Source organism: Maylandia zebra, linkage group LG6 (genome assembly GCF_041146795.1).
Source record: "Maylandia zebra isolate NMK-2024a linkage group LG6, Mzebra_GT3a, whole genome shotgun sequence".
NCBI classification, from domain to species: domain Eukaryota; kingdom Metazoa; phylum Chordata; class Actinopteri; order Cichliformes; family Cichlidae; genus Maylandia; species Maylandia zebra.
The window spans coordinates 40,031,384-40,319,741 of NC_135172.1; the positions used below are offsets into that span (position 1 = coordinate 40,031,384).

Genomic DNA, 288,358 nt, shown 5'->3' on the forward strand with positions numbered 1-288,358 from the left:
GACAGATACAGTTAGAGACAGAAAAGGAGAAGTGGATGGGAGATGATAAAGTTTTTGAGAAGGGTTGGGGGGGGGGGGGGGTAGTCAGTGAGGGGTAAAGGGGTGTGTGTGTGTGTGTGTGGGGGGGTTAATAAGCCATAATGAGCATCTGGATGTGGCAGTGCCAACCCACACCCAAAACCATCCTCATGTGGGCCAAAGCTAAGGAGGGGTCTGCTCTGCCCCTAGATTCTGAGCACTACTAATTGGCTGCAGACAGAACCAGGGGGCCAAGTCGCCAATCAGGTAGCACTAGCGGCAGCTTCCCTCTCCTGTGTGTTGTGCCTAACCCCTCCCACCCCGTGAGCTTTAAAATCAGGGGAAGTCTGGCTGCTGATTCTAGACTTCCATCCTTCTGCGGTGGCCCTAGCCTCTCTTTGAACATCATCTCTGACTCACCTCTTTCTTCTCAGCTTCTTTTTTTCAGATAGATTTTTGTTTACTTTCATTTAAAAGAACTTTCGTTACATTTTCTGGTAGTCTCTCATTCCCTCAGCACTGTGGACTAGTGTCATCCTGGACTGAGTTTAACACCTGGTCTGTGAGAAACGCCTCTGTTCCCTCTTCATCACTATAACTGAGTCGTACTGTGCACTTCAGGTATGTATTCAGTCACTGAATATGCTCGCATGTGTATTTGTTTTTCTTTGCCACCTTGTGTTACTTTCTAAAGACTTTTTGACATCACCTAAAATTCCACATGTTATTGTGTCCGTGTCCAGTCCGCGTGCAGACTGTTTGTAAAGTTGTTCAAACTCAGTCAAGTTGGGACACACTTAGTGGAGTGCATGCCGGTGCCTAGAAATAGCACCGAGGACCTCCGCTGCAGAGCCAAATTGGCTCTCTGGTTTGTTTTGTGTGACTGATGAAGCATATCTCAAAGCTGCAATTTTCTAGTGTATTTGATCGCGAAACAGAGAAGTGGCAGAAACTGGAACGATGCCGGGTTCTAGTGTCGTGTCAGAGTGTGATGACTTTGAATTAATTTTTAATGCTGATGTGGTGTTTCATAGAAGAAAGTGTTATGGGGATTTATACTGTAATAACGATGTATGTGGGCTGCTTTAATAGGCAGTCCGCATTACGTGCAATTTTACTTATTTGGTCTTCCCTGTCTTCTCTTCCTCTAAGCCTTTAATCATCCAAGTTGTTCCTAATTATCTCAGTCAAAGTTGTCCTCGCTGGATTGACTCTTGAGCCTCATGCCACGTCTGTGTTCTGATATTACTTTGCAGCTGCATTCTAAGCGCTGTATCCGCCTTTAAGATAAATAATTTTACGCCGGTAATATCCGTAAGCACGCTCTCGCTCAGCATCACAAAGTCACACGGGGGTGGGGACGTAGGAGCGAAAGGCTGCAAACCCAGAGCGCGCTGGAGAGCCAGTGTGACGGAAAAGTACTGAGAGGCTGACAAATTAGATGCGTGTATTGGTGTCTGCCATGGGGACGGAAGGCGGAGGCATGCGAAAAATGCCACTGTGACAGGCGTCTGCACATGAGAATGTAAAACAATGTTGGACCAAAAAAAAACCCCAAACAAAACATAAAAACAGAAAGAAAAAAAGGCAGCAACAGGTCTGCTCTCTGTCAGCTGAACCCGCTGCATTTAGCTCACGGCAAAGCGCTGATGTATCGTGAGATGCCCGACCTGCAGTAAATCTGCTGTGAGTGTTAAATGTTTGTTGTTGTTGTTTTCTGCTGTGTGACAACTAAATTTAAAAAGTTGTGTCATTTTAATTTAGTTGAAATAACACATAAAATAACGTTGAACGGAAATTTGTGTTTTTAAAACGCTGTTCAGCAGCACAGAGGTTCATCTGTTTAACGCTTCTTTCTGTATTTCTGTAAGCTGACACTAATCAAATGGGAATTTTTGGTGACTTGTAAGTGGATTTCTTTTCTGCTTTTGGTTTGCACCATAAAGAAGAGAAAACACGACTACAAAGTACATCCAACTTTGAAGATGTGATTGTGTTGTATGTAAACTAATAACAGATTAATGTGTGTATAGATACACTGCACTGACAGCTACAGGCCCTAATAATAATAATAATAATAATAATAATAATACATTTTATTTATAGGCGCCTTTCAGACCCTCAAGGTCACCTTACAGTAACACTCATGTCTGCGCTGTATTCACACTTAGACCAGGTAGCAACAGTAATGGAAAATTACCAGTGATGAGTCGGCAGCCTGCTGACGTGACATTTATAGCAGAAGGGCTCGATGCCGATATAAAATGATGAATACCGTTCATTGTGTGAAAAGGGTCATTAGAGTGGTTTCTCAATGAGGCATGAAAGTAATAGGCTTCTCTATAGACCTTGCCTTGAAAGTATTCAAGCCAATGATAAATGAATGTTTAGCCTATGTAATACGATAATAGTGACAGAGAGACCAGTTTGCAGTCTGAAGGATTTAATATTTAATTTTTATTTTTCTAAGTTCATCCATCCATTCTCTTCCGCTTATCCTTTTCAGGGTGGCAGGGAGTGAGAGGCAGGGTGCACCCTGGACAGATCACCAGTCTGCCACATTAAAAAAAACAACCATTCACACTCATGGGCAATTTAGTCCCCACTATGGGAGGAAGCAGTAGTACCGGGAGAGAACCCACACAAACACGAGGAGAACACAAAGTCCACACAGAAAGTCCCTGGCCTGATGGTGGAATTGAACTCAGGACCTTCTGGCTGTGGGGCAACAATGCTAATTTCCTGGTTCTAGTAATCGTTGGAGGTGGTACCGCTTTTTTTTTTCTTTATCTGCACCAGAGGATCTAAGGACCAATGTGGTTCCTAAAAGTTTTAGAGGTTTTTACTTTATCTTCTGCAGAGTAGGTACTCTAAAGTCCAGGCTTTCGTGAGCTTGGACTTCAGTGCAAGGAAATGCAACAATTCCCTACAGCTTGTTTGAAGGGAATTGCTGTGGTTGGAATAGTTTTGCATTTCCAACTATTAGACAGCTATTACTTCACTCCAGAGCTCCTGGAAGATGTACAAATAGGAATAAGTAGTCCCTCTTTGCACCAAAAGTGGCGCATTGCACTTAAACCATGCTCCAAGTCCACTGCTTAAGCAAAGCGGACTGGGAACACATGTCAAGTTAATGTGAAGTTAAATTAAGCCAGCAAATGAATTGCAGACCAACAGTATCTATTGGTCCATGTATGGATACAGACCCTAAACATGCAAGTAGCATCCGACATATGGGCAGTGGATGCTGCTCAGCAGCTATTATTAGAGCTTTAGTTACATATTATGACAGCAAAATGAAAGAAATGCATGTGACTGTGTGCTGCGTAAGCTGACCTGTCAGGAGTTATTAAAAGAAAGCCAGCTGGTTTTTTGTTGCCTCTTACTTAATAGAGTTTAGTTGCCTGGTTGGGAGTTGCCTACAGCACACATATCTTGGCATCCTTTCAGTTGGACATCATTTTAGTGTGATCCAGGATCAAATACGAGCTAAAGTCAGCTGGTGTTGTGTCCATGCTTTCAACAGTGAACAAAAAAAAGGAAACAGAGTGAATTATGTCAATGTGAAAAGTGTAAATATGTGAAATAATGAATTTTTGCTTTTGCATTTGGACCAGAGAGGTCTGTAACATGAGAGTGGCCGGTCTTGCTAAGAAAAGGCAGACGATCCACGTCACTGGCCAAGTCCGTAGGGGCACGATATTCAGAGGGTAACGAAAGTCTGTGTAGTAAGCAAGGCAGACATACTGGGATGCTTTTCAACTCTAAAGTAGGTCAGTAAACATATATTCGGAAAGAGGGACTCCAAACCTCTAACCGGTCTGTGAAATGTCTTGCATGCTCTGATTGAGAGGAAAAGAGCCGGTTGAGAAAATAGTCTGGTCAGTTAAAATTGGCTTTTTAAGGAAAAGGATTAACTAGTATAAATCTTCCCAAATTCCATTTCACCCAATATGAAAACAGTCATATAAAACCCCATACATGTCCAAGGACAGAATTCAAAGCAAATTGAGATGCTGCTCAGTACCTACAAACAAACTTCACTAGTTATGGTGCAGATGTTTTAGGTTTATTGCATGCTGAATGTTAGTCATACAATATGAGGGGCCGTACAAGCCAAACTTCATTCTTTCACTCTCACACACATACATTCTTCATTCACACACATATACTTTCACTCTCACATAGTTTTATTTTAATTTTTATATTTAGATATTTTTATTCTCATGTTTACACATATTTAACACACACATTGCAATATTGTGCTCTCTTATACATGTATTTTAATGTACATATTTACAAATTTGCACTCTAACATACATGCATTTTCATTTATGCATTCCTACATTTTGCTCTCATTTACATGCATTCAATATGCATTTAATCTCACAAATAATATATGTATGTAAGAAGAGAATGCATACATGTCTGAAGAAAATATATGTATGCAAGAGAATAATGTATGTGAATGAAAGAGTATAGTGGAAACAGAAGGAGTTTAATGGAAACGGAAGGCTGGGTGTCTGTACCGCTGTGATTGGCTGAGAAGCACGCGCGGGTCACTTTCAAGTGTCTGACAGCATGGAGGGGAGAGAAGAAACTCGAGTTCTTCAGCAAGCTATCAGGGTGTTAAGAAATATTTTATCATCTCCTGAAACGGTCACATCGTTGTCCTCGTCACTTGATTGAGATGGGACGGGCTCAACTGCACCCAGTGTTACCCACAGCACGGTGGAAAGTGAGATGAGGGAACTTTTTAGACCAGCTAACACCCGGGTAGCTTCAACGAGCCATGTAGCTACACGGAGTTCGACTGGCGTGGGGCAGTCTTTTATGGCGTTATTTTTGTGCCACTATTCTGAGCGCACATAAAAAAAATATTTGCAGGTGCAAGTGTTGCATTTTGAGCAGAAATTTATATTGAGCGAAGAAAAGCTGAATTTGAGTGAACAAAATTCATTGCTGCGTGCAAAAAATGTATTTCAGTTTTTGCTATTATCCACACAGACACACACACACACAATAGCAGCCTCTCTCGCTCTGTTTTTGTATTTGCGCTCTCAACATTCCTGCCCATGCGCGCTCAACTCTTTGTGTACACTTATCGAGAGTGAAAGTATATGTGTGTGAAAGAAGAATGTATGTGTGTGAGAGTGAAAGAATGAATTTTGGCTTGTACGGCCCCTCATAAGAACTCATAAGACATTTGTTATGCCAGAAAGAGTTGTATTTCTAGCCTGGTGTTCCTCACACAGTACAGAGGCACCGACTCAGATTATTCAGGGTTGTGTTTGCAGCCCTCTGTTCTCTTTAAACCTTTACAGCTTTGCATAGAAAATATGAGCACTTTAATGTAGCAATGATGCAGTTTGAACCCAGCTATGTTTGCTATATATAGGCAATAACAGTGTGTACAAACGCGCACACTCGAACAACAGGAGGAATAAAACACATGGGCTGTGTCAGTGTGCTTTTGAGGCTTTAGTGGACTCTGGCAGCGAGCCAGTAGCCCGCACAGCCCGTCTCCACCTCGCTCATTCCTTCCATGCTTCCATGTAAACACATTTTCCTAAAAGAAATTATTTTTTCAGCTTTAACTCGCACCAAAATTCTTTTTTTTTCCTCTTACATATTCTCTCATGTGTGTATGTAGGCTTCTTTTTTTTTTAAACCAATTATTTATGAATGAAAAACTTTTAACCAATGAACTGGCTGTGTTTAAAATAAAGGAGTTGGTTTATAATAAGAAACATTACTGCTTTACTGTGATGTGTTCAATAATAAAACTTTAGCGCGTCTATGAGTGAGAGTCCGTTTTTAATTTTTTTCAAAGAAGGCTTCGGTGCAATGCCCTCTCACAGTAACTGCACACACACACACACACACACACACACACACACACACACACACACACACGTATTAATGTGGCTCTCAGATGTGTTCACTTCCCAATGTTTGGGGCTGAAATTCAGGCTACTCAACCACTGAAGACGGGGGACAACATCTGTCCACCATCTTCATCAGTGCTGCCGAGTGTTATGGTGAGACCCCTTTCACCTCTTTGACTCTTCATCCTTCATGCCCCTTGCCTCTTATTACCCCCCCTTTTGCACCAAGACCCAGGCCCTCAGATGCTACTGCTCCTTTCTTATGTTTTGGGGGGTTTTTTAAACTCTAACCTTTTTTTGCTTTTTTAAAGAGGCATATAGTTTCTTTGCACTTTGCTCAGGTTTCATTAATACAAACATATCCTTCTGTTTTCTTTTCATTGTGCTTAATTTCTTCCTGCACATTATGAATGCACGTTTTTATCAGATTCTTCTCAGGTGACTTTTAAATGTATGCAAACGTGGCTCCTCCCCCATCTTCCTTGTGCTACAGTCCTGCAAATATTTATTTATACAAAAAAGAGAATTAGATGTGATTTATTTGTATTTTACAATTAAAAGACCTGCAAGCAGCATCTGCATGTTTCCTTTTGAAGCAGTTGGCGACTCAGTTTTTCACCAGCCTCTGATGTCTCTCTACAGGACACAAAAGTAGTTCAAGATGGCTCTCAATATACCAGGCCTGGTGGTGATGGCGCTGTTTTACCTGCTCATCTTGGGCACGGGGATCTGGGCATCCTTGCGTTCCAAAAAGGAGGAGAAAAAATGCACAGGAGACGGCATGGAGATAACTCTACTGGCTGGACGCAATATCAACTTACTAGTTGGTATCTTCACACTTACTGGTAAGGCAGTCAGATGGTGTGAATATATATACACTAATATATATACACTGAGTCTTTTGTATAGTGCACTAAATTTTGATCTTTGAAAGTGGTACATGAATAAGACAAGTGAGTTGTTTTTCTTCGTCCGCAGCTACATGGGTTGGTGGAGGCTTCATCCTGGGTATAGCTGAAGCAACATACAACCCAACACTAGGCGCAGTTTGGGCACTCATGCCTGTGCCCTATGTCCTGACCTTCTTCTTAGGTGAGTGGAACCCACTTATGAAACAAGAACAAAGAGAGCCACAGCAGGACGTGTGCAATGCAAGTACAAAGCACTCAAAGCATGCTCTGGGTCGATTAGAATAGAAGCGTGTCCGTTTAGTCATGCAGGTATTTTTTACATGATTTTAGTTCAGGCTTCATTTGATTGGATGCAACTGTGCAGGTCGGATTGGTGCTTGTTATCCTCACATTCCAGGGGTGGACTTTTAAATAGAAACAAAAAGTTGATGTCAGCTTTAATGAGCCTAACAACACAGCTTAGCCCCCTCCAGTGTTTGGAAGAAGAAAGTTCAACATTTGTATGCTTCATTTTACACCCAGGAGGAGCTAATGAAGGTCCTGTGGTACAATGACCTTTGGGTACGAGAGGTGCTATTGTTAGAGGAAGTCAGTCTAAACTGAAATCTATGAGAGAACTATGGAAATATGATAGAGATGTGAGCAGCTATAGGTTTAGTATTTTAACCATAATCACCTTAAGTTATCCACAGTGTGTAAAATGCATTAATAAAATGAGTGTCTGTCTGCAGCAGAAGTGTTACTGACCGCCGTCCGTGCAACTCCCTTTCCCGCAGACCCCGTTTGACTGCACCAATAAAAGTGTTGCTCGTGTTAAAAATAGTACTGTAGTAAATCAGTTTAGGATTTTAACTGGAGGCAACAGGTGCAAACAGATGAGTTTACCCCTAAGCTTGGGTTGCCTTCTTGTGAATTCACCAAATTGACAAACTCAGCAGGGCATCCGGCATCCATAAACATTTGTGACATGTTCAGTCATCGGCACTCGGGCACCTCTTTCACAATAGCCCACAGATCGTGAGAGTAATGTGAACTGGAGCCTCTTATCAGGAAATACAACATGCCTCATTGTTGGCCTTATGGCCCCATGGGTTTGTCTGAAGGTGTTTATTATGCTATCTGGAGGGAGAAATTGTTTTTTTCTATTGTTCAAAAGCGTTCATTCTTTCACTCGGCCACTAAATCGCTTCCTTTCTCTCTCGTTAATGAAAGATATATGTAAACGATGTATCCTAAACTTGACAACATTTTCAAGGAGGTAATCAGATGTGTTGCTAAATCCCTTTCCTCCTCCTGCAGGTGGCTTTTTCTTTGCCAAGCCAATGAGAGAGAACAAGTATGTGACAATGATGGATCCTTTCCAAAAGAAGTATGGGAATGTCCTTGCAAGTGCACTGATCTTTCCTGCACTGGTTGCAGACGTGCTGTGGGTGGCACGCACACTTGTCAGCCTGGGTAAGTTACTTCACACTTTATAAAAGGTCTGGCAACATAATGTGTACGCACATAATTGTGCAACCAATAGAGTATATGGTAAAAAAAGAAAAAACAGCAGGATACTGATAGTGGATGGTTTTTTGGCAAACAGCTTGAATGCTGTAAATAATTCAGAGGAAGGAAGCAGGTGAAGAAAACAATGCTATAAGAAAACTGCAAACAAAAGTTGTCAGTGAACAGCCAACTTTGTAAACAGTCGCTGGCTTGTAACTTCTTCACCAGCTGTTAACGTAGCTTAAAGAAGTTTAAAGAATGGGTGAAAAACACAAAAAACACACAAACAATAGAATTATAAGGTACACTACTTTGGGTAGAGTAATCTTATCACTTTGTCCTGCTCTTGGTTCGATTTTGAGGTTCGCAATTGTTTTAAAGTTAACAGAAGACGATACGTTAGCATCTCAAAAAAACAAGTTGATAAGCTTTGCATTTTTAAAACAACTATTCCTTTTTTAGAAGGACCAGCTATTTATACCCTGCAAGATCTGAACAGAGCATTTCTCAGTTTATTTATGCTACTTTAGCACCAGCATGCATGCTAGTTATAATCTAGTTAGCTATACAACTCAGTTTAAAGTCAGACTAACTCGTTTAGCTTGAATAATTAGCTACAACAGGTATCTGCTAGCAACATTTGTAAACATCCTGATTGCTGGCTGTAAATAAAGCCTTGTCTAAAATGAAGGATTAATAGCCTAAAAAATGTAAACACCAGTGTTGCTAATAGTCCGTGTCAAAAAGACGAAAAAAACGAAACGATGTAGAGCGAACCAAGTACGCTGCTCTCGTGCACGGCTGTGAGGTCATCCTAGCGGCTCTGCAAAGACAAATGTTGTCCCTTATTATAGGCACAATGAGGATGAGTGACTAAAAATAATTGCAGCTCTGGGTTATTGTTGTTACATAGTGTTCACCTGACTTATTTGAAGATTAATGTGGATCTTTGTATTATCACTCATGTTTAGGTAACAATTCTATTTCTATCAGTCATATGATCTAAAATCTCACCACTCCTGCTGGTAGGGTCTCTTTGTTTGTTTGTTTGTTTTTAAAGAGTAAAAGTTCACATACAAGGTTTGATGATGGATTGAATTTACTTTGAAATGTTCGTAAAGTAATGGGAATGGTGTGACTTATTTAACCTGCTTGTTTGGTAACATTGTTAACACTGTTTTGATGGTGTCGTGTGTATGTGTGTGTGGTACGTGCTGAGATGGTGAACGCAAGTGTGTATGTGCATGGGTGTTTGCGAAGAGGCAAAAGTGTGTGCGTGTTTGCGCGCCTTTGTGTGTGTATAATGTTTTCCTTTGTGTTTTTTAATGTTGTTTTCTTTTCCAGTGTTATTTGAAAAGGGGGGTTAGACATCGAGCAGCCTTTTGATTGTGAAAGGTGATCAATTATTCCAATCAGATTGCTGTTTCATTAGAGACATTTTCCAAAGTTTGTGCCAGTTGTTACTAACGGGTAAATGTTACATGCTGAATTAAAGTTTAATGCCTGTGTGTAGTTTAAAGATTTAAAGAGAAGCAGTGAAATCTAATGAGATTTGTTTGAGTCACTTTAAGCTGTGCCAGTGCTCCATAAAAGGACTGGTGGGGAGGCGGGAATGCTCCTGGGACTCTTTTTTTTTTTTCAAACCTACAAACTGATATAGAATCAGGGGACACCCCTCCTTAACATGTCAGTGTAACAACGTCCACCAGTGTTTTTTTGGAAATGTTATGCAAACCTCCCTGATGTGCACGCATCACATGCGCACACACAAACACCTGATATTGCTGAGGGCAATGTTGCTGAGTGACTGTATGTGTGTATGTATAGCATAAACCGAGCTGCTTTATGCTTGAGCGTGTGCCTCTTTGTGTGTGTGTGTGTGTGTGTGCGTGCGTGCGTGCGTGCGTGCGTGCGTGTGTGTGTGTGTGTGTGGGTGGGTACTTAACTAAAAAAAAATGCTTTCGATGTGCTGTCACTTAGCAGTGGAGTATCAACGGCACTGTCACGGTCCAATTTCTGCCAAGAAGAAATGTGGAACAGGACAGTTTGGAAGGGGGGGGTGCCTGTGTGTGTGTGTGCGTGTGTGCGTGTGTGCATGCACACATGTTTGAGGTTTGTAAGTGGGACAAGGATCTAATAACAACCTGGGGGGTGTTTGGGATGCTCTTTGCCCCTGTCCATCCCTGGTGCTGTTCATTAAGCCCCAGAGGCCCCTGGTTCTCATTCCACCTTTCCTATTCCTAAATTTAGCATTGAGGGGAAAGGCACAGTTCAGCACAGAACGCATAAGAGCTCTGATACTATATCTGGAAAACAGGCCATCCAGGAATTATTTACGATGCAGTGACTGTGCTGCATCATGTCCCACCCATCACAGAAGTGTCAGACAGTTTCAGAGTTAACGCTAAAACGTTAAATGAAGCCTAAGTGCAAAATAAAATGAACACCTGTATAACAAACCTTCCTTTGCAGGGCCACAAGGTCTTAGATAGTTGACACCTAGTCCAGTCGTTTACATTTTCCAATAAGAACCTGATAAAGTCAGAGAAATGGATCATATTACAATAAAATACACAAACAGGGTTAAAGGTCAATCTAAAGCGTTCATGTCTCAGTTCATAATGATGCAAAGCTAGTGGGGAAGTTGAGAAGGGGTGGTAAAGAAGGGGTGGTCAGGTAGCTGTAATGTGGGTGGGGTGAAAGGTCAGTGGGGTGGATGGTGCCGATCTGACACTTCTCTGTTTAAGGGCATTGTTGTGGTGTGGCTGCAGGCTGCGGCTGGGGGGACCCTGGCAATGTGGCAGAAGAGACGGTGAAGGTAGTGATGTTTTTGCTTGTCTTGTTTGAGTAACAAGATCTCTCTCTTTTTTTTTTTACTCACCTATTTAAATGTACTTGTTTCATTCCTTTTTTTTACACTTGTTTCACACTAGAACACACTTCTCCACACCTCTGTCTTTAATGTTTTTCTTTTAAATGAAACATCAATATTGCAAAGGGTGCTAACTCGCCCAAACAAGAGGGTGAACCTGAATATAGTGGAGTCACAATCAATAGGCTGCTTTCTTTTGTGTTCCTCTATGGTTTTTGTTAGTTTTGTCATCATCACTTTTATGTTGTAGCGTTGCTTAACATAAGGTTTAAACCAAAGTCACCCATGCTTAAGCGTAACTGAGTTAAACGGCTACACATGTAATGTTGCTCTTATGAGTAATGTGTTAATACTGCATCTCTATATGTGAACAGTATAACCAGACAATGTTTCTCATTAGAACTTAAAATAAGAGTGGATGTGGTGTGTGAGAGAGCGTATTTAGAGACTGAGAACCTAAAACCATCTAATTAAACAACGAAAGTGAGAAGCTGCATGTAAACATAGATACACTCATCTGCACCCGAGTGTCCGTCAGTCCTCCGATGCTCATCGCTCTGCTCTGTTGTTCCAGGCGGAACCATGAGCGTGATCCTGGACCTGCCCTATGTCTACTCCATCATCATCTCCTCAGTGGTGGCCATAATCTACACACTGCTGGGGGGGCTCTACTCTGTGGCTTACACAGACGTCATCCAGCTGATCCTCATCTTCATCAGCTTAGTGCGTAACCGTCTACTGATATGGCAACGCAGGGGCTCCCGCTGAGAGACAAATATTATTTAAGCATGTATCCTATCAGGTTACTCGCTCTGCTGCATGAAAGAATATAGAAGGATAAGATTTCAATATAGAGTCAACAGGTAGCTTATTAACAATGCAAACTGGTGCTATTAAACCAGGCTCTGGTTTCAGTAGCTTATTTGAAATTTCCATCACTCAGTTTTCAAAATGGCTGCCATCCACATAAGCAAATAAGATTGTTGATGTTACAGCTGTCAACTGCTAAAAGGCTGCTATGTAGGCGCGTTCATGTACCACCGTTGGGAAGCCCCATGTTTGTCAAGGCTCTGTCTGCACGCTAAGACTCCACGTCACACCCCCAAAAGTTGTTATTCTCTACCTTTGCAATGGTAGATCTCCACATTTGTTCAACGGCAACTTAAGGACAACTGGCAGCCCTCGTGGCACCAGCATGCTAGTTGTTAGTCGAGCAATTCTACAGCTGGAAATGAGCAAAAAATGGACCTGAAACCTTTTCCCTAAATGCTGATTAAGCTTAAAAGTTTAGAAACTGATGAGTAGGCTTCCGTCACGAGTCATTTAATATCTGTTCTTTGATCTTAATATCACATAATCTTCTGCTGCCGGTGGTGTTTTCAGAGGTTACAGAATTTTCCATTCTACAAAGAACTTCGGGTCTTTCAATTCAATTCAATTCAATTTTATTTATATAGCGCCAAATCACAACAAAAGTCGCCTCAAGGCGCTTCATAGATACAGAGAAAAACCCAACAATCATATGACCCCCTATGAGCAAGCACTTTGGCGACAGTGGGAAGGAAAAACTCCCTTTTAACAGGAAGAAACCTCCGGCAGAACCAGGCTCAGGGAGGGGCGGCCATCTGCTGCGACCGGTTGGGGTGAGAGAAGGAAGACAGGATAAAAGACATGCTGTGGAAGAGAGACAGAGGTTAACAACAGATATGATTCAATGCAGAGAGGTCTATTAATACATAGTGAGTGAGAAAGGTGACTGGAAAGGAAAAACTCAATGCATCATGGGAATCCCCCGGCAGCCTACGTCTATTGCAGCATAACTAAGGGAGGATTCAGGATCACCTGGTCCAGCCCTAACTATATGCTTTAGCAAAAAGGAAAGTTTTAAGCCTAATCTTGAAAGTAGAGATAGTGTCTGTCTCCCGAATCCAAACTGGAAGCTGGTTCCACAGAAGAGGGGCCTGAAAACTGAAGGCTCTGCCTCCCATTCTACTTTTAAATACTCTAGGAACAACAAGTAGGCCTGCAGAGCGAGAGCGAAGTGCTCTAATAGGGTGATATGGTACTACAAGGTCATTAAGATAACATGGGGCCTGATTATTTAAGACCTTGTATGTGAGGAGCAGGATTTTGAATTCAATTCTGGATTTAACAGGAAGCCAATGAAGTGAAGCCAAAACAGGAGACATATGCTCTCTCTTTCTAGTCCCTGTCAGTACTCTTGCTGCAGCATTTTGGATTAGCTGAAGGCTTTTCAGTGAGTTTTTTGGACATCCTGATAATAATGAATTACAGTAGTCCAGCCTGGAAGTAATAAATGCATGAACTAGTTTTTCAGCGTCACTCTGAGACAGGATATTTCTAATTTTAGAGATGTTGCGCAAATGGAAGAAAGCAGTCTTACATATTTGTTTAATATGTGCATTGAAGGACATGTCCTGGTCAAAAATGACTCCAAGGTTCCTCACAGTGTTACTGGAGGCCAAGGTAATGCCATCCAGAGTAAGAATCTGGTTAGATACCATATTTCTAAGATTTTCAGGGCCGAGTACAATAACCTCAGTTTGATCTGAATTAAGAAGCAGAAAGTTAGCGGCCATCCAGGTCTTTATGTCTTTAAGATATTCCTGCAGTTTAACTAATTGGTGTGTGTTATCTGGCTTCATGGACAGATAGAGCTGGGTGTCATCGGCATAGCAGTGAAAATGTATGCTATGTCTTCTAATGATACTGCCTAAGGGAAGCATGTATAATGTAAACAGAATTGGTCCTAGCACTGAACCCTGTGGAACTCCATAATTAACCTCAGTGTGTGAAGAGGACTCTCCATTTACATGCACAAATTGGAGTCTATTAGATAGATATGATACAAACCACTGCAGTGCAGTACCTGTAATACCTACAGCATGTTCTAATCGCTCTAATAGGATATTATGGTCGACAGTATCGAATGCTGCACTAAGGTCTAGCAGGACAAGCACAGAGATGAGTCCACTGTCAGAGGCCATAAGAAGATCATTTGTAACCTTCACTAAAGCTGTTTCTGTGCTGTGATGAGCTCTGAAACCTGACTGAAACTCTTCAAATAAACCATTCCTCTGCAGATGATCTGTTAGCTGTTTGACAACTACTCTTTCAAGGATTTTTGATATGAAAGGAAGGTTGGAGATTGGATTATAATTAGCTAAGACTGCTGGGTCTAGAGATGGCTTTTTGAGTAAAGGTTTAACTACAGCCAGCTTGAAGGCCTGTGGTACATTATTAGAGATAGGTTGATCATATTTAAGATCGAAGAATTAATTAATGGCAGGACTTCTTTGAGCAGTTTTGTAGGAATGGGGTCTAAAAGACACGTTGAAGGTTTGGAGGAAGTAATTATTGAAGTTAACTCAGAAAGATCAATTGGAGAAAAAGAGTCTAACTTAACATCAATGGTACTAACAGTAGCTGTAGATGATATTACATCTGTGGGATGGTTACTGGTAATTTTTTCTCTAATGGTAAAAATTTTATTTGTGAAGAAGTTCATGAAGTCATTACTAGTTAACGTTAAAGGGATGGTTGGCTCAAAAGAGCTTTGACTTTTTGTCAGCCTGGCTACAGTGCTGAAGAGAAACCTGGGGTTGTTCTTATTTTCTTCAATCAGTGATGAATAATAAGATGTTCTGGCTTTCTTATAAAGCAGCAAACTTTTTCTCCAGGCTAAATGATGATCCTCTAAATTTGTGACACGCCATTTCCTCTCCAGATTACGAGTCATCTGCTTTAGGGTACGTGTTTGAGAATTATACCACGGAGTCAAATACTTCTGATTAGAGACCTTAGTTTTCACAGGAGCTACAGTATCCAGGGTCTGTGTTGACTTAGACGTTAAACCATTTAAGTCTGCAGACAGAGAAGATTTTATGTGATTAAGAATGTCCAGAACAGCAAATGAATTGACTGTTTTTAGTTGACTGTATTTCACTCAGAATAAAAACAGTCAATAAAAAGTGTTGACGTCCTCAGTGTCTGATGAAAAATATCCCCTGCTGAGCTAATAATCAGATCATCTGTGTTCTTGCTTGTGTAAACAGTGGGTGTGCGTCCCTTTCATGATGACCAACCCTCACTCTGTGGACATCTCGCTGACTGCATACAACGCAACTTTCCAGGCTCCTTGGGTCGGCACCGTGGAGCTCGATGAGGCTGGCAAGTGGTTCGATGACTTCATGCTGCTGGTGAGTGTGAATGCCACACGTGGAAATGGTACTCAACATTGTTTTTCAGCGAAGCAAACGAGTTAAATTAAACTTGGCCAAGAATAACAGCAGTGGCTTCACTGCAGGATTGATCTTGTCCTGTTTCACACTCCAAGCCGATTCCTGTCATCGTGTCTGAACTGTGTGTGTGTTTGTGCCAGGCTCTGGGCGGTTTGGCCTACCAGGCGTTCTACCAAAGGATCCTGTCCTCCTCATCTTACACCCAGGCTCAAGTGACCTGCTTCGCCTCTTCGGCCTGCTGCCTGGTGCTCGGTATCCCCTCAGTCCTGATCGGGGCCGTGGCTGCATCTACAGGTAAAGCCTCTAAACTTGCACCTGTGGAAAATTCCTTCATCAGCTTTTCGCCTTAGCACATATTTCTTACTGATATGATTGTGTCCATCCCCTTAATGTGGAAATTTGATCTCGCCTGCTTCCTGCTAGATTGGAACTCAACCTCTTATGGATTGCCCACCCCGTACGAGCGCGACCAGGCAGGATCCATCCTCCCCATCGCTCTGCAGTACCTCACACCCCCCTACGTCTCTGTCATTGGCATTGGGGCTGTAGCTGCCGCTGTCATGTCCTCCATGGACTCGGCCCTGCTATCCTCTGCCTCGTTGTTCTCCTCAAATATCTACAAGAACATCATCAGGAAGCAGGTGAGTGTTTTTAGCAGCACTAATCAGATTGTAAAAACAGCAGTGTGTTCTGCTCTGTTGCATTGAGGCAGCATTATAATGTCTGTGCATCCTTTTCTTTTAACTACCTATCTTAACTCCAGGTCATTGCAAATGGAGCCATCGTAGCATCATATCAACCGTGGACGGTTTACCAAACAAGCATGTGGTTTTGTACTATGCAGGAAACCTCACCCTTGCACAGAGGTGGTGGGGATATTTAAACTTAGAACCTTCTTACTGTGAGACGACACCACAGCACCAGTTTGCAGTGTCCTATTACTACTTGATCCTGGTCTGAAGGTCCATTGTGCTGCCACCTTCAGGTGTAATGCAATGCCATTTTTGTTTATGTGAAGGAAAAGTTCCATTAGGGATCAAATATGATCTTCCAGAAAAGGCGTGTCAGCGTCTGCTGCTCAAGAACACTTTGTTCCTAAATGAATCATCCCAGTGGTATGGACAACTGCGGTAATGCTGATGAATCATCCAATAAGGAGGCTTCGTTAATTCAACTGACAATGCCATCTTGTTAGTCATAGATCAGCAGCTGTAGTGCTCACCATCTTTTGGTTTTGCTGAATTTGCCGACTTTAATTCAGCAAACTGTCGTCATTTATGCTTCTCAGATGTTAAAAACATCCCCCCATTTTGAACTGTCATCACCATAACGGTCAGCGTAGATAAAACACTGTTACTGGTTGATGTAAAACATTGTTTTTCATGTGCCGGTGGCAATTTCACTTCATAAGAGATTTAATTTTCTGGCATACTGTGGAGATACAAATGATGATTCACCAGGATTAATCATCAATTTCCTTTTAAAAGACATGAAACACAATGTGCAGCCATTTATGCAGGATATCTGTGCTTAAGCTGTAATAATCATTTCATTTACATTAACATTTAAAGAAACAGACAGCATGAAAAAAAGTTCTTAACTGTGCAGAAAGAATTATTTGAAAACAACGACCTGTTTCATTATTTCAACTACACCCAGTGTTTCCTACAGTGAGACTGTTCACTGCTGGCGTCTCGCACAGTGGCTTAGATATACAGCATCTCTTCACCTTGGAGGGCTCAACAAGCTGCATGTTTATGTAATGTATTATTTAACTCTGTTTGTCTGTCTTGTCATTTCCTCTGCTCCTTCAGGCTTCAGACTGTGAGATGCAGTGGGTCATCCGTATCTCCGTGGTGGTCGTGGGTCTGGCTGGCACCGGCCTCACCTTCCTGGACAGTAGCGTCCTGGTGTTCTGGCTTGTCGGCGTGGACATGTCCTACACCATAATGTTCCCTCAGCTGGTCTGCATCCTCTTCTTCAAGGTCTCCAACGGTTACGGCGCCATCGTGGGCTACATAATGGGGCTCGTCATGAGGATCCTGAGCGGCGAGCCCCTCATTGGCCTCCCACCAGCCATCCAGTTCCCCGGCTGCCGGCTGGACAAGGAGGGAAAGCTAACCCAGTACTTTCCCTTCCGTACCGCCATCATGCTCATCTCTCTAATGTCTATTCTCCTTGTTTCATTGTTGGCGTCCATCATTTTCAACAAGGGCCTGCTGCCGGAGAAGTGGGATGTGTTTAATGTCAAACGCAGGCAGAGAGCAACATCCAAGGTCGCACACGTTAAGAGGACCAACTCAGAAAAGGAAGAGGCTGCCGTGGCCAAGCAGCTGCTGGACACCACCAGCTGCTGAGAAGTCTCACAACAAGGGGGAGAAAGGGTGGGCGCCGGCTGGAGGCATGTTTGTCTGCCGGCTGGGCACGATTTCACAGAGGGGGAACAGCAGCAAAGGCTGGATGCTTTTTACAGTTTGTACAGCACTGCTGACACAACAGCAGCAGATATGAGCTGAGCTCTCTGGTACCCGACCTATGAGCTGTTGTCTTCTAAAGAAAATACAGTAAAAAAAAAATAGGCTCCCTGGCTAAAAGCCATAAGCCTGTGTCGTATAAATAGCCACAATAATAACATTCACACAGACCCAGAATAAAATGTTGCAGTTTGTGCTGCATTCTATTTAAATCATTAGTCATTACTTAAAATGGAAACAAATTACATACAGTTCATTAAAACCATTTCATTTTTTCTTTTTTGCTACAAGCTTACAGTAGTTCACTTTCACAAGCACACTTTGACAGGTTGAGCTGCTGCCCAGACCTGAATTTTCCTTTCCTAATGACCACCAGCACTGTGGTAAAAAGACACTTGCACAAAAAAGAGACTTTGCACAAAAGGAATAATCAGTCCTCCAGGACGTTGACGATTATAACAACACACAAATAGTATGTTGTTATTTATTAACATTTCACATAGTCATATGATCTGCATCGCAGCGCTGTGCAGCGGGTGCCGCTACCTTTCCTCTGATTGTCAGCAGGACGCGGCTCTTTCACATAGAACAAAGAAGTGTCACCCTGAGAACAAAGAACGAGTGAACGTTTTGCACGGCTTCATATGAGAAAGATGTTTAGACAGTTCATTTCATCATCATCTCCTTCCTTTATTCACTAAGGCTGCCTCAAGTCCAATAATGCAGCAACAGCAACTCTCCTCATCTTGCTAGTTAGGTTAATTTTAAGTCAGCTGATAAGCTCGGCTGCAGTGCAATGCTGGAGGTGCTGAGAAATAATAAAACTCATGAAATGGCAACAGAAACACTGATGGAAGTGACACCAGCACTATCTCGTGCTTTTTAAACGTCCCATTTTTTCCTCCCCCCTCCTTGTCTGCTGAATGATGAGTTTTGCTGTAAAGAAAAGCAGGGGGAGATGAAACTGTACACCCGCGAATTCGCTCAAATGCATTTCACAAAATAACTGAGTGTAGCAGTTTATTCCACGACTGCGCAGAGAAGTCGCCAAACATCTCCCTCGTTTTCCTCCTCGCTCATTCCTCTTTCTCACGTTTTTATTTTTTCTCCAAGAGTACGGGAGAAGTGCCTTTCTCTTTTTTTGTTTTTAACGTACTGTCGTTTTTTTGTAACTGTATGCAAAGCTGTAGTTTACTGTGGGATCATTTTTTCTCTGAGGCAGTGCAAATGTTTGCAGCTAAGATTCAGAGAATTGAAAGTTTTACAGCAGTGCAAATTCTACTCCCTTTTATTGATGATTTGATTTTTAAGACTGTGTAATGTTTTTTGTTGTGTGTTTTATGTGCACTAGATGCCTGGTAGTAGCAGGAAGCCTTCCTCTGCCATGCTGTTGCCTTTAATGTCACTGGAAACCTGTTTTACTAAATTGTTGATTGTGTAATTCACAGACTAAAACTTTCATATACGCTAGTCACTGCTCTTATAGCTCATAGTGGTATTGTTGTTTTTCAAGTATACAAAACGTTACATTTTTTGGCTTCTATCCAACAGTGTGAATGTGAACGAGCCGTCAGAAAGAAGAAAAAAAGCAAAGACAGATAAGGACATGCAGGATATGATGCATGTGTCTTTTTATACGTGCGATTGTGATTCCTACTTGTATTATTACTCTTGTGCTGTAAATTCTGATCATAATTTGTATTTCTACACTTTCTATTTTTTATCAGTTGTTCGCTTAGGTGCAGAGTAGAAAACTTTATCTCAAGTTAGCAAAATAATATATAAATTCACCTTTGATTTTGCAGAACATGAATATAAATATAGAATTTCAACAGGTGTTGATGAACTTTCGAGAGCAGTGATTGTGAACACGTGTGGAGAAACTGTACGTGCCTACATGAGCACTCCTGTCCCGACAGCCTCAGATTACGTCCACATGACGTGATCTGAAAGGAAACTCAGCAGCCGTCCTCGGGAGGCTGTCTCCGGTCCAGTGAAGGGTGGCACAGTCTTACAAAAAGAACGTTTTAAAAATGCTGCGTACGTTTGTCGTGGCTTTCATTTCAGTTGCGTGTTGGTCAAACAGCTCTAAAAGTGCTGGACAGTGGTGTTTGTATTACAGTGTGAGTTCTATATTGTATTTTGTCCCCTAAACATGTATTTGGTTTTATACTATCATGCATGTCATTTACTGAGTTGTTTGTATACTGAACTTTTGTGAAGACTGTTCTCTTCTTGCCATTTGGCAAGGTCCTACTTTGTCATCAGTTAATGTAAATCCCCATGGGCTGATGTTCTGTCAGAATAAAGGATGAAACCAAATTACTGTCTGAATTGTCTTTGTGCCAGAAGCAACACACACACACACATATGCCGCTCTCCAACACATGTCCTGAACGGTTAAGCCCTCCCAGCAAGTAAATATCACTTAGATTTTGCAAACATTTAGACAACTGCACTATTTAATGATGTGAAAGCACACAGGCGGTAAAATCAGAATACAACAGGTCCACAGTTAAAAAAAAACATGAGTGCATGTGTGTAGATGTTCACTGTGACTCTTAATAAGAGTTTGTATACCATGAATTCTGTCCAACCATTCAGAGCCATTACTCTGAATGTCTTCCCTGAACTGCTCGCACAGTTACAACCCAAACATGCTATGTTATCTCACAATTTCAGAAGTTGTGCCTCAATATTAGAAAATGAACAGCTCTTATATTTTTCAGTTGTTTTGTCAAAGAATTTCTGTCTCTGAGACTTAGATTGAATTTGACTCCAGTCCTCTTTTCATACTTGACAATATAATCTGGATTGTTTGGAATGGGGGACTCAGTTTTGTAGATTTCAGTTGCTTTTTTAAAAAAAAAAATTATAACGGATTTAAATTTCCCTGTTCTTATGCTTTATTTCATAATTGTTTTATGAACATAATAATATGGCTGAAACTGTGCCTTGTGGTGATCAAAGCAGCCTTGTTTCAGCAGCAGTGTCTAACATGCCATGTGTGATGCTATCGTGTAAATATGGACCAAAACCAGCAACTTGCTGAATCTCTGCCATGAAGATTTAAAGCAGTTCTGAAGGTGAAAAGGGATTCAACCCATTAGCAACGTGTACTTAATACAGTGGCTAGTGAGTGTATATTAAATGACATCTGTTCCATTTATGTTGCAGTTTAAGTCAATGGTGTCTTCTATCCTTTCTCTTATTTCCCAGACAGTTATTTATTTTCCTCATTCTTCATTCATGCACTCTTTTATCCACTCGTGCATTTTTACTGGATGCTGAACTTCCTGTCAGACAGACTGCAGTCAGCCAGAGTTAGAAACCAGACATCAAGAACCAGAACTGTCTGGCCTCTTCTGACTGTCTGACCTCCCAGACCAACACCAGCATTATAAAGTTTGCAGAGGATACTACAGAGATTGGGCTGATCACTGACAAACAGATGACACACAGAAGAGAACTGGCAGGACTGTGGCCTGGTTTCATGAAAATAATCTTTTCATAAATGTAGATAAGACCAAGAGATGATTATAATCCAAGAAAGAATCAACACCCAGCAGCTTCTATATGCATCAGTGAAGAAGAAATCACAGCAAAGACTGAGGCAGCTGTTGTTGTGATTTCACGCTATACAGTGGTCCCTCGTTTATCGCGGGAGTTTTGCAGCAACAGTGACACTGACTGAAGAGAGGCCGAATGTTCTACAGCTGATATTTCCATTACTGGGCAACTTACAACAAATAATCTAGATGTATGAATAGCACCGCAGGCCAGAGGGGGAAAAAATTGCCGATAAGATTTTGAAGTAAATCATCTCTGTCGGTGGCAGGATTTGTCATCTTAAGGCTTTTGATACCTTTAGTTGTGCTCTGCTTCCTGGTAATAAAAGTCATTTTGTGGTGGAGTCCTGGACCACGATATCCAGCAACACCCTGGTGTATGTTTTGATAGAAGGAAAACGCAGGACTCTCAGAGAATCTCTGCACAAAACTGTGCAAACGCCACAAAAAAGGTCATTCATCCTCGTTGTTGCCAGTTATTGGGATCAAATCAAATCAAAGTGGTAAAGCACATCTAAGAAAAGAATAGCATCATTGTTTAAGATGCAAAAGTCTGCCCAGAAAGTTTGTTTCAGTGTTTAGATGTAGGAAAAATATATTACTTCAGCAGAGGAGTTTATTTAAGTTTCCAAAATCATCCTCTCAATCATCTGTGCTTCTCAGACTCAGCACCACACATACGTTTACATCTACTTATGTTGGTAAATTTACTGGTACTTATAAAGTGCTTTTCTACATAATTTTGAGCACTCAGAGTGATTTTTTGTACAAGCTCACCATGCAGTCACACGCACATCCATAGTGCTTTTGTCTATACCTTCACACACACCCTCACACATCCATCGATGCATCAGGGGCAACTCGGGGCTCAGTGTCTTGCCCAAGGATACTTTAGTTAGGTTTTGTTATTCGTACCTGTGTTGGAAGTAAGGAGGATCAAAAAGATAAGATTTGAATATAGATGATGGTTTGAAAATGTTTAGTTATGAGATGCTGGGTACACCAGGAAAATGGTGTTGATGGTGAAACTGCCAGCAGAGGGGGAAGAGGACAGAAAAAGTGGTTTAAAGATGAGGTAAGAGAGGATGTACAGGAGGCTAGCATGACAGAGGAAGATGAAGATGAAAAAGATAGAAGGAGATGAAAACCACCCAAGAGGAGCAAGTTGAAAGAAGAGGTTATGACATGAATGTAAAATAATAATTTCGTTAAGGCCTCGGCACAGAGAGCTGTGATTATTGTTAGCTCAGTGGTTAGCATTAAACAGTCATTTGACAACACTGAGCGAATAGCTTTGCAAAAGATAAAATAGTAACAGAAAAGGGAAAGAAAGTTGAAACACACAAACAGTTTGTGCATTCCTCTTATACACAAACAGTGCATCAGCAGGATCAGGCACTAAGCCCTACAGCCTCTGGGGTCTTGTCTTAAAGCATGAAAAGCACAGGTACTTTTTTACCCAAAAAAGATGAAAAGGAACATTTTTTTAAAGGTCGCTGCACAGACAAGTGCAACTTGTATGTGCATGCACTCATGAAGACATGCACATGTATGACACTTCCTGAAAAGGAGTTACAGGTGTGACAGGTAGCTGCAGCTGATTGACATCTGGGAGGCCTCACCTCTGCTAGTTCAAATCCCTGAACTGAGCCTCTCGGTCATGTCTGTGCTTTTTGGGCTTTTTTGATGCAATTATGTGAGAAGCAGCTTCTGTGTTTAATTTTTGCTGAGTGAACCTTGATTTTATTAGCACCAATTATCAGATCTGCACGTCTGCTTTGCATACGTTCAGTTTATGAATGCAGCTTACTAACCAAGCTAGCTTGTTACCTGCTAATATAATACTCCAGCCTCTCGTGCAAATATGGTTATGTTTGGCTCTGAAAACATACAGCCATGGCCAAATCCTAACGTTGAGGTTTTAAATACAGAGAGTCGTTTTTACTGAATGACTTTCTGTGTGTTGTTTAGAAAAATTCTCTTTAGTGTCAGTGTCAGAGGAATATTTGCTAATTTCTAGTTGTGTGAATACTTCTGTTAAATAAATAAACTTCAGTTTATTTTACCTTTTGTTTGGTAAAAGTCAGACCAGATGCCTTAAGGGAAGAACAGTAAAGGTCTTAAAGGACTGAAGCCTCATAAGCTTTACACGTCACACTGCCACCAACTGCCTGAAAGTGTCTGTTTGACTTGTTGTTATAAGATTGAATGATGAATTAGCTGGAAACATGGTCAGAGTTGTTGTTTCAAGAACCAATTGTGGTTCAGTGAAACTGGTACTTTTAGGGCTTTAACCCAAGAGCCATGTAAATCTACTGGAGCAGACTGAAGTATGCCTCAGTCATACACACAGCTACTCTTATAGATCAATTCGAAAACATTAATAGCTCTTTTATGATAGCACATATTCTGTCTCCCCATGCCAGCATTAAATTGCCCTAGACCCCACATATGAGAGTTATTCTGCATAGCTATGGCTGGTTAAATGTTCCTTTGAAATCCAAAAATGGATCCATTCAACAGTTCAGGTGGTAGTTTGGGGATTTCTATCAAATCCAGTAAATTCAGGCTATATTTAAAATAAACAGCTGTATATATGTAAACACACAGAAAGATCCTGATCATTTTGAACAAGACCCATCACGTTTGCACTGCTAGAAAACTGTCTATGTTGTAACTTCCCTGACACAAAGTCCTGCACTTTGACTTGTGGCCACCAGCACCCCAACCAGAACTATTAATACAGACTGCACAAGTGCAAACGCTCTCATGTGACCAAGTTTCATTTCATCGCTTCTGCTCCAACAGTTTGTCACTCAAACGCCATTTGAGCTTGCAGCTACACCACCAGCTATGATGAGTGACTTCCACACGCATCGCCTTCATGACTTCTCTAAGGACTGGAAAGTTGAAGGGAGCTCTTTGATAGGCCGAGCGTCAAGTCTCAGATATCGCTTCCTCACTCATGCAGTGCCTGTGCCCAATCTAAACCCAGTTCCATTCATTTGAACCAAAAACAAATGAAGATAAGTGCCCTTGCCAAAAGCCTGGCAGCAGAATGACACCACGAAATTGTTGGAAGCATTATGGGATGGGGCTATACAAAGAAATCAGCAGTGACTGACGGACACTGCAGGCAAATTCTGCCCACCGTGATATTGTTGCTTAAAAGAGTGGAAGCTTCTGGCACAACGTTCATGCACGGAGAAATAAAGTGAGTGAAAGTTTCCAACAGCACAACTTTGATAGTTTCATAGACACATTTTTGGCTTCTGTTCTTCATCCTTGTAGACACGATTGGAATAGAGTCTAAAAAAATAAAAACAATCAACCATATGCATTCACATATATATCTACCAAAGATGGGGCAAGATGGGGTTAAAACGAATCACTAAAGAGGGAGTGCCCATAAGAATACGTGGGTTGCATTATATTTAGTCCATATAAACAGGAGAAGGGGTGATGTTTGAGTTTAGCTCCACCCAGTGTCGCACAACTCCATTGATTTTTTTTTTAAAAAGGCAAGTCAAAATAGATTACTAAGATGTGAAAGTTGTGCTTTATAGCAAAATCCTCTTTGCCACAGAAATAAGCTTCAGGTTCAGCTGAGGTCTTGGTTCAGTGTCACTCTCTATAACAGGTGGATGCAATCAACACACTCCTCTAATTAGGACAAAGGAGCTCAGGTTTCAGAGCAAAGGATGCTGTAGATGTTAATAATAGCTGTTTTCCTGCTAGCTGGGGAATCATTGCAGACAATTTTTCCTGGAAAAAATTATCTTCCTTCTAGGGACATGAAAGATTGAACATGAAACATCATAAAAATTAGACCTTTAACTTTAAAACCCAACAAAATAAGACCTAGAACTGCAAGATCTAATGAAAGTTATTTATGCTGCTTTAGTGTCACTGCCTGCCAAAAGGCCCAGTTCGTGTTGTTAGTAGTAGTTAGTCAGTGTCAAGTAGCTTTTCTGTGTTAACTGGTTTCTGCTTTTATCCAAATTTCATTACTTCAGAGTAAAGTTCTGGTCTTCAGCAGTGGGTCTGAAAAATCTCCCACTGCAGCCATGCAAGAACTGGCACTCAGCTCCTGAAGCCAGTGTGAAAACGTCTTCACAGATTACAGAGAAACACACTGATGCCTCTTCATGTTGGGGAGAAAATTCTTCTTGCAACAGCTCCAACAAAAAAAATGTTTTAGCCTCGATAGATAGTTTTTCCCTTCATAACAACTCAGAGTAGTGTGAATTTTTTATAACTCGTCCACACGGACATATATATAAGAGCATGGCCTGTTTGATAAGAAGGTGTCTAAACACATGCTGTCTGGCAGGTCCCACCTCCACTGCTTCATGCCATTAAACTGCAGCACTTCACTGTATGTGGAGTTTGTGCTTTATTCCTCCCAAACTGGTTAAGTCTGATCCGTGATGATCATCTCTGGAAAAAGGAAACTCCAGCTCTAAACAACCTTTTTCTTTGAATGTGTTAAAATGCCTCACTGGGAGTTTATATCAACAATAATAATGACAACAATATGACTTTTTTTTTTTTACTGGTGTGTGAGCAGAGACTCATTTGCAAACTTGCAAAAAGGTGCTTCTAATTTGCATTTGTTTTAAAGTCAGTACTGTCATGGTCCTGGGTCGGTGACCCAGCGCTTTTAGTTTGTTATCATTTTCTAGATGATGATTGTTTAAGTTCTGTGTTATTTTCGATCTGCCTCTGAGTCTGCGTCTGTATCTGTCTGTCTATGGTGTCTCCCCATCTGTTTGTGAATCTGTCTGTTTAGTTCAATGTCTTGTCTGGTTCCATGTATCTGAGTTTCCTGTTTTATTGTGAAGGTCCGTGTCGTATGTGAGTGTGATCAGTTTACGTTTCCCCTGTCCCGTCAGCCCAGATTCCTCCCAGCTGTGTTGCCCTCCTGTCTCTCATCCCCTGATTACTGGTGTGTGTATTTAAGCCCTGTGTGTTCTCCTGCCTGTTGCCGGTTCGTCTGTGTAACTCTGCGTCAGTCTGTGGTCCTCGGTGTTCTGCTCGTCTCTCTGCCTCGCTTCCCTTTTTTGTTTCATCTCAGGTTTGTCATTTAGCTTTCCCAGTTCAGGTCTTTAGTTTTGTCTTCCCTCTTGCCTGTTTTGCCTTCTCACCACTGTGTAAATAAACTCACCGGCATTTCATCCACTGCCTGCATCTTGGGTCCTTCTTCTAACTCCACACGGCTCGCCTCGGCAGCCGTGACAAGTACAGCATTTCCCATCAGAAATGTTAATATCAACTAAGAGTAAAAGGTGCAGTGATGGTGAATAATATGTAAATTTGGTTCCCCCAGCTTTTGTTTTCAAGGCAGCAGCACTCAACAAATGTTATGCAAAACCTGATAGCCCAGCACGAACTTCCCAAGAGCTACTTGTGATGACAGGAATGTTTGGCTAAACCAGTCTTCAAGTGCCCCCATAAATGGATTTGTTATGTGGCTGTGAAGGAAAGTAAATGACAGTCAGCCATTCTTGGTCCTCTCTGGTTTTCTTGGGAAGCTTTGAGATGTGTTTGGCTCCTCATCATACTGTATGAATCCTTCTCCACAAAAAGATGAAAAAGACCAAATTTTCTGAAAAATCTTCAAAGTGGGTTCACCTTTAAATATGGTATGTCTCAGCTTACCCTGCATGAAGTCATTTAAAGGCACTACTCTACAAAAACACATCTGAAGCATATGTGAAGGTGTTGGTGCCTGTACTCCAAGTGCACACAATCATTGGCAACCACCAATGTTCCCTCTAAGCTGCGCGCGTGCGCAATTGCGCACTGCTGGCACGGTCTCTGCGCACAGAAAATCTGCGTTTCGCACAAAAACAAATCTAACCTGAATTGAAATTAAAGTAAATACGTTAACAATTCTGTTTTGCAGTGTTAGTCAGTAAGTGACTGGCTGCTCCCGTATGGGATTAGAACGATGCCACCTTATCCCACAGTCCAGCCAATAATGCGATTCACATTCATATATACGCAGCTAATCAACGTCGCTGACAGGCTATGACAGCGTCCTTATGTGCCGACACCGGTGTTTTAGCTAGCAAAGCGGCGTGGCTGATGTGGAGTGATGCCACGTTAATGACAACGTGTACAACCATTGGAGATGTGAGCAGGACAGACGGAACAATTGACGGACAAAGTGTGGACTTTATACCAGTTTTTAAATGGTGTTGATCGGTCACGTAAAACCAGAGTAATGATAAAAATATCTGCAATGTTTGTTTTTTTCCTGAATACTGTCGTTGTTTATATTTACTGCGGGAAGAAACGGTAAAAACGGCGTTTTATAAGGAAAACTCTCGAAAGCGCTCTCCACCTGTGAGCAAAGACAACCCCCCTCCCCCAGCCTTTCCTGTTGGTGGAAAAATGTACTATGTGGACCAATCAAAAAATTATATGGCAACATGGCATTTATTGTTTAGGAAGGAAGGAAGTTTTAGGAGTGACGGCGGTGTTTTGAGATGTGAGAAATTTGCGACGTTTAGCGCAAATCTTGTGTAGTTAGTGTGTAGTTAGTGTGTAGTGTAGTCAAAAGTTTTGTTGTGTGTGTCAGAACAATGAGGCGACTGCTGAATGTTACAGGTGTTACAGCAGTGATACATCTCCTGTTGTCACAACTGCAGGTATCAGGCTGTTGTTCTCCTTTATCTCATAGTGGACATAAATTATTTTTTGGAGTGGCACAAACAATTTGTGTGGCATCAGATTTGATGCAGAACAGCTGATTGTTCTGTGAATAGTTTGAAATGTTTCTTTAAAAAAAAACGCCTTGGCTGCATTTTTAGGTAAACAGCTGCAAAAAACGTTGTTGTTTGCATAACTCAGTTACTTTTTTGAAGAAGTAACTATATAATTAATTGCCCAACATTGGTCATTATATACTGTATTTTGCAGACAGAGAGTTACAGGACTCTCTCCTAGACCACAGACTCATAATACAAGTCAGAGCAAAAAATAAAAAAATAAAGTTGTGTTTTCAAAATTGGAGTTCAAGTTATTTTTACTTCCAATAGCGTTAACATACTACACAGGTCATGAACAAGATTTTTTTTTTTAATTTTCATTGTAAGTGGGTTGAAGCAGTTAATTAAAAGTCGTCTAACATAAATGTAAATGCTGTAATTTAATAAACCATGTAACTTGGATGGATTTGATGCTGGCGTGACCACAGTGCACACGCCTAATGTTGCTCACAGTGGTCCAAGTGTCCGCTCAGGGAGTTTGTGTGTTCGCTCAGACACATAAAAAATTAGCGGGAGCATTGGTTACCACCATCCCTACCTGCCATATTTGTCCCACCTGTAACTTTGTCTTGTTCCCCAACATGAAATTAAGTTCAAAAGTTTCAAAATTCTGGAAAAGATCTTTAATGTAATGAAAGTTATCACAACAGGACTTCCACAGATCCAGAAATGGAAGCTTCAGTGGAAGTGTTGCAGTATTGCCCAAGCTGACAACTTAAAATGGGAGCTTTTTACTCCATATCTTTATGCTTAGAATAGCTTTGCATTATTCACAGTCCAAAATAATCCTTATTTACCTTACACTGGGTCTTGATGCAGCTCCACGTAGCGCCTCTACTTTTAAACAACTTTCTTCCTATTGGCTGTCCCTCGTAAACAGAATGACCAAACAGCAGGTAGGTGGGGCTTCTGCGCTCACGGCCAGAACTGTGTGCCTGCGATGGCCATACTTAGTATCTCTGCTCTCACTGACATCATGCAGAGCCAATAGCAGAAGAGCATCTTTTTTATGTATATTTAAAAAGCTGCAAAGAGAGTGAGCTCAGGTACACTTAACCCTGTGATAAATCTAGCCAAGTTAAGAGACTTAACCTGTTCCAGCACTGTAATACAGTATTGGCTATTAAATAACCTGGTGGAGTGTCTGCTATTGGAGTAATATAGACCCTGCTTGTGCACTGAGTGGTCACATTACGAGTTTGATTTAACACAGCATCCCTGTGTGTCACTGAATACACCCACTAGGCCACCTTGGGTTGTGTGTCAGACCACTGATGGCAGTGATGAGGGGTGGTGAGCATTCACAGTCACTGCTTTGTTCAGTACTTTTCCACTGACTGAGACACCAGGCCGTGCACGTGTATTTGTTTGTAAGCCTTGTGTGTCTGCCCGGGGAAAAAAAGACAGGAACCGTTGCTGTATCTTATCAGCCAACCAGAAGAAAAAAGACATAAAAAAAAAACTGAGTAGGCTTTAATGAAGAATTGAGGAAGAATGTAATTAGAGGATTACACAGTCATACAGGACTTTACCAGAGCAAATCTGACAGAGTTACATAGCAGTATATCATGTGTTTCTGTTTTGAGGAAATAACTTTGGAAACACAGACATCTGAAGTGAAAGCAGAGGTGTGGCTCTGCGATGGGTTTTAGATCCTTCATCACCATGTACTGGTGCACTAGGGAACAAGTCCCGAGCTGCTTCACAATCCTGACCTCTGATTCATCAAATAAACTAGTACACAAAGGATGCTGCACAGGTGATCAAGCCGATACGGGTAAAAGCATGCAGATGCACAAGAAAAGAGAATTTGAGTCATGTGAGTATTTGCATCAGGTGCCAAGAGGCTTCCAGGAACAGCACGTCTGATTTACAGGGGCTTAAAAGACTTTTTTTGTTTTTCTAGTGATTACATATCACTCCATCAGTAACCAAACAGGATTGGTGACTTTGTTAAGATAAAAAATACATACAGATATATCGTTATATAATCTTCTATGCACATGCGGAATTGATCAGACGTAACCTTAAAACTACCTGCCTAATGTTGATTAGGCGACCTTGCACAGCCAAAATTGCTCTGATTCCCAGCAATTGCTCTGATTCTACTTTTTTTCATTGCACAAACAAGTGTGTTATACCAGTTTCATATCTATTTAATTCAGTTTTATGAGTGTTTTCATGAGCAGGATTTGCAGGAGGTTATGCAGTGAGGATTAGAAGAGCAGAGGAAGTGAAGATGGATGGATGGAAAAGTAAAAGGTAAGTTTGGCAAGATGGTAGTGAGACCTGCTATGATGTATGGATTGGAGACGATGGCACTGACAGTAGACAGGAAGTTGAGGTGTAGGTGAGGATGCTAAGTTTTTCATTGGGAGTGACCAGGAAGTGACAAATAGAGGAGATGTTGAGGGCTAGTGTGACAGAGGAAGACAAGGTGAGATGGGGAGCAGATGACCTGTGGTGACCCCTAATGGGAGCAACTGGAAGCAGAAGAACAGGAGCATATGATGCTTTAAACGGTTTAAAGGTTTGATAATCTTTAATGAAGCAAATAACCAAAAATCTGTATTCAGTACAGTTAGAAACAGCATGTTAATGTTTTGTTAATGAGTTGCAGTCTCATTTAAATCCAGCTCAGTGTTTATAATCAAACGTTTTGACGTTTTGGAACAAATCTCCATCTGCAGCCTTTCCTCATTTTCTCTGCCGTTTCTTGGATGCTGCTGCCCCCTTCTGGTGAGACTTGGAGCCTGTATTTCTGAGAGCAATAAAAAATGAATTGAGAACCACATCAATATGTGCGTAGCCCTTTGTCTGTTGACTGTATTCATTTGAAAATAACAGCTTTGCTTACTTTGGTTTTTCTGACACCTCTGGGTTTAGTATGACCACCTCCTCCTCTTCAATGTCTGATATCTCAACCACATCTCCCAGTTCAAACATCACTTTTACATCAAACTGTCCAAATAAATAAATAATAAACCACCTTCGCCCACATCCATCTTTGTCACTTCTTCCACTTGCTCGTCACCACTGTTGTCATTTTTTTCCTCTTCATAGTCATCTTCATCATCCTCCTCCAGTCCCCAGCTGTTCTGCAGCCCCTGCCCCACCTGTCCAACACCAGGGACTGGCACCACTGGGGATGGCACCCTAGCATGTGTGGTTAAGGAGACTAAGAACAAGGACGTGAAACACATTTTCTTTGTTGCTATCAATTTTTTTCTCAGCATTAGCATAGCCTAGCCTAAAAATCAAACACAAGAACAAAATGCCTATAGCTTGTTAGCTTCTGATTGGCTGCTCCTTGTAAACAAAAGATTTAAACAGAAGGTATTGAGGGATATCTTTCTAAATTTATATGGCATGGGAAGAAATCTAGACTAAAGATACAGATTTTACAACTGCCTACAGATGAGGGGGGCCAGGAACTTCCTAACCTTTTATATTATTACTGGGCTTGCTATGCACAAATAATCTCAGGGTGGTTACATTCCTTTCTATTCTTCTTGGAGGTTGAAAGAGGAGTTAATAAATAACTTCATTGTGTTCAGCTTTACCTCAAGGAGATAAATATGATCGTCTGTCTGCTGTGAAACATTTATATACAGTATACTGTCTTCTCTGCCCATTATAACAGTTGGTGCACAATTAAGAAGTGTTTAATATGTAAATGAGCGTTCAACTATTCCACTGTTAGTGTAACATGATATATGGATGTTGACAGAAAGCAGAAAGGCAGCTTGGCGTTCTGCAAGCTACCCTCTCATTATCCGACAATTAAAAGTTTGGAAGTGTCCGTCTCGTGAAAGTGAATCTCCAGGCGGGCAAACAGTTGGTTATACAGGAACTACCACATCCCAGGCCCCCTGTACCCCGAGCTTTAGTTGGCTGTTGGCTCTTTAAATAATGTCTGAGCGAGACAGAAAAGGTCTCACTCAGACACATGGTGTCGTCTTCTTCTCCGGTCTCACTAATAGTTAGTCTAGAGACACAAACACCCACTTTCCATGATTACAGGCTTTCCCCGACCCTGACGTGGGTGTGTCTGAGAACCATTAGACCAGTGCTTCCAAAAGTGGAGGGCGCTTGGACAATACTCACAAGGCATCTAATTTTGTGTTTCTTTTCAATTGCCTTCATCATTTCAAATGTTGATAACTAAAAACAGTATTTTGGATTTTGTCTCACTGGTTCCCTTGGCCAGAGTTTATTCAATAAAGAAAGAAACTGCAAATTTTACATTAGCTCGAGTGATTCATATATTTGGCTGGTGAAGACTCACAACTTAGGAATGGACAAAATGCATACAGCCAGGAGTGGTCCTAGCCTGTTTGGTGCCCACACACTCCCTCTGTTGTCCCCTACCCCCTACCCCCCGACACACACACACACACACACACACAAAACATATTAAGGATTGCACATTGACATATTTTATTGTGAAAACTGTTGTCGAAACCATACTGGATTTAACCAGATAAATATTTTACATAGTGAGAGATAGAGAGTATCCAAATGGAATCTTTTCTCTTTTTTTCTAAACCGAGGACCTGATGGCTTTGACCTTTTCTTGTCCATCTTCCATCAGTAATTTTGCACTCCAGTATCAACACCCAACCCCACAACATAACCTAACAGACCTACACTTCAGTGCACAGATTAGGTTTGTAGAGGTTTTTTGTTTTTGTTTTTTTTTAGATTTCACACAACTCAGGGAAATAGTTAACACATAATGGGCTTGCACTGACAATATTATGAATGAAATGTGCACTATTTGGAAGCAGCATGCCCCCTCCCCTTTCGACAGGTTCAGTTTGAGCAGCAGCAGCAAGGGGGCGCACCGAGGGCCCTCGCGCTCACTTTTTGCATATATGTGTGTGATAAAATTTAGTGAGCAACTCTTATTTTTAACTGGAGAGTTAAGCAAGGTTTATTAGCTTTTACAAGAAAACTACAATGTTTTGCTGATTTGGTGAAGGGTTTTCTTATTTGTGTGTAGAGTTTTGCAAAAATAGCCAATAGTTACAAAAAATGTGCTTAAGCCATCAGAAAAAACTGTAAATGGTTTAAAGCTTTCAGCACATAACCAAAATTCTGTAGTCAGTACTCAACAGCCTACATTTAAGTATGAACACCAGGGTGTAGGACCAAAAGTGATTTAAAAACTGATTTAAATGTGATTTCGCATTAGCGGTTTGAGTGGTGTTCTAACATCCGCCACAGAGGTGCTATGTAGCTGCCATTTGTTATGAAACGTGTGAGTTATTTAACTATGACTGATGGGCAGGTTCAACGTGGCCGGTTAGCTCAGTTGGTTAGAGCGTGGTGCTAATAACGCCAAGGTCGCGGGTTCGATCCCCGTACGGGCCAACTTTATTTTCTTTTATGTTGTTTCAAGCAATTCGCTAATACAAACATCTGGTCATCTGGCAGTTTTCTTCCATTTATCGAGGTTTTGTTCGCATGCTAGTCCATATCGGGGCTAGCTCATCACAAGTATGCTAACTAACTTCAGCTAACTTGCTTAATGAAGCAAGAACATTTTTCTTTTCTTTTTCAGAAAATCTGTATCGTTCTCAGTGAGGAAAAGTAGTTTTATAGACTTTAACGAAATGCCATCATGTTGTCTATATCGATCAAACCTTCTCATTGTGTCACAACGGTGGTTCCATGGTGTAATGGTTAGCACTCTGGACTCTGAATCCAGCGATCCGAGTTCAAATCTCGGTGGAACCTAAACTTTTACTTCTCTCCAGCTGCTACTCCTTATCATTATCATAATTGTAAATGTCTTCCATTGACAACACGTGCTTACTTTAATTAGTTTACACATTGAAACGATGTTAGGATATTTACAGATTCTCAGTTTGCATTTATCATTCATAAAACCCATTAGATGAAGCCAGAAACGCTGTTAGAAAAAAAGCTATTTAATTTTATTTGAAATCGACGTAGGAAATACATCCCTGCAAACAAACTGAAATATAAAAGTCTGGTGTGCACAGATGAACTATCTTTTAACATTTTCACTTTCTGTACATTTGTTTGAAACAGTTACAAACATCAAGTTAATGTTTTATTTCTGAGCTGCAGTCACTTCAGGTGGGACTCGTTGAAATCCAGCTCAGTGTTTATAATAAAACCTTTTGACGTTTTGGAACAAATCCCCATCTGCAGTCGTTCCTCATTTTTTCTGCCGTTTCTTGGATGCTGCTGCCCCCTTCTGGTGAGACTTGGAGCCTGTAGTTCTGAGAGCAATAAAAAATGAATTAAGAACAACCACATCAATATAAAAATAATATTTATCTGTTAATTACATTCATTAGAAAAGAACAGCTGTGCTTACTTTGGTTTTTCTGGCACCTCAGGATTTAGTATGACCACATCCTCCTCTTCACTGTCTGATATCTCAACCACATCTCCTGTAAGACAACAAACTCTCAGTTCAAGCACATTTTTATTCTTTTCCTCTAATCAGCAAACCTGACTTTTACATCAAACTGTCCAAATAAATAAATAATAAACCACCTTCGCCCACGTCCATCTTTGTCACTTCTTCCACTTGCTCGTCACCACTGTTGTCATTTTTTTCCTCTTCATAATCATCTTCATCATCCTCCTCCAGTCCCCAGCTGTTCTGCAGCCCCTGCCCCACCTGTCCAACACCAGGGACTGGCACCACTGGGGATGGCACCCTAGCATGTGTGGTTAAGGAGACTAAGAACAAGGAAGTGAACACATTTTCTTTGTTGATATCACAGACTGTATATAAAATCTTGATGTAGTCATTCAGTTATAAACCTTAAAAATAAAATTCATGTTGTTGACTTAAAACTGCCAAGACCACTAACTCATTACAAAAGCATTTATAGACGTAACAAATCCAGTGAAAAGTGGCATCTGTTTTTGGCAATTGCCCCCTGCTGGCCATTTGAAAGAATGCCATGACACCGTGTCCCATTTTTCATATGCTTTATATCCAAGCTTGTAATTCGGTTCAGGATACGTCTGAGGTGCAGCTTCGCCCTTCTGGATAATGCCATTGGCTGTTTCTGTCACATCTGTCATCTCAACCGGAGTCTCGTCCTTTTTCAGAGCTGTGATTCGGTCCTGTGGCATGGACTCTGCAAATCCACACTTTCCACCGGCCTTCCTGTATTTAAAATACGCATTTTAAATACAGGAACACAGGAAAATACACTGTTTTTAATTTAGCTTCGAAAATGATTCTAGTTTAAGACTGAAGTTTGGCAGTGAGACTAAGTCTCTGCTCACCTGGCTTTCCTGTCATTCAGCAGGGCTTCACTGATGAGCTCTGTGATCTCAGACACTTTGACACCAGCTATCTTACTGCACCTCATCACCTTCAACAAAACACAGAAAAATATCTATTGCTCTGATAAAGAATTATTGTACTGAACAGTTATTTCACCAACATATCAGCCAAGTATCTGTTGATTTTAGAGTAAGCAAAAAAAAAATCATTTGGGCCTTGTAATATTTCACTGGCAGAGGGATGAACTGATTCAATTATATTCCAGCAGATTTTGGGAGCAGCCTGTTTCAAACAAAGCTGAAGATCAGACAACTGGACAAAGATCTTAATTAAACCTCATGAGGTTCTGCCATGATGTCTACAGACCTCTGTGGCCTAATCACAGAAAATCTGTGGACAGACCTCAGCGGGGAGTGTATGCAACAACATTTGCAGGACAAATAGTTGGAAAACTCCAAACAAGAAAGACTCTGCTGCTGCAGATACCTTCAGCACATGTCATATCTCCCATTCATAAGTCCTCATGAAACTTTGCATTTTGAGAAAAACAAAATAGAATTAATTTCTTAATTTATGCCTTTTGGAAATCAGCCCATTTTCACTCACTCACAGTAACAAAGAGCTTTTAAGGAGCTCACCTGCTCTTTAAGCAGCATAATGCCTCCGCTGGACTGGATGGAGCAGATCTCCCTGTGTTTGTTCATGGCGATTACCAACAGGCCATCCATCACTCGCTCCTCCCGCTCACACGGGTCCACCAGCAGGTAAGTGCTGCAGGGAAACAATGAGGAAGGTTAATGTTCAAACAAGTGGTCACCTGCAGGTACTCAGAAGGTCAGCAGAAAATAAGAGGACTGTTTTAAGAAAACAGCCCGAGATCAGTTAAGTTACTCTCCTGATCGCCTGCATGTTACTACAGTTAAATGCTGAGGCTGGATCAGGTGACCCTGAACGCGCACTCAGTTGTGCCGCTAAAGTCAAATTTATATTCACTCTCACTGGCAAATTTATTAGGTACACCTCGCCAGTATCAGGTTGAGATGATCTGAGTTTTATCATGTGTGCACTGATCATAAACATGTTGAGCAACAACCCTCAGGCAGGCTGTGGAGTTGAAACAATGCACATTTGTTCCTGAGGAACCCAGAGTTTCCCAAAAAAAGGTCCCTCATAATATCACACCATCACAGGCAGGGTGGATTCATGCTTTCACATCGTTTACCCCAAATTCAGTTGCTATCATGCAAATGTCACAGCAGAAATCAAGGTGCTGTCAGACCAGGTGATGTTTTTGCATGTGGGAAAAGAAGATCAGCAGTTTCTGAAATACCCTGGCCCGTGTAACACCAGCAACCACGGCACTGTCTTCATGCCTCAATGCACTGAGCTTCCTCTCACTCCCCAGCTGGTCGTGGCAGGCTGATGAGGGCTGCCCCTCCACGAGTTTTGTGCTGGTGGAGGTCTGAAGTGACTCTCTATAAACACTACTGAATATACTGAGTTAACTAAAACCTGCTGCACCTGTAAACATGACATTAACATTTTGATACAGAGGAGAAGAAATCTTGTGAGAAGCAGTGTTTTACCCTTGTTGGAAGAAGGCGAAGCTGACGCTGATGGGCATGTGGTAGATACTCAGAGGAATGGGGTCTCTCTCCTCTGGACTGTACTGAAGACAGAAATTTAAAAAAAAAAAAAAATACAGCTAACATAAAGCAGAATTCTCATGAAAACAATAACATCATCAATTTTCTCCCAGCAGGTCCAGGGAAGCTCAGACACCACCTGCTGTGGTGCTGCTGACTCACCACTGTGACTTCCTGTCCTTGGGTGCTGACGTCAGGGCGCCTGAAGTGGCACAGAGCGGTGATGGCGGCGATGCTGGCGGCATCCATCAGGTTTCCATCATTATTCAGTGTGTGAACATCCACCCTGATCTGCCACACCTAGAGACCCGCAAGCAGGCACCACCACCATCATCATCATCATCATCAATAGATAAAGCTTCTCTCTGTCTGTCGTGTCTGTCTTGTGTGTATGTGTTACCTTTTCTCCAGACACCACACACAGAGACTCTGTATCGATGCACTTGGAGTTTCTCAGGCATCTCTCCAGCTGTCTGTTTAGCTTCACTGACAGCTCAGACTGTCTGGAAACACAGAAAACCCCACAGATGATTTACACTCTCTGCACCAGCAGTCTGTCTAAATGAACCAGACAGCCCCAGGGGACGACCACTACTTGGAAACTTGTGATTAACAATAACTGCACAGGTCATCTATAATTCACCAGCTATCATTCTCCAAACACAGAGGTCCTCTTACATATTATTTCCATGTAAACCAGAATTGTTGGTAAGCTAAGGTAGCTACTGTAGATCAAGTCTTAATTACCTCACTTCGAAGCCAGGAGCAGGAGACACATAGATCAGATGCCCAAGCCACCTCAGCTAGTTCCTTACGCTATGAAGGAGTAGCAGCTGTACTCTGCGCGCCTCCTGAAAGAACGAGCTCCACACCCTGGCTCTAAGACTGAGCACAGACGGCCTTTGGAGGAGCTCATGTCTGTCGCTGGCATCCACAATCTCAGTCACTAACCACAGCTCGTGGTGACATAGATGAACAGCTGTTGTTTCATGGTAACCTTTCTCCTCACCAAAACAAAAGTGCCACCAGTCCTTTTATCAGTCTCCCGCTGCATACATCCCCAACCCAATTGGTACTCCACCCTCATCCAACTGGGAACCACGGCCTCAGAACATGGAAGCTTATTATGGATGCTTTCCAGTCACCAGATCTAATTAAATTCAGGAACAATGTCCCTACACTCCATAGAAAAAAAACCCCCAAGCTTATTTCTTTATATTCCAGCGAACATAAATGAATGAGCTGAATTCAAAGAGTGAGGTTCGTCCTCACCTTCCCTGCTCAAATCCCGGTGAGGCCATCGGGGACAGCTCGATGTTGAAGAACATGATTCCTTCATTCGGTCGGTTTTCTTTAGGAGCCACCAGCTCGCACGACACCTGCGCCATGACCCTGCGGGGAGCCGTACAGTGAATACAGAGCTCAGTGTACACAGATGCTCAGTTTGGCACACGATTGCAAACATGTGGCTGCAGCTTCACCTGGTTTGTCCCAGATCCACAAAGCAGCACCCATAGTCAGTCCCAAAGCTGATCTTAATCTTCCTGTAGTCATAGGTCTGCCGTCCATCCAGGCGCTGAAGGAAGAGAATAGAAACAGGACCCATGAGTGCGGATGAAAGCCTGTAGGTGTGCTATGGTAAGGCACTATAATACACATAAATCCTCTCTAAAACAGAGCAACGATGCCAGGATAGGACACTGATATATGACCATCATGTTAAATCCTCAGGCTGCGCGCGCGCACACACACACACATAACAGCGCGTGCTGATTATCGCACCCACCTTTTTCTCTTCGATGGCTTTAAGCAGGAAGTCCCGCTCGCAGTTGGACAGCGGTGTGTCCTTCATTCTGTTTTTGTTATAATATACTGATCTAATTCACCGTTCCAAAAAGCATGTGGCCGCCATCGATGTTTTTTTAAACTCTAACCCGGAAGTGCAGAAGACACGTGAACGTAAAAACGGCTAGATGATATATTTTTTTAAAATAATTGGCGTATCTAAAATTATTAATATTAAGTATTTTATTAAACTCGTTTAAATTAATTTAGAATCTTTATTTGTGTCGTATTTCATTATTTTTGATATGTTGGGCGTAGAATTTATTGATACGGGTCTTTTATTTTGAAATCCCAGCGCGGTGTGATGGTTTGATGCCTTTAGTGACATATTGAAAGCTTGTCCTTTATAGCTCTCAGTAGCTGCTTTTTATTGTTTTGGAGGAATTTGGAAATTTTGGAAAACACATTACAAAGCAATAAAAAAAATGGGCAAAATGTATTTAGTATGAGGATATTCCATTCTTTAAATGTTGTTTTATGTTATGCATGAAAAATAATAATAAAATTCATGTTTTGTCACTCAGTTACACTGAAATATATTTGATAGAAATGTCTGTGAAGGTTCTCAGTCATCCAGGTGAGAGTCCTCTTTTCCTCATGCCTGGCAGCTCCATCTTCAATGCCCTCCTCTGCACAAGTCCAAACTATCCCAGCCTGCCTCTTTAGCTTTGTCTGTTAACTGCTCCAAAACTGACTTCTCCCTCTGATGTACTCATTTCTGATCTAGTCCATCCTAGAGGCTCACAATGAAAATTTTAGCATGTTTAACTCCACCTCCAGCTCGGCTTCCTGTCTTTTTATCAGGACCACCTTCACAGCAGGTCTCATACCATCATGAAAGCCTTCACTTTCATTCTTGCTACTGTCTTTCTACCACAAATCATCACTAACACGTGTCTAAATCCCCTCTACCTGCACTTTCTTCTTCATGTGTTGCTTTGGATGGTTGACTCCAGGAATCAAAATACTTTATTCATTCAAGAGGAAATTATGTTATATGTCATATTTAAAATAATCTACCTTCACTAGCTTTGGTTTCTTCTGTCTTCACCATTAGGTCTGCCTCCCTGTTCTAGTCTTGGTTTTTCCGATTTTCATTCTTCTTCACTCCAGAGAATACCTCCACCCTTTCAGACTCTCTTCTAACTCCTCCCTACTCTCAGGTCACAGGTTAATCTGCAAATCATAGTTCATGGAGACTCCTCCTTCACATCATCTGTTAGCTTGACCTTTACCCTGACAGACAAGAAAGAGCTCTGAACTTGTTTATTTTACTTTTTTCTCTAAATTTTGTATTAATAAATGTATTATTTAGAGAAATGTATTTTTCTCTAAATAATGTCATTAAGCTTTTTCATTTGTGTAATTTGTAAGCTATTTTTATTTATATATGTATTCATTTACATTTTTTTTAAATATTCAATATTCAAGATTTGTTTAGTTATGTGTTTAATGCTGAGTGTTCCTTTTCAGTCATTTCATACTTATGAATACCGCTATGCTCTTAATTTCTGCGGTGCCTGAATGCACCCTTTACGCTTCCAGCCACCCTGGTGCGCATGCTCAGTCGCAAAGGAACCTGTCCTCAGCGGCGCACCGTTATCCGGGCCGAGCTGTCATCCACGGTCCATCTCCTCCAGCAGATAACCGTGCTCTCCTCGACTGTATCCTAGTAGTATTCAGCGGGCTCACCCCACATAACTCTTCCCGTGTTTTTGCGTGGAGAAGCAGTTTTCATCGACGGAGTTTTTTTTTTTCTTTTCTCCGTGATATCCAGAAGGCGCAAAGGTTTGTTTGCGCTCATTCAATCTCTCTCCATCCTCCCTGTGCGACATCACTGCTAATGTAGCCAGCTAACCGTTGCTGTTCATTCATTTCTGCAACCGAAGAATGCGATATTCGGCGGCCTTTTGCTTTCAAATTAATTATTAGCATCTTTTAATTTAAACACCAGTGTGTGTTGAATTACCGGGCTCCTGGTACGAGCCCGTTAGTTTATTTCTGGCTGAGCTTATCTTGTGCTAACGTCTGCCGTTTGTGACTGGCGCGCTAACGTCAGCTAGCCGAGCAGCTCCTGCAGCCAGAGCCGCTCTCTGAAAGAGCCTGGACGTTGCTGTGTTTGGTGGCAGCCATGTTAGCGCCTCTGACCTTTTATTTTTTTAGTTTTTTTTTTTTATTCCTATTGTGTAAACGTGTGTTATGACAATGGTTATAAATGGAAAAATGTCACATTGGCGCTGTTTAGAGTCAACCAGATGCTGATAAGGCATATAGCCCCTGCACACTTCAGCAGGAGGACTGAAGCGTGACTGTGGGGTAAAGATAACTAGAAAGATTTGCATTTCCTGCGAAAATGCAGTGTGGATGCTTTAAAGCTGAAGCTGTATGCAAAAACTAGCTGAAAAAGCTGAAAAGTTGCAGAAATTGTAAAAACTTTGCAGAAGCAAAGGAACTTTGCTAAAATGGAATAACTTAGCAGAACTGCAATATCTTAGAGGAAACATAATACTTGGCAGAAATACAATAGCATAGCAGAACTTAGCAGAAATATTGTAACTTACCAGAAACATGATAACTTCTCAAAAATACAAGAATTTAGGAGAAATAGTATAAGATAACAGAAAGAATATATTTAGCCAAAAATACTTAAGCATTACAGAAACACTATGATTTAGAAAAATAGTACAACAGAGCAGAAATACTGTGATTTACCAGAGACACTGTGATGAACTATGAATATTGTAATTTTAAATCAATACTATGTTTTAGCACAAATACTATAATTTGACAGAAATACTATATTTAGCACAAATCTTATAAAATAGCAGAAATAGTATGATTTAGCACAATAGTAATAACTTAAACAGAAAAATTGGAAAAGCAAAATGGACAGCTGAAAAAATGCTGAACATGCTAAGGGTCCCTCAAATATACTTGTTAAATGAAAAAAATTGGCAAAAAAAAATATAACAGCCACACAATCACAAATATGGACACATATGGAAACACACATGCACAGAGAGAGAGACACACAAGATCCAATTCAGTCAACCAGTCTAAATATATTGAATTTGAATCTTACAATGAGATCATCCCATAAAAAGGCTTCCTCTCTCTCTCTCTCTCTCACACACACACACACACACACACACACACACACACACACACACACACACACAGAGAGAGAAGTAAGTTTCTAGCTCAGTCAAGCAGCCTTGGAGCTGCTGAATTTGAATCCACCAATCAGAGAGCCTGTGCACTTTTTCCCGCCAAAACAGGTGCACGCAGCACAGAGAGACACAGGATTTTTGCAGTCTATTTCTCATAATGACGACTCCCCTCAAATAAATGACCATAATTTCCTAACCGTAGGGGCTAGAACGGTCATTCTTACACCGTTTTGTTCAGAAGAGATGGGGGAATCTTAAAGTGTTGACAATTTATCATTAAAATATGAATTATTAAAGATAATTGACTTCTAATGCACCATAACTGAGTAGAGCAAAGCAAAAACTGCCTTGACTTGCCCTCAAACAACGCTTTCTAACTCTAAATCTATTTGGAGTATCAATATCATTCCTTCACCGTAAGAGACAGCAGGCTTTGGTGAACAATCATGGAAATTTTCAGGTCTCTGTGGAAATCCATTAAAAAGATATGACGAGAGAAAAAAGTGGTTCATTTCCAGAGTTTGAAATCTGAAGAAATCTGAGCGAAGGACGAAGTTCCTACCCTCAAACAAGTCAACTCATTTCAGAACGGTAATAGGTGAGAAAATAATTCTTGAATTGTGAGCGTCAGGAGTGTCTGAAGATATACTGGGACAAGCCTTATGTCTTAACTTTGCTTCGTTAAGGAGATATGACGATTCGAATATGCCTCTCGTTACAGAAATCAAGCGGTGATTTTGAACAAGCTCTTCATTGACTTTCTATGGAGAGTTTTGCGACTTTGTGTTGGTCTGAGGAGATTTGCCAAAATTCTATAAATCCCACAACAATGATAGTGACATTTTCGGAAACCCATCAAAAATACCTACGTTTTGATGTATAATTTGTGGAAGTTGAGTGAAGATTGAGCAAGTAGCAAGAAGTTGTTCGGACATGAAGAGAAGACTGCAAAACCTTCAGTGGCAGACTGGAAGCCAAGTGCACAGCAACCATAACAACGCATGTATTTTGTGAAAAATCACAATTTTGCAACTGAAAACTTTAAGAGGCATAAAGGTAAAACGGTAAAAGATTTGAAAAAGCTGAATCATACCTGAATAGCCCAATAATTTGAGAACATTTTAAAGTTTGAATGGTTGTTCTACGTGAAAATATGAGGAAGTAGTTAAGTTTCAGAAACAAGCTAACTTTAGCAGAATTGCAGAAGTTTCCCATTCATTTCAATGGGACAAATTAAGCTTAATATTTTAAAAAGTATAATAGTGAAAAATACCAAAAGACATAGCAGGAATTAGCAGAAATAGCAGAATATTTTAAAATTTGAACGGTGAAAATCGGCTGAAAATTGTGGAAGTAGTTAAGTGCCAAAAAGTGTACGGAAGTCCCAAGAGGAACTCAATAGTGTGGATGCTTAAAGCATCCACACAATGACAGCTGTTGAGTACTAGATTATGTCCAGTAATAAATCTGTTTGCTAAAGGGGGAGTTACCTGCATAACTGATAGACTGACACCAGGTAAGATATGGTCGATGTGTCCTTGCAGAGTATTAGCATGACAGGCCAAGTTGAGACACCTGAAGCCTAAAACCCCAAACCATAGACAGAATAAAAGATGGGTGTAGCTCCTTGGTTTGAAAAGGGAAGCCAGTGGGGAAGTGGCTTACCTAGTGGTGCTCCAATCCAAATTTTTCCAGTTCCAAGATGAATAACTAGACCTCACATGTCTGCAGATAGGGTTTGATCTAATTGAGCGTTGATCTAATGCCAGTATTTGATTGTGCTGTATTTCTCATTGTGTGAAGGAAACTAGGAATCATTCTCTCGGTGCTAAGGCAACATCAAGCTCAACTTAACTCTGATATACTGACGTTTTAAAATAAACTTAGGAACATTCATACAAGATTTTATAATTTGCTAATAAAAGCTGATAATTTAGTTTAGAAATTGACTCCTTTTATTTCAGTGAGAAGAATAATGCATGACATCAGGCGCAACACAAACAATATATATTTTTTAAAATGTATTGGTAGTTTTCCATTTCTTTTCTGTCTGAGACCTTTTACTGTTCAGCTGAAATTGTGCATCGAGTGTTTCACAACAAGTCACAACAGTGGAACCAGTGTCCTCCTAGCTTCTACCAAATATAATGTCTCTCTGAACAAATGTACAGAGGTATAGTAAACAAATGAGTCTTTGCTGAGCTTCTTGATCCTGGTACCACAGTTTCTAGTTGAATAAAAAATATATTCAAACATGAAGAAAATCAGTTGATGTTGAAGGTGTGAAATACCTCCAGACTGCTGAACCTTTGCTGTTAACTTCCCCCAGTCTAAATTAGCTCTTCAGCATAAATACAGGACATAGAACTGGGCTGTTTATGGGCTGTTTGTTGCGGATATCCCATCCAGCTTTTTGAGTGAGGATCTGGGCCATATCTTTGGTGCATTCCTATTCAATTTAATTATTTTTACCATAAGCCTGATCAGTTGCTCAGGCAGAATAAACTAATTTATTCTGCTATATTTTCAGTTTACTCGTTAACTCAACGTTCATTAAACATCACACCTTTAACCAGACTAGCGCACTTCAACCAGGCATTAGCATCTCCACATGGCTGTCACAACAGGGGAAGATGAAACCGTGATAAAACAGAATGGTTACACCCCATCAAACTTACCTGATTTTTAAATGTTGAGCTCTCTTTCAAACTGAGCTTCGCTTTCAGTCCAAAGATGCAAACACATGAGCAACAGCACAATGCCTTTAAAGATAAGACAGCTTTTTCATTATGCTGCTCTTTCATCATCTCTCCCTTATGTTCATCACAATCCTTTTGATCCTCCTGCACTCTGTTGTTAGCAAACAGAACAACACCAGTTTGGGAATTAAACTTAATTAGGAATTAAGGGAAAGCATGCCGCTGTGCTGTCTCCAGTGATGCTTTTCATTTCCTGCTGCTCGCAACAAGAGCGAGCGGGTGTGGGCTGATCAATGGGAGGTTATTGAAGCTGATGTTCAGCATGCTAAATCGCCACCGTTTAGATTTCAAATGCGTATTCATACTGTGCATGTGCTGCAAAAAATAAGAAAGATATTAAAAGATGTGTAGTGAAGTAGAGGTGTTGCTCCTAAGGCGTTTCTTCTGGTGGAAAAACACAGCAGAAAATGTGCAGATTTTTTATTTTAAGAGTCATGATCTGAAGATACACGTCCCTGATCTTGTAGGATTGTGTCCTAATGTAACCTCCATGTCTGTAGTTTTTTTTTTTTTTCCCCTCTAACCCTCACCCACTTGTCTCTCCTCTATTTTTATCCCTGACACGACACACACACTCCCCGTTGTTCTCCATAAATAAAATCCATCTCACTCACACCTGCCTCTTCTTCCCATCCCCCTCCCGCACCCTTTTTTACTCTGGCTCTAACACCATGCACATCCCTTATCTCACACTTCTGTAACCCTCCTGCTACAGATGAAATTGGAAAAAGGCTGGACGTGGCTCCTGCTGCTGCTTCTATCCACCCTGGCTGTGGCAGCTGTGGTGGCCCACGAGAAGCAGTCGGAGGCCGATGTTTCAGACGTCGTCGTTGACGACGACGATGATGACATGGGCTTAGATGAGGAAGAGTTAAAGGTCCTGATGGCGGAGGATGAGAGCGAGCAGGTTAAAGAGACGCACAGCAAGAGCACAGCCAGCGAGAAGGACACTGACTCCAATGTCTCCTTCCAGGTCTGGAGCAGAGCAAAAAATCAGGAAATCTAGTAAAATGAATTGAATCAGAAGATTATTTGATGGCTGCAAAGCCTCTTATTGTATCCTTTATTATATCACCAGGTAACATACAGGACTCCTGTTCCCACTGGAGATGTGTACTTTGCAGAGACATTTGATGATGGTTCACTGGACAGGTATTGTTTAACACACAAACTTCCAAAATACAGCCCAAACTTATTATATGGTCTCCCACAGAGATTTAGCGGATCAAAGAGTGTGTGTGTGTGTGTGTGTGTGTGTGTGTGTGTGTGTGTGTGTGTGTGTGTGTGTGTGTGTGTGTGTGTGTGTGTGTGTGTGTGTGTGTGTGTGTGTTTCATGATGTTGATCTCCACAGATGGCAGCTGTCAAAAACAGTGAAGGAGGACGCGGATGGTGACGTCGCCAAATATGACGGTTTGTTGCTGTTCTCTTCCTCCTATTCAAGATGCGTGTGGGCGTTTTCCTCACATCACGTATTCCTCATGCATGATTCCATTGTTTGAAAGGTCTGAAAATCGTATTTTAAGTTGCATTAAATTCAAAGTAACGCAAGTATATTGAAAGTACTAAACAAAACTATCAATTAAGCCTATAACAATCAAAGCAAACCACGCTTTAAGTCAGGCTCATTGTAACATATGTAAGCGCTCAAATTAGTACCTAAACCAGTCTTTTCTCTCATAGCCAACAGGGGGCGACTTCAGTGGTTCCAAAAGGAAATCCGACTCCTCTGGGTTCTGCGTTTAGTTCTACTTCGATCTTGTCATATCGGCAAAATGGCAAAAATGCTTGATTCTTCACAACAAATTTTCTAACCAATGGGACTGGTTGGCAGTTTTTAAATAACTGACTGAAAATTCGCTCAGTCAGTTATTAAATGTAACTTCTTAAAACCTGCAGAAATTATGCTTTTAAATGATGATGATATTTATAATAGTTGGTCTAACTTGTATAGTATTGGCCACCTTTTCTTTTTGGTGCTAATTGTACTTCATTTGGCAACATAACTGCTGCAGCATGAGGTTACAATACCTGAGCCAGAAACTGGTCCTCTTAAAGCTGTCTGACACACAGTGAGCACCACCACACATCCCAAAAAGTAGGCTTTTATGAAAAACGTTACCATATAACCCACAGGACTAAAAGCTGTGGCAGTAAAAATAAAACTCAGACTTGTTCAAAAGAGAGAATCGTCCATAATAATAAGTGTCACTGTCCATTTACCGTGTCTGTGGCTGCAGGGAAGTGGGCTGTGGAGCAGCTGAAGGAGAACAAGGTTCCAGGAGACCAGGGCCTGGTGCTGAAGTCCCGGGCTAAACACCACGCCATTTCTGCAATGCTGGACAAACCCTTTGTGTTCAAGGATGAACCTCTGGTCATTCAGTGAGTTCACACTTTGTCCCTCGTTATGTAGAGAAGTCGCAACCTGGACCCATTAAACAGTTTTGTTATGTGGCGTCGTAGGTATGAAGTTAATTTCCAAGATGGTATCGACTGTGGTGGAGCATACATCAAACTGCTTTCCGACACTGGCAGTCTCAACCTGGTTTGTATACATGTTTTATAATCCACCATAATTAGCAAAACCTCCAGATTTCTGTGCTGTAATCTGATATTTGTGGTAGAATTGGGTGAATTTCTCTAATCCACCAAATGCTTAAGTATTTTTTTTCTGTTCTGCACTACAGGAGCAGTTCCATGACCGTACACCCTACACCATCATGTTTGGACCGGACAAATGTGGCGAGGACTACAAGCTGCACTTCATCTTCCGCCACAAGAATCCTCTGAACAGAGACATGGAGGAGAAGCACGCAAAGAGAGCCGACGTCGACCTCAAGAAATTCTACACTGACAAGAAGACTCACCTCTACACGCTGCGTATGTAGCTAATTTGAAGACATTTAGCACTCAGTGTTGTTTTGTAGAATGATCTCATTTTGGAGTAAGACTCAGATTTCATCAGATGACATTAAAATCCACTCTACTCTTCTACTTTGGTCACTTCTGTCTGGCATCAGTCCTGAACCCGGACAACAGCTACGAGCTGTTTATCGATCAGTCGAGCGTGAGCCGTGGCAACCTGTTGGAGGACATGGTGCCTCCGGTCAACCCACCCAAAGAGATAGACGACCCAAATGACTCCAAGCCAGACGACTGGGACGAGAGGGCCAAGATTCCCGACCCAGAGGCTGTGAAGCCCGATGACTGGTGACTATAGTCTCCATACTAGTGTACAGAATGACACACAAGTTGAGGCTAGAACTGATGAGCGAAAATGTTCAGTTATTCTCAGTCTGGCTATCTGTCAGAACAACACCATCTACAATTGACAGGCAGAAAACTCTTCCTTGCTCTTATTTTGAAAGTTCAGTTCTGTCCATTTTGTTCATTGGTCTCTGTCTTTGCAGCTAAGCTTGGACAAATCCAGAAACTATTTTGTTGTTCTTTAAACCACATCTTTGATATATATTGTGTGTCAACATTAGGAGTACAGCGGAGGTCATCAGATGGGGTCTTTATTGGGTAAAAGAGCTGAAATGTAAAAGCATATTAGCAAATAACAAACCCTGCTGTATGTGTGTAACAAAGGGATGAGGATGCACCTGCAAAGATCGAAGACCCTGATGCACTGAAGCCTGAGGGCTGGTTGGATGATGAGTCGGAGTTTGTCCCTGACCCCAATGCAGAGAAACCAGAAGATTGGTAAACAAACTCTTTCACCGTGGTCTTACAGTCATGCTAACTGGAATGAGGAATGGTTCAGGGTGACAGCTTGTCGCTGTGTTTCCTTAGGGACGAGGAGATGGATGGAGAATGGGAGGCGCCGCAGATCCCTAACCCAGCCTGTGAGACGGCTCCTGGCTGCGGGGTGTGGAAGCGTCCCATGATCAACAATCCTCAGTACAAGGGCAAGTGGAAAGCCCCCCTGGTGGACAATCCTAACTATCAGGTAACTATTGTTCTGTGGTTTTATACACATAACTTAAATTTATGTCACAGTGTCCACCAAGTTGCCCCTGCACGGCTGGTACTTTACGATTTTCATAGTTTTTTAAAATTAATTTATTATTTTTTATCTCTAGACAAAAGCTAAAACCGTGATGTTTGCTAATGTGTATTATTAGTACATCTTATCAGCAAAACAGCATTGGCCAGTATATTTGTATTTGTGGGTCCTTCTGACTGTATCCTCCATGCTTTGTGTTGTCTCCTAAGGGAGTGTGGAAGCCTCGTAAGATCCTTAACCCGGACTATTTTGAGGACCTGCAGCCGTTCAGGATGACACCATTCAAGGCTCTGGGACTGGAGCTGTGGTCCATGACCTCAGATATCTACTTTGACAACTTTATTATCACCTCTCACAAGGAGGTTGCTGACCGCTGGGCGTCTGACAGTTGGGGGCTGAAGAAACTGGTGGCCAGTGCTAACGAGGTCAGGAGCACGTGTGCGGGGTTGCTGTGTGCGTGTGACGTACCACAGAGCTGTCACGTTTCTGTGCAGAAGTTCTCACGGTTTACTCTTTGTCTCTCCCTCCATCTCAACAGCCAGGGATTTTTGCTCAGCTGATGATGGCAGCAGAGGAGCGGCCGTGGCTCTGGGTGATCTACATACTGACAGTAGGCCTGCCTGTGGGACTGCTCGTGCTCTTCTGCTGGCCAAAGGTACTAAGACCCTGCTAAACATTAATTTAGACTTCAGATCATAGGCGCAGCTTCCTGACTTTTGCTGTGATGTCTCGTGTTTGCATCCCAGAAATCGGATGATGACTACGTGTACAAAAAGGTGGATCCGCCCAAGGCTGATGTGGAAGAGGAAGAAGAGGAGGAGGAGGAAGACAAAGGAGCTGAAGCTACAGAAGCAGCACCAGCTGCAGGTGACACACATTCACCTACATTTATACTGCACTGTTCTGGATCATATTTTCTCCCCTTACTGTCCTCTTTGTTTTTTTTTCCCTAATGCAACAGAAGAAGCCGAGGAGGATGCAGAAGCAGGAGGGGACAATGTAGAGGGTGACGATGAAGAAGAGGAGGAGGAGGAAGAAGAGGAGGAGGAGGAGGAAGGAGAAGAGGAAAGCAAAGCTCCAGGGAGAACATTAGAAGATGAGGTTGGTGTCATCTGTTCAACAGGGGGAAATGATAAAAAATTAACAGCTGTGCAGTCAGGGAACTTCTCAAGTCTTTGACATATTTTCTTTCTATTTACCACCAGAAGAGGATAAAATGAAACTATCAAGATGTGACTTAAGTTTAGCTTTAATTTAAGGGGTTGAACAGAAACAGTTGCTTAAATTGTGGAGGTATTACAGCCATTAATGCAGTGACTGTTTTGATTTGTCTCACTGTGCTGCTAAAAGCCCAAACTCACTCTCTGTTTACAAGATGACTGAAATGAGATCAAAATATGTTTTTAGAGAAAGTAGATCCAACAGATTTTTCCGTAGCTGAACTGGTGGAAGCTTGCCTCTGGATCACTCAGGGTCTCTCAGCCTGTCTCCACGTTTGTTATTGGCACACTCGAGTCTGCTGCTGTCTGGGGCTCTCTTTGCCCTTATAGATATCCTGCAGTAGAGGTGGGCCGGTAGTCCAAAGCATCCCTTAATGAGGGGCTAATGTCCTCGCTCAGAGCGGTGCAAGCAGCAGTAACCCTAAGGGGGCAAAATATGAAAATCCAAACAGCCTCAAACTCCAAACTTCACTTTAGCTGACAGCGATACATCTGACAGGTTTTTTATTTTTTAGCTACACAAAGAACAGAGATTTTGATACAGTACACATCACCTGTTTCTTCACCTTTTAACCAAATAAAACTCGACATTGCTGCAGAATTGTAACACAGCCACTAGAATAAAACTTTAATCTTACAGGTCACTTGGGAACTGTCGTTTGCGTTTGCAAGACGGGCTTTATGGTCAAAACTGCCCAATAACTCTCAACCTGACATGTCCCCAACACCTCATAAAGCTTTTAACATTTTAATAACGTGTCAGCTGCACGAGTGCTGTGGTACAGCTCCAGCATCAAAGCTGACGCTTCGCTTTCTGTCTCGCAGATGAAGGATGAAGGAGACGTTGCCGAAGAGAGCCACAAACAAGCAGTGAGAAAGAGGAGGGTACGGAAAGACTGAGGAGGCAAACGTCATGCCCGCTGTCTCCTTTCTGCCCCAACGGGGAAGAGGTGGAAGGGTCATCTCTGCCGCCGCCGCTGCTCCCTCCTCCCTGAGCGGAGCAGCATGCATTTCCTTTAACTGGTAGCCTGCTCTCACCCCACCGGCTGCCCCATCCACTCCTCCTCCTCATCCACCCACCCCCACCACATCCTGTACCATCCCCTCGTCTTGTTTCTCCCTCTTCCCATCTACTCAGATAAGCTCCCCAGAGAGTCTGTGCATTTAGCCGTTTACCCTCCTCCTCCTCCTCCATCCACTTTTCTTCATCCTTCTCTCCTTCTATAAGCCATCGCTGTCGAAACGCCTGTCAGCCCTAAAATGAAAAAGGCCCCGCCTCTCCTCCACCACAGTTCCTGCTCGCCGTGTTTCTTCTGCCATCATATCCTCTCCTCTCGGAGCAGCAGAGAGCGCCTGTGCGTTGTTCGTCCCATTTTTACCGCATATCGTAGGGGCTACTTCTCTCAAGTTAGACTCAATTCTCTCAGTGTCCTTTTTCTTTTTTTAAGAACGTGTTCAAGGACACCGTTTGGCAGATTTTCTAAATGTTCGGGTTTCAAGAGCAGGAGAGGATGCCGGGCTGTGAGGAAGGCTGTGTGAGATGTTACTACAGCTTCAGGACAGACAAATTCGTCTCAGCTTAGGGTTAAAGATTACCTCTTCTAAAAAATAAAAAAAATGATATGTTTAGATTTCAGCTAGTTTGTAATGAGCATTAGTTCCTTTCATGTGTGTTTTATACTAAGTTATAGCATTTAAGAACTGAGGATTAGCACTGGTTACCATATTTATTGTTTTTGGTTGTAATTTCTTTTGCAGTACAGATAAATTTAATATTGCAGTGTTTTAAATGACTCGAGGCAGATTTCCTGAAACTAAAAGCCTCTGACGTGCTTACTTTGAGCCAAGGTCTGAAATCAAAGTGAAACTTCAGCGCTTTGAGCAAAAATAAGTACAGTTCAAGTCTCGGCCATCAGTTGGAAGACAGAACAAAAAGCCGTGAGGACGTGTCTCATTCAGCAGTGCTTTCCCAGAATCTATCCCGGCTAGCCGGAGGTCAGATCTAGTTTGCAGCCTGGGGAAGACGTTGACGCTCGTTTGTTTTCTATTACTGTCTCAAGCTTTTTGTAGTTCACCTTCTCGCCACACACTGGCAGATATCCCTGTTTACATTTGTTTGCAAATTGTACATTGCTCTTGAAAATAAACTTATTTAATAAGAAAACTTATTCTGGGATTTATTCAGACCGGACAAAGATGCACACACCCTCTGTAAACACTTTTATGATGACTTTATGGACTTCAACAGTTTAGAAATGAATGGTCCCCATTAAAGTCAAAAATAATGATAAAGCAGGGTATGCTTTAGAGGAGGCCTCACTCATCATCTCTGGTTTAAAGCTGTCAATGAATATTAGGAATTTGATTATACAATTTGCGTAAATAATTGATTATGGAGACAGGAGCACAGAATGCAAGGCTGGATTTTTCAGACGTGCTGTTGGGGTCGATGGAGTGCTGTGTATACAGTGTGTTAAAGTCAGAACAGCTGATGGGCGGGGGACTAGGTCAAGCTCTCTAAGCTCAAACAAATGCTGATGGTGGACACACTCATTTTGTGGCTTTAATATCCCTGTGGTACTTTTTTTTTTTTTTTTTTTTTAAATTTAAATGGCAAACCAAAGAAAAATCATACCCCACCAGTTTTAATCACTGGACAGGTTAGAATCCAGCTGGAGGCCTGTGGAAAATGTGGAGTGCAGAGATTTAGAACTTTTAACTGTATTCTTATAAACTTTATAAATTTCATAAACCTAATAGTTGTTCTTGTCTTTCTGTGAAATAACAAAAACATTGTTTTATAAATGCACAACAGTCGAACGAGTATCAGGGTCACTTCAGGAAAAACAATCATTTTGAGAATAAAGTTGAGATTAAAGCCTTCTATAAAATGCCTGTGTAGATGAGTCAGTGAAATTTTACTTCAGAATCTGTTTTAATTACAAGGAAACGATTTCTCTTTTAGAACGCGAACGCAATGCGGCGATAAGGACGTCGAAGAGATGGTGCAGAAAGCTGCATCTGCTCAGACGGGAAAGAGAAAACACAAACTTGGAGTCCCGTCAGTCTGAGCCATGAACTACCTGGGCAATAAACTTTTTCTGTAATTTTATAGATTTATCATATTAAAAAAAAACACTGAGACATAATGCTGAAGTTGTTCCTTTTTCTTATATTAAGACGTCTCAGGGGTTAAATCTTTAGTTAAGTGTGTGTAGCTCATGATGTCAAATGATTTTTACATCCCTGCTCTACAGTCTGAGAAACACAGCACCAACCAATGGGGGGGTGCCACAGTGGGTATGTCCAGCTTTCATTTACAGACTTCAGGTTGTACAGGTGACCAAAATAACCAGCGAGAGGCTCGATCTCAGGATTTTATTAAAACAGAATTTAAAGGCAAAGGTGCAGAACGTCTACATACAGGATGACACGAGGACGTGTGCAGGCAGGGCACAGGCAGCATGCTGGAAACAAATTAAAATCCTACTGTACAACTGTACAAAATAACATCAATAAATTACACCATGTACAGCACTCACTGCCTCCCTTCGCCTTCCTAATTCCTTACTTTACAAAAAGCACATTACTGTTTAGGATAATTGGGAAAATTCATTTTAAAAGCTAATTAAATCCTTGCTCAAAGTAAATTTCACCTGGCCCCTCCCCTCCACGTCCCTTTTTATCTGAAGAAGACGACAATGTGCACACCCTCCCCCCTCCGAGTACATCAACTCATCTTACGATCAAACCCATCTTGCAGGCCTGGATTAATGGATCGATAACACTCCAGGCCTCTTTGCAGCTTTTTGCTCCTGCAGTTAAAGGGGAAGGCAGGGAACAGATGCAACTTTTAGAGTATTTATCCCGTGGCTTTTGGAATTATTTGGACCAAACACGCACTATTAAGTTCACAGGTCTGCAAAAACACAGAAAATCCGACTTGAGTGATGATAATAAAGACAAAATCTGGTACAGAGTGCAAGTTTACAAGACTTTTAGTATCTGTGCTTTTATTTATATTGCTAACAAGCTTTCAAAGGTATCTGCACATCCTGGATCCACCTACTCTTGATTTAAAAAAGTTCTTGGTAACTTTATACAGTCTGGTTTTCAGTGATTATTGATTTATTGACATCTCAGTAGATATGCTAATCGGCCAAACAAACAAACAAAAAAACATACATAAACAAATATCACTCAAACATGCCAAATACACTCTGCATAATACTGTTCAGCTTGCCAGCTTTTAAGTGGAGGAACACAGTCGTGCTTTACAGAGACAAGGTGACATCCAAGACCTGAACAGATCCAGCTGTCGTACAAAATACTTTACCAAAAATAAATAAATTAAACCAGTGCTGATAATGAGGTTCGTGGTCAAAGAGGATCTGTAATATCTGTGGTTTGTTTTGGGGTCGCCTTTAAACAGAACACGTCAAAGGCGGGACATTCGCAGGAAATCAGAACCGGCCTCAAACAGAAACACAGCTTTGTTTTGTTTTGTTTTTACACATATCGGATTGACAGCGAGCATTAGGGACAAACTTGAGGTAAGAAGACCCTCAACCTCTTAATTTACTGTTATTGAGTTAAAGGGGTGACATCTACTTTGTAGTGTTTAGAGGAAGCTGATGAAAAACAGCCCTGGTCCAAATGAAATTATATACACATATTTCTTACATCTATAAGTCCGTTTATGGGGTTATTTGATATTTATTTTGTTAGTTTTGACTCGGGTAAGTGGTTAAAGAAACTCCCATATCTGCTGAGGAAACAAACCCCTCTCCACGTCTCCATGATGGGTTTCCTCTCCCAGCTGCTGGCCCAGGACTCCAGCTTTTTACTGAGGGTAACTCACTTCCTCTTGCTCTTGGTGTCGGTGGTCTGGAAGACGCTCGAGGCCGACATGAGGTTCTCAATGTACTGACCGAGGACCTGGTTCTCAGACTTTAGCTTCAGGTTCTCCTCTTTGACTGCATCGACTCGTGCTGACAGGTCTGGGACAAAAAAGGAAATGGGCAGCTAAAAGGCATACTCTTCCCCATTAGGTCCCCTTTCTTAGCATTTACTGACCCCCTGTACAATTTTTGTCACACAAATTATCACTTAATTATTAGTATTTAGTAGATTCGCATTTATCCATCCATGTTGTAAATGGGCCTGGGTCACTCAGGAAGCTGTCTAAGCAGACATGCCCAGACCCATCTTAAAGCTTTAGATGTAGAAATTTACCAGAATACACACTGAAAGATCAACATGTGACTTATGTAAATTATTTCTGTATTTTTTCCTCTATGAGGATTTTTTTTTTAAAAACCCAAACCAGTTTTTTACTTATCAAAATCTGCATTTAATGCTTTACAGCTCATGCAGTAAGAAAGAATACGTAAAAGGAGAAAAGGCAGCTGCACAGAGAGAAACGTCCAGCGTGTTAAATCAGAAACATGTGATTTTTGGGGGTTTTATTGAATCTGTTTTAGGGAACAAACGCAGGATGTACATACAAAAAAAGGCCCTCGGATATCAGAGGAAGTTTCCAGATATAAAACCAGAAAATGTGCAGCGTGTTGTATCATTTTAGAGTGTTTCATCCATGAGGTCATTGTTCCCGTCTGGTAAAATTTAATTTGTGTGTTAAGAGGGTTTGTTTTTGTTTTTTTTACCTTCCAGTGTGTGCTGAAGTTCCAAAACCTGATTTATCAACCTCGTCTTCTCCTCAACTTCCACCTGATTCTCCATGTCTCCTGAAATAACAACAATACACGTCAGCATCATTATTATCATATTATTATTAGTAGTAGTAGTAGTAGTATTTCTACATAAGCTAACCCTGAGGGAGACTGTTTCACCCACACGTACCATCTATGTCGCAGTTCATGGTGATAAGCTCGTTCTCCTGTTTGGTATACAGGGCTGCAGATCCACCATCCACTGTGAGACAAAGAAAAGCGCCGTTATAGCTGTGAGTTGTAACATGGAGTTTATATTTAAGAGGCACTGTACAATCTCTCTCTCTTTTCATAAACAACAGTAAATATGGTGCCATCAGTGTTTACATTTTCATGTCAGTAGAGTTGGTGTGTCAGGCAGGGTGGCCTACTTACATTACAGAACACGCGGACAAGATTCATATGGGGAGGATATAATGGAAAGTCTATATAAGACAGTGATTTTAATTATTAGCAGAATCACTGAACATTACATTTTAGGTTGATTATTATATGCTCTACAGATGACACACTTCCAGCTGTAATGATTCCCCCTTTTGTTTACTCTCAGTCTTACTGCTGGGCAATATGTCCAAAAACTTGAATTTCATATCAGTGGATATCAGTGATCATTACAATATAAGACAAATTCCCTTCAAGTTTAAAGTCACAGTGCTGAAAAATATTGAAACTGCTTCTGGGTAGTTTTCTATATTGTCATAAATATCATTATCATAAATTTTCTTGAATTACTGTGACATAACTTTGAAGCTCTACTGCTCAGCTCCCTGGCACTTTGTTAGTTCATGTCTCCTGCCAACACGAGCTGAGGTATGAACCAGACCGAGACCTGTTCCATCCTGCAGTGTAAAGCCAGGTTTATTCCAATCCTAAAGCACTGAAACTGGGTTACCACAGTAGATCATCTGTCTCCATCTCTCCCTATCCTTTTGTTTTTGGCCAGTAGTAGCAGAGAATCCACCAGCACCCTGTTGTCCAACAACACGGGAAGCTGCGTTTGTTGATTTGGCCAAGATTTTACGCGGGATGTCCTTCCTGTCACAATCCTCCCCATTTATCCAGGCTTGAGACCAACACTAGGAGCACTGGCTTGTGACCGGGTTGCACTCTTGTCAAGTTGCCTTTGTCTTAATAAACCTATTAATTTACTTATTACATAATTATAAAGAGCTCACTCATTTACTGATAGTCTGCAGAGATTAAGTGCCTTAACTGTTACAGTAATTCATGACTAATTCTAGACCAAACAGTGACACAAAAAGGATTTTTCTGAATAAGGATGACAGCATTTTTAACCTTCCTACACACTGAGTATGTACTCAGCTCATCCCTAAAATTATAATGAGTGCACCAGCAGCTGAAATAACAGTTACAGTTATTTTAATGCGGAGAATGCTTTATAAAGACTATCATAAGATATTTATTACTATTATTCTACTGTTATTATAAACTATAGAGAATTTGGGAAATTTTGATTCAAATTAAATGCACTGTATCAGTGATTTAACTGATCAACAAAGTAACTTTGATCGTTTGTGTGAATAGTGTAATTTTGTTTGGCTTGTTTGGATTTGGTAACCGTTACCGTGTCTGAGTGAGTGATGATAGCATGATGGGAGCACACACCGCACCCAGGCTGAGAGTGCTGTGGTCATACTGCATCAATAAAACGCGTGTTAGGAGCCAAATGCTGCTTTGGATAAAGGCGCTCATTAGTTCGCCGGTCTGCCGTCCAATAATCGAATCGATGCTGACACTGAAGCAACGATTAAGCAGCAATGAGCGCCAAAACATAGCATTTAGCTAAAAAACACATACAGATACACAAAGCTCCACCTCCTAGCACATCACGATTCCTACTCGAAGCCACGGCCGAAACATCGGACAAGGTGCTGGAGGCAGTTTTCCCCGACAACACAAGCCAAAACAGCACAAATGTGTCCGATAATGGGCGTAGATAGATTAGCTCCATAAGCTAACTAGCTCAGTGGCCAACCAAGCCAACGATTCTGAAACTTAATTTACTTTCAACACCAAAAACGTTTAAACGCGTCATAAGAAGAAACCAAACAAAACCACCTGGTCTGTCTGATATTTAAATTTTCGCTGACAAATAAAATTTACACCGTGGCACCGAGCGAAGAGCAGCTAACTGCTACAAGCAAATTGTTGGCTAGTTTTAAGTTCAGACAGAAATACGTCCCGAATTTTTATACTTCGAATTTAGGAACACAGCAGATGTAGGAGTATGAACTCACCTAAAGCAACAAAAAAAGTCTTCTCCGATTAGCGGAGTTACCCTTGCAAACAGACACACAGCTGTGATGATGATGACGAGGAGGAGGAGGATGACGATGACGGCTACATCGCTGTGTGTTACCACACCAACCGACAGGGGGAGCAACATACCACATGCATTACGCACCATCGGAGACTTTCTCTAAACTTCCGGTTTCGTGATGTAACAGAAATGTTGGATTTCGTGGGTTTTTATCATATTTTCATTTTTATTAAATATGTTGGAATTAGTTCTATTTTAGACTCGCAAAATACCTTTATGTGGGTTTGCCACAAGGCTACTAATCCACTTTACGGCACCTGCCATTTTGATTTCAGGCATGAAGCCAGCAGCAGCTGAGACTGTGCCCTTAACCAACCCAATCAGCATGCAGTCTAAGTATAATAAAATAAATTAATGAATAAAAAAGAAGACTCGCCCAACCAAAGTGTGGGGTTGTATATGTAGAGCCAGATGTAATATATTTTAGCCGTTTAGCTCTATTCAATAAGTGTTATGTCACGTGAGTCCCCTGAATTATACCCTGTTTCTTAACAATGAGATATGTCAGCTCTGAACACACACACACAAACACACACAGCTTTCCTAACAGATGCTCGTGCTTTTCCGTCTGGTAGAAACCCCAGCGCACACACACACACACACACACACACACACACACACACACACACACACATCTATGCACATCTACAGTTTTCTATGTGAATGCATGAATGAAGTGTTATCTGACCTGTGTGAGCATTATTACATGCCTGCATGTCTGTCTGTCTGTGTGTGGCACCCCTGTGGCCTCAGCTCCATATGCTGCTGCTTGTTAGCCAAACCCAAACCCTGTGGGGGCACTGCTGCCTCAGCCAACAGTTGTCTGAGGCCAGTTTACCCTGTATCCATCCTCCTGTGCGTTCCTTTCTGCTCTGTGGAGTGTGTGTGGCTTCCAAGGTCTTTATGAGTAGCATTCTAGGATTATTAGGTAATAGGAAACTGGGTCTTTAGAGGGGATTTGTAAGAGGAAACACAACACAACTAAGGTTTCCAGTTTGCATAATTGAGGGTGTATCTGCTTTCACTGGCAAGTGGGTAAAGACCACACAGACCACAGATTAAATTTAGGAAACCCTGAGATTCTTTGTGTGTCAGAACTGAATGTGAAAAGCAAGGGATGGATCTCACTGTGAAATTGCACACTCAGTGGCTAATGGCTTGTGATTACAAAATTTTCCATAACCAGAAGCTACAGACATCTTATATATTGTCTGTGATTTGACACAGGCAGCTGAGCAGCATCTAACTGGCTAAACTGTGTAACTGAACTGTAAGACAGCTGCTGATGTTGGTACCTTAATAGTAACACATATATTAACAAGACAATAACTGTTCAAATTAATTTAAAGTTTAATTAGTGCATCAACTTCCACAATAAGTGTTCCGGGCATTTCAAAGTCCGGGCTTCATAGCAGGAATTCACAAACCTGTTGATGATTCTGAAGGTGACTGCAGCCATCTTTATTTACAGTCTGTGGCGTCTACTCTTTTCTCTTTGCTTACATGCTGTTCTCGAGCTACTTACTTAACTCTAAATAAAATATTATAGTTTGAGATTCATGTGTACATAGTGAAGATTAGTAACAATCGGAGAGTGTGAAATCCGAGAAGTAAAAAGGAGCCACACCCCAGCCAGTAATGCCACACACCCATATAAACACTGTGGTATTGTTTCTACCTTATAGCCCTTTGTGCAGTCACATGCTTGTAACATTAAAAACAACGGTCTCTGACCGTTTGCTCCAGGTAAAATAAATAAATAAATAAATAACAATAATAATCAGAACATAACCTCACCTGTAACCCAAAGAGCGCATGCTTTTGAACAATAAGCTGTTTTTTAAAGCAACTTTTTAGTTTTAAAACATAGAGCTGCACACTGGAATCAGTTTAATAGAGGGGGGTTAGCTCCTGTCTTAGTCTTGAGGCGACTATCTGTGTAAAACTGTGACTGACAGACCGACGTTTACAATCTGGTCGACTGGCTGCAGGCTAAAAGCTGTTTGTGCAAATAGAAATAAAGGACAGGTTAGGGCTAAATCTGAAGAAGTGGATTACCTGTATCGTCTGCCAGAGAGATGTTAGTGAACGTCCCATCATCCTCGTCCACTGTGGCCTCCATGGCCTGAGTTTGCTTTTCGTCCTCCACTTTTATTCCTTTCTTTCTTTGATTATCTCACAGAGTCGTGAATGTGTGTTGATCTTTCCGGGTTTTGTTAGTCTCCGTTTCTTCTTTCTGTTTGTCTGTTCTCCCCCTCTGGCTCTGCCTTCTCTCACACACACCTGCTGCCTTGAATTGCTTGCCACGGTTACCTGCTCTACCTGCCTGGCAGCTCCGGTTACGTGGCTGTCGTGGGAATGGGTCACCATGGCGACCATTTGACCAAAACACGAGACAGACTGCTCAAGCAATAAAGCTATCGGGGGTCAAAGTTTAAGCTCCTGTGAAATGGAGTAATGGCGAAGAGGCACATTTAAAGTATCTTCAAATTAGGATCGTGAGCCATGTGAGCACACTGCAGTCCCCAGCTCGGTGACTCGGGACAGTATGCTCCTCAGTTTTTATTTATTCATTCATTTATTTATTTACATGAGGTTTGAATTTGAAGGCTTCAGCTGACTTAAAATGACCGGAGAAATCTTTAACGACAAAGAGCAGTTTCCTCAAATCTGCGGTGCATCCTGCACTCTGGTGGCTGAAGCTTTGCACTGCAGCTCACTATCCACTGTCTGTGGACTAGAACAGGGGGGTCAAACTCATTGTAGTTCTTAGGAGACTTCCTGCGGGCCAGAGCCTGGATGAATTATCCTGTAGGCATTCAAGGCATGTTCCCAGGGGTCCATGTACAGTTAGAGGCCCATCCAGGAAACCGTGAAAAATAATTTGTCTTCTCTTAAATGTTAATCTTAAAACTATATCTTATCAAAACATAAATAAATATGTTCTTGAAATGACAAAAGCGATATAACTGATAGCCTGTATTTTACCTGGCTCTTTCTCCCCAACACTGCTGAGGCTAGTAGTTTCTCAAAGTCCTCCAGCTAGTAGAAAGAGTACGTCTGAAATGAATGAATCAGAGAAACAAGAACGTCGATCTTTTATTAAAATGGCTATTTTTACTTCAGTTTAACATTCTAACATCTCTGCTCTGAGTAGCCCCTTGAAAACGTATTACCATATAACACTAAAGGGATGTTTTATAAAAACAAATGTTTTAAAAATTATCTGATACCCCTACAAAATATTGTCTCTTATTTAAACTTTTACATGGATGATATTTGAAATGATAAAGATCAAAATGCTTTCTTAAAGATGTCATTCGGATGGATAGCTGACGTTTGCAAATGTTGTAGGAATGCTCGCTGTTAGCTGGGTTATTTGGGTAACAGATTAAAAAGGGTTTGTCTTATGAAAGATTCCTACAGTGGTGTATGTCCTGAAAACATTTTTATTTTTTATCTCAATAATGATAAAGCCTGCTGTGTGGCACAGACCAGCCAAGACATTTGCAGTTCATTCTTAATGGCCAAGGTTCTAATATTTGATTCATCTGTTAGGAACCTTTAAACAGCCGGTTCCTGTGTTTGTGTTTTGCCCTTATACAACCAAGCTTGGTTGTGTGATCATTTCACCCTCTGCTTTGGCAGCGGCCAATGCTCTAATGGTGAGGCTTTACAATGCAGTCCCCAGAAATAATGTTTAATGTCACATCGGTGTCTTTTGTGTGGAATTTATGGTGCAGACACAGGGAACACCATTAATGCAGATACCCACTGCAGCTGCATTAATCCAGTATGAACAATGGTCAGAAACCTAAGGCTCCAGAGCTGCATGTAGCCTCCATCTCTGCTGGCTCCCTGTGGCTTTGAGAAAGAAAAAAAACCCCACATGAATATGAATACTTTTTTTAACATTCCAGTTTTTATTTATGGTTTCTATAAGTGATTCTTTATGTTCTACAGTTGTATAAATGTGTATCATATGCACCAAATAAAAATAATAGTATGTGAACCAGAGCCAACATCTTTCACCTGGTGCCTTATTAAAGTGGCTGGCATAAATGAATGCACACAAATGTCTAGTCCTGAGCTTTAGACTCCAAATCCCCCCTAAAAATGACAGGAAAACTGAGAATGCAACAGGACCTGGGCACATTTATTTGCCTTTTACTGTTGTGATGGCTGAAGTTACAGCCACTCATATTGGGTAACATCTATCAAACATCACAGCGCTACAACAGACTTATACATAACACTACACATAGTTGTTTTTCCTTTAAATATAGGATTTAATTTACAGGGTAAAAAAGAATTGGTTTTGGTGTAGTGTATTCTAAAATAAGTGTGCACATTTTAGTTTATAGTGTTATGTGTATGATTTAGTCTCCCAGAGTCTGTTGCTCCCAGCCCCTTGAGCTAAGAGGTGGAAAAGGGGTGGAGCAAGCCTATATGGAGACCTGCAAATTGGGTCATACCACAACTCTGGATCATAGGGGGGGGATGGAATTTGTTATGTTGGTTTTAGTGAGTTGTACCCTTTTTGTGTCCTTGTGGGCTGATCAGCTACTATTTAAGTTTTCCCTTTGTCTCATTTCGGTAGGTCCGATTGTTTGAGTTACTAGTATTGGGGCACGCTGGTTTTTGAGTTATGTTCTGTTACCTTGCCCTTATTTATGATTTAGATTTTTGTATAATTTAACCAAGTTTTTTTAACAGGGTAAATAAATAAGGTAACAAACCTTTTTCAGACTTTAACCTGTGCCTGACTTTCCTCAGTCCATCACTACTGATACACTTGATCTGCAGCTGGACTTTAATCAAACTCATATTGAAATTGTCAAGAGCTGTTAAGCTGCTATGTGTTTTAAATATTACCAGACTGGTGTATTTTAAATTTGATTCATATACACAAACACAGCTAGGACCTGCACAGCCTTATAGATACACAGAGACGCTAAACATTCTGATATGAGTATGAATATGTTCTTTTTCTTTTCGTTTGTTTGTTTGCTTCAAATGCAAAGTTATGGAGTCAAAGTTGAAAGTTAAAACTTCCATATTTTAGGCTTTTATTTAATCGAGTCTGTTTTTGTTTCTAAAAGTGTTTTCTGTGTGAATGTTCAGTTTGCACTAAAAAAGACGTTTTTAAAAAAGAACAACAAAAAGAACAACAAAAGCGAAACACAACATCAAGGACCTGAAGACCTAAAACTTTCTGAAGTTTGCAATTAGCATTTTGAATAGGAATCACTGATTAACCTGACATTTACCTCTTCGAACTGTGGTAAGAGGCTGGAGCCCACATTAAATGTAATTACTGGGGTCAGAGCACCATCTTGTGGTCAGATCACTCACAGTGCAGCTAAAACGATATTATACATCAGGTGTGCCCAACAGGAAGCCAGGATCTACTCCGGCTCACTGGATGGATTTATAAATGTGAAAAGTGAGGTCATTAATTGTTCCAATTTTCATTGTAATGCTGGTGTGATAATAGCATCTTAAATGTGGAAAGCATTTTTCTCAGTGAGTTGTCTGATTAATAAAGACTGAAATGCTGAGTTTGATTACCAAAACTCAACATGTGAAGCTCCTGTCCCTTTTTGGTGATCTGTAAATTGTGGTGTGCTCTAGTAAACTCAATGCATGTGGAAAAACTAAGAAATATTCTTTACTTTTATTTTTCTAATCTTTCTGTTTGTCTGATGTGATGAGAAACACAGTAGCATGTTGAAATCTGGTGCTAACGAAGGGATTTGAACAGTTAAGCTCAAACAGATGATAATCTGTCTTCTTGACCAACTGAGGGCCGTGGGGTCCTGGAGCCTATTGCAGGATTAACACAGATGTGACAAATGTGTCCCATTTAGACCTCGGGACTCCCGGGCCGTACTAGGCACAGATGTTCTTGTATACTGTGCCGGCCACTTCGTTATGGCACTCGATGTTTGCCCTGCTTGCTGTTGGATTGTCTCAGGGTCATCTTTACACGTTTTGTCTGGTGTGGATCCAGCCTCTACAGATCTTGTGCTGCGAACTTGTTCCTGTGCTGCCATGATTAGTGCCTCTGTGCTGTCTTTCAGTCCACCAGTGTCCGGATTTCTGGATATCAGCTACTTCTTCTATCTGCCGATGGTGCATGCCATGTAGGGGCCTGTCCTTCCATGATGGTTCCTCTCCTTGCTCCTCTTCGTTCTCAGATGTCTGTTGCTTGAGGAATTTACTGACCACACTATCAGTCTTCCTCACTATTGACTCACCATTTCTTGACCACCTTCATTGCACTTATATATAACATATATATTTAGATAGATAATAGAAAATGTTAGTATTATTAAGTAGAAATAAAACAGTGCGTAGCTTTAGAAAAAAATCAGCCATCCCTGGACCTTGACAGTTGTGTTAAAGGGAAACCTGGAGAGAGGAGCCAAATGCAGGATGATGAAACAGCAAAATGAACAGAAAGCAAAGTTTTTTCATGGTTGAGGAAAGAACCAAAAACTTCACAAAGTCAAGGACTTACACACAAAAGGAATCCACAGAAGAAGCACAAACGCATAAAACGCATGTTCAGTGCAGGTGAAAGGAAGGAAAAAACAAAAGCATGAAGTAAAACCAAAATAAGACACATGATCGTCCTGATCTTTAAAGTAAAACAGGAAATAATCAAAATACAAAATTACCATTACTGTTAAAGATGTGACAGCACTAAGCAAGAGACAGATTACTGAGAAAGCAGGAGAAACTAGATAACAAATGCAGCAGGGACCTTGACAAACACTGATCAGAGGATAAATGTGGGACAAATGAATGTAAATAAAACTGTGAAGTGCCTGAATCATCCACAGGGGATCATCGCTGCCCTGCAGACTCTGAAATGTTTCACCACTGATCGGGGAAACATTTCAGAGGCAGTGCCAGGTTTGGAGTTGAACTCCTATTCTTGGTGTGCGCAGTTTTTAGTTGCCCCCACAAAGCTGCAAAGAAAGCGACATTTATATGAACATTTTCACAGGAAGGGGAGAGTCGTTAACAGGAAAAAGTTTGGTAATAATCCAAACTTGCCCTTCAGAGTGCTGCCTCATCAGCTCTCTCCGAGGGCTGCTTCTGCTGATTTCAGATCTGTTTTATTATCACTCACAGAGTATAAAGGACGACACTGCCAGCTAAACTTGGCTGGTGACAGTAAAGCTGCTGTTCCTCACAAAACCCTCGATGAATAGTAGAAGGCAGACGCAGCACGACATTTCAAAGTTTACAGGAGGGTGGTAGACGATGTCGAGTGGGATGGTAAGTGGCCGGTGAGGGCTTCTAGCACCTGTAGCACAGCAGGCCCCAGAGACAGTTTGACCCTTACGCAACACCTGGAAGTATACGACTTCAAGCACGCACACACACACACACACACACACACACACACACACACACACACACACACACACACACACACACACACCACAGCTTGATTCTGGGAACAAATGAAGGCACTGAGGAACAAACCGTATTTGACATTTCTTTAGTCTTAAAATGTATTCACTGTGTTTCTTATCTTTTTCTCCTTTTGTGCACTTAATTATTGTAACGTAGTGCCTCCCAACAACCAGAGCAGTATCTGTGGTGGGATCAGCACCATTTACAACTTTAGCGAGAGAGTGCAGCGTGTGTTCTGTTCTCTCTCTTTCTCTTGTGATAGTCCACAGACCAGATGCCCACTTTGGCACCAACACCCAATCAGTGTTATACCAGGCATGGGTATACACACACACACACACACACACACGTACACGCACTCTAACAGAAACACAAGAGGCAGTGAAAGAGCACTCATCCATCTGTCCATCTCCCAGATGATGGTGCAGAGAACACATCAGCATGCTTGTGTCTGCTGCAGCCTCTTCAGCGTTTTGTGTGAGCATGTCTGTGAATGAGCCTATAGCTGTTTTCACCTTTTTTGAGACTGTTTAACAGTCTTTAACCTGCAGCTCTCAAGTACAAAGTCCATACAATGTTAGATTGCGCTGATGTGCAAATAGCCCGGCCTGTCTAAGGGCAAAATGTCAAATAGACATGAAAAAGCAATCTGTTTTTTCATTCACACAAGTTTTCTTCTTTTTTGCTACAGTCAGCAGGACTTTGAATGTATTTCTACATGTTATGTGACCTCTCTGTGAGTGAGGTGGCTCATAGGTGTACATGGTACCGAAGCATTTTTGACTCTTTGTTTTGTCATCTGATCTGAGGATGTTTAGAAGGGAGGAGCAGGACTGTCAGATATTTACGTTCAATTCAGTTCTATTTATACAGCGCCAAAGCACAACAACAGTCACCTTAAGGTGCTTTATATGGTAAGATAAAGACCGAACAAGAATACAGTGAAAACAGAGAAAACCCCAAGAATCACATAACGCCCTGTGAGCAAGCACTATGGCAACAGGGGGAAGGAAAAACTCCCTTTTAACAGGAAGAAACCATCGGCCGAACAATCTCAAGGAGGGCCAGCCATCTGCCGCGACTGGTTGGGGGGGAGAGGAGGAAGACAGGAAGAATTGATCTGCCTGACAGATCTGGTGAAAGCAAACAGGTGGTGAGGATGAAGTAGGAACTCCTATTCAAGGCCTCTGCCAGTGGAGTCCTTAACAATTTCTCTTGGTTGGTCCAGGAGTCTTCTTTTTTTAAAATGTTTATTTATAAGATTTTAAGGTCAAAATTACATAAAATCACACTACACAAAGGAAACAAAATTCAAAAACAATAACATCCAAACACAGAAAGAAAGACAAAAAAGAGAAAAAAACAGAACAGAAAAACAAGAAAAGAAAAGAAAGAATAAACCAGTTAGTCAGTCCAAATCAAAAGTTCAAGAGAAATGCTAGTGTCCGAGGAAGATGATCTTCTGTGTGAGGTTAGACAGGGCAACAGAGAGTTCACCAAGTCAAGAAGATGTGGGGAACAAGTCCAGGAAGAAATTGGGGTCACGTAAACTCAAAGTGCAGTCACATGGGTTAAAGTTTATGTTGAATCCCCCTTAATATGATTGAGAAAAGGACCCCAGAGTTAAACAAATTTAGTGTGAGCGTCAGCCAGACGATAACGAACCTCTTCAATATACAAACATGCAATCGTCTCACGTGGTCCAGGAGTCTTCTGAAGCAGCTCATGTGTATTGAAGGACCAGAGGCTGCAGCCAATACAGCTGCAGAATACGAAGCTCAAGAGTGGGAGGAATTCAGGGAGGATGACTTACAGGTGGCATAGGGAACAAGTTGAAGTTTCACCAATTTATTCAGGCCATGTAGCAAATATATGAATATTTTGACTCTTCGGCCTTATATATATATATATATATATCTGTGTGTGTGTTTTCGATCATATGACACTAATCTCAAGTTTTTCATTCATCCACAAACTAGTAAAACTTCACTATCATATAATTCGTTATTGCAAAACCCCATCAGTACTTTATATTAATGCCCTTAGTGTTTGTCCATATAATGGATTTCATTTTAGTTAGTTAAATAGTTTAGTCAGTTAATTTTATTCAATTTTATATTATTAAAAAGAAATATATAAGATCAGGAATTGAGTTACCATGTGACTCTTAAGGCCAATCACCTGCTGCCATTTCCAGCTGCTCTTTTATGCACAATTCACCACAGCAGGCAGCTCCACATGTTTGATTCAGCACAAGTCAGGAAAATGAATCTGCCCAGTTAGGAAGTACCAAGTATTGTGAATCCAGTGTTTTAGTGTCAGAGAAGGTGACAATTTACAAAGGTAAATATGTATAAATTTGCAGGTGGTAGCTACAGACCATTTCTCTTCTTATCCATCCTGACTGATTTTTCTCGAGTTTTGTTCTTAGTTTTCTGACGTTATTTACATTAAGATGTAAGAAACGTCCCCTCTGCTGCAACCGCCTCGCAGATCCATCCCATTATGTGTCCTTAGATTACCCACAGCTACAGAAAGGGTCAGCGGCCTCAGACTACTAAAAGATAATCAGCTGTGCTGTTCTGTGTGCAAATAAGTGTGTATGCACGAGCCATTATATACCATCTGTGATGCTCAGTGTGTGTGTGTGTGTGTGTGTCCTTCTTTGTAGCTTTATCTGTGGAGTAATTTAATCACTCTAAAATATTTAAGAGCTTGTGGGCAAATGAGGCACTTGACTGAGGATCTACATTTTCCCTTATCTATCTATCTATGGTAAAAGTCCATTCCAGGATTTGCAGGCAGCCACAGGCTTCAGTGTTACTTTAAGGTCTTCAGCATTCATGTCCCCCACACTCACATTTCTCTATCCCCCCCTTTTCTCATTCACCCTACTCACTCTCATCCCACTCACACACACTCTGCAGGGGGAACACACACACATATGCGCGCGAGCACACACACACTCCTGAAGGAGGACTTGAGGTAAGAGGGAAGTCGCCTGCACTGTGAACTGCCGTTTCTTTAAGCCACTGGACAGGAGAACAGTGGAGGATTGTATCAGCAGTCTTCCCCACACTAGAATACAATGCACTTACACTGTGGCTGTAAACTAAGCAGCATTTAGTCGACACAGGCAGAGCGTTAATTAAACACACAGAGGCTGCTTGAATTAATTTGATAACCAATTAACAGCATATATACCGTTATATTGCATTAGTGACTGCTCCATCCATTCATCAGTTTTCTGCTTCTTATCTGTGTCTGTTGATTTTAAATCTTCTTCTTCTGGTCATTAATCGCAGTTCGTGACCATAGGTGAGAGTAGGAATGTAGACTAACTGGTAAGACCTGTTTCACCTTTACCCTTATCTCTCTCTTTGCTACAACAAACCAGCACAGTGTCAACACAGTCTCAGGATGTTCCACAAATACCATACTTCTAACTCATGAAGATGTCTGTGAAGGTTCTCAGTCATCCAGGTCAGAGTAATCCAAGGAGCTTGGAAATAAAAGCGACTGGACTTCTTTATGTTGAGGACCCTGAGATATAAGATCTAAACAGATTCAGTGGCAAAAGGCAGCTGCAGTCCAGTGAATGCTTATTGTTAGCATTGGAAACTAAACGCTTGCTGCAATGCTGGTCTCCACCAATAAAATTTACGGCTTAAAAACATCCCACATAAAATAAATTATTCTTATACAGTCGTTATGAAGGTAGAAGTGAACTATCGAGGTCAAAATTGTTCATTGCATCTCAACTTGTTTGGAGTTTTAACACACGAGTCTGGGAGATTGATTCATTTTTTGAAGCAAGCCTCAAGTGGCCAGTGGTGGAAGTGCAAGTGTATTCACTTTCTTTTTAGCTTCTTTTTAGCGCTTGAGCCTCATTTTTGAGATACATAAAATCCAGCACAGTATTCTGTGAAAAAAAAATACTACTTAAAGTATAAGTCAATAAGGAAAGTTTGATACCATCATCCTCTCACACCACTCACTCACCCACTCACAGTTTCTGATGTTAAACATTAATCTGATTTTGGTCATTTTCATAGAAGAATTTCATAAAAGAGCTCTCTTTTGGATCAAACCGGTTTTTAATAACTCTTTGGCTCATTTAAGTCCCTCAGAAGCAAAGGATAAGCTTAATGAGACATGTTAGATGAGCTTTTAAAAAAGGCTACTTATCTCATTTCTTGAAAAGTTGGCATTTTGAAAGTATAAAGGTTTCTACCCCCAGTACTGAGACACAGATGCATTTAGGGCCCCCTGTGAGTTGGGGGCCTGGGGCTTAATCCACCCACCATCATCAGTTGCATGGTGTACAGTGACTTTAATTTTAAAAAGAAAAGTTTATCTCCTATAGCGTGACTGACTTTTAGGTAATGGAAGTTCAGTCCTCCAAACAAATATGTGCTCCGACATGCACACTCCAATAGACAGTGACATTTCCTGCATCTCTTCCAGAGCTTCGTCTCCCCAGAAACAATGGATGGATCGTCTGGATGGCTGCTGGTATGAGATGTTGATGTATGGAAGACAAAGACAACCAGAAAGACACAACTATGTGTGTGAATGTGTCAAAGACAGAGATAACCCAAATTACCTCCAGAGATGGTCTGTTTTGCACGTCACGTAGAAGCAGAAATAATCACATCTATTTCCCTAAAACTAAATCAAACATGCAGCTGGATCAAATATACGCCAAAATAGTTTCTTAAAGAGGCAATCACAATCCATCCATTTTTTCCCACTTATCCATATCAGGGTCTCAGGGGAGCTGGAGCCTATCCCAGCTGTCATAGGCCAAGACAGGGGCAGTCGCCAATCTGTCTCAGGGCTAACAGAGAGACAGATAAACATTTGCACTCGCACTGATACTTACGGCCAATTTAGAATCACATATTAACCTAGCATGCATGCCTTTGGACTGTGGAGGGAAGGCCAAGTATCCAGAGAAAACCCACACAGGCCCACTTATTGGCAGCACTACAGTGAGAATAAGCAGATTTCTCCAGTTGGCCGCTAGATTCAAACACAGGATCTTCTTGCTGTGAGGCGACACTGCTAACCACTGTGCTGCCACCATACGCAGCAGCTATTCAGTACAGAACAAAATAAATCCTGACATCTTGAGTGAACTTGATTAAACACCGTGGGTGGCTGAAGGAATATTTTCCCATTTCGGCATCAGAGAATAGTTTTAATGTCAAATCCAGTTAAAACGACTTCTAAAATTCCATTCAGTGGATTTAAAAACGATAAACTGAATTCTATTCAGTTTTATTTTTGTAGCGCCCAATCACAACAACAGTGTCCACAAGGTGCTTTACATTGTAAGGTAAAAATGCTACAATAATAGAAAGAAATCCCCAACAATTAAACAACCCCATATGGGCAGCCACTTGGCAACTGTGGAAAGGAAAAACTCCCTTTTAACAGGAAGTAACCTCCAGGCAGAACCAGGAAGAGCATGCACTCTGGTGTTCAACAGTATCTTCTTTCTTTTTAGCTCTGTTTTGGTCTCCGCCATATCCTGTTAAGCGTTACCTTACATTCAGCAGCAGCTTCAGCCTGTCTGCTGTTTGGATGCGCAGTTAGACTGCAGCATGTCTCGAACTTCTTTCTTAAAACAGAGCAGAAGAAAACAATGTAATGAAGAGACACCAAGTAGGACTAAAAGGAGCTGACATCCGATCTACTGTCACTCCAAAATCACTGACTATAGCTGCTTTTTTGAGGAGTGAAATTTTTGCTGTGAAATTTTTGCTTTTAAATCAGAAATACTAAAAAAATTAAATTCTAGATAAAATTCAGGGATGGCGCTGCCTTTTTGTTTTTCTGTTTTTGCTCAGACGACAGTCAGATTTAATTGTTCTTTCTGCCTTGCGTCACCATGACATGACAAGAAAGTGTGAAATAACAGTGATTAAAGGATATTCAGTGAGTGTTTGGTGAGTCAGTGTGTGTGTGTGTGTGTGTGTGTGTGTGTGTGTGTGTGTGTGTGTGTGTGTGTGTGTGTGTGTGTGTGTGTGTGTGTGTGTGTGTGTGTGTGTGGTTATTGACATCGGCTGGTGCTTCTCCATCTCCCTCGTGCTGTTACGTCATGATGGTGTCATGAAGTCAAAAACATATATTATAGCTTAAATTTAGAAGTCTGTCACATTGTTATGTGTCAGCTGGTTGGAGGTGGTCATGGAGGATTTAAGCAGATTTTGTTTATTAAAATCATTTTCACTTGTCCCTTTTGTCTAAATTGATTTTATATTTTTTATGCTTTTCCTGTATTACACACATGTCATTACCACCTGAGCCATCCCCGACTCTGCCCTTTCCTCTAACAGCCTGCAGACTCATTTACATGTGAAGAACTTGGATTTTCCATTAAATTCAGTGGATAAAATATAAACTGAGATATTGTATTTAGTATTTGAAAGTGATGACATGGGAAGCCACACAGGTTTAGCCACTGAGCTGCTACAATTTAGCATTTTCCAAAAAGTAAATCTGGACTCCTGACTTTTGGAAATTCACAGTTTTCTGCTCATTTGGTCAAATGGGAATGTGACTGAAACTGTGAGAGGTTTAGGGCTAACATCAGTTTATCTTTGCTTGGTTTGCTAGTTCTGGATAATGTTAGCTTTGTAATGTATGCACAGTACTGTGCAAAAATCTTGAGCCACCCTTCATTTCTTTATATTTTGAAAAGAAAATATGAAACAGGTGCAGCAAATTAACTTAAACATGCAAAATAAATGTAAATACTCTATACAAGTATTTTCATACAAACAGAGATTATAATAATGGAATGATCTTGAAGGTCAATATTTGGTACAACCACCTTTATTCTTCAACACAGCCTGAACTCTCTCTTTAAGTAGTGTTCAGGAATGGTTCTCCAGGCTTCCTGAAGGACATTCAAAGCTTTTCTTTGGATGTTGGCTTCCTCCCCCATGTTTTACAGATAGCTGTAAACCAGCGGTGTCAGACATAAGGCCTGGGGACCAGAATCAGCCTGGCAAAGACTCCAATCCGGCCCACTGGGTGGCTTTGGAAAATATGAAGGAGGTTGAAGTTATTCATTTTTGGACTTTTAACTGTATTTTTATAAGTTTTACAGCTTTTCCTGCTCATAAAGCTGAGTTGAGATTCTACTTTATTGCATATAAACATATGTCAGGTATTAAATGTGTAGTGAAACATCTTTACACTGACAGAAAGTAGAGCTTCACTCGTCCGGCCCACTTTAGATCAAAGTGGGGTGAATGTAGCACTCGATGTAAAATGAGTTCGACGTCCCTGCTGTAAACCTTCACTAACCTGACCTCCTCCACATTCAGCAATACAACAATATGAACCGAAAATTTCAAATTTTGCTCCATCACCATGAGAATTGTTGATGCTTTTTCACTCCAGTAGTTGAGAACTATTGCTCCATTTTCAGCTAACATTATGAATTAAGCGTTGGCAGAATTATAAAGCTATGTCGCCTACGCTGTGAAATTAAGACTTTATTTATAGTCTTGTATGTGTGGTGGTCTAGTATTGCACACACTTGCTAATATGCTCACTCACCAGTTGTTCCATAAGAGTCCACCAACACCCTGTGGCTGGTTTCTCCTTCCTTGGCCTGCTGTTAGTAGATCCTCACTAAAACACATTTGCCCTTTTCCATTAATTTCCCTCTTCACATCTGCACATTTTCCCTCCACTGAACACACGAGAACTGCAGGTTAACGTCTTGTCTATGCCAGACCTTAACATGCAGCATTGTTACAACATAATCGACATGATTCGCTTCATCTCTGAGTCATCATTATGTCTCGTTCACAGACACGAGTGTGTGCACATGATTGTCTTCCATAAAATCCAGTGTCACAGTATTGTTTATGGCAGCCATGTAATCCCCATGGTTTCAATACGATCATCACTATATCATTCTCATATGTAAATAGAGCCTCGTGTCTGTGTGTTTATAACATTTATTTGTGAGGACAAACATAGAGCAAGTCCTCCTCCTGTTACTCATTAGATTTTACAGCGATGACTTGGTTTAAGGTGAGCATAAAGTTAGATTTAGGTCAGGAAAGCAGTGGTAAATCTAAAGGAAATGAATGAAAGTCCATGTAATGTCCCCTGAAGTGATGGAAGTATGTGTATTTTTGTGTGTTTGAAGGCCTGTGTGTCTGTTTTTGTGTATGCATACAGGGTTAAGATGCACTCCACTATTAACCGCAGCGGTGTGTCAGTTATAATTGTGTGTGTGCGCCTCTGTGTGCGAGTCCTCGTACGACTCGGTAGCGTGTAGTGTACTTAAGAAATTAACATATTTTGAAAGGAAAGAAGATGTCGTTCCTTAATGAGAGAGGGCATGTGCATCTCATTACAGCATCATTAGCATAATTACCCAGCATCCTTTGTGATCATGACACGCATGCTGCATGAGAGTGTGTGTGTGTGTGTTTGCATTGTTTACACCAAAGATTATTTTTCTCTGCCTTTTTATTGTCATTAACAGTCCACCCCCACATTCTCTTACCTTTGTCACTCTAATTTGTTTTATCCACTCATGCTCATTTATCTTTTTTTTTCCCTCCACCTCCTGAAAATCTAGTCCAGCAGCAATAAGAGAAAAAAAAAAGATCTCCATCCCATATTTTTTAAAATAAGTCTTTCTTCAGTGGAAGTCTGGTTTCGAACCCATCTTTTCTCTTTAGCTTTTTAAAACAGCTGATCCTGCAAAAACACATGTGATTCTCCTCTGCAGCCTTCATGGCGAGTGCGGTCACTGCTTCTTGTTACCCAGCCAGAGGTTTTTAAGGCTGTCGCAGTGCTGTGCACAGAGAGTAAACACTGTGGTAATGTGTGTGCATGTGTGGGTAACAATAACATTCCTGTAAGAAAAGCAGCCGTTATTGCAGCACATCTGAGCCTTAGGACGGGCCACCACAGGGAGAGAATATTCACACACACACACACACACACACACACACACACACACACACACACACACACACACACACACACACACACACACAGTCCATGTGCAACATGAAGTGAGGCATCAAACCTAAACAAAAGAAAGAAAGAAAAAGAAAGAAAGCTAAGCATAATCTTAGCAGTCTAGTCTGGATGGACAGCGTGCATCTATTCCACGCGATAGAGAACAGAGTAGATTGTTAACTAAACACTTTCTCTGGTGCAAAACATGAGCGATTACTGTCATAAAGAGGTGTGATAATGCTTCAACTCCAAAGTCCTTCATCACACCGCCGGTTTTTGTAAACTTTTCTGCAGCCTGACCTGATATCAGTCACATTCTCCTTTCAATCCTGCATTGCTCCATCCTTGGACCTGATCTCTGTCAAGACTTCTTGATGAGGTTGTGGGCTCAGTCATTAATTAACCCTTGTGTGGTGTTCGTATTTTTGTTACTCAGCCAGTGTTCATGGGTCTGGTGGACCCGCTAGAGTTTTGGCTTTCCAAATTAACACTATCAAACAATTTTATGTTAAATTACTCAACAGATGTTTACTTCATCCCAATTACAAGCCATATGAACAGTAAACATGGTTAATTTTTTTCCCTTTACCTTTGTTAGATCACATTTATGAATTAATGTGCTTCTCGTTTTTCTTTTATATAAAATGTTATAAATAAATCAGTTATAATCAAGTGGAGTGAGTGGAAAGACACAACACATTTACACGTGAAAAAATAATTAATTGTTTAATTTTTCTTTTGAAAAAAACTGAACACGGGTCTCACAGACCCGAACACCATACAAGGGTTAAATAAACAATGAGTGACATCACGTGTTTTATACCACCTGTTGCTGTATTACACTCTCAGAAAAGGACTTTATTATGCCTTGATGATGGCTTGTCAGCTACTTATTTCTACTTTTGTGGTTAACACTTATAAAAAGAAAAATAAATTTTTTTAGTAAATAGTAAATTTAGTAAATCCATCCATCTATTCTCTTCTTCTTATCCAGTTCAGGGTCACGTGGGGCTGGAGCCTAATCCAGCAATTCCCCTTTTTTAAATTTGCTTGGAAATGGACTGGCAGATGAAAATACCATAGTTTGCTTTGTTTTTTTAGTTACACTTGGAGTAAACTTACTGACCACTCTGAGTTTGATCTCCCTGACATCTGCTTCTAGCACAGGAACAGCACAGGCTCAAACCCAGAACTCCTTTGAAGGAATAATGCTGGTATGCTGCTGGTAAAAAAGGAAACCTGTCAAAAGATAATAAATGCTTCATTTATTACATTTATCATGCTTGTGATTTACTTACAGGAACCTTAAAGTATATGAGTAAAATGAACATTTTAACTGATTAATTTTTAATTAGACTGAATTCAGACTCTCTCATGTTACTGCATCTTAAACTCTAGAGGAAGGAGTTCAAATCTGTACTTTTACTGCTTGGGAACTAATGTGTACATTTTCAACCCTCTAATCGGTATGCATGGCTATGTAGAAGTTCCCTTTTACTGCACTTCTGTTTGTGAGAATGAAGTTTACAGCACCAAAAGGTGTGTCTGCGGGGACATTCTGCCATGATCGCACACACAGACAATACCAGCTGCTGGTAAACATCTGGATGTGGACAGTGAACAAGCATCAGTGTGCTCTTAAGTAAGGTTGTCTTTCTATTTTTTTCTGGCCATCCTTGTCCTTTTATTCCTCAGTTTCTCACCACCACCACCACCTCCTTCCTTCCATCCCCTCCTCTGCTCTCCCTGTGGCTCATCAATATATCAACCAGTGTGATTCTCTCTTTATCTCGCTCTTGGAGGCAGTGCCGCGTACATTAAATATTCAAAGGAAGACCGTCTAGTGCAACAACCCAGCAACCTCTGCACAAAGAGAGAGAGAGAGACAGAGGCTCGGTGTTCTCCATCTCTCTGCCACCCTGGGGATGGGAGTCTCCGGAAGAGCCCAAAGGGAAGGAGAACCCCTTTCTCCCTCTGGTTATCACTGAGCGCGTGCCGAGGGTCATCTCTGGGTGAACAGTGTGGCCTGAATGTCAAAAAGCTGCAGAAGCTGATTTGTGGAGCTCAGAGGAAAATAGAAAAGACCACAGCAGGAGGAGGAGGAGTTATGTGGTGTAAGTGTGGGAGGAAATGTTCAAATTGGGTTTAGCACATTTCCCTTTGTGGATGTTTGTGCTTGAATCCCTTTGATTGGTTTTTAATTTAACATAGAGAGCCACAAAGATGCAGCAGATACACGGGCATCCCAGTTCGCCCTGCTGATTTTCACGACAGTTCTCAACCCTGAGTGAGTGTGTGTGGGTGTGCATGTGTGTGTTTGTGTGTCAATGTGTGTGCCTTTTGTGTAAACTCATTCTTTGCCACCCACACTTGAAGTCGTGAGCAGACAAACCGGCATGACAGTGAGAAGAGAAATACGTCTCTGCCTTGTTAAGGAGTGAACAACAAATGATCTTTTGTGCTTCTGTGCAAGTGAAAAAGTCAGAGGCAAATCCAGTGAAAACAGCTATTAACATGTCTTAATAATCACTTTAGCTCTGTCTCTCAAAAGCAACTGCCTCCTTTAATGGCAAAGACTGGCTAACTGTGTGTGTGAAGCACCATCTCCAGCAGCATTATACCTTTACATGTTGAGGCATAAATGATCTGAATTCTGAGAGCTCGGGCCGGAGCTTTTTCCTTGTATTTTTTTTTTCCTATGGTGAGAAACCCATATTTTAACTTAACAATGGCTGCCTCAGAGACCAAATGCAGCTGGACACTCCCCCGCTCAAAAATCCTGCAAACATCCACACACAACCACCCACTCCCACAGTGTCAGTGCTGACAACTGAAATGGATGGAAAATAAAACCGCCTCACTTTAAAAAAAAAAAAAAAAAGGCCGTGAGTGTATGTATGCATGTGTGTGTGTGTGTGTGTGTGTGTGTGTGTGTGTGTGTGTGTGTGTGTGTGTGTGTGTGTGTGTGTGTGTGTCTCTTCCTATGTTTGTAACTGGTTCTGCTGCCCATTCTGGATGGCTTAGTCCTTCAGGAATGAATGGAATGTTATTTTACACACACACACACACAGACACACACACACACACACAGCACTGACTGTCTTTATCAAACTGCTTGCTTGTAGTAGTAGCAGTCATGTGTTAGGTGCACAGGGGAATAAAGGAGGAAGTTACACTGATACATCAGGCCAAGGTCAAATATTTGCAAGCCTTGTTTTGATTTGGTCTTAAATGGTTTTGTTTTTTCCTGTTTTTGTTGTTTGGGTTTGTTTTGTTTTTTGTTGCTGTTGTTGTTGTTGTTCGCTTTGTTTTTCCCTTTTTTTTAATGCCAAAACTGTAAAAAGGAAGCAATGTCAGTCTATGGGACAATTTGTGATTGTTATTTGTGCTTCACAATAAAAATATTTAAAGAGATTTGGTCTTAAATGTGCGCTGAATTAAAAATGAAAACACTGCAATAAATCCTCAGAAATGAAGTTCAAGAAAAAGTCTTTGTTACATTTCCCAGAAAGTCCAGAGGATCTACACAAATATTCACTCTAAAGCTAAATACTACACCTCAAGATAACCTTTCAATGGACAAAAATGACATTTTTAAGTGTAAATTTTAAGTTTAACGATACAGTTCTACCAATGAAAAAAGCAAACTGGGTGAATTTTACTGAATTTTTACTCTTACATTTTATTTCACTCGTAGATTTTATAGTTTTATTTTATTTACAGTGCACTGTATCAGTTTCATTCAGTGCCAGTATGGCGCCTCACATGAAGAAAGTTCTGTTTTCAAACTAGGGATGTTCTTGGTGACTAATACACTAGTCATTTAAACGAGAGGAAAAAAACCTGTCTAGACTAAGAGGAGGAAAAGAGTTTCAAACTGAGTCGAAAGGCTCAGTCATGTGACACTAACCTCCTCACGACCAGATTAGATTAGATTAGATTAGATTCCTCAAAGTAGCCGCCCTTTGCTTTGTTAATGTCAATGAGCTTCATGATGTAGTTACCTGAGATGGTTTTCACTTCACAGGTGTGCCTTGTCAGGGTTTATTTGTGGATTTTCTTGCCTTCTTAATGGGGTTGGGACCATCAGGTGTGTTGTGCAGAAGTCAGGTTGGTACACAGCTGACAGCCCTGTTTGACAACTGCTAGAATTCATATTATGGCAAGAACCAATCAGCTGAGTAACAACAGTCCATCATTACTTTAAGAACTGAAGGTCAGTCAGTCTGGAAAATTGCTAAAACTTTGAACATGTCCCCAAGTGCAGTTGCAAAAAACATCAAGCACTACAACAAAACTGGCTCACATAAGGACCGTCCCAGGAAAGGAAGCCCAAGAGTCACCTCTGCTGCTGAGGATATATTTATCAGAGTCACCAGCCTCAGAAATTACAAGTTAACAGCACCTCAGATTAGAGCCCAGATAAATGCCACACAGAGTTGCAGTAGCAGACGCATCTCTACATCAACTGTTCAGAGGAGACTGTGCGAATCAGGCCACATTAGCACTGTGTATTCTCTCCGGGCACCCCAGCTTCCTCCCACAGACATGCCGCTAGTACGGTTAGGTTAGTTGGGTTAATCCACCAGAGTAGAAGCCTTCCACCTCTTGGCTCCTCCTAGAAATTCTGTAAATAAAAATTATGAATAGAATCAGTGACAAAGGACAGCTGTGGTGAAATCCAACACCCAGCAAGTACGGTATATTGCCTGCATGGCAGACCAATGGCTTGTAGCAATGGGCCACACCACCCAGCTGATGGTAATCTGGTTACCCTGCAAACATGCAAGAATGCTTCTGCTGTTTATATTATGTTTATAGTGATTAAAAGAAAGAAAAATATACAAAATTTTAAAGGTTTCTTAATTAAAAGAATGAGAAAGGACAAAAAAAAAACATTATGTGAAGTGTGACTGAAACCCACAACCAAAAAAAAGGTAAAACTAATCTGTGTAGGTGGAGAAGAAGCTCTGCCGACATCTGTTCACGACCGTGTGCCAACCATAGTAGTTGTAGCTGTTTAAAAAAAACACAAAGATAAATGTCTTTAATTCTTTCTTTGCAATAATCTGATCTATATTTCTGAATTTGTAAGAGACAGTCTGACGTGACCTCCTCTATGTGGAAACTTCAACATTCGTCCGTCTAGTTTTCTGCTGCTGTTTTCCTTCGTGAGACGATAGCCTTATTAAACACCGTATAAATATTGCACGAGCTATTTGAAACCACTAATCAGATTTCTCTATAGTCCACTATAATTTAAAAGTCACTGAAATGGGTGGATAAAACTCTTGATATCGGATTAGTTTGAGTGTGGCTAACCTTGTCAGTGCTGGCACCAGCACCCTTCCTTTGTTGCACATTGATGTCCACATGCCTGTGTGAAATGTGCCACACCAATAAGCTGAAATTTATTTCTGCTCAATATAAATTTTTATCTCTTTAAAAGCTTATAGTGTGACTCCGTTTCTCTTGTGGCCCTGTTTGCTCGCTCAGTCCAAAAGCAGTACGGTCAGTAAGCCTAGAAAGATGCCGTAGATCTGCCAGTCAGTTCCCCAGTGTTTGAATAGTAATCTAAGTTCATCTAATCTTAGCATCAATTTTTTTTGCAGCTTTTTTAAATGGTCAGTGTTTGTAGCATCACATTAAGGTAGGAAACTGTTATTTGAGGTTCAAGATTTGTCTCTGAAACACACGAGTACAAATAAGTATCCCCTGTTAAGGGTACATTAGCAGACCTTAGAAGCTGTCATCCCATAGTCAGTGCACACTCAAAGTTTAAATTCTTTACTTTCTGAGCGTATAACTCATACAAGTTATAATGCTGGCTTTAAAGTCCAAACTGTAGAACATAGCTCACATATTTTTGGTGTAATTCCCATGAGTTACACTTCCCAGCAATTACAGACAATGAATCCCATTATTTAATAAGACTGGAAGCTAATTTGGAAAACATGATGTTAGTTGGTGAAAAAATTAAGCCATGTTATTTTGTTTATTGGAGAATTGAATTATGTTCATTTGGCCAAAGCGATAAATAATAATTGCAATAAATCTTCACAAGCAATACAAACTATATGCCAACTAAAAGATGAAATATTCATGTTTAGCTGTTAGAGATGTCACTGTTACTCTGTTGGTTGGTTTTATCCCCACTTTGAATGAAAACACAGCTATTTAATATTTTGCTATTAATTCTGGTACAGACATTCACGTACCAAGGACTGAGTCGCATTAGCTTTGCTGATCTTCAAATTGAAATATATGTGGTGGTTTCTCTAGGTGTGGAGAACAATATAGCATGAACATGTTGACTAAATAGGAGTTGTTTTTTTTTTATCTGAACAGGTGTATGCCTGAATGAGAATTGTTGCTTTAAACAGTGGTGGTAATAGTTGGGTTTATCAGCTAATAGGCTGTTGTGATTCAGGTGTATTAATGACTTCATCAAATTACTTATTTAATAAAGGCTCCTTTGTCTGGTCGAAGATTAAAAGCTGTAGTTCTGCAACCTGCGATTAGTCTGAATGCCAGAAACAGTTTAGACTTTAGGTCTTCCTTTTTTTTTAAAAAAATGAACTATCCATAACTAAAGAGTTGACTTCTTTTTTTTTTTTTTATTTAACCCCTTCTTTAATGTTACAGTTAAAAGCAACACAACAACTTTTGCTGAACTAGTCCAACACTCGTTCACCCAAAGTGATGCGCAAAGTTTTCACAGAGTTTGGGCCCCATCAGCTGTTGAAGAACACGCTCATATGTCAGTTCACATTTGCATTTACATAAGGAGTGTTGTGGTTATTGGTGAAATAGGAGCCCAAAGGAGACACGCGAGCAGGCAAGGATCAAAATAAATATGAACCTTTGTAGCAGTAGCCCAAAAGGCAACTAACTAACACGTCCATGGATGAGCAGAGGAAGCACTAGGGAAAATACCAGGAACTCGGGAACCACAGGGGATAGCAGAAAACCCACAGTAAACAGTATGACGTGACAACAAGCAGAAACAGACTGAGGGTAAAAAATACACACAGAGACACTCAGGGAAGGTGAACACAGCTGAGGCAAACACTCAGGTGCAAGCAATCAGGGAAACGAGTCTGAGTAAAGTAAGCCTGAATACTAACACCCGAAAAAAGGGTTACCAAAATAAAACAGGAAATGGGGAACACCTAACGCAGACACGAAGGTACAAGGGCAAGCAGAGAACCGTAACTGTGAAAATATAAGACCAATCAGAGAGCAACGCAACTAATACCTATAATGGAAGGAGCATATTAAGGAAATACACAAAGTTGAAAAGCTGAACAGTGAGTTAAAAATCAAAATGAACACAGTAAATAATAAAGAGAACTTAATATCATAAATACCCCCAAAAACAATCATTTCTCATGATATTACTTCTAAAAGACTCAAACATTTGGAAATGAATTGCATTTCATGGCCCATAACATGTTGTTCAATCAGGAAACTGCAACACAACACTGCACATCCTGTTCAGATCGAATGTGCCGTACTCCCTTCTTTCCTCTATGTGCCTGCCAGTGTGTGAGCTAAGCTTCCCATTTTGTTCTCTTTAACTTTACTAAATTAGCAGCTTTATTCCATTCATTAGTGTTGACCACTGCTTGTTATTGTTTCCATTTTCCTTGAAGGTAACAATGATGTGTAACACCTGAGTGGAAATTCCTCAAAGTCAGTCAGCTGTTTAATGGCGATACTCTGTTCCTCGTACTTGGACTGGACTGTGAGTGCAAATAGTACTCAGCTTATTTAAAGTAGAGACATGCAATCTAAGTCTTCCTTCTTGACCTTTGCTCTTATGTATTTTATAAATTTATATTAAATGCTATCTGTCAGCGATTGTCTCTAAACTACAGACACACAGCAGTTCGCTTCATAATGAGCACAAAACTGAGATTAATCACACTCCTGACACGTATACTACAAAATAGCTGTGTGGTGCAGTTGTTAGCAGTCACTGTTTCATTGCTTTGTGATCAAAAAACAATGTGTGCTAATTTAACTCTGGCAGCCACTCTTCATTGGCTCCCTGTTAAATCCAGTTTTAACTTAAAATCCTTGTCCTCACATGAAAACGCCCTGAAGGATCAGACCTCGTTATTCCTAAAGCCCTCACAGGGTGATATTTCCTAATAGAGCACTTTGCTCATACACTGCAGGCTTACCCGTGGTTCCTCGAGTTTCTAAAAGCATAACCAGAGGCAGAGCCTTCAGCTATCAGGCCCCTCTCCTGTGGAACCAGCTCCCAGTTTGGATTGAGGAGGCAGAAACCTCTCTGCTTTTAAGGTTAGGCTTCACTTTTCTTTTCGCTAAAGCTTGTAGTCAGGGCTGGATCAGGTGACCCTCAACCCTCCATTAGTTTCGCTGCTATAGGCTCAGGCTGCTGGGGGAACTTCCTATGATGCTGAGTATTTTTTCTCTTGTTTTCACTCCACATCTATCACTTCTCTTTCCATTGTTTTCCCTTTTTTGACAAATTGTCATAGAAGGCGCCTGCTCTTCCCCGACCCTGTTTCTGTTGGAGGCCTCTTTGGCCTTAAAATGGAGTTCTTCCTCCCCGCTGTCACCAAGCGCTTGCTCGTAGGCAGTGGTGTTCTCCAGCCCTCCGTGATCCTGAATTGGAAAAGTTGTCAAGAAAATGGATGAATGAGTGAATTTAACATAGCACAATCTGTTATGTTTATGTCTACGCACTGTTCAGGTGTGCTGTCATTGTCAGTAGCTGTAGTAACAGTCTTCCCAGCATTTCTGTTTGTGCTCTGTTACCTCTCTGGTCTCTCGTTAAGTTTTAACATTCATCAATATCTTTTTTTGTCTTTTTTATCTTTTATTTTGATGGTTAGTTTTTCATCAAATGACCTAAAGCTAATCTTTTGTTAGATATTTTTGCATCAATTCTGCATTTGGGGCCTCAAATGCTCAATGTGAAAAGGGCCTAGAGAGTTATCATAATAGAGCAGCAGGAATAACACAGGAGCATCCGTGGAAGAATAAATATGAAAACACAGCCCATCCATCGTGTGTGCTTTGCTTCCTGAATGATTAATTGAACATTTTTAGGTAGTCTAAGTAATTACCTCATCATTTTGGATGGATAGATGGCTGCCAGCTTGTGAATATCTGAGTTTAAATGAGCACCAGTTGGAGGATAATGATCCGTAGCCTAAATGTTCCAGGTAAACTTTTTATCACTGTAAAAACCGAGTCCTCTATAATTTAGTCACAATGCTAGGTGCTATCAGTTTTTAAGATAGATACAGGAATGGACAGTGCACAAGAGAGGTGAAGAGAAGAGAGGGTGGAGCAGGTGGGCATGAGTGTCAGGGGTGATTTGTTAGCATAGCAGCAAGAGTGAAAGGAAAAAGGTTTACAAGATGGATGTGAGACCTGCTATGATGTATGGTAGCAATGACAACAAGACAGGAGGCCGAGCTGACGGCGGCAGAGCTGAAGACGTTAAGATTTTTGTGACCAAGGTGGACAGGATTAGAAATGAGTATGCCAGAGGGACAGTTCATTTTCAGCAGTTTGGAGACAACTCTTTAGTTATTATTAATCTCTGTCTCTTCACCCCCAACTGGTCGCTACAGATGGCTGCCCCTCCCTGAGCCTGGTTCTGCTGGAGATTTCTTCCGGTTAAAAGGGAGTTTTTCCTTCCCACTGTCGCCAAAGTGCTTGCTCATAGAGGACCATCTGATTGTTGGGGCATTCTCTGTTTTCTCTATATTATTGTGGGGTCTTCATCTTACAATATAAATCAGCTTGAGGCAACTGCTTTTGTGGCTTTGTGCTATATATAAAAAAATAAAACTGAATTGAAAATAAGGTTAAAATGGTTGAGACTGTGGAAATGATGTTGAATTTGAGACTGCCGGGCAGAAGGCAGAGAGACAGTTGGTGTGACTTTTTTACTCTCCCCGAGCACAACATGCCACATTCACCTAAGCACTTTTTTTCTATGCTTTTAAGAGCTTTCTAACTGACATTCACATTCTGATGGATACATCAGAGAGTAACTAGGGGTTAGTATCTTACCCAAGGATATTTCACATGCGGACTGGGGGAGCCAGGGATCGAACCACCAACCTCAGGAGACTCAGGAGGCCGAGCAGGTCATCTGCTCGGCCTCCTGAGCTACAGCCACCTGTGATGCTGAATGTATGAAAAGTAGGAGATATTTCAAGATCTTGACAAGCTGTTTTGATAAAGAGTATCAAAGAGTATATAGAGATCCAAAAAGCTTACATGAAATCTGAATTATAAAGCGCATGTCAGAGGACATATTGTATGCTAATTTTTTATGACAAAATTCATCTGCTTTGAAAGTGGTTCATTAAATGTGAATTTTGTATCTACTATGAAAGGCAGGCTTTTTTGCAGTAAGTTTAACTGTCCAGTGGGCTTGAGATCAAATTGCGCTGCAGATATCTCATGAGCTAACATGAGTTTGGCACCGATGATATCAACAGATAAAATTTGCAACTGCACATGAAGATACTGTCACCGAGGAAAGTTCAGTCACTGGGGATGTGTGCTTATTTACACTGTGATGAATCCTTCTTTAGTTTCTTGGATTGATTTATCTCAAATTGACAGATATGAACATAGTTGTTCAGCTGATGAGGTGACTGTAATCCCACGTACTGGATTCCAGTGTTTACCATGAAACCACTCATCCTACGAGCTTATATAGGATGAGTGCATAACCAGGGCTTTGATCCAGCTGCTATGCCAATTGAATGATATTTCATAGCCTTATAGACCAGAAGTACAACCAGAGGAAATGATGATTGATCTTACTTACTGATACAGTTTGGACCAAACATAACATTAATTATTCCAAGGGGGAAGGATCCACAGTAGAATTTCATATCCACAGACGCTGACTCGAATCTAAAAAGGAACTCTCTCAGTCGGGGGATCGCACTCTTCTGAGGTGTAGAGCAGTATAAGCACGTAAAAAAAGAGCACCTGATAAGTTATTTGAGCCAATATTTCGCCCAGGGCTAGTGGAGACATCTCCTTGCTCAACTCAGAACAACGAGGAGTGAACCAAAGCCTTTCGTCTGTCTACAAAGCAAAGCGAAAGCCAAGATGTTCCAAGAAAATCCTCGTGGCTTCGGGTCTAGCAGATCGGGGATGATGAAACACAGGGAAACAGTGTAGTAAGAATTTGCTTCTGCCACTATATTTCTTTCCATAACATTGGCATGTCAACGAAGATGTGGGGTCCCTGTTTTTACATTTCAGGGTTAGAGCTGCTGCTGTTTGACACCAAACTCCACGCAGATTACTCGGCCATTAAATGTTCTTTCAGGACTCTGAATATTTTTTCCTGTGTGACAGTCAGTTGATGCAGTTGAGTTCTCTGTCTGTCCATTTAGTTATAACTGCTCTTTTAACTAGTTCCTATTTTATTTAAAGTAATCACTGTTATTGATGAGCCCTTCCTGTGGGCTGCAGGGCTTTCTCACAAAAACACAGTTCATTATTATTATTATTATTATTATTATTATCATTATTATTATTATTATTATGAGGGACTTCTTTACTGAAGATGCTGGTTGGCAACCTGGAGGCTCGTAAGACAATTTTGTTCCAGGTAGGAAACTGTATTACAGATAGAGAAATCATAACAGCTGTTCATAGATGATAAGAGATTGCACAGATAAGAAGCTAGTTTACCCAGCATGGCTTTGTAAATACAGATACACCAATGCTGTTGTCTCCTTTGGCATAATGAAAGCCAAGATAAATAGATTTGATATTAAATGTAAACAACAGTAATACACAGATTTCAGACACATTATCAGGACAATATGCAAGAAGGTCCTGAGTTTGACTCCATCGTCCGTCCGGGGGATGTCAGTGTGGAGTTTGGGTGGGTTCTTTCCGGATACTCCAGCTTCCTCGGATGATACTTTTTTAATTACATCCTCTCCCAAAGTACAGATGCCATCATTACTGTAACCACAACTGCTGTCGTTTCTTAACTCTGAAGCTAACCACCGCCACACCGCCACGCGGTGTCATACGACTTGTGTCAAGTGTCATTACTAGCTCCGGAAGTGGTGTGCTCCAACACGTCACAAGCAAGACCATACACAGCGCTCGGTGAAGAAATGTCATGACTTTCTCTTTAAAATTTTAATCTGACAATCTCCACAGCTTTTCATACGCTCTAGTTTTTGCTATGGTTTGGGAAAGATGGCTCACAGAGGTCAGAATATTTCTAAGCCTCAATAAACGGTTTCTCCTCATCTCTTACGCTCCACACAAACGAGACACCAACAGCAGTAAGCCGCTAAAGCGGAGCTAAGAAGGGAGCGAGTGGAGGAAAAAACAGTTTTCTCCTCCACTTTTTTCAGGAATGGTGTGTCTGTTGTCACATAGCAGCACGTCAACAATCACCAACACACTGAGGGTTGCATAGGAAAAATCACAGCACCAGCCATTTATAACAGATGGATGCAACAGCCATGACATCTCCCAGTGGTTTTGGTTTTGTCAGTATTTTGGCTGCACCATGTTGGGTTTTTGTGACCATATTTGTTGGACGGGCTGCACCACGTAGTGGAGTGAATTAGTTGTCATATTAATCAAAAAACTCAGTTTCAGGGCGTTTTTTTCTACTCCAGGTTCTGTATGATGTCAGTAAGAGAACATATCACTAATGCTGATATCTCAGCAGCACTGCTTATCCCTGAGCCGCTGGCTGTGAACACAGAAGCCCTGACCAACTCATTTTGATTGCGATGGGCAGCCAATCAAAAGAAAGTTGGCTTAAAGGGGCGAGAGCTAAAATCTGGGGTCTGCACCAGCATTCAATGAAAGACAAGGATTATTTTCACCTGTATATCACGTAGCCTTCATCTCAGTCATCAGTTAAAATAGCATGTGCCTTTCTTTAGATTTTTGCTTAGTAGAAAAAAATTAATACACCCAGTCATGTACATCCAGGATCCACCAATGAAGCGCCAGCAAGGATGGGCTGGGCTAAAGTTGTTCTTCATACTGCAAGTGTTGCTGCAGCATCATCCTCTTTAGACTTTTGCTCTTCTTTGTGCACACCGTGAGTCTGTGAGGATGTGCCCGAAACCTTTCTGAGTTTCTACAACTGTGAATCATGCAAAGCTACTCCAAAGTCCAAAATAAACACATGGAAATTTGCATATTAGGTCTCAAGATATTAGACATCTTTTGTCTTTCTTTTTTTTCCCTAACAAATCTTAACGCATTCTTTGCCTGAATCTAACAATATAAAATAGACATATTTTTCACCAGTTTTTGAAGTCAAAGACATGAAATGTTTTTCTGTTAACTGGACTCTCAGATCAGAAAACACCTCTATGTTTAGCTCAAAAGCACAGCTGCAAAAACATATTGCGTCATTCAATTAAAATGAATTGCAACAAAAAAGGTTGGGAAACCGTGGTCTGTGGTATCGGTGTGGAAGAGTCCTCACGGAATAATCTTAACACAAATGACTTTTAGCTTCAAAACACTCCAAGAGGATGTTTTGAAACTAAGACCATCAAATATGGTGAACTTCCTGTAGATGAAGAGAAAGCTAAATCTGCCCTCTGCGAGCGAAGCAATCGTGATCACTGGTGCTCGTGCAGGAACCAAATAACCTTTTAACGCTGAGACAGGAAACAGAAATGAATAACATGCAATGGAGTGGAAGCAGAGACACATGCTGCCCATGTTTAATTGCCAAGCAGAGTGCGATTGTGTGCGTGCGTATGTCTCTGTTGGTGTACAGTATGTGAGGGGGTGAAGGACTGTGCGTGTGAGTACATGCGTGTGTGTTGGTGGGATGGTTAGAAAGAGACAAGGGAGCACATATGGCCCGAACAGTCGGGGATGGAGCTCAGAACTCCCACATGACATGGCAGATAAAAATAAAAATGGGAGAGAGAGGTGCACAGACAGTGACGGAGAGAGAGATAACTGGGCTCTGCTGCGACGTAACAGAAAAAAAACCACATGTGTTTGTCTGGGTAACATTCACATTGCTGTCCATTTGTGTGTGTGTGTGTATGTGTGTCCAAGTCTGTGGTACTCTTTGGTGAAATGAGAAGAAGAACAGAGTGTGTAGACTGTATATAAAAGATGGATGTCACCCACTGGTTGGTCAGGTCCTGTTTAAAAGTCTTAATTTTAGCATTCTGGCTGCCAAAATGGTTTTTTTTTCTGGTGCCAGATGTGAACGTATTTGGACAAAAGGTTGGAGTGCCAAACTATTTAATTCAGTTTTATTTTTTATTCACAACAACAGTTGCCTCAAGGTGCTTTATATTGTGAGATAAAGACCCTACAACAATACAGCGAAAGCAGAGAATACCCCATCGATCATGTGACACCCTATGAGCAAGCGCTTTGGAGACAGTGGGAAGGAAAACCTCCCTTTTAACAGGAAGAAACCTTCAGCAGAACCAGGCTCAGGGAGGGACGGCCATCTGCCGTGACCGTTTGGGGTTAGGGGAGGAAGACACAACACAGACACGCTGTGGAAGAGAGCCACAGATTAACAGTAACTACCAGCTAATGTTAGCAGCTTGGTTAACAAGGTAAATCCACAGACCACATGGGTGCATCTCACAGACCCAGATACCGCTTCAATCATCATCATCATCTGGTTTGTTCCAGTGCATACACACAGCTGATGCTCCAGCTGTTGTCACTGGAGCAACTGCAAGATCTACCCAAGGTTCTTCATAAGTGACGGCGTCAGTGTATCCGGTGCGTGGAGCACCACACAGTCGCTTCCATCCTGCAACACTTGCATCAGACTGTGGGCCTGCCTGGATCGGATAAGTGCGAGGTAGCCGCTGAAGATGTGCAAGCCACCGCTCTTGCCACTGTGCAGGCAAAACAGGTGTGGGAGGTTTCTGTGTTGTCAGTCTGACCATAGCAGCTCCATATTATCTAATTTATCCCTTATCAGGCGATCGTGGCTCAAGAGTTAGGAGTTCGCCTTGTAATCGGAAGGTTACCGGTTCGAGCCCCGGCTCGGACAGTCTCGGTCGTTGTGTCCTTGGGCAAGACACTTCACCTGTTGCCTACTGGTGGTGGTCAGAGGGCCCGGTGGCGCCAGTGTCCGGCAGCCTCGCCTCTGTCAGTGCGCCCCAGGGTGGCTGTGGCTACAATGTAGCTTGCCATCACCAGTGTGTGAATGTGTGCGTGAATGGGTGGATGACTGGATATGTAAAGCGCTTTGGGGTCCTTAGGGACTAGTAAAGCACTATATAAATACAGGCCATTTACCATTTATCCCTCTTCTCCACATGTCCGAACCAGCTCAACCTTGCCTCTCCAAACAGCTCAACCTGAGCTGTCCATCTGATGACTAAAGTCCAGCTGTGGATCAAGCATACAGATGAAGCTGCATGGACCCCCGGTTTAGCCAATGTGCACTCTTAGGTTAGGAAAACATCATGCAGGTCAAAATGTAGTCACGAATGTAGAAAAGTGACAAAAAAAAGTAGGACACACACCAAAGGACATGCTGTGTGTCAAAACTGCACTAATTGAGGCTCCAGAGATGAAAATGTGCTGATAAATTGTTTTGATGAAGCAAATTAGCCTTGGAGCATAAACCTTTTCATATGTACAAGACTATGAATATGTTTAATTCTTTGTTATTTTTTATTTATTTATTTTTTGGAGCCACCTTTAAGTGGCCATCATGGGACCTGTCGTTTTTTCAGTGTTGGGTTCATAATTTGGTGATTATAACTTGGATGGTCAAGTGTCAGTGAAACATGCAAAATATCTGTGATTCATGACATGCACTGAGCATGAGAAGTCAGATACTGGAAAGTGATAAGAAGACATGAATTACATGGTCACCAGTTCAGTGGATCAGCACTTGTTATTAATACTAAAGGTCTTTAAATTTAATTGGATACACTTTCACTCTCATAAAGAACATCTGAATGTTTAAGAAGAAGCACACCAGCAAACATCTTAATGAAAGAGAGGCCTGAGAATAAAACGGCTATGTCATCATTATCACTTCCTGCTTAAATTCTTTCAGCGGTGATTCACCAGCCCCTGAAAAGATCTCACTTTGCACATTTAAAAGTCATTTTTTACACCTTTTTAAATAAGCGCGGCCAGGATTTGTGATTAGTGTGTGTCATATTCAACAATAATGGCTTCCTGTAGTGGACATTAATACAAATATTTGCATTTAGTGTTTAAAAATTGACGTTAAACCTTCCAAACTCCCATCTTCTGTTTTCAGCTAACAATCTGTATGCTGAACTCAATTTAAAAAATAGTCATTATAAAATAACATGTTCAGTCCTCTTTAAAAATGCTCCAGCGATGGATAATTACAAGTTATAGTCATGGACTTCAGTCTGAGGAGGAACTCATTTCCACCCGTTTCCACCCGTTTACCTGTGTGAAATGGGTGTAACCTGCAGTGGGCCTGCAGAGCTCAACACACCACGACTTGAGTAAATAGGCAAAACAAGCAAATCAAGAAAACACCATCATCTGTTTGGCAACACAAGTGGAGCTTCTTCTTTCTTTTTTTTAAAGGAAGCTGCAACTGCTGAGCCATCAATCAAAGAGGGGCCTTTGTGTAATCCATACATTTGGCTGCTGTCTCTGTTTTTGTTTGTTGTCTGTATGTGAAGAGTATTTCTGTACCTGCGCCTTGCTTCCATATCTTCTGGAGAGATTTCTGTATTTGTGAAAACTAAACTTAAACTGGTATGAAGTGTGTAAATATTTAAAAGGCCTTAACTATCTGCCGCAATAGAGGACAGATGCTACATTTAAACTTTTGCCTTCCAACGAGCTGCCTTGCTTTGTTGTGTTGTGCATTTATAGTTTGTTTTTTGTTTTTTGCACACTTTTCGCTCATTTTTGCATTTTGTTGTTTTAAAGTTTGTATGTTTGAGCTAATTTTTAAATTCTTGGATTGTTTTATGAAGTTGCAAAAAACTGAGTAACTGCTTAATTTGGTATGATGCGATCTTATGCGCAAGAATCAAGTGATAATAATTTATTTATAAATCTCCAAACAGTAAAGCCCAACCACCCCTTCAAGTTTAAACTATGGCTGACTTTAATGAAATTTTGAAACTACCTCTTGTGTTTGGGCTTTTTTCCCTACTCGTTTCTGCTGAGTTTTAGATTTTCAAAGACATTTAACATTTTGATTCTTCATCTATATTTGCGGCTCATTTTTAGTGTTGTATAGTCTTGCGTTTCTTTTTACCCCCTAAACGCAGTTTCGGTCTCTTTGCGTGCTTCTCCCTTAAGTTCCAATATGTTAACCTTTCTCTTAACCCTTTATTAACCTGTTAAAACAGCTCAGGACAGGTCACACGTCCCCTGGTGGATTCCACTCCGTGTTTTCCTGGTTTCCACCATCGGGCTCTTCGCACAGCCTTTAGCTGGTTTTTACTAAACTCCTGATATCACTCCGCTGGCATGGTGGAGAAGCGGACCTGATTATTGTGATGGTGGCAGGCAGTGACTAGAGACTTCCGCCACTGCTTCCCGTATCCGCGTTTTGCGCCGTCTGTCCTACTATCTGGTTGCTTCACAATCGGACTACCGAAGGCGCTTGTGCGCTTTCCCCCCAACTCAACAACATCTTACCCGGGATTTCTTTCAAACCAAAACCAGATGAGATGCAAGTTCACTGGGAAACTCTGGAGCCCGTTCGGTTTAGGCAGCAAAACTTTTTCTCAGAGGACGGCACGGTGAACCGGAGAGTGGACTGTTGCTGTAGCCGCCGCTGCTCCTCTGCGGGACGGTTTGTGCGCATATGAGCGCTGGGTGCCCACTCGCACCGTCGCTGTACCGCTGTGTGTTTTTGCTCTTATCAGCGTGGCAGCGGCTTTATTGTTGAATTCAGTTTGGGGGCTTTGTGTTGTTTGTGTTCAGCACTTGGAAAGAAAAGAAGAGACGCTCAGCCGCATGACCGAGAGCCTCGCAGCCCTTTAAACCTTCCACTCCCGGTTGTTGCCCTCTTCTTCAGCGGCCGTATCTTCCGCCCGCTGCTCGGGACCTTTCGCCGGCGGAGGACGCGCAGAGAAAGCGGACTCTAGGTGGTGGAGTGGAGGTGGAGGTGGAAGGAGGAGGAGGTGGCGGCGGTGGCGCTGAGCTTAACTGGGAGAAAAGTTCTTCCAAAATAGCCGCCGCTCGGCCCCGTGATGGGGGACTTCGCCTCCCCCGCTGCCGGACCCAACGGCAGTATCTGCATCAACAACAGCATGAACCCGGCCGCCGCGAGCATGGGGCCCGCCGCGAGCGTGGTGGGAATACCTAAGCACAGCACGGTGGTGGAGAGGCTGAGGCAGCGGATAGAGGGCTGCAGGAAACACCACATAACCTGCGAGAACAGGTACCAGCAAGCCCACGCCGAGCAGATGGAGATAGACCGCAGGGACACGGTCAACCTGTACCAGCGGACTCTGGAGCAAAGGGCCAAAAAGTCCGCTAGCGGCAGCAGCACCAAGCAGCCCCAGAGCAAGCAGCTGGACCCGGACTCTGCGTCCTCCGCGGAGCAGAGGAATAACACGCTCATAGCGGTAAGGACGAGCTGACTGCGACGGCCACCTACAACTCACACACAAACACGACACACTTTCGCTCATTTCCCCTCCATCTCTGCTTCCCAGTCTCTCTCTCCCCCCCAACCCCAAGCAAGCTGCACAGCTTCTTCTTGTTCATCACTCAGAAAACTTGTTGAAAACATGCTCGCTAATCGCTGCTTTCTTTCTCAGCGCTCGCTTCACTTTCTTTCCTCCAAGTTCTTTTGTTTACAAAGAAGTCCGGCCCCTCGTTGGAGCCAACAGGCTGCAGTTTGGGGCTTGGATTGTGCTCTGTGTGGAAATTAGAAGCCTGGCAACTGATATTTGATCTTATTCTGCGAGATCAGTGTTTTTTGTTTTGTTTTTTGGGAGGGGGCACTTTCAGTTGTCAGGTTCTGAAACTAGTCAGTAACTTCTGGAGGATGGCTCGCGGTGTGTTTGCATCTAAAAAATAACTTCTGCTTTCTTGTTCTTGGGTGGAAATTGTTCTGCAACACAGGAGAGCATTAGCATTGCAACACTGCTTCCTTGCTCTCGGCAGCAGCAGCAGTTAATGCTCCAGCCTGCACTGTAACCTTTGTCACATACTCTCAAAATCTGCAGTCTGTCCCCAGTGTCACACACACACACACACACACACACACACACACACACACACACACACACACACACACACACAATCAAAGCCACCCACGGACTTAAAGCAACCTGCCAGCTGACTTCAGATGAATGCCACAGTAGTTTGTGAACATTTGTTACACTGTCATTAACTCCTAGCTCTTTAGATTCGCTCGTGAATGCAGCGATCGCATAACATGCCTCAATAGCTGCATGCCCTTGTGAAGATATTGCACTTGTCATTTGTCATTACAGTCAGAGTGGGTTTTATAGGAGTGCTAGGGTGTTTTCCTGTTGGTAGGGGGCAGTGGTAACATATGGAGGGCTGGTGAGTTGCTCGTGGCTGTCCAGGCTGTGAGAGATCTTCACTCCCGGTGTTTGGCTGTTTGTGTGAGAGAGGTTGTAGGCAGACACTGGCAAACTGTGTGGTGTCCCTGCCTGCTCCCCGTCTCCCGTGGGCTCTGCTTTCCTTTAGAAAAGACCAAAGGATGCATGTGGGGAATGTCAACATTGTTATCCCTTTTGTTGCTGCAATGAGCCCAGTTCCCCCCCTTTTGAAATGCAAAATACGGAGCGTCTTTTAATTTCTGAGGCAGCCTCGCTTGTTATTTAAGAGCAAACCAGAGCAGCTCCAGCATGAGACGAGCGGCAGGGATTTTAATAGTGCAGGAGCTCCCAGCGGCCCTTGTGGACATTAAACCGAACCGCCCATTAGATGGCCGGCAACAAATGCTCCGAGAATGGAAGGATTACTGCTTAAAGGCACAGTGGCATCCCTCTCCGTCTCTCTCTCTGCTCCTTTCCCATTCACTGATGGCGACAGCTTGTACGCAAACACAGCATTCAATAGCTGAAACACACAGAGCTGTGTGTTAGCACCCTCTTTATGTTACATTGTAAGTTCTTGGCAGTGTGCAGTCGCGGAGATTAAAAGGAAAGTCTCCCATCCCTCGCCGTTTTACCCCTCAGAAGAAGGGAGCTGCAGCTAGATGGCTGTATGTAGTCACTTCACAAGCAGGCATTCGAGGAAAGCCAAGTATTCCGATGATGGGATTATGCAGATGTGCATGCACAATTTCAACAGAGGCCGTAATGTGTAGCGTGTATGTTGCAGACCGTATGGGGAGGGTGTGCTGTGAACATAGTATTGGCTGAAAAAGCACAATCATTTCACGATTTAGTTAAAAAGATGAAAAGCTGACATCATAAGACTAAATTCACACACACTTCAGCTGTGAAACGTTTGTGCTCTACTACAGGTTGGCTTTGAGTGCCAGTATAGTAATCACCACTTTGAAGAATGTCAGGAATGCCTACAGTGTGCAAAAAAACCCCAACCCCAACATCAGCCAGTTTAAAGTGCAAAAGCAGCAATACAGTTAAATACCTTCAAATGCAAATAATGTCTTTCTGAACCAAATCCAAACTGTGTCAGTGTAATCTTTTATATTTGGTATTGTGATGCTCATCTCAGCACACTGTGCTTTGGTCTAATGGTTCTCAGACACACCCACGTCAGGGTCGGGGAAAGCCTGTAATCATGGAAAGTGGGTGTTTGTGTCTCTAGACTAACTATTAGTGAGACTGGAGAAGAAGACGACACCATGTGTCTGAGTGAGACCTTTTCTGTCTCGCTCAGACATTATTTAAAGAGCCAACAGCCAACTAAAGCTCGGGGTACAGGGGGCCTGGGATGTGGTAGTTCCTGTATAACCAACTGTTTGCCCGCCTGGAGATTCACTTTCACGAGACGGACACTTCCAAACTTTTAATTGTCGGATAATGAGAGGGTAGCTTGCAGAACGCCAAGCTGCCTTTCTGCTTTCTGTCAACATCCATATATCGTGTTACACTAACAGTGGAATAGTTGAACGCTCATTTACATATTAAACACTTCTTAATTGTGCACCAACTGTTATAATGGGCAGAGAAGACAGTATACTGTATATAAATGTTTCACAGCAGACAGACGATTGTATTTATCTCCTTGAGGTAAAGCTGAACACAATGAAGTTATTTATTAACTCCTCTTTCAACCTCCAAGAAGAATGAATAAAGTTTTGATTTTGTCACTTACCATGGCTATCAGTACAACATATTCATGCTTAGTTAATATTAAACTGGACCTGTTACACATTTCCTTGTTAATACAGGATACTCGCTTTAAACATGGTCAAGATTTCAAATAAAACCAGAATCTCAGGTTTAATACTGCTCTGAACACTTTTTTCTGCTTTTGGCTTTTGCATGATGTCGCTGAAGGCAGAGATCCCTAATATGCTCATCTTTGGGATCAGATGACCATATGCCCCACCCACCTTCGGTTTAAATCTTTTGTTTACAAGGAGCAGCCAATCAGAAGCAAGCAAGCTATAGGCATTTTTTCTTGTGTTTGATTTTTAGGCTAGGCTATACTAATGCTGAGGAAAAAAGATGGCCCAGTAATTTATGATAAAAATAAATGTTTATTAGCAAACAGAAGCTAAATTTACTGAGTGTCTGAGGAGGCGTTTTCACCCCTTCTGTGAGCTTGTACGATCAGCGCTTGCAGCCCGCAAGCCATCATAGATAAAATCTGGACTGTCATAGCGTAAATGGACATAAAGCTAAATTTGAGCTCTAACCGTGTCAAGTGGGATGCAAGTACAACAGAAATACAGAGGATAGTAACAACATTGTTACTGTGGGTTACTAAGTAGGTGAGGCACAGTTCCATAAAATGTGCTGCTGTAGTTGTACGATCAACAAACAAGACCATTTTACAACAAAATGAGACCTGCTGCAAGGTCAGGTGCACACCTGTAGAGCTTTGGGACTGCATCCTGCACATGGTGACAAAATATGCCAAGAGAGATGGACAGATATGCAAATTGTGTTAGGTCAAAGGTCAAAGTTCAGCTCACACTTACTGCACAATTAAGAATTTTGAATACGTTCTACAATTCTAAAAGTGTTTTTTGGGTTTTTTGACTAACTGCCCTACCTCCTACCGTAAGCCCCCTGCTACCACACACTCTCATGGCACTTCATGACATTGTCATCACCTCTAATCTACTTATTTGGGTTTTTGGAGCCAAATTTTCCAGCATTTTGTGTCACTGGACTCATCTTTATCAGTCTGCCTGGTCTTAAATGTGCAAATAGTCTCCGTATACAGATGTAATATTTTCTACTTTTAAAAAACGACCACATTTGAAGGTAAATCATTTTACTGCTCACTCCAAAGCCTGCGCTTAAAGTTATACTCGTGGCAGATTTTTGTACTTCATGTGTCTGAAGCGCTTATCCAATTCAGGGTCACAGGACCAGGCTGAGCTCAACCCAGCTGTCGTAGGGTGAGAGACACGGTGCAACCCGGACAGGTCACGAGTCCATCACAGGGAGACACGAACCGTTCACCTTCACACCTACAGGTGATTTAGAATCAGCGGCTAACCACACCTGCATGTCTTTGGACTGCGGGAGGAGAAACTATACAAACTCCAAACAGAGAAACGCCAGGCAGCCGATCGAATTGTGCTGCGTTCCTTTGCCTCAGAAGTTGGATGATGACATCATACTCAAGTTGACCACATCTTAGTAGCAGAAATCATTTGTTTTTCTCCCTGCCAAATTAGCACCCTCACAAGCAATACCACTTACTGATTTCTGCTGTTTAGGGCGAGTCATCACTGTGTTGTTTTGACAATATATATGCTGCAGACACGAGATGTACTTCCTGTTGAAATACAGTTAAAAACATGAACATTTTTATCCATGAAACCAAACAAATACGCTTCTGAGATTTAAAATCTTTGCACCTGGTTGGTGATTTTGTTTCCGTATCCCGTTCAGCATGAAATAAAACTTGTGTTTGTGTTATGATTGTTTTAAATGATCTGCCTTTAGGTTGTTGAGCAAGGGGTCAAAAGTTTGTCACCGTGTACGCCCATTTCTTTGCTTTATTTTAATGAGATGGGGGTGTTTTTGATTAGGGTTTGGGCAGCTCTGCTCCTCCTTTAAGATTAAATAGTGTCAGAAACGTTAACACCGACAGCTCAGAAACTGGATAACAGATGAATTTTTTGTCAATATTCTTCCACTGCTGAATATTAAAGTCCATGATGTCAGTATGATCCCCTATATTTATCCATTTGATGCGTTCATCTTCCCAGAATGACATTTGACAGTCCACAGGGAGCAGGTGTGAAGCTGTTCATTACATCTGTTGGTGGGGAGAGAATTAGTGATGGCAGCTCGGGCCTTTGAGACCACAGTCAGGAGAGAAATTAGTGTGTAATCTTGCTTTTTTCCACCCTTCTATGACAACTGAATTCAAAAGTCTAAAAGTGAAAATTGCATGTTGATAATGAGGGAGTGACACACAAATCTGATTCGGGTGTATCTAATGTCTTAACACGACGAGACGTTACCTCCAACAGAACACGTTCACGAGTGGCTGCCGTGTTTTAGCGTTTTTGCTGACGTCGTGATGGAAGCACGGGGGAGGAGGGGGAATGTTGCGAGGATCCAGCCCGTGACCTTTCAGTCAGAGGCACGTGTCTCCGATCCAATGGGCCGTGATGTTGCTTAAAAGCAGAATCGTGACCCGTACTTTTTTCTGACAAAACATCCAGTCAGATCTGATTACCTCGTCGCTAACAAGTTTGCAGCTGCGAGGCCGAGGTGCACAGCAAGGGGCTCGTTAGTTCCACTAAAACACAGTAGCTCAGGACAGTCTGTCTTCGGCTCTGCTCGCTCCTTGGCATTCACCTCGCAGAGGAATGTCTCTCTCTCTCTCACACACACACACACACACACACACACACACACACACACACACACACACACACACACACACACTGTTGTCCTGCTCGACTCTTGGCAGCAAAGGCCTGAGTGTGGGCGGCTGAGTTTTCATGAATCTGAGGCCATCCCTCCCTTCCTCTCTCCCTCCCTCTGTTCAACACTTCTCTGGTTTCAGCGTTAGTAAAGCACTAATGTAGCGTACATGGTCCTGGTAGCTATAGCATTGTTAAAGTCAGCTGGGACCGTTGCCCATTTGCTATATTTAAACCAGCGTGCTGGCGAGGAGCTTACACTCACCAGTACGCGCAGGCACACACGCAGAGCGTGACGTCGGCGAACACCCGTGACATCACAGTCATGCTGTTTTCAACTCATTACACGCTAATTTGACTGACTCCCTCTGCTTTTTTTCTGACTGTTCCTTTTTAACTCCCTCTCTTCTGCTCTCATGTGCTCCGTGTTAACATTTTTGTCACTCTCCAAAAAGTTGATTCTGTTCATCTGGACGCAGCGTTTTGTGGGAGAAACGTTTCGTCACTCATCCAGGTGACTTCTTCAGTCTCAGCTGACTGCAGGTTTCAATCTTATAAACAGCACATTTGCATAATGACTGAAAGCAGCCCACTGAAGGAACAATGGGCTGGGAGGTCAGTTCCTTAATCTTAATTATGCAAATTCTCATGACCATTGAGAAGCATCAAGACATTTTTGTCACTCTTTTTTTTTTCTTGCTCCTTCTCACCCTCAGCCCTGAGTCCCTGCACACACACACACATGCACACAGCTCTGGATGTTTTTGATTTGGGGCGGCTGCGACCACATTCCCTTCCTCCCACGCTTGTTCACATGTTCTACAGGAACACACACACAATCTGCAGAGACCCTTGAATATTCAGAGGACTCTTGGCTCTTTAGAAAGTTTTAACTAGCTGAAACAAAAAGGATTTCAAAATAAAATTTAAAGCTAATCCGAGGTAATAAATCGTTCTCGATGAGAGTTCTTCCTCTTTGATGCCCGTACAGGGATCCAGAGGGTCGTCACGTTCGCGTTTCAGGCCTCAAACGTTTTCTTACCAGTTTTCACAGGATTTACAACTTTGTGTTGTTTTCACCTGCTGAAAGAAATCATTTAAATTTCAAATTTATGACTTTTAGAAAACCTTCATCCCTTAATCGTCGATTCCATATCAAAGGCGTTCGCACGTGTTCACAGTCTGCAGCTGCTTTGTAAAGTCACTGTTTTCTACTCTGTGCACAGATTTCTCAGCTTGACTGTAGTTGATTTTTTAGGGCATTTTTGTTCCAGTTTTGGATGGATGACAGAAAGTGAGGTGACATGTGACAAGAGGCATTAAAACCCACACTGCTGTTTCCTCTTCAGTCGACCCACCTGCTTGTAGGTAGCTGCTGAAGGGAAAAAAGCGAAGAGCTACAGGATTATCTCCCTGTTTTTACATTTTTTATTTGCTCTTTACCGTGTGTTAATATGCTGTATACACAGCAGAACATGTTTGAGAATCAAATCCAGGTGAATTAAATATTTTTTATTGTCATAATGAAGGCTTGGCGACTGTCTGCTGTAATTTTCAATTGTGGAAGACTTAAAATGGCCAAGCTTTGATTTTATAGCCTATAATTTTCTGCACTTACTGTATGAACCAGAAACCATCAGCTGACATATTATTTAATCACAGACAGGCAGGTAATTTGCAATTTTGATGATCACGTGTTCATTATAGGCACCGGTAGTAAGTTTGTGAAATTTCTTCCCTCCTGGTTATAACAACTGTAAGTGGGATTATTACAAAGTGGGAGCGTTTAAGGACCACAGCAACTCATCCATGAAGTGGCAGACCACGTAAAGATACAGAGCGAGGTCTGAGGAGTGTAGTGTGCAGAAGTCACCAACTCTCTGCTGACTCAGGAACCGCAGAGCTGCAAACCTCCTCTGGCATTAACATCAGCACAAAACATGTGAGCTGGGAGCTTCATGACATGGGTTTCCATGTTAGGTGTCATGTGTAGGTGAGCCAGTACTTTTGTAGGGTTTTACCTTACCTTACAATAAATAAAATTGAATTGAATTAAATAGTCTTTTCCTATTTTAGTAACTTTCAGAGGGAAATATTGTAATTCTTTAGCTGAAGTCGTCACCTTACATATTATTAATTGGCATGAATGTCAACTGGATAGATGGGTAAATGTTAAAATATTAGTTCCCAATGTTTTTAGCTACCAACCCATTACATAAAAGAAGTGATATTTCTCTGATTTGTTTGCTATATAAGATATACAGAGCATAAAGATCAGCAAAAGCATAAGATTAGGTAAGATGTACTGTAATCATCCCAAAAGTTAAGAAATTGTTGTGTCAATGGGGCCAGAACATGAAAAATAATCCAGCTCCGTGAGATAAATACGACATCATGGAACAAAATAACTCAGAAAGTTTAGAATAAAAGTGATGAAACTTTAACAGGTTTTGTGTTGGAGTGTTTGTGTAATCCTGCTAACAGACAGACAAATGTTGCTGTATTCACACTTAGTCTATATGACCAATAGCTCATGGTGTCTAAGGTTAGCCAAAGTTCAGTTCTGACCCCGCCGCAGTGTTCTCTGTAACATTAACTATTATCCTCTCACAGTAAAAATGGCGCAGTCTCACTAAGTAAACAGCAAACCTCTGGAAAGAGTCGAGTATCTGTTGTCTTATCTCTCTGGCCTGTGCGCTGCCTTTTGTTTGGATTGTGCCAGAAGGCTGCTCGCTTTCTCCACTGTATTCACGTCAGTAAGTGTAGTATTAAAGGAGCAATACTCAGCGGCAGTTTAGATTTTGCATTATTGATAGCAGGATGGTGGGAAGCCATCTTTGTTGCTTTCACCCCTGGTGTACTCACACAAACACTGAGTTGGTAAAATATGGATGAGGTGGTTATCGGAGATGCCCGGGTCCCCTCCGATCCTCTGCGAGTAAATGCGCTTTACTTAGAAACGTCAGAATGAAGGAATGGTGACGGCTACAACTCTCTCTGTGAAGACCGAATGAACAATTTGCTGTTTTAACATGTAGCGTCTGACTTGGTAGTTTGATCTGTACACACCACACACACCAAATGAAAAACATTTTGGCTGTGGCTTTTTTTCCTCAAACACCAGCACTCTGCGAGCTAAGCATCATCCACACAGAAGCCATTCTACAGCTAAACAGGGTTTCTAAAACAATGGCCTTAGTAAGGGAGTCCTGTCATAAAGACGTAATTCCCTCTGCCTATTAAACTGGGACACAGAACAGGAACATTGCCACATATGGATTCATACATGTGTGTGCACGGGAGAGGGTGCAGAGATACTGTGAGAGTTTGTTTTTAGGGAAATACTGTAACAACACACTTTGTCTGCAGCAGATGGGACCACATTTGTGTTTGCTGAAGGTTGCAGTCCAGTAGTAAGAAGGGGTAGAGTCGACTCCTCCACATAACCGTAGAAATTGCAGCGAGGCCCGGGCAGCAGTTTAAAAATATTTTCTTATTACTAAGAAAGAAAAGAACCACTGTATTTGGGAATTTAATACCAAATGTGGCCACAATACAAACTCAACCAAAAACTCCTCAGTGTGCCTGGTTGTCAGTATTTCTTCCAACATTTTCCCCTAAATAGGCCCCACTCCTACTAAAACTTCGAAGGGAAACGTACTGTGACAACCTTCTAACAAGATCTTGGTGTAATTGTTTTGTTCTCTTGCAGGGAAATTGGCAGAGTATTAAAATGACTTGTTATTTTTAAACCGAGTCTTGCCGGTGTTGATCTTTGGAATTGTTACGAACTCGCTTATCTGCCTCGTGCTTTGTGAATTCAAGTATTGTACTATGATTCCAGCATTTCTGCCGGAGCTGTTAGCCACCAGATAACGCCACATGACATTTTCATCATATGCAAATGCTGCTGTCTTTATAGCAGCAGTGGAAAAGAAAAAAAAAACCTATTGTATTCAAAATTTGTCTTCATTAAGAGTGCAGAAGAATGTGTTATATTCTTATTAGATTTAAATATCCTGCTACATCTGCACTTTTTTTCTGTTGCTTATGGTGGAGACTTGAAAGTTAGTTTAGTCCACTGGTTCCCAATGAGCGGCGTAACCCTTCTGAAAGGTCACACGATAAATCTGTGGAGTCATGACATGATTAATGGGAGATGACAGAAGAAAACTTCATGCGTAACTCCACTGTTTACACGAGATCCTGATAATTTAACCTCCTTTGGCCCTAGCCTGGCTTACAGCATGCTGGTATGTTAACAGACCTTAAACTAGAACATTAACTAGACTCTTGCTCCTCCTGTGGGCTCTGTTTTAGGCTTTAGATAATCTAGTCAGATTAGACAGAGCAGAAGACTTTGGCCAATCACACGTGTTTTCAGAGCACATCTGTGAAGGAAGACACAGAGGACTGTCACCTGGGAGAGCGGGTATGGAATCTCGTGTGAAACTAGTGTTGACTTCCTTGTAGTTTGTGTCAATGTGACGTTTGTAAGGTGGGAGGAGCTTACAGCAGAGAAGAGACGTCTAAAAACACTGCAGCCAGAGCTTCAAGTCTACGTGCTTAAATATAAACATGCAAAGTAACAAGTTTCAACATCTCGCCCTGAAATGTAAATGAAATAAACAACATAAGGAGGCAGAATGTAGAAATAATGTGAAATTATGTCCAGCTGACTTTGAAACACTTTTCTGTTCAAGGCTAAAGCTCTTATTTTTTTTGGCATTTTTGAAGCTTATTTGAATGACACACGTTAATTTCATGTTAGTCTGACTTGCTGTGCATTTACAGTGAAACACTTGAGGGTAGCTACAGAGGAAATATCACCTAATCTTTGACAACCAGTTTTCAGTTTCCTGTTGGTGGCGGGCGGCAACCCTCTGACCTTCCTCTTACTGATTTGTCAAACTCAGGGACAGTTTCCATCACTTTTTCACTCTCCCCGCCAAAAAACAAACAAAAAAGAAAAACAGTATCGTGGCACTTTTAAATCATTTGTTTGTCCTCCAGTTTTCCTCCTGTTACTCATTTGTGCCCATCGCACAGTGACTGCTTCTAATTCCCACGCAATTTGGTCCTTTGTTGATCGTCTCTCTCCTCCTACCTTCTTTTGACCTTTCTTTGTCGTCCTTACACTCTGTCCTCCCTTCTTTCCTTTCAGTCATTCAAATCCACCCTTTTCTTTTTTCCCCTCCACCTTGCCACCCCTCCCTCCATCCATCACTGCGCTCCATGCCTCCGGTGATCTCCGGTTCAGTCTCAGGTAGCAGGCTTAGCCCTCTAAAGCTTTCTCCACGTAGGCCGGTGTCAGGAAGAAATCCTGTGCTAAGAGGGAATTACCCACCACATGTGCTCCTGCAGCACACACAGGCACGTAGACACAGGATTTTACTGCACGCTGGACTTAACCCATCGGCTCTTCGTGCTAACGTTGTTCATATGAACATCATCTGCATTTTTCTGTGTTGCTGAATGTTAAAGCTGGTATCGTGTGCCTCTTCCCTCCTTTGTTAGATGACATTTGTTGTTCTTTCCAGTGCCGGCCAGATCCCCCGCACCTTCCTATTGAGCCAGCGTCATGAATTTTTTATGAATGTTTGCGTGTGCAACTGTGTGCAGGGGGCCCTCAGCTGCATCAATAGCCATTAGTGGAGCAGCTGGGGTAATTGTGCCACAGTGGCTGCAGTGCAGGAGGAAAAACACACACACACACATTATCTGATAATACTGCAGAGGGCAATAAGGAGGAAGAGGGGGAGCGAGGCGCAGTGGGGAAGAGCGGGATGGTGTGAGCGAGGATATTAACTGTGTGGTGGAACAGTTAGCGGCGTGCTACGACGCTGACTGATAGCTGATTTTTACCTGGTGATTGCAGCCTGGAAGTCTTTAGAATGTGCAGCAGCGCAACCGACATGCTGCCTATGACAGTGATTGTCTGGAGACCGTCAGTGCTGCACAGAAGCACACACATCTGGCTGAAAACGAGGGCCCAGGGGCAGATGTTGTCAGTGCTGGCTGGTTTATTTCGCCTCACGCGGCACTGGAACAAATTTCACTGTTAAATTTCAGCAAATTATCTGCAGCTGGATTTTCCTGCATCTAAAGCCGTGTCTGACCTTTTTTTTTTCCACACGTTACTTGTGCAAATAGTGTAAACTCACCAAATATTGCCCCACAGCAGCCAACATGAGAAGGACGAGCCGATAGCTGGAATCAAGTTTCACAAATATATTTTCAGAACTTTCCAGGAAGTCCTGTGATTTTGTTCACTTTTCTTCTTTCCTTTTCTTTTTTTTTGGTTCTGTCTCTATATGAGAGAAAGTTCAATCACACCGCTACAGCTGCCCAAAACTAGCAAACAATAATCTTGTCCCCTATTTCTGATACCTCTATTCTCCCGGCACGGATTTTTGCAGATTTAATCAACAGCTTTGAGTTTATTTCACAGTGTAATCTAACCTCACAGCTTCTTACTTTAGAAAACGTTACAGTTTCATGCTGTAGCTGAGAGGTTAGCACGGTGGCCTCACAGACAGAGGGACCTGGGTTTAAACTTGGTGTTTGCCTGTTTCTTGTGCGGGTTTTCTCGTCGTGGAGCTCCATTTCTCACGGTTTAGTTAATTAAAAAGGTTTCCTATTTTAAGGCAAATAAGCTACATGCTGTTTGTTTACCATAGTACTGTCCTTTTAATATTCCTGCTGTGTTCAGTACAAGTAAAAGATTATTATGAGCTTTTTTTCTGTTACTACGCTGTAACTTTACTTATTATTGCTTCTCATTTGGGCAGCGGGAGCGCCGTGGTTAGCACTGTCTCCTCATCGAAAGAAGGTCCTTGGTTGAAGTCCCAGCTGAGGCCTTGCTGTGTAGAGTTTGCATGTTCTTCATCAGGCTTGCATGAGTACTCCAGCTTCCTCTCACAGCCTAAAGATGTGTGGGTTAGGTTAATTGGTGATTCATAATCAGCTGTACGTGTGAATAGTTGTGAACGCCTCTCTGTGTCAGCCTAGCAGCCTGTCCAGGGTGTCGGCCTGTGACAGCTGAGATAGGCTTCAGCTCCCCCGCGACGCTGGACAGGATAAGTGTAAGAAGATGGATGGATGGGTATCTCTTCTGAGCAGGATCTCAGCTTGCATGGCTTCACCTGTATGCCATGAATTTAGTTTCTTGCAGCTGCATTCAACATTATAACACAGTGAAGATGATTATGACCAGATTATGGATCTTCCTGGTGAATCATTTCTTAGTACATTAAATGGTTTGAGACTAATTTGCGAGTCTCAAAGTTCAAAAACACTCAGGAGCACTGATGGTTGAGCAAAATCTGACAGAGCCACAGTTAAACATTGGCCACGAAAATATTGTGCGTGTGTTTAAGAGCTATTTTAAGCCGTTAATCACATTATTCAATGACTAAATCAGATTTTGAACGACTCTGAAATGCTTGACTCTTGCACTCTTGCACATCACGTCACATTAGTGTGCAGTGTGAGGCTAACATTAGCATTGTTAGCACCAGCAGCCTCCTGCTACTAATGCTTAGCTGCGAAAATTTTAGAAACTGGAGTAAACTGGTACATGTGTATGAATAAAATATGAATAATTCGTCTAACCACCAAACATTTCTGGTACCGCCTGCAGGTTCACCAGCGCTTAATTGCTTGGTTTACTAATCAGACATATCCACAGGCCAGATGTGATTAATTTCTACCGCAGTGTCTGTCACGTGGCCTTTGTTAGTGAAACCTTATAACCTCATGCGTGGACTCGTACACACACTGACATACTGTAAAGAGAAAACAATACTTTAGTATGCTATAAAAACGCACAGCAGCTCACTGTTGTGCTTTTTCCCTCGAGGGATCAGCATTTACAGGAATTAACTTCAAAGAATGGTATTTTGGTATATTTTTATAGAAATTTGTTAAATTAATTGACTTGTGGGGATCCGTGAACTACTATTAGAGACAAAAACGTCTTGTGGTTTGAGCAGCACAGCAGCTCTCAGAGTCATGTAGTCCATATTTGCCCTCAGATGCCGCTGAGAGCTTCGGAAAAGTAGACATATTTATTTTTTTGTTTCAATTAAGCTCTAAGAAAGGGTTTCCCAAGGTTATGGCATTTACACAAGCCTTCCTCGCAGATCCTTGTTCGTTTTTAGCCTTTTTTTAGCAAAGAAAGCCAGTACAGCATGGAGGTCTTGAGCTGTGTACTTAAAGAGGATTTGGCTATCCCGAATCTGGGTAAAAATCTGTTGCGATCGTGCAAATTGTGGCTCCTTTAAGCCGTTTTCTAACTGAACTTGACTCATCCCTTTAATTTCCTCCAACGCTGAGAATGAACTATACCCACCCCTGTGATAGTGAAGGGTAACAGGCATCAGTATCCAGTGGCTGAAACATGCTGTACGGTGCTACAAGACTTGTCAAATGCAATCTTAGAGAAATTGATTTTTACAAAATGTGTTGGAGAGAAAAGGTCAAGTCTGTCAAGATTTAATCCAGCAAGAGATAATACATCTGAACAGTCATGATGAAACTGGATCAAATGCACCGCGTAGCACACTGGTGCTACAGCGCCTAACGCATTTCCCAGAAGTAAATGAAACAGTAGATATATACACAGAAAGATCCAGATGTGCTGCTCCCTCCTCGTTATTCTGCCCTCTTTTTCTCTGCTACGTTCACTTGTGCTTGTTTTGGTTCGCGATGAGTTGAGCGTTGTTTGGTTGAGCTGAATTACTCCGTCAGCAGCCTGTCTCTAGATCACTTCCTGGATGGTTCCTAAAATAGAAGCAACAACGATCACAACCAAGGAAACATGCCAGCTGCTCTTTTCAAAAGCACTCTCACTTTCTGCCCTCTCTCTCTCACCGTGTGGTATTAACTGTATTCATCAAATACAGTTGTCAGAATCACAAACTGTCAGCCAAGACTTTTGACTGCTATTCACTGCGCTTCTTTAGGTTATGCAAAATTTCAAATGATTTATTTATTAGAAAATAGAAGAATTCAACTGTTTATATTGTTTATTACTGAAAGCGTTTAGAATGAATAAAACTGTGAGAGTTTGTGCAGACCTGGAGGAGGGTGAACGAGAGTTTAGACATTGTCTGACAAAGAATCAACAGCTACAAAGTAATCTCACACGAAATGCTCAACCTCCGTTTGGGAAACAAACCACAAGAAGAGTGCAGCACACGTGCAGTCGGCTCGTCTACAGGTGCCACTTCTTTCTGCTGTTCCCTCAACAGTAGACTCGGAGAAAAGTCACGTAATTTAATGGCGACGTTGCCAGACGGTAACGGTAACATAAACTCAAGTATGATGATCACAGCTGTGAGTGAGAGGGATGCCTGGTTTATATTTTCCACATTAAATTAAAAAAAAAAATCTGAATCTCTAAATTGAGAAAACAGATACTTTAAATATAGGTTCAAGTGGGCCAAAAGGTACCTTACTTTTTCATTAGTCACACAGTTGATTATTGTTATGATCATCCCTTTGTTTGGATGAGTTTTGCACTTCCCTGTTCGCCTCTCTGTTACAGAGATTTTAATCTGAAGGGACTTTCTGGAAAACTACAGGTGCAGCACAAAGATTCATTAATAAACAGGGGATGATATTTAAAGAATGACGACCTGAGATTAAGGCAAGTTGCACCACTTTTATCATAAATGTGAAGCCATAAAGAGCGGAAGCTTCCAGTCCTACCCGCTCACTTTATTTTTCCAAGAAAGGGTAAAAACTTTTTTCCTTTAGTACCTTTAATATCTCTGGTGCCTAAATTTCTTTCTTGTACAGTGAGTGCAAGGATAGCTAAGCTAAGCTAATCTAACAAGGAGGCATATAATGACAGAAAAGATGTCATAAATATTCCTACAGAAACCGAAATTTTTTAAATATTAAACCGTTCCTTGAAAATTTAAGTGCATGCTAATGCAAAACACTGCGTTCTATTTTCTGGGACCTTGAAACTCTGTCAGCGCGGTGTCACGACCGCCACGCAGAGAATGTAAACAGGCAGCGACGACTGGTGCGTCGCTGCATTCCTGCTATAAACGGCGGCCCTGCTGGACGGAGTGCTGGAGATTCCCAAGATACCGTTGTGCAGTTTGATAGTAGTGGATATGACACTTGGCTGGTAGTATTGTTTCTCCAGAAAGTTTTACTGCCTTTTGCAAGAATGCGTATCTACAGTATGTCATTTCGTCTGTCTCTGTGTGCATCTTAGTGTGTCTGTTACACGCTCTGTGACCCGACTTCACTTCTTTCTTGTCGACACTCTCGGCAGTGCATCTTTTTTCAGTTTTTTTCTGCCTTCACCTTTCAGGCTCATCGCCCGCTCCCCCTCTCCCGTCTTTCTGCCTGTCAGCCTTTGCGGATCCCACCATCTTCTCATCCTCTGCTATCTGTACCTCCCTTTCCTCCTCTCTGTGCCTTCTAGTCTGCTCTGGCAGAGACTGAGGACTCTACTGAGGAGACGAGATCGGCAGATGTTTACCCGGCTCTCTGCTGTCACAAACCGTTCACTTCAGTGTATCAGCAAAGCACTGGAACTCACAGGATGATTGCAGAGTAGTAAAAATAGCCAAGAAAAAAACTACATTTCCCTGAAGATTTTGAGCAGATTTGGGTCAGACGTGGTTTGATTTTTGTCAAGCAAGCTTTGTGGAGTTAGAGGCTTAAAGCTCAGCTGAAACTCTTTAGTGATAATGCCCTCAAAGTCTGTGAGAAGTTGTAGCAGTTTTAAAATGCGACTGAACGCAGGGGAAAGCAGTGATTATGCTCTTTTTAAAGCTTTGTAATTGACACTTTTCCCGATTCGTGAAAACAGCGAGTCTGGGATTCTTGCTTTATTTTCGGCTTGTTGACAGTTAAGGAGCCATTGGGTTTTTTTTAATGGATACTTAATGACTCCAGCTCGAAACATAACAAAGAAAGCCCCCCTCGAGGATCCTAACTGTCAGCCAGCGGAAGTCCCCGGAGAGAAGGAAAAGTCCTAATCTTTGTTTTGCACATACGCTAAATATTTTTGGAACATTAACAGTATATTTTCCACATCATTGCTTTTCCAGTTCATTACACCTGTGTGCAGAAGAAAATGGGTTGGGGAAATAAAAACAATGTGGTATTTTAAAATGCCGACTCCTTTCAGCGCGCAGACAGCAAGAGAGCGAGATCCTTTTACTTTTAATGTCTTAAATCAGACTGGAATCACTCTGGGAGCGGACCTTATCCCTCATAACTTTTAGACATACTAAAGACGTCTAGTAAGTAAGTAAGTAAGTAAGTAAAATTTATTTATATAGCACTTTTTAAGACAAAAACGCTGTTACAAAGTGCTTCACAAGAAGACATGTCAAACAAACAATATAGCAACATAAAGGAAGTATAAAAGCATATCAAACAAGCAATAGTACAATATAAATATAAAATAAAACAACATATTACGCATTAACATTACCCAAATGCCTGTCTAAACAGATGAGTTTTAAGCTGTTTTTTAAAAGAGGCCACCGTGTCGATGGTGCGTAGTGAGGAGGGTAAACCGTTCCACAGTATTGGAGCCAGGGTTTGAAAAGCGTGATCCCCCTTTGTTTTCAGACGAGTCCGTGGAATAGATAGACGACCGCTATCAGTGGTCTATCTAAAGCTCTCTTCATATCTCAGATGTAGAATCACAGAGTATGTAACCTAGGCCTATTGTAAAATTCTCATACTTGTGTTTAGCAGTTTGGCAGACATGCAATCTATATTTTGTGCAAAATAAAAAAAAATCTCATTATGACAAATAACTCTTCTTTCAGATCTTAGTTTGCTCTTGAAGTTAATACGAGAAAAAAAAGCACTTGTTTCATTCTTTAAGGCCTCATTTCCTCACTGTATGAGAAGAAACCCCATCAAGCTGGAGGTCCACTCTAAATAGCATCATGTGGGTGAACCAGTACTGGTTAGGCTGAACCTCCAGTTTGCAGCTGATTTCACTACACGAACGAGGCCTACTGTCACCGGGGTCTTAGATTGCAGCTGGTAGCTGCAGTTCTTCTGCTCCTGATAGCTGCTGCAAGCTAGAGGGCCACTCTAAGCAGAACCTGCAGCAGGTGGAGAACTGGTTCATTCGTGTGATGATATGCAGAGCTCAGTAAATATGGAGTTCATTCCCTGGATGGGAGACAAAGCTGATCATGGCGCTCAGTCATTCATTTGTCACAAACTACCTAAATAACAATATAAATCACTAATGTGCACACACACGCGCGCGCCAGGTTAGTCAATGTGCGCTGTAATTGCATTGCACCTGAAGTGGCTTTGTTAGATAGCATTACTGAAAAGAAGATGAAGGTGGAAGACTGAACATTTATACAATTTTGAACAACAGTGTATGAATGCATCTGCACTGTTGCCCTTTATGTACCCACAGGGACAGCAAAGACTCCCATGGGGTAAGTCCTGCATGGTCACACAGATAATCACTCGCTTCTGTCAGTCTGCCCCAGGGCAGCTGTGGCTACAACTGTAGCTTGCCTCCACCAGTGTATGAATGTGAGAGTGAATGAATAGTGGTATTGTAAAGCGCTTTGGGTGCCTAGAAAAGCGCTATATAAATCCAATCCATTATTATTATTATTATTATTATTATTAAAACAGGAAGTCCGGCTGTAGTGTGCCTGGTGACAGCACGCACATCTCAAAACGAGTCTCAGTGGCTGCTTTGGATGTGAGTGGTCAGAATCTGAATGATCCAGCTGTGGGGACTGTGACGCAACCCCACAGCGGGCCAGTATTTGCATTTATTTCTCTGAGCGTGACTCTGTGTAACTCTCACACTCACAAAGGCACAAAGAAGGGGAACCGCGCTCGTGGCACATGAAACGCAGCTCTCCCGTTGGTGAGGAGGCGCTTTCTGCCCTGAAGGGGAAGCAGAGTTGAGAAGCTGGTAAAAGAAATGGCACGGAGCCCGAGCTGGTACAGCTACAGTCCACATGAGCGCTCTCTCTCTCTTTGTCTGTCTGTCTCTCTCCCCCCCTCGCTCCTCCCATCAAGTGGCTGTTTTTGTGGATTGTTCTCCTGCCGTTGTCATAGCGACTGTGATGCAGACATCCCGAACAGGCTGCCTGTCTGCTTGGATATGTCAAGTGTGTGTGTGTGTATGTGTGTGTGCGTGTGATAAAACGCCAGAGTGCTCTTGGCTTAGAGAGGAAGTGTTTTGAGAATTATGTAATGTCCTCTTTTTTAAAAGGGGGGCAAACGTCAAGAAGAAGAAAAAACATCCTATCTGTCCGTATCTATGTTGCCGTCTGCTTTATTTCTCACTAAAAAGGAGAGTGTGGTGTATTAGCGCCATGGAGGTTGTGTTATTTTTCTCCATGTGTAGGTAGACGTTTATATCCTTACCGTCTCTTTTTGTAAGTAAGATGCCGTTTTTTAAAAATGTGCACGCACTGTCAGGCTGTCAGGGTGACATGAGGCTCTTTCCTGTGCGTAAAGTTTCCACTGTAACTGTGGGCTCGGTGCCAGTTTCCACCATGGATAGACGGAGGGGTGGAAGGGGGCGGCTGAAAAAGGAGGAGGAGGAGAACATAGGGATGGGATGGGAGGACTGAGCAAAACAGGAGAGAGAGAGAGTGAGAGAGCTCAGTGCCAAGTGGGAGGTGTGTGAATCCTTGTGATGCTGCCATTCTCCTGCAGAGAGCCCTGTTATTGGACATCATAAGGGGGTCTATAAATAGACCCCTAATCTGTGAAAGAGAGAGCTAAAAATAGAGACAGAGCAATGCAAACACGGAAAGAGGGGGACGAGGGAGTTTGCAGGCAGCAGTTTGATGATAACGACTTGGAAAGAGTTGTGAACGGCGCAAGAAAGTTCAGAAAAGTCTGGAAACACAAAGCAGCCGCGGTTGTGGAAAAGTTTGATTAAGAAAAAGGGTCGTGGGTACCTGTAGCTGTAGGCCTGCTGCTACTTTAAGGGACCGAACTTTTGTCAGCTCACTGACATTTTGAAAAGAGGTTTTCCTCAAGCAGCTACAATCTGGAGTTAATCCAGCACTTTGCTTTTAGTTCAATCAACTCCTAATGGAGCGTTCACCATCAGAGAAAACGCTTTCTTGGTGGCGCATTCAAGAAAGCTTGGCTGTCCAAAGGCTGCTAAAGAGTTCAATTCAAAAATCTATATTTAGAGTTTTAGCACAGAAACATAAGTTCTTTTTACAGCTCTGTAAATTGTGCAACCTCAACAACCTCTGACCCACTAAATCCAACCCTAGCCTAAAAAGAAAATCTAAACATGCCAACACGATACTAAAGGTTCCAGCACCTGTGCTGAACATCTGACAGAAGCACATTTGTATTTCAAACTCATCATGACGTCATGACTTTAATGGCTGTCTAAATTCAAAACACACAAGCTCCTTCTCATGAGTTAGCTACTGTCACACGAGTAAAGCGAGGAAAAAGGAATAAATAATATTCATGTAGAAAATGAGTTCTTTGTGTTTGACACAAGCTTCAGTGTGTGGATCTCTGAATGCTTGCCTGACCTTCTGATGAAAAAAACACGGTTGAGCTAAATGGTTCCAGTGAGAGATAGTTAGTTAAGGCCGGGATCGTACTTGTGGACGAGCAGTTGTCAGTCTTGTGCGCTTCTCTTATTGGATATTGGAGTGAAGGGTATTCAGACATGAGCACAGAGCCATTGGACTACACTCTGAAGTCTGTTTCAAACCAGCGAACCTCCACATTATCGTGCAGACATCATAGCAGTGGGCGGCACTTCAGGCGATTAGTATTATGTGTTTAGCCTGTGATGGATGGACGACCTCTTCACATTCACACACACTGACTCTGACCCTAAAATGGATAAGCAGTTAAGATGGATGAATGGATGTTTTGGAGACATTTTTATATTCTGTTAACTGCTACTAGGGGTGGGGGAAAAAATCGATACTGTGTAGTATCGTGATATTTTGTTTGCTAATAATGTATCGATACAGGGACAGCAGAAATCGATATTTTGTTACAAAAAAATTTTTTGTGGACTGGAACCATGTTGATCAGCTCCTTTTTCTGAGCAAGAATCCTGACATTCCTTCACTGTCCAAATGTGTTTAACTTTTTTTTTGGCAGCAATAAACATGACAGTTTACTTATTTTAATTTAAGACATGTTTTATTTTAATTAAGCTTAAAACTTTTTTATTTAATGTAAAATTATATTTTGTTTTAATTTACTTTCAAATTCTTCAGTTGCTGAATGGGCTGCAAAGTTTTCATAAATTGCGAAAGTTCAGAATAGCTATAATTGTACCAGATGGTTGCATTCAGTTAAGTTGGACTAGACTGTAATACAAACCGTCCAGTTTGTCAACAATAAAACTGACTGAAATGAGAGAAAGACTGAGTGTGAGACTTTGATATTAGATAAAATGAATATTGATAAAGTTTACCTTTATGTACAGAATCTGAATATCGCAAAATATTTTAAAAAATTGCAATAATATCGTATCGTGCGTTAAGTATTGTGATAATATCGTATCGTGGGATGTATGGTGATTCCCACCTCTAACTGCTACAACCAGTTTTTCAATGCTACAGGTAGCACACATGCATCTACAGGTAATGTGCTGCACTGTGATTTAGGGCGCATTCATGAATGAAATGATCACTCGGATTACCACACGACACATGGACCTTATGCCTAACATGTTTCTGTTATGAACACTGATTTCTTTTTCTTTCTTTTTACTGAAAACATGGAGCATAAGTGTGACTGCTTCAAAAAACAAAACAAACAAAAAAGCATATCTTAATTAAAAACCTGAAAAACCGGATATCAAAATAGCCAATTATTCTGGCACAGCTGTAAACATGTCACAGTAGGTTTTTGCAAATCTGTGAAATCTGAAATCAGTTACAAACAGTGAGCAGATTTGTGTGGGGTTTTTGTTCCTCGGTTGAAACCTGGGGTTTGACTAGTCTTACTGCATTTTTTTAAAGGTTGTATTAATAACTGTACTCAAAATGTGGTGTTAGCTGCAACTAGCCTAATAAACTTTAGCCAATCTAGAAGCTAGAGAAAGAAAAATGGATGCAAAACACCGTGAATGGAACCTTTTACTACAATCACACACACTTTTTTGTATTCCCATCATCTAATGGATGCATCATGGACATCAGGGGTTCGGTATCTTGCCCAAGCATGCTTTGACAAGATGACCCTCCTAAGCCACAGTCGCCAACATCCAACATGAGGGCGTGTTCCTCCTCCCTCAAGTTTAAGAGCATTAAAAATAACCTTGACATCGCCGGTTGCATCTGAAAGATTCAGGGTGAAATGATCTCATACACTATTAGAAAGCCTTCATCCCAACAGCGCATTCTTCTAATAGAACACACAGGTGTAATTACATCAGATCTACCTGGGCTTTAATCACGGGGCAGCGGGAACACACACAGTCAGCATTTTTATCAGCTTTACAAGCCTTTGTTTTTCCCACTTTTGCACTTACTGAACACCACTTTTCCTGCAACACGCAACTGTGTTGCTTTGAGTCTGTATTATGTGTAGTTTTCTCATTGCTTGTAAAATCAGCCACTAAACCTATCCATGTTTGCGATTGTTCACCATCTCTTTCATGCAAACAAGCTGATAGCTAGACTGGAAAATGCTGGGTTGATTTGCCGAGCTGATAACCACCTTTGTGTGGTCACTTAGTCTGACTGACGTTAGGGTAAGTGAAGCCAGATAAGGAAAAGATATATATGATGAACTTGCCGTACAGTGCAGTCATCTGACTTTCTGTATCACTGCCTGAATTAGTGCAACTTCTTGTTTTTTTCCCCCCACTTACTTTTTCAAGAATGCACAGAATGAACACTTTTAGACTCGTGGCAGTAATGATACGAATAACCGAATCACTTTTGTCTGTCCTTGATAAACAGACGTAGATGTTGTGAAAGAGATAAAGTCAGGTTAGCGATTGCTTGCATTAAATGGCTGCAAATCGGCTCCTGTCACACAAGAAGGAGTTGCTTGATAAAATGCTTCTGACAACATTAAAGGCAATTAAAGGTTTATGATGATGGATCATCTGTGTCAAGCAGGATTCCTGTGTCTACAAGTCATGTGGAAATCAGTGGCTGCAGAGCGGCGTGTGGGTTTATTAAATCATGTCGAACGCTAAGGTGCAAAAGTGAGAACTACGGGGACTCAGTGTGAAGTTTCCTCCTGAATTTCAACTCCTAAGATAAACTTTGCAAACTTCGACTCTCCTCCAACCTCTCCCCCTCCTTCTCTCATTCATAGCGAGTCTTTAATTATGTTCGCTTGCTGAGTGAGTGGGGAGGCTGGGGGTGCATGTGTGTACTCTACAGTTGCCCGCATGTTTAAGCCTGTAATTAGTGTTCTTTAAGACGACAAAAATTCTGAGAAAATGTTAAAAAGAGCAGGCCGAGGCGCGTGCGCGATCGCGCGCGGGGCAGGCGGCGAGAAGTGAACGGAAGAAAAGAAGGAGGCTGCGCCACAGTCCTCCTTAAAAATAATCTTTGCCTCTGCTCTCAGAACTTTGAGAAAAAGGTCACCGAAATGTTGCAGTGGAGAAGAAAAGGTAATAATTTGTCATGACTGAGCACATGTCGGTGTGTTCATCAGGACTTAAAAGGGAAAGTTACAGAGAGAGTGGTGGACTTGCTGTGAATTTGAGTATAATGAGGCTATATTTAAAGCTGTATGTCTGCGTGTGTGTGTGCGCGCGCGTGTGTGTGCTCTTCACAAAGTGACTCATCTTTTGTATTTGTGCACACAGAGTAACCCAACCCAACCCAGCGAAGCAGCAGAGCAGCACTCTCGCTGGGCCTGCCGTTTCTTTCCTGTTATTTTCTTCGTTTTTTCTCTTCCTTCTCTGAGACCCGCGTTGCCCTTTCTGCCATTTTTTCTTCCCTTCTTTCTACGTTAGCTTTTTGTCCTCTCATTCCTCTCACGTTTCTTGCTGACTTTGCTGACTTTGTGGCTCTGTAGCTTTTTCTTGCAGTCAAAAACTCTCACCAGGGTTGTGTCTCTGGTTTGTCACAGGCAGAGTGAAACCACTTCGTCACTTCCCCCCTTGAGCTTCAGGTTGCGTGAGGTCTTCCTGCCCTCCACTGGGGTTCCAACACTGCACTGAGTTTCTAGGGTGCAGCTGCAGTCCACGCACAGCTTGGAACTCATTTAACAGACTTTAATGTGAAAACAAGCAACCAGTGCAGCTGACTGATGATTTAAATGCTGAAAAAAAATCCTGTGAAATGTATGTGATAGGTCCCTGTTGTCCAACCGGGGGTGATTTCAGTGCATTTCACAATGTAGCACAATCAGCACATGCAGGTGCAGTCACTAGGTCTTTGCCTCAATCCATATTGCTCCTTTGGGTGTGCATGTGTTTGCTGGGTTCATTGTGTCAGCACTAACTAGGTGACTGGGACCAGAAAAAGTCCCACAATCAGGACTCCTCAAAGAAAAATGTAAGCTGTGAACTGGATCAGAGCTTTTGTAGATCTTCTGTAGTCTTTCTTTTTTGCTTTGCAACTTAGGCTCAAGTTACCGTAGGGTGGGGATTCCTGAACAGTTCACAGACGAAGACAACAAAGAAAGTAATATTTGTCTGTCACCTTTTCTCTTTTCTCTCGGTTTATAGCTGTCAGCACCATCTGTAAAGATTTGGTTCCTGCATCACGTGATTGAAGTATGGGAAAGACGAGCAGCACAGCTTCTGTGCGCGACCACCGCGCCTGGTCATGTAGTATCCTCAAAGGTTATTTTTGTCCAAGATGAAGTAGCAGACATGGTTGCTGTTGTCGTCTTTTGCTACGTGTGTGTTTGTCCCGTTTGTACCGCAGCATCTCACTGCGCCAGCCACGCTTTATCGGTCTGACGCTCAGTAGTAGCGTGTTACATCCTAGTGGGCGCCAGTGAAAACGAGGGGAACGTATTTCAAAGCAAGAAAGGGATGACAGTCTCTTCATGCTTGAATGAACGACAGGTACGTTGGAGGAATAACTGCACAAACCCATTAAATATAACTCAGACGTCCTGTCTCGCTTTCTGCTGGAATATTTACTTACACTACATCATTTAGTCCCCCTGGCCTTCATCGGGAATGTGGCTAACATCCTTGCATTCCCATATAGTATTTGCACACGAAGGAAATGCCTTAATCGTTCCAACATTCAATAAAAGAACTACTGGGAGTAATCTGAGTAATGAGTCTGCCCCTTGCTGTGCCAGCAGCCAGCCAATAGCATTAACAGGACCATCAATGGGACCATATTAATCTCAGATTACATCTATATAAGTTCAAAGTGCTTTAGATTCAGAGAAAAACACAGTGGGGTCTAATCCAAACACTGTGGTACGTCAAAACAGAGCGTTATTGACCACCAGCCACTCATACTGTACACAATGAACGGAGTAAAATTGGAAGTATCATTAAGTATTCATAGGTTTGTCCAATCACAGCCCTATAGAGGTTAGATATTACAGCTCCAACTGAACCAATGACTATTTGGTCCATCTTTTTTTGCAGTCCTCTGATTGGATGTAGAGATGACTGGGACATTTCCTATGTGTTTGTATGCATACACAGTATATAAGAATGTAGGGAGCAGACTCCATGGAAGACCGCTCAGCTGGCTGGGAGATGGTCTGCGTAGACTTAGACTGGAGGAGTCAAAAATCATGACCATCGCTACTATTAAAGAGGTCCAGAACTAAATATATAAATTATTGGCTCTTGGTGAGAGCATTTATTAAGGCACAAATGAGTGGGCAAAATGTTAACTAAGGTGTTGAAGAAAATCGCACATCTTTATTGGTAGGTAAAGATGTGGTTGTGCCAAGATGTCCAGCCCTTCTTTTCTATTTATTCACGCATCTCAAAGAAACGGTCTGTGAGTGTCTCTGCCTCTGGTCAGTCTTCCTGCCCACCCTTCTGCTTCCCCCTCTCCTCTTCCTCTCTCTGCTTTTCGTCTCTGACTGTCATTCCACATTTATGACCGGCCTGTGATGTGTACCCAAGACCAACGGGGCACGGCAAGATGGCCACTGTTGCCCTGGCAACAGAGTGGAGAGCAGGAGGAGAGAGTGAGAGATGTTTTTTCCTCCCTTTTCCTTTCCTTTTTGGTTGGATGTTCAGGTTAGAGGGGAAAGATGGAGACTGTGAGAAAAGGGCAGCAGTGACACAAGAAGAGAAGCTAAAGCCTGTGCTCGTAATCGATATCCTTACACTCTCACTTCTTGGTTTTGGAGTAAGGATAGTTTTACTTTGTTCATCGGTTATTTGACAGAGACCCCTAGTCTGTGGGCGTCTGGGACTGTAAGAGCGAGTGTGTGCTGCTGTGTTTGTGTGTAAGTAAGGGAGCACTGGTTGTGGTCTTTCGCTGTCTTTCTTGATGCGGTGCTGGATTAGAGGGGTTACATAATGCGCTCTGAGCTTCAAGCAGCATACGCTAAGAGGATTACCACAAGTCTACTAAAGACCCTGGTCCACAGACACACTTGCACGCGCACACACACACACCGCGTGCAGCCGTGCTCTAAAATGCAGTGTCCACCAGCGTGTACAAATATACTCACATGTACAACGCGGTGCACATCTTGTGTCATTTGTTTTGGCTACTCGCAGGCTAACTATACAGGTACTAATGGACACACACACTCAGGATATCTCTGACTGGGGATATGCTAACGTGAGCTTCTAATCTCACTCGTCTGTCACCAGCCACAAACACAAAATAGAATTTTCTAATCTACATCTGACATCTAATAGAAAGTTCTAGAAAGTAATAAAATGATGGTTGTGTACCCAAAAAGAAGTGCAACCACGCTCCGGCCACGCTTAAAGCTGAGTTCCCTCTGTGGTTTTCCAGCCTGCTTCAGTTTTATTCATATAGAGCTACTTCACAACAGCAATCATCACAAGGTGCTATATATTGTGAGGAAAAGTTCCTGCAACCCCAGTGGTCTGGCACTCCCCTATGAGCAAACGCTTGTAGACGGTGGCGTGGAAGAGATCTCCAGAGAAAACACCAAATGAGGGGGTAGTCGTCAGCGAGCGGGGTTGAATGGAAAGAAATCTATAGGAGAGATCGTAGACAAAAGTTAACGACCTGAAACGGTGGTATATAAACAGCCGGAGAGTGAAAATTTCATCATTATAAATCATTATATGCACACTTTTGTTTACAACAGATAAAGTTAAAAAAACTAAACTAAGCAAATCATTGAGAGAGAAGAAGAAGAGCGAAGCAAAGAAAACAAACTTAGAAAAATGAAAAGCAGTAGATTGAATATGAGCACCTTCTCTGTATGTAACTGCTCAGATTCAGGTGTAATTATCAACTTAAAGCACTAATTAACTACTATATTAAATAAATATGGTGTAGGAATGGCTTTAAATTGTAGAATTTGCTTCACTAAGTTATTTGAAGATGCGAATTTGTGTGTTTGGAGGCAATGTTTGTTTGATTGATATGTGACAGCGGGATCGTTGGGAGATTTGCATGTAAAACACTGACGTAGCCACCGGGTTGGAAAAGTGAGGCCAGCGGGGAAGTGTCTTAACGTGCAGAGACCTGCTGAGGGTCGCTACACGCTGGTTTCAAAACAAATCTGCATCACTCAGAATATAAAACTTCATATATTTTTCCATGAGTCATCGTGGTTTGGAGGGTAAGATGAGATCAGATGGGTAGGGATGTTTTTATTGATCCCTTTAGGGAAACCCATTCAGCCATCCTGAGCAGTAGGGGCGTTGAGGAGCCACCATGCAGAGCCTGTGAAGAAGCTCTAGATATGTAAACTTGTGCCTTGATTAAAGGTAAAATGCAGGAGAATTTATCTGTAGTATGTAACCTTCCTCCTGTGAGGCAACAGTGAACCATGTGCTGCTGAACGTCACGAGCTAAATTCACTCTTTCTGATCTCGTGGTCCTCTTTCAGTCTAAATGAGCAGATGTGATGCCTTAAAGAAAAGTCCAAAGAGAAGTTTCAAGCGTGACCTGTCACCGTCCTCTCACCCAAATATGGTTACTTCTCACTCCAGAAAACAAGGCCAGAATGTTAAGGACTTCCCAATAATAGTTGACGACCGACATCACGGTGGCTACTTCCGCTTGTGTGGTTACGATCTCTTGCGTCGTACGGTTTGAATTCCATTCAGAAAACTTCCATTATAAATGAGTTTTAAAGTCAACGCTCTTTTGTGCTGTAAAAAGGAAGAGGTCTATCTCGTGTTTGCTGTTACTTTAAAGGGAAGTGGTCAAGGCCAAAGCCGTGTGGCACCGAGTGATTCAAATCAGTGTGTCGCCTGAATCAGTGTAGCAGATCGTTAAATGTCTTCATACTTTAGCATAAATCTTTACTATGATGTATGTTCTGCATGAAAAAAATTGGCAAAAAAAAAAAATCAGAGGCTTCAAAATTTTTAGCTTTTTAGTTGCGAGGGAAGCTAACAGGAGATCAGCTCTGAGCATGCTGTAAGCATGCAAAACACAGAAGCTCGGGGAAGCTGCTGCAAACACGGCAGAAAAACCTGGATATTGTTTGGCAAAAGTGATTAAATTCGATCAGGCACCGTCTTTGACGTCTTTGAGTTCTTCTCTGTCATCGGTGAAATACATCTGCTGTTTACAGGCGACACAAACGTGTCTCCTCCTGGACTTCATGTGGGTCCTGTTTTTGGAGTTAACTGATGCAGGATGTCTGTTGTTATTGATCGATACCCACATTTATACGTGCACATAGGTGCATCCAGACAGGTGTAAGTACTTGGCGTGGTTGTTGTCACTGCGACTGCTAGACCTCTGACCTCGCCTAATTGGAGTCATCCTGCCCTCCTCTGGCCTTGGCCTTCAGGGAACAGGTTGCCTTGAAAGGAGGCAGAGGATCTGCTGGGTGTGTGTGTGTGTGTGTTTGTGTGCGTCTGCAGGCTGAAGTGCATTTGCCAACAAGATCAGTGTCTAATCTTGTTGTGAGAGGACCTGAGTGTGTTTACTGGCTGCCACCCACTTGCCCTCGCTAAGGCACGATTGCCAGGTATCTACTCAACGTGAGCTCGTCTGGTTCAGGTTTTCAGGTTTTAATTTTAGGGGGTTTTTTCTGGACATTTCTTCAGTGTTTGTACAGTTGTGAGTCAAGAACTGATGCTAAAGCTAAGGTGAGAGTGAATGCATGTTAAAGGCAGGGGTTTGATTATTGGTGTAAATCTGTAAGTCTGCATCTGCAGTTAATGGACACATTCAAACAACATGCCAGGTGAGAGGTCAGCAGGAGTGCACCAACCACAGTTTTAGAAGCTTGCACATAAATAGCAGCCATGTGTGTGTTTATCTGCCTAACTCAGACAGGGAAAGAAAGAAGCTAGCTTTGGGGAGGGCTAGTGGGGGGGGGGGGGGGGGCTTGGAGCAGTTGGAGATTTTATAGGTACGTAAAAAAACAATAGGAACCCTGGAGGAAGGAAGTAGTGACAGACCAAACCCTTCCCCCCACATCTACACTCGTGCACATACCTGCTCTTCATTTCCTGCAGTAATTGACCCATCTCTCCTCTCTCCTTTATCCCTACAATTACACCATCTTTACCTACTCACACACACACACACACACACACACACACACACACACACACACACACACACACACACACACACATAACAATCGATGACCAGTCTCTGACCTGTCACCACATGCAAACTGAAGACATGCAGAGTGAGTGCAAGAGGAGAAGGTGAGGGTGCAGGGCAATGGGTAGAGATAAGAGACTTGCTTTTCTTATTATGTGAAGAATCTGAGGCAGGCATGGAGCATCACATTATTGATCAGGTGACACACGTGCATGCATTAAGTCTGACGGACTTAGAGAACTGGAAAATTCTGCAACTGAAAAGACGGTGGTAAAAGTACATCTTTTTAAACAATTTAAGCGTATTTTTCAGCACGTTTTACTTGACACGATTCTTCACAGCAGTTTTTAGTTAAGATGGTTCAGAATTGAAGTTAAATAAAATTATTCTTCAAAAAAACTGCCCAGATGCATTTTTTGGGTGTACAGCTGAATCTGTGCCTTTGCTTTAACAAATGCACCACATTGCTGCACTTTTCTCCACATCGCCTGGCAGAACTGTGTGTTTCTCAGACATTAAGCAGTCTTCACCCTGCCGGCTCCTTCGTGATGTCTGAGGACTTTGTCCGGGGAAGTTATAGGCGCGAGTGGTCCTCCTGTGGCTGGCAGCTCCCTCGCCTAAACCGAGTGCACACGAGCATGCATCTAAAGGACACCGTCTCCTGCCATGTGCTATATGCGAGGAAGGGCAACTGCAGATAATATCCCGACTGAATAAAAACACTGTTTACGTCTGAACATTTTTCATTACCAGCTGTGACAGCCTGGCCTTGTGGGTCTGCCTCTCTGTGTTGTTATGCAGTGTTTTGTTGGATCTGGTCATGTGCACTGATTGTTAAAAGCCCTCCAACCCATGCGGATATAAACCTGAAGGAAAGAAGGCTGCGGGTGGTGGCACTGCAGATGCTAGCCACACCATGCATCACGCAAGGGGCTCAAACATTTCAGCAGCAGATTATAAAGGATTGTGACGAACAGTCTCAAATGACCCTCAAAAATGATATTTGTCGTGGATGATTTTGTTTTCTGGGAATTTTCTTGATTTTAGTCTCTTCAGCTAGTCAGATATTAACTGGTAACTACCAAAGAGAAGGTCTGCACGTTTTTAATGACAGCTTCAAAGCCATGAAATATACAGTGAAAAACAAAAGTTCAGTTCAGCAGTTAGTCTCATTCTTCAGATGTTTTAGAAACAAGTAATATTTCTGGTTACAAAACTCTTGGTTGGTCTGATTCCATCTTCAAATAACATCACTGTCAGTGTATGATTAACAAACACAGTAAAACATCATAAAGCTGCATTACTGGCACTATTTCTGGTTTAGTGATCCACCAGAGTAACAGGATATAACGATAGATCAGGGTTTTTCCCGGCTCGAGGTGAGTCTTTGGAGGGTAACCAAACAAAAACACGCAAGTTCAGACTATGTATCGTAAAGGTAACGAGCCTCTCCTGATATTTCTTACCACCTGATGAACAAATGTCTTATTTGCATGTAAATTAGTCTCTAGTTTTATCTTTTGGGTCTGACTAAAACTTAAGGAGGAACCAAATTTTGATTTATGCAGAAAAAAAAGCCTCCAGATGACTTCACAGCCCCGCAGTATCTGCAACAGGTGTCGTCACTGACGCTGACACGAGGACTGAGCAATCAGATTCAGATGTGGGTTTGTTTTGCCATCAGGCTGGGAGGGTGCACACAGGTATTGTTCAGATGAAGCCTCACTTGTTGTGTTTTTAATTAAGCTGCATGCAGATTAGCCTGCGAGTTCCGACAAAGTCTCGGCAGCTTGTGTTGCTGCAAAACTATGAGGCAAAAAAAAAGTGAGTCACAGACACAAATGTATACTTGTAATTGATGGGTTACCCACACTCACTTAACAGTGACCTGTTCCATTTATGGTTGAGTGGAAATACTGTTATTGCTGCCTTAGAAACATTTCTTTTTAAACAGAACAATAACTACGACCTTCTGTGAAGACATAGAAGGTCGTGGTTATTTACACAAAGCTGTTATTTACTTCGTCACCTGCATTTTTGAGCAATTATGCAGCTATGAAGAGAAAACATTAGCTGTCTTTTGAGGCGGGGAAATATTTGCTTACCACTATTTAAACTTATCTCGCTGCAGTCACAGCTTTAAATGTTATATGTTTGAAAAAGCTAACAGATTCCTGACCTGTTAACCCTGAGACTGCAAATTGCGCAGTCACCCGTCAACAAAGGCAATCATGCATGAAAGGTTTGTTGCATGGTTGTAGATTTGCTTCATCTTCCCCACACGAGCAGCACAAAGTGTATTTAAAGTAGTTCTCTGAGACGGCTGCATCTGTCTTTGGTCACCGACACCCCGGGCTGTCTGATCGAAGCTTCCAGTGACCTCACCTGACATGTTCTGCTCGAAGCACACAAACGCTACTCAGCAGTGAACGATTATTACTAATATTGCAGGCGTGCCTTTCAGTTAACTTCTTTAATGCATGGCTGACACTTATCTTTTTGCCATTTCGGCCTAAATCTTGACCAGAAGTATCAATAACAGCCAAGTGTGAAATGAAAGTTTTACATGGAAATCTTTGACTGTTTCTGGAGTCTGATGCTTAGATGTAATTATATATAATACACTTCCTCTGCAGATGATATCGCAGTGTATAGCATGATCACGTGATCTCGGTGTTAACGAAATCCTTCACATCCACAGAGAAAACTGAGAAACATGTTTAAAGGAATTACTGCATTCTTGAGTTGGTTCCTGTTCCTAGTTTGCTCATTTCCATCCCAATATTTTTTATTCTTGGGTTTTAATAGCGTATAGCTTAAGGAAGTAAGGGCGTATAAATACTTACAGTACTTAAGTAGAATTTTCAGGTATCTGTACTTTACTTGAGTAGTTACTTTTATTTACACCTTTTAATTTTACTCCCTACATTTCTAAACAAATATCTGTGCTTTTTACTCCTTACACTCTTCTTTCTTTTGAAAATCTTTTTATTAGACAAAGGTTTCAATGCAATGTATAATACAAAGTGGGGGAAGAAGAGTCTTTCCACTTAAGCAAAATAGCTCGCCTGGCCGGCAGTAATAAAAAGTCTCCTTACACTCTTAACACGCACTCGTTACTTTTGTTTTGAAGCATTTGGGGGGGGAGTCATTATTTCACGTCACTGCAGGCCTTCAAAGTTCAAACCCATTTAAACCTAAACAGTAACACGCGAAAGGCGATTCTGTTCATGTATTAATCACCTGGGTGCATAAAAGAGATGAAAGATGCAAAACCGTGTGTAAAAGTCAGGGGTTAAGGTGTGCCTGTGTTTTTATTCATCTGTTTTTTTGCACACCAGAACGACTGCAGGTGTCCATAAATTGCAGTCGCAGTACTTTAGTATCTAGCTAGCCCTACAGAAGGAGGGAGTGACGTTTTGTCACTGTGGCAGGTAATTTCAAATGCAACGTTTCTATCAGCTCGCCAAACATCAGCAAACACACAAACTGTTTGTGTGCAGTTTGTCACAAAGTGTGTTGCTAGCTAAAGGTCCAGCTGCTGTATTTCACAGAAAGAGCTAACTTCACTCAGAGATGGAGAAAGATAAGAAAGACAGGACAGGAGAGGAGGAAGAGAGGTTAGATTTAAAGGCAAGGACTGCTCAGTGGGGTTTGATAAACTCGGTCTGTACATGTGAATGTTGTGTTATCATATTGTGAAACATGCTGTGTACTGTGAGTGTAGAGGATGGAAATCAGCCAGGACAGCTCATGAAACATCTGCTGACATGTTGTTTAATTCGGGTGTATAAATCCACAAAGAGCAGGAGGTCAGCTGATCAAACGTTAGCTCATAAAACGATTATTGTGTTGAATCCCACTTCAACCTCTCCCCTACTCATTTTCCTGTTTAACTTTAAAAAAAGAACTAAAAATTGATCCTCTAAAAATTATCCTCTAATGGGCCTCCGTTCCGCCTTTGAATTCACCCTCCTCTTCCTCTAAGCCCACTTTCTGATTGGCTGTCCTGCTCAAAACGATGTCTTGACCAGCAAGCAGGTGGTTTCCACCCCCGCCAGTAGGTGAGGGTTTGTTTGGGTTCGAGTTACAGAAATTTCATCCTCCAGAGATTCGATATAGACAGCCAAGAAGGGTCTTTGGTCTTTTTTGTGACCCTGTGAACTCGACACCTTCACTCCAGCGTAAGAACTATTCATGTGTCCTGGACCTGAAAAAGAACATGAATGACTGTTTTTGCATCAAGTCAGCAAACAAGTAACTTTCCTGTATGTGTGGACTTTATTAGACCAGCTTTGCATGATTCACGGTTCAGAATAATCTTTTTTTTATCTGAGGCCGCAGTCACCCTGGTCCAGAGACCACTCAGCCATCTGCTATTAACCAGCGGTTGCTACGGAAACATGAATATTCTCCAACTTTTTGATGTGTTTGCGGAAGTTTTACTCCTACTCGGCAAGTAGTTGGAGAGTGTTTGTGACAAGGCAACATGTTCCATGCAAATCCGCTGGTGACCAAAGCAATCACGGGGGGGTGGGGGGGGGGGGGGGGTGGTTACACCAACCTCTTCTTGACCAATTTCACCCGACAACAGCCAGAAACCTTCAGCAACCACTTACCAATAGATAAGGGAATACACCTTTTTCCTAAAGACAGGTGGTTGCCAGGGGGCGGGTCCATAGGCATGTGTGACAGAGCTCATATTCTGTCAGTTCATCCATTGTCTGAAACAAGCTGTTTCCTATACCTTTAAGGTCATTCCTTTTTCAAGTCACCTTTCTTCTGATTGGCTGCCATTTGTAATTATAACGTTTAAAAATAAAAATAAAATGGTGATACATACAGATAAAAACCCAACAACCATATGACCCCCTATGAGCAAGCACTTTGGCGACAGTGGGAAGGAAGAACTCCCTTTTAACAGGAAGAAACCTCCAGCAGAACCAGGCTCAGGGAGGGGCGGGGCCATCTGCTGCGACTGGTTGGAGTGAGAGAAGGAAGACAGGACAAAAGACATGCTGTGGAAGAGAGACAGAGATTAATAACAAGTATGATTCAGTGCAGAGAGGTCTGCTAACACACATTGACACACTGACTTCATTATTTAAAGCTTAAGTCATGTTCAGCTATTATTAAATATGTTTTATTGTTAGTGTTTAATATGAATCCACGTCTTTAACATTATATATATGCTAGAAAAGGAGAGAGAGTAGTTCTATTGTCATGGCTAACTCTTCTGATAGAAATGATGGGATGCTGTTTCTGTGGTGGAGACACTTTCCATAGTTTGAAACATGGTAGAAAAGCGCTTCAGTTCCTCCTCCTTGCCGTTCTGCTTCTGTCTTGTTCTCGCCACCACTTTAACTTTTGTCTTTCTCTTTCATCTTCTCCCTGCCTAACTGAAGTGCTTGGGTTTCCTCGGGTAGAAAGACACAAAAAAGGGAAAGCGGGTGGGTGGTTTGGAGGGTTGAACGTCAGCAGCAGGTAACGTTTGGCACTTAGGAAACTTTTTGCTGTGGCTTGAATATATTTCCTCTCTCTTGGTTTCTCTCTGCGTGTCGCTTTCTTCTCTTTTAATTTCCTCTGGTTGATCTCCATCTTACTTTTGCTTTTCTAGCAAATTACCTACAAGCTTCTCCCTGCGCCTGTCTCTCGGTTTCTCAATCTCTCTGCTGGTCTCACCCTCTCTCTTTCTCTCTCTCTCTCCCTTGCTCACTATCTCCCTCTGTCTCTCACTCGATCTGCACACAGCCAGCCACAGGAATGTATCTCGAGGAACGCCTGGCGAGACGAACTGGATCAAACGAGTTCAGAGCAGTGCTGGAGCCCGGCTGTCTCTCTCAGCTTCCATCTCTTCGCCCTCTCCCTCCTCATCCTCTTCCTCAGCACTCCCCCTCCTGTTCCTAATTCTCCTGTTCCACGTTTTCTCTGTCTCCCCCTCCTCCTCCTCCTTCAGGTCTCCCTCTTTTCCTCCTTGCTTTCCTGCAAAATCCTTTTGCTGCTCTTTTTCTCCTCTTTGCCCTCCCTCCCGCCTTCCCCTCTCACTCTCTCTCTCTCCTCTATTTCTCTGGCACGATAGAGAGACAAAGAGATCTTTTGAATGCCTTTGCGTGTAGGAGGTGGACCTCAAGGGAGGGGATCGTGTGGATGTTTGCCCTGTGTGTGTTAGACTGTGTTTATGTGCACATATTAGAGCCCTTTAGCCCAAAGCTTTAGCTTTAAGAGTGAGGAATTCAATTTGATACAAAGGCGCGCACACACACACCTTCTCCACATCAGACAGCCAGCCGTGTCGTGCTCTCCACCCTGTCTGTCAGTCACTCAGGCGGCACTCATAATTGGCTTATAATGTCCTTGTTACCATACAGGGACCCCTTTGCCCCAACCCCCACTTCTGTCTGCTAGCCGGTTTGTAACTCTTCAAAACAGGCCGTCAAGCATGGGGGTGGGTTAATGTCTCTGTGTGTTTGTGTGTGTGTGTGTGTGTGTGTGTGTGCATTCATGTGGAGGTTAAGGGGTGGGTGCAGAATCAGGTCTCCCCCTGGGGCACTTGCACAGGGATGCACTCCCATCTTTGTCTGGGGGACAATGGAGATCTGTGGGTGTGTGGGTGAGAGTGCGTGTTCGTAGACATCCATGCGTTCATCGCTTTGATCGGGCTTGTTTTCGTGCTTCGGCTTGTGTGTCAGCGTGTGTGTGTGTGTGTGTGTGTGTATGTGTGTGTGTGTGTGTGTGTGTGTGTGTGCGCATAGATAATTAGTCCCATTTGTGTATGAGACTGGTGACTCCTAACAGATTCCAAGGTCAAAGATGTTCCTGTCTTGACTTGAGTCCTGCTAGCTGGAGCTAAATGCTAGCAGACTTTATGTAATTCTGTTGGATAAACAGGTTTTTGCATTAGTACTGTTTAATGGGGTTACTGGAAATATTGTTTTTTACACCAGAACGGGGGTTGTTATCTTTACTGTCGAAGTGACAGTCAATCACATCATATTATGGGATGGCCTTGCAGAAGGCCTTGCGGTTACAACTTACCTGTGAAGTAAATTTAACTGAGAAGTATAAATCCACTGTTGGGGGTGAAAGCAGGGCCACAGGGATCCCCTGGAGATGGACGAAAGTGCTGCGTGTGGCACAGGTTTGAGACCCCTGCACAAGAGGAACATGCTGGAACATGTTAATAATCTCAATTTAGTCTTTTTACATCTCAAATCAACATTAGTCTGAGGTTTGTGGAGGACCAAAACTGTTTATATTATAATTTATATTTTCTGTTTTATTTATTTATTGTTAAATGTATTTATTTATGTATGTATTTGACTGAAGTTATTTCTGCATATTTTAATAGTTACATTGTAGCTTTTTGCCTTATAATGCAGATAATGGGGTGTCATTCAGAGTCATGGGGATTTTAAACGCCAGGCTTGCAAAAAGCTGGCTCCAGCTGGGGTGTTTAGCCCATCGAGCTGATAATTAAATGAGTAAAAACTAAAATACTAAGCTGAGGAGAACACATTCAGGTGTTAATTCTCCCTGTAAAGGACCCCTTCGTTGATATTTTACATTAAGCTGTGAATCGGAGCTGGAAGTAAGTGTGGTAGGTCCCCTTTAAATAAAGACATTGTGGCAAGTGGTTGCACGTTATAGTAGTTTTCTTAGTCATATGCAGGGTTGCACAACTATCAAATTCTAGTAACTGCTATTTTATAGAAAAATGATTTGCATATACTGAAAATGTCTCTTCTATCTGTTTCTCTGCTTCTCTGTCTTGCTCTGTGTGGATGTGTGTGTCTGTGTGTCCAATGCCTCTTTAAACCACATGTCTTTTGAAATAAGGAAGTGGCTTCTGATTGGCTGCTTTGTTGGGCTGTGGGCGTGTTAGAGCCGCTGCAACTGAGCTGGGGATAAAAGCCGAAGCGGCTTCTGAGCCGAGGCAGACTGCGAGTTTCTAGATGATCTCCCAATGGCGCGCACACACACACGCACACACACTCACGCAAAAGAAAATCAGTGTGACAGAGATGAGTGATCTGTGTGGGTGAACAGGAAGAAAGACAACACAGATGAAGTAAAAGTGGAATAGAAAAGGAGGGAGGGGCGGGATTGAATGAGGAGCTTGAGGGCAGCTTATGAGGGACAAAATCAGAAGCAAAAATGATGAAAGATGAAAAGGAGTCAGGAGAGAGGGAAATTGGAGATGTGAAGGAGCGCGGCGGAGATGGGAAATTAGAGCAAAAGGGCTGACACGGTGAACAAAACGCTAGGAAAACAAGGGTGGTTGGAGGAGAGAGGTGCATGTTACAGCTGGGATGCACAAGAGCGGGGATAGAGGAGTAGAAGAGGAGGAGAGGAAAAGGTACATGTGACTGGGAGCGAAGGATAGACGAGGGGGGAGGTGAGGAGGGAGGAGAAGAGTGGCGTATGTCAGCTGGAGAACAATAAGAGGCGTTCATGACACGTCTCCAGGGGTATCGACTCAACGTGTTCCTCCTAATAGGAGCTAAAATAATTAATAACTTCCTCCGCGGTTTCGGTTTCTCCGTCTCCCTCTGTTGCTCACACACAGAGCCGTTCAGATGCTGCACATATGTAGGCGCGCACACACTGGCGAGTAAACGACAAGTTCCCCTTCCTCCGAAAAGCACACACATTGTAGTGAGACGGGGGAGAGGGAGACTCCTGTTCTAATGTTCTCTCACATGAATAAGTGATGGTGTTAGGAAGTGACAGTACGGGCGGGAGGGTGGTCATGTACGTGAGCGTGTGTGTGTGTGTGTGTGTGTGTGTGTGTGTGTGTGTGTGTGTGTGTGTGTGTGTGTATGCAAACACACTTCCTTTTCTTTTTTGCATGGCTGGTTCCTCGGGACCCCAGAACCATTGCTCTGGAACAAAGCCTACCACTGGTGTTCATCAGTTTTGTTGGTGTGTGTGTGTTCATTGTGTTTCATGGCCATGTGTGTGACATGCTGATGTTTATGGCCTGAGGGCACGAGGGGAGAGCGTGAGTAGGAGGAGGAGGAGAAAAAGGCAGAACTACAGATAGAGAGGGAGGAGAGAGAGACGAGTGTGTGTAGTCATTGAGATGTTGAAAGCGAGCCGCAGGCAGTCTGTGTGCTCTCTCTCTCTTTAATTCCCCCCCACCCCTCTCTCTCTTTCTCTCTCGTCTTTGTGAGCTTGGAGAGCAGATAAAAGCCGTCCTAGTCTTGAGGACAATAACGGCCATCACAGCTTTGCAGCAGTCGCCGTCGCCTACCTGCCTCCTCTTGTCTTTGTAGCATGAGTGTCTCCAGTGCCGGTTTAATGTGTATATGCTGCAGACAGCGACACAGACAAACACTGACTGCCTGTATAGATGTAGAGTGCTTCAGCCTGAGCTCCGTCTGGTGTCACATTAAGCCCTTCCACCCCCTTGTTTTCAGCCTGTGAGCTCCTCGCTCATGCAGCTGCAAAGTTATAGGCTGCTTTATCTGCTGTAGCTCCTCTATAGAGGATGAATAGGGATGTAACTTTTCATCTTTTTCACATCTGACGCTCACAACGACACCGTGACTTGTGGTAGCCGTCGATCCACAGTAGAATTATTTTACACATAAAGTGGAGTTTGTGGTTGCTTGTGTAGTTACTTGATAATAACTATGCATCCTATGCAGATGAGCTTGTGTTCAGTCAGGCCTGACCGAGAAGAGGCCACGCATAGGTAGAATGCTGATTGGTTGCTTGAACAGGAAGGGAAGTGACAGCGGAGCTCACCACAAGGGGGAGAAGTGCGAAAAATCATCAGATGTCAACGAAGCAGCATGAGAAGCACAGATGTTGGCTGTAGAGGACAGTTTGATTGTTGTTAACAGTCGTGTTTACATGTTATCTTAATTAACATGCACAAAGCTGTTCGTCTTTAACACTGCCCCCTAGTGACAGGAAACAGCTGCAACATGTAGACAATGATCTACAAAGTGCAGAGTAGGACCAGCGGACAACCATGCATGTCCCTGAAGGCAACACCAGGCTTAACTTTAATCAAATGCAACAAATAAATACATCTATTAATACAAATGTACAGAAATTCTTTTATTAGTAACATCGCAAGTTTGCATTTATAATTTTAGGATTTATTTTTGATAAAATAATGAAGATTAGACACGAAAGTCAGGGGAGAGAGTGAAAGAAGCCATATAGGGTGAACCCGGGTTAATGCATTAAACCTTACAGCATATGATCACATGCAGAATCTTGTGCACTAATTTTCACAAAAACCTCCTCACACATGGAGCAAAACCAGAACGACATGGGTGAAGGGAAGAGCTCGACTGACGACAAATCATTATGTTAGCATTTGTAAGATAACCGTAGAGACGCTGAGTGAGCCCTTAAAGGAGGACTGAACTACAGCACCTCAAATAAACAAGGAAAACTCTGAGAAAGGAGAAATGAAATACCTCCAACCTGCTGACCCTACGCTCTTAGCTTTCTTCCCCATGCCTCCAGCACCCAGCATGCTGTTTGTAGAGTGTGCCATAGCAAAGACAGCACAACATAGAATTAAGCACAGAGTGAAATTATAGCCTGCTGTCGCAAATACTCAGTATAGCTTTTTGGGTCAGGATATTTGATCCAAATTTTAAAGCAGTGCATCCCTAATTGATAGTATTAGTCTGGATAAATAACTAATCAGGATAAATATTTTCTGGTTACCTAAAGCCAAAGTCACACAGGTGTAGAGACTCTCAGATTTCATCCAGCGACAGCAAACAACCTCCAGCAACCACTCACCAACTGGTTGGGGAATATACACCCTAGTGACCAGATGTTGCCAGGGGGGTCTCCAGCTGGTCTCTAGGCTTGTGTTACTGGAGCCTAAAATGCCCCTGCCGTACCCCTTTGACAACACAAACAACCCAAAATTAGAAAAACAAAGAGCGCTGCTGTAGCTTAAAGACGACATTTCAGTGGAAGTGATTATTAGTAGATATATCTGAGCCACTCTGAGCCGCTTCAATCTTTTTACACTCAAAGTCTTGACTGTGTATCGGAGCAGAACTCTTAAAGAGTCTGTATACTTTCACTCAACCTTGACCTCATAAATAAACGTCTCTCCACATCAGCAAGCATCCAGTAAGCAACAGTCACCTGTCAGTGTTTGTGCTGCATTTGCTGCACCGCGTTGGCAGCCATGTTTTCCCCATACATCAGGGTCGGATTAAACGCCATCAGAACCAGCAGCGCGAGTCTATTTTTAAAAGCTGTGTGTGAGGTTAACGCAGAGTTTTTGGATTGCGTGTGTTTGTTTGTGTGTGATGCGCTGAAATTATGTGTAACCAATATCACATTTACTGCTGTGTGTGTGTGTGTGGCTACATTAGCAGATGTGTTTGGCTGGAAGTCATTTATATGGTAATGATGTCATTTACCTCTGAAATGCATCTTCCTCAACACTGCCAAATAGGGCTTATCCATATTGGCAAAGCTGCTGTGTGTGTGTGTGTGTGTGTGTGTGTGTGTGTGTGTGTGTGTGTGTGTGTGTGTGTGTGTGTGTGTATTTGCTTTCTGGAAGCATAGCATGGGGTTGCAACATCTGCATCCTGTAATATATCAAGATAAATTGTATTTGCAAGTGTTTGTTTGTGTGTGCGTGCACAGTGGTTTGTTTACCTTATGTTGATAGGAATGTGAAATTTCCAAGGTTTTGCGGGGCAAATGCAGAAGTCATTTGACCAGAGTGCCTGCAGCTACACAGCCTCACTTCCCTTTTGCTGATGGGCAACAGCACATGTGCACACACACAACACACAAACATACCACTTACGTTTGATCAGGCGACATGCAATCTAAGAGCGCTCCAGGGTGCATATGACGTCACCTTTCCTCAGCCACCGCGCACACATACATACCGCAGTCCCGGGGAAATAACGAAGACGTTGGCGAGCTCTGAGGGTGACAGACAGACAGCAGGAAGTGATCCTGCCTGAAGATTTGACCCAACGAGCCCCAGAGCACCCTCATTAGAACACCAGCCCGCCCCCGACCCAACCTCGTGTGTGCATGTTTGTATTTGTGTGCTCGGTCTGCCAGCCTCTCACTGGTATCCACAGGCCTTAAATAACCACGCAGAGCCTGTTGCTTTTGCGATAACTATCATTAACATGCTGATTACAGGTCTGGGCATCTTAAAATAACACATACACACTGGGGCCGTGGATCAATACTTGCATGCTGGGGTAATGATGGGTCTGCCTGGCCTGCACAGATGAGAGAGATGATGCATTACGCGGGATGGAGGGAGATGTAGTGAGAGGAGAGCAGAGGAGGAGGGGCGAACAGCTGAAAACGAGTGAGGCAGAGAGGTGAAGACGGATGAATGAAGAGTGATGACGACGGCGATTTACAGGCAGGCTAAAAGTCTGTTTAGTACGGTATAAAAGTGCAGTTTACACGTGGCCAGCGACAGTGACCACACACACACATGTATGAACAAAGCAAACACATGGAAACAAAAAGCCACAGCACAAAGTTGTTGTTGCATTAAATGAAAATCAGTCTGCCATAAGATGGGATCAATGGGATGAAAGAGGATGAGAGAGAGAGAGGCAGGGAAAGAGGAGAGATGTATTGTAGAGGTCTTGATAGATTAGTATATCTGTCTTTTGTCATCCCTCATGATTTCTGCCCAGAGGCAGCGCGGCGAACAAACACACTCGCACACACGCCAGCCGTAGACAAAGATGTCCATTTACAATGTACAGTGGCAGAACAATTGGTCGGGTCCTTTAGTAAGTCAAATAACATCGGAAAATAACGCGTGACCGTGCAGTTTGTGCTGGATTTATATAGCGCTGTCCATCTGCTGCAACCATAGTACAAAACATGGACGCAGCTTTTGCATCTGGCCTGCTTTTAACCTCCATTCTCTTTATGGCCAGCAGGGGGCGACTTCTATGGTTGCTTTTTTTTATTTTGGAAAATAACTACCACAGACCCGTGCAGGTGTTTGCTGATTCGCCTACTTCTCAAGTCGAGCGAAAGACTGTATATAAAAGAGGGATCTGATAAGTAATGCGCCACAAACATGCATTGTTCCTATCTGCCTGCAGGGGGCGGCCTCTGTGACTGTAAAAAGAAAGCCAGTTGTGTCCTTGAGTTTCGACTCTTTCTTAATAAAACGTTTAAATTTAGTCAGTTTTTTTCCCATGTGGAGTAAAAAGGATGACAGTGCAGGGTATTCTGTAGAGGAGGCCCACTTTATGATTGGTAAATCGCCAGAGTGCAGCGTCCTCGGTTTCTCGGGTCGGTCCATCAGATGGTGATGGCTGAAAAACATCAACTTGAGGCTTTAAAACAAGAATTCACAAACCAGTGTCACAGTGTTGTGATGTCTCCTTCCATTTTTTTTTACACCTAACATGAATGTGGCCTTTACCTGTAAGAAACCTTGTTTATTTTGTACTATGATAACAGGCTGGCTGCACTGTCAGTGCTTTTTTTTTTTACTCAGGTACAGCTGTAAACAAAAACAAGAGCAGAAAACACTGTTTTGAGGTATACTAATTCCTCCACTCGGTAACCTATGATAAAGTAAGTAAATGATCTCTTTGCTGAAGTGCGAGCGCGTGTTTGTGTTTTCTCACACACGCTTGGATCTTGCATTTGTTTCCTACGTGCTGCACGCAGCACACCGGATTGGACTTTGTTCTTTCCAGGTCTGGTAGAGATGTGTGTTTAAGCAGTGTAAACACACGCGTGTACGCTCAGACGCAGTCAAAGAATCACAGCAGCGAGACAACAGCCGTCTACTACTGCATGACCTAGTTATGCACACGGGAAAATTAGACAGGGGATGGAAACGGCAGCCTTTCATCCAGACACCATCCTGCTCGTGTCTCAACAGGTGATATTATAAAGGCCACCTGATCAATTGTTTGATGAGTCCACAGGGAAGCTGGTGCATATTGCCTCCTCTAAATAAATTGTAGAGAATGATCTGATCTGGTTTCTTGACCTTTATTTAGCCTAAAGGACACGATAATATTGGTATATTTGTATTTATAAAGACTTAAGAGCTGCTATTTGTACCCAAGACCTTTTATAGACCTCAGTCAGGCTCCAACCTTCAAATCTCGCTAAAGCTTAATGATTTGTCTTGTGTTTGGGAGAGTTCAAAGACTGTAAAACACTGTATTTGATATTCCTAATGCACACTTTCCATCATGTGCCTTGGTTGTTTGGCCTCACTTTTGTAGCCATTGTCTGTTTTTGTTATGCTCGAGTTTATGTCACGAAAACAATTCACTTTGTTGGTTTGGTAAAATAAAGTTTAAATAAATGAAAAGGTCGAGTTTAAGTAGAAGAGCAAGTGGAGCTTGGATGTGAGAGACTCCATTCCACCCAGAAAGGCGCACGCACACACACACACACACACACACACACACACACACACACACACACACACACACACACACACACACACACACACACCATTCAGCATGTCCTCTGGTCAACACATACTCCTTCAAACCGATGCAGCCAGTGAGATTCTGGTGTCACTGCCAAGTAGCCATCAGGGCCCCTCCACTCGCTGCCACAGTGATCTGTTACCATAGCAGCCTCTCTCTCTCGCTGTAGTCCATGCTCGCTCTACCCCTCTCGCTCTCGCTCTCTGTCTTCCCCCCCTCAGCTCAGAGGCACCACTGTAGAGAGCAAAAACTGGTGAAAAAGAGAGGGGAGAAAGCTGTCGTTCCTGCTACGAGAGCATCCATAAATCTGTGCGCGCGTGCACGTGCACCAGTCTGCCCTCACGACAGGCTCTGGCGGCGGCAGAAGCCGACTGGGTTTTGACACAGCCAATCGTACTCTCGCCTTCTGTGGCACATCGCCCGGCCGAGCCAATCAGAGAAGATCGCATGTAGCGCACGCAGATACACACATAGCGCGCACTCGGGTACAGACAAACACTGACACTACATACTTTGTTTTTTGGGCTGCAGATGTCATCCTCAACACGAAACATAGGTGGAAACTTGCCACCTGTGTCTTTGATCTTTCTCAATCTGTTCTTATGTGTCAGTGTCTTTCTTTTCTCCTCACTTGCTCTCCTTCTTCCACTGCATCCCTGTCTTTCGTTTCTCGCCTCCTTTCTGCTTCTCACTCGGCCTGTTTGATGTTGCCCATGTTGCCTCGCTCGCTCTTTTGTTGTCGGGTCCACAGAGGACAGGTGTTGGACACAATCTGTCCCTATCTTACGCTCTTTCTCCTGCACATATACACACTGAAGCCTGGACACACACACGCACACAGCTGTCAGGCCCCTCCTGGTGACCATCTGGCCACGAAGCCAAGAGTCCCCCCCTTCACTCCTTCTTTCACTTCTCTTTTTTGCTCTTGTACTAATCTTTTTCATATAGCTGCAGGCTGGACTCCTATTGGATTTGCTCCCCCATGTAGCATGATAATAACAATGTAATAGACAATGACAATCCACCTTACAAGGTGACCAACAGATCAGAGAAATTAGCAGCCGCAGGCAGAAATGTAACAACAGAAATGTCCGTCTCAAACTGAGTCTCTGTCAATATGGACTTCAAGTGTGATATTTCTGCTTCCCTACATTAAGACAGCTGCACGGTGCACAGAGTAGTGAACCCCGGTCAGATTGTATATTTGTGTATTTCTTCATTACAGATGGAGACAGAAGTATTGGTCCAAGTCTCCTGTCTTGAGAAACTTTGTGCAGGCTTTCATCAACATCAGCACTGACAGCTGACAGTTTTTTAGGCTTTAATCCTGGACTAACTAATAAGCCAGTTTGGTGACCAGGATGAGAGTACAAGCAGGTTTTACTGCCAATAAAGATCACAAAAGTAATTTGGACAAACTCTGTGCTACAGTTACACTTTATCAACACACCTGAATCAAATGATTAGTTCATTACCAGGCCTCTGAAGAACTTCAAGACATGTTGAGGAGGTCATTTGGCATTTTAAATCAGCTGTGTTGGATCAAGGACACATGTAAAACCTGCAGGACACCGACCCTTGAGGCCTGGAGTTCGACACTCCTGGTCTAGATCAGAACTGGCTTCTTAATCTTAGATTACAGCCTAGACATTCAATAATCATTTTATGACCCTTTTCACCTAGCTAATGTTCCAGTTATATCTATGTATTAGCTTTTTTTAGTAATACATGATAAAAACATTCATTAGAACATTTATATTTAATAAAACCCACTTTTTCCTTTTAATTTTTACACTGTGAAACAATGCAAACCACAGTTTCTCTATAGCTTTATGCATGAATCTACAGAAAGTTTCAAACCAAAGCAGGTTTTTTGTTTTTCTTTGTTTTGTTGAAATATGAGGTAGAGGAGTTCATTTTCACTTATCATTTCACTTATTTGGAGTCAGAAGAGACTCAAAAATAATTTTATGTGAAACTATGCTGCTTATACTAGACCTTCAAAATATCATTAAAACTGTTGCCACTATACCTCCTTGAGCTGGCAGCCCATATACTAGAGTCTCCACAGCATGATCCTACATTCAGACCACTTTCTGTGTGTCACTGCCCTCACACTCTCCTCGTGTTTCATGTCTAATCCCTGCGCTGTCCTGGGCCAAACATGGCCCAAAAGTCATGAGCTGATCAGCATGGGTTACAGCCAGATGTGTCCCAAATGTCACCACACACCTAATATCTGGTCTTGGTAAAGTCAGCCTGTCGTTTCTGTGTTAAATCTACGCTGTAGGTACATAATAGCAAACCCTTCTGAAACCCACCATCTCTGTAGAAATGTAGCTACGTCGTGCCAACCGAGCCCCCATCACAGGCTTGACATGAACTCAGTGCAGAAGTATAAATAAAGCTTGAGTCAGTGTTGTCATCAACATTCATCTATCTAGGAATTTACTAGCTTTAAATTTAGCTAATTTGCCAAACTCTGATCAAAATCTGGTGCTGTAGTATATCCGCAGTCTTATTCTTTCAGTCTCTACCCAGAGCTCGTGAGCACAGGCCAGGGTTGGAACGTAGATCAACCTGTAATGTACGTGCAGCTCTCTCCTCGCCACAGCAGACAAGTACCATCCTTCTCAGTGTCCCGCTCGACTAAGAACAAGACCCCGACATAAAAGCTGCTTGACTTGGGGCAGCAGCTCATCCCTGACCTGCAGTGGTCACTCTGCGCTTCTCTGGATGATCACAGACTTTACGATCGTCGATCTTCTGCTTCACACGCAGTTGACAACCAATCCAGTGCAAGCTGGAGGTCAATGTCTGATAAAGGGAAGAGAATTACATCATCTGCAAAAATGCTGAGATGATATCCTGAAACCTGCGCTGGCAGAGACCACCCTCACCGTGAACAACTCTGACGTTGTGCCGTCAGTGTGAACCCGAGTCCTGCTACGGCAGTAGCAGAACTAAAAACCATCTAAAGTTAAATACACACTGCAGGCAGTTAGAGCATATTTGCCTCATGCTAGGCTCAGGGCATGCTGGTGTGTGACAGGAGGAGCAAACAGTTTCTAGCTTCCTGTCTGTGTTTCAGGAGCAAACGCCTTTTTCAAGTCGATTTTCCAGCGTAGCGGAGCGCGGTCACATCAGCAGGTGGGGGGTCATTCTCAGGAGGGTCGTTGCTCGTCGGATTAGGACTCACAGTGTAGCAGGACCACCTCTACTTTTCATGTGCTTCATGAGCAGAGCACACAGCCGTCTCAGATAGACGGCTGGTGACGTCTCCAACATCCAGATAACGAGGCTGGAAAGTATAATAGTTTTTTTTTAAAATTAAAACTGCATATGCTGAATTTGGTGCTCTTGACATGAGTTTTTAAAAAGCAATAATCCAAACAGAAATGGAAAACGATGATGTAACGTCATTAGGAAAAGTAAGAAAACCCACCTGTGAGATACGGTAAAAACTGTACCTCTGGGGTCTGCGTGGACCCCGGCCGGTAGGATGAGAATTAAAGATGATATTTATAAAGGTAATTGTTCAACAGTTGGTGCTTATAAACTATAAACTGTAATTTCATGTGAGCAATCATCTCAACAGTTTTGTTTTTTGGTTTTTTTTATAATCGTCAGTGTCCCACTGAGCTGCACAACAATAATTTCATCATCACATGCAAAAATATCTCCCTAATTATGCCGTTATGCTCTGTGTATTTTGTCTGTTTCTTTCTCCTGTTCCTCCTCTGTTGTTCGTCGCTGCTGGTTGGACCCATGTTGTTGAGTAAGAGAGGAGAGGGGAGGAAGAAGGGAGGGGGACAGAGAGCGAGAGAGAGGGGGTGGATCTGTTGATTTACTAAAGACTCAAACACGACCAGTGTCCCCTCCCACACACCCACACTTCCTCTCTCTCCTCACCTCTCCTGTTCCCTCTCTCTCTCTCTCTCCCTCGCTCTCTGTGTCTCTCTGGGTCTCTCTCTCGGCCCCCACCCCCTCCTGGCGCGATGGTACAGCTCCAGAAACAGGAAGGAGCCGCAGCTCTATAAATAGAGAGGAGCAGCTCAGCCAGGAACCACACACACACACACACACACACACACACACACACACACACACACACACACACACACACACACACAGTTTCCCCTCTCTTGTCCCCTCATTTTCTCTCTCTCTCTCTCTCTCTCTCTCAGTGTTGCTTCTCTGCTCTCACTCTTTGCCCCCTTTTTACTTACTTTATCTTGAAAATGTAAACACACACACACACACACACACAGACACACACTTGTAGCGATGCACACAGTCCTTGACTCGGAAGATAATTAGTTGTGCGTTCAATGCTAATGGTTTGTAAAAGTGTTTGTTAGCACACGTGACTCCTTAGCCTTCCTCATTTGTATTTTTACCCCCCCGCCCCCCCTCCTGTCACTGCTCTCTCACACTCACACATATCAGGGTCTCTGTTATTGAGTCAGTGGGGTTGGAGGTGGAGGAGGGAAGATGGGGAAGGAAAAAGTGATGGGTTTCTCTGGCCTCTAGGTTTTTATGTCAGGTCAGCAGGTTTGAAAGTGCTGATGACACATGTGCACACACACTCTCTTGTTTCTTACTGCGCACTAACACAACATGCAACATGCTCAGTGACAAACACCTGCTATAAGCTACACCACAGTTGTGTTTTTGGCGAGTGCTCTTATTGTTGTGATCCTTATTTAAGATGTGAGAGTTTGTCCTGAAACGTGGCACGTTTGAGTTGGATACATTTGAGTGGATGTAGCTTCCTCTTCTGTAGGGTGAAGACAACGCGAAAGAGCCTTAAATTTAAATTCTTTTTAATGGCCACAAGGGGGCGATAGCTGTGGTTTGCGGTCCTATAGAAGTCTATGGGAAAAAGGCCTTCTTCCCTGAAGTCTGTAAACACTTTCCTGATGATTTTATAGGCTCAGTCACACATTTCAGGTCACACTGAATAAAATAAGTCCATTTTGTAAATTCTGAGGGTTCCTGAGGGAACTGTTAGTCATTCTTCCACAGGTTCATCTCTGGAAACCTTCCGAGTTTTACTTCCTCAGACTCTCGTTGTTTAAAGGTTCCTTTTTAGTGATCTTGGCTCAAGCTGAATAACACACGAGTTAGTTTTATGTAGTTAGCAGAAGCCAAAATTATAGTTAGCCCAGCCCTAGGTAGTGCTCCTGTAACCATCCCTGAGGCAGTAGCATGCTTGTCCAGCAACAGGAACTAAGTGGTTTTAAAGTTTTGGTTGATCCTTTTTAAATGTACAACTTCCAAAGGCAAGTTTTTCTTCAGTTCAAAGACTTTTGAGTTTCTGCACGAAACAGCAAAGGCTAGACTGACGTCGTTGCACATAATCTTGTTATTTTTTTCTAGCTGAAAAAGAGGAATTACATCTGTGAACGTGTGCAGAATATTGAATCTAGGGGTGGAAAAAGTGGGTTGATTTAAAAAAAAAATAGTAAAAAGAAAAAAAAGGTGTTTAGAGGATTAGAAGTGTGTGTGTGTGTGTGTGTGTGTGTGTGTGTGTGTGTGTGTGTGTGTGTGTGTGTGTGTGTGTGTGTGTGTGTGTGTGAGTGTATTGAAATCAGGGGTGTAGAGGTCCCCCGTGTACAGGAGGCAGACTGGCAGGCGCTTTCTCACACATACACCCTTTTCTGGGACGGCAGCCAAATGTTTCTTTTGTTTGTACCTTCCTCTTGTCACTTGGAGTTTTCTGTCCTTCACTCACACAGACGCTTTGTTTTTGTCCATTTAATGCTCCGATTTTTGGGATCTGGTCTGTAAAAAGCCAACGACCGTGTGTCTAAAAAGATTCACATATAAAACGAGTGTAAAGGATTAGAAGGTGAGAACTGTACAGGCCAGTGTTTCACACACACAACTTGACTTTTCCCCTGAATGTGAGAAGAAATCAAAGTCGGTGGTTTGTTCCATACATTTCCGGTCCATGTACACGTTTTGCATGTCAGCATGAGAGTGGTCGCAGTTTGAAACCAAACCCTTACACTGCTCATCTAAGGACCAAAGTTTCCTTCTGGTCCAGAACCAAGCTCAAGTCTCTTATTATCGACAGGTGTTTCCAGCCAAGCAAAGCCCCCGTATGTCAGGAACATTCATGTTAAAGCTGTCCTGAAGGCTTTCGGTGTCTTGCTCAAGGACAGTCCAGCAGGATGGATGCTTGCTGACGTGTGCTTGAACCAGTGTCATTGACTGGAAGGACATACTGTCACGTACTCCTGCCTGTTTTCACACGCTCCAGTTGTTTTCACTGAAATTCAACAGGAAGACTGCGTATCATAAAAGTTAACTCCACGTCTAAAATCCCTCCATCTGTATGTGGAGTGTCAACCTCTCAGTCTTGCAGCGAGCCAAAACCAGACCCTCTTTTCACTTTGCCTCTGGTCACATATAGAAAATGCAAAGAGGGGGATTGTGAGATATCACAGCAAACACTAACTTCTCCTCGGCAGCTGCTCCCGGTTTCTTTTAAAAAGAGCCAGCCAGGAAACCACTGAAGTCACCTGTCACTTTTCTATAGAGGATATGAGGATCAATAGAAGTGTAGCCGTGCTGCAGCTTGTGTGAAAAACTTAACATACATCTCACAAACAAGTGCGGTAACAAATGTTTTTCTCTCTGTACGCCTTTGTGTCTCCTTGACAATGTTCGTGGTGAAGTAATACCAACAAATACATTTAAATAAGTTTTTTCCACATAATATTTACATGCAGTAAATATTATGCGAAGAGAACATAGAGAACAGTCTGTGTTGCTCCAGATGTGTTTACCTTACATTATCATTGCAATATAGAACCGCACAAAAACACGTGAATAAAATCCACTATTTCAACAGAATAGGCATAAAACTGGGATATAGATAGTGACTTTACCCACTGGTTAGGACAGTTGGGCTATAAAGTCTACAATGATGTTGGATGTGAAGAGGGGGTTGGATGAACCGCATGCTCATTGACTTGTGAGTGAACTAAGTAGCTCCTTAGATTGCCATGACCTGGATGACTGAGAACCTTCACAGACGACCTTTGAGTGAAAACTCCAAAAGTTGATTCTGTTCATCTGGACGTAGCATTTTCAATGGGAGAAAACGCTACGTCCAGATGAACAGAATCAACTTTTGCAGATTTACTTACCTGGATGATTGAGGATGCATCAAGACCCTTTGAGTGAAAAGTTATTAGCCAGTGCCCATTCCTGGATAATCCTCCTTTCATTTATAAATTATTTTATTTACTGTCTTAAAACTAACAACTGAGCCAATAAAGTTTTAAACTGCTCACTGAGGTCACAGTGGAGCAGAGGGTTTTTTGGGACTTTTATGTTTTCAACCTTATTTTTTTGTAACTCGAGCAGTCGCCCCCTGCTGGTTATGAAAATAAGTGCAGATTTCACTCATTCTGGTTTTGGTATTACATTTCAGACAAAGAATCTACATCCGTCTTTCATAGTGTCTATGTTTAGCCGTAGATGCTATGGAAACATCTACAGTAGGAGAACCACAGGAGTCGCCCCCTGCTGGCCGTTAAATAGAATGCAGGTTCAAGGCACTTTTGCACTGGCTTTGCGGTTCAGATCTAGAAGCTCTTTTATTTTGTCTGTGGTAGGCACCCAGTTAGCATTTACAGAGTCAAATTTATACAACAAAACTGAGATTTTACTGGTGACTTATTATCTTGTCAATTAAATGGGAGAAAGAAATATCACACTATTCAGCTCGTCTAAAAGCCAGAAACACTAAAACTTGAAACTGCAATCAAAGCACAAAACAACAGGGAAGCTGTCATCAGTTTATCAGGAGAAGCTGACAAACATGGTGCCAAATCAGCTGAAGAGTACCTTGGAACTTCAAAAGAGCACTGAATCTCTAAAATGGTCATTTCAAATTAAAACCCTGATCAGTGTTCACTTGGAACTGTTCAGCTATTCTTTGGACGTGACTACTCACCCCATACAGGTTTCTGATGTGCTAGCTTTACATGGCAGAGTTTACAGTGAACCTTATTATAGTTTATTTTTTAAAGTGCTTAAAAAGTCTGATAGGTAGACGAAAGCAAGGCTGACAGTAAAGTACGTTTTATATGAGGTGGCGCCATCGGAGAATATTATCAAAAGAGGAATTAAGGACACATGTAATAAAGACTGTTCCAAGCAGGAGTGAATGCAGATCTACTTTGAAATTTTTGCACTGACCCTTGATTTTTGTCGGCCGCAGAATGTTTGAAAACCGCCGTATAACAGCCTGTTAGACAGGTGATGGTTTGAAATTTGGTGGTTACAAGCCTTTAGCCATCCGCCCATTATTACCACACCACACACACACACGCACACAAACACATTTCCTTATTAAAGACCTGTTTGATTTAATTGACTCATTTCACAGTCTAGTGGGCCAGACCAGGAACAACCACACTCTCACAAACACACTCAAAGCGTGGCACACACAGGCCCGCACCAGGGAAAACAAGTGAAATTTAAATTATGGCTGATACTCATGCGTCTGTTTGTTTCAGTGGGTGCAGAAATGTAACTACTTGAACACACTCGATCCACAGGGTGTAATTCCTCTCTGCAGCCTCACTTTACAGAGCCTTCGTCTCTCCTCATAGACAGGTGTGCAGGTGTACTCGCTTTTTGGACGGGCTCGCTAAATCTTCACCGCTGTGGTTTTAGCGTCAGTTCAAAAAAAAAAATAAAGCTCTGCTGGTTCCTTTGTGCTGTGGACTCGGCTGCTGAGTTCATGGATCAGAGATACTGACAAGAAAATCATTAGGTGTGCTAGAGGTAGCTTTGAGTTGCTCAAATACTGTAATTTTTACTATACAATAATCTAAGTGCTAGCAAAAATAAAGGTTATTCTTTTATTTTCTGTCTAACCAGCCAAGTGTTAAATCAGTGTGCAGCTTGGTGTGTTTGTGTCTCTGGGAGTTGGACTGTAAAGCGCCTCAGAAGCCAAAAAAAATCTCTTAAATGTGGCCTGCCATGTCATTTGCAACCAGAGTTGAATCAAAGTCCTTCCTCTTGCCTAACCTTCAATACCACAACCAGCATCCTGGGGGGGAAAGTGAGAACCAGATTTTCGGTAGTTAGCACTGGTCTCTTACTGCCCAAAATGTTCTGGCTGGGCATAAATAAATAAAGTGCTGGATAAACACATGACAAAAAAAGGAGTCTGTTTCTATACACCTCATTGAGACCCATTCAGCCTACCAGAGCGGAATCTCAACTGGCATGTGGTTACATGTTATTCCCATTACAATGCTTTAAACCTGCATTCTTTCTAATGGCCAGCAGGGGGCGACCCGTGTGGTTGCCAAAAGAAGTCCGGTTGTATAGAAGTCTATGAGAAAATGACGCTGCTGCACACTTGATTTATGACCTTATTAAACATTTTCCTGATGGGTTTTTGGTCTCAGTTGCTTTTTCAACTCTTATACCGCAGGGTCTTCATTTTCTTATGTGTGGCCAGATTTATAGTGAAATATCCAGCAAGTCTTAGCTATTTCTGAGCCAGATTCAGATAAGTAGTGCCAGTGTGGACTGGGTTTTGGCTTTAAAAAAGCACTACTGTCACTATTTACAAATTTACTGATCTACTAACGTTTGCAACATGCCATTTACTGCTATTTAATGATGTTTAACCCTGAAAACATGTCTTAATTAATTTTGACATTGAAATAAACTGACTGTGCCTGTGTTTAGAAATCAGTGCAGCTTTTGTAAGTCACCTGTAAAACCGAGCACGCCTATGAGCACTATTTGCGGATTGTTATCACACGCTTAGTTTCCAGAACTAAGATGGCCAAAATGGTCAAGTTGAAGTTTACAAACCAGTGGGTGACGTCACGGGGAGTACGTCCGTCTCTCGTGTGCAGGGACAGGTAAGAAAAGCGGGAGTGGAGGAAGAACTGACTTGCAAAGGAAGGTGTGATGAACAGCTTCGTGGCATTGATGAAATGTGTTGCAGTTATTTTTCACAGAAGATGCCACTGTTATATGTCTTTTGGTTAGGTGTATCTTCAGTGATGTTGTCGTAGTAGCAATAAATGAGTCTCATTTTAGAGACAAATGATTTCACGTTTTTTTCCCCCTTAGATTAAGAAACATGAAGCTAGCTACCTTCACATATAGTTTGTAATTTGAAATAAATACCCCGAACTGTCTCGACGCGGAGTCGTTCCTTTAATGCTGGGACTCGAATTTGATGCAATGCTTAAGTTTCCAGAAGAGCGAGCCAAAGAAAGGAAGGAGGGAAGAGAGAGAGGAGGAGAGGGAGGGAGAGAAGGCAGGGTGTCGGAGAGTGAGTAAGTGAGCGAGAGGAGGAGAAGGAAAAAGGAGGAAGACGAAGAAGACGGAGGACGCTGCGCACAAAGCACCAGAGCAGCAGGTTGCTATAACAACAGCACCTTAGTGGCTCCATCTCTGTCTCTCTTCTCTGCCTCCCTCTCCTTCTCTGATCACCCTCTCATCGTTTGCTCCCCGCTGTCATTTGGAGCGCTATGCCTTTCCATCAAGCCACCTATCTAGCCCCCCCCCCCCCTCCACACCTCTTTCTCTGCTTCACCCTTTCTCCTCCTCTTTCTCCTCTTCTTCATCTTCATGTTCTGGTAGCTCCTCCGCTCAAAGGAGAAAGACCATCTGCCTGACAAATAAATCCCTTCTTCCTCCTCGCGAGCGTGCGTGTCTCTCTCTTTCACCTTTGTCTCTCCTCGCTTTTGTCGTTCTCCCTCTGTCTGTTGTGGGAGCAGGCAGAGGAGCAGTCAGCAGGTGTTTATGTCAAAGAATACAGGAGGCAAAACAAGCAGCGCTCTCCTCCTTTTTTTTTCCCTCTCCTGTCTTTAGTCTTTTATATTTTTTTTATTTTTTGAACTCCAATGCTCTTTTCTTCCCTCTAGCTCTCGCTAACCACTCCAGCTTGATTAAACTACTTCAAAAATCTTTGTCTATGAGTCTCGATGTCATCTCTCTTCTCGCGGCCTGGATTCTTTCTCTTACACATGCAAACGCTCCTCCATTCCTCTCGATTCCGTCGGCTTCAAAGGTATTTCATTGCTGTGATTGTCAGAAAGAAACGCTGCTAGGTTCAGTGTGATTCACAGGTTTAATTAGGTTGTTAATTGTGCTAAAATAAAAGAAATTTGCTACAGTGAATACATAAAGTATTTTGCACCAGCACCCGATCCTTTCACGTTCCCTCGGGCAGCAGCATGCTGACTCCCCGAGCAGGCAGGACCACAGTGCTTTGGTCTGGTCTCCTCTTTTTTTGTTTCCTTTGTTTCTTTCTCCAGATTCACGATCCTATTAAGAAGGTTAAATGTTTTTTTTTGTGTGTTTTTTTTTTTAAGTGGGTGTGTATTTAAAACCTGTACGTGTGTGTGTGCGTGTGTGGGAGGGTGCGACAGTTCACACCACCTGGATAATTATGGGAGTTTTTATAGGTGGGCTTTGAAAGACGAGTCTGTTATTACCAACATGAGTCACTGGCATTTAGGGAAAGCCTGTAACACACACACACTCAGACACACAAACACACACAGACAGAGGAGGCCTGAATTATTTAAACCCATTGATTGCAGGACCACACACACACACACACACACTGAAATCGTGTCGTGACAGTGGAAACGCGTGTTTTCCTTTTTTTTTTGTTCCTTAGTTGTTGCTTTAATGGCTAAGAGATCAACACACACACACACAGACACACACACAGATGCATACACTGTAGTTTCTTTTTTGGTTGCCAATACTAATACTGTTTATCATGTCATGAAGATAATTATGCTGACTGTCAGTCAATGTGGAGAGCAGAAGAGGAACCTCTAGCACACACACACACACACACACACTGCAACATGAAGCACACATCATCCTTTTTTTTTTACTTTCTTGGTTTACTGGAGTGTGAATGTGTGCGTGTGTGTGTGTGTGTGTGTGTGTGTGTGTGTGTGTGTGTGTGTGTGTGTGTGTGTGTGTGTGTGTGTGTGTGTGTGTGAGTGAGTGTTTTCCTGCCAGCTTGAATGGGTCCACCTCCGGGTCAGAATACAATCTGAATATATTTTGTCTGTTGTTCCATCTGAATAACAAAGAGCTAAGTGCGCATTTGCACACATACACGTATCGGTGGTGCTTCCATTGTGTACGTGTGTGTGTCTGTGTGTGTGTTTGACTCTTTCACATGCGACAGTGGAGAGTGTGGATTTTACAAAATATTTTGCGGCTTCTGAGCTGAGGAGGCTGTTTGAAATGTAGATGTGCAGGCGGCACGTGCTGTATAAAAGACTTGTAAAAGGCTCCCATCCACGCGTGTTGGTGAGTCTTTGCATCTTTGTTCAAGCAGCTTTTCTACACGTTGATAACAACCACTATATAAAACCATTAATGCAATATAAGATTACAGCTGTTTTCTATACAAACCATGGGTGAGGTCACCATCCTGAACTCCAATCCTACGCCATCAGAATTTGTATTTATTAGGAATTGTTCTCTCAAATCAGGTGACAAATAACAATCAAGACAGGAAGCGATTAGGTGTGATTTCGCAACCAGAGAATGCAGAAAGTCAATGATATTTAGCAACTTGAGAAATAAGCGCTGATGATGTGAAGTGAGGCAGGTTGGTCTCGATTTGAACTCTTCTCAAGTTCAAAGCTGATTCCAAATTCAAGAGAAGCAGACATCTCCAAAACAGTCTCGAACAAAGGTCAGAGGAAGAACAGGTACATTCGATTTGAGGGTGACCTGTCCCTTTACGATTGTAAAGATGGAAGTATTTATAGCATCCGGTCTTTGGACATGAAATTGAAAGTGAAGCCATGACTAAAAATGATAATCTTTTTGATTGAATCCTGCACTATTTCTAAGGTTCGTGTGGGAGCATCAAATTTGTACCCTGGGAACCTTTCATAAATGAGGTCCCCGCTTCCCATTCGTCATTTTAATAGCATCAGCTATTTTTCTGCCAACTTCATTAGGGTTTGAAATTAACAGGAGTTGGGGGTAAAATTGAGATTGAGAGTTTATTAAATTGCACAGAAATTGCACAGGAACCTAACTTGTTATTCTCTTTGCCTCTTTTTTTTTTTCATGGCAATTTGATTCTTGCACATTTCTTAGCGTTTACTTGCGTCTGCGTTGTGCCCGCTTCTTTGTTTAATCTCGCATGGGCAGTGAATGCATTCAGCTTTGATTTAAACATGTGGCCATCATCTTTGTTGTTTCTTAACAACTCAATCTCGGGTGCTGTAGAAAATACATTCCTACTAAAATAGATCCACGTTCAGAGTTTTTTTTATCTTCGGGAAAGCAATGATAAAAGTATCACTGCTGCACTGAGCTGAAAGCCCTCTATCATCAGTCACACTCAGTTGTTAGCTAACTGTAAAACTCCCCCCTGCTGACAATTATACAGCAGAGTCTTCCCCGTCACCACTGCTCCGTAAGACTGTCGATTTTTAACTGTATCCACTTGAAAAGCTCATTTTTGCTTTTATAAAAAAAAAAAGGCCAAACTGGTGGGATTTTTTTAGATTTTCTGCCTCTTTCTTTGTCTCGGGTGTCTCCTGCCATTACTCGGGTTATGTCACATGCCTCCGTACATCCTGTCCTCTCCCACACAGGTCTATGACAGTGATTACCTTAACTGCCAGCCAGCGTTTGTTAGCACCCCGTCGTTATCTTATGCTGTGAGACACGGAGCGGCGGAGGCTTCCTACAGTAAGATGTGGGGCCGATGTTAATAATGGGCCAAATACTCCAGATGTTCCTTTGACGTTTCTTTACCTCCTCGGAAAAACAAATGCTGGTATTGTTCATCAGGAGGGCTGCTAGTCTTCTCTTGTCTTTCCTCCTGTTTTAGTTACTTTGTTTGGGATTAAAACTTTATTCAGGTTAGCTGTCATGAATGTTTTTACTGGCAGAGGGCTCTGATGTGTCTGAGATAGATCAGATTCTGCAGATCAGCAGGTTTATCGAACTAAAACTAGCTGTGCAAAAACAAAATAAAAATGTGACTTTTATAAAAAAGAGAATTAACTGATATTGTGTTCTTACAAAACTGAAAAAATAAACATATACAGGAAATGTCTTTTTCAGTTTGTTCCACTATGTCATCACATCCTTGACTATCAGGGTTTTCTCTATTATTCTAAGAGAATTTTGGTTTTTGTGTGCTGATAAAAGCTGGTCACTTCTTTCCTCACGGACACCAGCCATGATTTCTTAAAAGAAATGCAGATTTTATTGTTCACTTTTGTGCTTCACCTCAGTTCACCATCTTTGGCCCAGTGAAGCTTTTCTGAATCATGTTCATATGATCATTTTCTTTATACGATTTTAACTTTTGTGGATGCAGTGTGAAATGATGCTCACTGACACTGGTTTTAAGAAGTGTTCATGAGCCCTTGCAGTTACTTCCACTACAAAATCCTGTCTCTTTTTATCGCAGTTTGGCCCGGGGCAGCTCAGTATTGTTTTCCAGCCTAGTCCCTCACATGCAGAGATTTCTCTGAATCATTTATTGATATTATGTATTCTTTCCTGTTTTGCGTTCTTCTTAAATCATGAACTATTTGCCCACAGTCTTTCGCAGAGCGTTGAACCCATCTCCACCTTTGCTTCTGGAAAAGTTTGCTGTGGCTTCCCCAACTCATTGTTGCAACGCAAAATTGGCATTTATATTTTTTTACAGCAAGTAATTTGACAGTTTTGCCATTTGATATGGTGTTTTTTTTAAATACAGGCTTTAACTCTTTTCCAAATTGCTCACTTTTAGTAGCGTCTGAACATATTTGGAAAAACACTTGTTGTGAAATCAATTTCTAAGCATAATATCTTCGCCCTGTCTTCCACTTGACCAAAGAGCAGTTGCAGAGAGCAAACACCACATTAATTTTCGCTTACAGACTCATCACCACCACTGTGTATATAGCACTGTCATCATGACAAATTGTGTGAGTAAATGCGGCAACGCTGTGATAATTTACTTAACTTTAATTTTTTCATGTAAACTGAATGTTCGAATGTTCATTATCTTGTTCCATTTCAGAACGAGCACTTTAATGTAATTTTGGGCACCACTTTGCACTCTCCTGTTTTTTTTCCTTTTTTTGTCATTTTAAGTGCTCTGAACTGTTGTCTCACTTACATGATTTTTTGTGCAGAAAGATTACTCTAATTCTCGGGTGGGTTTCTACCATTAATCGTCACGATAAAGATTAAAATATATCCACAGTGTAAAGTTGATATTTAAAAGAATTTCTCCCGAGGCGAGTGTTGGGAAACATGCCCTGAAACCCTCCTACAGGATTTACATCTTTTTCTGTGTTTTTTCTTTCTTTCTTTTTTTTTTTATTGCATCCATGAAGAAATAGGGAACGTGGACTGAGAAAAATCCCTGGCCTGCACGCCTAATTTCAGAGAATGAATCCGAGCTTAACATGTAATTGATTTGTCTTGGTGATATTTTGATCTTCAGTACACTTACTTCCTTCCCTCCTTCTCATGACAGTTCTCTGTGTGTGGAGAGGAAGAAGCCTGTTGTTATATTGATTTGTATCTCATGTTGTGTTCATGATTAGCCCCCTGAAGACCACAGAAAAGTTCCTGTTACTAACACGTTCCATCTCTGGTGGCCTCCAGCTTTAAAGGACGCTCATTGGGGGGTTTTTCTTCTTGTGTTCTGCTTTGAGTGGCTTTGCATAAATCATAGTTTCTTAAACTAGGCGCGGTACAGCCATCCATTCTCTGAAATAAGCTACCTTAGCTCTGCTGTATTGCTAGCATGCTGTAGCGATAATCACAATCATAAGGTGATTATGGGGTTGCTTTCTGAATGTGAATTGATCCAAATGAGACCATCCTTCCAAACAGAAGATAAGACACACAAGATAACTTCTTAAAGTGGTCGTATTGAGCTTATTTCCAGGGTCACATTAGCATCCTTTGCAGGATTCACAGTTCAACATAGCACAGTCCCTCAGTCGATCCAGTGACTGAAATAAGCCACTGTATCTCTTCCCATTTAAAGCCAACTTTCTTCTAATTGGCTAGCTCTCAGAAGCAGGAGGCTTGACAAGCACTAGGTTGGAGCGTCTGTGCTTGAGATGGCTCTGTTGTGGACACCTCTTTCTGATAGCAAACAGTTCCAAGAGTAGAAAAACTTTTGGCTCACAGGGATTATTTGCACATACAGTTTGTGAGTATATCTAGATAACTGTAAATAACAAAAGTGTAATTCGGCCTCTTTACCATCTTTTATTTCTGTTTCAGCTCCAGGAGACTGTAAAGAGAAAACTGGACAGCGCACGATCGCCCCTCAACGGAGACCAGAATGGGATCTGTGATGGAGGCAACTACTCGCCGACCACCAAACGGGTACGGAAGGAAGGCTCCAGCGGCATGGACTCACTAACAGGACTCCCTAATAACAATAATAACAACAATGTGCCACCCATCTCTCCACTGCATCACCAAATGGACATTAAGCCCTTACACTGCGGGCCTAACACTTCTGCCGGTAACAACACTACAAACAGCAATGGGAACCATGTAGGCCGGACATCAGATGAGCTGGGGAAGAACGGTGGCAGCCACCTTCCAGACATGAAGCTAAATGGCTCACTGGACTTGGAGGACAGCTTCGGCCTCCTCAAAGACTTGAAACAGGAGCCCCTGGATGACGGGGGTGGAATGGAGTCGTCTGATCCCCAGTCTCTGTCCAATCAGAACAAGCTGTTCTCTGACATTAACCTCAACGACCAGGAGTGGCAGGAGCTGATCGATGAGCTGGCCAATACTGTGCCAGAGGACGATATGCACGACCTCTTCAACGAGGACTTTGACGAAAAGAAAGAGGCTGAGTTTGGCAGGCCGGCAAACAATCAGACGCCGGGCCCACAGGAAGCAGCCGGGAATACGACAACAGCGGGAGGGGGGGCCGCGCCAGCAGCACTGCCTCCTCCTCCACCTCAGCCTCCACAGGGAGGCCCACAGGTTCCCATGGGTTCACCACAGGTCAGTATCAAGAAAGTCAACACGATGTCCACTGGAAGGGGTATTTAACCCAAACTCATAATCTAAGTCATGACCACCTCAGGTGAATCAGACTTCTGTATTTATTTATATGATATATGTCTCTCACTGTTATTTCTGAAGATAAAATTATAGCTCTTAGAGCGCAGTCGCTGCTCTTTTAAGATTTCTTCACTGATTCAACTTTTTGATCCGATTGATTTAAGTCCAAACTGGTTTTAAACGACTAATACCTGAATGAAGCCGTTAATTATGTGATCAACAAGAAACAAACCTGAAGTGGTTTCTAAGTGTATGAGAGTATTGATGTGTTTCATAAGCTACCTGTGAAGCATTTTGGTCTTACACAAGCAGCTTTTAGCAAAACACAAAAATGAATAAAGGAAAAAAATCTCTAAAGTAAGCAAAACTTCTACTTAGGAATTTGCTGCATTTCTGCAGTTCATTAATCCTCGATTGTATTCTCCGCATCCATCCAAGTGATGTAAATTGTGTCATCAGCTTGAGACCTGATTCCTGAGAGTCATTCCTGTTATGCTTCTTTGAGGTTAGATTGATGCACAGTTCAGTACAGAAATGATATATACTGCCCAACGGAATATAATCAGCCCGGAATGCAGGCCAACACAGAAAATGTCCAACTTTCTGGACATTTCTCAGCTGTTCTAACTGCATTAAAGTGAAGTTGGTAACACATTTGCCTAACATGTGGAAGACCTCTAGTTTGAAACTTGGGAGGAAACATAGGTCCCTGGGAGTGTTGTGTCAGTACGGGCATCTGGCATAAAAATCTGTGCCATATGAAAATATGAAAATTCATCCTCTGTGACGACCTGTTGTGAATAAGGCTGCAGCTGAAAGAAGCTTCTAAGTAAAATGACAACTGCCTTGCCAGCTAAAGTTATTGGGCCTAGATGCTCTGTAGGCTCTGTGGTGGTCGCACAAGATAGATTAACTCTCTGTGGCGTTATTATGAAATACAGCAAGCAGTTTATCCGGTGGTTGGCAGTCTTCATTGTTACAAGCGTCTCTGTGAAGCTTAAATTCAGAAGCACAGAGGTTTCCAAATAGCACAGAGAGAGAAACAGCTGCTTCTATTTCATTTTTTCAGTTTTCTAGCGACACCTAGCACCTCAAAGACTCCAGAAAATCAAGCTTTGTTGGCCTGTTGATGCCATTTCATGCAAGCAATGAGCAATGCAGCAACCACAGCTGTGGCTTCCTGGTCTTGCTGTAATTGGGGCAAACTTACAGTTACAAAGTAAACCTTACAAATGGAACAAATGCACTATCATAAGTTAACTTCATCGGAAGGTAAAGGCGACTTCCTTTTCAAGCCAAATAGCATTCAGCAGTAAACTGCTTGTTAGTTTAGCTTAGTTATTATGGCTATACACAAATTGTTTGGTATTTAAAATGTTTGGTACTCAAAATGGTACCAAACCCCATCCGTATAAAATTTATGGTGGCAATGGCCCATAAAGTCTCGAATGATCATTTTCAGTTTGCTTTTCGTATTCTGATTAAAAAATATGTTATGTAGAAAACTTGCAAGGTGCGAGCCTGAGCTAATGTCCTTTTGGTTTCTCCTCAGGTGCGACCATCTTCATCAGGCCCTCAGTTTGCCACCACTGCCAATGGGACGCCTCCTCAGCAACCTTTGCAGCAGTCTCCAGCCGTTGCTATGGCATCAGGTTCGCCATTGCACAACTGCGTGGCTCGCTCCCCTCAGACTCCAACCCAAGCTCAGACACAAGCAGTCTCTAGGCCTGGGAATGGATACATGATGAACCCGGGGCCAGGAGTCAGTCAGGCGGGCACTGGACCTGGAGCAGCGGGGATACCGCCTGGAAGTCAGTCTGTAGGACCAGTAACGCCTGAGCTTTCCCATGCAGAGCAGCTGAAAGCATTTGCTCAGCAGCGTAATAAAATGATGCAGAAGCAGCAGCAGCAGCAAGCAGCTAACTGGTCACCTGCAGCCGCTCCAACCAGTCCCTATAACTCCGCTCACTTTAACCATGACAAACCCAACAGCCCCATGATGTATCCACCGCAAGCCTTTAATACACCACAGGGCCCTCTAGTGGGTGGCATGGCCCCCAACAACGGTCCCAAAGCCCCCATGAACAACTACCTCCCTCACAACCACATGGGCATGATGGGCCAGCAGCAGCCAAACAGCATAAACCAGAACGCCCTGTCCAAACAGCAGCAACAGCAGCAGCAAACAGCAGGCATGTTGTCCTACAGCAACACCAAACCGCTGAGTCACTTCAGTGGCAGCGGGGTGGATCACATAGGTCAGAGAATGACCCCGCCCATGCCAGGGAACAGTCAGGTCAAGAACCCCATGATGCCACCTTATATGGGCGGTGCGGGAGGTGGTGGCCAGGGTCCGGGGCCGGGTCAGACGCAAGGGCCAATCCCAGGACAGACAGCTCACCTGAGTGAAGAGCAGAAGAGGATGTTACTGATGAAACAGAAAGTGTTGAACCAGAACATGCCCTACAACACCATGCAGCCTCATGGACAGGTAAGGGGACAGCTTGGCGTTGTTGGTCTTAAGAACATGGAGGTTGAATTATTTCCAAAGCAGTTCATGTGCAGTCAGTACTGTTGCTTAAACTTAAGTCCAGAGTGTTTCCATCATCTGCAGGTTGTGTGGTTTGGAGAGTGGATGAATATTTGGACTGTCAGTGAATATCTGAGTCCAGTGTTTCTGGTTCTGTTTTCTGCCTTTATAATAATTCAGTTCTGTAAATAATGAACTTTATACACCGCCTCCCTCATTATTCTTGTGTTGAACTGCAGTTGAGAGTCTTACCATATATGACTAGCAAATGTACCACCAAGGAGACCTGGCATTGACTGGTTGATATTAAGTACTGTATATAAGTCAATGAGAAGTTTCTGACCCAATGCAAGACCCCGGAGTCCAGGCTAGGTAAGCTAGTTGAAGAGCTATTGGACTGGTCTGTTAAAGTGTTTGTGGCTTTGATTATGAGAGCATGTTAGGGAGAGAGGGAGGTTACAATAGACTGCATAAGAAAGATGTACATCGTCACCCATCGCTTTGGAAAGTCATGTTTTTGAGTACTGAGCTGAGGCATTTCATGAATGCGGGCAGATCTGACTGTGACACTCCAGCTCATTTGATAGCGACGGACATATCAGTTATCAGTTAAGCGTTTTCTCAAGTGAGTTGTGGAATTTTATTCTTTAATACAGCACACTTTTTTTTGCAAGCAGACAAATCGCCCCCTGCTGGTCATTAGAAACGTGCTTCTGCATTGGCTACCATACCTGGAAGCTACAGCCATCTTTTTCATACAGTCTGTGTGTCTGGGAAAATTCAACCTATGACCTTCTGCTCATCCTTTGAATAAGAGCTAAATAAACTCCCCGTGCACTGGAGGTTTCCTATAAAATTCATTTGGACCCCATTTTTAAGCAGAATGCCCAAAAAATGCCCCCCAAAATAGAGGAGCTAAGAGTGTTTGACCAGTTGCTTGGGACGTACTGCAGAACATGGATTGCTGTTTTAAAAAAAGCCTTCCAGAGGTGCAGCCAGGGAAGGTAAAATGGCGGTAGTTGCCCCAGCAACAAGCCAGGGCTGGGAATAGGCATAGGAAAATGGCCTGTCGAGAGTGTATTGATGCCTCTGCAACACTAGCAGCACTGATAGCCTCCCCCCACCTCCTCCCCTCAGACACACAAGCGCGCACACACCACAGCAAGCACCACAGCTAAACGGCTCCTTAGCTCATATCCCCAATCTGTCACAGCTGACTGATGGCTGAGATTGGACCACTAAGCCAAGCTAGCTGCTGTCATTACCGAAAGCCCACCTCGGGCAGTTTGTTTCCTGAGCCCGGCGATCAGCACAGCCCACTCTGAATGCTCCAGCGGTTCAGCCAGGTGTCAGGTGTCCTTAATAATCCACCGGACGGAGGACGTTTGAGTGTGGGTGGACTCTATCTTAACAAATATTCACATACTCGAGTGAAACCTCACACTTGTGTGGCTCTGGCGCTCCTCATTATCTCAGGGCTGATGTGCGGTTATCAATAGAAATTGCGTGTGCGAGTGCTTGTTGATGGCGCACTTTACGTCTCTGTCTGTCTCCTTCTGCTCGCCATGTCCTGATGATACAGCTACAGTCAGTCAGTCACCTCCTCCTCCCCTCTGGTGATCTCTGCGTCTCCTGTCCTGCTCCTCCTCCTTCCTCCCCCTCTCCTCCCTCGTTCTCTGCCAGAGACACTCAGCACCAATAAAGGAGCAGATTTATTAATATGAGGCCTTTGTGGCTGCTGCCTGGAGCGCTATGTGTTTGTGTGCGTGAGTGGGTCAATGCACATGTATGTTTGAGTGTGTTGCATAGATTTTTTTGAGGGGGGACGGGTGTAAGGGGAGGGTGGAGAGATTTATTTGAGTGAGCAGAGGAGAGTTGGAGACCAGGAAGAGAGAGGGAGAGAGAGAGGAGAAAGGCAAATGCAGAAAGCCAAAGATTTATTATGGAGGGAGGATGGAGCATATTACAAAGAAAGTCAAGGGCCTGGAAAGAGAGAAATAAGTGAGCAATGCCGAGTGGAGTGTCTGAAATGCAAAATATTCACTTATCTACACGCGTGCAGCCCGACTGCATTGACTGTAATTAGCGAGTTTTATTTTTAGTGACACGTCTCAAATAAAATCAGCACAATCAACTATAAAACGTTAAAACGTGGGACAAATATGTCATTTATTCTTTTTTTTTTTACTAGGTGTAGCACTTGAAGGGAAATTTCACAGATTTCAGACACCGAGATCACTTCTTAGGTCATTTATAACGCTGCTCAGCCTGTGAAAGCAACATATAATTGGTCTCTCATGATTTCTCCAAACCTATCAAAGTGCAAAACAAAATCTCAAGAATAGCTTAACTGTAATCAGTGTTACTGAGGTGGGTCGTATTAGATTTAATGCCAATTGGCAATATTGTTGTGCCAGTTAAAAAAAAATGTCTAGTAATCTCAGTTTCTTAGTTTTGGACTTTCCAACCATCTGTGCCCAAACTGTAGGCCCAGTGGATAAAAAGCTGCAAAATTCCTTCAGCATGTCATGGTGAGAACTCTTGAAAATAATTACAGCATATGCCAAAAACAACAAATTAATAGTCCTGGAAAAAAGATCGCAGCTTATCTCCCCTACTATGAATCTGAACGGGGTATTAAATGCACATGCTCTTTATGGGAAAGACAGATAATAAGCGGTGTTTATTATAATTATTGCTTTCAGGTGTATTCGGTAGTTTTCCCACTGCAAAGCCAGCATATTGCTGAGTAACCAGTTGCATTATTAGTAGCAGCTTCATCGCTGCTTATCCTTTATTTGTCCCGCACAGCTAATGCAGAGATCACGTGATGATTAGCTACTTGTTTCTTTGCACCAGTATTAGTATTTCCTCTGTGTTAAATGCAAAATATCATCCTGTTCTTGGAGTTCTTTAAAGATGATTGTGTCTGACGTATTCAGATAAACCACAGTGTGTTAAATCTGCTGATGACTGTCAAAGCTTGATAAGGAAGAGGTTAAGGAGAGCTGAAGTGAAACCAAAACATCTGGGTTCTGCTCCAGAAGAAAAGCTCTTTTAAAATTCCACTGACACTTACAGCAAGGCTACAGAGCAGGGCACCGAATACGCAGAAGACTTCTGAGTTTAGATCCAGAAAGATGGAAAAACCAAAACAAGTAACCAACACTGAAGTGTCCATCAGTCTTAGCTGATGATAGCTGAGTCGTAGCTCAGTTTTTAACTGTAATCTGTAACTTTTTTCAAATTATGATGTGAAGTAAAGAGGAGGTTTGGCTTAGAATTTGAGGAGAAATCTATAATAAAAGACCATTGAAAGAAATGCTAAATAGGATCTTATGACTTCATCAATCGGCAAACTTATGATCCAAAACGCTTGGGGTAAATTGGGCAGTGTGTATATCAGCTTGGATGAAGTATGAAGCTTCTTGCGGTCGACTTCTCGGTGCTGGAGAAATCGGCTGGTGAAAGCACGGATGGATGATCGGTTAAGAGAAGCTCAAAAAACTGCAAGGCTTGTGGAGTAAGGCCACGGTCTCGTGTTTGTGTTTGTGTAGCTCTATGGCCACGTAGGGAGAGCGATTTTAACCCGTTCAGAGAATCCCGTGAGTTCTCCAAAAAGGCAACAACACATTTTGCGGCCTGGTGGCCATGACAATAAGCGTAAGTTGAATGCTGATTGGTTGAAAGTTCACTTGCACAGGAAAGGTAGCCACAGCGGAGTTCACCGCAAAGAGGAAGAAGCACCAAAATACACCAAAGATCAAAAATGCTCAGACAGTGACTCTGCTTCTCATCCATGGAACGTTTTCAGTTTTCTTACTTTTAGTTCTTTACTAAGAAGTTCTTAGCCTCAATGAGAGAACGTTTTTTTAATGCTTCCCCCATGTGAGAGTACCCAGGTACAACAGCATGCAAGGCCTGGGTAGCAACTTTTCTTTGCCTTTTACCATGATGGGACCTTTAGTGAAACTCACCATGAATCAACAGCACAGTGTGAGGAATGGAAATTTCCTCACACTTTCCTTTTACATAGCGCTAAACGATTGGAGAATTTTCTTTATGTCAAACATTGCGGTTGTCTGATCATTCCCCTGACGAGCCAATCATCTGCTTTATAAGAGCACCATGGGACACAGACCAGCAGACGTTCAGTTTTTGACACAACCTTGTTTGTTAGCGTTCTTGATCGAGTTGTTACCAAAGACCTTATTTTAAGGCTAAGCCACCAAATTATTTTAAGCTTTTTGTTTAAATGCTCTGACTGGATGCACGTTGTTCGTTATAGTGTTCCCCTGCTTTGCAAATATTGCTTGAGCTTCATTTTCAGATCCTCTCTCAGTTGCTGAATTAGAGGTGCCGGTGGTTGTTGACTTAAATTAGGCCCAGTTAATGAAGTTCTGTTACTTTACAAGTATAAGTGTCCTCGAGTGTTCAAATACTTTAATTATATTTAATTGGTAGAAATACTCCTTCTTAATGTCTGTTTGCTGCAGGGTTTGTATTCACTTGAAAAATCGGTAAAAACGTGCGTTTGTATTTGTGATGGGAGTCTCTTTTTTTCGTTCCTAGCCGTTATTCTCTTTGTCTGCGTTGGTGTGGATGCTAGCCTTTAGCTTGGTGTGTGTTTGTGCGTCTGTGTTGGCTCACAGGTGGTGCTTAAGCATCACCGTCTCCCTGCTCCGTCCTCCCTCTCTCCCTCTCTCTGTTTCTGTGTGTAGGCTAATCCAGTTAGCAGCTGCTCGGGGAAACTTCAGCCTCGCTCCTCAAAAGCTCGTTAGTCAAGCTTTAATTGTTGCTCCCTCGCTTTGCATATCGCCATGACACTAATTTATGCCCGTTGTCGCGGTTACCGTCGCCACGGTGGTGGATCTCTCAGTGGAAGCAGCAAGTGGGGGGAAGCAAAGGCGTGTGCTTGATGCTTGTGTGGATGTCTGCATGTGGTGGATGACGCGGCTGTCTCAGTGTGTGTGTGTGTGAGAGAGAGAGAGAGAGAGAGAGAGAGGCGGATGTGGCTTGTTGCACAGAAGTGTGTGCAGCTGTGTGAAGCCAGCAGCTCGTGGGCGGATCTCTGGGGTTATCTGAGTAATGATTGGATGAGAGTGGATTGACAGGCGTTGGCCTCAGAGGAGAGCTTCTACTGATGAATTTGAGCGGGAGGTTTGACTGTGTGTATGTGTGAACGAGTGTAGGAGATCACGGCGTCACACACCAACCGAGGTGCACGAAGGAGCCTGCTGATGGCCCCGTGAGTCACGACAGCAACCCACTCTCAGATGCACACACATGTATGCACGCACTCAGCAGCGTACACAGGGTTTGAAAAACACCCACAGGCATGCACACTCTGATAAATCCTTTCCTGCTTCTTACTTTCTCCACCCCTCTATTTCCAGAGGTAAAGCCTCTCTGTCTTCTTTTTTCATCCCTTTCTTCATCCTCCTACGGAGGACATCCACAAAGCTGCAAACTTAAAACACACACACACTTTTTAAGTACACCCAACTAGAGCCCAGAATTTCAGGGACTGGGTCCTAAGTGTAGATTCCAAGGACAATGCACGAAATGCATCTCCACCCTTATTTACAGCTCATGGTTTTGTCCCCTCATGGTTTTGATAATAAGTGATAAGCAGGGAGTTCACTTAAATGAAAGAGAATTTATTCACCGTAACCTAACCAAGAGACAAATATCACCAGTACGTTGATGCAACGTGGAGTGAATTAGAGAGACTGAGCAGCTCACCTGGGATAGCTTTTATAGCCTGGAAGATTCAGGTGAGCTGCGTTAGGTGAGGATCCTTCCATGCCAGTCAATTATCAGTCACAGCAGGACAGCACTTTCTTGACACACCCTCATCTGTCTCATCTAGGGTTAGAAAACCTGCAGCATTAGTGGAAATGACATTTATATAAAAGTTTTCTAGTCTTATTGACCCTTCATTCATACAGTGCTTTCATCTACAAACATTCAGCACTTGATCTAACTCACATCCGCGGCTAATTCACAGCCACTCGTGGATATCGTTGGACCGGGGAAGAAGCTAGAGTTTGGTTTTGAACATTAGCATGGGATTGCTTAAACTTTAAATCTTCCTGAAAATTATCAGCAGTTAAAGGTAAGGAGCAGATAAATTAAAATGGACGGATTTATCACTGACTTCACTGGGTGATACGTGCACATTTAAGCAGGAGAAATGATCCCAGAATTGTCTGAAGCCAGACAAACACAAAATAGGACCGAAATCATGCCTGTATGTGTGCTGACTTATGTGCATGGGTAATATTAAATGAGAAAACCTGAAAGTAATTATTTGAAATAATAAGCCTCGGTGGATTATATTCCACCCTATTTTCAACTGTTTTCTGGTACCTAAAAGTGAAATGACATTTTCACTATGCGCCGAAGCAGGAGAGGCATAAAGTGCTGCAAAAACATTTACCATAATTAAATATCTGAAGCTCCCCAAAACCTCCCACTCAGTGTGTCTACACACCCTCCACTGCTCAGTCAAGACTCAAGCCCATGCACTGTAAATATTATCAGCTGATTTTATGACAGTCAGCTTCTATGTTCAGTCACTCTGAGAGCATTTTTCCTCAAACATGTGTCACAGAAACAAGAACAGCTGTGTCTTTGAAATTCAAATCTGAGCAGGAAAAAAATGTTCTGAATTCAGAAATCAGAGTACTAATGTGCAGTAGACTGTGGCTCCAGCAGGGGATGTTTGCAGAATCACTTGTGTATTTCAGTGGGTGCCAAAGTGGGTAATGCACCATGATGGGATGCCTCAAGGATGCCCAAAGATTTGTTCCTGTGCATGAAATTTAACGTGAACAAAACAAATAAAAATCCACACGATCATTTTGCAAACGAGTTTTTTTAATTCTTTGACTATTATAGGTTTTAATAATTAATAATAACAGCATAAAACGAAGAATTATACATTTTTTTCCTTTTACAACAGTAGGGTTTGTTTCCAGAGAGGAGTTTCTCTGTGTGCTCACATAGTGAGGCATAGTGCATAGGGAGTGCTAAAAATAAAAGCACATATATGTCTCACACACACACACACACACACACACACACACACACACACACACACACACACACACACACACACAAATACATTCATGTCCCAGCTACACTTAAGAAGAAAATTCTAAATGACAGTTAAAATGGCAAATAAAAATATCAAAGAAACAAGCACAGAAGTTGTGTATGATCTCCAAAAAATTGAAAATAAAGCGAATATTTTTTGTAAGTAAGATCAGTAAAAACAAGTCATTTTAACTGCCTTTCCCTGCAAAAGCTCAGTTTAAGTCAGTAATTTTCAGCAATATTTTTTTTCTCTATATGGGCTCAGTGAGAGTGGATACCTGTGGATACATTTTGCACACATAGAAGCCCTGCCCATTTTCTGTTCTAACCCTCCGTTTGAAGTGGACAGCCAATCAGAAGTAATTTACCTTGAAGTGTCAGAAAGGGAGCTGAAACGGCTTCTTTTAGACAGAAAACAAACTGAGCATCAGGTCACACGACGCCACTCGAGTAGAGTCCATAAACAAATACCGAGCTGGAAATGAGCAAAATTCAGAATGTATCGTATATTAGTATATATTGGAACTGTTTTTTAAATAATTATCAGCAATGCTCAAAAACTAAGAAATGCATTAGGGGATATATCTGTGTTAACGTTTTTTATTGTCAATCCATATCGAATATCAAATATCCGCTGGGCTCTGCTGCAAACCTCATGTTGAAACATGGAGGAAAGGACAGCACAACCCCGGACCAAGTAATTTCTCTCCATTTATTCCCAGGAGCAGCCGATATTACCTTCCCTCCGCCCCTCCCTCCTTCTCTCACATACACACATCTCCTGCTCGCTCTGTAACCCCCCCACCTCCACACACACACACACACGTTGTCTGAGTCGCCACACACATGCACACCCCTCCATCTCCCTCTCTGTCTCTCAGGCACACGTGTCAGGGCTTGAGTTGAGCTGCTCTCAGATCCTGTAGAGAGAAGATGGGTGGAGGGGTGGAGGTTGTGAAGAGGTGTTTGGGTGAAGCAGAGGGGTGGGTGGGTGGAGACTGTTCTGGTGTGTATTAGCTCTCTCTGTCTCCTCTGAGATGCTTCTTGTTAAGACAAACACCAGACAAACAGCTCTCTCTGTGTTGCCACTGTCCATTTCCCCCCCTCCTATTTTCTGACTTTGCTTCCTCTCTCCTGCTGTCACCTCTCCTCTTCCTCCTCCTCCCTCCCTTCGCCTCTCCTTGCTCGCCTCCTTAACCACTCCACCTCTCCTGTGCTTAGAGAGGGCTGTTAGCGCCGAGCTCCACTTCACTACTCCCGATCAATATTGTGTGTGCGTTTGTGTGTCACTGCTTGTGTATATTCCTGATGTATACTGTATGTATGTGGCTTGCTGTGTTTGCGACTTTAATTTAAAATTGTGTGTGTGTGATACAGAGTAAATATGCATGAAAGCGAGTTTATTATGCAAATTCCCGGAGATAAGAGAGGCCACGTGTGTGTGTGTGTGTGTGTGTGTGTGTGTGTGTGTGTGTGTGTGTGTGTGTGTGTGAGGGAGCAGCATCTGTAGCAGCAGGAGAGAAAACGATTCCCAGGGACCTCCCCCCTCCCCAAACACACACCACCACTGCCAAAAGTGTTTGGTTCAGTTTGTCAGCGCCAGAGAAAACACAGTGAGACAGACCATCTCCACCCATTCGACACGCCCTGGGGGTGTGAATACAGGGTTGGAGAGGAAATATCAATACTCACCTCCACCAACAGGCTTTTTAAGGGGATGTGACTCCATAGAGTTCCTATGTGTGTGTCTGTAATCAAGCACTCTCTAATATTAACCTCATCTGCAATATTGACCTGCAGGCCTCACCTTGGAGCAAACAGGTCATGACACAATGAGTCTGTGTGCTGTCTGAGTGTGTGTGTGCGTGCTTGCGCCCGTGCATCTGTGGAAGAGCAGTCGCAGCCGAGCATGTGCACATGTGTTCATGGGACGGCGGAGAGTGAGGGGTAGTAGTGATGGTGGGGGTCATTCTTATGCAGTGTCTGTGGGCCAAAGAGAGGGAGATGCAGTCAGAAGGCTGCATACTAAACAGACTGCTGTCACCCCGCCAGGACCTCACACACACACACACACACACACACACACAGAAGTCAATGCATGCTTGGGTGCCCTGCCTCTTATATGCACACGCTCATAAACGGCACACACACACACACTCCCCTCATGCCAGCTCAAACTTTGGCTGCCTTGCTCGGCTGCCGGTTGCCACGGCAACCGTTGCCCACAGCACTTTGCAGCCCAAATCAATGGCAGCTCCGAGACGAGGCTCGCTTGTGCGGTGCGTCTGTGCGTTCGCACATGCGACAGTCTGTCTCCGTCCAAATGTTTGCGGCTATAAGCAGGTTGTACTTGTTGTATGGTTTGTGATAAATACGGCATAAGGCTCAGCTGCAGATTGCATTAACAGTGCGCTATCAGTGTTGCACAAACTGGATTTGAGCCCAGAATAAACAGAATGCCTTTTTTTCCCCCCAGACATGTTGAGAGAGGTTGGTGGGAAAACTGCTGGCTCTTAGGGGGAGAGCGAGCGGGTCAGCGGTTTAGTTTAGAGCAATAATAATGTGTTTGTCCCAACTTGCTAATCACCTTGTTTGTGTGTTGATGGCTCCAAATGTGGCCGCCATGCCAAGTGACACATACACACCAAGACAAATGTGAGGGGACGACACAGATGTGACCCCGCCCTTGTCCCTAAAATGCACTCCATCCGCCCCATCTGCTCAGTCAGATGCTAACACACACACTCACACACACACGCACACACACACACGTTGCCACTTACCATCAACAGCACTGTTTGATGACATGCTCGAGCAGGTATACGCTTTCACGCACACACAACAAAAGCAGACAGTCTTGTAAAGTCATACGGTTCGCCCACGTGTGTCTATCCCCCCCCTCCACGCGCACACACACACACACACACACACACCAGCCCACCCCTCCGCCTCCTCCCACAGGTATCTCGCTCCTCGGTGTGGGCTGACAGAATCGAGAAGGGAAAAGTGAAACAGAAAGGGGAAAGCAGACAGGGGGAGGTGCAGTAAGGCTCTTTGAGGATTAGGTTGAGAATTTTGACTCTGTTTTACAGAGGAGGGAGGAGGAGGAGGTAGCGATGGTGGTGGAAGCGGCGGAAGGGGGTAGATCGACTCCTCGGAGCAATTTACCTCAAACGGCTCCGACACAGCTAATCCGCTCTTAAAGGAGCCTAATCCAACAGACTTGTACCTGATACTGAGAAGAGAGAGAAAGGAGAGTGGCAGAAGGAAGACAGGAAAACTGAGAGAAAAAGGCGGGAGGCTGTGGGAGAAGCATAAGTACAGAGAGAGAGCTGTGTGTGCTGCTTGTATACTCCAGACAAAATCACATTTACTGTCTTTAGATGGACAAAATGGCTAATTTCTAATTAAAAAATAAAACAATGTTGAACTCAATTACTCCTAGAGTGGGTAGTATCTTTCACCTCAGGGGTCTTAAGCCTCATGATTTAGTTTTACTTCAGTTTTTTGAGGAACTTCCAAGTCTGCCTGCTAATAGAAGTATAACCTGGATTATGCTCTGTTGCATTCCTGTTATTCCTGTTACTTTGAAGTCTACCACTTGGTGTAGTTGGTACATTTATAATGCAAATGCTTTGCGGTTGAGTCCACTCTTCACAAAACACAGATACGTAGGCATCCGCTCAAACTCTCACGCTCACCGTCTGATGACGAAAGTACAATCCAGGGTTTAGTTTTTCAAACATTAGCATTAAAGGCAAGCTAACCAGCAGGTATGACTCTTGAGATTAAGGCTGTCCTTGTACAGATAGGCAGGATTACGTTTTCAGATGGTCGAGAAAACCAAGCGAAAAACATGAAAATCCAAGAATAAGGATGCACCCATCTGATATTGGTATCGGATATCAGTCTCCAAAACCTGGATCGGATATCACTCACAATGTGCCAGTGTATGGCACTGTGTGCTAGCAGCAGAGCTATAGTAGCATGGATCAAGCTAACAGCATAGCTTCAGCAGTTTTAGAGTTTATTTTAGAGAGTCTGACCAATTCTACCCAATATTATTTGCCAGAATCAGGTATTTGCCGATCTATTGGTGTCTGCGCTTATAACGGCAGGTTAATACCAAGTTAAAAAGTAAAGAAGAGCTGCAAGGAACACCTGCTAACCATGGTATGCTTGTTGATGTTGCACAGTAGGGCTGCCACAAACGATTATTTTGATAGTCGACTAGTCACCGATTATTTTTGCGATTAGTCGACTAATCAGATCATCATCCATTAGACGTAAAACTACAGCTTATTGCACCAGCAGCATCTGCTCTTATATAACTATCATTAGCTTACAGCTTTAAGTGTTTAAGGTCTGTGCTAACTAAAAATAAAGACAAGATGATAGTTTATTAAATTTTAATGAAATTTGCAGATTGTTTCGGTGAAGTTTAATAAACTCCTTGCTATCTAAAATATAACAGGACACTGGAGTATATTCTGGAGCATCTCACACTTCTGATAATCAGCTGTCTGCTTGACGTTTATTCAGCTGTGTAAAAACTATAACTTTAATCTCAGACAAACTGATTTACTCAGGAACAAATAAAATACTAAAAAAAAAGCCAAACAATAACATTTTAAGTTATCTAAGTGACTCATATATATTTAACCTGAGTAGCGAAAGACGGCGGTGGGTTTGAAAACGATTTGCGGGGAGTCCGGTGTTCTCAGGGCGCTAGTGAGCCTAGCCCCCGGCTCGCTAACGAGCTAGTGGGTAACAGATGTCTCCGAAAACGTCGGAGCGCTTTTGAAAATATGTGGTGTCCTGATAAACTGAGCAGATATTTGAAGTTTACACAGCTACATTCTCGCCTGAAAATATGTTAAACGTTTATTTTGTGACCCAGAAAGAATAATAAGAGTAACATTAAAACTAACTAGCTGCCGCCATTGTTGGAAACTGCGCTGGGCCGCGCTATGAATTCTGGGACACAGCTGCTTCTTCTTCTTCTTCTTCTTCTTCTTCTTCGGGGTTTAACGGTAGCTGACATCCTTGTACATGCAATGCTGCCATCTTCTGTTTCAGTCCGTTATTACACTCTTAAATCCTGCCACTTATTCCTGCGTCTTTTGTGATCGTACAAAGTTTCAAACGACGCGTCGACTATTAAATCAGTCGTCGACGATTTTGATAGTCGACGTAATCGTGACTAGTCGACAAATCGTGGCAGCCCTATTGCACAGTTTGTCCACCAGAGTGAAGTTTGCAGCTTCCTGTTTTGCTACACGTATATTTGGATCGCAGCAAAGGCAAAACCAGCTGATCTGCGCTGTCGGCCATTGTTGTAAGCTTAGCAATACAGATGCTAGATTTAAGACTGTTTATTCATCTATAGCAATTTTTTGTCTCAAAAAAAGCCCACCTAAGGCTGTTGGTTAACCGGGACGCAGTTCTGTCTGTTTGTCGCTATCAGAAGAAACTGAAATCAAACTACATCAAAGTGCAGCACATCTGTCTATTTATGGACAGATGTGATCCAGAACTCGATGTTTTTCTCGCTTTCTTACTCACTCTGTGCTCCTCTGTGAGCTGCAGCACTCTGACTCAGCCTCAGAGAAAGGTTGGAGACACCTGCTGCTTCTAATTTTCTCTCTTACTGACAATTTTATTCAAAAATGTGGTCAAAACCAAGCTGAAACATCTGGGGCTTTGAAATAAAGCCAAAAGTACAAAAAACTGCAGTTCCTCTGATGGCCTCTTGAGGCTGGCTTGAGTCAGTCACCCCAGACTGAACTTTAAGCTTTAAAAAGCACACAATTAAAGTCAGTTTTGGTCTTGTAGTGAATTTCTCCCTGCATCACGACTGCACAGGTTTGAAATCACTCCTGCAAACTTAATAAAGTTCACAGGAGCGATTTCAGAGTTAGGGAGCTGTAGCTGAAGGCTGTCAGCTAATTCATGTCACCTCTCAGCGTTGGGAGCATTTTCAGTCCAAATTTCTGACAAATAATTTGGCTTGCTGTGAGGTTAATTGTGATAACAGACCCGTGCTGCAGCTTTGGTGGTAAAATTAAACATTTTATTTCTATGTTATTTAGCACTGATTAGCAGGTGTGTGTGTGTGTGTGTGTGTGTGTGTGTGTGTGTGTGTGTGTGTGTGTGTGTGTGTGTGTGTGTGTGTGTGTGTGATGAACAATTTGTGGATGAATCTCGCTAACCAAGCTTGCAAGCATACACTGGTAACTTCACCACTTTATCCAAATATTCTTTATGGTGCTAATACAGAGCTAATCAGCTGTAATTGTTTGCACTATTTGGGGCTTTTCAGCTCTCGGTTGAGCTGCAGACAGTGCCATAGTGTCACTGAAAGGTAGAAAAACGCAGAGTTCTGGATAATAAACAGGTTAAAAAAAAGGAGTTTAATAGCAAGGAGGAATAGTGAGTCACGTAGTCATAGGACAGTATGACACAGAGAAATGGGCTGCACTGGAAAAAGTAAACTGGATGGGAACTTGGGCAGATAGACTCATGGATTATATGCTTTCACAGGTCAGAGAAGGAATATGGCAGAGTACTGGAAGCTGATTATAGCATGAGATGCTCATACAAGAGAGTGGGGGGAAAGAGGCGGACACAGTGAGAGTAACCTACATACAGATGTCCAAATTGTTATGAAGTGCGACGGAAGCACAGGCGGAGAGCAGCAGGGACGGAGTAGTGATTGAGGGGGACGGAGATGGAGGAAGCCCTGGTCTCTCATTAGAGCTCTGAGACGGGCTGCGGGCTCAGAAGCACACACACACACACACACACACACACACACACACACACACACACACACACACACACACACACACACACACACACACACACACACATCGATATGTGCACTTTTTCTTTCTTTCGAGAGGTTTGTTCCTCGTGTGAGGAGGGAGTATCTGCTTCCAGGGTTAGTTTACGTTTCCTGTACTGGTTTGGTCAATACAACAGTAGTGCGCCCTGGTGCACGCTGCATGCTGATGCTTACATTAATGCCTGTGCACAGTTACTCCACATATTCATCGTGTTATAGATGCATTTTTACCTCATGTCTTCCCCTCTCTTCTGCTTCTCCTCATCCTCTCCCTCCCAGGTACCGCCTCCCTCCCCGTGCTGTTTTCTCCTATGTCTTCCTCCTTTCCTCTCCATCCCCCAGCTCCTCTCCCTCTGCTGTGTATATCAAAGAAAAATGAAGCCAAATAAACTTGAACCCCAAGAAGGTGATTGATGGTTGCACAAAGCTCCCTCTCTCCATCTCTTTCCTTTCCACCCTGTCTTTATTCCCACACTCCCTGCCGCCTCCTACTCCTCGCTCCCACTGGTGCTGCGGCTCCTTCTCATTCACACACAGTTTGTATAGTTTGATTAATTATTTGGGTCTGCAGGGTACAGCTACGCTCATGTAAGTCATTTTTATATACTGGAGTGTTTACTGCAAGATGCACGATGATTTCAGATGCTACTGATAATAAAAAAACTTGCTTACTTGGTTAAAGCAGTCATCGGCAATGTTTGCACATAAATAAATGCTCATTTTGAGGCTCTCTGTCACCCACTTACTCAGTCATTAAGGTGGAAATACCCAACATGGATTAACTGAACAGTCAAGAGCGCCACCTACAGCTGTTGCCTGCATAACAAATATGAATTTATTTGAGTTGTACTTGAAATATTCTTTCCAATTCTCTTCATGAAGCATTCATCTTCCACAGGTTTACGGGCTGATTTGCTTAAAGTGCAGGATTTTTTTTTTTTCTACAGTAACCTGCAGAAAGAAAAGTTCTGTTACTGCGACACAAGCTTTAAGATCAGAGATACCTGCAGCACCTCAGGGTTTTTTTTATGAGGAACAAAAAGAACTGTAGTGACTGTAGTTCATGTTTAAAAAAAAAAAGCTGCATTATTAATTTGTGAATTGGACTGGAAATATGTGCATTTAAAAAACAAACAAACATTGATATCAGCCCCAAATTAATTATCAGTGTTGTGATAGTTTAACACATCCATGGCGCACATACGGAGGCTTTGCCACTGTGATGCTGCACATTGATTTGTGACGTCCTGCTGTGAAGCCTCAAGCTGTCGGCATCTCGGTGTTTTGATGTGACGAGCGAGGGGTGGATCTGACGGAGAAACCGAGGGATGCTGCACGCAGACTTGTCAGTCACAGAGTGGGCCCACCCTAATCTGTACCATAATTTACCAAAAGAATACCATGCTGGATTCAGTGAGACTTTAAGCTAATAATTTAGAGCATAATCTCATCACCAAAGTGTTCTCTGAGGTCAGAGAGCGAGGGAGCCGGGGGATGCTCTCTTCCTCGTCTTCTATACAATCAGACTTCATTCTGCAACCAGAACCTCCTCATTGAAAGAATGAAGGTTTAAGTGCATTGATAGTAGCTTCATTTGTCAGACCCAGAATCTGCATCATTCTTCTTTTATAAACACAGTTTGAGCACGAACACCGGCACACATGTGCAGAACGTGGACCTTAAACTGTTATCCATGATCATTATTATAGGTACTGTGGATGTTCCTGGGCACTAATTTACTAGCAAGCAAGAGAATAAAAATTTGACCAGCTGACTAGTCTAAAAGTCAGAAAATACTCTGAGCATACTCTAATGGGTGAGATAGACATTGTAAATTTGGCGTTGTGTTTAAAGTGTAAAATGTTGTGTATATTAAACACAGAGTGTCAGATTAGGCCTGTGGATCTGGCTAATGTTAGGAGTACTCTTCCTTTCTTTCTTGCAGGCTAGCATCCACACGCCTGTGCAGGATGTGGTTACACATCTTTGTAGTTGTGTGGTTATACGCCAGTTTGCTCTGACACATAAAACCGCCCATTTTCTACATCAAAGTACTGCAGGACTGTGAACACCTTAGCACACCTGTCACCTGCCTCGCTTCCTCCTGCCTCCTTTACACCTTCACGTCACAGAGAGACAGAGAGAAAGAAGTGACGGGTGGCATCATAACATCAAACAGGTAACTGCTGTTTGTACATTAATAAAATAAAAATAATTTATTTAACCAACTAGTCTTTCTGGTTCCGACTACCAAGAGCACCAACTTTAAAAGATCTAGTCGCACACATCGCCAACAGGGAGCAGATTTAATTTGGAAGTATACAAAAAAAATAAAAAAAATTTGTGCTCCTCTGACCCTATTGGATCAATCAGGCGCTGTATGCTGTGATTGGCTGCTCTCAAATAACTGGCATCTGTCTGGGCATTTGAAAGTTAAATGGGCCGCTTGGATAAGTTTCCTCTTTAATGGTTTTTCTAAATTAGTTTCAAAAACCTCCGAATTGTGACTTTGCACTGATGACTGAGAGCATAAACGTGTTTCAGCAGGTCTCTGTACCAACCCTAAATTGTTAGTAAAAACTAAGAACACGGCCTCACAGGTCGAAGTGACACCATCACAGTGTTCCCTTTGTCCAAGCAACACCTCAGACTTCTACGCTATCACGATTACTGCAAAGCAAACGGCAAATTCACACATTTGAAAAGCTGAAAGTTTTTTAAATTAGAGTTTCATCTCTACTTTACGTTTCATGCCCGACTCTGAGCTCTGAAGGGATTTGTCTTAAAACGCCAGCGTAATCGCAATGAGTGAGTCACACTGAGTCAAAGAGTCCAAATTGTCTATATTTGAATGTATAAAATGTGCAACGTGAGGGGAGTATGTATGTTTTTGACCTTTCTTTGTCCACTCAACCGGAGACGGTCAGGAAACAACCAATCACAGCACAGCGTCCCTCCCACCGAACCAATCAAAACCACTGTTTATTTAACCTTTTTTTCCATTTATAAATTTCTTTGACAAGAGATATGTTACAGGTAGACACAGAACTTTTCATCTCACTTACAACAAATGAATAAAATTATCATCTTAACTGCTCAGCTTATATTATCAAAGGAAAAAAAATATAACAAATGATTGCAAATAATCAATATTTAATTCCAGGCTAATGCGTCAGCAGATCCTGTGTTTGTGTGTGCGAGTGTAATGCATCAGTCCACAGGTTTGTGTGTGTGTGACTGTACTGGCCGAGCCCATCTATCAGTCAGCGTGACAGCTGTGGTGGAGGGAGGCAGCGTTATCAGGCATGGCACAGGACACCTATCAGGGGTCCTATTGTCTCATCCGCCATGATAAGTCACACTGAGAGAAAGATGGAAGAGGTCTGTTGTGGGAAACGGACTACTGTTCTGTTTGCGTAACACAAATGTCTAACACACAGACACACACTAATGGTGAAAACAGGAGGGGACACATGTTTTATTAGAACTATTTTAGGAAAACATCTGATTTAAAGCTTTTTCTTTGAATGGGGTGAAGAAAAAAACAAAATTTTTGTGTCAAATAAATGTTTGCCTGTTCACTGCCTGGTCACCCCGTCCTTGTGAAAGCAGTACTCAAACAAGTGGTGTGCGCACGCGCGAGTTTCATGAGTATGTGTGTATTTGGTCTGCCCCCCCCTCCATGTTATTTCTCAATGTTATATCGCTATTTCCCAAGCTTCCTTGCCAGCTTCATTTCCATCTGCACAAATAAACACACACACCCTTACCCAGAAAGATGTGCTGTCACAGTCATTCCAGGATACACACCCACATATTATAACTTTAGGGGGTGACACGGAGACGCAGAGACAGGCAGCTCCAGCGAGCCAGAGATAATTCACTTTAGACAGAGAGTTGTAATTTTGACAGCGTCAGTCTCAAAGTCTTCACGTTACTCTCCGCTGTGAAAATCCATTCGCCTGTTGTGGGAGGGTTAAAGGTTTAGGATTTCTGCTCTCCTTTCTGCATGTTTAGATTGTTTGTGATTGTTGGATGTATGCGCTCCATTTCAACACGGGCTCGTCCCAGGGCGTCAAATTCTGACGCCGTGTCAGACGACGCAGCACAGGTCCTTTGATGTGGTTGGCAGAACAGACCAACTGCAGCCATGTTTAACTGGGATGGATAACAGTCCTCACGTGGTTAGGAATAGTGCACTTTTTTCTGCATTTTGTTTCGCTGCTTGTTTCGGTTGAAGTCAAGTCGCAGTCGTGGAAACGCTGAAGTTGGGAAAAGCACAGTTCCTCTAGATGCCGCTTGAGGCTGGTTAAGAAGCATATCTGTGGATAGTTTCCTCCATTATAAGAATTTTACTGTGAGTGCTTTTTTTAAGCTACAAACCCCCAGAAACTGGAGTCCATCAGTATCTGTTAGACTCCAGCTCCACAACTTTGTTTGTGCGTGAATATTTTACCGGTTTCTAGATTAATCTTTGACATTTGTGCCTAACTTGTTTCTTTTTGTCTGGTATTTAGCACTAATTAGTAATTTTGTATGTCTGTGTGTTGCACCCACAATTGTGAATGCAGATTTCTAACCAATCTTACCAGCATTAGATGAAAACGGCACACTCTAGTCTTTCATACATTAAAAGTAACCTCTGGCCCCAAAAAATCCAATATGGCGGTGACCAGTCCAAAACCCGTTGGTGATGCCATGGTGGCAAAATCCTTCTTTTATATACAGTCTATAATTACGGTCTGGGGAAAAGGCTGGGTTTGTGTTAAAATACTCTCAACTTTAGCGTGCTGAGTTGGGAGTAAAAGCGCTGTTGCCGGCAGCGTCAAACACTGACACCAAATTACACTGTGAGATTCCAGTGGCTTTGACAAAAACAAACACAAAAAAGGCTGTCCTGGAAACTAGAACACAGTGTGTGTTTCTATAGATAGTTTCACCCTTATCAGTAGTTCCCGTTAAGTTTCTCTGGTTTCCTGGTCTCTTGCACACACACCATCCAACTACCACTTACACATGATCAGCCAGCCACTGACGAGCGGACATGTGTGAGCAACAATTTAACAAAATTTGGCTTGCGTAGGAGATGTGGAGATGAGTCCCAAATAGTACTAACGTTTCAGTTTATCCAGCACTCATACTTCCAAAAAGTCCCGTGGATGGGGACTGCATCAACGAGCACACAGTTAGTCGCCGATGTAATGAGAACTTTTACAGATTAAGCAGCAGGTAACTTTCATTTTATTTTGAAATTTGGGATTTCGGTTAATGTCTTATTTATCAGTCAGCAACACAGATCCAGATATCAGGTCGATATACAGCATCCCTGCTTTAAAGGCCTGGCATTTATCTGGGGACTCTATAAAGGCCTTTCTGTGCTCATATACAGATACCGTATGCCAATAAGCTGAGTGGTGTTAGTCATTACCTTCTTTGCACCTTTTCTCAGCTCGTGGCAGAGCAGAAACTGCGTTCATGTCTTGGTGCAGGCATGCGGTCACATTATTTAGCTCTACCTGCGAGCGTGCCCTGTGCTGCTGCCACGCTAGAGACATTGAGACGGGCAAAGCAAAGAGTCCTCCCCTTTCTCTGTGCATTTTCTGACCTTCTTCCCTCATCTACCGTCATTTTGTTGAAGGTAAGCACTAAAACACATTGTCATTCTCCTGAGCCCTCCCTCCCCTGCCTCTCCTCCCCCTCTTCCCTCCATCCTCCCTCCCTCCTCCCTCCATTTTACTATCCTTTATTGTAGTTTTTGTGCAAGAAAGCAGAAAATCTGCTTACCCCACACACGGGGATGTTTGCCAGTCTCACACAAAGTTCAAACTGCTTGGGAAAGCACAGCATTACCTGCACCATCAACAGCAAACGTGTGTGTGTGTGTGTACAGTAAACAATACCTGTTCATATTTTGGTGAGGTTGTGTCTCTGCCCCTTGTAAATAGGGACAGATTTTTCTTCCTTGAGGGCACGCACCTTCAAATGGGAACAAGGTGATGTTCTATTAGCACCTTTTACTGAAGAGCTAATTTGTTAATTGACAGTTTAGTGCGGTTCATTTCCTTCGGAAACCCTGCGCAGAGCTCGGTGTTACATAAAGTGCTGCTGAGTCATCTTACCTGCTTCTTTATATTCTATAAAGTTGAGACAAGGAACAAGTTGAACAGGCTCTGAGAACCAGCATGAAACACAGAGTCTGTACAGAGTGTATTTTATGAGGCAATATTGATGTGAAGGAAAAAAGAATCAAACTTTCAAAACTCCTTGGGGTGTATTTTTGTTTATTACACATTCTGCAGCACCTATCAGCAGTGAAAAGGCCAAGAGGGATGGAAAGTAGAAGAGAGCGGTACCCTGAAAAGAAAAGCCACAATAGGCGAACAGCAGCAGAATTTAACGCCAAGCTTCCTAAAATAATCTCAGTGTGTAGAACAGCAAATTCCTCAGCGGTAGAGATTGTATTCTGTCATTGTTAGCAGCGGGAATCCTGCCTGTCAGCACATCGGCGATGGCGAGAGCACCGGACAGCTCCCGTTTCCCCCCCGTGGTCCCAGAATCAGCACCTCGGAGAGCAGCGGCGACGCACACGGGCGCGCGCACACAATATTATAAGCTGCACAGAAAAGCGTGTTGGCGTGGTGCTGCTTGCAAAGAAAAAAAAAAACATATTCTTTTATTTAAAAAAAAAAAAAAGGCCGACATGCTGTAATGGCTTAAAATTGGAAAATTAGCTCATTAGTGGCGTTTTGTTTCCATCCATCTCCGTCGAACAACTTTTACCTTACTGAAGTGGCGATAATTAACTCTGAAACCGCTTCCTGGTCGACTGTAGTTCTGGTGTGAAAGCAGCTGGCGTGTTAATGCGGCATAATCACGTAGTGGATTCATGCTCAGGTAGCAAAACAGCAATTATGATCACAGTGTACACTGTCCTGTAGGGGATACAAAGTGTTAGAGTGTGTGCGTCTGTGTGAGTGTGTGTGCGCTGCTAAAGCCATGCTGCAGGGGAAGGGTCGAATGGAAATGCAATAACATACCATGGTGCATGATTGGAAACGTTAATATCCTGCGGTCTGCCTCGCAAACAAGTCAGACGTCATTTATCATTTTTTTTCCAAGATATCGAGTCATGTTTGGCGAGGGCACCGTGTTCCTTTTTAAAAGTAGAGAGCCAGAGCAAAACAAGTGAAAGTTATCATTCCCGTGTCTCCACAATGTGGACAAAATGTTAAAATCACAGGAGAAAAGCTGGAAATGTGTCAAAAGGTGTTTTTCATGGTGATTATTGAAACAGAAGTCCTAAAGGAAAGATGTCCCCAAAATTTGGGCCCTGAACATACCAGCTACCATGGTAAATGGTAAATGGTAAATGGCCTGTATTTATATAGCGCTTTACTAGTCCCTAAGGACCCCAAAGCGCTTTACATATCCAGTCATCCACCCATTCACGCACACATTCACACACTGGTGATGGTAAGCTACATTGTAGCCACAGCCACCCTGGGGCGCACTGACAGAGGCGAGGCTGCCGGACACTGGCGCCACCGGGCCCTCTGACCACCACCAGTAGGCAACGGGTGAAGTGTCTTGCCCAAGGACACAACGACCGAGACTGTCCAAGCCGGGGTTCGAACCGGGATGAATCTGACGCAGGGCTAACACAGAGAGACATCCGCATTCATAGTAGGATCACCAATTACACCAACTCCAGTACCTACGTATCTTTGGACTCTGAACCCACGCAGACATGTGAACAGAAAGACTCAGCTCCCCAGTAGATTCAAACCTGCTTCCTGCTGTGTGATGACACTGTGAGATGGCTGGGTGCCATTTAGGAGAAAATCATATGTCATTTTCAGTTTTGTAATTTAAATGATCATTTTATTTACATTTGTTGACAACAAACCAATGAAACAAAGCCCCTGGATTTTTTCTTTGTGATGTAACAAAGTCAAACCTTTGCCACCCTTTGTGCTCCCCACTCACTGACGGCACAAAACCAGGGTCAGCTTCAAATCGAGAAAATCTAAATACCTGCATTACATCCTTTAATACATGTGTGGTTATGTAGGCTAATCCTCAGCAGCACAGTTCACTGTTACAGAGCCTAATTCTGCTCCGCAGTAGCCAACATGCTGTTTGGACCATAATAGACTACGGATCATGCTGACAGTACCAGTCAGAAGACTATTTCTGGGCATTAGAGGTTGTATGTTTCTGTTTAGAGAGCAAGCCGACACACACACACACACACACACACACACACACACACACACACACACACACACACACACACACACACAGAGGCATGCAGAGCCACCATCAGTCTTCAGTAACCATTTGACACCTGGGCTCTTGGCTGACTGCTATATTTTGCGTCACAGAGGTCATTTGGGTCTCTTTTGGACCGTCTTGGACAGTGTCGCATGACAGAAATATATACATCACACACACACACACACACACCTCAGTGCGTGGATCACAATGTCATCCTTGAAGACCTGAAATAGAAATTTTGCAGCAGCGCCTGCTGACCAGGTGTCACACGGCTGATAAGCACACACGGTGAAGTCAGCAAAAATATACCAAATGTGATCTCGCTTCATTTGGCTTCACATCTCCGCCATTATTCATGGACCAAAAACCACAATATGAATAAAAATGTGGATGCGGTTTCTTTGTTTCCCAATCTGGGAATCCAGCAGATATCATCTGATGTTCTAGCCTCTGGAGACAGAAGCCATTTTTTCACGGCTTCTAGTGGGAATCCAGGCCAAGAATTCCTGTTCCATCCATCAGTCAGTGGTTAGAAATGCAGATAATTGTTTTCCCCTCTTTTGCTCCTGCTATGCCGGGCTTTCATGCCAAAAAGAAAAAAAAACTGCCACATTAACAAGTATTTATTTCTGCTTTTAGGAATAAACTTGAGATTTGGTCAGTAAAATGTTGAAAGCATAGACAGTATGAAAGATGGGTGTAGCTTCCAGGTATGAAAAGTAAAGCCAATGCAGAAGGGCCAGAAGGGGGCGATTCCTCTGGAGGTTCTAGGTGCATAGAAGTCTATCCGATTGTTCAGTCTGACGTCACTAGCTGTGTCTGGACCTAAACTCCGCTGCAGGTCCATATATCAAACGATCACTATGTCATTACTGAGAGTTGAAAAACTGTCTAAAGTCTTTCATCTTTAATAAAATGATCAGCGTTCTGCTCTACCAGGTGTAACAATTGAGTTTAACATCCAGGCATCCATGAAAACGGAATTTATGACATTTAACGGAGTTAGAAGTTAGCAGGGAGTTAGCTCGCTAGCTTCTATCTAAATACAATATAGCATGTCCTGACTGCGGGGTTTTGGAAACAAATTCAAACGTACAGCTCTGTTATCACTTCCAACATAAATGAAGACAGAAAACTAAACAGCAGTGACGTTTGTAGGGTTACTGAAGTTTGGCTAGCTGCTATATAATGATGTGCTACGTGACCGCTAGCGACACAGCTATGTTAGCATAATATAAACAAGCTAACTTTTTTTCCACTCGATAAAAGTTAACGTGAGTTTTCTCGGTGGTCAGGAACAAATGTAATCGCATGGCAGGATGCTGTAAAAGGACCAAACTTCAGCCAGGAGAACAACTGAGATAATCCATCCACAATACGAGGTTAGTCATTCATATACTGCTGCATGGGCTGGGCTGTAGTTAAGGTTTTAAAAACTGAGCTTAAATAAATGATTAGCGGTAATAAAAGCCGAGGGAGGTCAACAGTGATCACTGACTGTTTTAGGAGCTTTTTGAGATCAAATAGAAGAAAATACATAACATTAAACATGTTAACAACACAAAAGCCATATTAAACGCAGACTACTTTAGGCCCGGAAGTAGGATTCGTCGCATCATCACTGAACAACCGGATAGAAAAACAGCCCATGGCTGCCTTTACTCGGTGACCTCTAGTTAACACTTTCCAGTAAATCAGTTTTGTAAATTTGGGTCATTCTCACAGTGAGAAAGGACAATTATACATATATACAAAGTGTGGCCATTGGCTGAGGACTTGTCAGCCAGGTGAGTTTCTTAGTGAGATCGGCACCTCGCTCAACGCATGCAAAACACCCAAGATGGCGAAATGATGGAAATTCTCAGTTTCAAGCTTCACTAACCAACGCGTGAAATCGCTACATTTGTCCTTTATTCTGTCTGTGGTGGAAAGTCCAAAACAAAACTAAAGCTTATCACATACAAAGGAAAAACTGTGTTCGTGAAGTGGAGTAGAGTCTTTAAAATAGCCATACAGTGCAGAAATGGCCAATGGCGACACAGTAAAGACACAGCAAGAGCGCTTTGACCAAAAGCTGCTCAAACATGAATCATAAAGACTGTAAATGGAAACCAGGAAGTTTTCTGTAGCAAAAATCAGGGCTACAGTCTTTTAACCCAAGTATATTCCACCTCATCTCCACGCTGGGAGTGGGCGAGATAACCACCTGCTTGCTACACAATCCTTACATTAAGAAAAAGGCTTTAATGGTTGCAGCTCAGAGATGTGGAGCTGGTATGATTCAAAAGAAGCCCGACACTGAAATGGTGGGGGAGAGTTCAAAATGGTAACCAAATGAAAAAGTGACGCCATGCGACATCTTTGGCTCGTGTGCAATCTGCAGACCTGCACATCTCCACGTCGTTATTGTGCCGCTGATTGCCGAAGGTAGATGGAAAAAATAAATCATCCTGTGTCCGACAGTTATTCCAGAGTCACTGCTCGCCGGACCAGTGGTTCGCTACGAGCACATCTATTTGTTTTCCTACTCCATTTCACCTTGACGTGGACGGCGGGCTCAGGTTTATGACATTGTGCGTGCGTGTATGTGTGTGTGTTTGTCTTTCAAAAGGCGGGCTGGTGTATGTTTTCCTCTTGTGGAAAGCAATCTCCCAGGTTGAGCTCATAAATCAAGGTGGGGGATGGGAGCAAACGCAAACGAGAGCCTTTTCACCGAGCTCATACCTGTCCTTAGTGTGCGCATCTCCTCGGATGCTCTATTTTCTTTGCTCGTCCATGACACGATCGAACTCTCTCATGGCTTCCTGTTTCGTGCTCGTGGTGGGATTAGACCACAGGGCGCCCCATTGAAAATGAAGAGCGATTTAGGAAACTAATGAGCTGTAATGGACAATGTGCCCTCAGAGCAACCGTATTGCAGTCGCTCATAAGGCTCGCTCCTCCCCGTCCCCTTCCAAAGTGTGAGATGAGAGAAACCTGTGGTGTGTGTACGTGTGAGGGAAAGAGTGAGAGACAAGCTCAGTGAGGTGACCTGCCCGTTTCATCTCGCATCTCTGTCTTTGTGTGTGTCTCTCTGTGTCTCCCAGCTCTCCTCTTGTCCCGTTGACTTTCTGCAACATGCGGTTTGACAATCGGAGGTGAACAGATGCTCTGATGTAAAGCTCAATGGACTAAATTAATAATTTTGTGCTAAAAACTCAAAGGTTTGCTTACAGAGCATCTAAAACAGCAGTATGGGAGTTGACGACATCATTCAGACTGTGCATTTGAGTGCAATGATGAGACCCCTCGTTGTTCGACTGTTCGCATCCAAATGGACATTTTCTGCTTAACGTCCTTCCAAGCAGAACGTACCAACTTGGCTCAGGGTTTTAGCCTTAAGTACCAGTTGAGCTATAAGGGCACCCCATCACTGAGCCCATTATGCTCATTTCCAGCTCCATATTTGTACTCCTGGACTCGAGCGCGTGGTTCAGAATTCAAAATGATCCTTATTTATTCCGTTTTAGGCGGTTTTAGATCCTCTCCCTTTAAAACAGTTGTCTTCTAACTGGGTGCCCTTTGCAAACTGAAGGTTTGCAGTGCAGACCATGTTAAAGAGATTCAACCTGCAGCAGCAGACCTGTGCAAAAGATTTCTGGAGGGAATAAAATGCACCGTGCCAATATCTGGTTTGTTAAATAACGACTTGCAACTGTGAAGCAGTGAAAGACTTTATATCATTAAAGTCCTTCACTAAATTCCTGTTAAGAAAATTTTATGTAATCGTTTGGAGACACTAAGATGGCATTGAGTCTTTCTGATACGTGCCATTTAAAAGTCAGGAATATGAACCTTTGTTTCACAGGGTCTTTGCTTCAGTAGTAGGGAGGCAGCACACCTCCTCCGGTACTCAGAGTACCCACAGAAGTACAAGTACCCCTTATCTTAGAGCGACTGTTGTAGATAATGATCGTTGGCTGTCTAATAATGCATGGCATGCTCGTCATCTTAAGTTACATAAAGCCTTACGTGAGTGCAAATACCGTAACATCAGATGGCATGCTTGGCCCATGCTACATTTTAAGCCTGTTTTGTGCATGGTGTGTGTTCTGGAAACACACACACAAATGAAAGGGGTAAAAACAGTGTGCATACCAAACTATTTTAGACATTTTGAATTACATGCTGATATTTTTTTCCAACGCTGCAATGAACAAACAGAGAATATGTGAATATACACTCAGTATTCATCTTCTACTAAATGCTTCAATAGAGTTTTTCCATTTTCATACTTTTTCCTCAGATATTTTTTTGTCTTTCTCCTTAAACAACAGCTTTACAGTCATTTATGCCCCACCCGTCTTTATCTGGATGGTTTCTTTCCTTTCTCTCGGTGCCTTTTTTACTGTCTCCTCTGTCGCATCAGCATTACAAATCCAGTATTTCACCTTTATAAGTTCAAGCCGCAGATATATTCTGAGCCAATTAGGCTGAAACGCCTTGGACTGCTGCTTCACCATAGTAACGTTGATGTTACCTATAAGAGCATCCGGAGGATTCACATTGTTAACATTGACTTCACTCGGGCTTCTGTTTGGGATGGCATTTTTGGTTTTAGGTGGTGGATTTTTCTGAGTGAGTTTCCCATCTGTTCATGGATGCATCATTGTTAGCTCCTGGTCCACATTTCGATGCCTTCATGTTTACATCTGCCCAGGTCAGTCCACCTCTGCAGCGCTTCTGGAAAGTTGCTCTGCACCTGTGCAAAGTTTGGATTGCTCAAATTGTGTAATTATTAAATATGCTAGAGTTAGAGGAATCCTGCATGGATTCTGCTCAAGAACAGCGATGCCATAAGGAACCTGAGCGATGTTGAGTATGCACCACATCAATCCTATGATTCAAAATTCAGGCGAATATAAAACATGAACTTGAGCGGGATTTCAATGCAACACACACCAGCTACGCTGTGAACCAGTGCGTCATCTAGTGCACATCAACTAATGGGTGTATCACACGTTCACCGTGGCTTAGCTGGGATGTGTCAAACCAAGAGCACGTGTGATAAAGTACTTTTTCCAAAGAGTTGACATGTGTTAACACCCGGAAATAGGGAAGTTGCATCCTGCAGAGCTGATATACAGATCTGAGAAAACGTTTTAGGAACTGCGAGGGATACCATCAAGGAGGCGTTTGATAAGTCCTCTATTCTTTCTCCGGCATTACAGCAACCTTGAGCATACAGTCATAAGAATAAAGCGTCCTGCAGCAGATGTTACGGCCCCCACGGGTCTCAGCATCCTGTAGTGAATTGGAATCACATAAAGATAAAGAAAAACAATGAGACAAACATGTTCTGCAACCCTGAACTCTTCTAGGCATCACCCAGCAGAGGTGAAGTGAAAACACAAATATCCGATTCACTCGGTTCTGAAAGTAAACAGACGCCCAGCAGAAGGTCCGTGTGATGTCAGATTGAGGCAGTGTCTGAATAGATCAGGGAATCGTCAATAGAAATAACAGCAAGGGGATGGAAGTCATGTGACCTGCCTTTGCCTAAATGGCTTATTTCAAGTAATGAGGATGCGTCAGACTTGGAGAAGACTTGGTTGTGTGTCGCCGTGAAAAAGAACGTGTCTGGACCTGATCCGTCTGAAATCGTCTGGAAATCCTGCATGAAAACATCCACAGGAAAACTCCGGCAGATTACCTGACACTAAATATGAAGTCTTTTTTTTCTGTTTGCATCCCATTTCATTGATTTCAATCCTAAATTAAAGTTGTTCATGACATTATTTTAGGGAAAAAATGCAAAAATATGAAAATGTTTTGCTCTTTTCTGTAAATGAGATAGATGTGGGTGTTTTCATACATACCAGATGTTGGGATTGTGTAATTCTATCAGAATCAGAATCAGAAACTTTATTGTCATTGTCATGAGAACAACGAAATTAAGAATGGTCCCCGATCATTGCATCATCCCTAGCAATATCAAAATATAAATAAAACAATAAAATTCAATAAATAAAATAGATAGAATACTTAAAATACTAATAAGATATAACAGTAAAACATTCACATACATTCCCACACACATGCTTCAGACCGTGCATAGATTAACACAAGAGTGGCGTGATGGACATTTTTTTGTAGTATTCAGATGTGTTATTGCAGTTGGATAACAGCTGTGTTTGAGTCTATTAGTCCTTGCTCTGATTGCCCTGTACCGTCTGCCTGAGGGCAATAGTTCGAACAGGGAGTGGCCAGGATGTGAGGTGTCTTTTATGATGTTTTGGGCCTTTTTAAAACAGTGGGCGTTGTGTAGAACTTCCAGTGTGGGGAGAGGGCAGCCAGTGATCTTTTGGGCGGTGTTAATGATCCCTTGGAGTGCTTTCCTCTGAGCCCCTGTGCAGCTAGTGTACCAGATGCATATGCAGTAAGTTAGAACACTCTCAATGGTGGCTCTGTAGAAGGACACCAGCAGTCTCTGTGTGATGTTATTCCTCCTGAGAATTCTCAGGAAGTACAGTCTCTGTTGGGCCTTTTTCAGCAGCTCGGAGGTGTTCACACTCCAGGAAAGGTTCTTGACTCCCAGGAAGCGGAAGCTTGCCACCCTTTCTACACAGTCCCCATTTATGAATAGTGGTTGGATCTCTGCCTTTTTCCTTCTGAAGTCTATTATGAGTTCTTTGGTTTTTGAAGTGTTGAGGAGGAGGTTATTGGCCTTACACCATGACGTCAGCTGCTCCACCTCGTCTCTGTACGTAGACTCGTCTGTGGTGTCATCCGCAAATTTCACAAAGATGTTGCTGTGGTGGCGAGGAGTGCAGTCGTGTGTGTAGAGAGAGTAGAGCAGTGGACTGAGCACACAGCCCTGGGGTGAGCCAGTGCTGAGACTCAGGGCTGAGGATGTGTGATGGCCAACTCTGACTCTCTGTCTACGGCCCGAGAGGAAGCTATTGATCCACATGCAGGTGCTGTATGGAAGCCCCAGGTCTTGTAGCTTGGCCACCAGTTTGTGTGGAAGGATGGTGTTAAAAGCTGAGCAGTAATCCACGAAGAGCATCCGCACATAGCTACCATGCTCTTCCAGGTGAGTTAATGCAGCATGGAGTGCTGTGGCTACAGCGTCTTCCGTGGATCGGTTTGCTCTGTAGGCAAACTGGTGTGGATCCAGGCTGCGGGGCAGGGCTGCTGTGATGTGTCTGCGGACCAGCTTCTCAAAGCATTTCATTACCACTGGGGTGAGTGCCACCGGTCTGTAGTCATTCAGGCCGGTGATGTGGGGCTTCTTAGGCAAGGGGACTATGGTGGAGGACTTCAGGCAGAGTGGGACAGTCGCCTGTGCGAGGGATTTGTTGAAAATCCTGGTGAAGATCCCAGCCAGCTGTCCTGCACAATCCCTCAATATTCGACCTGGCACACCATCAGGACCCGCCGCCTTCCTCGGGTTAACAGCCTGCAGCATGCGCCTCACCTCGTGCTCTTCCAGGGTGAGGGTGGTGCTGCTATGGGTGGCGTGTTGCTGCTGTGGCTCCAATACCTCCGGTACCCTGGTCTCAAAGCGGGCAAAGAAGATATTCAGCTCCTCTGCCAGCTCCAGGTCACCGTCCGCAGCTCCGAGATTGATCTTATAGTTGGTTAGGTGCTGGATGCCTTGCCACACCTGCCGGCTGGTATTACTCTTGTCACTGTTTCTAATCCCTGCATATGCCCCCCTCAAGAAAACTGCTCTTACCATCACAAAGAATATTACCATATGGCCAGAGGGTGCCTCTCAGCAGCTGCAGGACTGTTTTGACAGGACTAACTGGGATATCTTTGAACATCAGGACTTGGAAATGTTCACAGACGGTGTCCTCTGCTATATAAAACACTGCATAGACACTGTTACAGCAGTCAAACGGATCCGGGCTTATCCCAACCAAAAGCCCTGGATGACCCGGGAGGTCAGGCAGCTGCTGAAGGAGAGGAACATTGCGTTCAGGTCTGGCAACAGGGATTACTACACCACAGCCCGATCCAACCTGAAGAGAGGCATCAGAGAGGCAAAGGGGGACTATAGGAGGAGGATCGAGGACCATTTGAAGAGTAAATGAGATAGATGTGGGTGTTTTCATACATACCAGATGTTGGGATTGTGTAATTCTACTAGCTTCACTTTGATTTAAAACTTACCAGTAAAGTGAACAGTTTTTTTTAGCTCTGTGTTATATTCAATGAATGTACCGCCTTACACACTTAAAGCGTAACTTCCAGAAAACCACTGTTATTAATGACACCAGAGGCCACTGTGGGATTTACAGACAGTACTTTGTTGCTTGGACTCCAAAAGCAGTGGTTGGGGAAATGTGTTGCATAAAAAGTTGAGTGGTTGTTGGAGGTTACTGGAGATCTCTTAGATCAAGTTATAGACACCAGAAAAAGTCCTTGCAATTACTTTGGTAAGCGATAAAAAGAAATATTCTCTTTCTGCCCTTGATGATTACTGGAGCCAACAGCACAGCAGGATTTAGGCGTTGTGATTAAAACGGTATGTAAACAGCGCATGAGTACAGCGTCAAAGGTCGCCTCGGTAGGTTATGGCACGCCCAATATGGCAGACAACAATAAAACAGGATCTAATAGACGAAAGAGTTGCATGGAGCACATTTAAGATGAACTTCTTTTAGCTGTTTGTAGCTTAGCTAAAACCACTGCCTTGCTTCTTCTCCGTGCTGTGTTTTTCATAGTTTTGTATCTTTAAATCAGGTGGGGGTGAGCTGAAGAGGTTTATGAAATTCGATGAGCTAATCTGACTTGATTGAATGGAAACCAGCTCTTATTGGCCCGGGCCTCTGTTGGGCTTTCTTTTCTCTGTGCTGCCGTGTTCTTCAGACGGCAGGTTAGCAGCAGTGCTTAGCTTGAAGGATGCTTGTGTACGGTTTGTCTGGTTTAATACAATGTAAGCTCTCCTGTCTCACCATTGTCAAGGAGTCTTAGGAGCGCTTCTTATCCAAATGCTACACCACTGAGCTGATTAGGGAGGAAGTCTGTATGAGTGTGCGTGCGCATGTGTTTGTGTGTGTATTTGTATGTTTGCGTGTGATTTGTGTGAATTCTGTCAATCTGCCTGTACATCATGTTAGTGCTGCGTGCAGGCGTTTGTGCACGTGTGTGTGTGTGTGTGAAAAGCATGATTCCTGTAACAACTGCAAGCCCTTGTGCCTCAGTGAGCTCGTGCACGTGTGGGTGTGTGTGTGTGTGTGTGTGGGTCTTTTGAGGGCTTCTCAAAAGCTGCCTTTTCCCTCTCATGTGGCTTCTCTGGTATGTTTGGTATTTCACAAAGCCTCAGATCCTCCTCTCCTCAGCGGCTGGGGGAGGTGTGTGTCTGTGTGTGTGTGTGTGTGTGTGTGTGTGTGTGTGTGTGTGTGTGTGTGTGTGTGTGTGTGTGTGTGTGTGTGTGTGTGTGTGTGTGTGTGTAAGTAAGAGAAATGCTGGGTAACACACATGCACAGACACTCGTAGATCTTAAGTGTCATTTCTCTGCCTTGTGTTGGGGGGGTGGGGTTGTAAGGGAGTGTGCATGACACTGTGATTAACACACACATGCACACAGACACTGTGTTTGCGTCGCTCCAAGTTCCTCCCCTTGTTAGTCTGCATGGTAGGGATTTCTTGGTTGGCTGGAGAGGCAGCGTTTGTGTGTTCGTATGCACATATGCTGTGTATGTGCGTGTGTCTAAGGAGACCAGGATGTAATTAGACACAATGGCAGTAGCTAATGGAACAGCTGCCTCTTTGTAAATGTTGCTTGCCGCTGCCATGTGAACGCACACACGCACACTTTTCTTGACCCACCATTCGCCCGGAGGGCACCTCATCGGGTCCTTTTTGTTTCTTTTCTTTTCTTTCCTCAACTCTCTGCCACCTCTGCATTCTTCTTCTTCCACTTGCCTGTATTTTACTCTTTCTTCTGAACTCTCTGATCTTTTTTTTCCACACAAAAAAATCTCTCTCTTTTCAATCTCCCTGCCATTTTTTTTTCTCCACCTCTTTTCACTTTCTCTCCCTTGCCCTGTTTTTCCTCTGTCCGTCTCTCTCTTTGTGTCTGCTCGGCTCCTTTGTGTGGCACTATGTCTCTATCTCTGCCTCACTCTTCCTTTCCCTCCCTCCCTTTTTTCTTGGCTATCAGACCATTTTTCCAGCAATGAGAATCGTCACCCCTCCCCCTTTTCTGTCCTCTCCCTCCTCCCTCTCCTCTTGTGGCAGAGCTCCTATCAGAGAAATGATAACACTACGTCACTCTGTAATCTGGCAGAGGAAGGCTGCGGCGCACACACACACACACACACACACACACACACACACACACACACACACACACACACACACACACACACACACACTCCGTCACTGCTGTAGCAAAGAACCAATGCGTCTTGTTTTCCCTCTGTCACTCTCCCCCTCTTCTTTGCTTTTTCTTTTTTTACTCCTGTCCCACCTCCTTCCTGTCTTTCACCCTCTGCACTCGAGACCTTGTTGCGTGCGTTCGTGTCACACAGTCACAGCGGTCGCCTCTGATGTCACACCGCTATAAAATCTCCATAGAAACGTGACCTTGTCCATCGCAGACCTCCATCTCATCCCCGTTTCCATCTTTCCGCGTCTGTCCGTCTCGCTTTCCTCTGACGGGCAGCTGTCTGCTCGTGTTGATAAGGAAGTAAATCTCTCGCTGACCTCGATGTGGGCGGGCTCTGCTGCAGCTCTGCCTCATGAGACGAAGTGAGCGGGAGAGCCTGGAGATAGCAGGGGTGCAGTTGTTTGTATTCATGTATCTTAGAGGTCAACAAGCCTCCAATCATCTCTGCCATCTAACTACTGAGAACGAGTGTACTGAGAAAAAGGTTAAACTTTTTCATGGTGACGTCCTGGCGAAGCTGATAGTTTAATGTCAGCCGCTGCCGTGTCATCCTGATCTGGGACAGCACAGACAGTTCCTGCTGAAGCTGTACAAACTCTGTTCCCCCGCTATCAGCCTTGATTGTGGCCTCTCTTTTTATCGCCCTCTCTTTCCTCCTTTTGACGTCTCACACGCTCACTCGAAGAGTTGGAACCACATATGGCTGTTCATATTTCTGACAACCGACCTCTCCGGTTTAATCAGGGTCTTTTAACCTTATGTGTGGCTGTAAACAGTGTTTCCCAATGCAGGCCTCACTTGGGTGGGGTACGTGTATTTCTTTCATTGGACAGTCTCCTATGGGCAGGCTTTCATTCATCTATATTGAGTCTGTCATCCTGCAGTCAGACACTCTAACGCAGGGGTGTCGAACTCCAGGCCTCGTGGGCCGGTGTCCTGCAGGTTTTAGATCTCACCCTGGCTCAACACACCTGAATCAAATGATTAGTTCATTTTCAGGCCTCTGGAGAACTTCAAGACATGTTGAGGAGTAATTTAGCCATTTGAATCAGCTGTGTTGGATCAAGGACACATCTAAAACCTGTGACACCCCCGCTCAAACGCAGACGTTTTGGACTGCATCTGCCTTCCGATTGGTGGACGACCTGCTCTACCTCCACATTGGCCCCGGTGTGTCTGCACTCCTCTGAATGAGACTGAGCTGATCATGCTGGACGTAAAGCAAATAAATACTGAATAAAAGTTACTTTTAAGTAAGGAAATTAAGACCTTAGAAGTGATTGAGTTCATAGTACTATGTTTACATGGAAGAATAAGTTGTGAGCTTTGCTAATATGTTCTTTTCACACATTATACATTACAAATCGATCGAATTGCATTGTTGCAGTTCATTTTGCTGCAGCATGTAGTTTCTTATCCTGGAAGGTTTGATGTAAACACGAACTCACTAATGTGAGTTAACCTAATGTCCAAACAGAGGCAGGATTTTAATTTGCTGAATTTTCAGCCAGCTTTCAAATGGTTTGGTCCTTATTTCAGATTTTCCATCACCCTCCCTCACTGGTTATTGGTGCTCCCTTGTGCCAACCCATTAAAAACAAAGCGCCACTCATCCCGACACCTTATATGGACTTTGTCGCTCTTTCATAACAGAGGTTTTCTCTCAGCATCCAATAATACCGTGGCCGGTGAAAACAAAGCGAGCCAAAGCTCCAGTTTTAGAAACCCGGAAACGAGAAGTGGTCGGTGTGTTTATGTGCAGTCGGCTAATTTCACTGCATATGTTTCAGTTCTTGGAGTGTAAACAGTTTTACGTGTTTGTTTGAAGGAACCATTCATCATTTTCAGTGCCTCTGCAATGTTTCCTGCACTCATTTGGAAGGAGAAACAAACGACCATGGAAAAAGTAGTGACATATAAAGGTCATGTGAAACACTCCTCGCCACACCTGTAGCAGCTGTTCTGATATGAACAGATACCTGGTGGGTCACACACCCCAAGCTGTGTGACTAGTCATGTGAGACGTGCGTCGGAAGAACACGCGCACACAGTGTACTCATTTCTGTGTACTCATGTGTGGGGTGGGGGATGTTTTCATCCCAGTTACCTTGTATTTTTCCTTTCCTTATCCTTCCTCCCTCCCCCTCATGCTTCCTTCCTTCTGTCTCTCCTCTCCCTCCGTGGAAGGTCAGGGATATGAGGACAAACACAGAATCACATGACTGTTTCTCTGAGCACTCGGACTCCAAAAACTTCCACATTCACCAGCGAGTGGAAACTTTTTGCACCACAGCTTAGGAGAGGATATCTGAGACTCTTTGGCCTCACATTGTCTCCAGTTTTTCTGTCCTCTCTGGCTGTTGTGTAATGTCTGTAAACTTCATGGGATGATTGTGGTCTCTCCATTTCTGTTTCCCCATTCCTGATTCCTCCCTGTCTCCGTCTTCCTCCACCAGCAGCAGAAGAAGCGGCGGCAGCAGGAGGAGGAGGAGGAAACAGTATTATTCTTCTCTGGAATGTCGCATCGGGCTAAATTTAGAGCCTTAGTTTCCGTTCTTCCTTCTCCTCCCCTCCCACTCCTCTACTCATGCTCCTCCTGTTCCCCCTCCATGCAGATGAGACTGAAATAGCAGGCGTTGTGTCTTGAATCTCACCTGGGAGTAGGGGCCCTAAACGCTAAATCCCCATCAACTTCTGTATCCTTTAGGCGCAGATAGTGACCTCGGCATGGGGTCGTAGCCAGCATCTCACTCTAGTTCCTTGAGTAAAGTAATGCGATTACAATATATTTTGTATATTTTTATGTAGAACATCAGATTAGTATCTAAAATTAGCTGTCACCTAATTTGCCGGGTCTTTTAGAGTTTGGATATCCGTTATAAGTTTGGCTGGATGTCCTGAAAGTGACACACCCAGGGGTTTGTGGATATGATAGAAAAACTGAGGGATTGTGAACCTCATGTAATAGTGATGCACTATAAAGCAGTTACTCTTTACGTCATATTACATTGCACACCAAATTACCTACAAACTGAACATCGTGCTGGATTGAAACCAGCCTTTAGAGACTAATTTTCTGGTAGGTCTGTTGTTTGGCCATTAGAAATAATCCAGGTTTTGAAGCACCTCTGCATTGACTTCACTTTTTCGTATAAACAGTACCTGCAGTTGGGGCAATTTTAATCAACATTTCTCTCAACCAGAGAGAAAAATCAGAAGAATCCTGAATTTGAATTTCTGGGAGAACAGCAAAGGCAGTGGCAGAGCTGTAACGAAGTCTACAAGTTTTTCAAAGAGATTTTATTGGTGAGTTGGAATTAGCGTTTATTTAGCTAATGCTTCAAATACAAACAGCAATGCGTGCCTCTAGATGGACTTTTAAGTCCCGTTCTCCTCGTGACAGGGAGAATCGTTCTCCTCAGTTCTCTGTGACTTCAAACACTGCGTGAAAGCTGCAGCCCTCTCGTTCAGTGCTGTGAGGAAGCTGCAGTGCAGGTGCAGATGCTTTTATGACAAGAATATGGCAAATGCAAAATTGAGCTCGGCTCAACTTTTGTGCGCTGTGATGAAATTGGGTGTGACATTAGTTTGGAACGTGGCCTCTGTACTAATTTTTGAACTAACTTTGATGAAAATGATCAGAAAACGCTTCAAACTGCTGCAGTGTTTGATCTGGACATTTTTCATAGGTTGTTAAATGAGCAGAAAGGGGGCAGAGAGGTACGAAACTGTCATCAGCTGCTAATTGTCCTGTTAGCACATCTGTTTTTTTTCTCTCCTTCATGATCAGCTGATCAGCTGTGACTCTGATTGGATGTTCCCGCCTGCTATTTTATGTGTGTATCTCTGCCTAGATGCTTCAACACGTGTTACCATTTATCAATACCGGCCACTCTTGTAGCCATTACCACTGATTCATGCCTTGGCCCTAATGGTTGAATCATTAACATTATTTAGACCACAGGCTGTTTGTGGACGTGAGTCATTCGCTCCTTGCATGTTAACCCACTGAGGAATGTTAGCGTGTTTATATCACGTATGTGTGTGTGTGACTGTCCTCAGGCCACTCTTAAGTATTGATCTCCATATGGTCAATGAGCAAGGCTAACGACGCTACATTATGCCGCTCTCCCCCACCCTTAATCAATCCCAGCAGCCGTGGCACAAACAGGCCTCTGTGGTCGGTCAGAGGACCTCACGCATTAGCCCACCACGGCCGACATTAGCCAGCGCTAATGGACGCCTCCAGGTACAAACAACAGCGTCGCTGGTGAGGATTAGCTGATAAGTAAGCATATTTTAGCTTAAACTTAGCTACAAGTTTGTGTGTTGTGTGTGCAAACATAAACATTTGTAAACACACGTGTGCTGCTGCCCAACCCTTCATTGGATTTCTAAGGTGGAAGGGTTGTGTTGTCATTGATTTCTCTGCAGTAGAAACTAGAGGCATACCATTAGTCCCCCAGGACACACACACACACACACAGATATGTGGAAGATGTCAATACAGCGGGTCAATAATCTGGGATATCTCATCTGTTTAAAGAAGCAGCTGTTTGTGCTGTTGGATGGAAAGGAGGATAAAAAGTCAGAGCTGAGGAGGAGAGAAACGATACGCAGGGATATCCCTCCTTCCTTCCGCAGCATGTTCCTCTCTTCCTGCATCTCCTGAGGCTCAGCGAGAGGCAGAAAAGCATAAAACAGAAAGCGAAATCAAGAGAAGGAGCGACGTTACAGGCGCACTGGTAGCATTACCTTCACTGCTGCTCCCTGTAGAGTTCCCTATCACTCACTAACACCAGTACGGCACAGTTAAACACTTACACGCTCGGTGAGTCATTCATTGCACTCCTTTACTCCCCCTCTTCCTCCCCCCCTCTCTCTTTCCCTAACTGTTTGAGGTCTAAATCCCTCCATACTCAGCGACTTAACCCCTCTCTTTCATTTCGCCCCTTCACTCATGCTTGGATCTACCGGTAACCATTAGCTGGAGTGTGCCTGTGTGTGCGCGCATATGTGTGTGTGTGTATGTGATCAGTAAACTAATGCTTTGTCGAGCGCCACGTTCCTGGCACGTGGCAAACCTCACTGCCAGAAGAAAACTTCAAATGAGCCTCTCAGCATAGGCTGAAACACACAGAGGTACTCTTCCTCTTTAACATTTAACATCTTGTTTATCCCCGGGAGAATACACCAGCATGAAGCCATACAGTATGTATGTTATATGTACCTGTCAGCAGGCATATATAAGTCCAGATGCATGCCATATATTAGCCTTTGGTTCATATTTCAGGAATTTTACTCTATTTTCTTGACAGAATCTGCTTACCTATCTGAGGAAAAATGTACCCGAGTATGTCTTCATTAATGTTTCTTAGAGCTCATTTTTTTTGACTGCAGCTTTTCTTCTTGTGTTCAGATGGTATCAGGATGTGTTTGCTTCATTCAGTGTTTTTAAAATGCAAACATTCAGTGCCGATTCAGTGATACCAGTGCCTCATTGTCCAAAACAAGGCTTTCCTGCATCACACTGAGAGAAATGTGTTAAAGTGGGTTTGGCACATGTTCCCCTGCAGCCAGTGCATGAACGTGGTACGAACAATAAAAGTAGTAAACGAAAAACTGGACTGCTTTTAAAGCATGGAAGAAATTATCCATAGTAAGCCTGTTAAAATTTCAGTTTTTCCACGTTTCCATGCAGGGAAACAGACTCTGTGGTCACTGTGGGTTTCTACCCAAACGAGAAACCCACACAGTATGCTAACGTTTGGCTTCGGCTGTATTGTTATGCTAGCTACCAAATTAAAGCATAAATAATTTATCTACACATGCTAACATTTCAGCTTTCGCAATGTTGGTTTGAGAAAGTCTTTGTGTCGTTCTTGCACCAGGACTGCGGTAATAAGAGCGGAAATGCTGGATGTAAAATAAAAGAGTGTAACTTCACTGCAATGCACCCACCTGGGCTCAACATAGACTACATATACATACACAAAAGAGGCGCCTTTAACCAGCCCAGATTATTTTTGAAAGCCGACTGTTCATGGAGAATCTGTTTTATTTGCACTTCTTTGTTTTTATTTAAATATTTCCAGTGTTTAATGTTGAAATGAGCCAAAAGTAAATACTTCATATTTACCGACATGACTTAACCATAATTTTCAATTCTTTTTCTCATATAAATAAACAAAACACACATGTTGGTGCCACTGTACCCCACCTGGATGAGCATGCACCGAGCGATTTCTTACATTAATCCGCCTTCACTCTTTCCCTACTTTCCTGTCACTTTCTGCATTTTCCTGTAGATAAAGGCACAACTTGTCATATAAATGTTTGAACAATAAAGTGAAAGCAGAAGACATCTACTGCTCTTTATATTTATAGAAAAAAAAACTACAAAAAAAGAGCAAAAACAAGTTGGTTTGTTCTTTTGTTTTTTGGAACAAATCACCAGAAAAAAACCGCTCAGTTTTCATCTGGACCTGTTTTTTTCTGCACAGTTGCTTCTGGGAGAGCATCAGCAATGCTTCTTTGGTATTGAGCTTAAAAATTCTTCGTCTTCCTGTTTCTGAGAACGCCCCTGTCTTGTCTCAGCAGCGGTTATTAGACCACAGTCAGTGTTTAAAGATGACTTCCCCTCATTGACATGCCAGTGTGTGCATTATCCTCAACACTAAATGAGGCTTTTTAATTGTTAGTTTATGTAAAAGCTGCTCAACGCATGGGTAAACAGACGTCACAACTTCGTCCCCTGGGGTTTAGCTCCTTTTTTCCCTTCCTCTCTCCCTCTCTTACTTTGATGGAGTCATTTCAGATAACTTCAGACCCACCTCGCTGCCGCCTCCCTCCCTTCCACCTCCTCCTCTACTCTCTCATCCGTCCATTTTGTTCATGTCAACCCCCACCCTCCTTCTCCCCCCCCCCCCCCAGCTCACCTTCCCTCCATCTTTTTTTCTTTTCCTCCCTCTCTCCTCGGTCCCTCCCACCCGAGTAGTGCGGATCCTTTGGTAAGCGTCTGGTGCCTTGCAGAGCTTGTCAGTAAAGCCAGAGCTAATTAGAGGAATCACAGAATAATTAGTTTTTCTTCTTGTCGTTTAATTCCCACCATCCTTTCATCACCCCCATCCCTCTCCCCCCATCTAGTTTTTTTTCGCTGTCAACAATCAACACAGCCACTAAGCTATAGGACGTTTCCACACCTTCTATCACCCTCTAAACGTTCCACTTTGTCTTGATTTTCATTTCAATCGCTCATCTGTTTTTTTTTTCTCTACATCTCTCTTAATCTCTAGGCATCTCCCTCCTTCTCCTCTCCGTCTCTTTCTACATCTCTGTGCCTGGCTCCTTTCTACATCTGTCTCCTCTCTCCCCGTGGAGTGTTTTCCCGCCCACACCTTTTTCTCTATTGAGGTTTCTCTTGCCGCTGTTGACTTAAACACATGGTCGAGCTTGTTTTCTCACTCTGTGCCTTCCTCCCACTCTGCTCCCACCCTCCCCTCCCTCTTTTCTCTCTCTCGCGCTCTCTTTTCTTTCTCCCTGGCTCACTCTTGTTTATCCGTATAGCCACTGTTTGTTTACACATCTATTTCTCCCTCCAGGTTGGCCGACAGTCCGCTCCTTCAAAAACGATTTCCCCTATACATCCCTCCATCCTCTGCTACTTGTCTTCATCTCCTCAGAGTGCCTGTTTACTCCCTTCCTTTATCAACATCTTTCCTTCCACTCCTCCTTATAAGTTATGCCTCCTTCTATTGGCCCCCCTCCCTTCTTTTTTTCTCTTAACCACCCCTCGATTGCTCTTGTTTTGTAAAAATGATAAGGCGGCTGGGAGGAGGAAGGGTCTCTGGTCACAGCCGAGGTAATTGCCACTTTATGGCTCATGTTTTGTGTTGAGAGTGCTTCGGTTTAGTCTGACTTTGCAGCCTTAACGCCAGAGCCCCATGACGTCGTGTCAGCTAAACTAACAGTAAAGGTCTGCAATTATCTGCACAGGCCGACTTTCAAAGACGTAATACGTCCACGAAAACAAGCAGATGGAGGATATTTGATGAGTAAGTCCTCTCATGCTTTGTCATCACAGTCACAAATCCATCTCATGAGCTACAGTCATGAGGAAAATAAGTACATCCCGAGGACTGCTGACTTTTTGGGACGTGTTTGGACGAGAAAACGTGAGATGTAAAAATATAAACACGTCATGTTCTCCAGTGGAAAAATGTTCACTAGTTATTTTTGCCCCCTTTGGAAGAAATTATTTCAAGTAGAAAAGCTTAATTTATTATTCTAAGTCCTCCAGTTCCAAGATGTTTGAGGGTCTTCCTGACCCTTTTAAATCCTCCCACTCCATTTCAGTCAGGTTCAGATGTGGGCATGGCTCCATTAAACTCGGTTTTTTTCTTGTTGAGCAGTTCTTTGGTAGGATGGTTAATGTGCCTTAGCATAACTGTTGTGTTGAAAGGCCAACCTTTGGTTCAGCTTTCAGACAGATGGCCCCACATTATCTTCAATCACTCTTTGATTGCAAACATTTACAGAGACATGAGAGTTGAGGAATCCTTGAGCATGTTTATGAGGTTTGAGGTCCTATGAGCGGGATCATTGATGTTTTAGTAAAAATGTGTACTTCATTTTTACGATAGTTTTTCTTTTCTTGGCTCTTAAATTGAGCTGTGAAGAAGCTGTGATGTGTTTTTGCTTATATTTAGAAGTATAGCTTTCAAGTTAAAGAAACCCTTATTAAAGACAGCTTTTTTTATTTATCAGATTTGACCTATGACTCCTAACACCCACATTTTGTGCCATGATGGCCGTCGACACAACCACTGAAACGGTCCGTACCTCTGCCAGGCTTTTAAAAAATCTCTCCTCAGCAGGCAGAAACTGAGTCTCTGGACAAAGAAGGAAATCTGGCTTTTGATTTATTTGTGATATTTTCCTGAGAACATCAAGAAGACATCTCCCTATTTTTCTCATTTCAATTTGAGATGCATTTCCAAAGATAAGACCCCAAATATCCAATATCGCGCTCTCACATTGGTGAATGATTCTTCCAAAAAGCCCCGACTATTATAAATTTTAATTCAGAGTTGTCCGTAACTTTATGAGTAGTTCTGCTAACAAACAAAAGAAAATGACAGAAGCAGTGTGGCAGATGTGATTGCAGTTATAGTTGTGGGCCTTAGTGACATGGCTGCTGAATGGCAAGACCTGCTTCTAAAAGGACTCCACAGAGACAGTGAAACATTTCCACCTTAATTACATATCTGCATATAACATATCTACCTTCATATGAGCAAAAAGCTGTCTTTCATTCATTTGATCCATATTGATCGGGATCAGGCCGTCGGGAACGTCCCCTGCTACAGTGAAGAAGACATCCTACCATGCAGGTGTATACACATGCACACTTTGGTTCTTGGCTTTAAGGATGACTAAAAACAGCATATTAGCTCTCCACATCGTCTTCAGTCTGCACACCCATCGCATCACCCTTTTGTTCTGTCTACTACAGTATACCTCTAACTCTTTCTGTCCTTCTCTCCCTCTCTCTGTCCATCTGTTCTGCTGAGTCGTGCGATCATGAGAGGGTCTATACATCACCTCTCCACCTCCCGTGGGACAACGCAGTGGAGGAGGGGAGAAAAAGAAAAGGGGGAGAGAGTGGACTGGTTCTATCTCTCTTTCTCTTTTTTTTTTTTCTTCTCTGCACACACACACACACTCAAACCGCCTTCACGGCAGCAGCAGCAGCTGTTAGCAATGACTGCAAATTGTTTTCCCTGCACCTATTTGTGGCACGCTACTGATTGCAAGGTCCTTTCTCTTCTGCATTTGCGTGCATGAGCGGTCACGTCCACGCCGGTCCGTCCGCATGCGTGCGCGAGCCGGATTAGCGTTTTAGCTGCATTAGGAAGAGACTGAGACCAACACTTAGTTTAATGGAATTTCCATTTTCTACTTTTTTGAGAGCACGGTGTTATCTGATGACGGATCAACGCGCTCTCGTGGAGAGCCGCATAGAGAGCCGAGAGAGCGAGCGATGAAGAGACGGACGGGGGGAGAAAGCAAGAGACAGGGAAAGCAATTGATGGGAAGAGACAGAGTTGTGTGACTGATGAAGGGAGGGGTTTTACTAAACACGCAGCGAGAAAGAGACAAACTGAGTGAAATGAAGAGAATTTAGAGAAAGACACAGTAATGCTCTGAATGTGGGAGGGAGGGCGGCGGCAGAGGGAGATGAGTAGAATGCAATAATGTGATAAAGCAGCTGAGGAATGGAGGTTTTTCTACACTCTGACGCTTTTAGTCCCATTTCTACTTTTTACGGCAGATTTCATCATATTACCAAAGGCCATTTTGGCTCTATTGTGGATAATAGGCTGCTGTGGAATTATTGGAGATGCTGCCTTAGATAATGGTCACTCTCCCTCACTCTCTGTCTCCCCTGCATGTGAGAGGGAGAGGTAAAGCAGAGGAAGCAAAGGGAGGAGGAGAGAGATTAATAGCATACAAAGATGGGCAGAGTTGGGGGCGATGAAGATAGCAGAAGGTGCAGCATGTAGAAAGGCAGCTAAATGTGTAAGACAAAGTGAGGGGGAGATGGGTTGTGCTCCGTAGTTTGTGTGTTTGTGTGCACGCTCAGACAGATTTGTGGATGTTTTCTTCTAATACAATAAGTGGATCAGAAAATTGGATTTATTCGTCATTATAGCCCTTCTCCAGAGCAAGGAAAGCACCAGAATTCATATATTAAAGGCTCACACTATCTTAAATATCTGGCTTTTTTGGCTATCTTATCCACAGATTGCTTGCATCTCTGAAACATACTGAAAAAGTATGTTTTTGAGGAAAGCTGCAGCATTTAATGGGATTGAAATCACCAAGAAGACAAATAACATCGGTTGCTAGTTTGGTTAGGGATGTGCACAGTTACTAAAATAGTGGATTCAACATTGACACCCTCACTAGCTGTAACCAAAAACAGTAGTCATTTAAACAAATGATTCTTAATTTGCTCATGCTAAAAAGGTTGGTAATGTACTGTTAGACAGCAGCCCGCTCCCTTCATATGGAGCAAGAGGGAAAGTGAGACAGACGGCATCTCATAAGGTTGGTTCTTCAGTGTTTTGATGTAGGGAACGAAAAACTGTGGTTGTCTAGGCTGTAAAATGATTTAAAACTGCTCGACATTAATATACAGGCGAGAAACAAAGGCTGCTAATGCTAGCAGCTAAGCCAAACTCTCCACACCAGCCTGATATAGTGTGCATAATGTCGCACACAGTGCATCCTTTTGTCTAACCGTAAATGGTGTAAAAAGGGGCATGGCTTCCAGTTCTGAAACATAAAACCAAACAGTTACGTAAATCTGCATTCTTTTTAATCACCACCAGGGGGCAAACCTGTGGTTTTACAGCATAAAAAGGAAAACGCCCCTTAGCCCTTTTCTCTGTTACCTCAGCCGACACTTTCCTGATGATTTTATGGGGTCGTTCACTAGTTTTAGGTTCAAACATTAAGTTTTAGGAAACTGCGATCGTTCTAAGGCATTAGCTAATGAAAGTGCTGTTTGACAATTGGATCCACCCCTCACTCGTCACACTTTTAAAATGCCAAAACTGCAGATTGAGGCATAGTGGGACTTGAGTTTAACAAGTCATTAGCCAGTGAAATTTATATCATTGACTCAAAGTTGTACTTAATGTGACCCAAACTGAGTGAATTTATCTGAAAAGTGTTTACTGAGGTCAGGGTCGAGGCCTCTTTTATCATAGATTTAAACAGGGCTGCAATCTTTCCACAGCGACTGGGTTCGCCCCCTGGTGGCCATTAAAAAGCACGCAGGTTTACGGCACTTCTGTGTTTTTCACACAGTTTTTCACATTCTGTGTGTTTTCACTTTTAAAAGGGAAAATGGAAGCTTCGTCCATCTTTTATAGAGTCTATGGCTGTAATTATTCTCAAATTCCTCACAGCTTCCACTAGACTAGCATGCTTTAACGAGGCATTAACCACAGCTCCACATGGCACATCACCGAAGCCATTTCTCTAAATATATTTAAAAAGCGTGCCTTTCACACCAATAAATCACGTAAACAGACTCTCGTTTAAACTGTTTATTTCACCGCATGGTTGGCTAACATCCTTTCAGTTTGCTGTCACAGTGGTCCCATAATCCAGTATCTCAGTTTGCATTTTTACACTGAGCTTAAACAGGAAGATGGAACAGCAGCTACAGACCTCTGAATTTACATCCATGTTTATGAGCTTGTAATCTTCTCCTTCACAATCAAACATTATAGTTTTCCTTCTTACTTTGCATATTACTCCTCCCCAGCTGTTCAGATACAGTAAAATATGACACGGTCATATAAACAGGGTACATATATGTGTTGGTTTGGACTCTTGGTTGGCTGCAACAGTGGATTTGAAGACATCATTATAAGATCTCCGTTATTAGAGAAAGTAATATTTAGTTGTTGGCCTGATTCATCGCTTCTTCGGTGTTGCAGCTGATTCCTACGATAGAAATATATGCTAAGAATTGAACCGATGGAGAGATTTAGTGCACGTACATAACTGTAGGTGTAAGTGTAGCAGCCACAGACAGCACAGTATAGATTGCCTATAAGCCCACAGCTATAGAAGACGATCTCACTGGAATATGGTAGGATAGAAGGTGGGGGCAGTTAAAGGGGTGGAGGAATCAAGATGGAGGGAAGGTGAAGTGGATTGAAGCAGAAGGAAGGATGTGAAGTCGAGAGGAGGAGAGAAAAAAGCGCCTGAAGAAACACAGGAAGGGAGAGAGAAGGAGAAACTGAGGAAGAATGACAGAGGGAAGGAGGGAAGGGGAACCCATTGCCCTGAGACTAAAGCAGAGTGAAAGAGAGTGAAAAGAGAAGGAGAGCGCAGAAGAGTGATAGCCTTACAGCAGCACCTAATGGCTTCTCTGGAGAGAGGGAGAAAGAGAGAGGGATGGGAGGAGAAGGCATAATGAGGGGGCTATGACAGAGGCAGAGATAGATTTAGAGAGGTAGATGGAGAGAGAGACAAAGAGAGGTGGAGGTTACACGGCCGCTCAGTAAAGATGGAGTCAAAGAAAACAGGAGAAGAGAGTGAAAAGCGGTAAATGGTGAAAGGGAGGAGAGGGTGGAGACGAGGGAGTTGAATGATGGCCGCTGAGGTGGGGGGGAGGGATGGATACAGCCGCTAAATGAGCAACAGTGGGAATAAAGATGGATGAGCGTGGACGAAGAAAAACAAATGTGAAACAGGTAGAAAAACAAATGAAAGCGTGAAAGAATGAGGCGGGTGAGAAGGGTGCAAACAAAGCAGGGCGGAGGAATAAATGGGAAGATGGATGGAGCTGAAGGGGTGGATGGAGAACAAGGGGGAGGGAGGAAATGGTGGCATGGGGTGGAGGAGTGAAGAAAAAAAGTGGAAAAGCAATCAGATGAAGAAGAGATTGAGAGAATGGAAGACAGAGCTGGTGTGACAGCAGAGGAGGAAATTGAAGAGGAGGCTGTTGAGTGAGAGATGGAGGATGCTGTACGGATAAAAAGGCAGTTTACTGTCACAACGAGGGGGAGGAGAGGGGAGGGGAGGTAGACGGAGAAGGGAGGATGGACGGATGCGTGGAACGTATCTTCACCTCCGTTAACAGCCGTGTAATAGCACTGATCACAGCTGTGAATAATTCAAAACCTCTAGTTGGGAATTCTCTCAGGGAAGAGACGGAGCAGTCGCCGTGGCGATATCACACGTACCCGCACGCCTTTGAGACGCACGCTCGTGTTTGTGTGTGTGCACAACGCATGTCGTGATATAGACGAGTGAAGAGAAGAGACAGAGCGGTCCGCCTGCTGCAGCTCAAAGTCGTCCCTCAGATGTTCCATTCTCAGCCGCCATGATTAGATTACACAGGAACACATCAGTCTTCTCTCTCATAACACACACGCGCTGACATCGCTCAATCACTCACACACACACCGTCAGATCCCAGCTTCCCTCTCGTCTGCCTCCCCGTTTTGTCTTTAAGGTCTCCATGGCGACCGTTTCCAAGGTGATTTACTGTAGCACCTGGTCCCTCTCAGGGTGGTACACTCGCCTGCTCGCCTCAATCACTCCCCGGCCACCAATGATCTCATCCCTCCGCTCTCCTCCTCTTCTTCTTCCTCTCCTCCTGCCGTGTTGTCGCAGACGTGATTTACACCCGTCTTCTGTCCTCCCGCCGCTCGTCATGTTCAGCCGTCCGTGACCGTTTATTCACCTTATATAAAGCATCAGGATGATATAGAGGTGGTAATAAAGGTATTCATAAGAAGGAGGTCATTAGATTAGCTTATGAAATGCTTTACAAGGCTCAACAAACATTAGTGATTAATAGTGTTGAACCAGACGCTTAATTGATTAGGGATGATTAACAGAAAATTTATAATCACCCTAAGCTCAGCGAGGAAGATGTGAGGGAGTCCTGGCCTGGGTTTGAACCGACACTGTCTAACCGTGGAGCCACGAGCAGCAGGAACTCCTTCGCGTCGATGGTTTTAGCTGTTTAGGTCCTTTTTAAAGGTACATCAGTCAGCCACAACACTAAAACCACCTGCCAAATACTGTGTAGGCCTCGTTTGTGTCACCACAGCAGCTCTGAGCTACATCAGTGTCCTCTGTTGTCTGACACCAGGGCCTTAGCTGGAGATCAGTGCAGATGTGTTCGGTGGGTCGGGTTTCTTCTGGTCCTCCAGGCACTCCGTGAGATTGGGCTGATGGGACTCTATGGGCTCTTTGTCACATTCTTTTCCACATTTTTGTGACGCTGGGGGAGGACTCTGCCATCTGAGAGTGTTTTTGCAATGAGGGGTGTGCTCAGTGACAGCCTCTCTACCTGTAAGATGGATGGATTTGGAACCCCAAACCGTCCCTAGTTACGCTTCTATTGGTCTGGTTGCTGAGGGACTTCCCATGATGCACTGAGCATTTCTCCTTTACTCCTGTCTTTGTACTCCTGCTTCATCTTTGTCTTTTCTCTCCTACTTTGTCCTTGTCTCTCTATGCTCATCGTTTTGTCTCTCCTCTCTTTCCCCTCAGCTCCTGCTGGTCACAGTAAATGGCTGCCCCTCCTCTGGTCCGACTGGAGGTCTTTTTCTGTTAAAAGGGAGTTCTTCTTCCCTGTTGTCACCATAAAGTGATGGTCACAGCGGGTCATCTGATTTTCTGTGCTCTATCTCTAATATTGCAGGGCTTTTACCTTGCAGTATAAAGCGCCTTGATGCATTTGTTGTTGTGAATTAGCTCTGTGTAAATAAAACTGAATTGAAAGTGTGTGCAATCCGGTCTGCTGTCCTAGCCTCAGGGGGCAGTGAGGAATACTTTGGGGGCTTACAGTGTAGGCGCTGTATATTTGTGTGTTTGGTTTGGACTGTATGATTAGATTAAAAAAGCTCATGCATGGAAGTTTATCTGGGACCAGACTCAGATTCCCGCCTTTGTACATTTTGGGTTGCACGTGCTGCCTGTTTTAAATCCCCTCACAGGATTTACAGTTGTGCAGTCTGAGGAAAAAACTGTAATTAATTCAATAACCTGGTTCTTTCGTATTTTTTCAACCTGTTCTTCCTTTAACAGGCAGTTTTTAGACGACATTTTAAGGTAACAGTAAGCTAAACTTACACACTGGCTAACCTGACAGTAGCTTAAAGAAACATCTTAAAATGTGCTACATTTAAAAGGAAAAAAACCTTCATTTTTAGAGGTTTTCCAACACTCTAGTGGAAACCCTGGCATCCAAACTTCATGGGAATAAGAGTTTCAGTCTAAAGTGTTCATATAATGCATATAATGTTCTTATTTTTAACTGTAATAATAAATGTGAATCAATACAGTTTTTTGTTGTTGTTGGGTTTTTTTTGCAGAGATCATAGTTTAAAGAATTTCACGCTACACGACTGCAAACGAGCGTGAAGTGACATTCCAGGCTTGCTGCTGTCTGTGGGTGGCATCCTGTGTCTGCACAGAAATCCCTCGGTTAAACACAGAGCCTCCAAACAGCGTTCATGCTGCAGGGACTCATTTAGTCAAACTGATCCACTCCTGCATGCCTACATGCATTTCACAGCGTCGCTGCATGGCATCATGTCGCTTCAGTTATGGTTAAAGGATGATCCCCAAGAAACCCTGTTAACCCAGTCGATTGTTTTTGAGCATGTGAGGTGAATTTTATGAAGGGGGAAAAAGGGAAAGTGGAAGGTTGAGTGTGTTTCACTTTGACATTGATCTGTAAATTATGTGTGCGTGAGGGTGAGTGTGCGTAGATTCAAAAGATTCCAAAATAGGCCAGTTAGGGTTTAAAGTAGAGAGATATTAGAGATTAAACAGACCTCTGTGGGGAGCAAAACTCCTCTCCAGCAGTTTAAATATAACTCTCTTCTGGGAGAAACTGAGTAAGTCTACAAGTGTGTGTGTGTGTGTGTGTTTGAGGGGGCCGGGCTGGGTTAGTGGGTTTATGTGTTGTTCTACATGTGAAAAATATGTGGCTAAGAAACTTTGATCTGTCCTTATTGCTCCGTGCATATTTGTATTTGGGGAGCAAATGTGTTTACATATTCGGTTTTATTTTTCCCTGTGGGAGAAAACCTTCATGTTTTAGGATGAAGACTTGTTTTTGGGCCAGTTTAAGCTTCCAGGAAATTCATGTAAAGCGATGTAATGCCCTCTGAAGCGATGGAAACGTGACTGTGTGTGTGTGTGATTCTTGAAGTGATGTCTTCTTTACCTTGGAAGCTGTGAGGATAGTTCAACACTGTAAGGTCTACCTTCACCATCTGCTTGGTGTTAGTGTGTATGTGGGATTATGTATATGCATGTGAATCACTCAGCAGGAGCTGCATAACATGCATAAAGCTTGCGTTTAACCATAAGCTGCAGTGCACCATCTTTTATTTTTAATCAAATACTTTCTTCACCAAGTCACTGACTTCCTATCTTTGTGCTAAACACATATTTAAAAGCATAGCAAGCTGTCTGTTTGACGACAAGCTAAAGACGACCTTTATAGAAGATTTTATTGATGCAGAAATCGATGTACAGGTGTCAAAAAGTGCAGTTCCACTAATGGCCACACGAGGCTACATGCAAACACAGTCACTCCCTACAGATTCATGTGTTGACATGCCTAACTTTACAACAGAAATAAACGTGTTTATAGCCTGAAATCAAAAAACTGTTTAAGCTTCTGAAGCTATCGCTCCTTCAGAACAATTCAAGAGGTTTGGGAGGCTGGAACGTGGAATATTTGAAAATCTCGCATCGAATTAGAGCACAGAGGCCAAAGGAAATCTTTTCTCTGAACAAGCCACAGCAGCTTTGAGAATCAGCTGGAACCAGAGCTTTCTGCCTTGGTTGTGCTGTCAGTGCCTTTTGGAGCATTTTTAATGGGTTCCTGAGAAATAGTTTGGCCTGTGGTACGGTACAGCCCTTCCAAGAGGTTTTTCTTTTAGTTGAATTCGATTCTAGTATTTTAATAGTTTACTGCTTAGCGCTAATTAGCAGAAATTCTTGTATACCGAGCATTAGCTGATACAGCAGCTTAGCATTCCCACCTGTTGTCCAAATATGGTGACTTCTGGCTCCAAAAAAAAATAAACACTGCAGTTATTAAAAACAGTGAGGTTTCAACATGCAGGGTCCAGAAACTATCGGGTCATGTCATGGTTTCTATGTCCAGTTTTATATGCAGTAATCATCCTCTGTCCAATTCTGTTTCCATCTTTATCTTTTCCTGTTGTTTATTAGTCTCATATGTGGCTTTCCTCACTCGGCATTGGATTCATTAGACTTAATTGCACTTAATTAGAGTTAATTACTCTTAATTATGTTTGAATTACATAAAAAGTAACAATGTTTTAGTACTGATGAATGGAAATTGATGATGGGTAATAAAAAGCCAAATGACAGTCAAGTTTAAGACAAAGAGTGGGAAAATGAAAACAGTGGATTATAGACTAAATAACGTAATTATTGCTTTTATCCTCAAAAACAAACTCTGGCTTTCAAATTAAAGGAAAATTCTGTCCCCATGTTTTCACATATTGTGGGAATTTGGGGGTTGACAACACAAAGGAAATTGTGTGCTATAGCCTGTATGTGAGCATACGGTGTCTTCTGCCATATAAATATAATCCCTCATGCGTCTGTAGCTGCTGTCTACATCTCCATTCATTCAGGCTGAAACCTTTGAAAATAACAAACTCCACTCCAGCAAACAGGCACATTTGGCAGTCACATTGCCACCTCATTCTTCACGATGCAGTGCTTTTGATTTGCATATTTTGCCACACCTCTCATGCGTCACGGGAGGGGGTCACAGTTTAAGGTCAGCCAGCATGAATCCCAAGGACATTCAGGCATGGATGAGCCCTGGCTGCGAAGGCGCCTTCTGTGACCTTCAGCTGGCTACGGTAACCAGGGACACGGCTTGGATTTGCCCATAAACCTTCACCTGCTGCAGATCTTCTGCTCATCTGAATAGAGACTTGGGGAAAAAACCCGATACATTTCCTGCTCACTGTCTCAGTCTGATTGCAGCTGTAGCCTCTGTAACAGACTAATGAAGCATCTCCTTATCCACCCAACCCTCACTTTGCATCTCCTCTCTCCTCTTCACACCCTCCCCCTCCTCCTCTTACACAAGCGGGTGACAGATGTGAGCCACTCTGGAGAGCACGCAGACACCCAGCGCTCGGCTGCCAGGCGCCGATGCTCTTATAGGTTGTGTGTGAGTGTGTGTGTGTGTTTCTTTTGCATAAACTTGTAGTAGTGCTGTAGTAATCTGTCCCTTTTTCTTTGCTTTTCCAGTGTGGGTGCATGTGTTTAGGTGTGTGTGTTATTTCAGTGTAGCAAGTGCAGCCTTTAATCTCACTGCTGTGTGGTCGCAGATGGGATTTTCATCTCAGCTGGAGAGTGGATGTTCATGCCAACAGGGGTATTTCCAGTATTTTCTAAATGGTGTAGAATTGAGGGGGGGCTAGTCCTGTTAGCTCATGAGCAAATTTCCTGCATTCGGAGGCATGGCTGCCGCTTAACAGTATGGCAGCAGATGTTTCAGTAATGAAGCTGAGAAAATGCAGAATTGTTACAACTGTCAATATGTTTTATTCTACTCAATGGTAGAAGTAGTTGTTTAGCTTAGCTTACTTTAGCTAAATAAAGGGTTTAGAGAATTACAGGAAGTGGACCAAGCCACTGCGGCGCATTTAAGGGGGAGTCCATTTTTGTCTAAGATGGACCGTCTCCTAGGCTAGGCGCTTCGCTCATGTCCTATCGGGAGGAGTCCCTGGGGCACAACCGGTGCTCACTGAGTGGAACAGATCTCTCGGTTAGCTTGGGAACACCTTGGTATCCCCCCCGGAAGAGGTCGCCAGGGTGAAGAAAGTCTGAGCTTCTCTGCTTAGACTCCTGCCCTCCTGTGAGCTGAACCTAGATAAGAGATAGAAAATGGATGGATCCCTTATCTTCTACTTATCCAAAGTCAGGTCATGGTTGTAGCAAGGCAAACAGGGTATTCCAGATGTCCTTTTTCACAGCAACACTTTGGGATCCCTGGGAAGAACTGCAAAGTGTTCCAGGCCAGATGAAATATATAATCTGTCCCGCAGGTTCTGGGTCTTCCCTTCCCCTCCAAGTTGTATGTACCCAGAAACTCCACAGAGACCCATCCAGGCAACACTCTGATCAAATGCCTGAACCACCTCACCTGTCTCCCAGGAAGGAAACTCTATCCTGAGCCCTTCCAGCTCTCAGAGCATTTCACCTTATCACTAAAGCCTCAGTTATACTTTTCACGTCCACTCGGGTCCAAGTGGGGTAAATTTCATGAACAGTGAACATGAGGGTCCATGTGGATGTCCACCTGCTTGCCTGTTTCAATGATTGCGCAAACTCATCTGTAGAGAATTTATATTACAATGCACCGACTAGGCATGCGCCCCAGGCAGTGGACTTTAAAGAAATATAACAGGAATAACTACTTAGCCATTGGATCTCCAGCCATCCGTGTCCGTAACAGAGTATGATCAAGGCCTAAGGCTGAGCCCAGCCACCCTGTGGAGAAAACCCATTTTAGCTGCTTGTATGCCCAACCTTATTTTTGCGGGCATATCTCACATTTCATGACCACAGGCCAGGGTTGGAGGGTTGGAGGGTTGATCAGCTGATAAATCGAAAGCTTTGCCTGCCTTCCTTCAGCTTCTGCTGTCACAGTGTCCAATTTTCCCCAATGTGGGGGGTCGTTGCTCAAAATAATGCAGTACACATCGATTACTTTTAGAAAATATCATGCTTAACATTACTTAAGTACTCTGTCAAGAAGGTAATTTTTCACTACTGCTTCTGTAACATGGCCTGAAATACGCTGTCACATTATCATACCAGTGAACAATACAAACATGTTAGCACACCAATGCAAATCCCAGTCCTAATGATGACACGCAAAGTCGGTAAAAAAATCAAATCAAAAGCCCAAGAGGTTACCTGTTTTGTTACCTTTTGGAGATGATTCAATTCAAGTTTATTTAAATAGCGCCAAATCACAACAACAGTCGCCTCAAGGCGCTTTATATTGTAAGGTAGACCCTCCAGGCTCTGGCTGCTTGGCTGGAGTCTGCATGCGCTCAGCGTTAAAGTCATTTTGAGTTCTTTATCAGCTTTTATGCAGATGCTCACAAAGAGTTGGTTTTGTGTTAGCAGCAGTGATCTTTAGACAGGATACAGTTTGCTATTGTGTTCTTTCCCTTTCGTGCAATTACAGTTAAGCTACTGTTCATATCTAAATTCCTTAAAAACTGTTGACTGTGACGCCATTTCCCTCCAACCTGCACACAAACTGAAGTCGGATGATTGCAGCACGAGGAAAGAAAATTGCATGTTTGGAGGGGTTTTGTATCTACTTGTCTTGTAGGTGACTGAGGAGCCATAATTGCATCAGATTATTGAGTTTAGGGCAGAAATATCTTACATTACTGCCATATAGAAAAATGTAATGTGATTACCGTAATGTGTTACACACAGTGCTGACTTTTTGTTAAGGGTCAAGTAACTAATAGTAATAGAAAAAAAAAAAAAAATCAACTTTTTTTATTTTACTGTAATCATCAGGTCACATGGCAGCAACTGAGTGAATTAGACATGGACAAGATGAAAAGTTGGGGGGGGAAAGGTGATTTAAGTGACATGCATGGTTGTTGGTGCCAGACGGACTGGTCTGAGTACTTCAGACTGCTGATCTACTGGGATTTTCCTGCATATCTATCATTAGGGTTAATAGAGAATGGTAAAACAAAGAAAAAAAAACAATCAGCTGCAGTTCTCTGGGTGAAAATGACTTGTTGATGTCTGAGGTCAGACTTTTTGATAGAAAGACAACAGTAACTCCACTCTTTACAACAAAGGTATGCAAGAGAGCATCCATCAAACCTTGAAGGAGATGGGCTACGGCAGCAGAACACTACACCAGGTGCCAATAACAGGAAACTTTGGCTAAAAGATTTGGACAGTAGAAGATTGGGCTCATTAGTACCAAGTGATCATCATTTAAACAGCCAAGGTCTCTCTGGGTGATTTTGCTGACCCATCTTCTGATGGCTGCTTCCAGCGGGGGAAAAACAGGCCATGTCACAAAGTTCAGAACATCTCAAACAGCTTTCTTGAACACTCATTGTTCTGTCTACCTCATCTCACACACAACCAGTTGGGAAAGATGGCCGCCCCCCTGAGCCTGGTTCTCCCGAAGCTTTCTTCCTTTCAAAAGGGAGTTTTTCCTCCACACTATCGCCAAGTGCTTGTTCAATAGGGAATCATCTGATTGTTGGGTTTTTCTCTCTGTTATTGTAAGGTCAATAAGGGACTGCTGTTTATGAATTGGCGCTATATAAATAAAACTGAATTGAATCGAACTAAATTTTACTCGATGCCCTCCACAGTTACCAGATCTCAATCCAATAGAGCACCTATGGGATGTCGTGGAACGGGAGGTTTGCATCATGGATGCACGGAAGACAAATCTACAGCAATAGAGACCAAAATCTCTGAGGAATATTTCTGGCAACTTGTTGAATCGAAGTCTCAAACAGTTAAGGCAGTTCTGAAGCTAAATAGGGGTCCGATCCAGTACAGCTTTACCGAATGAAGTAGCCCAAAGTGTATTTACCTAAACTAATTAATGCATTATTATCTCTTATAAGTAAAGAGATAAATAAACAATGAAGTGACTAAACCAATGTGAACAGATGCCACTGATATATGGTTTACTCACTCTGTGCACAGAAAATCATGACCCTGAAATAGAGCACCAGACTGCAGTGACTCAATCAGACCCGAACAAACTGGGTGCCAGTCCCTGCATACCAATGCATTCACATAAACACAAATACAGTTAATGCAGCAGACGCATATTTCAGTCTCTCTTATACACGCACACACACACACACACACATGCACACACACATATTTCCGCTCACTTCATGTGTAATGTAATCACCTAGGCTCTCCATGCCTGCTAACCCAATAAAGCTGACAGTCTCCAACACACACAGTTACATACACACAAACAAACACACACATGCTCCAGAATACATTCAACTCTCTCTTGGTTTCTTCTCCTTTCCGCCTCAGTTTTTCTGCCACTAACTGTCCGACTTACAGGAACTGTTTCAGTTACAAACTTCAGCCTCTGACTGAGCTCTTATTTGTTAGCAGCTAAGCTTCAAGTCACTTTATCCACTGACCCATTTCTGCTGAACAGCTCAGAGTTTGGGGCTGACTCGAGCCGGTCCGAGGTGCCAAAACGAAGCGTCTGGGGGAGAGAGAGTTGGATCGACGGGGCTGACAGAGAAAACAGACACAGAGCGTGCTCTTTCTTACATTATTAACAACGCTCACACGAGAGGACAAAGAGAGTGGAAGATTGGTCGAACACATTAATGCTGCACGGGAGACTCGTTTGTACCCGTGTGTACTGTCTGCTGTTTGTTCGGGTCTGCCCGGTTGTTGCGGAGGGTGACCAGGCGCGGCGGCCATAACCGCTCCTCCGAGCGCCATCTGCTCCACGCTGCAGCAACTGTTGCCAGGGTACCTGCTCTCCTCTCCTCCCCTCCAGCCCACCTTTTACTCCTCCTCCTCCTCTTTTGGCTCATCACCTCCATCGCATCCTCTCGATTTTTCTCCCCAAACAAGATCTACGCTCAAATCCTCCTCCTGTGGTTGTCCTTCTGCTCTCATGCCTCGTTTCTCTCCACACACATGCTCTTTTCTCTTCCCTCCAATTAATTTAATTTGCCTTTTCATTCTGAAGAGGATACCTGCTTTTGATTTAATGAGCTTTATTGGCGTGAGATTTAATTCTTTGTATATTAGCGATGCTCCAGTGAAGTATTAACAGCGCTGAAATAGTACTAATTCTAATTCATTTACTGTGTTTCCATTATTTTACTCTTCGTGTCTGTCTTCTCCGTGTGTCTTTATTTAACTAGAAGATGTGTCGGAGCTGTGCTTTCTTTAGGAAGATGCCACTGTGCTGCTTTTTCACCACCTCCAGGAAAATCTTTAAGACTTTTTCCTCTCCTCTTTCCTCTCTAACCCGTCTTTCTTCCGTTTTTTCACTCCTTTGCAGTTGTGTGGACATGACTCAGGGCCCCTTCTCTTCAGAGAAGAGATGGAACCAAAGAAAGAGTCGAGAAAAGAGGACTTTGATGGGGCGGGGGGTGTTTAGAGAGAAGGAAAGAAAAGTGGTAGAGTGAGAGAGGGAGAGATCGTAGATCAGAGCCGTCATGATTGAGCCATCTGCTGAGAGGAGGCCAGTGAGACCCGCACACACACGCCTGTGCTTAAAGATCACCACTGCCACCCGCTGGTCATTTCCCAACACTACAGCTCGCCGTCCTTCCCCACTCTCATGCATCGTCTAACTGCTGCGCTGCCATCCGGGCACAAACATGCCATCCAAAGATGAGACACGTAGCTCTGAACATCGATCAGTCTGGTCTGGCTGTCTGGTGAGCCAGTCCTAAGCAGCCGATTCTGTTTGCTCCACAGGGCTTTTTGTGCTCTAATATATGAGGTTTATCTACACGTAACTCCTTTCTAAGAAGAGCCGAGCCTCAATGCGGATTATGAGGCTTTGGCTCTTTCAAAACATATTGAGTATACTGGTGTGTTACTGACGCGAGCCAGCGCTGTGATTTGGTGCTGTAATCCCGCGTTCGCTGTTTCATTCTTGCCCTGCAGTTAAATGTGATTTGTTGTACACTCTTTGTTCCTGTGTGCTGGTGCATTTTTATGCGAGCAAACACTCTTTACTGGCCTGAATCATTCTTTCCTCTCCTCTCAGTCCTCCCCCTTTCTATTGCTGGCAGGCCTAAACAATGTCCACTCTCGTTCAGCTGTCTAACCTTTAATAGATCCATAAACACTCCACTCCCATTGGCCAGAGCAGGCCATTTCATCCTATTAGAGATTAGCATACGCCTGAGTGGAGGAGGAAGTGCTCTTTATATGCTAATGAGGAGATAATGTATGCAGCACAGCGAGGACAAGCCGGTGCCCCCGTTGGGAGGACTCAGGGTGGCCCAGCGTGCTGAATCTTGAGGCAGTCTTGTCTTTATCTTGTTTTTCACTGTCATTCACAGACAGCTGGACTGTGTCTTTGTGAGTTAAAATACATCACAAGGCTCGACTGCAGCGTTATGCCAAAAAAGGACCATGCAAAGCCGGCAGTCTAAATGCCTCCATCTCTGATAGTGTATAAAATATGCCTTCCTTATGTATCTGATCTTATTGTGTGGCATTCACTTGTGATAAAGAGCGATAACAATGACTCGGTGGAGAGGAGATTTTCAGAGTCTGAAATGGTTTTGTTAGATGCCGAGAAGCTCCTTTTTGTTTGGTTTTACGCCTTTAACCGAGCATACATGATTAAAAATGGCTTCAGTGGAATATTTAAACATCTTGGAAAATACATATACTTTGCTTTCTTGCAAAGAGAGTGTTAGCGCTGAGAGTTTTGACCTGTATGGTTTACAATTACACCTTCGCGTGTATTCTTTTGACTCACTTGGCATTGCTAAAGAGAAATTCTTAACAGAAAAACTGTAAGAGTTTGTTTACCATGTGGCTAAATGCTACCTAGCTATACAGCATGTAGTGATTCACTGGTGACCTCGTGGAAGTTCTTTCTTTGCCTTCCCGTCATCGAGTTTCGTGTAATTTCTCCTGATATACTGACAGACAAATAGACAACATACATACAAGCTGGTTAGGAATAATATTATTGCAGCTGTAGCTTTATAGAGCTTTAGGGGGCACTATATAAATACAGGCCATTTATAGATGCTAGTTGGCTGATTTTTTTTTTAGCTTTTCACACAGAAGGTGGAGCTACAGCCTACTGTTTCCTGTCTATAGACTGTATATAAAAAGTTGCCATAGCTTCTGGATATGAGAAGGTTTATGATGCAGAACCATCATCAACCTGCATTCTTTCTAATGGTCAGCAGGGGTCAAGTCCTCTGACTACCCACTTTACTCTGTGACCTCATTAAATTCATTGTATTTTGTTAATTGTTGTCATTATTAAACTCAAGAAGGGTGACAGAGAAGGGCCTGCTTTAGGGAGGAGCCAACTGATGACATCATAGTGGCTACCTTCACCTCTTATATACAGTCCATGCTTTATCCTAGGCTAAGCCATCTGGCTGCTAGCGTCATATTTAAATGACAGCTGTGCAAGTGTGCTGTGATGTCTTATTAGCGATAGCCCACCTGACCTGCTGCCTTCTTCTTTCTAGGAGCAAGGTGTGGTGGGGATGTCACGACCACCTGGCGCCATACCACCTCCTCACCCCGCTGGCGGCGTTGCCTCTGGGGTGGGCCCCAACCAGGGATCAGGTCCGCCTCCGGTCTACCGGCAGGACGTGATGAAGCAGATGATGGTGATGGAGCAGGAGAAGAGGGCGCAGATGCACATGATGGAGCAGCAGAAACAGCAGCTCTTAAGAGAGCAGAGACAGCAGCAGCAACTCTTGGCTGAACAGGTGAGTTTATGTTCATGTCATTCAGTGGGGTGATGATTAAACAGGAAGGAAGGCCTCTGTGACTCATCTGTCACCCATTAAATTATAATTTGTGCGTGTGTGTGTGTGTGTTTGCCTTGTTTGTTCATACATCCATGTAGATTTGTCAGCATCTTCAGCTCAAACAAGAGCAGCTCATCCTCTCTTCTTCCTTACTGTTGTCTGGTTGCATGTATAATTACCCTCAACCAGCCCCCTCTTCACTACTTCCTTTTCATCTCTTCAGTGTGTGTCTGTGTGTGTGTAGATGTGTTTTTGTCACATGCCGCCTGCTGTGATAATATGGTGTTTTCTTTTTATTTCTCTCTCTGTGAGGGAATCAAGTGTTAAAAGAGTTCTGAACTCTGAAGTCACCACCCACTACGAAGGGTTTTAATTGGATCTGCAAAAACATACACAGACACGCAAATATGGGTGCCCAAAAGGAACGCCATCCTGCTGGGATTTAGTGTATGTTGTTAACTGAGTATAAAATGAGCAACCTGTCCATGCATACATTCAGGACCCGCTTTAAAATGTGCAGACTGCTTATTAATGACCAGACCTTTCAGGTTTCTCTTTATACCTGCAGAACAAACTGTGGCTACGTCATTACACTAATCAGTTATGATGCTGTTAATGCAAACGAGCGTCACACAGGTTATGTACGCAAATCTAATCCCGTCAGCACGCATCTTCCTCTCTTCTTCTCTACCAAAACATCTGTTTTAGTACAGTTATACCCAACATCTGCCTAAACCCAACAGTAAAAACATCTGCCTAAATTCAATTACAGCAATATCTGTCCTAACTCAGCTGTATCAGCATCTGTCTTAACTCAACCAACATCTGTCTCAGCTCAGCTGTATCAGCATCTGTCAGAACCTGTCTTGACTCAGCTGTGCCAACATCTGCCTGAACTGGCTGTACCAACATCTATTTTAACTCCACTGTATCAGGTGGCCAACATATAACAAACTCTAGCAACACCTGTCTTAACTTCATTATACCAGCGTCTGTGTTAATGCAATTATATCATCCATCTTAACTCAATTGTACCAGTGCCTGTCTTAACTCAGCTGTACCAACATCTGGCTAAACTCAGCTGTAACAACATCTGTCTTAATGCAATTATACCATCTATCTTAACTCAGTTATACCAACATCTGTCTGAACTCAACTGTTCTGATATCTTCTTCTGCTGTCCCCAATGCTGTTTACCCAACACATCTTCCCAAAGCACCAAATCACAAAAGCAGTTGCCTTAAGAGGCTTTATGTTGTAAGGTAAAGACCCTACAATGAGGCGAAAACCCCAACAATCAAAGGACCTTTGAGCAAGCACTTGGCGACAGTGGGAAGGAAAAACTTCCTTTTAATGGGAAGAAACCTAGGATCAGGGAGGGGCGGCCTCTCTCAGGTAGAGGCGGCCTCTCCTGAGCCTGGGTGACTTTGTTTAGGATGAGGGGAGGAAGAGAGGACAAAGACCTTAGTGCAGCATTCGATACTGTCAACCATAATATCCTATTAGAGCGATTAGAAGGTATTACAGGTACTGTGCTGCAGTGGTTTGTATCATATCTATCTAATAGACTCCAATTTGTACATGTAAATGGAGAGTCCTCTTCACACACTGAGGTTAATTATGGAGTTCAACAGGGTTCAGTGCTAGGACCAATTCTGTTTACATTATACATGCTTCCCTTAGGCAGTATCATTAGAAGACATAGCATACATTTTCACTGCTATGCAGATGACACCCAGCTCTATCTGTCCATGAAGCCAGATAACACACACCAATTAGTTAAACTGCAGGAATGTCTTAAAGACATAAAGACCTGGATGGCCGCTAACTTTCTGCTTCTTAATTCAGATCAAACTGAGGTTATTGTACTCGGCCCTGAAAAGCCTAGAAATATGGTATCTAACCAGATTCTTACTCTGGATGGCATTACCTTGGCCTCCAGTAACGCTGTGAGGGACCTTGGAGTCATTTTTTACCAGGACATGTCCTTCAATGCACATATTAAACAAATATGTAAGACTGCTTTCTTTCATTTGTGCAACATCTCTAAAGTTAGAAATATCCTGTCTCAGAGTGACGCTGAAAAACTAGTTCATGCATTTGTTACTTCCAGGCTGGACGACTGTAATTCATTATTATCAGGATGTCCAAAAAACTCACTGAAAAGCCTTCAGCTAATCCAAAATGCTGCAACAAGAGTACTGACAGGGACTAGAAAGAGAGAGCAGATTTCTCCTGTTTTGGCTTCCCTTCATTGGCTTCCTGTTAAATCCAGAATTGAATTCAAAATCCTGCTCCTCACATACAAGGTCTTAAATAATCAGGCCCCATCTTATCTTAATGACCTTGTAGTACCATATCACCCTATTAGAGCACTTCGCTCTCGCTCTGCAGGCCTACTTGTTGTTCCTAGAGTATTTAAAAGTAGAATGGGAGGCAGAGCCTTCAGTTTTCAGGCCCCTCTTCTGTGGAACCAGCTTCCAGTTTGGATTCGGGAGACAGACACTATCTCTACTTTCAAGATTAGGCTTCAAACTTTCCTTTTTGCTAAAGCATATAGTTAGGGCTGGACCAGGTGACCCTGAATCCTCCCTTAGTTATGCTGCAATAGACGTAGGCAGGTTTTTCTTTTCCAGTCACCTTTCTCACTCACTATGTGTTAATAGACCTCTCTGCATTGAATCAGATCTGTTATTAACCTCTGTCTCTCTTCCACAGCATGTCTTTATCCTGTCTTCCTTCTCTCACCCCAACCGGTCGCAGCAGATGGCCCCGCCCCTCCCTGAGCCTGGTTCTGCTGGAAGTTTCTTCCTGTTAAAAGGGAGTTTTTCCTTCCCACTGTCGCCAAAGTGCTTGCTCATAGGGGGTCATATGATTGTTGGGTTTTTCTCTGTATCTATGAAGCACCTTGAGGCGACTTTTGTTGTGATTTGGCGCTATATAAATAAAATTGAATTGAATTGAAAGACACGCTGTGGAAGAGAACCAGAGATTAATATTAACTAATGATGAAATGCAGAGTAGGGCTGCAGCTTAAATAGATTATTTTGGTAGTTGACTAATCTGCCAATTTTCTTTGATTAGTCGTTTAGTCAATGATTACTTGTCTCTTATCTCCACTTCCTGTGGGCAAACTTCCTGTTCTAGGCTCCAGTGACTCACCTGCTTAAGTCTGCCCACCTGTGATTAGCACCCTGTTGTCTCGTCCCACAGCATATGAAAATAATGACCTAGGAAACACATGAATTTGAAAATAATCAAATGTATTTTTAACATTACATTAAAAATGAAATAAATAAAAATATTAGGTAAAACAAGTTAAAATGCTAGTATTTAAACAAAAAAATAACGTGCAAATAGGAAACAAAAAATGGCTTCTGCCCATAAGTTTAAATAAAGCTTCAAATTAAATCAGAAAGATTTTGTGCCCCGATATTGCAGTATAACAGAGAGTGGGTTCAGGGTCACCTGATCTGGACCTAACTATATGTTTTATCAAAAAAGAAAGTTTTAAGCCTAATCTTGAAAGTACAGAGGGTGTCTGTCTCAAATCCAAACTGGGAGCTGGTTCCACAGAGAGGGGCCTGAAAGCTGAAGGCTCTGCCTCCCATTCTGCTTTTAAATGCTCGAGGAATGCTGCAGTCTCAGAGCGAAGTGCCTTGTTAGGGGGATATAGTAATATGAACTCTTTAAGATAAAATGGAGCCTGATTATTCGAGACCTTGTATGTGAGGTCGCCGCTGTTCCCAGCATCTATAGAACTTCATCAAACTTTAACTGTATCAGTATTGTGGAATATCGGTGCCTGATCTTGACAGTATGAACAACTGTCTCAAGTCTCACTGCCTCACTGTACCAGAACCCTTATTGTACCTGGACTTAACTAACATCTACTGTAACAAGCATCCATCTGTTCTCAGCTACATCTGTCTCTACCTTAAAATCTCCTTCATCAAACATTTGTGTACCTACATCTTTATATTATTTACTTTTGGCTGTTATTGGCTCTTTAAGGGCAGGCATGGGTCCAGCTCAAGTGGCCATTGGAGGAAGTGCAGTTTTTAGCACTTTACCACATTGGCTTCAATCCGGCTATAGAGGAGCAAAAGAAAGGTTCTTCTGCTAAACTATTCGTACTGTCAAGTGTGATTCTGTTCTTCTGTGTATCTCACGCCCTAATGATACAAAATTCATGAAATAGGTATGAGCAGCTGTAACACGCTTTCAGCATACTTGCTTAACAACTTCCATCTGTCTGTGTCTGCAGCTCCAGCAGCAGCAACATCTCCCCAGACAAATCGGCCAGGGCCAGAGGAATCCATATCCCCAAGTCAATCAGTACCAAGGTGAGACACATGAGCACGTGCGTTCATGTCACCTGTGCAGCAATGCACACACGGCATGCGCCTGCGCAAGAATGGCTGCACCCCACAAGATTTTCTAACACATTATTATTTATTGGAAAATTAGAAAATGGATTTAGCACCCAGATGGTTATGTGTGTGTGTGTGTGGGGGGGGGGGGGGTGGTGGCTACAATTACACACGCATGTTTTGTCAGCAACAAGTATGGTATACATGGTGGCGCTCCAAGACATTTAGGGACGTAACAGATTTTGCAGTTCATTCGGTGCCATGTTCACAGACAGATATGTATGCAAACAACAGCACTGACCAAACATCACCCTGAAACCAAGCCTCGTCCTTTCTGTCTGTCTCTGTCAGATACATCAGTTGGCGCTCAGATGCTCTCCAGCCTCTCTCTCTCCTCCTCCTCTCTCCGGGAAAAAAAATACAAAATAAAAAAATAAAAAATTCTGCTCTGCCTGTTACCACGGCAACTTGTCTGTCCTGGATCCCCCAGAGTTCCGGTGAAGTCGGAGAGATGGATGAGAGCAGGGGAAGTGGGAGAGAATGGGAGGAGGAGTGAGAGCGGGGTGGCTGGCAAGTAGAGGAAAAGGTAGATGGTTCGGTGGGTAGAAGGAGAGGTTGAACGGAGAGATGAGATGATGAAGAGACAAAGAAAATACAGAGGAAACGACAGAGAGAGGAGGAGAATGAGGAAGAGAGTCAGGCTGAAAAACCATTTATAGCCATCAGTGTCTGCAAATGAAAGAGATAATATGGAGAGGAAGAGGAAGCTCCGGTGTGAAACTCCGGCCTACAGATATACACATTAACTCAGCTGTCCTGCAGTGTATCTGTGATTGTGCTCATATCACCTACAAATCTCACAGTCGATATATTTGTGATCTGTGAAGTATATAGACAGTTACCTGCAACTCTACTCGCTTCCTACTTACTGGAGTGAGTGATCCTCTTCATTCTCGCTCCTCTGTTACATTTTCAGCCTGAGCTGTGAGGTGGGGGATTAGTGGAATGATGTCAGAAGTGGGTTTATTATAGGATTTAAAGCCATTTCCACGCTAGCAGACCTCCTCAGCTCAGCTACTTCTGAACATCTAATAGCAAAAAGTAGAGGAGTGAGATGCTTCAGTGTGTTTAGTTTTATTTTGGTGGGGTAGGATTTGGGCCAAATTGGATGGGAAGCATTCGTTTCCAGAGTAAAGGGGCTGTCCTGCAACATAAATCTTTGCCTCAGCAATGACTTATTAGAGCCGTCTTATGGCCTTTGGTTCATTTAAGTGGCTCTACTGTGTAAGCTCTCAGATTTTCCCCTACAACTATTTCCTCATCTGTTTGCTAACTCCTCTTATTTTCCACTCCTAGGTACTCCTCAGGCTCTCCAGAACATCCGGGCTACCCGCCTCCTGCAGCAGCCGCAAACTCAGCAGCAGATGGTCCAGATGAGTTCTGTTCAGGCCCAGGGTGGTTCTGTGGGACCCCAAACTGACATGGGACTACCCTACAGTAACCAGGGATCCAACCAGGGTTCCCTGTATGGGCTCAACCCCTCCATGAGCCAGATGATCCACCAGCAGCAGCACCAGAGCCAAAGCGTCCAAGCCTCCATGGGTCTTCCGCCACAGCACAACCCCACCGGAGGGCCACCCCGGCAGGCAGGTGCGGGTCCTGGAGTCGGAGGTATGCCTGGAGGACCCGGAGGTGGTGGAGCTGGAGGTTATGGAGGGCAAGGGATGTTAATGAACTCCATGACCCAACAACCTCTTAAAGGACCTCCTAATGCCAAAGCTCAAACACAGAGACTGCAGAGCATGCTGGGAGGAGGCGGTGGGGGAATGGCAGCAAGTGGCTGGCCGCAGCAGCAAGGACAGAGTCTGCAGGCCATGGGGGGTGGAGTTGGAAGGACTACAGGAGGAGGGGGAGGAGATATGGTGGGGTTCAGCTCTGCCCAGGGTTATGGGATGCAGCCGGGTCAACCCCCACGCATGGCTAAACAACACTTTCAGGGCCCAGGACAAGGGATGGGCCAGGGGATGGACCCCAGGTTGGGCAACCCAGCTGCGGGTATGGCTGGCCCAATGATGGGCCCTCACATGGGTGGTCAACCAAGGACCAACCAACCCCGCCCTATGGTTATGAACCAGGGAATGAACCAGGGGGTGATGGGCCAGGGAATAACTGGGATGGGGGGTTTCGTGCCAGGCCCTGGGGGGCCAGGATTAGGGGCAAGTGGAGGTGGAGGAGGTGGATCTTACGGACCAGGGGCAGTCGGGGTTGGAGGTCAGCCGCAGGGCTACCAGAGGACAGCCAATCAGGACATGTCATCCTATGGATACGGGGGCGGGCCCTCAGGCGGAGGAGCCTTCGGATTGGGGGACGGCTCGGGGGCAGAGCTGGACTCAAGTGACGGTTGGATGGAGGAGTTTTTCTCGAGCTAATAGCCAACGGGGAAAGTTGTTACTGGATGAAATAAAAATGTTTAAAGTTGGACAAATTTTAAAATCTGAGAAAGTAAAACAAAAACAATAACATGACGTGGACTGGCATGTTTTTGTTTTGTAAAACATGAGCAAGATTATAAATGAGTTCCTGTGTTACGTTTTGTGCGTATGTATGTGTGTGTGTGATGGAGAGAGCTATCATTTTGTCTTGTGCATATTAATGAAAAACCAATATAGAGATTAAGAAGTGTGTTTCCTAATTTTCCCTTTTTTCTCTATGGAATAAATTTTCTTCAGTGTTTGAAAGCGAGGCCCATTCACGCAGCAGCGCTTTGAGCCCGAGCTTCAGCAGGGGCTGATTGGAAACTGTAGACTGATGAAGGGGAAGCAAGACTTGTTCTCAAGACAGCAATTTATTTGTGTTTGTGTGTTTGTGCCACCCTGATCAGCGCTTCAGATCTCTCAACTACGCGAGGAGCTGAAGGGAGTAGAAAGCACTCTCAACGCTCCCATTCCTCCTCTTAGATTTGAGCCCCCCCTCGTACAGACACACAAACACACGCACTCACAAATCTGATTCCCTCACGCTCCTTCACTCTGTTCCTTTCACTTGATTTCCCTCTCATCCTCCATTCCTCTCTCCTCCCGTCTTTCCCACCCTCTCTCCAGAGACTCGTTCCTCGCTCTCAACGCTCCTTTCTCTGTTTAAACTGTGCACATCACAACAGAACAAATGATGCTCCTCTATTGTGCCACGCAGGCTCGCTCTGCCCTCTAGTGCTTTTGCTAGGCAACCAACCTGAGTGGCATTTTTATTTAATTTTTTTAAAGGGGGGTTGTGGTTCATTTCCTGTGTTGTGTCGCTGTGGTTGCACATGTAGACAAAGACAAAGGCAGTAAAAAGCTGAGAAAAGGAGGAGAGATTAGGCAGCTAAAGCAAGCACACGTAGACAACAACAAACGGACAAACAAGCGTCAGCCCGGGAGGATGTGCAGATGTGTGAGAGGCAGCAAACAGAACTAATATTAGGCTACACATTAAACCTTCTGTCTGCGTGACACAAACCACATCGCATGCATCAGGCAGACAGAAACAATCGCTGGGCACTGAATGTATTCAAGCACCACAAGTGACTTCTTCTTCTTAAAGAGACGAGAAAAAAAGCTCATTGAAAAGCCGCCCGCGGTGTTTTATTTTGTCGCTGTGTTTTTCTTTTACAGTGAATCTGGTAGTTTGTCAATTACACACGGAAAAGAAAGTTTAAATTAGTTTTTGCTGAGCTTTGTTTCTTAGTTCGTCATCTTTTGAAAATTTGTTTGGTAAAAAATCTGTGGCTCAGCTTGTCGTCACTCACCGTAGCCCTGCTTTACATCGTGGCTTCTCTCAGCTGTAAAACGCCCTCGTTTCAAACTATAACTGTGCTATACTGTAACACTACTGTGAAGAAATACAAGTCGGGCCCTTCTGGCGCTTTACAAGGAAAATGAACCACTGCTAAGCCTTGAGTTTGTTTTAAAGAGAGAGAGAGAAGCTTCAGATAGCCTTTAAGGGACAGCTCACCCCAAAGATAAAATTCTCATACTTTTCATCAGGTGTGCAGTTTTATTTGTCCTTCGTCCGGTCAGCTGCAGAGATTTCAACCTTCACTTAAGTGTAATGGAAATAAATCGCATTGCAGAAATCATGATCTGGTTACTCAGAAAACATCCACAAACCATGTGCTTTACCAAACTACAGCCACCAACAACATCAATGTGCAGAAGTAAGAGTGTAACTACCAATGATGAGAAGCTTGTACAATAGTAGTGATGGAGTTGAGTGTCAGTGCTAACTACACACTTCTATTGGCTGTAATTCAGCATAAAGAAAGAAAATCTGTTGGTTTTGAAGTCCTAATCTTGGCTTGTGGCCACGACTCTGAAGGTTTTTCTGACCCAAATATGACTCTATTTGTATGAGACAGTGGACTGCTAAGCTATGAGCTCACACTTGCATGCTTGGTTAGGAAACCGCATCATTAAACTGTACAGGTGCACTGCACATCCACAGGTACCTGCTAGTTAGTGCCAACTAACAGATTTAACATGCGAGCATTTTACTCATCAAAACTGAAGCACGGGTTGCTCCAAAAGACACCGAATGGTGAGAGGTCCAGTTCAGTGACCCCCAATTGGCATTTCTGAGGCTTATCAGCCAGCCATCATCTGTTGCTATCAAAGTTACCATGGGATGGGTGTAACATATAACAAAACTATACCCACTGCACAGGTGATATAAAGGGGTAAGTTATCTCTAGAGATCAATGCCATATTTGTTTAGCACCAGGGTGTAAACATGTTTAATTCTGCTGTAAAGCTGGGCATTTTAACATGGGAGTCTATGGGGACTGAATCATATTTGAAGGCAGCCTCAAGTGGCCACTAGAGGAACTGCAACTTTAATTATCATTATTATTATTTATTTTACACACGATTTATGTGATGTTTGGAGTAACCGTTTCATGATTCGTAGAATAAAAATATTTGCAAAAAGTGCTGTTTCATAGAGATGAATAAAGAAAACTGGAGGCTGAAGGAAAAACATATAAAATGAAGGCTGGGGTGATCAGTCCCTTTAAAGTGTGACAGCAGTTAGTATCGAGATAATCAGTGCTTCCACTGAAGTTAGTGTCTCCCTTCCCTCTCGACTTCCTCTGCCCTGATGTGTGCATAATGAATATGTGTCAAAAAGGTTTTATTACTGTACTTGTTGGTAACATCTTACATCGCTAACGCTTTAAAAGATGAATGAAAGCGTGTCTGCATTACTTTGTATTTAGCTCATCAGAGTGAAAGTGTGGAGGACGATGCTGTAATCAACAAAACCAAAAAAGCCTTCTTCTCTGTAAACTAACTCCTTGTCATCATCTGTTCTCATGGTTGTTGGTGTTGTATAATCCAACCCTTTAAATACGAACTTTAACCACCACGCCCGTCGTCCTGTAAGCGCCGCTGTGTTTGGCAGCACCCGCGAATGAATTTCTGTACTTTTTTGGGGGGTTTCTGTCACCTTTGGGGAGTCCTCCATCTCACTGTATGGAGACTGAATGTCAAGAATGGGCGGATATGTAGGGTTTTTATAGCATTCCCGAGTTTTACCAGGGGGAGCACGGTCACAAATTTAAAACCCTCTCGGTCGTTGAGCCTGCCTCGTGTAGGAAAAGCAGCGGAGCGCCCAAACCTGCGGGGGCTCCAATGCTCATGCTTCCAAAAGTTTGATGCCAGTCCAGGCAGGCTCATAAATCACATGTTAGAGGCAGTTTGTGGGAAAACACCTAAGGATTACGAGTCCAACGCGGAGGCAGGAAGCTATAGAAACATGTGTGGGTCAGTGTTAAGGTCACAGCCAAAGTGAGGCTGCGTGACCTGGTTTGAAATCCCTTCAGGAAGAGAAAGGAAGCTTCCTCCAAATATCATTATGTACCGGGACCAAGTCTGTAGACAACACTTTAACGAAAACTGTTGTTATTGATGTTCTTTGTTTTATTTTTTTTTTTTTTACTGGTGCTGACATATATGTGATTATGAGAAAAAAAAACTATATAAAAGATAATGGCTATTTGTAAATATGTTTTTACAGGTTTAAATACATCAGATAATACAGTCTCTACTCTGTAAAGAATTTACTGTTTGTTGGAAAATAGAGAAGTATTTTTATTTTGAAGTTTTTTGGTTTCACTTTTAACCCATCTGAGCTATGCCATTGCACTTCAGACAATGTCTTACTACTAATTTGTATTGTAAACCTCCTCTCTTTTTTGGTATTTTTTTCAGTTGTTTTTTCTAGTTTGAGATTTGACTCGGTTCTTAAGCAGTGCTTATTTCTTTTTATCCTGTACAGAATTCTGAAAATGTTAACAAAAGATAATTACAAGAGACTTTTTTTTTGTTTGTTTTTTCAAAAAGATAAAATAAAGAGAGACTATTCTCGCTGATCATATTACATGAAAGCTTCTGTTTACACCTGGTTCATTTACATCATTTACACAGCAGCTGTCAACACGTGAAACGTGCACTCACTGGACACTGTTAGGTACACCTGGTTAGTAATGGGATGGACCCACTTTTTTACCTTAGTTCTTAATTGCATTGATTTAACAAGGTGCTGGACAACTTCCTCCGAGGTTTTTGTCCATATTGATATGATGGCGTCTGCAAGCACATCCGTGAGGTTTCTGAACGTCAGCGGTGTTACTATTAGCGTTAACGAGCAGTTGAACAGGTGGCTGGTGAGTGTTTATAAACATTTACTTGGATTTCACTCCATATTGCTCCAATCACGTCCAGACTGACCCATTAGGCTAAATTAACTGAACAAAAAGGCTCAACTAAACTTTGGGCAACTTTTAGAATCACGTTATCTGAATACAGCTTCACTCTCAGACTGCAGAGATACATACCATCTCTACTTTTAAGGTTAGTCTTCAAACTTGTAGCCTAACCTTGATGGCATGATAAAGTAACCTTGAACCATCCTTTATTTATGCTGCTTTGGCCTCAGGCTCCTGTGAGATTTACCATCATTCACCGAGTCATCCCCATGCATTTATATGCCAGTATTTCTTTGCCATAATTTTGTCTGCTCTCCCTATAGTTGGTGTATGGGTACACTCATATACTCATCTTTTCTGTTGTCTCCTCTCTCTCACCTCCACAGCAGTGGGAGCTGATTGTCGAACAAGCCTGGTTCTGCTGAGGTCTCTTCCTGTTAAAAAGGAGTTCTTCATTCCCACCTTTTGCCATGACTCACTCATAGGGAACTTTGTGATCATTGGGATTCTCTTTGTAGCATTGTATGGCAAATTTATATTGTAAGCTTTACCTTGCAATATAAAACGCTTGTGCTTGTTATAGATGCAAAATAATACATGTTCATGCTTTAAAAGATGATAGGAGGTGGTTGGATCGGCTGCACCTATTCCCAAAATTCCAGGAATTATCTTGGAATTATTATAATATAGGTTAACTCCATCCATCCATTGTAATATGACACTATGCTTTTTTTTTTTAACCCTGATATTTTTACATTACTTTTTTTTTTCTTCCACAGATGGGTGAGGACCTGTTGGGTTCTTTGTGTCCTCTTTTGCAATAAAAATTGAAACATCCGGTCTCAGGATGATGGTGAAAAACTAGCTCATGCATTTATTACTTCTCAGATGTTATATGATTTATATTTATTATAATTTAAATCTACTACATATATTCTTCTCACATTGGCTTCACTTGATTTCTTTCCCTGTTAAATTCAGAATTAAATTTAAAATCCTTTTCCTCAGATACAATGTGTTGAATATTCAGGTCCGATCTTATCTTAAAGAACTCACAGCACTGTTTCACCCCAACAGAGCACTTTGCTCTCAGACTGCTGGCTAACTTGTAGTTCCTAGGGCATTTAAAGTAAAATGGCAGGCAGAGCCTTTAGCTTTCACTCAATCTTATTTTATTTTGATACTGCGCCCCTTCATACATTAGTGCACTTCAGAGTGCTTTTCTTTGAACTGACAGTTATAAGCTGGTAATAAGAAAGAGCAAACTTGGCAAAACAAAACAATTAAAGATTAAAAGCCAACATGAAATAAGAAAATATATAAGAAAATCTGCAATCATCAATAAACTAAAAGTAATTTAATAATGTGTTGCTGGAAAAAATAAAAGACGAAAGGATTAAACAAGTGGTAAAATTAAGAAATCCTGCAAATGGATTAAGAAGAGAAATCGTTAAAAAAAATCTGCAAAAATTAAAAAATTAAAAATAATTGGAAAAAATGAGTTAAAAATATGAAACAAAGTTGAAAATATTTTAATATAGTGATGCTGGATAAAATTGATTCAGACTGACAAAAAGCCAGAAAATAATAATTTAAATATAAACCTGACAGAAATGAGAAGGTAAAAGTGATATATATAACAGGGGTGTTAAACATCTGGCCCAGATGTTCAAACCAGCCCACCAAAGGCTCCAAAAAATGAAAACTGCAAAAGAGGGCATAAAGACTGGACTGTACAGTGCATTCTCATTTTTTTGCATGTCCGCTGCCACACCAAAATAAGGAATAGGACATTAAATGGCAGAAATAAAGACATAAAGGTGGTTTTCAATATTATTAATGCTACATAAAATAACAGAACCTACTTCCTGTTTTTCACTTTTTACCATAGAATTTCCTGTTTTGTAAACAGTACAATACATTTTTTTATAAATTCACAGAAAATGTATTAGTCAGGGTAAAGAGCTGCCAGTACCTTTTCTGTAATAGTTTGCATTTATTCACAAAGTCCTTTTTCTTACATTGTAAGCGCAGGGAGCTGTGTTGGAGAGTTTCTTTGAATCAGCTTCTTTGCTACAGCAGCATTTCTTTCTAAGGTAGAAAACTGGACATTTTTCTCAAGACATCTCAGAGCTTAAACATGTAGTTAAACTTCTTTACACTGTAGGAAAGGGGAACAATCTGGAGGTGGTTTCTTTTTCCATGGGTAATTAGGCCAAACTTTTACTTGTCCATCTCACTAAACACAAAACTCGGTCGTGCAAAACCACGGTGTAAAATTAATTTGAGCCAGGGTGACGATGAAGGTTTTCTGTTTATACATCTATAGATTTCAACACGTTCAGGTTCTCCTGCAGGCTGGTCCGTGGCTGGTGGTAGTTGGTGGTTGCATACAATGACTATGTGTGTGTGTGCACAGGGAACATTCACACTTACTCTGTTAAGTAGACAAGCTAATTTCATTCCAAGGTTGCAAGACTGACAGAGACAAATGCACACACAATCATGTGGCACCTAAAAGCAGACTGACTAACTGCTTCAGTAATGTTTTGTCTAACACACCCAATTTACATAATTAGACTGGAATATGCTAAAGAGCAGAGCCTTAATGCTGTCTGCTTGTAACTGTGACAATGAATAAGGGACACCCTGTTGGTGTCAGGCAGACAGAGAGACAGACAGACCACATGCAGGGCCACGACCTTTTCGTCAAAATACATCTTTTCCATCCCTTTCAAACTCTTCCTTATTCCTCTTTGTGCCACTACTCTTCGTCTTCATCCCTTTTCTTTGCCATGGCCACCATACTCTTCTTCTTCCTCCTATATTTCTGCCACATCTTTCCCGTCTCTCCCATGCTGCTTTGGTTCTTATCCACTCACTATCCCCCACCCAACATCACCACCCCCGCACACACATACACAGATATCCACCAAACACTCCGGCTTTCCCTTCTGACATTGATAAATGGAGACTTGCAGAGATGACAGCATCATTACTCATGTTCAGCAGCGACACCACCTAGGACAGAAAAAAAAACCGAGCGTAAGAGGGAGGATGAAGGACAGGATGGGAGGGAGATGGTGAGTGAAGGGGGTGGAGAAGAGAGGTTGCAGTTGGAGGTGTTTGCTACAAATGTTAACATCTCCAGAGAGCACCATGTTGAGCTGTTCATTACTGATGTGAAAAGCAGAATAACTGTGAACTGTAGCATCTGAGTGGTTGAAAGTAATCAGTTACAGACATCAATCAAATAAAGCTGCAAGAAACTAATATGTTCTTTGTCAAGAACTCTTTTAATTGGTCACTTAGTGTATAAATCTCAACAGTAAAGCATCTGTCAGATATCAACAGACATCAAAACAAACTTTTTAATATGAATTTTTAATAAGAACTATGTCTAAAAGCTGGATTTTTTTACCTTATCATCTTCAGCTCTAGTAGAGTGGCTTTGCATGATTTGCAGTTCAAAGTAATGCAGTTTATTTCAAACTCGTCCTTGGTGTGGCCTCACGTCCTACTTTGTATGAAAGAAGCTGATTTTCTCCTCCTTTATTAGGCTAACTTGCTGATTGGCTGCCCGTTATAGAAGTATAAACAGCAGGTAGGCGGAGCTTCACAGTTAGAGTTGTATGCCTGAAATGACCATATTAGGGATTTCCTCTATGGATTTGTGTACAAATCCACTCACCAGCCAGGGCCTGTCTGTTTCGAGTCTTGATGTTCTTCCTGTGTGGTTTTCTCTCCTGATATTCTGCTTTACTTTTTGCTAGTGTCCTTGCAGCATGAAATGATACCTGCAGCCCTTTGAGTTGGAACAGGTAGTCCAGCTCTTCCAGGATAGCACATCTATACTTACCAGGAAGGTCCCCGGTAGGTGGAGCTAAGATGTAAGGAGAGGAATTTAGAATCTGGAAAATACAAATGGTGGTAGGGCTTCCCCATCATGTTTTTTTTATAAGTGTCTCTTTTTATTGTGTTATTCTCATTAATCCACCTTTCTCATATCACACTGTGCACATGCCCGATTCCTTTTATTGCATCTCAGTCACTCCCACCTGAGACGAGGAGGAGGAGCTGAGGAGGCGAGGAAGAAGCACGAGGAAGAAGCACGAGGAGAGAAGCGAAGGCAGCAGACGTTCAACAAGATGAGACATCCTCATTTTAAAGTGATGTCATTTAACTTTGACTAGTGCTAGATTTTATGATGTAACAGTGCTCAGTGCACTATATTTAAATTTAAAGCCATCTTAATTAAATTCACAAAAAGATTGTGCAACATGGAAAAATATTATGATTTGTTTGTTTTGTGAAAAGAAATTTTAAGAGTCGTCCTCCTTCGGTGGGTTGTACATTCCAGCTGTGCGCTTTACATCTTTTTCTCACTGAAGGTAAAAATACTTTTGCAAAGGATACACCAGAGCATCCTCCTGCACCCATCTTTCCTCTTTCATCTATGGGCATTTTAGGAGTTGAGACAACCGTCAGCACAACACACTGAGATTGATTTCTGGGTCACAGGCAGGAGGAGGAAGGACAGAGGAGACGAGGAGGCCAACTCAGAGAAGTGAGAAAAGCCTTTTGTCTCTTATTTTTTGATTCTACACACTTGCAATAGAGCAAAAAGTTCTCATGCCAGCACAAAATACCAAAGAAAGTGCCCACTTATTCGCAGGTCACACAAAAACAAAGAAGCAATAAAGAAATCATTTAAATGCCTCACTTTTTGTGGGAAAGTGTGGGGGTGTCAGCTTTGTTTTTGTGTTCAATGTCCATCAAAAAAACCAAAACAAACCAACTATATTTCAGATGGGTTCATTTCACCGAGCAGAAATACTCAGCCAGTAACCTCTGAATGAGCTTGCAACAGCTTCTCTAAACATTTACAGATTCATCCTCAGGCTGAGATTCAGGAAGTTTATTCATGTTGAAATTGTTGCTGCCCACCCTTTTGATACAAAAAGCACACAAAGGTCGAGAGTGAGTTTGTGGCTGGCTGATTGAATGCATTGTCTGGATGGGTTTTTTCACAGCATCAGGATAAAGAGAAAAACAGGTCAGGGGTGTCAAAGTGAGCTCAATAACAGTAGAAGAGCAACAGTAAGATAAATACTATCACATGTTTTCTTTTATGGCCAGTTAAGCATCCAAAATATGTCAGAAAAATAACTGAACTGCATGATTCAAGTAACAGCTAACTACATTTTAAAATATACTTTTATTCTAACAGGACATTATACAATAAATCTTTTTTCCCCCCAGAGCTGTTTCACCGTCACCCACATTTTAGTTTCACAGATAATCTTCTATTACACATTTAATATGTATGCCATCTAGTTCAAGTGGATTTAACTCATACTTAATTTAGTCATTTTTCCATCCTCAACACACATACTTAAAGCCTGCTTAGAATAAGTATGTACTATGGATTAGAGGCGCACTGTTAATTTAAGGTCTTCACACAATAAGAAGTGAAAAGAAGTGTCTGTATTGGGGGGTCCATTTTCCAAAAAGCTAAGACGCTGGGTCAGATACAAAGAAGACTTCAATAATGTGCAAAACCCATCAAAAAGACATCTAAATGGCGCGTACCAGTCAAGGTTAACATCTGTTTAAAAAGCAGCATATACCTTTTTAAAAATACTTTTTATTTGGCTGTGAAATGGTAAATAGTTCTATATTTTGGTTTCTGTTTGTTTTTTTATTGAAGTTCTAGTTTTTTAATTTTTGTTGTACCGACTTTTGGAATTCTGTTTTGGCTGCCCCTCCCCGAGCCTGGTTCTGCCGGAGATTTCTTCCTGTTAAAAGGGCATTTTTCCTTCCCACTGTCGCCAAAGTGCTTGCTCATAGGGCAGGGGTGGGCAATTCCAGGCCCCGAGGGCCGGTGTCCTACAGGTTTTAGATCTCACCTTGGGTCAACACACCTGAATCACATGGTTAGTTCGTTACCAGGCCTCTGGAGAACTGCAGGAGCTAATTTAGCCATTTAAATCAGCAGTGTTGGTTCAAGGACACATCTAAAACCTGCAGGGACACCGGCCCTCAAGGCCTGGAGTTGCCCACCCCTGTCATAGGGGGTCATAAGATTGTTGGGTTCTTCTTATTGTTGTAGGGTCTACCTTAAAATATAAAGTGCCTTGAGGTGACCGTTGTTGTGATTTGGCGCTGTATAAATAAAACTGAATTGAAGTATCATGGGAGTAATGTTTGACTTTAGCTCTTGCTGTATTATTCGAGTCCTGGTTCCTGTTGTAAGATATCTTCGAGTCCAAAAAGAACCTTTTAAGCTTGATGTCATGAGCATTAATGACCGCACCCCAAATACAGCTCAAAACTTAGAAGATACCGCCATGTTTGAGCAATTGTCTCGTAAATATTTGGACAGGGACACAGTTTTTGTGACTTTGTCTCTGCACATCACCGCAGTAGATTTTAAAACAAACAATCAAGCTGTGATTGAAGTGCAGACTTTCAGCTTTAATTCAAGGGCTTTGAATAAAGTATTGTGTTAACTGTTTAGGAATTACAGCCCTCTTTATATGTAGTCCCTCATTTTCAGAGGTTCCACAGCAGACATGGAGACATAAGTAGATAAGTGAGTGATAAACACTTTGATGGCCAGTTGAGACCTGCTCCGTTGTTATTCTATGACAAATCAAGCAGATTAAAGATCTAGAGTTAATTCCAAGTGTCTAACTTGCATTTGGTAGCTTGTTTGGTAGATTTGGTTGATTTAAAATGCTCTGTGGTTGTGTACAGAGGCAAAATTACAACAACAACAAAAGTAAGATTAAGTTACAAAGTGTTTTGGGTGTTTGGAGGAGGTTATTCATCACAAAGTTAGAGTCACGTTATTTCTTCTTGCATTTGAAGTTTATTCATTGTGTTCCTTCCCCCTGCCTCAGCTATCTGTTAGTGTCTGTTTCCTGCCTCTGCTGTCATGTTCAGTGTGAAGTCTTCTTGTTTCTGCCCTCTTTACTTTGGAGGTTGCTTTTTGCTGTTTGTTTTTCTTGTTCCAGTTTGAGTAATGAAAATGCTGATTACAGCATTTAGGTGTGTACTGCAAAGGGTGGAAATACTTCAGTTTTCGGTGCATGGTCTTTTGCTTACTGTGTCTAAGTTAGTTTGGGCCTGTATACGTTTAGTATAGTGGAGAAATCCAAGGATTAAAAAATGAAAATTCTTTATGAGATGATGAGAGATGAGATAGCCTTTATTTGTCAGTTGCAGGTCTTTTGCCCAGGGAGTATAAATGTCTGCACTTCTTTTTATGTTAGATTTCTAAAGATGTAGGTAAAAAGCACCTAATCTCTTTCTTGGTTAGATTAACAAAGTGCAATTTCATTATTGCGCAGGGGAGGTGGTAAAAGGCCTCATGAACTCTCACAAATGTCTTCATCGGTCCTCAAAAATCGTCAGCGGCGCAGACAGCGAGTTAATTACAGCGCGTTTCCTCCTGTAGCCAAACGCTTCCAGACACACACCGTCAGCCTTGTGCACACTCCAGAGGCACTGTTATGGGCTCTAATCACAACGACAAATGAAGTGTCACAAAGAGTGGGAGATGAGTTAGAAGAATCATTCACTCTCTCCCCTCTCTGAGAGTAATAAGATGAAGAAATGTAGCCGGAGAAGTGTGGAGTGGAAAGACATATGGAGGGGAAGAAGGGAACAGGGGAAGGGATGGTGCAGAGCGAGAGAGAGAAAAGTGTGCGTGTCAAGTTGATAAATGTGGTAGCAGAAGACATTGTGGCGGTGGAGGAGTAGGAGGCCACCAGATAACAGCAGAGCAAGGCCCAAGCTGTCTCACACCGTGAATAAAGCACCCCTCTGTCGCACACGCAAACACACACAGATTTCTAATTACCTTCAGATGACTTTATCATTGTTTCATTGAGTTATTTAAATGAAAAACGTCGCACTGTGCAAAAGTGTTCTCTACGCCGCCCCAGCATGTTCAGGGTGTATAAATATATACGTGTACTTAATCTCATGCTTAGTGAAGTGTCCACTCGCTCAGCTTTAAAGTAGCGCAGAAGTAGTCTGCTTGTTGGCAAATAGGCAACAAATTACGTGGCGGTGAGCGATGATAGGGCAATGATAGGTTTCGCCTCTTTTATATTCATTTGGTGTCCTCTAGTGGCTGAAATGGGAAGTGGCTCCCTTGTACGTTTGTCCACTTTGCCAACCTTTTGCACAGGACATTTATGTCACATCAGATTTTATCTGAAGCTTATCGCTGGAATGTTGCTGCCTTTCATGCTGTGCTGAGAAATTTTACGCACAAACATGTATTTACGTGTTGCTTAACCGTTTTTTTCTTCTTCAAACAAACAAACAAACAAACACTGTTTTGGTGGCTTTTACTGAATCTCCTTACTTCCGGTAACATAAGAAAAAACTGTGGTTTGGTGCTGTACTCAATGATGACTGGATATTTCTGTTGTCTTTGCGTTTATGTAAATAATTGTCCTTCTTTACTGTGTCTGAACTAAATTTATTTTATTAAATTTATTTTATTAAAAACAACTTCAGACCTAAAAAAATATGGATGCGTTTATTTGTATTGCACTTTTTTAAAAACAGACAGTTACAACTTGTTTGGATAAAACGTGTGTTAATAAGTGCACATATCCCAATGTGCCAACACACTTATGTTCCTTCATACATATCAGGGGTAGGCAACTCCAGGCCTCGAGTGCTGGTGTCCTGCAGGTTTTAGATGTGTACTTGAGCCAACACAGCTGATTCAAATAGCTAAATTACCTCCTCAGCATGTCTTGAATTTCTCCAGAGGCCTGGTAATCAACTAATCATCTGATTCAGGTGTGTTGACCCAGGGTGTTATCTAAAACATGCAGGACACCGGCAGTTGAGGCCTGGAGTTGCCTACCCATACAACAACATAAGCCAGGTGAGGGCTTTGCAGCTTATAGATGATGAAAAGAGTGGGGTAAACATGCACAAGGTGTGGCGGTGACAGAGAACAGATAGCAATATGTGATTCATTTAACTCTGGAAGAGCTTTGTAGGTCACAGTGCTTTTGCCTTTGCTCTAAACCAGGGGTGTCCAACTCCAAGCCTCAAGGTCAGCTGTGTTGGATCAAGGACACATCTAAAACCTGCAGGATACCGGCCCTTGAGGCCTGGAGTTGTACACCCCTGATCTAAAGCATTAACTATGCAACACACCAACCAACATACGTGACAAAAATTTTAAACTGCCAAAGCAAAAACAGGAAGGAAGCAACACTTTGTGTACCATTCAGCAACTGCCTTCTACAGGTTGAGTCAAATCCTCAAAGAGACAAAAATCAGAACTCAAAATCACAAAAAAGTTTTTATTGATCTAAAAACAACAACAAACACCAGTCAAGGACTTGGGCTTGCCAAGAGCTAACATACTAGTCCAATTTCCCAGCTCTGTTGAATACTGTACTTTTTGTCTTGTAAGTTGCCAAAACATTTGGAAAATATTTACATTTTCGTTACATATCTCAGTTATGGGTGGCTGCAGCTCGGGTGGCGGCGAAGATCATCTATATATTGTAAAGTCACTGGATCAATCCCTGACTCTTCTTTCTGTATCAAAGTCTCCTCGGGCAATATTCTGAACCCCAAGGTACCTGTGATATGTGTGCTGAGGTCTAGATAAAAGCCCTGCATGAATCTGTGTGTGAATGGGTGAATGAAAACTTGTACTAGAAAGTGCTTTGGGGGCTTTTGGGGGGTAATTTTAGCACATATTTTAAATGACTGTGAAAGTCAAGGATAAATGTAGTTACAGAAACAAAAGAAGAAAACTTTTTAATTAATTTGTCTTCTTTCGGTAACATGGGATACAGGGTTGCTCTTTAGAGTGACACCTTCAATCTAATTGGGCAAGAATGGAAAAATACAAAATATATAAAAGAGCGCTGACTTTTGGTGTAGCTGTCACGCTACTCTTCCTTTTCCAGACTAAATATGTTTTGGTAACAGGGTTGCACATGTGGTGTGGGACACAACTTGCAGTATAATTTCCGTTCTTTAAAATATGTTGATGTTAAACAACAGTTTAATAGCTATCAGAGACATGCCAACAAAATCAAAACAAAAAAATTGGATTTATAAATGTTATATTCAAATACTGCAACCATTTGAACTACTGTCAAACCTGTTGGCCATCAGTGTTGGTCAAGTTACTTGAAAAAAGTAATCAGTAACTAATTACTGATTACTTCCCCCAAAAGTAATCCCATTACTTTACTGATTACTTATTTTCAAAAGTAATTAATTACTTAGTTACTTAGTTACTTTTTAAAAACACGATTTACAAACTGAATAGGTGATAAAGCGATAGATCTGTCAGCCCAGTTCTACTTTTTCTGCATAATCCATCATACAAAATGTAATCAAATGGAAAAGTCTCTTTTTAAAACGTGTTTTATTAGTTTGAATCTTTTAACTTTATGCATCAAGCAAAAATTTAATTATATGTAACATTCTCTGACTGGAAGAAATTTGTTTAACATTTAAACCTATTTTCTGCACATTCCAGCACATAAAATAAAATATTTTTTTGTGTTTACACTCACTCTTTCAAATAGATGCAAGTGAAACACAGCAGAAACACAGCATGCTCATACTCTCTCCCGCACTTAATATATTATCCATTGTTGACACAGCACACAGCTGTTGTCACGAACATTGCACTGGCTTACTTCACGGTCATGAGACATTCTTGCAAAAAAAAAAAAAAAAAAAAAAATCACGGTTTTAGTAACCCAGCGTTCCTACGGGAAAGTAACGGTAATCTAATTACCGTTTTCGCAATAGTAATCCCTTACTTTACTCATTACCTGAAAAAAGTAATCGGATTACAGTAACGCTTTACTGCCCATCTCTGTTGGCCATTGCACTACATCTCACAAGCAGCTCTGTTTATAGATTTAAATATTTGTCCTATCTTATTATTTTATTCCCTTGTCCTTTATCTTTCTTAATTCTTCTTTATAATAAGGTGCTCAGCGGTATTTTTCACTTTACGTGAAGCTGTAGAATGGCCCAAGTACTGTTATCTGGCTTATGCATTAAAGGATACTTAAACGACACTTTTCATTTTATTTATCTCAAATATGTCATGATCAGTCCACCTGAACTCTCTTTCCCCGCCATTTTGGAAGCTGTCGGAGCTTCCGTCAATGTGAGGAGGAAGTGAGTGAAAAGAGAAAACGGAGCAATCGAGCGGAGCGGCCGAAGCGGGCGAGCCAGGGCTAAAAAACAATCACTCAACTCGTCTTGACTACCCGGGCTAACTTTAGCTACATGTGCTGAGGTCGAGGGGGGAAACTGATCTCACCTGCAACCATGCCGACAGTTACTTTACCGCCGAAAGAGAACGCTCTCTTCAAGAGGATCCTGGTGAGTTGGTTTTTAAGGTGCTGCACAGCGACGGCCGCCGAGTTTGGAGCTCTGTTGGCGGCAGTCCGGCTCTTACCGGAGCTCTCCGGCTGGTAGCGCTTAGCCTGTTAGCAAAATGGCATCATTGAATGGGGTTAGCTCGGCTAGCCCGGCCCCTGATGTGCGCTGTCACTGCGGTACAAAGCCAGAATGGTTGTTCATGACTTTGATGTTATTCCGATATATGCTTCCAGTGTGGTTAAATTGCACTACAAACATTTGGATTTTGGATTAAATTGTCGGTATTTGTGGTTCATTTGCGACAGGCCTTAGCACTGGGAAAAGCACGTTAATGCTCCTTTCAGCGGCAGCTAGCCCGTTAGCCGTGTGTGCTGCTGAATTAGCTTGCACTTACTTAGCTTCTCACTCAGTTTTGTGAATGTTGTGGCATTTTAGTTCCTGGCTGCGTGCATAGCTGCTGTCTTCTTAGCCGGATTGTGTTTAGTTGGTCAGATGTGTGCCATCTGACAAAGTAACGTGCTTGCAGGCCACCTGGCGTTACTTAATCGGCTAACTCTACCGAGCTAGATATCTTGGTATGTGAGGCACTAAACAAATGTCAGTAGCACTCTCTGAGTTGTGGGGGCCTGCAGGCTCCGTCATGATGAACCTTAGAGGCTCGCATAGGCCGACGTAGATGTGTATGATGTGTGAAAGCCACTGGAAGTCCGGGGAGTACCGGTGTGGCCGTGTCAGCAAATCTGTAGCCGCCCCAGGCCTGCTGAGCTACTGATCCATCCCTCCCTTTCTCCCGTGTTGCTGGGTTGTTCATGTCCTATCTGCGGGCAGTTTTACGTGGGCCACACGTGTAGCTGAACAAGTGTGAGTTAAGGCTTGTCACAGTATTTTTCAGGAAGTGCGGTTAACTTTCTGTGCGCTGCATGCCAAACTAGTCCCCCCCCCCCCGCCACCATGCCTGGTGCTTGGCGGTGTGTACCACTAAACAGTGCTGCATGGGCATCTAGCAACGCACTTTCCAGGAACTGTGGGGACTTGTGGGCAGTGAGCACTTCAGCATCACAAACTGGATCTGATAAACATCATTGTTTTAAAAGGCAGGGGCTCAGCTGGGACTTAGCGGCTCTTTATCTGAGTATTGGCAGTCCCTATAGCTCTGGCACAGAAAACAAACCTGTGGGACTTGCACCTGAACTTGAGACGTTAGTGGCTGTACGTGTTGCATTCCTCAGTGGGAGTTTAGCCTTTCATGGAACTGGTGATAATCGGTTGACATTACATACTTTCCATATTTTAAAAAAAATGTAGAAGTTGTGCAAAAACTCTTAATTTAGGTAACTAGTAGTATAAATACTTGGATCTTTCTTAAGGTAGGAAATAGTTAACAGAAAATCTTCCACCAACAGACTCAGTGTTTGCTTGTTAACTTTGATGTCATGAGCCAGGTCCAAATTCACCTTCATTACCCAAAAGAAAACAAACACTCAGGCACTGCAGAGAGTTACAGACAATCCGGTTTCTTTCTTCTCCAATAAAAATATCAGTGCGTCTTTAACACTCTGACCTCCATAAAAAGAGGATTGTGTTTAGGTTAAATACAATGTTCTGACTTAATTATTTGCAGAAGAAAAGAATGCATAGCTCCGCTATAACACTTGGATTTAATTTAAGACTGAAACTGACCAAACTTCAGCCAAGAGACTGAAGTTTGGTGAGATGATCCCATCCGCCAGACGAGGTTCAGTCATTGATATTGTGTGATCTGGATAACTTGCTATGAAAAAGTCCTGCTCCCCAACGGAAGTCTTAGTTGGTCCAACATTGATTCTATTCTGAAATGTTCAAATGTTTGCTTTTTAAATGATGCTAATAAAAGGCAGAAGAGGCCTAAAACGAGGAGCTCAGCCTGATTTTAAAAGAGAGATAGCGAGACAGTAAGAGCCTCATCCAGCACAGTAGAAGCTTGATTTAGCAACAGCAGTTACGTCATCACATAACAAGTAGAAACATTCTTGTTATACTTTGTGCAGTCCTGAATTGCTTTTCAGTTTGAGTGGTCTTTAATTTTGTACAATCTCTGTAAACATTTCACATACTGCGAACGTCATTTTAACAAAAACTCTATAATAGAACCAGGTGAACTTTACGTCTTTTTCAGAGTTAACAAGGACTTTGAAATCATTTGGTGGAGTTGTAGAAAATGAAATTACTATTATTACTCTTCCTGCCGCAGAGATGTGATGCAAGCTTTGTCCCCCTCTGGCTATAGCCAGGAGCAGACCACACCTCTCTTTATTATTGCTTTCCCAGAGTGAATTCCCAAGTGCATTATTGGAAGTTGGCAGTCGTCTGCTTTTGATTGACAGTTGAGGTGGATACGTTTCCATTTTGTGGTTTCAGGATTCACAAACACGCTGCTCTCCTCCTGCCTCACCTAACAGTGGGCCCTGTACCGGTAATCTTAATGTAATGGTGGTTTTCATCAGCTGTCCTGTTAATGCTTTTGAATTTGCAGGGCAGTGCAATCCATCTAACAAGTGCATCACAGGAAGGAGAAAAAAAGCAGCGGCAAGCACATGTATTTGTTGTACTATCTATGCTGTTATAACTTATCTGCACTTTTCAGGTCCATAAACTGCTGTGTGTGTTGTTCTGTGATGCATTCAGCCACGAGACATGTGGATAAAAGGGTTTCTAGGGTTGTCAAACTAAGGGGAGATGCTCTTACAGCTCTTCTTGCTCTGTCCTCCAATTACATGATATGTAGGTCACAAATCAAGTATATATTTAGATTAATGCCCCATTAATTCATTACGTTTATATTGGTCTGTAAGATTCATAGTAGGGCTGGGCCATATCATACCGTTCACGGTAATACCGGTATAATGTTGGGCAACGATAAGAAAATGAAATATCGCGATAGAATATGGGTAAAGCGCGCATGCGCAGTGCCTTTGTTTTCATACGCACATGGCGGAAAAAGCATGGCGGAGAATGACAAGGGCGAAAACGATCGTTAAATGAAACGGATGAACCAGAATTGGTTTGTAAAAATGCTGCAACTTCAGTGGTGTGGAACTGGTTTAACTTTCGTCCGTCAGAAACGCAACAAAGCACTATTTTTGGTAGCGCATGCTAGCGGGCCGTCGTTATTACCATGTTTTTTTGGAAAATACGGCACACTTAAAATCAATCCTTTGATTTTTCTGAAAATCGACAGTGCCCCTTATAATCCCGTGTGCCTTATGTATGAATTCTGGTTGTGTTTACTGACCTCGAAACGATTTTATGTACACGGCGCTCGAGAATTTGTCAAATGCTTTAGTACGACTTTGCTAAGCTAGGAACCCGCACCGCTTGATGGATTGTCAGAGCATTACGGCTATCGTAGGCAGGATCCTCGCGGAGTGATACGTACTGTGCTTCAACATAATATTACCATATTGTGTGTGTATAACCTCTTTAAGTTTTGCGGTTATTATACATGGTTATGCTGAGGATATGTCGGCCAATTTCCACTGGAAATGCCTTTTGGTTAAACTGTCAGCAACGAATTTGCGTTTGCACTGTTAAATTTTTATATAGCTTTAATGCACATAGAAAACAGCTGCTTGTTTAAGTGAAAATACACTAATTTGGCACTAATAAAGTTGTGGAGTTGTAAAGTATTTTGTCTAGTGTCAATTATATCGTCAGTTATATCGTTATCGCAAATTTTCAAATGTATATGGTGATAAATATTTTTGGTCATATCGCTCTAATTCATAGTAAAATCTCCCTCAAATCTTTGCCCTATATGAAATAAAAGTGTGTGGTGACCAGCTTCATCCATCATCTTTAAACGAGCGAAAACAGAAGGAGGGCGTTTATGTCTGTTGATTTGATTTGAAATTGGAGCAGAGACGTTTGTATATCTCCACCGGGCATTTGTGAAAGACATGGCTGTGTGTGGTGAAGAGCTGAGTAAAAACCTGGGAGACATTTCACATGTATTTAAAAAAAAAAAGACTGAACAATTAGAGCATGAAGAAAGTAAAGAGCCAGGCAAGTTGTTTCAGCTGTTCAGCTGATATCATCCTCTAATTTTTCACTAATTACATCAGGCTAAATTAATAAGTTGTTTGTGAGCAACATGGAGTTCAACCAACTGTTGAACTTTAAACTTTGTCTAAGCCTCTTTGGCTTTATTATAGGTAATATTTTGAGTTTAAAGGAAAGATTACGTTTTAGCGGGATTACTAATGATTGGTGTTTTTTCTGAGGGCTCTGTCTGTGATGATAAAGTGAGTTCACACCCCAGCACTGAGTGAGAAGTCACTACTGACATGAACTCCTGTGAGTTGGGCTTTCATTTTCACGTCCTCCATTCCACCATGATTTTGATCTGAAATAATCAAACTATGCATTGAAATGTCTAATCGAAATCTAGCATTGGTACTGGGGACTTCTTGCAGCGATCTGTGCAGCTTAGAGCTGAGACTGACTTCTCTGGTGGTGGCAGAGAGTATTCTTGATAGCACAGCTGATGGTCTTAATGCTTCTAAATTTATATGAAGCACACACAGTATTATCTCAGAGGACTGATTACTTATTGTCTGTGTCAACGGATCATAATTATTTAAAAATGAATCATTTAAAATGTAGTTTTATATAGAAAGGACTGAGAACCAGCAGACACAGTTTAACAGTGACTCAGTGTACTTTACTTTTTACCGGTGTGCACTGCTCATTGATTAATACCCACTTGAGTCTGGCATTGACCTAATGCATTCTTGATATTATTTCTCTAAATACATACCAAACATTGTGTTCTTCACTCTGGCTTGTGTTACATGCCTCTTCCTTCTCTTTTGGGTTTCCAGGGAAGAGAAATCATAACTTCCACTCCAGTTTCACTTGGAGGAAACTTTGGGAAATATTCCTAGAGGGACAGTTAGCTCTTATGAAATGACAATGTAGAGCACAAGACGCTGTCATTTGGATTTGTTGTTCTACAATTAAACCAGTGTTGCTGATTATTGGTAATTGACGAGACAATATTTAGCATCTCATTTAGACTTGCAGTAAAAACACAACATATGTTAGAATATTGAATTAAATGAAGCTTGGCTTCAGGTTTTTGCATTGTACACGTGTTGTGGCAGGAAAGCGGTCATTCAGAACTCAGACTGCAGACCAGATCTGCCTCTTTTACATGACCTGATAATGAGGGATGGTGCACTGTTGATCCTTAAATAAAAGTGCAGTAAAACAAATGAAGGCAGGATCCACACGGGTGTGTTTCAGGCTTCAGTGCTCTCGCTTACTGTTCATTTTAAGTAGGGTTGTGTCATGTATTGGCAAACTGAATTTCGGATCCTGTGCTCGGACAACGAAAGTCAACAGAATTTCAACTTTGAGTGCCAGTGGAAGCACGAGCATTTCATATCATGTTCATTTAAAGTCCCCTGTGCCTTTATCTTAAATCAAGAGAGGGATGTTGGGTAATCATCACGTTGATCATTGCAGTGAATAAACAGATTGTTAAAGAACAAAGTTACTCACAGGCAGCGAGCTCAGTAATTGGGCCTGCTGCATGTTCTTTAAATGGATTTATTAAACAAAGGACTGACAATGTGTTTAGCACTGGGCTATGAGGTGCCACAGAGGTGCACTACATGGAGGCACCTAAAGAAAGCTCCAGGAGAGAAAAAGGACAACTGGTGCCTAAAGGAAAACCCTCTGAATGTGTCAGGAGTATTGGAACAGCTGAGACGCATTTTCTCTAAACACAGTCTCTGTGGCTTTCAAACCCAAAAACGCGGTGCACCAAAATTGGTCCACCAAAAGTATCGGGTCCCTTAACACAAAAAGAGTAATATAGTAAAAGCTGTTAAGTGCCGTGATTTATACATCAGCGAAACCAAACAACCTCTGGCTAAGCCGATGGCACAACACAGAAGAGCTACCTCGTCAGGCCAGGACTCTGCAGTCTATTTACACCTACAGGCCAGTGGACACTCTTTCAATGATGAGGATGTGCACATCCTGGACAGGGAGGAACATTGGTTTGAGCGCGGAGTCAAGGAGGCCTAGTTTCACTCATTATGCAAATGTACCGTTTATTAGGTTGAGGAAACCTGCAGTCAGCGGAGACTGAAGAGTCACTTGGATGAGTAATGACACGTTTCTCCCTCTGCTACGTCCAGATGAACAGAATCAACTTTTGGGATTTCCTTACCTGAGTGATTGAGCATGCATCAGGACAGATGCATGACATTCTGTAACCTTGAACACAGTTTGTGTCCTTTGTGTGGCAGCACAGACAAAAAAGTGGAGCTGCATATGTGCACATCTGGACACGGGTGAAGAGAGTAGCGAGACATCAGGTGGTTTATTTAATTTCCACTTCCAGCACGAAGAGTAAGTAATGCATACAGATCCACAACAAGCACGCTGCCATATATGGGCTCATTTACATGGTCTCAGTATACCTTAATGAAAACAAACCTGAACTCATATTTATGCAGGATTACCTTGAAGACTGTCTTACAGCCATGAACAGCTATTCTTTTGTTCCAGAGTACAATAAGAAGATGGAGCCTTACACTCCAGCCGCAGGCAGGACCTGAGCCTCTTTCTTTCTGTCCTCCAGCTCCACATCTCAGCTGGTGGCGTAACTGTCCCCATAGTTCAACAGTGGATTGCTTAATTTCGTAACCAACCTTGGCACCCATATGTGATGTTGACGTCATCTCTGGGGTTTTGTTTTGTTTTTTTTCACTGTTGGTGGAGCTGCTGGTGGTACAACGCAATGCCATCTGCCAGCTTAACTCTTCCTGCCTCCCTCACAAACACACAGTCTCCTCTGACCACCAGCTTAAAAACAGAGGGGGTTTATTGCTGAATGAGCATCTGCTTGCTTATTGGAAATGTAGAACCAGCGTAGCTAGTTTTTAATATTTTTGGAAGGAAATCGTAGATGCTCAGAACTATGTCTGATATGTTTCGCTGCAGTAATACAGGGAGACTGTGGTAGTTTATGACTACAACTTTTAAGTGTTGACTGACCAAAAATCTGTTGATCAAGGTGTTTAAATGCGCAGTTCCACTGAGCAGCATGACCACACGTTTGTATCTTTTCAGGCTTTTCCTGGCTCAGACGGGTAGTACAGTGGGGCAAAAAAGTATTTAGTCAGCCACCGATTGTGCAAGTTCCCCCACCTAAAATGATGACAGAGGTCAGTAATTTGCACCAGAGGTACACTTCAACTGTGAGAGACAGAATGTGAAAGAAAAATCCATGAATCCACATGGTAGGATTTGTAAAGAATTTATTGGTAAATCAGGGTGGAAAATAAGTATTTGGTCAATAACAAAAATACAACTCAATACTTTGTAACATAACCCTTGTTGGCAATAACAGAGGTCAAACGTTTACTATAGGTCTTTACCAGGTTTGCACACACAGTAGCTGGTATTTTGGCCCATTCCTCCATGCAGATCTTCTCGAGAGCAGTGATGTTTTGGGGCTGTCGCCGAGCAACACGGACTTTCAACTCCCGCCACAGATTTTCTATGGGGTTGAGGTCTGGAGACTGGCTAGGCCACTCCAGGACTTTCAAATGCTTCTTACGGAGCCACTCCTTTGTTGCCCGGGCGGTGTGTTTTGGATCATTGTCATGTTGGAAGACCCAGCCGCGTTTCATCTTCAAAGTTCTCACTGATGGAAGGAGGTTTTGGCTCAAAATCTCACGATACATGGCCCCATTCATTCTGTCCTTAACACGGATCAGTCGTCCTGTCCCCTTGGCAGAAAAACAGCCCCATAGCATGATGTTTCCACCCCCATGCTTCACAGTAGGTATGGTGTTCTTGGGATGCAACTCAGTATTCTTCTTCCTCCAAACACGACGAGTTGAGTTTATACCAAAAAGTTCTACTTTGGTTTCATCTGACCACATGACATTCTCCCAATCCTCTGCTGTATCATCCATGTGCTCTCTGGCAAACTTCAGACGGGCCTGGACATGCACTGGCTTCAGCAGCGGAACACGTCTGGCACTGCGGGATTTGATTCCCTGCCGTTGTAGTGTGTTACTGATGGTGACCTTTGTTACTTTGGTCCCAGCTCTCTGCAGGTCATTCACCAGGTCCCCCCGTGTGGTTCTGGGATCTTTGCTCACCGTTCTCATGATCATTTTGACCCCACGGGATGAGATCTTGCGTGGAGCCCCAGATCGAGGGAGATTATCAGTGGTCTTGTATGTCTTCCATTTTCTGATGATTGCTCCCACAGTTGATTTCTTCACACCAAGCTGCTTGCCTATTGTAGATTCACTCTTCCCAGTCTGGTGCAGGTCTACAATACTTTTCCTGGTGTCCTTCGAAAGCTCTTTGGTCTTGGCCATGGCGGAGTTTGGAGTCTGACTGTTTGAGGCTGTGGACAGGTGTCTTTTATACAGATGATGAGTTCAAACAGGTGCCATTCATACAGGTAACGAGTGGGGGACAGAAAAGCTTCTTACAGAAGACGTTACAGGTCTGTGAGAGCCAGAGATTTTCCATGTTTGAGGTGACCAAATACTTATTTGCCACCCTGATTTACGAATAAATTCTTTACAAATCCTACCATGTGGATTCATGGATTTTTTTTTTTCTCACATTCTGTCTCTCACAGTTGAAGTGTACCTCTGGTGCAAATTACTGACCTCTGTCATCATTTTAGGTGGGGGAACTTGCACAATCGGTGGCTGACTAAATACTTTTTTTGCCCCACTGTATGTAGTAGATGGCAGTAAATGCAAATTGGACTGCGATGAGCTTGTGTTATTTATCACTATTATTCAACTGATTAAAGTCAATTCCTACATTATAAAGCACTGAAAGCATCGCTGTCAGTATTAAACAGGTGTTACAGGGTAAAGATAAACAGCTGTACAGTTGGATTTGTGAATTAAAAAGTAAATTTTTTTTTAGAGTCCTTGTTGATTTTTCTTATCTGAAAGGAATTATTAAATGTATGGCAACTGGTGAACCGTCCTTTTGAAGTTTGCATGCTATGATATAATCTTTGTACTGAATAGTGCTGCAGCAGCTATGTTTTTGGCCCCCGTTTTCTATTTCCAGAAGGTTGGCTTTTTTTTTTCTTCTTTTTTTTTAAATAATAAAAGACCATCAGTATACCCACTAAATAGAAGCTTTAGCCTCATGTGACTTCAAACTTTCTCTCCGATTGGTCATTTAACTTGTGCTTATAGTCAAACTCAGACAGTTTTATTGTGTGGACTTTATCAGCGAAGAGAAGCAGGCTAACAATGTCTTTGAAGTAAAGACTGGTTTACTTTAGTTGTAATAGCCTTTACAACGGCTTTTTTTTTCTTTTTCTTTTTTTAAATTAGCTGAATTAAAATACGTGCAAAGAAAACAGGAGAGAAGTTTTGCTGTGGGCTAGAAAGGCATACTGGTTTTCCTGTTGTTGTGGGGACTGTTTGTTTTCTCTGATACCTGGAATGGGTGATACGGACCTGCACCGGTGCTTGAACAACGCAAAGGCACATGTCACGAGTATCGGCAGGCCTGCAATGTACTACTGATAAAGCCACCGGGAGAATCTGGGCTGTAACTGACGGCGTTTCCTGACGAGCGTTCGGACTGCGGGCGATAAAAGTCTAAAACACTGCAGCTTAGCCAGCTGAGCCGGCGTGTGTGTAAAATATAGCAGCTGTAGATAAGAGGAGAGTTGAGTGCTGGAAGTTGGACACTATACTTCATGTTTATGTGCTGCATGTTCAATCGCTGTCTGTGATTAAGGACATTTGCATTTTAAATTACTCAAAATTCTCATGATTTTTCTTTGGCGTTGATTAAAACGGCTTTGGGGACGGCGCCAGAAGTTTCTGTTTAGGGGGAAAAAGGAACGTGCATATGATTGGGTCCAAGAATCTTAATCACGATTATTTTGGGCGACACTGATTACTTGCAGACTTTGGAAAAAAATGTGTTATTATACTTTAATAAAACTGAACGTGTCTTAGCAATGTTGAAAAATCCATTTCCTGGATGAAGGCAGTTGGTAGTAAATAGATGCAAAAGAAGAACGAGCAGAGACCCAGAACACGGGCTTGACCCGCTGACCTGTTTAAAAGTCACTTTGGCCTAAAGCGATTTCTCTGTCCTTCCTCTCGCAGCGATGTTACGAACACAAACAATACAGAAATGGGCTCAAGTTCTGCAAACAAATCCTGTCCAACCCCAAGTTTGCTGAGCATGGAGGTAAGCAGCAAAAATGTAGCTGTATGGAGAATTTTTCTTTTTCTCTTAAATGTATTTTTCACCATCTACTGCATCCTTTTCTTGCTGCAGAGACCCTGGCAATGAAGGGCTTGACCCTGAACTGTTTGGGGAAGAAGGAGGAGGCATACGACCTGGTGAGGAGAGGCCTGCGCAATGACCTCAAGAGCCATGTCTGTATCCTTATAGACAGCACTGCATCCTCTGGGTTAAGCAGCTGTCGCTTTGAACTATTAGGTGTGTGTGTGTGTGTGTGTGTGTGTGTGTGTGTGTGTGTGTGTGTGATGCTAAAAGGACCTTCAGGTGCCTCACATTGTGTAGAAGAGCTCTGCTCTCGGTGGAGCACTGTCAGCACATTCTCTCTGTGATTCTCTTGCAGAGAGTGAAGTCTGTGCACGTTGCTGGTGGATGAGGTCTATCTGAACCTAAACCCTGCCTAAAGTCAAGACAGAGCAGCTCTCTGCAGATACACTGCTATCTCTTTAGCTTCCACAGTAAGTCAGTATCCAGGGCATGTTTCCGTCCCTCAGAGGGCGTACTTTGGTGCACGTATGCAAAAAAAAAAAAAGTGTGTTCTTTTAAAATAGCTGAGGCTTTGCAACACATCAGGATTTTAAATCACGGAGTTATGCGTTGCATAAGCTCATAATTATGATTGGTAGTTCATTTAGATCATTGCTTTGTCATTAATCAGTTTTTAGAATAATCATGTTCAGCCACATTGGAGATGAAGCCTGAACAGCCTCAGAAACAGTATCCTGTTTTATGGATTTATCTCTTACTAGCCTTTTAGATTTGCCTCTCCCTGCTTTAGTTTCTGTGGTGCCAGATAAAAACTTCATCAAAACACTGTTTACACAGGATTTGGACTTGGCAGCACAGCAGCTAGTGCTAGTAGTTTTTACTTTGTGTTCGACCCATGTTGAACACAGCGTTGAGATGATTTTTGAACAGCATGAACAGCTTCATAGTTAGCTACTGTTGGAGGTAATAGCCTCCTCCCCCCCCCCCCCTTTGTTTGCGCAGGAGGAACTGTAGAAGCCATAATTGTTACAACTCTATTTAAGGATCTTTTTTTAGCTCCTGCAGAAGGATAGGAAATGTCCCAGTATTCAGAGACCTTTGAGTGTAGGTTACAGTTACTGGTCCAGCTCCTAATGTTCGTGGATTGTTGGGACACATGAATACAGCACCAGAAGCACCCATTAAAAACACAGCTTTTAAAGTTGTTTTTCTAAACTAAAAGTATTAAAGTAGCTTAAATATAATTTTGCTGTGTGTCTCAATGTAGATCATTCAGTGCAGCCTGTTTTATTAAATCCTCACACTTAAATTTTTGTGGGGAAAATTGGTTAAAGATAACAGAAGTTTAATAAGATGCACTTTATCTTATGCGAGGTCCATGTTGGCCCAGCAGTGCGGCTGTTGGACTACGGAAAGGGTAAGAAGCAAGTTTGATGACAAATGGCGTGAGAATAACAATTACTCTTCACAGTTTAAGCCAGAAGTGCTTGTATGTCGAAGGTGCTTCAAACTGGGGACAAAGTTTTTATTTTTACATTTGAGCAACATCTATAAACACAACCAAACACGTCTCATTTAGTCTCCCTGTTGATTTTAAACTGATATACATGTAATTACTCGTACAAAGTCTACTTTCACTATCGTGTCAACATACTTGTAAATGTGGATATTCTGATGGAACAAAACAAGGACACAGAAATCATCAGTGAAGGTTTTAAATGAATCATACGAAATGAAACATGGTGGCATCACAATGGCTCCCACCACGCAGCAACACAATGAAGAGGATGACACAGGGCTGCAAGTAAAGGAAAGACCACATGATGCATAACTAGTGTTTAGCTATTACAAGGCTTCAGAGTTCATATAACAGAAAATGCAGGAAGGTGCCTCGTTCCTGAGAAGTGAGCACTTCTGAGATCCTTTCGCTCTGAAAGCAGCTTCTTAAAAGATCACATCACTTCAGTTCAACCACAAGAGAAGAGGCTCATTGAACCCCTCTCCCCTTTTCTGTACTTCATTTGATAGCATCATACAAATTGTGCATCTTCCTTAACTGGCCTTGCGTACCAGGCTGGCATGTGTACGGTTTACTCCAGCGCTCGGACAAGAAGTACGATGAGGCCATCAAGTGTTACCGCAACGCTCTCAAGTGGGACAAGGACAACCTGCAGATCCTCCGAGACCTGTCCCTGCTGCAGATCCAGATGAGGGACCTGGAGGGCTACAGGGTGAGTCAGAGGGGGATTGTGTCTCTTTAAGTAGTAATTGAGAGATGTTGCATGTTCTTAATCAAAAGCTGGGAGGTTTTGATGAAACGTTTGGCCACAGGAGATAAATCCTGTTGGCAGAGGCATGTTTTAAAAAAATCAGTAAACTTTTTATAAAGGAAAACAAAAACAGTCCTCAGTTAGTGGGGAAAGAACTTTCCTGAAGGGAAGCACACACTTCCATCTGTCGCCCTGCCTCGTCCAGGACGCAGTATGGCTCTGAATTAGAGAGGACTGGGCGAATCAGCATCCAGATATCAGGTTGCAGTCAGTCTTCACAATGTAGAACAGCTCTCCTGGGATTTAGATGCTTTTATAGTGAGAGGTATGAAATGGCAAGAGGAAAGTCTGGCTGAAAGGATTAAAAAATATGGATGAGAGGACAGGGAGGGGCTCCCACTCGGAGTGTATTAGGTGTTAATTTTAGTTCTCCCTGAGCCAGCTAGCAACATCCTGGTGTCACTACCATGAGTCAGCACAATCACTTTCTCTTTGTTTATCTTCCCAGCACTGCCTCACGTTTGAGATAATGTGGGCTTATAGGGAACGTAGAATTTTTCCACCTGATATCAAATGAACTCAATGCTGGCACATTGTCTTTCTCCAGGAGACACGGTACCAGCTGCTGCAGCTGCGTCCAGCCCAGCGGGCCTCCTGGATCGGCTATGCCATCGCCTATCACCTCCTGGAAGACTATGAGATGGCAGCAAAGATCATTGAGGAATTCAGGAAAACACAACAGGTTAGACACAGCGACAGTTTCGCATTTCTCTTACCCGAACCAGGAGATGACTTTCAGTTGTTGTCAGTTTTGTTGTCACCCTGTCGTGCAGCTGGCCTGAATTTCAGTTTGAATTTCAGTGATCTCAGCGCCAAGGTCAGAGGTCACACTTTCTGACAGTATTGTGAATGCAAGAACTGGAGAAGGAAGTCACCTTGGACTTTGACATTCATACCATACGTGAATCTGCTAGGAGGCTGAGGGGGATGCACTGGAGGCCGCTGATGTTGCAGTTTTAAATAGAGTGGCCACTTGCTCACATCAGTAGCACCTTCTGCCAGTGGGATACAGCGTAAATGATACAAACACAGACTATTCAGTCGAGACTCTGCAGCTGTGCAGAGGCCAGTACTGCAGACACAGACCAGGCACCTATTTTAGAGAGTGTTTCAGAGCTGCCACAGCTGGAGTCGGTGCGTTAGATTTCAGTACAAGCTCTGGCCAAGAAGCCAAGATAAATCTTAACAGCTTACCTTAAGCAAAATTTGTAGTTTTTCTCTTAATTTTTTTGTCCAAAAATATCTTTGACTGGAATAAAAAAAAAAAATTAAAAAAAAAAATTTTTTTTAAAAAGTTGCACTTTCACTGATAGAGACCATCTTACCTATTCTTAAAAGTAGGGGTACAAGTAGCTGTTACAGCCAACTGGTCCTTACAATCCTTCGGTCTAAAAACCTGTGATTGTGCTGAAAGTTGCTGGCGGAGTGTGGGCTGATCTTATTTGCTTGTGGCGTTGTTGATGCTTTAGCTTTCCACCTGCTGCGGCGAAAACAGAACACAAAGACAAAGAACTTTAACGCTGTTCACTGCAGCTGCTGTTTGTGCTGCTCATTTGCACTTTTTTTCTCCTCCTTTGTGGTGAACCTTCCTGTCATTCAATCAGCACACACTGATTTGGCTACACCCTGTTGGCTTTTTAAAGCACTGCACCGGAGTCGTCGCCATAGTTTCTGTGTTGGCCACATTCCTGCAGTGTTTGTTTCTACTCAGCAGGGGCGGTATGCAGACGCACACCAGTGTGGACCAATAGCTCCTGCTGCATGGAAAGTTTGTGCAAGGGAGAACCCCTGCCACTAAAGAAGCTTGGTTATGAACTATTTTGTGTACTACAGGCACCATGCACTGCTCCACGCTTTGATGAGTAACAGGCTTACTCGTATTCGTGACGCTGTAGGTGTCTGACTCGCTGATTTACAGTGAGCGCTTTGTAGCTTTGCAGCCGGTGGGTGTTTTTTCTGTCGTCTCTGCATTGGTCACAACAGCAGTAGAGCTCACTCGCTTTCACTCTGGCGTGCTCCTGATAAGACCAGCCTGCTTCCTGTCTTTGTGCCATCTGTGTAATACAGTGAGCTGGTGTGACCGTGCACACACACACTGAATAATTCAGAGTTTCCTGAAAAGCACAGCGGCTCCTGGAGGTTTTCAGTCATGCGTGCCTGGTACAAAATGTTACTGACACTCAGAGTGGTCTGTTCTTTTTCTGGTCTGTTCAGACGTCTCCGGACAAAGTGGACTACGAGTACAGCGAGCTGCTGCTCTACCAGAACCAGGTGCTGAGAGAAGCAGGTTTGCACAAGGAGGCCCTCGAGCATCTGTCCAACTACGAGAAGCAGATCTGCGATAAACTGGCAGTGGAGGAGACGCGAGGTGGGTGACTGCGGAGTCTCTCTGTTAATCTTCGGAAGTGCAAACATCTTTACCAAAGTAACACCAAACAAGCAAAACTTTATTGAAAGAGCACATTTCATTCACAGTGGTGGAATGGTGTTAATGGTGTGATAAAACCTGCTGCCACTAGGGGGAGCAGTGATGCCATCAGTAATCTGGCATAATGCAGGTGCTGCAGGAGAGAAAGGCAAACAAGCTTCAATAAGTCATCTAGAAAACTTTTCTGAGGCTGATTTAATTTTTCCGTCTCTGACACTCCTGTGAGCAGAAGTTTGTTGGGTTTTTTGTTTTGTTTTTGCTGGCAGCCATGATTTTTCTTGGCTTGTAATCTCGATTTAACAGTGTTTGCGCTCATGTTTCTGTAGGAGAGTTACTGTTGAAGCTGGAGCGTCTGGATGAAGCAACAGAAGTCTACCGCCGTCTGCTGGAGAGGAACCCAGAGAACTGGTCCTATTATCACGGCCTGGAGAAGGCCCTCAAACCAAGTATGACACGAGTCTTGTCACCGCTGACTTCCAAAACATCCAAATCGGTGGTGAAGCTAAATCCTGAATTCCTCTGGATTTTTATTTATTTTATTTTCAGGTACTGTAGAGGAGAGATACAAAATCTTTGAAGAAGCCTGGGAGAAATTTCCCAAAGGGCTGGTGCCTCGCCGCCTACCCCTCAACTTCCTTTCTGGTATGCAGCTCATTTCTCCGCTAAATCAAACAGAATAAAGCCAGTGTTCACTTATATTTCTAAAACACCCTTTAGCTGTAGTCATAATTTAGGCCTGTAATTAGTTTAGTTTTAGTTTATATTTAGTTGACTAAGTATCATAAGATTATCGTAGACTAAATCTGAAGTTGATTCAGTGACTAAAATATAAAGAGGTTGGTTGTTTTGTTCCAAAATAGTTTGCAAAGCTTCGTATTTTCATCTCATTTTAGTGATGAAAGTGTAAGTACATTTCATCATAGCTTTTGTCCTTGTATGTTAGTTTTTGTTTAGTTATCGGCTTTTTCCATCAGGGGGAAAAAAGTTTGTTAATGAAAACTGGCCAAAATTATTAGTCAATGAAAGTAACAATCAAACTACAGAGTAAAGATTAATTTTCTTTTGCTTTGTCTTTTTGTTTTTCTCTGAAGGTGACAAGTTCAGAGAGTGTCTGGACAGGTATCTGAGGATGAACTTCAGTAAAGGCTGCCCGCCCGTCTTCACCACACTCAAATCGCTGTACAACGACAAAGAAAAGGTGACGGCACACCTGCTGACTGATCTAAAATTAAATCACAGTCACAGCCTCGGACCAAAAGAGTCTTAAAGAGGCTCAATTCCAACTCATTCCAACATTTAAAATAAATAAATAAAAAAATTGGAATAGCTTTGCATGAGTTAAAAATTATCCCTTATTATCTTATCCTGGGCCTCAGTGAAGCCCTTCAGCTCATCCTCTGTATAAAACGTATGAAATTAGCATCGACCGTTGTAAAAAATATTTATGAACAATAAGTCACTGTATTAACTGCACGATTCTGAAAATCCCCTTTGCGTCACGCTTCATATTTACTTTGTCCTCCTTTCCTTTTAGGTGGCAATTATAGAGGAACTGGTGGTCGGCTATGAAACCTCATTAAAAAGCTGCCGAATGTTCAACCAGAACGGTGAGAGAAACATTTCAGCATCCTAACAAACCAGACGAAGTTAAACCAGCTGTAAGTTTTTGTGTAGCTGTTGCAGTTGTTTGGTTCCAACCCTAACGAGTGTCTGCTGTTCCAGATGACGGTAAGGAGGAGCCTCCAACCACGTTGCTCTGGGTGCAGTACTTCCTGGCACAGCACTATGACATGATCGGCCAGCAGACACTGGCTCTAGAATATATCAACACGGCCATCGAGAGCACGCCCACGCTCATCGAGCTCTTCCTCATCAAAGCCAAGATTTACAAGGTGGCGCGCGTGTCTGATTTGTACGATTGTTTACTATTTTAGACGCGTAGTTCTGCTGCGGTGGTGTTCTCAACTGACCTTTTTCGCTCCTGCAGCATGCTGGCAACATCAAAGAGGCTGCCCAGTGGATGGATGAGGCCCAGGCTCTGGACACCGCTGACAGATTCATCAACTCCAAGTGTGCCAAGTACATGCTGAAGGCGACCATGATCAAAGAGGCCGAGGAAATGTGCTCCAAGTTCACCCGGGTGAGAGAAATTGTGCAAAGTGACAGCTGACCAACCGATGAAGACTTTTAAAAATGTCAAAACAAAATGTTGGCAAATGATGATGAGTACAATCAGTACTCATCATAATGAGTACTTTCTATCTTTAGATCTCTGATAGACTGATGGAGAGAGAGATTCCCACTTTTCGTACAAGTTCTAGTGATTAATGACAAAGTAATTGACTGTGATCAATCGCAGCGGCCTATTTCCCAACATTGTTTTAAAGTGGAGGGTGAGCCATAAACAAAAACATCTCCATAGTCAAGCACACGCAGAATTGTGGGCTTTAAAATAATCCTACATTAGCAGGATTCTAGCTATTCTAATGTTCTTGATTTTGGTTTTAATGCAGACTATAGGTTCAACACTGTTAGTTCACCTCATCAATAGCATTCAGTTAAGAATGGATCCCCATGGAACACGTACAGTAATGGTCAGACTGCCAGTGCTCATGTGTATATGTCTCATGTTTCTGCAGGAGGGAGCATCAGCAGTGGAGAACCTGAACGAGATGCAGTGTATGTGGTTCCAGACTGAGTGCGCGCTCGCCTACAAAGCCATGAACAAGTTTGGAGAAGCCCTGAAGAAGTGCCACGAGATCGAGAGGGTGAGGCTTTTCTGACGGGATTTTAAACTCGGTGTGAAAGTACACGCTCCCTAACTGCTCACAAAGTCTTTCTGGGTGTTAAAATTGTTCCTTTTTTACTCTTTAATCTCATCAGCATTTTGTGGAGATCACGGACGATCAGTTTGATTTCCACACTTACTGCATGAGGAAGATGACGCTACGCTCATATGTGGACCTGCTGAAGCTGGAGGATGTGCTCCGGATGCACCCGTTCTACTACAAGGCCGCAATCACGGCCATCCAGATCTACCTGAGCCTCCACGACAATCCGCTGACGGATGACAGCAAAGAGCTGCAGGCGGACACTGGTGAGAGACGCACAGTGAAGATCCAGCTCTGAGTCAACGAGGCTCTTATCAAGGGAAGGGCTTCACTGACCGTCCTTTTTGTCTTCATTTCTCTAGCAAACCTATCGGACAAAGAGCTGAAAAAGCTGAGGAACAAGCAGCGAAGAGCCCAGAAGAAGGCCCAGCTGGAGGAAGAGAAGAAGAACGCGGAGAAGGAGAAGCAACTCAAGAACCAGAAAAAGAAGAAGGAGGATGACGACGAGGAGATCGGAGGGCCCAAAGAAGAGCTCATTCCTGACAAGCTGGTGAAGGTCAGTGGCTGATACGTGAAGTATTAAGGTCTGGTTATCAGTTTTTAGGACTCGAGTTTTACTTTGTTTTGCACATTTGCTTTTACAGGTAGAAAATCCACTGGAAGAAGCCATCAAGTTCCTGACGCCTCTCAAGCACCTGGTCAAAGACAAGATTGACACCCACCTACTGGCCTTTGAGATCTACTTCAGGAAAGGTTGGCGCGCACATGTTATGTGTTTTTTACTCCGCCAGTACCGTCTTCGTCCCCATTTCTGCCTCACACGTTTACTGTGTTCTCCTTTCAGAAAAATACCTGTTGATGCTCCAGTCAGTGAAGAGAGCTTTGGCAATCGACCCCGACCATCCGTGGCTGCACCAGTGTCTCGTACGCTTCTTTAAAGGAGGTATGAGAGGATTCATTATTTAACTACCAGCACATGCTCCTAAGCGCTCGGTTTTAATTGCCTCTCTATGCTGTTGCTCTTCTCGTTCCTCTGCCTCCACCTCATCCTTACATAATCCTTTTTCTCTGTTCCCTCTTTGCAGTTTCAGAGAGCAAGGAGCTTCCAGAGGTGGTCAGGACGGTGCTGAAGCAGGAGATCACCCGGCTGTTCGGAGACAGCAACGCTAAGAGCTTCAACCAGGCCTACCTCACCAAGCACTCCAGCTCCATACCACACAGACTGGCTGGTAAGTCTCTTTGACCCTCACTTCTAATACTTTGGTACTTAATGCAACAACAGTTCAATTGACACTGAAGAGCAGTACTCATGAAAACATTTAAGGTTATTTGACATGACCTGGGGGCCGTTTCTTCCATTGTTGCAAATGTTTTTTGCTTGAATGTCACTCCGTTTGTTTGTTTTCCCCCCCTTCTTAGTTCATCTTTGCACCCAACGATCCCTTAAAATGTAATTTTTCAAGCCCTGTCCACAGGGCTTTGTAGCTGCTGGGTGGTCTCTAGCAGACATTTCAGGTTTCAGTTTTTGTTTTGTTTTTTGTTTTTTTGTTTGGGGGGGGGGGGTTGCTGCTCGTTGGTCTCATTGGTCCCCTTGTGGAAACTTTGCACCTAAAGACTGATAGATAAGCACAGACGATGGCCAACCTGTTCTACCTTAGTGAAGGCACTGATTCACATCATGCATGCCCTTGCCTCTTACCTTAATATTAATCACCTTACTAAACTCCCGACTCCAACCTCGGTCCTAACATGAAACCCAAAACAGAGACTTACCCCTGGAACATGCCTTTTAAAGGTTTGTGGACCAGCCTCACGCTGCAGAAATATTTCTGCGATGGATTGATCTTAAAATGTAGAATTATTAAAAACACACTTTCTCTCAGACTCACCTTCTCTCTCCCGCCCGTAGCTGCGAAGATGATGGTGTATCTGGACTCCTCGATGCAAACGAAAGCAGCAGAACTGGCCGGTGCACTGGATGAGTCCCTGAACAACAGAACCATACAGGTACGTATTGGCATCATGTAAGAAGACGGGAGGGAAGCAAAGAAACAGTTACGACTATTCTTATGCTAAACACACACTGGAGTCTCTGCTGTTGTGCAAATATCAAAAGTGGAATAAAAGTTAGTCTATCAGGTCCTCATGGCTCACATGCTGAGAGTATCCATCTCTCTTGGATCAACCTGAAAAAGGGCTGGAGCAGAACAAACGAGTTTCTTCAGTGAAGTGAAACCAGCCAGACAGGTTTTCCTAAAAAGTTGGTCAAAGGACCGACCGCAATCGAGAAGTTGCGACAAAAACTGTGGTAACCAATAACATCAGGAAGTACAGCAGTTCCTTTTGAGTTGGGATTGTGACTGTGATAAACTGTCCACTCCTCCCTGCCTGAACGTAGCTTCTTTTAACCTTTGTCCTCTCGTCTTCAGATCTGCACGGAGATCCTCGACTGTCTTCGCAGCGGCGCCCTGGGCGACTGTAAGGAGCACGCAGAGTCGTACCGCGCCGAGTGCCACAAGCTTTATCCCTACACGTTAGCTTTCATGCCCCCCGGATACGAGGAGAACACCAAGATTGCCAACGGAGACGTTTCCACGGAAACGGAGGAGCTAGCCAACGAGATGTGAGCACGGCGGTACAGCAGCGGATGAGAAAAGGAACTGGGCCGAGCACGGAGCCTTGTGGTACGCCTGTGGCAGCCATTTTTGTAGAGCCGGACACAGGAAGCGAAAAATGGGTGTTTCGTCCTCAGGCTCAGCTCAGCTCTGACCTGGCTCGGCTCGGCTCTCTCCCACATGGGTGAAAATCAGGACTCTGTGTGTGCGAGCGTGCGTGCGTGCGTGTGTGTGTGGAGGGCGTGTTTGTGTGCGTGCATGTGTGCGGTTGTGTATTTGTTGGAAACAGAAGGAGGAGGGAGGGGAAGAAGAAGATAAGTGTCCATTTTACTTTTTTAAAACAGAGCTGGCAATGCTGAACATGAAAATAAAGAATCGGGAGAAACTGAGCGCTGGTTTTCCTCTGATTAATAACAATAACGCCAACCACTCGGGCGTGACTCCCAACACGTTGCATACTCTGCTCCTCTTATTTTAAAATAAAAGCTAATCTAAATGAATATGGGACACGGCTGTCGGTGAGGGGCGGGGGATGGGGGGGACTGAGCGGAGCGGATCTGATCTCTGACATGTCCGCAGGAAGCCGAGCGGGAAGAGTTACCTGAAACGGACACTGAGGACGACCACAGGTGTTTCTGTATCTGCTGTGACGCTCACTCAAGTAAAACGCCAGAGAAAGCCGCCTCGCACGTCGAACAGCTTCCCCCCCCCCCCCCCCCCAAAAAAAGTGCTTCCCTCGCAGTTCCAGGTCCAACATGGGAACACGTAACCCTCTGTCCTCGTGGAGCACCTCGTAGCACAGAATAAAAACTGTAAAGATTGTGTGATGCGTTCTGTTTCAACTACACAGCTACTCTTAACTTTTCTATATAGCTCTGAGAGAGATGGATAGACCTAAGCAATACCACAGACACTCTTACCGATGATAATCATTTCAGGATCTGGTTGAAGCGGTTACACGGAGCCTCCGGGCGGTCACTTTTATTTATGCAGCACATTTAGTAACAGGAGTTTGGCCCCGGGTGCTTTCCAGACGAGGCAGAGTCACTTGTGTTGTTGCTCTTTAGAAATGGTTTTATCTGCATGATGTACAGAGACTCTTTCGGTGAAGGCGTTTATGAGCCTGTAGTGCTTTCAGAGGGATCTTCTTCTCTGCTAACTTTGAAAGTCTGAAGTCAACATCCACTGCCCCCCCCCTTTGCCAAAATGGTAAGACACGAACAAAGGCGAGTAAACGTACAAACATCTGGAAGCTGTTTTACTTCTTCTGTACCACCCCCACATCTTGTTTTTCTTCCCCTTCTTCCTCTGATTTTGGTTCTAATGTGAAAGATGAAATCTGAGATGGTGATGTATGATATCTCTGGATTTTTGTATTAAAACCAACAGGAAAAAAATGCTTGTTAGCCTCCCTGAGCTGCCCGTGTTTTCTTTGCAGGGGTTAGGTAAAGCTTTCGCGAAGACCAGGTTTTACCTGCTGTTTCAAACAAACTAACCTTGAGTGGAAGTGGGTTACGAAGCCCTCTGACACCGACGCGGGCTTAGTAACCAAACGTCAAGAATGTGCAGCACCTGTTTTGTGTGAGCTGGAGGAAAATCCACACGCCTGCAAAAAATTTTGTTCTGTGTGATTATTTTCAGGAGGACTGTTTCACCAATAAAATAAAATGAAATGGCTTTCATGATTTTTCAAATGGTGCTTCATAGTGTCAAGTGTTAAAAATCCCAATAATAATAAAAAAAGACGAGTGGGAACATTTCAAATCGGAGTAGGAAGAGTTTCCTGTCGGTGATCTTAATGCAGCAGCCTTTATGAGAAAGGACAGGGCATCTCAGTCTCTACCTTAGACAGAATAATGGACGAATACAATATAAACATTTCATTCACAGAAAATTCAAGCACAAACTCGACCGTGAAGAAGTCTGTGTGGACTCATGTGGCCTTTAGAAAAACTGCAGTTGTTGTTACTGCTGTGTTGGCTTGATTATCCAACACCAGGGGTTTCCCTTTTGTGTCAGCACTACCTCTTTATTTAGAGACAGTTCAGTGGTAACAAAGGTGATTTCGTACCTGTCACGAAGTAGGAAGGTGCGGGGTTTTTCCTGCACTTTAACCAACCAGGTTTGCCCTCGTACCAAATGAAATTCACCAGGACTGTGGTTTAAAAAAAACTGTTTGGCCAGTTCTTATTTTTTAAAAGCTGGTTTTAAGTTACTGAGTTTAAAGTACTTCTTTATCAAATGGCCAAAAGTAACAGAACAACGCACGGACTTCTGTCAGATAACAGACTTTTATACTTCCTCTCTGTGCTGATCAGTGCTTACGTGTTGTAGGGAAAATCCCAGAATTAGGTCCTGGTACTTTATATCGGAGCCTTTCCCTGCTCACACAGGCATGATCACACTGTGCTTTAAAGGCTTTGCCCCTGTATTTGACAGAAATTTGTGCATTCACTTATGTTCAGCAAATCCTGCCTAACAAAACGGGATAAATCATTTTATAGCCACGCTGGTGACTTCCCTTGCTTGGGTAGTCTAAAATGTTTTATTTTGAAACCGCTTGTGAAGTTCAGGGTCAGTGGAACCCACTCCAACTGTCAGAGGGCAGGCGGCGCAGGCCAGTACAGAGAGAACGTTAATTTAAAATCACCAAATAGCCTAATATCCTTCACGAGCACACAGAGAACATTGAAAACCTGAACCTGAGATCCTCTTGGTGTGCGATGGCAGTGCTCCTACTGTAACAATAAAGATGATGGTAAAAGTATATCTGGTTACTAAGAGCTGAAAACCTTATTTTAGGGGAGGAAAAAAAAATCAGTATTTTTATTTTTTATTTTTTTTAAATCATGTTTGATTGTTAATCTAAGCATGCAGTTTTTGGTTAATTATGAGTGAAAACCTGGTGTGGATGCTACCAGAAAAAGTCCTTTGAAAACACCTTTTTTTCCCCAAACACAAAAGTAGACCTTCTCTCTAATCCATCACGTTGGCACTGAAAACTTCCAAAGCACCAATTTAACTTAAAGCTGTGATTTTAATAAAGTTTTAATGTTTGTGCCCTTGTCAGTTACAACCAGGAAACCTGTGATTCTCACTAACCAGTGTTTGTTTTTCCTCTGCTATCCTAAAATTCCTATAAACTCTAGTAGTTTTTAAAATGTAGCCGTCTCCTGTCACAGAGTGAGGCTTCATCTCTGCACTCAGGTGGCACCACGGTTCATGCTGACCAAATCATCATGTACAATATAAAGTATAATTAAGCAGAAAAGAAGAAACAGAGCATTAAAGGGAACCACCAAACTTGATATATGAGTGGGAAGCAGGATGCGGAGTCACTTGGCGTCCCCACCAGGAGGGGGCAACATCGTGTTGAAGAGGTCAGCTGCAGTGAACGTGCGCGTCTTTATGTTCTGACCCCCCCCCCAAAAAAAGATGACCTGTTATTTCTAGGAGAAGGTACCACCATGTCCCGCGCTGTTGTGAATTAAAAACACTTAAAAGGGAAAGGAACTAAAATCAGCCAATCACGTTAATGTGCCAGGAAGCTGAGACCCTGGATTCTCCACCCTCATCACCACAGTGAAACGCCGGGTCCTCCTCCTCACACCCACGCTGGGCAGCACTGTGAATAGTCTGCACGGAGTTGCTGGAAAGGTTTTCGAAACCAGCAGAAGATTTTGTGTTTGCAGAAGTTTTGGTCAGGGGAGGCTGCATCTTTGGAGACGCCGTTTGAAGCCAAGTGCGCATTTTTTGCGCTTTGTTATTACCTTGAAGGACTCGGGCTACATGGATTCGTCTCTCGAGTTTTCCAGTTCTTTGGGTAGTGTTTCCTCACTGCTAACCCGCTGTCGAACATTTAAGGTGCTTGTGATTGGAGACTCCGGGGTGGGTAAAACCTGCCTCACCCACCGACTGTGCGCCGGGGAGTTTCCCTGCAGATCGGAGGCTACCATCGGCGTGGACTTCCGCGAAAGAGTGCTTGAAATCGATGGAGAGAAAATCAAGGTAACTGGTGATTATCATCCACCACTAAAAAGCTAGCATTAATGAACCCAGCTGGAGATATTTGCCCGAATAAGGGTTCTGAACGACAACTTTTACGCATAGCTAAAACTCTTATTTTGAAAATCCCCAAACAATTAAGTAACTTTTGGTTTGTTGAAGTTTTGGAAATAATTTCTGTGAGTTCATTTGTTTGTTTGTTTTTCAAATTACCCTCATGATAAAAGGAAAAACGGATAAGCACGTGTGAGCCGGGCTTCGATTCCTCGTGTTTATGTGTTGTTAAAACGTTTTTATCTCCTCTGTCCTGATGTTCTCAGGATCGCTGTTAATTAAGTGTCTACACTGCAGTGTGGCTCTGCTGCATTAACACACACTTATTTGTCCCAGACTGAACAACTGAAAAATTCTCTGGATGGCAGAAAATCAGCAGACCCGCTTGTGTTTGCAGACCTGTGTCAGCCTCTAAATCACTGCGAGCTTCCACAGCCACAAAAACACACATTAGATTTTTAGGCTGTAGTTAGGATGTGAAGAAAGTTTGTTTGTTTTGTTGAAATGAAAATCGAATCCGGTATTAACTAAAAATGTGAGTCTCAGTTGGTCTTTTGAAATGACCACATGATAGAGGAAGTGTGTCTGAGTGGTGACACAGGATTTGTAACCTTAGGTTATTTTTTCCCTTTTGCTTCGCGGTGCATTTAGTTACCAATGTCTGACATAGTTTAACAACAGCCCAGGATCTTAAACCGTAAGTTCGTGATCAAGTCAGTCGACAGAAGTTTTCTAGGTCCATCCAGTGCAGTCAAACCGTAAAATGGACATTCTTTCTAATGACCAGCGGGCGGCGACTCCTAAGATTCAATTGAACTGAAATTCAGTGATAATGAAAACCAGATAATCAGGATGAATCATTTATGTTTTAGTAATGTTTCTATAAGCGGCTCCAAAATAATCCAGAAGTGTTTCAGAGCTTTAGAGGCAGTTACTTCAGGTCCTGCCTCAAGCAGGTCTGTTCAGACTCTCAGCTCTATGGTAACAAGTAAAGACTAGATCCTGGTGGTGTGGGTAGTAAGCATATTTTAAATGTTGCCTTTGGAGTTTCAGAGCATAGATCTAATTACCTAAAATACTGAACTTCTGTACATGAGTGGCTCGTAAAGTGGTGACACATCAAGTCAAATATTTATCAAAAAGTTTCAGGAAGTAAACCCTTTCATATAGTTTATAAGAATATGCTTTAACGCCACCTGCTAATGCTGATTTGATCCAACAGTATTGTTCCTGGGATGCTTGCTTCTGTTTCAGGAGTCACTGGGATCAGGAGTGGCCAGAGTCCTCACCCCAAACTGACTCACTGACTGAGGCTAATGTGCTGACAACTGAATCAAAAAAGATTAGAAGATAAAAATATCACTGAACTCAAAATGTAATTTGGCATACATCAGGTCTAAAGTCTGATATGCACCACTGCTTAGGTTGCTGATGAAGCATCCATCTACTTTCATGTCACTGGGTCCAGGTCTTTGCAGCAGGAGTTTAAGCAGAGATGTCCAGAACTCGTTCACCTCCTTCCGCTCCTCTAGGTAGACCCTGACGTGCTTTTGAGCAATCTAAGAAGCAGAATCTCTCTATCGCATCCTGGATCTCCTCCAGTTCGACATGCCTGAAATATCTCGTGTAGCAGTTGGGAGGCATCTGGAGGCGCCCCTGTAGAAACTGAGCTCCTCACCCTGTCTCTAAGAGAAAACCAGCACTCCTCAGAGTGTCACTAACCACTCCTTATCGGTTATAGGTGTGGGCAAGAATATATTGACTGTAGCCAGATTGAGAAGGTCTGGTCCACAGGCCACGTCTAACCTTTGGGACCTGTTTGGTTTTGTCCGTTTGCAGCTCAGCCGCCATCTTGGTCCGAATCCAGACAGTTATTTGAAGCCCCTAAATGACTGAATGGGAAGACAACACATGCACACAGGTTTGCACCGTTATGGCTGCATCCCACAGGAGAACCGAACAAACAGCATGTTTTGTTTCCGGTTTAAAACTCTCGAAGAGCTGCGCATCCAATAAGTTACATTAATAAACTCACCACCATCTTTACTAAGATCACATGTAGAGGCGTGCAGTGCAATGGGATGACTGGCTAATGCATTTGCTGTTTCAGCTGTTGATTGGCTTTTAAAGGCCAAGGCCACCAACTTTGGCATTTCAGAGCTCCTCCACAGATTTCTGTTCGGGATTGTTTTTGGGTGCCATGTCTCCTGGTCTGCGTGCCCCTCTGTCAAGTTTCTTCCCTATTTTTGCATTAATGTAGTTATTTTTAATGTCTTTTCTGCAGACATGAGGACTGTATTTCTGAGGGGTCGGGGGGTCTGTTTTGAAACTTTGAATAAACGTTGACAAAGCCTTGAAGAGAAATTGTTGGTTTAAAAAAAAAAACAGGATCGGCTTGTTTATTCCTTTTTTTTTTTTGGTTCCCTCTCAGAAATGACTCATGTCTCTGTGCATGTCACTGAGTTTAACGAATATCAACACTTCCTCACTGTTCCTTCCGTCCTTTTCCTCGTGCTTGTGCCAGCACCAGCTTTCAAGAAGAATCAACCTCTCACTTTCTTTCCTTTCTTACTTCCCCTCCTCACCATCAGCTCCAGCTGTGGGACACAGCCGGACAGGAGCGCTTTCGTAAATCCATGGTGCAACACTACTACCGTAACGTCCACGCGGTGCTCTTCATTTATGATGTCACCTCTCCTGCCAGCTTTAGCAGCCTGACTTCCTGGGTAGAAGAATGCCGGCAGCACTCCCTCGGCCAGGACATACCCAGGTACCTGCATCACTTCTCTGTGTGCAAAAGTGTTTGTTTAACTTGGACCAGACTCTTTGTGACGTTTCATTTCCTCGTCTCCTCTCAGATTCCTGGTGGGGAATAAGAGCGACCTCCGTGACCCCAAAAAGACTGACAGCCAGGTGAGCCAGGATCGGGCAATGAGCTTTTCCAAAGCCCACGGCATGATCTTCTTTGAGACATCTGCCAAGGATCCTCCAAAGAAAGGCACAAGTGGACAACAAGGTAGCAGGCAGGCACTGTATCAGCAGGATAATGTGGAGGACATCGTCACCGCTGTTAGCCTCAAGCTGAAGAGACAGAAGAAACTCCCGACAGCGAATTCCCTGGCGTACAGCGGCTCCTTTAAACTCGCTAACAAGAAGGCCGAGAAGGAGCCGATGACCTGCTGCTGAGAGCGAGGAGGACGAGGACATGCCAATCCAGTCACTCTCACACAGAACTTTAATATTTAAACTCTTAAAAATGCAAAACGTGCCACTCAGAAATTTAGTGTATATTTGTGATCTCAGTGTTTATAAAAGCTGCAAAATAAAATACTGTGAATGTAAACATGCAAGTGAGCTTTCGATGCAGTGACGCTGTTTGTTTTCAGCGTGTGTGGTCCCAGTGGCTGAGCTCAGGGTTTTCTCATTTCCCTGTTTTGTGCCTCCTTGTCTCCTCTTTCCTTCTTGTATCTCAGTGCCTACAGTGCGTCTCGAGGAGAGAGGAGGCTTTGCAGGAGCAGCTATGAGTGAGGAAGCACAGGTGTGTAATCTCCATCTGTGACGTATGCACAAATATGCAAACCACGGCAGGATGAGGACTCTATAAAAAGGTGTTTTATTTCTGTTTTTACGATGAATAAAATAATAAAAATGCATGATATTCACACATTGTTGTGACATTGTGCCCACTCTGAAAGTTGATTTAAAGCTAGAGAGATAATTTATCAGGAACTCTGATACACGTGTGACAGATCGCGAACTATAACGGTCTGCTTTCCCACATCACGTTTAATTCATGTAAAATAACAGCTCAGAAACAGGGCTGCGATTTACCAACATGGAGTAAATAGTCATGAAAATTTTGAGCCATGACTGTGGATTTAGAAAGTGTCAGGCGATTACTTCTCACACATAAATACAACGTTCTTTTTCTTTTTTAAAGTGGGTCCATAAGAAATTTTCTGTAAATTAAAAAAAGAATTCAGGTTTTAATTATATGACCAAGTCCAGGTAATGAGCTTTTGTGTATTTATTACTCAAAGTGTAAACCCAAGGAGCGGTGCAGGTGTGTTTATTTGAGGCAGTACTGTGGTTTCAGTGGCCAAACTGGGCTGTAAGTTTGACACCGCTGGTCTGGATGCTCTTTCTGTGAGTTTTCTCGTTTTGGAAATGTCAGCTGCAAAGATGTGAGCCGTCTCTGGGATGTGATGGCACCAAAATATAACTCCAGGCTTTTGGAAAAACTGACTCTTAGTGTGATATTGTGCAACGTCTTTTCTTCCTACTGTCACACCCACCAACCCTGGCACTGTGCCTCCATCTACCATAATGAGTCACCGTGTCATTTGGTTCAATAATATTCAAAAGAAAGCAAACATCTCGGCTTCTGATTTCTCCAGTGCTTAAAAACTTTGAGTCAAATCATCCTGTGCCAGGGGTGTCAAACATGCAGCCCATCCAAGGGTCACAGAGTGAAATTTACTCAGTTAAAATTTACTCAAATAGTTCCAATGAGATGAGAAGAAGAAGGAGGCGTGAAAGCATTTGGACACTTTACTGGAAAAACAAAGACATTAAACGTGGCGGTTTTTGCCTTTCCTCTGAATCTGATTTGTGGTAAACATGTACAGACTCACTGAATGTGGAAAATAATACATATTTTTCTCAAGACATTTCAGGCTGTTTATAAACAGATGCTTCATTAAATGTTTTCAGAATATACTTCTTTATCACAGAAAGGTCAAATTAGTTTTTATTGTTTTATCTAAATGGCTCTTTTCTGATAGATTCGATTAGTTAGAGGTTCTGGGGTAAAACTTCTTAAATGTAATCTTGTGGTGAGCTGGTCCTTTTCTCTGGAGGATAAAACATATTTAACACATATGTGATTCACTAAGTGTGTAATATGAGCTGGTGCTGTTTTGATGCATCACCATCTCATCCTGGCTGCCCGCGGACTCGGCAGCAGTCATGCTCGGGTCTTGTGCGTGATGTGGGCGTTGGAAAAGTGCATCACATGTGGTTTCACGACTTTGTCTAATTGATGATTCAGAGCTTGTCACATGATTAAGGACGTGTGCACACACGAAAGTATCACAGCTGTGCAACATTCAACAGCTCAGAAGTAGGCGTGTCTCTCTGAATGCAGGGAAGAGTGGAACCAGAGGAGAGGCTGCTTTCCTTAATCTGAGATTTTTAAGTAAAATCTTAATTGCTGTTTTTGTACGTTTACTGCACCTGTAAACTTACCAAAAGAAGCTCTATGAAGCTCCTGCAGGTGGTTCAAGAGAGGAAAGGCCTCCTGATAATTGGGGGTTTAGCTTGGAGCATGTAAACTTTGAACAGTTTTTAATGAGTTTTAAACTGGGGACTAAAAAATGACTTGGGAACTCAGTATGAAGCGAGTGTAGGGTCTGATGTTTTGCGGTTTAAAGCCCTACTACAACCTGTCTTTTCTAAGTCTTATAACACAATGTCCATTATATCAGAAAAATGCTAAGTCTGACTTTAATGAGATAATATTTTGGCACTTCTTGGTCTGACCTAACCAGCAATGTATGATGGTTGAACAGGAAACATCTCAGAGTAAAATTACTCACTTTATCTCAAATTTCCACTTCAGCTACAGGTTTAAGGCTTTGCCGCGACCCTGCACACTGTAAAGATTCAATCATTTTATTTTACTTACAAAAATAATACAAAGTAATTGCCACAAAAAGGCCAAGTACTATTAACTATAAGCTATTCCTATTTTTTTTAAATTAAAAGCCTTTTTACAAAGTTTTTAATTATTGTAAATATTTTATGATTGCAAAGTTGTGACCTGTTTTTGATTCGTGTGTATTGTGCGTCAATGTAATTGATATATGCATACTTATATTTTTACAAATGTAAAACCTTACAATGGATGGAACAGCCAAATTATGTGGACTTTTTTGCATCTACGTTCTTGTGTCATTAACTTTTGTCTTCTCTCTTCTGTGCTTAGTGTTTTGTATTTATGTCATCTGTCTTCCTTCACGTCCTAACTGCTCACAGCATTTGGCCTTGCTGAATCTGCCTCTGCTGGAGGTCGCTTCCTACTAAAAGGGACTTCTTCCTCCCCGCCATCGCCAAGTGCTTATGGAGGATCAACTGGACACAGATGAGTTTTTCGCTTTAATATTGTGGTTTTTGTGATTTACACCTTTGAATATAAAGCACCTGTTGTTTTTGTGAGGTGGTACTAAATGAATAAAACCGAACATATTATGGGATGTTACACAGACCTTGCATATAAGTGATTACTGTCAGTTCAGGAGAAGTCAAAGTTTGATAAAGTCTCACGTCCGCGTTGTGTTTTTATGGATGTCCAGATCTGATCTACAGGCCAGTCTTTTGTCCTTGACTCTGTCACTCCGTGCACACTCTGACAGAGATCGCATTACGCAACCAGAGCTGACGTTGTCATGCAACTGAACTAGAATGTGATGCGCTTAAAACCAGCCTGCGGGATCTCTCCTTCTCACAGTCACAGCTGAGAGAGAGGGCAGAATGATTTAATGAAGGAAGAGGGGGATTATATGATATATGGAGGTCAACATCTGCCTCAGAAGGATCCAAACACCAGGAGAAAATACAAATCACAGCTCTGCTCATTCTTTGGTGCTTCAGTTCCTGCTATTTGTGTTCTGTTAGATTCTCGTCTGCAGGGGGCGTGCTGGTGGAGCTGTCTGCTTTTGAATGGGGGTGTGCTCTGTTCCCATCAGCACTGGTAAGCAGCAGCTGAGCGCTTCCCATCATTTCGCTGTAAAACCTGCCGGAGAAAAACTCGCTTAGCTGCAGCTGATACCCGAGCAATCATGTTCTGCAGACGGGCATGGCAGAGAGTCGGGCCGCTGGCACGGAGGTCTTTCAAGCCGACACCCAGATACGGTGAGTCAGGACATTTAATGGGACTTTCCAGGAATTATTACTGTGGCGTTAATTAGAGTAATTAAGTAGAGTTTATAGAATAGTTGCGCTCGTTTATTTTCTGCTGCTGCCAGTTCAGTTTATTTTATTTTTTTAATGATTTTGTGGGTTGAGAAAGGGAAAAGTAAAAGTCCAATAAAGAGACGCACTTGCGGGCTTTCCAGTCGAGCTGCAGCAGTCTGATAAAGAAGGTGTGTGCTCTGGGAACACACAGAAGTGTACCACTTGAAATATTACATATTTCAACTTTGTTACAATAAATAATAACTAATCCAATATTTGAACAAAAATAACAATTAAAGGCGATTCTTTATGATGCATCTAAGGAGTGTAGACGATGAAATCACGTCCTAAATCCAGTTTATCTGGATAACAACGTTTATAACCTATTAGTGAACAAAACATCTGTTTTTCAGAATAATTATTTTTAAAATCTGAATCCAGAGAGCGTGCAATGACGGATATTTCAGACTGGCTCTGTTTTCACGCATGCCTGCCTGCCTGGCCCGGATCATCCTTTAGTTTGGGATCAGAGCTTTGTGGAATTCAGCCCGAGGCAAAGCTGCTGCTTCTGCTGCTGCTGCTTTAATTTCCTGCTGAGAAAGCTGTGGCAAAATGCTGCAAACCAGGCTACATCTGGCCACGATAGAAGGTTTTTGTGTTTTTGAACTTACAAGCAGGTAAAAAAAAACAAAAAACTAAACCCCAGAAGATGTGAAAGAAAGGAGGTGAATACTGCTACTGCTTTCTAACTACACACCAGCTCGACACACTGCATCCTAAGTATGCAGCAGGTCCCTTCCTGTTTGACCATCATGTCCTCAGACATGTCTATCTTGTCTGCTGTTCCCTGACATGCGTGTCTATGTTTACAGGCTTGAACCCAGCAGCCAGGATTAAGTGATTACCTGTATAAATAACCTGTATAAGTAACCTGTCCCTGCACTGTGCTGCTGTGTCATTGGTATTAGAGCAGGAGGGAGGACAAACCTCAGCTCTGTTTTGGGTTTGTAATTCAGCGGAGCTGCAGTGAAACTTTGCACAGTGCTCTTAAATATAAAGTCAAAAACAGGGACAGCGAGTCGGCTTCGATAAAAGGTTGATGGGACGGTAAAAGCTGCAGCTTAGCACAAAGAGTGGGAAGAGGAGGGAAATGGTTCTGCCCAAAGATAAAAATAATCTAAAAGCATCTCTAAAGCTCACTGAAGCCATTTTTACAACTCACGCATGAACTCCAGACGATGCTGAAGAGTCACTTTAGGAAACAGATGTAGCATATAAATGTAAAAGGTCTGTATGATGGCCAGACATACTAGCAATGCTAGAAGCACCCTGGTTTAGTCAGACAGTTGCCTGCAGTCATGCAGGTTTAACAGGACATGACACAGACTTTGTGTTATATGCATATATCCTGTTGGGACTTTTATGTGTTTTCTCACTGTTTACTTTCACTCAAAACTACCATCAAAGGTTTAAGCTCTGAAAGCTCATTGGTTAAGTTTAGGCACTGAAGGAAAAGCATGTTTGGTTAGGTTCTGGCAGAACAGCTAAACAATTACATCAATTCAGTTTAAAGCTTTTTGAAGCCAATGAATGAGGCTGTAGATAGAGTTAAGCCTTAGTGCTTTCTGGGTTCACGGTGTCATTTCAGCTACTTTAAAGGGAACACATTATGCTTTTATTTTTTATCTCTAGTGCTCTACAAGAGTAGCTTTGCTTGATCCACAGTTCAAAACAATCCTTCCTTCCAGAGCTGTGTGCCTGATGTAAGCGATGTCCGCTTTCACTGACATCATCCAGAGCCAACAGTAGAAAATAGTTTGAAGCAGGCTGAAGCTTGAACTTTTGGTTCACAGGAATTGTTTTCACCTCATAATTTAAAACCTTAGTAAATAGTAATATGCACATCCACCGTTCTAACAGTTAATATATGACAGAAAATGTGCAAAAGCATAATGGATCTCATTTAAGATTTCAAAATGTGTCTAGGCCATTTGGCGCAGTTCTTCTGAACCTGTGAGAACAAAGTGACGTTTATAAGAGAAGCCTTTTTCTTGTATTATTATTAAACCAGTTTCAACCTTGTGAAAAGCAGTGGCTGGCGAGGTATGTGCTGGATGACAAAGAACAATCGATAAAGTTTAAATGTCAGTCAGTGGAAAAGTCAAAAGTGACAGGATGGGTTAGGATTTGCATGAACACACACAAACAAAGAGGGGTGAGATGTGCTGCACCCTGTGTTCTGTGACTGCACACTCTCACAGTGTGTGAGAGTGAGAGGTCCAGATAGGAAGAGATTAGATTGAGGCTGTGTGATTTTTATTTATGCCAACCTGCTTGCACCACCTTTAAACACCAGCTGATCCTTTTGCAGCAGCACTCGTCACCAACACCACAGCAGCAGTCCTGATTTGTGCTAAATGACTATTCCATATGAATTTGAACCCATTGCTTTATGTTGTTTGTTTTGATGCAAATCTGAGATCATCATTCAGGAAGTCTTAGTGTTTGTGTAGTGTGTGTGTGCGTGTGTGCCGGGGGTTTAATTTAAGCAAAGATTCAGTGTTTGGCTTGGCTGCTGCTAAATCTTTCCATCTCCTCTGCTACAAATGACCGGGCTGTATTGTGTAACTGGATTAAGGGATGGAGACATGTTGACGCTGTTGATGCACTGTTCTTCGTGCCCGTCGTGCTTGTGATGGAGCGACAGTTTTCTGAACAAAATAAACTCACAAAGTATCAGAGCTGTAGTGGTTTCTATCCATGACTCTCCAGTATTAGTACTGATTCTCATTTTAAATGCACTTACGTGTGTTTATATAAATAAATGTCTTTATTACAAGCTCGCCGGATAACTGTACCCGTGTGTGTCTCTCCACAGCTCCAGTGCGACACATGGCCTTCGGTGTTCCTGGAGGTTCCACCAACATGACGTACTTTGTTTTATGTGGCGGCGGCCTCACTGCTGCAGTTGTTTATGTGAGTATCAGATCAGGTTATAGGCGATGGTTTGTAAGTCCACATTTTCACCGTGTGTGTACTGTTTTTGACTGCTGTAAGCAGGTGTTACACATGGATTTTTCAGGTGAGGAACCTGAACTTGTGCTACAGCGTGGGCAAAAGAAAATCTTTGCGATCATTTGTATTAATATTCATTATTTGTGTTGTTTTCCTTTATATGAGCCGTGATCAGCTGCCCTGTGTGCTGCTGCTCTGAGGTTTACTTCTCTTTCTTGATTTAGACAAGGTAATTCAGTAATAAGCAGGTGTTATACACTGATTTTGCACTTTCTACTCCAGATGCCCATCCTGCTGCCACCACAAAGGGATTCATGTCTAAATTGAACACTGATGACTGCTAACATCAATCTAACCCAGTTTTTTTCAAACTTTTCCTCACATTTCGTTTCAAAAGCTGAAAAAGTTCATGCCTCACAGCCTGTATTTTTTTTAATCAGTAGTTAAACATAAACAAATCCATGTTAAATTTCACATAAATAGAGGTGCATGTCATCAGTGCAGTAGCATCATTAAATTAATTTATTTCCCTTTCGAAGAAAATCATTTTCACCTGGTTGTTCATGTCCAATCAGAGGTGCCCATCCCAGAGTATGAGAACCTACAAGAACCACTGCGTGCTCTGCACCTGGCTTACCTCATCACTGCAAAATGAGGTTAACCTGCACAAGACCACCTAGTACTACAGATTCACTGTAGTTAACATGAATTACAACATTACAAGTAACCTTTAAATTTAAGATGATCAAATAACACTTGTTGACCAATCCTTACCTTTGTCTGTTTCACGCTGTTTTTTTTATTCTTGGCTCTGTGTGATGTCACTGGGAGAGGATATCCCTAATATGGTCATCTCTGGCACACAAGTCACCTGCTGCTTAAACACGTGGTTTACAGGAGACAGAATAATTAAATATTACTGCTGCACACATTCTCAATGAGAATAAATGTATTAAGTCACAAAGTTTAGCTAAACGTGCAGCAGTTATATTCAGTTATTTCGTTAAAGACTTGTCATGTGTTCAGGTGTGCAGAGATTTTGAACTAGTTGTTTACGTGAAGAAAGTTTTCCAAAAGGGAGGGGGTGGTGGGGTTAAGATAGAGGATGAACGGAGAGGTTCAAGGTCCAATACAAGATGACTGAGGATTATTTTGAAGTGTTAGTCATGCAAAGCTAGTGCAAGAATAGAAACACAGAGCTGGAAATGAAAGTAATTCATCCCCCTTTTTCTACTTTTCAATAAATTCGTGTTTTTCAGTGTTATACAGGAGTGTAAAAAAGGTCTGCTCTCTTTTTACATCTTCAAAGAAACAAAATCCTCTAGTGCGTTTTTTGAATACTCATTCAAAACCAGAACAACAAGCTGCTGTACTGGATATATGCAGTTACCTGGTAGTTTTACAGGCTTCTGTCCTTGCTGGTGCAAACTGGGAGCGATGCAGTCTGAAGCCAGGCTGGTCTGCAGACGTTACCACAGCTCAGACGCTGGACGGGACAAAAGAGGCTCTTTGTGCTTTTTGACAATCTCTCCCTTTTTGCTGCCATTGTTCGGTCAAATTTGTCACCCATTCACCGTCAGGCTCTTGGCAAAGCAAACAAGTGTGTCTGACTGTGTTGGTCCATGTTGGACAAAATGTCAGCTTGAGGTTGGATTTTGTTTCGTGCCGTTATCATTAGCTGTGTGCTGGAATGTAATGAGTACATGTCTGCTGTGTTTCTCTCAGGCATACAAGACGGTCAACGATGATACCGAGCGTTACGAGGAAAGACTCGCCAACATGGGCTCCACGGCGAAGGGTTAGCTACTTTCTCACACACAAACACACACACACACACACTCAAAAACAAACACTGTTACCCACAACTCAGCTTTGTGAACATGACATTGTGCAAGCCGTACACGCTGCACAGACAAGACACACCGATTTCAACTTATGTGATCGCAGCTAAAGCAAGAGATGGTCTGATATGCAACTTAAAACACTAATTTCTTGTAAATTAAATGATTTTCAAACCTTCTATTTAACCAGTATGTGAAACTCAAGGATAGGCAGCACCAGCCTAGCTTGTTTTTGATAGTAGAAAAGCTGGAGATCCTACAGGAAACTCACACAGCCACAGTGAGAGAGTGCAAACTCCCCACAGAGCTCCCGTGTGTGGGTTCAAACACAGCGATGAATGAAGAGCCCCGAAACACCATCCATGACTGTAAAAGGACCGGTTTTATCAAAGAAATCCCTCACTGTGAGCCTCCTCTCTAAAACAGGTTAAAATGGTGCTACTTCAGCTTGTGCTATTAAGATTAAAATTCCCCAAGGTGTGACAGCCTGTCGGAGTCTGTAACTGTTTAATCGAAGACAGAGAAAGCAGAAAGGAAGAAGCGAATGTATTTCAGGGCTGATTCCAGCTTCACCAGCTGCACGGTAGACTGATCACTCTGAATGGCTTCATCGTGCCTGTCTGTTTTGATTTCTGTCTGCGCAATTTTTGTCTACTCAGCCCGGAGAGGCCATGGCGCTGTGCCCAGAGCCGTTAACTGTGCTGTAATGGTGCTAAGCAGCAGCTGTCAGTGGGTTAGTTGTGATCATGCAGCATTGAAGTGTTGTTTTCACTCCGAAATAAGAAGTCAAAGTGCTGCTGCTTACAGCGATGGAGAGGAAACCACCGCTGGTCTTTAAGGAGCTGAATGCACACATTAACCTGACGTGCTTTGCATCTATAACAAAGATGGGAAAGCTTTCCATAACATTTAGTGTGTTTAGGGGAGTTTTGACCATTCTTCCAGAAGTGCATTTCTGAGGTCAGACACCAATGATGGACGAGAAGGCCGACATCGCTGTGTTCATCCCAAAGGTGTTCTATCAGGTTGAGGTCAGGACTCTGTGCAGGCCAGTCAAGTTCTTCCACGCCAAACTCATCCATGTCTTTATGGACCTTGCCTCGTGCACTGCAGTGCAGTCATGTTGGAACAGGAAGGAGCCATCCCCAGACTGTTGCCACACAGTTAAACGTCTTACTGTGCTGAAGCATTAAGTTCTTTTCACTGGAGCTAAGGGGCCGAGCCCAGTTCCTGAAAACAAGCCGTGCACCATAAACCCCCCTACACCAAACCTTACACTTGGCACAATGCAGTCAGACAAGTCAGACAGTTGGCAACTCGCTCTGTGATTTTTCTTGGCCTACCACTTCAATGCTGAGTTTGTCATTCCCAATCACTTCCACTTTGTTATAATGCCCCCATAGTATATAGTGCTTGATTTTATACACCTGTGGCCATGGAAGTGAGTGGAACACCTGAGCTCCGTGAGTAAATACGTTTGTCGAAATAGTCCAAGTTCCTTGAAAGGAACAGTATAGACTGAAAGATTGATGTAGTTTACAGGTTTGAAAGGTGGGAGTTAAACCTGCATTCTTTCTAATGGCCAGTAGGGGGTGAATTGTGTCGCTGTAAAAACCAGTACAGTAAACAAAAATGTGAGAAAAACAAAGCTACCGCTCACGTGATGTAAAACCTCAGAAAAAGCTTTCCAGCTGGGTTTATGTCATTATAGTACGATTGGTCTGTTAGAGGAAAATAAAAAAAATAAATAAGTGTATGATGTAAGGCCAGTCTAACTTATGAGTGACAACTCAGTACTCTACGCATGTGCTCTGTTTCCCAGTTAATGATACTGGTTTCAGAAATCTAATATGGCAACAGCCAAAAATGTCTATAATATTAGCTCAGATTTGGAGACTGAGACGTTAAACGTTATCTCTAAAGTGCTGACTGAAGTCGTGCTGAGCTTTGATTCTGACCTTTTCACTCCACAATCTTCAATAAGCAGTTATAGGAGTGGTAATAATATATTTCTGTCTTTCACTGACATGTTAGGATAAGGATTATCCTTCACTTTGCTCATGTTTACGGTTTTAACAGCAGCTATGTCACCTTTTAGTCCTCAAAGACCTAAAGTCTTGACCTTTAAGCCTCCTTTCTCTGCTACTGAAACCTGCATTAATAAAAGTGCACAGTTGCTTTCATCTTTAATCTCCAGAGGTTAACACTTTATTCAGGCACAGATAAAACAAGCATCATACAGCTAACATGTACTAGAGTGAAATCTTTCACGTGTTTCTCTTTCTGGCCTCTTACGCTGCAGCTTCTTCAGCAAAGGCAGCACCAGAGGCAGCTCCACCTGCAGTTGAGCCTGCACCGGTGGAGGAGGAAGCCCCTGCTGCTGAGGTCATCGCTGAGTCGGCCCCGGCTACTGCTGCTGCAGAACCTGTAGGAGAGACAGCTGCTGAACCTGTTGTGGAAGCTGCGTCTGAAGAAGCAGAAGCCGCCGCCGCCGTCTCTGAGGCGGTCGTTCCAGAGGCAGCAGCTGAGACGGCAGCTGAGTCAGCAGAGACGGAGGACGCCGCTCCACCTGTGGAGGCAGAGGTGGTTGCTGAAGTGGCTGTGGAGGCCCCAGCAGAGGAACCTGTGGCAGAAAACGCTGGTACGGCAGCAGTAGATCTCACTCCACCTGCTGAAGCCGAGGTGGCCCCTGCTGCAGAGGTGGCTGCTTAAACCTGTGATGGCTCGATAGTTCACCCAGTTGGATGTGCTCTGTCCCTCCTCCCTGCCCCAGAAAAACAGACTCATTAACCCAATTTTTTTTGATAATGAGGGGGGGGGAAAAAAGTAGTTTTCAGTCTTTTTAAAAAATCTGTTGGGGGTTCATCAGTCCAGTTTTCAGCTCCCCTCCTTCCCTTAGCTCTCCTAATGCTTCACATCCAAAAACATCTGGAATTAGTCTGTGTGATTAGAGCCACTGTGGAAAATTATGTCTGTATAGAAAATCTATCACAAAAAGGAAGAAATCCAAATTATAATTTGGATACTGTACAGTACACGGGGTAAATATAATGGACAGAACTAAGTTGGTAATTAATGCTTTCGAAAAATCTGATTTTCAGTGCTCTTAAAACAGGACAGCCCTGTTTCTTGTTCCTTTCCAGCAGGTTTAGATGGTATTTTGTGTTCAGCCATGTTTTCTTTCAACCTCTAAACTCACCGTGAAGAGTTACCTGAACCAGTTAGCTCTTTGTTAGCAGACTGCAGTGCTGGTCTTGTGTTCTCAAACTATAAAACAGTTTTTGCACAGAGTGAGACGTGGTTAAAACTTCATTTCCTACTTTGTCTTCTTTTTTAAAAATCTCGTGCAGTAAGATGCTTTCTCATATTCATCATTACCACATATCCATATTATTCTTCTACAGCTACACCAGCCTGCACTCACTTTATTTGCCTGGCACACATTTCTATTTTGTTGCCAATTTGTTCCCTAAAAAATCAAAGTTCTCTTTTTGTTGCTGCTGTCTCTTTCCTCTTTTACAGAAAATGCATTCACCCTTATGTCCGTGCATTGAAAATGGTCTTTGGTACAGCTGTAATAAAGATTTTCTTTAGTCTCTCAGATGTTTTTGCTTGTCGCTCCACACCATTAATATTGTATTTGGAGTAGAAACACCTACTTCCTGTAGAAAAGCTCCTTATCCTGAAGAATCCCTGTGCTGTGTTCATGCTCCTGTCTGGCTTCAGCTCGACTGCCATCAAACTAAGAAGTTTTTCCAGCCTTCATAATTGATTTCACAGTATTTCCCACTCACAGAATAATGAGCAGAAAGAAACCTCTGTTAAAAAAAATGCTGAAAAATAAACATAAATGCAAAAATAAACACATGGTTGCAAGTGCACAGAGGGGATATGACTAATACTTGTTTACGCTTGATTGTTTGAAAAAGAAATTCATCTGGAGAACAATATAAGAATGTGAATAAGGAATTAGTCAGTGTCTACAATACCAGAAAAGAGTATATTGCATTAAACCTGGGATTTGTAGTCTTCTGTAGAGTGCCTGAACCTGTGGTGACTGTAAAATATCCAGTTATAGATTCCTGGTCAAGGTAAGTTGAATTAATAGAAGATGTAAGAAATTATGTTTTTCATTCATAAAAATTAGTGAGAAGGCTTTAAATTCCATTTAGCGCAAAACTAAAGTAGATTTTAAAATGTTGGCATTGAAGTAAATCTGTTGATTTTTAACAGCTAGAAGGTTTTTCATCAAAACCTGTTTCTCAGCCATTACCTCATGTCTTTTTCCCTCCATCAGAGTCCGCACCAGAGCTGCTCACAGATGTTAAGCTCTTGACCGGCTCAACAGCTGAAATTGCCGCAGCTTCTGTTGGTGAGAAGGATCCGATGGAGACTGTCCAACAAACTGAAGGTGAAGGAAAGGGACACGAGGTGCTTGAAACAGAAGCTTTGGAAGAAGCCTCAGAGGCAGTGGCCAAGGAAGCATCTGAAGAGGGAGCAGTTGTAGAAGGTGAGGAGGAGGTGAAGTCTGGAGAGGGTGAGAAAAGTGCAGAAGATGCTCAGACTCCAGCTGCTGAAGAAGTGATAACGGAGGTGACATCTGCTCTGGCTGCAGCTGTGGACGAGGAGGCAGCGGCTGGATCTCATCCTGAAGAAACAACATCTCCAATGACCACTGTGGACGAGGCAGAGGCTGAAGTTCGACCTGCTCCTGAGGAGGCCATCGCTGCTGAAGATGTTGCTCCTGCTGAGGAGGCCACAGTCACCAGTGAAGCTGCCCCACTGGATGAGATTTCACCAGCTGACCAGGCAGCAGCTGAAACACCTGCAGAGGAGACAGCTGAAGCTGCTGTCAGCACGACTCAGCTGGCAGCAGCCTCCGCTGGAGCGGACCTAAAGGTTCTTTCAGTTGTAGAAGCAGAGCCTACATCAGGAGCTCCTGTGCATGAGGAGAAACCCTGCCACTCCTGCCACTCTGCTCCCTCAGCAGGAGAGGAGGTGGCGCCACCTGCTGCTGTAGGAGAGGAGTTGATCACTGATGGTGCTGTGGATACTTCACAAGAAGCCAAGGATGCAGCCTCAGCACAAAGTAAGAATAAAAACCCTCCACTTAAACACTGTTTCGGCTGAAATTCTGCATCATCTGTAGTATGTCCCAACCCGGTCTGAGAAGCAAGGGATCAACAGTGTAGTGAAACTGTGAAGTGAGAATTATTTACCACTTCACAAAGTTAAAACAGTATTGAAAGTATTAATATCAAATTGTAGTTTTGAAACAAATAGGTTTTAGTTTTACCTCAAAATGCAAAAATCAGACAAAAACTAAAATCCTAGGTTTTAGTTTAGTTTAGTTCTGCTCGAACAAAACTGAACAAACAAAAGACAAAGAGGAACCTGGAGTGCAGGATCTGTTGCTTTTAGCCTACTTTATCTTGTCAGGCAGCCAGTCCTGGGCATGCACACAGTGAATCGGTTAATTCATGATTTAACAAGAGGGGGCAATTACTTTGTCAGGTAATGTCAGGTTGGTTTGGATACCATTTTTCCTTAATAAATGTAAAAATATAAAATCTGTATTTCATTGGGTTATCCTTGTCTGATGATCTGAAACAAAACAAATCAAACAAAAAAAAACTAAGAAATCAAAAAGAGGAAAGATACTTTTTCACAGCACTGTAAATATTGGCTGATCACACGGCACAATAATAATAATTGCAAAGACACAAAAACAGCAGTGATGGTATATGAAATCAATGGTGATGTCATCATTTTTATTTGTATGTTTATGTAATATGTACATAAAAATAAGGATAAGTTGGTATGTTGACTTCATAGTTGTGTGACTTGAAGTGCAGCCACAGTGACACGGGGAGGAATTCAGTAGACTTACAGCTCTGTCTGGTGATATTTCTGTAGCACTTCCCTATCAAGTTGAACAAACAAGTTTTATCTTTTAGTATAAAAAGGTCTTGAACTTAGTTTGTAGTGTGTATTAATATATTTGCACTTTACTGCTGTTTAAGGATCAGGGAAAAAGAGGAATTGTGACTATATGAAGAATAAAATATTGGGAAGTGAAACCCAAAACATCACACAAAAGAAAACAATTATCAAATTGTTAAAGTAAAACAGGAAACGGCCAAAAGGAAAGAACACTGAGACTAACACCAAACAAGATGGCATAAAAAAGGAAACACAAGAGATCAGAGGAGCTCGTGCAGAAACAAAGAGAGAGGGAAACAATGAGGGCGCTAGAAACACGAGAACCAAAGCAGAGCTCCAAGGAATGAAGATCAAAAAATCAAAACAGGAATCCAAAAATTCAACAAACACAAAAATCAAATCTCAAAGAAAAAAAGAAACTAACAACACAATCATTGGATAAATACAGGGAGTTATACTACGTTTAGATAAAGCTAAGATAAAAATAAAAAGAATCACCACAGGAAGGCAAAACCTCAGGTTCTCAGAGGTGAACAAGACCAAAGTTATGGCCATCAAAGCTGATGAACCTTCCCAGATGACCAAATACAACACATTATCAGTAAATAAATAAAGTAGTAGGTCACTCACTGGTTCCCTAACGGCCTCCTTGCCACTCATTCGTGAAAACTTTGTGAACTCCCCCAAACGCTAAATGTATCCCTGTTCGAGTTTGCCCTCGAAAACAAGCAAGCAAAGACAGCAGTAAAGCCTTTCTTGTATTAGGCTCTGACCAGATGTATTTCTGCCTGTATCCACAGAGACAAAGGAGTCTAACTGGACTGTAAAACGCTGCTCAGTCATGTAATTTTACAGTTAAGAAGGTAAAGCAGCACAGCTGTACACAGACCTAAAGAGAGCTAAATGGACAAATATGCACACATTTTAGCAGCTCACACTGTAACAGCTCCAGTGGGTCTCATAAACATTCACAGACACTTTTCTCTGCTTCAAATGTTAAAAGATAGTTCAAGCTGCACAGCTGTGAATTCAATATTTAAAATCCTATTTTTTAAACTGTAGAAAATGTGCACTGCAAAATCCTACAGTCATGTACACCGAGTGAATGCGTTTCTGTCTCCTTTAAGTTGAAGTTGTGCTTGTTTTCTTGCAGCCATGGAGGCGACGGTGGTGGTGATAGCCCAGTCGTGACGGGACAGACAGTGTGCCTTCCACAACACTCGCCTATCTGTCAACTAAGCCAGAGCGACCGGCAGAAAACAAAAAACATGAATAGAGGTAGTCGCAGGTGTAACCGACTCAAACGTCCTTTCTGAAATGTTATCAGAGTTGTCTTCTGTATTAGTGCTTGTGAGGTGATTCCTATCATGTCCTCTAGGTGCCACTGTTGCAAAACCTTTCATGATCAGCTGAGGCTTCTTTAAATCTTTCAGTAGGAAGTGGGTTACTGTAATACTGTGGTGTATTTTAGCACGGTGATAGACCACTTTTATAGACAATAAGTTTGCCAATGTGGACAAGAATTTTTAATGGGAGTGTCACCTCAGTGTGATTTACCTGCTCATATCAGCTCACATACATATGATAACTTTATTTCAGAACCAGAGTTACAAAGTTCTTCAAAATATTTACAAAAACCAATCTTAAAACAGAAGAAAGTTTATAAAATGAGAACTGCACAAATAGATTTATAAAGGCGAGGAAAAGCATCAGATTCAATAACAGATAACAAAATTCAAAAGAGCAAATACACAGAGAACTAAAGAGGAAAACTACAGACAATGAAGTGTAGAGTAGGGGCACCTTCAGAATTTTTTTCCATAGGGGTGGCCATGTGGGGGCCACTAAAAATATTGGGAATTTCCAGTTTTATTATGCTGTTGTCAAATATTGGTTACTTAAAAAAATGAGAAGAGAAGAGAAGAAAAGGGCAGGACTATTTATACACCTGGGGCTAACCAGTTTTGTGTTACTCTAACGAAATGGTACTAAAACAGGAGAATGAGACACAGGTGAAAGTAATCAGGATATTCAGACAGATGAGTAAAACCCAAAACAAACTAACAAAATAAAATAAAAAACAATCCACAAGACAGGAAGAAACACTGAGCATGTGAGAAATCCATCTATCGATCCATTCAAGTATGAGTTATTGTGCTTGTTGTTACAGGCTGTTCAGTTCTTTTGCAACACAGTGAGAGCTTGGTCCATATTGCCAATAATACGGTATGTTTTGTTTTGGGTTTTTTTGCCTGTCCCATTTGGTTCTTTAGCCGTCAGAATTGTTGTCTGAAGACCAACAAGGATACCCAATGGATTTACTTTGCCAAATGGATCATCGTGGCATTGCCGTATTGGTCCATTTGATCGACCTTTGTTTTTATTATTTATTTTATTTTCAGTTGTTACAGACGGGACAGACATGAGTGAGGGATAGGAAAGGGAGAAAGAAAGAGGAAGGAAAAGAAAAACAGAAGAGGAGAGGGACAGTGAGAAAGGGAAAAAAATCTCCTGGATCACCTGTTGAGAGAGAAAGAATAGAAAACAAGCCAAAAAAACAAAAAAACAAAGCAACATACTAAACACAACACCATCGCATTAATCTAGCTAAGTGTAAACAGCAGTAAATACTAAATATTAAATTTTGTTGTGCAGCACGCAGGACAGACAGCGCACAATGTGCTTTGAAGTAGCAGCCAAGAAAGGTGTAATTTAAGTCTACGAACAGTGAACACGCGTGTGCACACCTGTGTGGATCAGCGCGCTTGTATTCAAATGGTTTCCCCATGTAATGGTCTGCAAGAGGATGTAGAGAGCCATAGCCCCGTCCCCCAGGGCATGAAGCAGGCATGGAGGAGATCCAGGCCCCAGACATCCAGAGGCCCCAGAGTGCGAGTGATAGGTTTGTAGCTTGAACCCATCCGCTGGAACGTTGGAGACAATATAATTACACTGCAAAGCAAGACACGAAGTAGGCAAAGTTCTTCATGTTTCTCGTGCACGGGAGAGACCGGACAGGCGCCGTTCCTTCGCTTGACCCCAGTTGCTCTCTCTCCCGTAACACTGCTCTTTTATTGAGGTTACATGAATATGCATAGGGTCATTAACATATAACATCTCACATAGGTATACATGTAAACAAAGAATACTGTGTGTGTGTGTGTGTGTGTGTGTGTGTGTGTGTGTGTGTGTGTGTGTGTGTGTGTGTGTGTGTGTGTGACCCCATAAACGACTTCCTTAACCTGCTGGTCTGGAAAATCCAACAGTTCATCTAAACACAAAAGCACTTAGACTAGAACAGACGTAGCTACGTTAATCCTACCATAAAACAATAAAACAAGGTACGACCTCTCCATGCTCCTAGGATGTAGGTGTGCATTCCAGTGTGGAATACACACCAAGCCTTTGCAGCCTGCTAAAGATCACAGTCCTATCACAACACAATTGATTATACACCTCTAAGCATATATGGTTAAATATTTCTAAGCATAAATGACAATCAACAATACAAAACCTAACAGCGAGAGCCCAAGGAGGCCCACCGGAGGGGTATCCGTGCCACCCTCATGGGAAGGGCTGAGGATCCCCGACGAGGCGCCACCCAGTAGCCACCGAGCAGAAGCTAGAGGGGGCTGCACCGGCGTGCCCGCCGGCTCTGCCGGCAGCCAGCTGTGCCAGAGTGAACCGAGCCGCAGGCCCAGAGGCCGGAGGCCCGAGGGCCCCCCGCACCCGGGGTATGTTGGATTTAGTCCTGATCGCAGTTTGACAGCCAGTGCTGTCCTCTGTCTGGGATTCCTAATTTTTATGGACAGGATTTCTGTGTGTAGGCAAGTAGTCTCCAGTTTTGTGGCCGCTTGATCTCAAGTGCTTTGAGTGCTCAAGCAGAGTAGAAAAGTGCTATATAAGAATCAGTCTATTTGCCATCTCATATCTGTTTTTATGGATGCTGTGGTTCTGTTGGCTTCATCAGGTGACAACCTCCAGCTCGCACTGGGGTGGTTCGCAGCTGAGTTTGAAGCAATGAGAATGAAAATGATCTCCTCTGAGCCTGGGTGGAGTGCTCACTCTGGGTGAGAGATGAGTTGTTGTGCCAAGTGAAAAAGTTTAAGTATCTCGGGGTCTTGTTCACAAGTGAAACGAACAGGAGACTGACAAACAGATCAGTGTTGCATCTGCAGTGTGGACACTGTACCGGTCTGTTGTGGTGAAGAAAGAGCTGAGCATGAAAATAAAGCTGTCCATTTACCAGTTACCAACCTTACCTATGGTCACAAGCTCAAGGTAGTGAATACAATGATGTAATCTCAAATACAAGTAATGGAAATTCCTCTAACTTAGAAATAGGGTGAAGAGCTCAGTCATTTATGAGTGTCTTAGATTAGAGCCGCTACCTCTCAGCATCGAAAGGAGCCAGCTGAAGTGATTCAAGCATCTGACTACGATACTTCCTGGGTGCCCTCTGGGTGAGGGCAGACCCAGCACACGCTGGAGAGATTATATCGCTCAGCTGGCTTGGACACATCTTGCTGTCGCCATAAATAAGGTGGAGGAGGTGCCTGGGTAGAGGGAGGTCTGGGCTTCTCTGCGTAAGCTGCTCCCCCACGATCCAAACCCAGATAAGTGGCAGAGGATGGATGGATGGATGGATGGATGACAATCTTTTTCTCATAATACAAAGGCAGGTACTTACATGACTGTCTTATTATCCATACATATCAGAATTTTCTAGGTTTTAGTCTTCCTCTACAACTGCAATAAAAAAAATAAGTGGGGTTTAATTTACTCAAAGGAAAAAAGAATTTTGTTTGTCAAATGGCAGAAAAATATTGTTGTTATTTATATTTTAGCTCCTGCAACAAAAGTTTGCTTTAAGTGGTTTAAATGTTAAGTATGTGAACATCAGTGCTTCCAGTTATGTAAGATTGACACAAAAGCTTTATTTTACATACAGAAATAAATGTGTTATTGATGCACTTTTCCTTCTTTTCTGATACCACTAGCACCTAAAATAGTTTAGAAAAAAGTGTTGAAAGGTCAAACACAGACACATATACACACATACGGAGGTGAAAAATACCTGAAGCAAGAAAATATCCGGTAAACACATTTCCACATCCATACCAACACCTGTCTATACTTACACAAATCTCCATTTATGTGCAGACTGGGTAAGAGAATAAGAGAAAATGATTGTAGATATATAGATTGAAACTTTGTTTAATATATCTGCATATTAAACAGTAACTTTAATTAGCTTGTAATTAGCAAATTGCTCTGCAAATGACTTCTCTGTTGTCTGATAATGTACTCAAATTTTAAATAAAGTGAATTAATAACTAATGAGATTACATGTTTTTGAGCATTTGTCTGTTCTTTTTTATCTTTTTGGAATAACTTGGTCAAAAGCAAACAGAAGAAGGATAAATATGTGCCCCCTTAGCTAAAGTTTGTGGTGCAGAACAGGTCGATCTGTTGTCAGATAATTGCATTTCTCTAATAAAAACACTTAAAAGAATAATTTAGAGACTAGACAATTTACTGACAAGCAGTTTCATGGCCAGGTGAGACCTGTTACCTCATTATTTCATGAAAAATAAGCAGATACAAGATCTGGAGTTGATTCCATGTTGTGTTGTTGAACTTAGTAGCTGTTCACTGGAATTCCCATCAGCCACCATTAAGTTGAATACCAAAAAACCTAAAAACTTTAGAAGTGCCTAACTCTACAGTCCACTATATTCTTAGAAAAGGAGGATTATTGTTATTGCTGAGCACTGGCCAGTTCAACAATAACAAAAGGCCATGAAGACCACAGAAGACATCTAAGGTGGGCGATTGCTGAATTCTTTCCTTGGTTAAGAAAAACATATCGAGTCAAAGTCTACAATCAAGAGATACATTAATGTACCTGAGACAAAATTAGACTTTACAAGAAAACACCTAAAAGAGCCTGCTTAGTTCGGGGGGGTCAAAGGTGGAAAGCACGATCCAGTGCAAATGGATAATGACCCAAAGCAAAGTGCAAAAGCAACAAAAAAAGATATTCTTCAGTTTTCAAGTACTGATCTCATGTTCTCTATGCAAACAGAGCATGCTTTTCATTTGCTGAAGACAAACCCGAAGGCAGAGAGATCCACAAACAAGCATCTGATGAGAGGAAACAGCATTTGGTCTGCACTTTAGTCACGTGTGGACTGTTTGATTTAAAACCCACTGTGTACAGCTGTAAAGAATGACTCTTTAATTGTTGGTGGGCTGGGATTGTTTATGATACGGCGTGACGTCACTAGTGTCACTTGCCTGAACAAGCAGAGAGTAAACTGACTGAGCCAGTCTCCATGAGCCTCTGCAGACTCGACCGACCGTTTCGCAGCTCACTCACGGACCCGCATTTACACCCCAGAATCGCGGATAACTTGATTCTGGTCGGCCGGGAGGATCCGGGAGGTCTCCTCCTCCCTCTCCTCACCATGAAGGCGACCAGCTAACGCTAGCCGAGCAGTGTCCGCTAACAGCGGGACTCCTCCGGGCTGACAGTTTACAGCAGCGGCGGGTTCAGAGGAGGAGGAGGAGGTTAGCACCCAGCTAACCACACACTGCTGCCTGTGAGCCGATCAGGAGCTGAAAGGAAGGATTAGACGGTGAGTGAGCTCTGTAGCAGCGTTAGCCACATGGTTTGTTGTTATCCTCTGTTTACTTGCTTTTCTTTCATTGCTAACTTAGCTAGCTAGCGTTAGCGAAGTTAATGCTCCACATTCAGTTTCTGCTCGGGGCTCTCAAAGAGATTTGGGCGTTACATGCTGAATTGAGTAGACTATTAGTTCAGGGAGGTATCATTTCAATAACAGATTCCCTCCTGTGGGCTGCTCTTTATGTCCAACATAGTCTTTGACTCCAGGTTAGGGTGAGCAGGTGTCCCAGTTTGTATGGGACTGCACAGCACCTTCAGCCTTAGTCCAGTTGACATGTTTAAGTTATTGTGTTACAATGAGAGAATAATTGATAGACACCAGCGTAAACCCCCCAACTTTAGCAAGAGTCATTTATATGTATGAGAAGCTGTAAAAATTGGATAAAAAATTAAATGCAGTATATTTATAACTTTTATAGATCTACACACCAACACGTTGTCTTTATGAGGTTTTAATTTGCTTTCGGAAAGGCATCAGACAATAACACAAAATACAGCAGCTGTTTGTTTTTAAAGTTATATACGCTGTTGATATCAGTAATTTCTTTGACATTTAGTTTGTCGGGATCTGGTAACTACTGCATGCATGTAACATATAAACCTGTGTTGACAGAATAGTGTCAACACAGGTGAGTGTGCGGGTTGAGAGGTAGATTTGCATTATGATGTTATAACAGGTGTTGTGGTCAGAAGTAGGTCATTGTTGCTCATGTATTTATTCTTTTCCCCCCTCATTTCCTGTTAGAAAATGTGATTAGCTGAAAATGGAAAGATTTCCTCTACACGCTGTAATGCATTTTGCCATCAATGTTGTTAATTAATTTTATGTAGGCCCTACAAATATCCTGAATAGGAAATGTAATGACACAACTAAGTGGTGGGGGAGGGCTTGCTGGGGGGGAAGAGAGTATTGCTTTACAATACTTAAATAAATAAATACGATAATATAAAATATTATAATAATAAACACTTGTTGCAGATTTTCTTAAATCTTTGTCGCACATCATTTTTCTGCAACAGTTCTTGGACAGATGGGACAAAAATGAAACCAACACTAAAACCTCATTGCAGTTGTGAAGCATGGTGGAGGCAGCATCATGGTTTCAGAGATCTGTCTTGTGAGTGAATGAGTAGATAAATTAACCTTGTGATGATTGAACAAACTGTGTAGAAAAATAGCCAATATAATAGTGTGCATTATAAGGTTGATTTATGTGTGGCTTATATGGGATTTATTTATTTATTTTAAATGTATCTCTGGCCTGATTCAGCACGTGCCCCCCTGCTGGTGCATGTATCAGCTTAACGTCCTGATGTTAATCTGAGACTCTGAGGAATGACCTGCGAAGGGTTAAAGATATCCCGACTGTTCTTAGGGCTCCTGAGATGATCTGAGATCATTTGTATGGGTAATTATTACATTAGTATTAACAAAGAGTTCACACTCTTTCTCGCAGTTGTGTGCGTTGGTGTGTGGAGGTATTTACAGTTTGATTGTGTGGGGCAAAGGACCTATTTAAATGCTGCAGGCTGGGAGTGTCCACTCTTTGTGCTCGTTCATCATTAACCAGACACCATGTCCTGCAGTGCGAGTCAACAGTTGAACTGTGTGGTCTGAAGGTTTCACAAATGTTCTCCACTGCAAACATGGACCCTGG

The 288,358-nt window shown here is 42.6% G+C and overlaps 9 protein-coding genes and 2 non-coding genes across 23 annotated transcripts in view; 9 read left to right on the plus strand and 2 right to left on the minus strand.

Annotated features, from left to right (window-relative positions):
* Positions 1-362: 362 nt before the first annotated feature.
* Positions 363-20,238, plus strand: LOC101483408 (high affinity choline transporter 1). Of its 4 annotated transcripts, none has more exons than XM_076885226.1 (10): positions 363-639; positions 2,525-6,059; positions 6,549-6,751; positions 6,885-6,998; positions 8,117-8,272; positions 11,755-11,903; positions 15,257-15,400; positions 15,583-15,736; positions 15,866-16,083; positions 17,257-20,238. In XM_076885226.1, exons 3-10 carry the CDS (start codon positions 6,568-6,570, stop codon positions 17,797-17,799), a joined length of 1,662 nt encoding a protein of 553 aa, XP_076741341.1. In that variant the 5' UTR covers positions 363-639; positions 2,525-6,059; positions 6,549-6,567; the 3' UTR covers positions 17,800-20,238. The 4 variants fall into 4 exon arrangements, with proteins under 4 accessions (XP_076741341.1, XP_076741342.1, XP_076741343.1 ...); XM_076885227.1 differs by having other exon boundaries at positions 2,525-3,791; positions 5,991-6,751; XM_076885228.1 differs by having other exon boundaries at positions 5,991-6,059.
* Positions 20,239-33,563: 13,325 nt separating this feature from the next.
* On the plus strand, positions 33,564-33,637 carry trnai-aau (transfer RNA isoleucine (anticodon AAU)). Its single transcript has one exon. It is a non-coding gene; the product is annotated as a tRNA-Ile (tRNA).
* A 294-nt stretch (positions 33,638-33,931) lies between these two features.
* Positions 33,932-34,003, plus strand: trnaq-cug (transfer RNA glutamine (anticodon CUG)). The gene has a single exon. It is a non-coding gene; the product is annotated as a tRNA-Gln (tRNA).
* Positions 34,004-34,181: 178 nt separating this feature from the next.
* exosc9 (exosome component 9) lies at positions 34,182-39,121 on the minus strand. The gene is made up of 12 exons (XM_004538819.4): positions 38,976-39,121; positions 38,671-38,765; positions 38,462-38,581; positions 37,590-37,692; positions 37,352-37,489; positions 37,130-37,212; positions 36,182-36,314; positions 35,543-35,631; positions 35,274-35,420; positions 34,796-34,962; positions 34,614-34,689; positions 34,182-34,515 (listed from the first exon to the last, which is right to left on the minus strand). Exons 1-12 carry the CDS (start codon positions 39,039-39,041, stop codon positions 34,452-34,454), a joined length of 1,281 nt encoding a protein of 426 aa, XP_004538876.1. The 5' UTR covers positions 39,042-39,121; the 3' UTR covers positions 34,182-34,451.
* Positions 39,122-40,594: 1,473 nt separating this feature from the next.
* clgn (calmegin) lies at positions 40,595-52,354 on the plus strand. The gene is made up of 15 exons (XM_004538818.4): positions 40,595-40,822; positions 45,679-45,936; positions 46,042-46,115; positions 46,316-46,374; positions 47,202-47,343; positions 47,425-47,506; positions 47,649-47,841; positions 47,982-48,171; positions 48,553-48,666; positions 48,757-48,913; positions 49,180-49,395; positions 49,509-49,625; positions 49,717-49,837; positions 49,932-50,071; positions 51,016-52,354. The coding sequence occupies exons 2-15, from the start codon at positions 45,679-45,681 to the stop codon at positions 51,088-51,090; spliced, it is 1,938 nt and encodes a 645-aa protein (XP_004538875.1). The 5' UTR covers positions 40,595-40,822; the 3' UTR covers positions 51,091-52,354.
* A 1,200-nt stretch (positions 52,355-53,554) lies between these two features.
* scoca (short coiled-coil protein a) lies at positions 53,555-60,601 on the minus strand. 3 transcript variants are annotated; one of them, XM_004538816.5, is made up of 4 exons: positions 60,322-60,601; positions 56,053-56,124; positions 55,857-55,937; positions 53,555-55,190 (listed from the first exon to the last, which is right to left on the minus strand). In XM_004538816.5, exons 1-4 carry the CDS (start codon positions 60,383-60,385, stop codon positions 55,048-55,050), a joined length of 360 nt encoding a protein of 119 aa, XP_004538873.1. In that variant the 5' UTR covers positions 60,386-60,601; the 3' UTR covers positions 53,555-55,047. The 3 variants fall into 3 exon arrangements, with proteins under 3 accessions (XP_004538873.1, XP_012774942.1, XP_076741344.1); XM_012919488.3 differs by lacking the exon at positions 60,322-60,601 and adding an exon at positions 58,181-58,330; XM_076885229.1 differs by lacking the exon at positions 60,322-60,601 and adding an exon at positions 57,741-57,909.
* A 31,536-nt stretch (positions 60,602-92,137) lies between these two features.
* Positions 92,138-225,976, plus strand: maml3 (mastermind-like transcriptional coactivator 3). Its single transcript, XM_004538815.5, has 6 exons — positions 92,138-93,281; positions 153,114-153,857; positions 155,470-156,408; positions 214,895-215,140; positions 219,450-219,528; positions 220,912-225,976. Exons 1-6 carry the CDS (start codon positions 92,904-92,906, stop codon positions 221,982-221,984), a joined length of 3,459 nt encoding a protein of 1,152 aa, XP_004538872.1. The 5' UTR covers positions 92,138-92,903; the 3' UTR covers positions 221,985-225,976.
* An 11,471-nt stretch (positions 225,977-237,447) lies between these two features.
* LOC101481573 (N-alpha-acetyltransferase 15, NatA auxiliary subunit) lies at positions 237,448-258,586 on the plus strand. The gene is given in 21 exon segments (XM_004538814.6): positions 237,448-237,700; positions 247,867-247,951; positions 248,042-248,146; positions 250,067-250,224; positions 250,871-251,005; positions 252,538-252,691; positions 253,078-253,197; positions 253,298-253,393; positions 253,843-253,949; positions 254,286-254,358; positions 254,474-254,643; positions 254,739-254,891; positions 255,391-255,519; positions 255,635-255,848; positions 255,945-256,138; positions 256,227-256,335; positions 256,427-256,525; positions 256,668-256,811; positions 257,492-257,589; positions 258,012-258,099; positions 258,102-258,586. Coding segments are annotated over 21 exon segments (2,769 nt in total). The 5' UTR covers positions 237,448-237,646; the 3' UTR covers positions 258,386-258,586.
* A 2,968-nt stretch (positions 258,587-261,554) lies between these two features.
* LOC101481294 (ras-related protein Rab-33B) lies at positions 261,555-265,599 on the plus strand. 2 transcript variants are annotated; one of them, XM_012918310.2, is made up of 4 exons: positions 262,075-262,205; positions 264,096-264,177; positions 264,848-265,026; positions 265,115-265,599. In XM_012918310.2, the coding sequence occupies exons 2-4, from the start codon at positions 264,145-264,147 to the stop codon at positions 265,440-265,442; spliced, it is 540 nt and encodes a 179-aa protein (XP_012773764.2). In that variant the 5' UTR covers positions 262,075-262,205; positions 264,096-264,144; the 3' UTR covers positions 265,443-265,599. The 2 variants fall into 2 exon arrangements, with proteins under 2 accessions (XP_004538870.2, XP_012773764.2); XM_004538813.5 differs by lacking the exon at positions 264,096-264,177 and having other exon boundaries at positions 261,555-262,205.
* Positions 265,600-268,313: 2,714 nt separating this feature from the next.
* mgarpb (mitochondria localized glutamic acid rich protein b) lies at positions 268,314-285,354 on the plus strand. Of its 3 annotated transcripts, XM_076885231.1 has the most exons (8): positions 268,314-269,168; positions 272,089-272,186; positions 273,951-274,023; positions 276,369-276,643; positions 276,674-276,707; positions 278,364-279,155; positions 280,810-280,872; positions 281,163-285,354. In XM_076885231.1, exons 1-7 carry the CDS (start codon positions 269,096-269,098, stop codon positions 280,854-280,856), a joined length of 1,392 nt encoding a protein of 463 aa, XP_076741346.1. In that variant the 5' UTR covers positions 268,314-269,095; the 3' UTR covers positions 280,857-280,872; positions 281,163-285,354. The 3 variants fall into 3 exon arrangements, with proteins under 3 accessions (XP_076741346.1, XP_076741345.1, XP_004539368.2); XM_076885230.1 differs by having other exon boundaries at positions 268,317-269,168; positions 276,369-276,707; XM_004539311.6 differs by lacking the exon at positions 280,810-280,872 and having other exon boundaries at positions 268,318-269,168; positions 276,369-276,707.
* A 945-nt stretch (positions 285,355-286,299) lies between these two features.
* elf2b (E74-like factor 2b (ets domain transcription factor)) overlaps positions 286,300-288,358 on the plus strand; it is an 18,260-nt gene continuing 16,201 nt past the window's right edge. For all 5 annotated transcript variants that reach the window (XM_076885232.1, XM_012918846.3, XM_012918850.3 and 2 more), the window contains exon 1: positions 286,300-286,650. The gene's annotated coding sequence lies outside the window, so the exon portion shown is untranslated. The remainder of the gene's footprint in view (positions 286,651-288,358) is intronic.

Bases quoted from the DNA above. Each gene is read 5' to 3' on its own strand.
- LOC101483408 (XM_076885226.1), top strand. From the start codon at position 6,568: ATGGCTCTCAATATACCAGGCCTGGTGGTGATGGCGCTGTTTTACCTG. The intron at 8,273-11,754 runs GTAAGTTACTTC...CTGTTGTTCCAG, and splicing joins ACGCACACTTGTCAGCCTGG to GCGGAACCATGAGCGTGATC. The intron at 15,737-15,865 runs GTAAAGCCTCTA...GCTTCCTGCTAG, and splicing joins GGCCGTGGCTGCATCTACAG to ATTGGAACTCAACCTCTTAT.
- exosc9 (XM_004538819.4), bottom strand. From the start codon at position 39,041: ATGAAGGACACACCGCTGTCCAACTGCGAGCGGGACTTCCTGCTTAAA. The intron at 36,315-37,129 runs GTAAAACACTGC...GTTTCCCTGCAG, and splicing joins TTCGCCTTCTTCCAACAAGG to CACTTACCTGCTGGTGGACC. The intron at 34,963-35,273 runs GTATCCTGAACC...CACACATGCTAG, and splicing joins GGCGAAGCTGCACCTCAGAC to GGTGCCATCCCCAGTGGTGC.
- clgn (XM_004538818.4), top strand. From the start codon at position 45,679: ATGAAATTGGAAAAAGGCTGGACGTGGCTCCTGCTGCTGCTTCTATCC. The intron at 46,116-46,315 runs GTATTGTTTAAC...TGATCTCCACAG, and splicing joins GATGATGGTTCACTGGACAG to ATGGCAGCTGTCAAAAACAG. The intron at 48,667-48,756 runs GTAAACAAACTC...GTGTTTCCTTAG, and splicing joins GCAGAGAAACCAGAAGATTG to GGACGAGGAGATGGATGGAG.
- scoca (XM_076885229.1), bottom strand. From the start codon at position 57,894: ATGGAGCTAATCTATCTACGCCCATTATCGGACACATTTGTGCTGTTT. The intron at 56,125-57,740 runs GTATGTGTTTTT...TTTGTCTCACAG, and splicing joins AGGTGGAGCTTTGTGTATCT to TGGATGGTGGATCTGCAGCC. The intron at 55,191-55,856 runs GTAAAAAAAACA...TTTTTGTCCCAG, and splicing joins ACTTCAGCACACACTGGAAG to ACCTGTCAGCACGAGTCGAT.
- maml3 (XM_004538815.5), top strand. From the start codon at position 92,904: ATGGGGGACTTCGCCTCCCCCGCTGCCGGACCCAACGGCAGTATCTGC. The intron at 93,282-153,113 runs GTAAGGACGAGC...TTTCTGTTTCAG, and splicing joins GGAATAACACGCTCATAGCG to CTCCAGGAGACTGTAAAGAG. The intron at 215,141-219,449 runs GTGAGTTTATGT...CTGTGTCTGCAG, and splicing joins AGCAACTCTTGGCTGAACAG to CTCCAGCAGCAGCAACATCT.
- LOC101481294 (XM_004538813.5), top strand. From the start codon at position 261,987: ATGGATTCGTCTCTCGAGTTTTCCAGTTCTTTGGGTAGTGTTTCCTCA. The intron at 262,206-264,847 runs GTAACTGGTGAT...CCTCACCATCAG, and splicing joins TCGATGGAGAGAAAATCAAG to CTCCAGCTGTGGGACACAGC. The intron at 265,027-265,114 runs GTACCTGCATCA...GTCTCCTCTCAG, and splicing joins CTCGGCCAGGACATACCCAG to ATTCCTGGTGGGGAATAAGA.
- mgarpb (XM_076885230.1), top strand. From the start codon at position 269,096: ATGTTCTGCAGACGGGCATGGCAGAGAGTCGGGCCGCTGGCACGGAGG. The intron at 269,169-272,088 runs GTGAGTCAGGAC...GTCTCTCCACAG, and splicing joins CAAGCCGACACCCAGATACG to CTCCAGTGCGACACATGGCC. The intron at 276,708-278,363 runs GTACGGCAGCAG...TCCCTCCATCAG, and splicing joins ACCTGTGGCAGAAAACGCTG to AGTCCGCACCAGAGCTGCTC.